Here is a 230,053-nt window from a genome sequence, read left to right as displayed (position 1 = left end):
TCTTGATACATACCACGATTGCAGAGTCGTCAGAGAACTTCTGCAGGTGGCATGACTTCGAATTGTAAGTACGAAGTATAGAGGATGAAGAGGAACTGAGAAAGAACTGTCCCCTGGGGAGCCCCAGTGGTATTCACTATCTGTTCAGACACACAGTTCAGCTGTCTTACAAACTGTGGTCTGCCTGTCAGATAGACAGTGATCCATGAGATCATAGAGGCACCCACCTGCATCACTTCCTAGCAGTAAGGGCTGGATAGTGTGGAGGCACTGGAGAAGTCAAAAAACGTAATCCTCACAGTGTTGCCAGCCTTGTCCAGGTGTGAGAAGGCCCTTTGTAGCATGAAGATGATTGCATCTTCCACACCAACATTGGGCCGGTAGGCGAACTGTAGGGTGTCCAGTGATAAACTGACCAGGGGTCTCAGGTGGGACAAGACCAGCCTCTCCAGTGTCTTCATGACATGAGAAGTCAGCGCTACTGGTCTGTAGTCATTGAGGATGGAGGGGCACCTTTTCTTTTGTACCGGGAACAGGCATGATATCTTCCAGAGCAAAGGGCAGTTGCTGGAGCACTCCGCTTAGCTGACCAACACAAGCCCTCAAAACTCTGGGACAGAGATTATCTGGTCCTGTGGCCTTACCCTGGTGAAGCCTTCTTCACCTGGTTGGCGGTGATGGTCAGCCTGGCCTGGGGGATGGTGCTCATAACCCTGTCACTGCTGCAGGTGTTAATGGGGGAGGTGTTGGAGAGTGGCACCTGCAGGGGATGGAGGAGTGAGTAGTTGTTGGGGGTTCTAGCTGTAGGCAACCATGGTTTTGGAGGGATGGAGGAGGTATAGGGCAGTCGCAGTTGTGAGGGCTTAGTGAGAGTGGGGGGATGGGTGGTGAGCTATAGAGGGCTGGTGTAAGCAGGACAAGGTTGTGATCTGATCTGCCAAGGGGGGGAAGGGGAGTGGAGCTATATGCGTCCTTAGCATTGGCATGTGTTTTATTTTCTCTGGTTGGGCACTTAATAAACTGGTGGAAAGTAGACAAAGTGGTGGAAATAGAGACGTGATTAAAATCCCCTGAAATAGCCATGAAAGTGCTAGGATGTTGTGTTTGTAGCCTGGCTGTGACGTCACACGCTGTCTCTGCGTTTGCCGCATGCGGAATGTAAACAATAACATAACAATGACAATAATAAGATGGCGCATGTAAACTCCCGCGGCAGATAGTATAGATGCAGTCCGATGGCAATCAGTTCAATATCCGGGCTACAGAAGTGCTCCTTAACATGAATATGTCCAGGATTACACCATCTGTTGTTAACAAGCACCGCGAGCTCTCCTCCTCTCCTCTTACCACTCTTGGTGGTGTTTCTGTCTGCCCTCACTGTCTGAAAGCTGCCGATGGTATCATTTGAGTCAGGAATATGTTTCTGCAGCCACGTCTCGGTGAAACACATGATACTGTATTCTCTATAGTCCCTCTGACTCCTCACCAATGCTCCCAGCTCATCCATCTTGTTCGCTAGGGACCTCACATTTCCCATAATGACTGAAGGAAGATAGGGCTAAAATCTTCTCTTCGCCCTTCGCATCGCACCAGCCCTACAGCCTTGGCGTTTCCTCCTCAACTCCTCCAGAACTTAATATATAATATATTTGTTTAATATAGCAATACCTATGCTTGGCTGTTTTTAAATAAATGAAGTTTTGGACTTCAAACAGAAAAGAAATGCATTATTATTGCAAATGTGTTCCTTAGAAAATATATACACAATCCAGCCTCACTGATCAAAGAATGGATGTGCTAACCTGGTGAGACCTAATAAGTACAAAACAGTTTTCTGTGGCAACATACATCGACTTACTAATATATATAAAGATGAATTCGATCTCTTTTTCAGCAATGTACTGCACCAAGAAGCCCTGTTTTCAAATTATTAACAATATCTAAACAATATCAGAGGCTCCTTGCCTCCATATTGCCTCCAGCAGCCATATAACCCTGCAACTCACAACTGGCAACCCACTGAAGCTAAGCAGGTGTGAGCCTGGTCAGTACTTGGATCTGAGACTTCCAGGGAAATACTAAGGTTGCTGCTGGAAGAGGTGTTAGTGGGGCCAGCAGGGGTGCTCACCCTGTGGTCCATGTGGGTCCTAATGCCCCATTATAGTGACAGGGACACTATACTGTAAACAGGCACCGTCCTTCGGATGAGACATAAAACCGAGGTCCTCTCTGTGGTCATTAAAAATCCCAGGGCGTTTTTTTGAAAAGAGTAGGGGTGTAACCCCGGCATCCTGGCCAAAATTCCCATTGGCCTTTACCAATCATGGCCTCCTAATAATCCCCATCTATGAATTGGCTACATTACTTTGCTCTCCTCCACACTGATAGCTGAGGTGTGGTGAGAGTTCTGGCGCACTATGGCTGCCGTCGCATCATCCAGGTGGATGCTGCACATTGGTGGTGGTGGAGGGGAGTCCCCATTACCTGTAAAGCGCTTTGAGTGGAGTGTCCATAAAAGCGCTATATAAGTGTAAGCAATTATTATAATTATGATTATTATATGGATAATACAATTTACACAATTCACAAAGCTGGCTTAAACAAAACAATGAACTTTACCAAGTGTTTTTCTACGGCATATCTGAATTGTTCAAAATTAACATATCCATAGGTATAATTTATTTAGCACCTCTATACCAGTTCTCTTTAGGTGTTTATAAAGGAGCAGAGGCGGGAATTTATTACTCTTTATTCATAAATCTTCTTATTTTATTACTCATAAATAAATCAATATAATGTATTCCTATCATTGCGTGTGATAATTTCCACTATACATGAACATTTCCCACTGACCTTATGACTTGATGCTAATGTTAAGTCTGTTTCCTGACATTGTAATAATACTGTACTTTTTAAAATTCTGAATTTCAATTACTTTTGTTATTACCCGCATGATTAGGAATAGTCAATTGTGTGCTCTTCATGTCTTGGCTCATAGCTCAAAACCCCATACCCATACACAGATGTGTTTGCTTTGACTGGCAAACCATCAAGTCACTTGTATTTGTAACACATCACAGGTAACACAGTACTATGAGAGCTGAGATCCCTGGTTGACTTCTCCCATACGCTGTCTGCTGAGCCAATTGCATGTATTAAACACATTGCTGATATCAATTAAATATCAATATTTGTAATGGCATGCACTGCAATTAAGAAATTCTTACATCTAGAAATTACTTCATTCATGTGAGATTGAATGATGATTTACATCATCAATATACACCATGATAACTCAATGTTTTCATGAAAACACTAAAACTTTTTTTTAAATAACTTTTAAAATCTTCCTTCATTTCTATTTTTCTATTTTACCATTTTTTGGCAAATTCAAGGTGGTATCCACCAATCATTTTGCTTTAAAGGATTGCATTTTTCATTTAATAGAAGTTTCTATGTAATTTTAAAATATATAAATGTTTAAACTCCTAAAATAAATGGATTTATTTATTTACCAAATCACTTAATAAGAGGTCAAATCTAGGTAAAGAATATTCTGTCTAAATCATAGTCACTTTACTCTATTCAGAATATTTTTTCTCTGGTAAGGTAAACATAAAGTACATTTTCAACATCTACTTCCTGAAGTACAAAGCCAGAAATAAATCTTGTGAAATCTGAGATAAAGTTGAGCTGGAAACCTTGGAAGACAAAAAAGGAATAGTAGTGTAATTCGAGTCCCAGTTCCTGCAGACTGATATTTAAAATATGACAAGAATGAGTTTCTTGGCAGAGGGCTGCTAATTTCTCTCTCCAACACATTGACGCATTTGGCATATACCTGTAGCTGGCCCAGTGATGCATTTCTTCACGCATGATGAATTGTGAGAGAGTGATAAATGGAGACAAGATGGAGGTTTCTTGTCAAAACTACATTCCCGAGAATGCAGTGGGAAATAATGTGCCACCCTCGGTAAACTGACCAGCTGATGCATACATCAGAGAGAATGATGGAAGGATTAGCCCATTAAGAGTGAGTTCATAAAGCCAGAATTATGTACTATCCCTACGTCTGCAAAACACCTGATCCTGTATTCTTCACACCTGAAACTGAGTCACCTCTTCACTGAGAAAGCTTTAGAGAACTTTACATTTTTATTTTCAACAAATTGTAAATATGATGTTTACATTGGTGTTTTACTCCTGATGGTAACTGTAACAAATTGTCACATTTCACATCCTTGTGGTACAATCATAATGTTCTCATCCAATTTAAGGTTTGATGTTTGATGTGATCTTGACATGCAGGTTTGAAGTAGAGTTAACAGCTTCAGATTTAAAAGTTTATTAATAATGTCTTCCATGTCACATTAACATTGGAATTTTCTTCCAAGTGTAAAAAGAAGTGATACACAACGTGTCTCCTCTATAAATTTTCAGTTTACAGACCGTCCAAGGTAATTTTTCATGAATAATATCTTCCATATCAAATTAAAATTGGAATGCTTTTCACAGGTGTAAATCCACCTATTTTCTAACTGTTTTATCCAGGACAGGTAACAGTTTCACCCCTCCCCCTTCAGTTACATACTGTGATTATTTTGGAAACGTTTTTTACACGCTCCTTCTGACTAATGTCTTAGGCATGTGCCTTGCATGCTGGAAGTTGGGGGTTCAAACACAATTTGACACGAAAATACTTTATTTTTTCATTGACAAAAAGTAACACGACACTCTCTTGTTTAACCGGATTGTTTTGTTGCTGCACAGACTGTTAAACCAGAGGAGGGAAGGAGCGCCTCTTTCTTCGAAGCATTTCGTTGATCCGTTCACGTATTTGTTTCCAATCATACAAAGTAAGTTTTGAGAATCTCCGATTCACCTATAATGGTTATAATGGTTTACAGGAGATTGCAAGCCAAGGCCCTTTTTGACCCTCTCCCAGTAAATTTCAAAAGTCACAAGATTACTAAACAGAAGAGCGGCATAGTGGTCAGCTCTGACTTTCCCATGCACTGCACGTACAATCTCTCCTCCTTCTCTTGACTGATGGGCAAAAGTTGGATATCTGGGAGAACTGTTCGTTGCATTGGCATCTCTGAATTCTGCTGTGTAGATGGTGCTTCCTGAGGGTAGATAGACAGTGGGGACAGCACCAGCCAATTCCTGGAAGGAGGTGAGCAGAGAGGCCAGGATGGAGTGTCCTAGACGGGTGTGCAAGGGGGCAGTGTGCGCTCTGCTGGGGGCAGAGGACTCTGTGGAGATACGCATTCCACCAGGTACTGCAACCTGCATGGCAGGGAGAGGCACTTTTCAGGAGATGAAGGTCTGTTCGGAGACAGCTGACCTAACATTTGACTGCCGGAACATACTGTCTGTGGCTTCTGCATCTTTAGGAGTGTCTCCAACCTCCCAACCCTTCCCAGCAATGAGTCGTACTGCTCCCATTGCTGCCGAAAAGTCTTCACTCAGGTGCTGTTTTACAGGCTGGCACCCTGGCCTGTGACTGAGAGCAGAGAGTAATAATAATAATAATAATAATAATAATTGCTCACACTTATATAGGGCTTTTCTGGACACTCCACTCAAAGCACTTTACAGGTAATGGGGACTCCCCTCGTACCACCAGCAATGTGCAGCCCCACCTGGATGATGCGACAGCAGCCATAGTGCGCTAGAACGCTCACCACACATCAGCTATCAGTGGGGAGGAGAGCAAAGTAATGTAGCCAATTCATAGATGGGAATTATTAGGAGGCCATGATTGGTAAAGGCCAATGGAAATTTTTGCCATGACGCCGGGGTTACACCCCTACTCTTTTGGAGAAGTGGCCTGGGATTTTTAATGACCGCAGAGAGTAAGGACCTCGGTTTTACGTCTCATCTGAAGGACGGTGCCTGTTTATAGTATAGTGTCCCCATCACTATACTGGGGCATAAGGACCCACATGGACCGCAGGGTGAGTGCCCCCTGCTGGCCCCACTAACACCCCTTTCAGCAGCAACCTTAGTTTTTCCCAGGAGGTCTCCCATGGAGGTACTGACCAGGCTCACACCTACTTATCTTCAGTGGAGTATTATTCAGCAGTTGCTGAACAGACGTCAAAATACATTTTTGTTTTCATCAGTCTTACTAAGTTATGTACTCTGCATTGTTCTATTTTATACCGTGACAGGAGAAAACACACTGTAGTAATTATTGTTGTTGCTGGGCTTTGAGCTTTGAGTCGCCTACTTACTTCTTCGACTATCTTGCAGAGAAAGTCATTGCCCTGCTTTCTGTCTATCACTTAATAAAAAGGTCAATGTAGAACACGTTATTACTGTGTATTTATTTTTGGGCTTTACATTTGCATTTATAATAGAGAGTCCCCATTACCCCCATTTTGATTAAAATCGTAAACGGGTGTTTAATTAAATGCTTTTATAAATTCACAATCTGACAATGCATGACAGAACAAAAGCATCTGTGAAATCACATTCCCGAATGTCCCCCACTTCGCTCAACAATCTTAGGAAGAACACAAAACAGCCTGTCAATAAAATTGTTGCAATTTTGTTCTGTCTGTCCTTCCTCACAGAATTTCTAGATCACATTGATCAGTTCTTGCTTTGTGCTACGTTTTGGCGTTTTCCGAATATAGTCTTTCAGGGTGTGCCATACCATCCCTAATGGATTTAAATCTAGGGATTCAGCTGGAGTTTTCACCCAGTTTACTCCCTGCTATGTGTTTCGGATCATTGTCCTGAAAGAAACGGTGCCTTGATACAAAGTGCTCCCTGATGTATAGGGCAACATGTTGTTTGACCACGGCTTCCTCAGAGAATTCACGATCCATTATTCCTTTGAAAATAAGAAGTTGTCCTGGGCCTCTTTTATATATACCCCCCAGGCGTGAACCTTCAGTGGCTGTTTGGGCTTTGGCTTGTTCACATATCTGCCCTTTTTATGAATGACATGGTTCAAAGGCTAAACTTTCAGCTTTAGATTTAAAAGGTTATTGTAACGCATATGGCCGACATTACAGGTTGTGCAAGCCAGCTTGCCAGCGAGGTGATATCACTGCCCTTCCCTGTGAATAGCAGAGACCTGAGCCGCCGGGATGAGGGGAGATCTCCCTTTAGCTCGTCTGGATGGTTCTCTGTTGAGTGATGCCAGAAGCCCGGGTTTGATCCCCCAGCAGTGTAGGGTGCATACCCACGTGAGCCCGAATGCGCTACATTATTAATAATATCTTCTGTGTCACATTAACATGTAATTTTCTTTTCTACAAGTGTACAAAGAGGCGATACACAACATGTCTTCTCTATAACTCTTCAGTTTACATAGAAAATCCACCAGAGCCTCACAATATTGTCCAATAATACTCTTCTTGGGTCTAATTTTTAGTTTAGCAGAATTTGCACTATAAGCACATTGTTTAATGGGGATGACATTACCCATGTCTATATCACTCTACAACACTTGTTTGAGTCGGAGTGTCTGTTAATAAAACAGAGCGCCTTGCAATACATATACTGTAACTACTTCAGGTGGGTTGCTGCATCAGCATGCGTAGTCTGCAAAGGAACAAGTAATAGGTTTATTCCATGCTGAAAAGAGAAGAGAGAAAACACAATGTTTCGGCTATGAAGCCTTCTTCAGGTGTGAGGGTCTTCAGCTCAAAATGAAATGCTTGGAGTTTGCAACATAGAGCGCTCTGAATGAGTTAAACTTTGATGCAGAAACAAATATATTTTCCACAAGCTATACTGTAGTGGCAGTACAGTAGCAGTTTGAAATTATTCGTTGTTATTAATAAATCACTTAGCTTCAAACATGTTGTGATATTTAGAAATATAACAAATGTCAATATAGTGTCCATAATATTTGCTATTTTAGTTTTTCAAATACATTTGTATTTGTTAAAAGAAAACTCATGGTGACAGCTGTGTTCAAACCCCCAACCTCCAGCACGCAAGGCATGCCTGTGATAATTTGAGCTACAGTATTTGAATATAATTATATCATTACCAATTACTTTAGATACGCGATTCCATATTATATTCCCTATTAATCAAATTCTAAAAAGTATGTGTTTCTTTACTGCGATAACGAGCACAAATATTCATAGGAAATGTTAAAAAATTATATCTTTTTATGTAGTACAGTGTAGTGTGCTCTCTGAAGGCACCATTTCTGTAGGGTTTGGGCATTTACTGGGACAATTATTAATTGTAGCAGTAAATCACAAAATGATTATTTTGATGGCTTTAGAATCCAACCATGCGATATAACTCAAACAACGCACACACACAGGTACTAATACACGAGGATACATTTATTAATACGTAGAATATGCATATAAACCTAACAGATCTTATCGAGAGGGTTATCAGAATACAAAAGCTATATATTCAGTCAGTTACAAAGAGTTACATATATCAAGAGGACATACGTTCAGTATATCATTCATTTAGACCGTTTCGTAAATGAACTTGGAATACTCATCCAATCTCTGGGGATTCAGATCTCCTGCAGGATCTCTGGCTCCGTGCCAGGCTGTGCTCTGCGGCTTGCGACGGTGCGCTGCTGATGCTCACTGACTAGTTAGTGTTGGCTTTAACTAGCACGGTTTGTGCACAGGAGAAAAGATAACTGTGGGTTCCAGCAGGTCAGGAAGAAGACCGGTTCGTTCCTGATGAAGCACTAGTTCTGAATAGTGATTCAGCTGTCCACAGTTCCGACCTGTTCACGAGGCTTGCTGCTGATGCTAACCTCGGGTGGATCCTCTGGTTACTCTCTGGCAACCTCCGCTCTAGACTCTTAGAACAGAGGAAAGTTCTGGCACTCGGACACACTGGCCATTCCGTGGTTGTCCAGGCTGAGTCTCAGGATGGTCAAGAGGCACGCTGCGAGAATGTCCTGCCCTTGGGAGCCTTTTGCTCCTGGGCGGTCCTGCCCTGGAATTCTCCTTTGAATTCCCTTTAGAATTGTCAGAAAAAGTCCACCACAGGCTCTCTGTGTTGCCTGTTTTTACCTGGAGGAACTTCAGCTCGTTCATTGGCTGAAAGTTCCATGGGCATCAGAGTCCCACGTGGGTTACTCGGCCCTACCAGTCCCTGATTGGTTGATCAAGGTGAATATGAGTCACTTACTCCTGACACTTGTCCATCTGGCACTCCCTAGACAGATAGGCGCCAATGGATGACCATTGATCATGATAGCCAGGCTTAGCTACAGTAAGTGCATCCCCATTTGGGAGCTGTCCCTTATCAAAAGAAAACATCTTTAAATCAGCCTGCATGAATAGCTTCTCTGTGGCTGCACCACAGAGATGAAGAGGGAGATGGGGCCTCATTTGGGAAAGCACAGCAACACTTAATTCTGTCTTATTAACAAGCATTGCTGCTACAACAGTATATAAACTGAATATAGTCAGAAGGAACACTATTCCAAAATAACCACAGCATGTAACTGAATGAAAGACTTTGATGCTTACAATGCTTAGGAAGAAAGTGGAATACTGGTGTGTATTTTTTTAAACTACCAATACCAGCCATATACAGTTTACATAATATATTTATGTTCCTAAATTAATATTGTTTATGACCTTCAGACAAGTTATGCTCCTCTTCTTTTTATGCTCAGCTACTAAAATTTCCCTTTAGCTCTAAAATTCCATATAAATATTCAATACTAAGCGGATTAAAACATGCACAGTAAAGAGATTAAATGATTAAATCATTTCGCTAACAACCAATGCACCACGAGTGCCCCTGCCAGTCATTTTGGCCAGCCAAATCAGTAACTAACTGATGACGGTGAGCTGTGGGTAATTTTGCACAGTATGGGGTTGTAACATGCATTTGGAATGGCTACATCTGTAGGTAATTATGTAATTTAACCTGTAAAATATCAAGTCTTGTGAAAACCAATAAAAAAACAAGATATGAACCAATAAGTCTTATTTTTCAAAAGGACAAAGTCTTCATGCCACAGGCAGATTGGAGCAGCACCAAGAAACAGATCTCTGCAGCAGTGGAAGCAAGTCCTCTTTAGAGATGAGATTGTGTTTAAGTCCAAGTGTGACAGTCTGTGACAGTCTGAGAAGAAATGTCAAATTGCTAAAGAGACCCACTTGAATTGATTGATGGCAACTTGACTGCATGTTGTTGCAATGATCAAACTCTTCATAACTTGTATAAGTGCAGTATATGGTGACTATGGACTGCTTCATCAAAAAACTAATCCAACATAATTTAAGATCTAGACCCTTCCTTCTTGAAATCTATTGTTAGCAAATTTTATCCTTATGAATGGTAACATATAAAAGTGAGCAAAGATCCAGGCACCAAAATGTAATCTTACTGTATATATACTGTACTTTACTCTAAGGTATCTTGAACATCTGTCAATGAAACACATTTGAGAAAAACAGTGGCAAACAGTGTTTTGGTTATCATTGTATGATAGTGTAGGGCCCTGCCAGTGCTGATTGCTTAGCTTCATTAAGCATCTGAGTGTTAAATATTTTAACTATCTTATTCATTTATACAAACACAATTAGATGATGCATACAAATATAATGAGTTCATAGAAAACATACTGTTTATTAACATTTATAAACTGATATGATTTATGCAAACTTCAAATGCTACTGAATGAATAGTGATTGTAAATATTGTTTGATGTAAATATAGTTTGTTTTCATCTAATCATTATGAAGGCTAGTCATGTGGCTGAAAGTTACAATTATTTCATTTTATTTTATTTTTGCTTAACTTGTTATATCCTTAATTACATGTGCTTTGGGTGATTAATTTTCCTCAAAAGGCCCCTTAACTAAGAAGTAGTGGCCTGTTCTACCTATGTACTACCATCATCAGTTAAAAAATTAATCAGACTTTTAATTTATAAGCATATTTGTGGCGCCCATTACAAGGCATCTGTAAATTAATGAATAACCTTGTGTACAATAGTTTGCAACCTGGTTTGAAATATACAGACATGTCTATCCACTGTTATGTATAGATGTTCCAAGTCTGTAGGAATTAAAGGGCAAGGGTACAAGGTGCAGGAGTCAAGGCACGGATTTCTGACAACTTTTCTTTAGGCATTACAGTGTAATAACAACATTATTGCCTGTATCATAATCATATTTAATTTCTTAATTTTTTTCAAATGATAGTGTGCATATACAATCTCAGATGATAGAGCAACAGGGAGCTCTGAAGAAGTCAAATACAGTATATTAAAGTATGTTTTGTACATGTAACATAGTCAGGATGTCACAGTCGTCATCCCTCCTCAAGAGGGTGCTCTGACCATTTTGTATTTTAGTTTCATCATTACGTGCACCTGTTTCCTATTTTCCTCCTTACTACTTAAGTTTGGCATCTCTGGGCTTCGGGGCTCGGTATTGGAAGATGGACGCCACAAGGCTTGCCTATCCCCCGGGCTTGCGGATCACCCGAGGGCAGGTCTTATTCCCCGGCGTCTTGACCATCTGGGTCTGGGGCTCGGAGCACCCGGCTCCATTATGATTTTACTTCCGTGTTCCTGATTCCTCATCCCCGTTCCTGTGTCTTTGTTTGTATGGAAAAAGACCCAATGTGTAGCAGCGGGATGGGGTTTAGCCCGGGCTCAGCTGTTCAGGAAATGCCGTATAGAAACCAATGCCCTCAGGCCTCAGACTTGGGGCGACCTGGTGCTTGGTTCAGGACATCCGAACCTAAATGCTGAGCGAAGCGAAAGCGTGACCCGGATATATATAGCCCCAGGCAGAGACACACCGGAAGGACAAGTAAAGCACAGGAAACTAGGGACAGGACAGAGGAGGAGCACCCTCTAGCTGTGTTTGACACTTTTTTTCAGATTTTTCCAAACGCATTACATGGGAGTCAGAACTGGCTCCCGTTACACAGGACATGTTTACTGTAAGTACTCCATTGGTTAAGGAAAAGGGGGAAATGGAATTGCTTAGAAACTAAAATGAAATACCATTTTCATTTACCATACCAAAAGAAATAAGCAATTCACCATTGAAAATCTATCTTATTTTCTGTGACAAAATACCCTTAGAGAACATCTTAGTATTTTAACAATTTTATCTACAAAATACAAATAATTTCCATTATGTTCTCTGAAATGGAAATGGAAATGGTGAACAAAAATGAACAAAAGTGGGATCTGCATAAATAAAAAGGGGTTTTTCTCTAGTAGAAAATCAAACCTGATTGCTTTGTTGTCAAAACATACATTACATTTATAAGCTGTGAATCAGAATGCCAGATGCATTTTTTATGTTTAGTAGGCACACTGCACATATAAATATTTAGCCCAAGAAAGAAAGTTATTTTCATCATTAGAAACCAGAGCTTATAGCCTATTTGTGTTGTAACATTTCTATTGCTTTGTTCTTTTATAGTTACTTTTTCACTATGCACCATTACGTACTGTAGATGTTTGTGAAGCATATGCTGCCATGAAGATTGAGGATTCTGAGCTCATCCTTTATGAATTTAAGCTGCTGATGGTAAAAAGAAGACAAAAACGTGAAAAAACTCCACACAAAAAAGACACAAATCTTCCTGTTCATGCTTAAATTTAGAAAGTGCTGTTTTAACTGGATAAAACTTATGAACAATTATCTTTAACCATCTCTTTAACCTTATTTGTAATAAACAAAATCAGATCAAATCAAAGTTTATTTATCAAATGTACAACAATACAGCAGTAGTTGCTGGCAATGAAATGTCTTTTCTGCAAGCTCACAAAAATCACAAGCATCACAAAATTAACAAAAATTAAGGTTACGAAAATAAGATCACATGATAATAGATAATAATGTAATAGAAATGGAATGAAACTCATTATGAATAGAATTGCTATGTGTCCATGGTGTATGCAATATACTATGTCCAAGTAAGCGAAGCAGCTGTGAGCCTGGTCAGTACCTGGATGGAAGACCTCCCGGAAAAAACTAAGGTTGCTGCTGGAAGAGGTGTTAGTGGAGCCAGCAGGGGGTGCTCACCCTGCAGTCCATGTGGGTCCTAATGCTCCAGTATAGTGATGGGGACACTATACTGTAAAAAGGTGCCATCCTTCGGATGAGACATAAAACCGAGGTCCTGACTCTCTGTGGTCATTAAAAATCCCAGGGCATTTCTTGAAAAGAGTAGGGGTGTAACCCCGGCATCCTGGCCAAAATTCCCATTGGCCCTTCCCAATCATGGCCTCCTAATAATCCCCATCTATGAATTGGCTTCATTACGCTGCTCTCCTCCCCACTGATAGCTGATGTGTGGTGGGTCGTTCTAGCGCACTATGGTTGCTGTCGCATCATCCAGGTAGATGCTGCACATTGGTGGTGGTGGAGGGGAGTCCCCATTACCTGTAAAGTGCTTTGAGTGGAGTGTCCAGAAAATTGCTATATAAGTGTAAGCAATTATTATTATTATAATTAAGTAGTGCAGTATGCTGAATACAATGAAAACTGTATGTCCTTGTAGCCATTACGGGTGATTTGCTAAAGGAGCTGCAGGTTGGCTTTTTAGCAGTCTTATTGACTGGAGGTAGAAGCTGTTCTGTAATCTGTTGGACTTTGACCGAATGCTTCGTTTCCGTTTACCAGACGGTAGGAGAGAAAACAGTTTGTGATTAAGATGACTAGGGTCCTCCCAGGTGAATGGACCTGGCCTTCATAAGACATCTAACTGAGTAGATATCCTGGATGTTTGGTAGCTCACAGCCGGTAATGAGCTGCGCTGACTTCACCACCCTCTGCAGTTCTTTGCGATCCCGGGTGGAGCAGCTCCCATACCAGGCAGTGATGCAACCAGACAGGATGCTCTCAATAGTGCACCTATAGAAGTTGGCCTGGATATGTGACGGCATGCCAAACGTCTTTAGCCTACGGAGAAATAATAGGCGCTGCCGTGCTGTTTTGACCACAGTGTTGGTGTGGTGGGTCCAGGTTAAGTCCTCTGAGCTGTAAACTCCCAGGAACTTAAAACTGCTGACCTTCTCCACTGCAGTGTCATTGATACAGATACTGTAGGTGTGTGATTTCCTCCCTGGTGTTTCCTATAGTCCACAATCATTTCCTTAGTCTTAATGATTTTCAGAGAGAGATTGTTCTCCTGGCACCATGCTGCCAGGGTTTCAACCTCCTCCCTGTATTCAGTCTCTTCACTATCTGTGATCAGGCCGATGACTGTTGTATCGTCCGCAAACTTAATGATGGAGTTTGAGTTATGCCTAGCGACACAATCATGGGTAAATAAGGAGTAGAGGACAGGGCTAAGCACACAGCCTTGGGGGGCTCCAGTGTTTAGAGTCAGGGTAGAGGATGTGTTGGTGCCCACCCTCACCATCTGTGGACGTTCCGTCAAGAAGTCCAGGATCCAATAACAGAGGGAGGTGTTCAGTCCCAGGTCCTGGAGCTTGATGACAAGTTTTGAAGGCACTATGGCTGAGCTGTAATCAACAAACAGCATTCTCACATATGTTCATTTTATCCAGGTGTGAGAGGGCAGTATGGAGGGCAGTGGCAATAGCATGTTCTGTTGACCTGTTCTGGCAATATGCAAATTGCAGTGGGTCTAGGGTGTCAGGCAGTGAGGAGGTGATTTATGCATTGACCAACCGTTCGAAGCACTTCAGGCAGCTGACTCTGGATTTTTTACGAAAAGGGACAATGGTGGTTTTCTTAAAGCAGGAAGGAACTATAGACTGAGCTAGGGAGAGATTGAATATGTCCGAGAAGACATCTGCCAGCTGGTCTGCGCATGCCTTCAGAACGTGGCCAGGGATGGCATCAGGGCCAGGAGCCTTGCGTGGATTGGTCTTTTATAAACTTACACAAATTCGCTCTGGATATGATCAGTGGGTTTCTGTCTTGGATTTCTGGAATCTTCCTGATTGGATCTGCGTTACTGACCTCAAACCAAGCATAGAATGAATTTAGCTCATCAGGAAGAGAATACAACATCTATTAGGAGTTGTCCAAACTAATTTCCAAATTATTTTTTTAAATATTGCATTCCAAGAAGATAAACAAGGAGGGATAAAATGGGGTTTACAAAGATTCCTTATGAGCGGGTTTTCTTTCTTATCCTCTTCCACACCATCCAAGAATAAATTATAAAATCATAAAGGAAATCAGTCCTCCTGTATAAAATAAACATCAGCACTCATTTTTCACAAAACCAAAAAATTACTTTTCTTTTTACAACACTTCAAATACCTCTGGTATTAATAGAAAAAAAATAAAAAAGACATACACAAAAGCAAATAACTCTAAGATTATCTAAGTTGATGAGCTTTTCAAGAACCTGTACTACAGCATTCCAAACCAAAACTAAACACTTGCATTTTCTGCTATAATAAATATAATCAAACATAATCATTAACTGAGCAGTCACTGGGAGCGAATCACCTTCCCATCTACAAAGGCCCTGGCTCCCACAAAGTAGGCTGCCGCGGCACAATTGTACATTATTTGTACATTATAAGAGGTGACGTCACTTTGCACTATGTTCGATGTACCGAACATAGTTACATACACAGTACAGTATATATTGTATGTCAAGTACATATATATTTGACGTATATGTGTGAGATTTCAATATTTGTGATTTTGAGTTTAGGATTAGCCCCTAATGCGTGAGGAGTTTTGGTTATACAGTACAGTAGGTTTTGCAATCCAGTACTGACCACGAGCCTTGCTAAATCCCACTTGATTAAACATTGATGTATCCACTGGAATATATAATAGTAGTAACAACTATACGGTTCAGCGCTTTGTAAGCAGATCTCTGAAACTAATATTGTATTCCTTTCATAATATTGTAATATTGTGTACAGAACACAAACGCACCAGATAACATTTCACACCAGACACCATTTAATGTAACACCAGTTCGTCCTCCACTGACAGTGACGTAGCGTTACAGGAAGAAGATTTCGCCTGCAGGCTTTTTGATATTTTTAGTTATGGAGAAACCACGTGTGTCAGCCTTTGCAGTTTATCGTACTGTAAGTACAGAGACTGCGTCGAAGAAACGGGTATGTGATATATTTTATTCCACGGCTTAAAAGATAAAAATATTTTTAAGTATACGTTTTTCTAGGTTGTTGCTGCAACAAAGTAGTGATTTCCGGAAGCATGCTTTCTGAACTTTAATCGAACTTCGTTATTTTCAGTGGGTGTTTTTAGAAAATTTTGTAAACAGTGTTGTTAAATTTAAGAATGTCAGTTTTGCCTTTGCAAAATGAGTAACTTCTTCCAGATCCTTTCAGAACATATTTGGTTTGCAGTAATGCAGTTGTCCCCCCCCAAAAAAAGAAATACGTGACTTCAAAAGCTCTTTGTCCGCTATTTATATTGTTCTGCATTTGCCGACTGAAAGTGCAAAGAAAAAAATATAAACAGAGCTTCCGCATATACGCTACGAACTGCTGTATTTATACATTATAAATTATGTGCATTAAATATAATATTTATGAAAAGTGAATTTATTTTTTCTTCGATGCTCGATTCAGAGCAGTCTAAGTCAGACATGTGAAAAAGAGGTAGGAGTCTATAATGGAAAACATCTAAAACTCGGGCACGTCTTCCTAACAGTATAGTGATCATAATGCAACCATTCACTATTGCCACAACACGTGATGTCCAGCAGTTAAAATTTACAGTACAAATGAATGTGTTTAAATGCCTTTGGAGAAATGATTGCACTGTTTGCTCTGTTACTATATTTTTGTTGCCTTTATATTCCCCATCTTATCAAAATGAGGACATTGATGCGTCTCCTAAATCCCTTTCATAAACTGCTGCTTCAAGATCCGTATCTTCCGTCTTGAAATTGTGTGCATTTTTGCTACCTTAAAGTAATACGTTTACCCTTGTTTACAAAGGGTGTCACAAACACTGTATAAGCAATAAAGGAGATAAAAGAAATCAATAAATTATTCAAAACTGCATTGCAACCTGACAAAGTTATATAGGACACTGAAAAGCCACACATTTACTTTTACATAGGCACTTGTGTAGGAAAAAAATGTTGAGGTTGCCTTTTTGCAGAAAGCATATTTCTGGCCATGGAAGAGTTTTGGAAAAAGATACAGTTAATCTTCTGAATTTATACAGTGTCATACAGTGACAGGTTTGTACCTAGATATGAGACTTTGTTTATAGATTAATGGCAAATTCTCACACCAAAAAATACATCTTCACCTGTTTTCTAATACTATTTATATACAGATTTTGCTCTTTGTGACATGTGAATGCAACATACTGGGGGAATGCAAATACTGCAACATTTGCCCAAGCACATATTGAGCTCTGTGATCATGGGTTTGAACCTGGGTCATGTCACTACCAAAAAAAAAAAGTACCAAAAAAGTGGAATTCGACAACCAGAGCTCTTTTAGTGACCTCTGTGGCCTCCATGGCACTTGCAGGCATGGAAGCAAGGAATTTGCTTCTCCTTCATTGGGTGCTGAAAATCTGTTACGGGGCTGTGTATGGCTTAATGCTGTGTGGGTCAGAGGAAGCTGCTTACATTTGCCCTTTCTCCCCTGTGAACAGTCCTGGGGTATATAATAACTGCAAACTAAGATGTGAAAAACACTCAAAGCTGTTCCAAATTTAGTAGGTATAAGAGGGCTTTTGTGACCGTCAGACTTTCTTTCTTCTATAGAACATTCAATTTATGGGTGGTATTTTCAGACATCAAAATATAACTTTGATTTAGAATTTGAGTCAGAATTTATCACCATCTCTTCCTTTTCTATTTACAAAGGTGGCATTTTCTGATTGATACCTGTTTAAGTAGGGAGTCTGGGTTGACGGCCATCTTCATCACTTCTGCCACTTCCCAGTGTAATAGGCACACCTTGTGAAAATTTTTTTAGGCATCTTAAGGTCTCCTCTCATTCTTGCCTTTCATACGATCTTATTATCAAGCTTTTTCTTATGGGTGGTGCACCATACATGTGCTCATGTGTTTTGGCTTTTATGACAATGTTATAAAATAGTAGGTAACCAATGGGCATTATAAAACAGGATAGTCAGGCTGTGGATTATTCCATAGTTTGAAAAGTTTAGCTGCTCTAGAGCTCACTTTCCTTTAATGGTCTGTGTTTTCAGGTCAAAGAAAAGAAGAAAGAAAATGGAATCCATCGTTTTAAAAAGAGCAAGCAATCAAAGGGGAAGCAGAGCAGCTTGAACTTAAATGGAAGGCTTTTGAAGGAATGTTTGATCAGACCAGGGCTTGTACAGTACAAAGCAAAGTTTGGAAATCATGGAGAAGCCAAGCAAGAGTGTACCAGTGGCATTCAGCAGAGGTCAGAAGGCTGCATGGAAGGGGAGAGTTTGAAGATAGCTAAGGATAAGCAGGCTGTAGTGTCTGAACAAGTGAGTACTAAGTTGTTGGCCACGTACTGCAAAAAGCCATGTTAGATTGAATAATTGTTTGTTATAGTGGAAAGTGGGGCTGCAAAAATATTGCGCCCAACCCTTTTCCCATTTCCTCCTATCCCTGAAGCATGGATTATTTCTTTCCCATTCTTGCATGGAGAGCATAATCTTTGTATCCACTTTCTCCTACCTATGCCAAAGATTTGGAACACAAACTTGGTATACGTTTGTAGCCTTGAATCTTGGGTATATGTTCCAAGACTTTACTGACATCTGTCTTGCCTCTGCTGTGGATTTCACCCCCATCCCAGTGGAAAGCTTTAATGAACCATGAACTGCTATGCGAATATCTTTTTTGGTGTTTTTAGATGGAATGTACAAACCAGAGGACTTTGGTGGGCCCTTTGCTTGAGACTTTATTGGCAGAACTGGGAAAGATTCGTAACAGCAGGGAGAGAGCTGGCAAACTCTTTGAGTGGCTTGTGCATCCCATTTCACCTAAAAAATTCTTCAGGTACACAGTCGTTTGAACAGTGACTTCTGTTGTTTTAGTTCACACTAAAATCATTACAGTATTTTCCATGAAACAGGTGCAGTAATAATAATAATAAGAAGAAGAAGTATAAGAATAATAATGTGTATGTGGGCATAATGCTTTAGATAAGCCCTTAAATATCTGGCTATACATGTTTTTTGTCAGGCATCCATTAGTACATCATATTGAGCATCTGTAAATCCCACTGTGTCCCATTACTTATGACATTATTTATTTTTCTTTGCCTTAGCGAAATCTGGGAAAAGAAGCCAGCAGTAATCAGGAGACACAACCCAGACTATTATAAGGGATTGTTTTCTACACTAGAGTTTGACAGGATTTTGAGAGATGTAAGTTGTTAACTATAAATATTTACTACTGAATGATGAGTCTTTTTGAATCTTATTAAATAGGACCAAGCAAAAAAACTTTGATTTACTGGTTGGCCAAATAAATATGTTCAAAGCAGTATTAGATGGTTATTTTTTGTGTTAGCACTACCTATCACAATCACTGTTGTTCTTGTGTAGTAGACATTATAGTATTTATTTAACAATGAAGTCTGTACCGGGTTTCTGGCAAACTCAGTAATTCTGTAAAATTTGAAGTTGTTTAAATAATTTATTCCATATATTCGTACTATAAATACGCATTCATACTCTTTGATTAGTTTATTTTAAATTTATTTTAAATCGTACCACTTGCTTGAATGATGAAATGATCATTAAAAGTAAGGGGGTGTGGTATCAGAAGAATTGTTTACTGACCTTTATGTCTGAGGGCTATGGCATGATATCATTTATAATACTTCATTTATAATACTTCATATGTTTTTAAAGATTTAAAATGTTGCGGAATCTGCAGTGAGTTAATTTAGAAGTGTTGGCTATGTATCATATTAATGTGAGTGAACATTTTTTCATTATTTGTGGTTGAGCAGGATAATGTCCAGTTTGGTGAGAACCTAGATGTCACAAGCTACAGAAATGGAAAAAGAGAGACCCACAATCCACAAGGGAGGGCACTGCCTTTCGCTGTTTGGGACTTCTACAAGGTATAGACTTTGATTCTTTTTATATATGCTTTATTTTTATATATGCATAATTTCATAACTGGGAAATAAAACCTTATCAGCAAAATTTACTCACATTATTATCACACTCATCTTCAGGCTGCATTTGCATAAGGTAATTTTGCCATTTGGGGTTGTAGTTTTGACTGTGACAGCATTCTGTTTGCATTTTAATGCCCATTGTGTAAGAAAATCTTGAGCTGGTCACAGAGAGCTTTGTATTCTGTCTTTCAGTTCTGTAAATCAGCAATATTTACTTCTGGTTCTGGATGGCTGCAGTACCATAATCCAAACTGACATTATAGACAAATTAAGTGAACAGTTGATTCAAATAAAATCATTAGGAGTCCAAAGTGGAATAAAAAAACAGAAAATATGGTGGCCGTCCAGGACCAAGAATGCACTTCATTGATTTAAATAATCTTAAACACAGATTATTGTTGTTATGTATTTGATTTACTGAAAATGCTGTTTTAACTGTTTGAAGACTATAAAGACTTCTCACACATAAGGAATTTTAACAGAGAAGCTAACAGTTGAGGTTTGCAGCCCTGCAGTTGTTTTCTTGATGCCTGTAACCCTCTTCCCAAATCTGAAATGTCATGCTTTTGAAACTAGAAAAATAGTTTTATTTACTATAATATAGGCCTATTAAAGTGCCTCTCTATGAACCATTCTAAGTGCTAATCATCTAACATTATGAACCAGTGTGGGAGATCCTTGCTTGTTGCAGCAAAGCTCACATACATAACTTCACATATTAATAATAATAATAATAATAAGGAAATCCTACAGAAAATGTTTAGAATGGTGGATACGAACTAACACTATGCCTTCATACAGATCTGGGATGAAGAGGTAGTGATTTATCTGAATTTCAAAAATGTCATGACTGTGACAATGAAGATAATAATTCCTTACACTTATGTAGCTCTTTTCTGAACTTTCCACTCAAAGCACTTTACAGGTAATGGGGACTCCACCACCACCAATGTGCAGCATCCACCTGGATAATGTGACAGCAGCCGTAGTGCACACAGTACCCTCACCATAAATCAGCTATCAGTGAGGAGGAGAACAGAGTGATGAAGCCAATTCATAGATAGGGATTATTAGGAAGCCGTGATTGGTAAAAGCCAGTGCTTGGGTAATCCCCTACCCTTTTTCAGAAATGCCCTGGGATTTTTAATGACCACAGAGAGTCAGGACCTCGGTTTTAAGTCTCATCCAAATGATGGTGCCTTTTTACAGTATAGTGTCCCCATCACTATACTGGGGCATTAGGATCCAAAAAAACTGTAGGCTGAGCGCCCCATTCTGGCCCCACTAACACCAGCGACCTTAGTTTTTCCAGAGGTCTCCCATCTAGGTACTGACCAGGCACACACCTGCTTAGCTTCAGTGGCTTATTAGTTGTGAGTTGCAGGGTGATATGGCTGCTGGACAAATAACTTCAAACCTTTACATAAATAACTCCAAACTCTGTTTGAAACTAATGTCATCATGTTTTCTGGCTTTATTTTCATTTTTAACACAAAACAATAAATCAAAACAAATCTCAATAATTACATTTTCTTTAAATAATAAAAACAATAAAGCTTCAAAGCATATGGCTTCTATCACTGCTCCACTACTCTGACAACTAAACTGATTACTTCTATAAACTTGTTCCCCAGGTTCTTTCTTTATTTTTTTTCTGTTCTTCACCACATATATTAGCTCATTGGTGTTGAGATTCTCACAAGCTGCCTTGATGTAGCAGATCTGCTCTTTATAATGAATATGTTGTCCTGTTTTACAGCTGCAATAAATTATTCATTGCTAAATTAAAACTTCCATGTGAAAATTTAGTTCTGTTACCTTACAATTACTGAAAATCAGGTAAGTGCCACCTCTGAGGCTCTGACATGAGGTAGCACTACTTTTTTCTTAGCTTCATATAGCTGATCTGCTTCACAATATGTTACAGTATGTTACAACGTAACTACTGTACTGTATAAATGAGCTACCACAGATATTGTCCAGTGTGATTTGCTAGCTATTTTTGGAAAACATTGAAAATGTAAATTCCATTTTTAACACTTATTTTGTTTTTCTTTACTATAATGTTAAAAATGAGGGGTTAAGAAAATGGTAAAAATCAGAAATTGACCAAGCAGTTTAGTCAATAAGTAAAATAATTATTAATCACTCCCAACTTGTAAGTGATTTCTCTAGAACAGTGGTTCTCAAACTTTGTGGACCAAGTACCACCCCTGATCAAACCAAAGCATCCAAGTACCACCTACAAGTCATCTTCTCATAGGAACCCCAGAAATTCTCATTGACGAACATGAGCGCGCGTGAGCGCACACACTCACATACACTAATAATAAATATTATAATAAACTTTATTTGATATAGCACCTTTAAATGTGGCTTCTCAAAGCGCTTTACAGAAAGAAACAGGAACAACAACAATAAAAAATAAACAATAAAAAAGCACAATTTCAGTGAGAAGGGTGAGCCTGTTTAGTTGAGCAAAGCAGATGTGAATTCATTTTTGAGCCTTGATACAATTCACAACAGAGTCTTAACAGATTTTAAATCGTCAGGCATTTTCTTGACGGCAAAGGTCTTGCGGTGGATGTTGCAATGCGTCCATTCATTTCATTCATATTCGTGGAACTACACTGCTGTGTCGGCTTGATAATGCTCTAGCACTGTCTGTACAAACTCAGACGCATTTTATTCAGTCGATGCCATTCTCTTCGATAAATTCATTCAGAAGCTGAAATATGTGCTCTCCTGTAGTTCCTGTTGGTAGCGGCTTATAGAACAGAAAGCTTGCATTTTCCCCCGTTTCCGTTTCAGGAGTCCGTTTCAGAAGTTAAAAGACGTTTTTATTTCATGCACATGGGAGCGAAACACAGAGACACTCCTTGTATTTTTCTCAAATTAACCTAGAACAGTTCTTAAATATTTTTCTGTCACATATCACGCTTTCCTGTGCTCACAAGATTGCCAGCGTTTGTAGTACACATTTCTATGCATTCCTGTGTTTACAACATTGGCATTGTTCGAAAATCACGCACAATCTCCTACCTCCCTATTTGCTGGAGATTAAAAAAAAAACTTTTTTAGAAAAACTTTTTTAAATACAATTAGTCACGCATTCTTATACAGTGGTATAGAATTACATTGTAGATCTTGTTTCCACTCAAGTGTTAGCATGTGATAATCGTAGTACGTAGGCTGTGTATTCGACACATATTAAAATAGAAAATATGAAAACCCATCCCAATTTTTCAGTGCACACAACAAAGTTCCAGGATCATATGGCGTACCAGCTGGCGGTGGTACGCGAATCATAGTTTGTGAACCACTGCTCTAGAATATACCGAGAGGCTGTTATAATTAGAGGCACATTAATTCTTTATTCTGTGGCACAACCTTGGTGAAAAAAGTAATAATCCGGGCACACTAGGTTAAACAAATATTATTATTATTATTATTATTTGTTTAATTGTTGATGATGGCAATACAAACACTATAATACACACAACAAAACATACCACACACAAGTTATTCAATGTATTTACAGACAAGGCATTTCATAGGCCTAACATTCTAATCACTCCAAAAAAAAACAGACTTCTACTAAGATTAAACTTTAAATTAATGCAAGTAAAAGATAAGCTGCATTCTATATAAATGCAATACAACCTTCAGTTAAATCTCTCTTTCTGCACCCCGGATGCCACAAAATAAATGGGAGCCTGTCCCCCTATCCTATCCTAAGCAGGAAAGACATCACTGAAGTTTCTTTTATCCAGGTCCCTAAAACCACAGTATAGCAAACTCTCTCTAGCAAGGTTAATTACTTAGCTAGTCAGGTTTGTTTGAATAATCATGAAGTAGGGGCTCTCGCCTGGTGCAAGCTTCAAGTTCCAACTCCTCCAGACTCCTCTTCACTCTGCCAGGTATCACAAACTTTAAACTGTAAGAGACACTTCCTAGTCACATAAAACTGTAACAATATATACAGGCTGATCACATGCAAGCTGCCTAGCTTACCTGAATTAACATTAGGTAGGCCAAGATTAGTGCTAATCAGGGTCTGTGAAACTACTGCATAGGGTCCAATTTAGTTTCTTTAATTCACATATTCTCATCCATGACTGAAAAGTCAATATCAGCCCGCACTATCTGGTCTGTTTATGCCCAGATGCCTACATAGACTTTAAGATCAAATTAAACTATTGCAGTGGTAATAGAGCACAAAATGCAGTCTGGAGTACAAGTCTGTTTTTCAAGGTTTGTGTTTTGGCAGAACACTCTTGCAATCTTACTGAAGAAGTTCTTTATATTCACAAAGCTTTTAATAGAGCTTTCTGGATAATGAATGGAGAAGGTTCCTTGTTGCAAAATAAATTGGTCTTGGCAGCTGCCCCATACTTATCATGGAAAAAAATGCCTACAGTTCTGTAATGTCTGTGAAATCATGCCTGTAGTGCCTTTGGCCTCTTGTGCTAGTATTATATTTGCCTATCACGTTTCTTAAAAGCACACCCTTTTTGGTGTTGATGTCTAACCTGGCCACTTGTTTTTTAAGCTATTTTAATCAGCTTTATTTCAAACCCAAGGCACACATAATGTAATGGCAGGACAAGATCAAGTGTTTTACTATTAAGCATTCTTTAATCAAAGGTGATTGAAATTTTTTTAATGTATTTATACTTAAATTACATGGGCCTCTTGAGACTAAGACATTTTTTTTGAAGATGTGCTTGACAAGTGCATTAATTAATAAAGATGAAACCTGAAGGTAATGGCTTCTATTTTAAAATATTATACAAAGTAATTAACTTGCAATATTTTTGTGCACTTACGGTATATTATGTGTCAATAAATAAAAAGAGTCCAGTTAATCTAGGATTTAACAGGATTGCTGCAGTTCTGTTCTTCTCTTGTTACAGAATGGCTGCTCTCTGCGCATGTTGAACCCACAGGCCTTTTCTGCCACCTTGTGGAATGTGCTGTCCATTCTCCAGGAACAGTTTGGGAGCATGGCTGGAGCCAATGTGTATGTGTGAAACTCGCTTAAGTACAGTAAGAATACTTTGATTTTAAAAATGGCCATATCTACAGGCGTTCATTGGAGGTTCAAAAGAGTTCCAAAGTGTCCTGAAAAACATGCAATACAGGGAAAAAAGCAATGGTCTGTTAATGTATGCAGTACTATAACAGCTAGTGAAAGAAGTTGATGCCTGTATTGTAATGCTATCTTACTGAAACAACTTATACCAACTCAATTATAATATTATGAGAGGGTCTTCTGCACAGCAGTATCTATGGCAGCTGGGACAAATGTGATTTGTCAGTGGGTTGCAGGACTGCAGTGCACTTGTACATCTTTATAGATTTGTAAAGATTATTACATGCTTGTAAATTTATTTAAACAACTGCATATACAAATTCCTTTTTATGCATGGTATGAGTCTAATTGGAAATGACCAATGTGATCATTATTGTTTTGCTTTGGTAATGCGTATTTTCCCATCCGTGCTTGTATTTATATGTGTAGATACTTGACTCCTGCGGGCACCCAGGGATTTGCCCCTCACTATGATGACATTGAGGCCTTTGTGGTTCAGCTAGAAGGGAAGAAGCACTGGAGGGTTTATAATCCAAGGTGAGAGAGGCCACACACAACTTTTTAGTTAAAAGAATGCCATGAAGTCGTGTCTGGATTCCCAAGTGGCTTTCTGCAGACTTTCCGACCCTGCAGACCCTGAGGCAATGATCAAAAACATTTTTGCATGCAAATCTGTACTGTGTGAGCAGAGGTTTTCTGTGGGTATTACAATTAATGTATTTGTTTTAGAATTGAGTCTCTTAAGGGCTAGTTATTGCAGTTTTTTGCTTGGCATAACAAATTGGGGAAAAAAATATAGATCTTTGAGACAGATTGGCAAATGGCATGTTATGGATGATGAGCATATTTAATGAGTTGTTACTGATTTTCTGCTTGAGACAGACTTCTTCAAATCAATATGCATAACACTGAAGATGTTATAATGGATTTTTTAAAACTTTTTCCTCATCTGGTTTACTGAGTGATCAGTAAATACATGTATTAACTGAAGACAGTCCTTAGGTACAGCTATCAAAGCTTTTCTAGAGGAGTTTTCCATCACAGAATCTATTTAAATATTTTCTCTTATGCAGTGCATTTTCACATTAAATGCTTCAGCAAACCCCTGTAAAATAATATGTAATATTTTAATTATTTTAACACAATGTCTCTAATTTTGTTTGTAAGAAATAATAGGGTGGTTTATAAAGGTAATAGTCTCTTGTGTCATCAGAAACACCCTTTATGTTTCAGTCCTCGAAGAGCTGGCAGAATTGTTGGTGATTTTGGAACTCACATGTACTTTCTTCTTCCTGTCTAGAGGATAAGTGGGGGGTATCCAACCTCTTTCCTGATAATAAGCTGATATTCCTGGACCAGCCACTCTCCTTTTATATTACTATTTTGTTGTCTTGTTTGGGCACCTTTCACTGAGGTCTCTGCTTAATACTACTTCATCTACCAATGGAAGAGGTACATCATATTTGGATGATTATAGTTGACACCAATTTTCCATTTTTGATTCACTGCAGTTGACATTTCTAGTCAACTCTTATGTCCAGGCCTGCCTTATCAGACCTACTATTTTTGGATACGTTTATAAAAAAGATAAACTACCCTCTAATCAGAATTGGGGATCTTCAGACTGCATTGTCACTTAAGCCAACTGTCTGTGTGCCCACATTTTTAACCGATGTTACCTAAATGTTACTGATAAATGACAGTCATACTCCATTTTGAAATAGCTAGTATACCCACTGGCACACAGCAGTACATTTAATAATATAACATATATAATACAAATTTTAACACATATAATTTCATATATGTTATATATATAAATATATAGTTATATTTATATATAACTATAATAAATATAAATTAGTTGCTTTATTTAAAGATATTTGACATTATATTGAAGCATTTTTAGCATGAGTATATTAATGAGTTTTTTATCTTGAAAGCTTCACAGAAATTGTGATTTCAGTATTACTGTAATGATATTGAAGTCACAGTACAAAAAGTCATGAAAATTGCATCTTTATATCTAAACATTGGATGGCATTGTTTCACATATTATTTCCATAGCCATTAACTATAATTACTTGTTAATTTTGTTACATACTGTACCTTCTCCTTATGCTTTTGGGTACATCCAAGTTTGTAATTAGTTTTTTGTTTTCACCATAAATTTTAATTTGAGATTAATTTTTGGAAAAAATTAACAAGGGCTTTAAATTAATAAAATCTCTATCCATTGTATCACTAATACATGCGTTGATTTGTAATAATGTAGGTTAATAATTACAAACTCAGATAAATTGGTTTCTTTACTCGAGAGTCTTTCATTGAGAATTTTAAAACATAATCCATAAAGGGTTTGTTTAATTAAAGGTGAACTGCAATGCAATTTTATATTTCTGGGATAGAAAGAATCAGCATTGATGAGTGCATTTCGAATCACTATAAAAGTAAAATGTACATAGTAACCTGTAAAACCTCCGATTTACATCACAAAATAGATTAAACTTTCAGGTATGCTCCACACCATATTCTGCGTTTTAGAATGAGGCAACAAAACTTTTGGTGACGCAATGCAGCATTATTAAATCTAAAGAAACACTCTTGTGAATACATCTCTTTTAATCCAATAAAAATAGTGCTCTCGATTTTGAGACAGATTTGCCGACAAATACTACTTGTTAACTCTGCATGCAGACCATTTTCGAACATACTGTATCTGTGGTGAAATGTCTACTGCACAACCTGTATTTGTCAGCAGCCATATCACCCTGCAACTCATAACTGGCAACCCACTGAAGCTAAGTAGGTGTGAGCCTGGTCAGTACCCTAACCCTAACCCTAACCCTAACCTGGATGGGAGACCTCCTGGGAAAAACTAAGGTTGCTGCTGGAAGAGGTGTAAGTGGGGCCAGCAGGGGGCGCTCACCCTGCAGTCCATGTGGGTCCTAATGCCCCAGTATAGTGACGGGGACACGGGGAAAACCGAGGTCATTAAAAATCCCAGGGCGTTTCTCGAAAAGAGTAAGGGTGTAACCCCGGCGTCCTGGCCAAATTTCCCATTGGCCCTTACCAATCATGGCCTCCTAATAATCCCCCTCTATGAATTGGCTTAATTACTCTGCTCTCCTCCCCACTGATATCTGATGTGTGGTGAGCGTTCTGGCACACTATGGCTGCCGTCGCATCATCCGGGTGGATGCTGCACATTGGTGGTGCTGGAGGGGAGTCCCCATTACCTGTAAAGCGCTTTGAGTGGAGTGTCCAGAAAAGCGCTATATAAGTGTAAGCAATTATTATTATTCAATCGTACATCTCATTAAATTAGTCATGACAGTGACTAGTGAGCAGGAAGGGGCCACATCACAATTTCACAATTTTGTGCTTAATTTATTTTGTTACCGAGATTGAATACTGTAACTGGTCTGTGAAATTGGGACTGCAGTTCCCTTTTAAAGATGCTTTATGTGACAAAACCTTTAATAGTTCCTGTTGAAATATAATATAATTGCTATAAATGGCACAGATAGATAAACCATCTTTGATGATTTTTAAAAGATGACTTACTAACGTACTAACAGTAATAAAACAGCCCAGTTACTTTAAACCACTACCACAATATTTCAACATACAGGTTCAGATCTAAGTAGATGACTTAGAACATAAGAATGGTTCGCCATGAGAGAAGGCTCATTTGAAGTTGTGTTCATCTGCATCTTAAAGTATACCAGAGTATGAGCCTTAACTGCTGTTCTCTTTAAAAACTACAATAAGTAAAAAACTCTACTTTTCCGAAAAAGATTAACCAGCATCACTCAGAAGCAGTCTACTCCTGCTGTTACCATGGGCTCCATTTGCAACCATGTTAACCATAGTTACACCCATATCTCTTTTTACAAATGTAATTTGTTCCCAGAGACCCTTTTGTATAGAAGCCTTATTCATAAATAGAAAATAACTATTTCCATTATTTGTCATGGGGAAAAATTATGATATGTTCCTGATCCCAAAAACTCCCTGATGCTTTTGGCTTTCTTAGTCACCTTCTGTTTGTAAAGGATGCTTAAGTTGATTTGATTATTCCCGATTATTTTGCCACTTATATTTATTAATTTACCCAGCCTATTACAGTTACAGGTACTTATGTTGGCAAACCAACAAGTGAAGCAGTATGTCAAGACACTTTCAATAAATGATTTGTAGAAATAGAAAGAATAGTTTTATCCACCTTAAAGAGTTTTCTAAGAAAGAAGAGTCTGTTGGCCTTTTTTATAGATCGTGTCACAACATTTGTCCCATTTTAGGTTATTGTCAATGACCAGTCCCAAGTACTTATAGTCGTCGACAATTTCAACAGGCTGACTATCAATTATAGTGGGTTGAGGGGGTGTGGTATTTTTCCTAAAATCAATAACCAGTACCTTTGTTTTTGAAACATTGAACTTTAGGGACAACTCGTTGCACCAGTTAGTAAAATCATTTAGAATGGGCCCATGATGGTATTCTGTGTTCTTTAATTACGCTGGGCAAACGTTCCGAGGTCAAATTCTTCCAGCACGGGGGTACCTTTAAAGCGGAGACGACGGCAGCGAAATTTTTTGGCGCGCCTTCTCTTTAAAGCCCTGGCCAAATATGAAGACAGTACGTACAGTTATAATTCAAACGGAATTAAAAACTACACATGCCAGTTACCATGGTGGTGCTTGTGATCATTGCGTTTAACCAACGAAACAGGGTGAAAAATCAGTCACATGACTTTGGGGCAGAGTTTCGAAAGCTTAACCTATCGGCAACAAAGTGAAATTTACACGATAGGCTACCTCAAACTGTCAGTTACAGGACTGTGTATGTCGCTTAAGCCACTCCTATTTGGCATTTTAGTTATGGAGGCAAGAAGACGCCCCCCCCGCCTCTCTCTGGGTGCCTGATTTGCCGCCATCTTTAACTTTTCCGTGTCCAAATCGCAGTAGCTACGCGTACGAAATAAAGTTCATCCCAGCTACAAAACATATATTTTTGTGGTAAGAGGGAGCAAAACATCAGTATTTACTGCTATTAATTACTATACGATTTCTAGTTGAAATCTGAGCCTAAATATAAAGTTAAAATCTCGACAAAGCAGTGTAGGAAATACAGAGAAAATAAATCCTTTCTGACATCTAAAATCAGTTTCGATCAAGGTCTCTAAAATGAACAAGAAAAAGAGGATTTTCGGAGGGCAGTTACGCTGTGTTTATATAGAATAAGTGATTTATGAGCAACAAGAAACAGCACTCTCTCTGCCTGTCATAGACGTTAAGGAAAGGGTGAATGAAGTCATGTCAAGTACAATAATTCGGTGATCAATAATAACAGTTGTAGGATAAGAAACAAAAGATAGAGAAAAGTTAAAACTCAAATTCATTCTACAAATTAAGGCAAATGAAAATTCAGGACGTTAAAGTGCTAGAGGTGTAAAAAATACAAAAATGCACATGAGCAAAAAGTTTTGAAAATGGAGCAGGTGTTGCTTTGAAATAAGCAAACAGAAAAAAAGGTATGACTATAGTGCAGAAGAGGGATGCAGGAACAGTTGCTTGGATATACAAAAAAATCACAAAAAGGTGTATGTTACAAAAGAACATGCAAACATGTTCATCATGTGCATGAACATGTACATCAATTTCCCTTCGCGATCAATAAAGTCTTATCTATAAACATGAAACAGAGTGAGGAATCAGAAAATTAGCATGCATAAAAAACAGCAATTCTGCCAGTGAGCCCTAAATGAATTAATAGCAACCATGGTTTCATGGAGGGCTTCTCAGATAGTTGGGCATTCAGGTAGATTGCCAGGTGAAAGGATTTGTAAACATGTTTTGTTAGAGCAAGTCAGTTTTTTCCGCAACACATAAAATACATTTTTCCAAGAAAGTTTAGCCTTTGTCACTATCATGAAACCACTAAATAAAGACATAAATATAGAAATCTTAAGATTTTTTTATTCAATGTTGGTAGCAGGATGAACTGTCAGGTTGAGCTAAGTGCATATTTTGTCGCAGAGTTGCTGCAAGATGTTAACAGTGAAAAAAGGTATTTAGAAATGAGTTTTTTCTAAATACCTTTTAGAAAAAGAAGAAAATTTCAAGAATAATTATAAATCTAGCAGGATAGAGAAAGCACAGAAAACAGGCAGTTAGATTGATCAGAATAGTATGAAAAGCCATTTAGCAAAGAGAGAACGAGAAGAGTGACAAACTAGTATACAGTACTTTAGATCTTTTTTTCTGAACCAGGGAAAATCTGATCATGTTTCTCTATAACAATAATCAAAATTTTTATTTTATATATCACCTTTAAAAGTGGCATCTCAAAGCAATACAGTAGATGTAAAAACAGATAAAAGGACCACAGATTACAAAGTAAATACATATAAGAAAGACAAGCAGTTAGAGGTGCTACCAAAATTAGAAAATGAAGCAGATACAGACACTAAGTCTTCTGAAAAGAAAGGTTCTGAGGTTAGATTTAAATGCACTCAGGGCACGTGACTGATATCACTGGGAATACAAATTGAGAGCTCTGGGGTGCAGCTAGAGAAGACCCTGTCACCCACAGAATGTAGATGTTCTTGAGGACAGCTAGAAGACCAGAGTCAGACGGACAAAGGTGGGGAGTGGACAGATAATAAGCCATATACAGTAGGTACTGAATGAGGATGAGGATTTTGAAGTTGACTCGAAACCTGATAGGAAGCCAGTGCAAGGACTTGAAAACAGGTGTAATGCATCCCTGATAGGATTCTCGCTGTCATATTCTGAACATATTGAAGATTGTTCAGTGTGGATTTAATTTCCCCAGTGAAAAGGATGTGCATTTATTAATTCTAAAAAAAAAAAGCCTTTCTTGATTTCTCTAGCTCTTAGTTTATCTAGTTCCCTTTAAAATAAACTATTATTCCACAATGCAGAGTATTACATGGCCAGTATTTACACTTGATATTTGTGATTTAAAGAAATTAACACAAGCAGCTTTTGGAGATTTAAGTGTTGGCTGAGTTATTGCAGGATAAAAGACTAGAGATGGTGGTAAGAAGAAGATAATTTTGGGAAAGCTGAGGAATACACTGATAACAAGAACACTTCCTAATGGGGTTAGGCATACTTTTGATGAAGATGATGAAGTTAACAGACTGTATGTTTACATAGATACTGAAATGAGGATTGTATTTTAGATTTTGTGCAGTTACTAGCATTGAAGTGTGTGTTGGATGCACATGAATTGAAGGAATGGGCAAACAAAGCTGATGCGGATCCACAGAGCCAGCATATTAAGATGTTTATAATTAGAGGCAATTTGTTTAAATAACTAGGTATGGATACTGATGTGCAAGAGAGGTGGAAAGGCTGTTTCCTTAAGCCAGCACTATAAAATATTTTATTCTCAGTGAGATGCTGCCATTTCATAGTGGGTTTCTAACACTGTGTATAGTTCCATCCACATCGTGCCTTTACTTCCATCCATTTCTAATCTCTTTATCCAGTACAGAGGATTTGGAGCCTATCCCAGTAAGCAACGGACACAAGGCAGAATACACCCTGGATATAGCGCCAGTCCATCACAGGACAGACAGACACAAACACACACACACCAGGGCCAGTTTTCCCATAAACCAGTTAACTTACCAGTATGTTTTGGAGTGCGAGAGGGAGTCAAATCACACAAATGGAGAAAAACCATGTAACCCAGAGAGAACATGCAAACACCACACACACAGGATGGCAGGAATTGAACCTAGGACCCCAGTGCTGCAAGATAGTAATGCTAACCACTTCGCCACCATTATAAATGGATGGATATCTTAGTTATCTTTCTAGTTCACAGGTTTGCATGCATAATTTAATTTTGAAAGCCACTGAGACATCAGGTACTACTGTTGTATTTATGAAAAAGAAACAAAACAAAAAGCATACTAACAACTGTGCCATCCTACTCCTTAGTTAATACATTTTATTATTCCTAAACAGTTAACATTGTTGCAAAATATTTTGAATTATATTTAACCCTATTTTTCCTTTGGTTTTGTCTTTAACTTATTATATGATTGTCAGATTTAATGTGTATTTGAACAATGAAAATATATTTTTACAAGATGCGGGGGAAAGTGCAACAACTTATTACAGTGCTAAATTTAATATTATTGATTGCTAATAGTTTATGCTACACCTTACTTTCTTAATTAGATGTATTTAAAACAGTGAACTAAGTGTAACATACCATTCAGAAATACTATCGAGAATAGTTTTGTGGTGTTTGTATGGATGAAATGTTTCTAAAATGTATAACGTAACAAAATTAAAGACGATTAAAATCTGTAATCTTTCCACTTGTAATGTCATTAGACAGAACAACAAGTTTCTGCTTTGTCTAAGGATGGTATCAAAAAGTAGTCTAAGTGGTGAGAAAGCTGTGCTTAATGATAATTAAGCGACTTAAAAGTAAAAAGAGATGCTTCATATTGATTGATTAATTTTAAAAACTAAGTTATAAATGCAGACGAGATTGCTGCCATAAGTGCTCCAGGCAGCAGAACGTTCGTTCTGTACTGCTGAGCTCCGCGCCTCCTCCCTCTCTCGGTGCCGCGCCCCTCTCTGACGGAGCGCAGTGGGCGGTACGCTATTTTCAGAGCCTCTGATTGGGGAAAAAAAGACCTGCTGATCAGTTTCACACAACAGGAAGAGAGAAGAATGGGATTTTTTCTCTTCGAAACGTGTGTTGTCTTTATGAAATTCGTGTATTTTAAACGTTTAATTAAGAAGTAAAAACCTTACAGTGTACACAAAGATTCTGAGCTGATCACGAGGAAGAAAAATCACCCATTTTTCGCGCAAAACTCTCGAAACCTGTTTTTATAGGTTTTAAAGTCGTGCAATGTCTAAGTTAAGCCAGAACACATCATTATATCTCATTTTTTATTTCTTTTATAAAAAAATTAAAAATCGTTTGCCCAGCCTACTTTAATAAACTGACCACAGCTGTGTCATGAGCAAACTTAATAAGGTCTATATCTGTGTGTTTGCTTATGCAATCATTGGTGTACAAAATGTACAGCAGAGGGTAGAGCAGAAGTATAGCCTGTTAGTTAGGAAGTCCAGCACCCACCTTATCAAGTTCTCATTCAGATTGAAGTGCTTTGAGAGTTTCTGTGCAAGCAACAACGTTGTATTGAAAGCAGAGGAGAAGTCAGCAAATAAAATCCTTACAAAGGTCCCTGGTTGGTCCAGATGTTGATAGACCAGATTTAACAATGTATTGCATCGTCTACTCCTCTCGTTTCCATGTATGCAAACCGCAGGGGGTCGATGAGGGCTTGTGTGATCTTTGTGATGTGTTGCTTCACTATTCTCTCAAGAGTTTTCATTGGGAGAGATGTGATGGCTACGGGCCTGTAGCTGTTAAGGCCACAAGGCTTGGCAGTTTTAGGTATAGGAATAATGATAGATTTCTTCCACAGAGAGGGAATGATCTGTGAGTTTAAGGACATCTGGAAGAGAAAACTAAAAATATTACAAAGCTGATCTGCACAAGATTGTAGGACCCTACCACCCACATTGTCTGGACCTGCACTTTTCTTAATATTGATTTTCCTAAAAAGTCTACATACTTCTGCGTTGTCAATATTAAAGAAAACCACTCCAGATACAGGGTGAAAAGCACTATGAGCTAAGGTGGTTGTAGAATTTAACTCAAAGCAGGTATAAAACACATTCAGATCATTGGCCAGCTGTTGTCCATCCATACCATTTAACAGAGTTATAGTGCTGCCACTACTCTTCTGAGGGATATTGGCCATGCTTTTAATGCCCTGCCATGCCATCCTGGTGTCACCTGTTGTCATAGTGTTTTCTATTTTTACCTTGTACTGATCTCCCCTTTCACCTGGGTGCTGGGTGTCCTCTTGAGAAAAAGCTTGTTTCTTTTTTAGGAGGACATGATTAAGGCTTTTTGTTACCCAGGGTTTGTTATTGGGAAAAGCCTTGGTTTTGGTAAGGATGGTAGAGTCGACGCAGAAAGAAATATAATCTGATACAGAGTCCTGGCCTTTTATTGTTCTGGTCTCCGGTTTGATCCTCTTGAACAGCGCCTGGTAGATCGGCCTGAGAAGCACAGTGTTGTGGTTGGAGTTGCCCAGTGGAGGTCTTGTGGGGGACGAGTAGGCATTAGGGACTGTCCCATAACAACGATCGATTATTTTATTCAACCGCGTGGGGCAGGTCACGTATTGGTAATACGTTGAAAGACTGTTATTTAGTGTGCAGCTGTTAAAGTCTCCTAAAATAAATTTAGGAGCATCTGGGGATATAGTGTCCAGTTTCTGGGTAGCATCGAAAATTATATTGGAAGCCTCTACCGCAGTGGTTCTCAAACTGTGGTACGCGTACCGGCAGTGGTACATGGAGTGCCGCCAGGTGGTACGTCAAATGACCCTGGAACTGTCGTGTGCGCTGAAAAATAGGGACAGGTTTTCATATTTTGTATTTTAATACGTGTTGAATATGCAGCCTACGTACTACGATACAGTGCGCGCTAATACTTCAGTGGACACAAGAGATACTCTGTAATTCTATACCACTCTATAGGAATGCATGCTACGGATGCAAGTGACCAATTGTATTAAAAAAAAGCTACTGTATCTCCAGCAAATAGGGAGAAAGGAGAATGTGCGTGATTTTGGAACAATGCCAACATTGTAAACACAGGAATGCATAGAAATACGTGCTACGAACGTAGGTAATCTTGTGAGCACACGAAAGCGTGATAACATAAAAATATTTAAGAACTGTTCTAATTTGAGAAAAATACACCGAGCGTCTCTGTGTTTCGCTCCCATGCGCATGAAATAAAAACTTTAAATACATACGGAAATAAAAACGGAAACGCGGAAATATGCAAGCTTGCGGATTGCTAAAGCAGGTAAGCTACACTATTTTTGAAGAACCTTATTTACCGTTGGCAAAAGAGCTGACACGTATTATGTGTAGATAAAAGGCTGCTAAACAGCTCGACCTGCTGCCCCCCTCCCCCTGAAAGACACAGTCATTGAATGAAGGATTATATCAAAAGTACACTGATAGAGCGCGTTAAGATGAGCAGATGCTTTTCACCGCAATTAGATGAGTCTGTAGTCGATTTGGCCAATTTGCTCGTTTACATTAGTTTGAGGGTATGTCCCATGAAGACTTTCTGTTCTGTAAACCGCTACCAACAGGAACTACAGGAGAGCACATATTTCAGCCTCTGAATGAATTTATCGAAGAGAATGGCCTCGACTGGATAAAATGCATCTGAGTTTGTACAGACGGTGCTAGAGGAATGACAAGCCGACATAACGGTGTAGTTTCACGAATTAGAGAGGTTGCTCTAGAAATTAATGTACGCATTACAACATCCACCGCGAGACCTTTGCCGTCAAGAAAATGCCTGACGATTTAATATCTGTTAGACTCTGTTGTGTATTGTATCAAGGGTCGAAAAATTAATTCACATCTGCTTTGCTCAACTAAACAGGCTCACCCCTCTCACTGAAATGGTGCTTTTCTATTAGTTGTCGTTAATGTTGTTTTTCTGTAAAACACTTTGAGAAGCCACCTTTAAAGGCGCTATATCAAATAAAGTTTATTATTATAATATTTATTATATGTATGTGTGAGTGTGTGCACGCGCGCTCATGTTGGTCATTGAGAATTTCTGGGGTTCCTATGAGATGATGACTTGTAGGTGGTACTTGGATGCTTTGGTTGGATTAGGGGTGGTACTTGGTCCAAAAAGTTTGAGAACCACTGCTCTACCGCATTTGCTTTAGGGTGGATATAGACCAGGTAATAAAAAGCTGCGGAAATTCTCGAGGGAGATAGAAGTGGAACAGAGAAACACTGAGCAGTTCAATGTCAGGCGTGCACACACTCTCACAGACAGTGATGTTCTCACGCCTGCGGTTGTTTATCATCAAGCAGACCCTTCCGCCGTAATATTTACCTGTGCTTTCAGGATCTCTGTCCAGCCGGTGTAGAGAAAACCCCTCGGGCTTCACAACATCGTCTTCCACGGTCTCATCCAGCCAAGTTTCCTTAAAAGCTAGAATAGAGGCATCCCGAAACTTGTGCAGGAACTGCACGCTAGCATGCAGTTCATCTAGGTTGCTCCTCAGTGAGTGCACGTTTGACAGAATGATGGTGGGCAATGGGAGCTTTTTCCTCCTCCGCCAGAGCCTCTGTCGCAGTCCTCTCCTCCTCCAGTGCTTGCGCTTAGTTTTCTGATTAAAGTTAGTGTTTTTTGTAGAACACAGAATGTCTTGCGGAAGATTGGCAAACAATGTGTCCGAGGATTGGAAATCTTTGTAACTTAAAGTTAAAAGGAATTCTTGGCTATATTTCAATGATGCCAGCATCACATGCGCCCCAGCCATGGACAGGTAGAGCCAGGTAATCTGTAGAAAACAGCACCAGCAAAGCAAATACCTTGATGAGTTTCATCATATTGCTCCTGATCATCCAGAACATAAATGGTTGTCGGTGACAAAAGATGTAAGTAATAAAACATAGAAACATGAAAATAAAATAAGAAAAAAAAAAGTAGCACATAAAAATTAAAACTAATAAAATGCTAAAAAGTCAGGAAAAGCAGGAGAGGACAAAGACGCCAGTCGCTACAGAGCAGCGCCCATTTCATGACCTCTTCTGAGAGCATCCCAAGGTTAATTCAGATCGCTGAGTCTTACACTTGTGGATAACTGGGCTCAAGGAACCTCACTTTTCATTCAAATATGCTAGGCCCTTTCAGGAAGTAGCAGGGAAGACCCTCTACTTGGTTATTCCTGTTTGGCCGGAACCGCTCTGCTGCCTTCATTAACTTACAAGCAGGCTGTCATGGCAGTGACCAAGGCTGCAACTCATTGTGTGTCTTCCCTGAACCTCCATGTCTCTGTCTCAGTCTAGGATCCGTCTATACTGGTTATACCACCCACCCCTACTTGGAAGAGTAAACTGAACCTCTATAAACCTTGATAGTAACCATTGTAAAGTTTACCTTGGTATATATATGTATGTTGTGGGTTAATTATTGTCAGTCAGCAGTACAGAAACCCACCATATACAGTAAGATCACTTTAAGAGCACAGAAAGAAAAACAAAAAGAATAGAGAAAAGAGAGGAACTGGAAGTTACTCATGATCATCCAAACAAAACCTGAACCTTGCTAGGGAGAGCTTGCTGTTTTGTTTTTAGGGAACTTGGGTTTTCTAGGTAAAAGATACCTCGGTTAGAAATGTCTTTCCTACTTGTGGGTGCATTTCTAGAATACCGAGAAAGGCTCCCATTTATTTTGTAGCATCTGGGGTGCAGAGAGAGATATTTAACTGCAGGTTGCATTGCATTTAATTTGAAAACAGCTTATCTATTATTTGGCCTCTGTAGGCATTAAGAGTTGGTAAAGTACCTTGCTCAAGGTAAAACAGCAGTGTCTGAGCCCAGTTATGAGGCCAGAGACCCAGCCACTTTGCTACTCTACTTGGCAGCATCCAAGATGGGGACTTTCAAAAATATGACCCTGATCTTTTTTAAAGAAAATCTGAGATTGTGAAGCATGGGACTGCTGAAGTATTAGTCCAGCTGTGAATGAATGATACATAAGTGAAAATCTCATATCCAAATTTTCTCTCTTTTTACAGGACTGAAAATGAAGTCCTTCCTCAAGTCTCCAGCCGTAAGTATGAATTTAAGAAAATTTTAAGAATGTTATTTTGTATAAAAGGTTTATAAAAGCATCTTTATAGTTTCCTTTTATGTGATGGGGGTCATGAGGAGATAATGTAAAGATTCTGATTTATCTGCAGAAGAATGTGATGAATTCAGTCATACACTGTAGCTTGGACTAAGAAACATCTACTCTGTGAGCTTGTTAACCTGATGTGTGTGCAGTTACCATTATACTGTTCGGAACTCAGTCTACCAAAGATTAAGATTTTATTTTTTGTAGAATTATTGTAGAATCTGTAAAAGATGTGGCAATGCTTGTCCATTAATGGATATATCCATACAAGAAATATGACATGTAAGTAAAAGCTGTAGTTGTTTTGTGATACACATGAATCTACTGAGCATTGCCCTTTTCTTGTGCAAATTCATTATTCTTTTTAGAACTGGATATAAGAACACACAAGTACACTTTGAAACATGATGGCTTTCTTGACAAAGTTAATTTCAAAATATTGTTGTGGCTTATTGTTGTACAGCTTCAAATTTTCGATGGCATCCTAACAAATTTGGTTCAGATGTCATTCAAGGTTCAGATGGTTCAGATGTCATTCCAAGGACGATTGTCCAATTAAATAAAATGTAATCTATCCCTATGGTTTTTAACCGTGGAGTCAGAGTCCCAATTATGAGGTTCTCAGAAACAGTTATGAAGGATAGAAAAAAATAAGAATAATTTCTGTACTTTGTTCACCTTGAAAACAAAAGCTGCAGTACAGAAAATGTTGAAAAATGCTATATATTATGACTATAATGGCGTAGTTTCCATATATAATCAAAATTTACTTTTTATTGTGAATTATTTAAATTATTTAATCTGAATTGTAATTACTGTGAGAAATCTCAATACTTATGACTGTTTTTCTTTTAAGCCAACTTTAGTCAGAATGAAATTGGTAAGCCAATCTTGGAAGTGGTGCTAGAGGCAGGGGACTTGCTCTATTTCCCCCGAGGGTTCATTCATCAAGGGGACTGCCTGCCCAGTGCTCACTCCCTCCATATCACTATATCCTCCTACCAGAGAAGCAGCTGGGGAGACCTCATGGAGAAGGCAAGTTTACTTTTCCTTCTGTCCATTTTCAGTAACTACTGCATCCATGTTTATTGTTCTGGAAACTATACCCTGGCAGGCTCCGGAACTACACTGCAGGATGTCATCCTGCATTAGCAGTCCATTGCAGAGCACATTCATGCTTGCATATAGTGGGCAGATGTCAGTTTACCTAGAGTACATCCCTTAGGGTGGTGGAAGGAAATTGGACCAGTAAGACATCATGCAAACATCATGTTGGAGATGTCCCAGAACTAGGTAAAAAACAGGGTCAAGTGTTCTAAGGCAGTTTTCAGTTTGAAAGACAATTTTAACTTCATTATAAAATACATTCCATGTTTAACTGATCTTTTTCGTCCTATTGTCAAGTCAGTTCTTTTTCTTTTTTTCTTTTTTATTTTTTATTTTATACTTTTAGGTACTTTTAGGCAATTTAGGTACTGAGTGTGGGAGATCTTAACTATGGAGGTGATTACAGCAAATTGTAATTTATTGAGACAAATTTCTAACTAGCAATGTTTATTCAGGCTGATTTTTTGTTTATTTCTTGTTTGTTTTTGTTTAAGCTATCTGCATCATATCTGTGTTCATTAACATCAAAAACAATTTAAAAAGTATGAAGTAGTTTTGCAATGTTGCTTTAAAAATCTGCTTTTACCCTTTTTTGTTTTAAACTTATAATAAACTTTAGCACATGTAGTGGTTGCCTGATGTTGAAAGTGTAAAATTAATTGAAACAAAGGTGTTCCAAAAAACTTTGTTTTGAAAAGACATAGTTATTCTGTTAACACCTCAATTAAGTGGATTTACCCCTAAAGTGGCTTCTGAGCTGGCTTAGTTGTTCAGATTAATCATAATTAATAATGGTGTCTTAGGTCTTAAGAAACCACAGCAGTAAATACATTTTTAAAGGGGAGGTAGATAACCAAAATAGTGGCCCTAGATGTATGTAATCATGATCTTTTACTTGACATGGGAATCCTGAACCACCCAGTCAGTCTTCATGAAACATTGGATTTAGATGTGTTCTCCTAATGCTGTTTCAATTTTTGTTCATGTAATATATCAAAGGCTATAACTGTAGGGTTATAACATTTGCACATGTTGGGTGTTTAAAACACTTGTGAAAGCTGAAGTTCACAAATAACCCCACAGTATATTATAATTTAATATTTATTCTTTTGAATGTTATTTACATTTTTAAAATTTATTTTTTTTCCCAATAAGGCATTAACTAAAAAAGGTGGCAAAAGCCATTAAACGTAACACTTTCAATTATATGTCATTACACTTTTGTTATAAAGGATAAAAATAAATGTAATTTAAAGGAATGCTCTTCCTCCACAACTTTGAATTAATAAGGGAGGAGTTATCAACTGATCACGTGGCCGCAGAAGTGCTTCCCGAAAAGTTGAAGAAGCTTGTCAACGAGAAGGGATATAGACTAAAGCATGTCTTCAACAGAGATAAAACAGACTCATGGTGGAAAAAATATATCTTTCAGACATTTTGAAGGCGAAGAGATTTATGATCTCAAGATTTAAGACAGAGTGAGTGGTGTGACTTCTGTGCGGTCAATTGGCCAGTCACATGATAAAGCCAGGCTTGCTGTCCCTGTTTACGACCCCAGGGCATTATGCAGCCAGAATAACAATCTCTTGCCCATTTATTGGTAGTCATATAAAAAGGCTACCTTTTTCACTCGCTAGAACGAAGACTGGGATGCCATCTAGCACTTGAGATTTGAGATTCAAATTCTGCACCCAGTTGCCAACAATAACAGTGGATACAGTAAACATTAATTGAGTTGTTGAATTGTTATTATTTTATTTTTATTTTATGATTAGCTTCTTCCAGCTGCCTTGCAGTTGGCCGTTGAGGACGATGTGGAGTTCAGACAAGGGCTTCCTTTGGACTATCTCAGTTACATGGGAGTGCAACACTCTGAGAAGGTAAACGTTTTCATAGTACATAATAAATACAGAATTAAGGGTAGAAAGTATTTGAACTGTATAAAAAACTAAAATCAGTTAAAATGCTGGTGAGGTACTTTTCATATCACCGTAGCTGATACGTCTTATCAGATATGTCTTAGTCTTATCAGTCTCACAGGCATAAAAGGTGATAGTAATCACAGAGCAGCATTCACTTTCATTTAAATCATAGAGTTTATCAACTGGTCCACATATAGAAGCAGATTTAAAACGATCATAAGTATGATATTTTAAATTCTGTTTAATAACGTTTAAACCATTCCATTCTCTAAATTTGTTTTGCTAATAACATGCATGGCAATAAGTATTTCATCCCTCTTTACTATTTTATCTGAGGTTTGGTTTTATTCAAATACTGTATATTTACAAATATAATATACATGATGTTGTTACAAATAGGGGGTTGCAAAAATAGTGAAAATCAGGAACTGACCAAGCAGATTAATAAATAAGTAAATTAAATATTCATAACCTCCAACTTGTAAGGATTTTGCTAAGCATATACCGAGTGTTTGGCATGTTTAGAGACACATGAATTCTTTGTTCTCTAGCACAGCTTTGGCAAAAAGGGTATTCAGCCACAGTGGGTTAAACAAATATTTATTAAAACTTACAACACAAAACATACAACATAATAATCACTCTATTTACAAGTTTACAGCCAAGGTATTTCAGAGAGATGCAGCTTTGTTTAAATAGTTGATTTTTCTCCAAAGATAATAATTGGAAACACCCTATAGAAATGAATTCAACATATAATAAATTGGGTTATATAAACATGACAAAATTCTATCTCCCAAAACATTAAAATGAATTCAATTCCAAAAACCCAATTTAACGATCCGTCTAAAGATGTGTGCTCTTACTGTTGTACACAATCGATTAATTATCAGAAAGCCCCATATTCATAGCAAGGATTGCTGCAATTCTGTCCCAGGTGCATAGACTGAAAGATGGTACTAGTGTACCATTCTGAAACAGTAAATATTTTTTTCTCTGGTGAGATTGATTTTTATTTGAAGATCAGTTGACTTTCATGACACATTGTACTGTAAGGCACTATGAAACTAGAAATGTGTAAAATGATATGTAACTTTGTGGGTGGCTTGTTGCAGAAATGTTCATATGTCTCTTGGTCATCTGAATGGTATTAGAGTTGTTAACAGAGAGCTGAGTTTCAAAACAATTGGAAGATCCAAACAGAGTGAAAAAATTTCAATTTCATTTGTTTTCAAAAGTAAGAGAAAAAGATCAAGGTACAGACAATTAAAGTTTGTGCTTAGTGAGGAGGCTAGTTTGTCTTTTTTGGCAGTTGTTTTGCATGTATTAGTTGACATGCATTTTGTCAACAGGCAGACGTACGCAGGAAAGAGTTCATAGATAAAGTGAAAGGCCTAATGAGGAAACTGGTAGATTTTGCACCAGTGGATGCAGCAGTGGATCAGAAAGCCAAAGATTTCCTGCATGACTGCCTTCCTCCTCTGCTTACCAAAGGTACTGGTTATGTGTGTAAGAAGGAACAGGCCTGTGTACTGGTCACTGGATGCCTTGTATGGACAATTCACTTCATTTATTTGCTTTGCAATGACAAAAGAAACCTTGAATGTTAAGTTTACTATACTTTTCTGATAGCATTTCTATTAAGCATTTCGTAAGATATCCAAAATGAATTACTTTTGTTTAAAAAAAATCCAAAATGTGATTTTTTTTATATGTTCATAGGATTTTTTGGTGCAAAACATTCAGCATTGTAGATTAGATTGTGATTCAGTACCAAGTGATTTAACCATAAAGATAGATAGATCTCATGAGTTAACTCATTAGTTTGGAGATGAATCCTGTAATTCAAACTTCTGTTTAAGCTTGGGTTGTGTCATTATATGATTGTGGTAAATTCCCCATTGGCCACACAGTCATTGCTTCTGTAATTGTTTCTTGTAGCATGTCTGACAATGAATGGTTGAGATAGACATGTCGCAGGAAAGCATGCATAAATTCTCATACTTCCCACTCAGTGTTAGGATTCTAGCATTAAGATGAACACCATAATTCCAAATTAAGTGGGAACAAAAATAGAAAATGGTGATTCTATTTAAAAAAAAGGCAGAAAGAATTGATTCGGACTGCATTCATTGATGGGATTGTATACTGATATTTCATTTTTAAAATTTAAAATGTTATTTTTTTGCTCCAAGCTAATGATCAGTTAACTCGTATACTAATTTTAATCCTGTTTCACCAGTGCTGTTATTTGTTTCTTTACTGTTTCTCTAAAGTCTTTAATAATATAAATACAACAAATCAATAGATTATACTTGCACTGTTTATTTTTATCTATGGTGTATCTGTCATGGGTTGTCTTATAAATAATCTATGGATTATCCTTGCAGAGGAAAAATCAACCAGTGTTTATGGTGCTCCAACAAGGTGGGAGAATGGAAACATTCGAGATCTAAAGCTGCACTTTATGGGAAAAACTAAAATCCGATTACTTCGGCAAGGTATTGTCAGGTATGTTTCATATGTCATTACCAACTACTATAGAAAAGGTAGGTGGAAATAGGTGTTAAACAAACATTATCCAGGTGGATGCTGCACATTGGTGGGTGTGGAGGGGATCCCCATTACCTGTAAAGTGCTTTGAGCGGAATGTCCAGAAAAGCGCTATATAAATGTAAGCAATTATTATTAATTATTATGTATCATTTTTGAAGCTATACTGTATTTCACACCCAGTTTTCCCTGTGATGTACGTATTTGTGATTATTTTAGAGACTAATTTACCATGTTTAGATATATTAATCGATTTTAAATTGTGGAATATCAATTGCCTATCATATGTGAAGTAGGTTATCACATGTATTGATAAATGACATCTGATTTTTAAAATTGATACACAACCCAGTTTTTAATTCTTAATTCCGTACAACCAAGAGCTTTCAAGACATGTAAAAATGATCAGTACTTTGTTTTCATGTAAATAGACCTTGTTTTTTATAATGTAATAATTATGCACCATGACTAGTGTTTTTTTACTAAAAGCAAAACTGGGTACTATTGTTGAATTATTGTTATTGCAGACTATGCAGTGAGGGAGAAGGTGTCATTCTTTATCACACAGTGCATAATTCCAGAGTATACCACAAAGAGGAGCCAAAGAGCTTTGAAATAGAATCTGAGGTAAGCCTGTACAATTTGTTTTACAGAAGCTTTTTAAGAAAAGAATCTCTTTACATCATACCTTCATATGCAATAAATGTAGTTTTTTTCATCAGCATATTCCAAATTGTTAATTTTGATTCTTTCGGTTTCTGTAATATGGTATAATTTTTTTTTCTTTGAGCTTTAAATTGCCTTTTTTTAATATTGTTCTTCATTTTAAATTTTGACTATGAACTCCAAATACTGAATTTAAAATAAGACAAATTATTAGGATTTTAATATTTATTTCTGGGTGTCTAATTACCCAACAAAGAAAACATGACACCTGTTCATGGTTAAATTATTAATGCTTATTAATTTTATTTTTTAAAGTCATATATATTTAATCACAAATCAGGTTCAGAAAGAAGAACAAGAATGATTCCTTAATGTGTTTAGTAGACCTAAAGTAGTAAAACTGAATTAACATAAAAATAAAATTATTGTCCCAGGTGTATTTTGCTTAATCCTTGGTTCTTTTTCTGTTGTAGTGCTGAAACATTTTCATATTTATTTTAGCCTCCACTAATTGGAGGCTTAATTGGTATTACTACCTGATTGTACCACTTCTGGAATTATGTATATTAAATATCATCCAACAGATATTTTTGGAGTATTAGATTCCATCTGAATCTTTTTCAGTTTGCTTTGCAGCTTCTACAATGTTTGCTAAAACTCTAATTTGACATCTGTAAAGTTGGATTATATACTAACTATACCAAAATCTAGATCATTAATACAATTTAAGAAGATCTGTGATTCTAATGCAGATCTGTCATACATTACTCTTTATGTAATACTCTTAAAGGACACACCTTAGATCTAATTATTGCAAATGACTCCTTTGTCTCCCACTGCTCTCCCCTTGATCTAGGCCTCTCTGACCACTTAGCCATTCTCTTCAATCTGGAATTACCTGTTTCTAACACTTCCCCCTCACACTCTGTAAATTTCCGCAACTGGCGATCAATTGATCACCCAAGGTTTGCAAATTCTGTTCTGTCCTCCTTATCCTGTTTCTCTTCCTCTGACCCTCTAGAGGACAAAATACAGTTACTTGACAATGCTCTTTTATCTACCCTCGACACCTTTGCTCCTTTAAAAACTCGAACCATCTCCTTCTCTCGCCCTGCCCCCTGGTACAATGACCATCTGCAATTCATGAAGGCAGCCTCTCGCAAACTTGAGCGTATGTGGCATCTTTCCGGCCTAAATGTACATTATCAGGCCTGGAGAGATTACTTATCTGATTTTAAGGTTACTATAGAGTCTGCTAGATCCACCTACTTCTCTCACATCATTGAAAATCACCAAAACAATCCCAGACATCTTTTCTCCACCATCAACAGACTGCTCAAGCCAAACTGCCCTACCACATTACCTGCCTCATCACAACTTTGCAACACATTCTTAGATTTCTTTAGTTCTAAGATTGACAACATCCGGCATCACATTCTCTCCACTACGGATATAATTTCCATACCTCCTCCCTCCTCATCCAACTTCTCTGGTTCCCGTCTCTCCAGCTTCTCTCTTCTTGACTCAGCATCCCTAAACAAACTAGTTACGCGCATGAAACCCACCACATCTATTTTAGATCCCATTCCCACCACTTTATTCCAGTCCTGTTTCTCTTCTCTCTGTCCCATTGTCCTCAATATAATACATGAATCCTTGTTTACTTTTGTAAACACTTGTTAATGGCTTCAGCATTAGAGTAAATGTTTGTTGGCATTGTACCAACGGTCCTCAAAACTGCTGCTATTACTCCCGTGCCAAAGAAGCCTAACATGGCTCTCGACAATCTTAACAACTTTCGCCCCATCTCCAACTTACCCTTTCTCTCTAAAATTCTAGAACGTGCTGTCACACTTCAGTTACATAACCACCTCATGACAAACAACCTTTTCGAACCCCTCCAATCTGGCTTCCGTCAACTTCACAGCACAGAAACCTCACTAGTCAAAGTCACCAACGATCTCCTAATAGCTTCTGATTCTGGTTCTCTTTCCATACTCATCCTTCTTGATCTCAGTGCTGCCTTTGACACTGTTGACCATAACATCTTACTTTCTCGTCTCGAGACTGTGTTTGGAGTCTCTGACACTGCCCTCAAATGGTTTAAGTCTTACCTCACTGATCGCTGTCACTTTGTCTCTCTCAATGGGTACAGGTCTGAAATTGGTCTTGTCAAGTCTGGTGTCCCCCAGGGCTCAATACTGGGCCCCTTGCTCTTCAGCATTTACATGTTTCCACTTGGTCAGCTTTTAAGATCACATGGCCTCAGCTTTCGTTTTTACGCAGACAATACTCAAATATACATCCATACCAAACCCGACACTGATGTGGCTGTCTCTATTCTATCTACAGTGCCTTGCGAAAGTATTCGGCCCCCTTGAACTTTTCAACCTTTTGCCACATTTCAGGCTTCAAACATAAAGATATAAATTTTTTATTTTATGTGAAGAATCACCAACAAGTGGGACACAATTGTGAAGTGGAATGAAATCTATTGGATTTTTGAAACTTTTTTAACTAATAAAAAAATGAAAAGTGGGGCGTGCAAAATTATTCGGCCCCTTTACTTTCAGTGCAGCAAACTCACTCCAGAAGTTCAGCGAGGATCTCTGAATGATCCAATGTTGTCCTAAATGACTGATGGTGATAAATAGAATCCACCTGTGTGTAATCAAGTCTCTGTATAAATGCACCTGCTCTGTGATAGTCTCAAGGTTCTGTTGAAAGCGCAGAGAGCATCATGAAGACCAAGGAACACACCAGGCAGGTCCGTAATACTGTTGTGGAGAAGTTTAAAGCCGGATTTGGATACAAAAAGATTTCCCAAGCTTCAAACATCCCAAGGAGCACTGTGCAAGCGATCATCTTGAAATGGAAGGAGTATCAGACCACTGCAAATCTACCAAGACCTGGCCGTCCCTCTAAACTTTCAGCTCAGACAAGGAGAAGACTGATCAGAGATGCAGCCAAGAGGCCCATGATCACTCTGGATGAACTGCAGAGAACTACAGCTGAGGTGGGAGAGTCTGTCCATAGGACAACAATCAGTCTTACACTGCACAAATCTGGCCTTTATGGAAGAGTGGCAAGAAGAAAGCCATTTCTCAAAGATATCCATAAAAAGTCTCGTCTAAAGTTTGCCACAAGCCACCTGGGAGACACCCCAAACATGTGGAAGAAGGTGCTCTGGTCAGATGAAACCAAAATCGAACTTTTTGGCCACAATGCAAAACGATATGTTTGGCGTAAAAGCAACACAGCTCATCACCCTCAACACACCATCCCCACTGTCAAACATGGTGGTGGCAGCATCATGGTTTGGGCCTGCTTTTCTTCAGCAGGGACAGGGAAGATGGTTAAAATTGAGGGGAAGATGGATGCAGCCAAATACAGGACCATTCTGGATGAAAACCTGTTGGAGTCTGCAAAAGACCTGAAACTGGGACGGAGATTTATCTTCCAACAAGACAATGATCCCAAACATACAGCAAAATCTACAAAGGAATGGTTCACAAATAAACGTATCCAGGTGTTTGAATGGCCAAGTCAAAGTCCAGACCTGAATCCAATCGAGAATCTGTGGAAAGAGCTGAAAACTGCTGTTCACAAACGCTCTCCATCCAACCTCACTGAGCTCGAGCTGTTTTGCAAGGAAGAATGGGCAAGAATTTCAGTCTCTCGATGTGCAAAACTGATAGAGACATACCCCAAGCGACTTGCAGCTGTAATCGCAGCAAAAGGTGGCTCTACAAAGTATTAACGCAAGGGGGCCGAATAATTTTGCACGCCCCACTTTTCATTTTTTTATTAGTTAAAAAAGTTTCAAAAATCCAATAGATTTCGTTCCACTTCACAATTGTGTCCCACTTGTTGGTGATTCTTCACATAAAATAAAAAATTTATATCTTTATGTTTGAAGCCTGAAATGTGGCAAAAGGTTGAAAAGTTCAAGGGGGCCGAATACTTTCGCAAGGCACTGTAATTGCATCTCTGACATAAAAATTTGGATGACTCAAAACTTCCTTCATCTTAACTGTGACAAGACTGAAGTCATGCTTATTGGTACCCCCCATCAACTTCGTAAAGCCAGTCCTGTAACCCTGTCTGTAGATGGCTCTGTACTTGAGCTTCAATCAAAATTGAAAAACCTTGGGGTTATATTTGATTCTGGCTTAACATTCGACCCACATGTACAGCATACTGTCAAAACATCTTTTTTTCACCTTAGAAATATCGCAAGACTACGCCCTATGCTATCATTAACTGTGGCTGAAAAGCTGATCAACATATTTGTATTCTCTCGAATTGACTACTGCAATGCTCTACTCCCTGGGGTATCTAAATCTACTCTGAACAAGCTGCAGTATGTCCAAAATTCAGCAGCCAGAATCCTGACCAGGTCTAGTGCAAGTGTTCACATTACTCCTATCCTGGAGTCCTTGCACTGGCTTCCGGTCAAATTCCGCGTAGACTTTAAAATCCTCATGCTCACCTGTAAGGCTTTACATGGCTTGGCACCTCAATACCTGTCTGAACTTTTATCGCCCTACTCCCTACCACGCAACCTCCGCTCTTCAAATTCTGCTCTCCTTACTGTCCCCCAAGCCCGTCTACATTGCATGGGCGACAGGGCCTTCTCCTGCTATGCCCCCAAGCTCTGGAACTCTTTTCCCAAGGATATTAGAGAGTCACCTTCTCTAAACTCCTTCAAATCTAGACTCAAAACCTTCTTCTTCAGAAAAGCCTTTACTTATCTGGTTCCATTCTTCACCCCTCTGCTCTTCTTAATACCACCTTCCACGGTCTCCTCTATTGTTATTGTTGTATTGTTGTAATTATAATTGTGTCCTATCTTGTGAAATCTTCTTATTTATTGTTGTAGTCTTCTTATTTATTGTTATTGTCATCCTGTAAAGCGCTTTGAGAAGCCACCTTTAAAGGCGCTATATAAAATAAAGTTTTTTATTATTATTATTATTATTATTTATATAACCCCACATTGAGCAATATTTTCTGGTTGGTGGATTATCTTTCAGTGAAGACCCCGTTTTAAAGATAAAATCAAGATGACGTCTCTAGTTATTCAGTGCTACTAATTATAAAATTTAAACAAATGCATATCAAAGGAACTACCATAAGTACACTTAGACCAGATTCACTGTGTATTTACACAATACAAAAGTTATGGTGAAAAGTTTCCCTTTGTTTCTGAGGACCACCTGGGCAATCTTTGAGGACCCTTGGCTAAAACCTCCTAGTTTACAAACACTAAAGAAGTACCACACAAGCACAGGAACCTCCTGCTAACAAATCATTTACCCTAAGCACTGGAACACATTATATTTTGTTGTCAACCATTTGTACTATGATTTAACACTTGTTAATACTTTTGTAAACACTTGTTAATGGCTTTAGCATTAGAGTAAATGTTTGTAGTTCTGGCCTGTGTGTAGTGCAGGGAACAGTCCCTTGTAGCAGGACATTATTAAGGAAATTGTTGTAGGGAAAAGGTGTCCCCTATCTTTTTCATTGTGTGTCAATGTCATTGTGTGTGGCTTTTTTACAGCAAGCAGATGCCGTTGAGTTCCTCATCCATTCGTATCCCAAATTTGTCACTGTGGACAGCTTACCCTGTGACTTTTTGGATGACAGGGTATGGTTTTTGTCTTTTATCTTTTGCACACATAACTTTAATAGCACATCAGCTTTCAGTAATTGCTGTTTCCTTAGATGATCTTGGTAAAATGGCACTTAATCCAGCTTTGACAAGGGGTGCCAAGGGTGTGTGCATATGCCACAGGACACATAAACACACCCCCAGACAAGTAAAATACATATTCTTTTCTAACTCCTGACTATCATGTCATGCACATGTATATATGCAAGCATATAAGAGTCATATAACATTGGTAGGGTTTGTTCTGCTGCTTTTTTAATTTAATTTTGCACATTATAAATGTTAAAAGTCTGAAATGGTTCTTTGGAAGATGAAGTTGGCTGAATCCGTAGACCTTTGCTATTGTAGCCACAAAAGTCTATGATGCTAATATTTTCCTTTTTTTACATTTCAGGTTGCCATAGCCAAGTTGTTGTTTGAAGAGGGACTAATTCAAACAAAAGAGCCCCTGCAGTCTTCTTGATGAATAACCAGATAGAGAACACCTTGACTAAGTAATTCCTAGAAGAAAAGCAGATCATTTTACTCTTAATTTACTCTGATGAGGAACTTGAAGGGCTTGGTGCTGCTTTTTCAGTTTATTTTTGTTCATATAATATGTGACAGAGATACCACCTGGCACATCTTTTACATAACCCTTCATAATGTGTTTCATAATAAGTCCAATAAAACATTTGTCCACTCTTCTGTTTTTATTGGGTTTATGTACAGTTAATTTTGCAAAACTGGAATAGTCTCCTTCCATTTTTATCCAGCTTTATCCAGGTAAGGTTCACAGCAGAGCCAAAGCCCAACTTGGCCAGCAGTGGGTGCAAGGGAGGGGTACTCCCTGGACAGGGCGCCAGTCACAGACACACAGACACGCACAACAGGGCCAATTTTCCCAGAAGCCAAATAACCTACCAGTATGTCTTTGGACTATGGGAGGAAACAGAGCACTCAGAAACATAGTGAAAACCTGGAGGAATTCCATGCAAAAACGGGGCCAACATACGAACTTCACGCATATAGAATCCCAGGTCTGGAATTTTACTCGGGGCCCAACACTGCCACAGTGCGACTCTGGAATGATATGGTCTTACTAAAAATAAGGTTTGCATTGTTAAGTAAACATGTTGTTCAGTTTTGTTTTTATTTAGTTTTATTATTTTGTAGTTCTGTGTATGTGTACATACTCAGGGTATGACACATAGCCATCTGCGTCCACAACCAGGTCTCGGAGTGTGCCATCCAATAGTTCTATGAATTTTGGAGGGAAAAAAATCACATATCAGATTTGTTAATATATATAAAATGCCTTCCAGAAAAAAAAAAAACATCATATAACAAATATTTACTGACAAGTTAATGTCTACCTTTAAAATATCTGTAAATGTACTGTTAACAGCATTGCACAAAGCAAAACAACATACTTTTCATTCTTGAAGTAGAAACACAATTCTGTGGTGATCTAGTGTACTTTTTGCCATTTTCAGTAATAAAAAAAAAACATGTAGAAGTAGCCTTTTCCCTCCATGGACATACACAGGTCAAAAAATGATATTGATGATAAGGAGTCAGCCTGGTAACAAATGTGATGCTAGCTAAACACTATATTGGCTGCTAATGTATTGTTTATCTTGATTTGTTATCAAGTTCTGATCAATGTGAATTTAAGTCTTCTAAGCTTGGTATCATCACTCCTGGTCTTTCAATCAAACAGCTCATAAAAAATAGTCCAGTGTGATCACATCCTTTAAAGTGATCAGTTCTATTTAGTGAATCTATAGCTAAAAATCTGTCCTGTTTTGTCATTATAAGATGTCCATAATTTAGTCAGCAACTGGGCATTATTAGTGCAAATAATGCTTTTGGAGGTACTTGGAAAGGCCACAAAAAGTAACTACTCCACTAAATTAATTGGTGTTGTCATTGTAAAACTATCTGAAATATTTCATGTGTAATACATTAAAAATACTCCATTATTAAATGGATAATTGCACCATTTTTTTCTTAATCGACTATATTAGCAGGGACTCGCATCAAAGTTCTGTATTTGAAACTTTACAGTTTAGGTTCTTTTTCTGTTTATGTTTATTTTCTGACATTTTTAAAGTCTCTTAGTCTGATCTACATTTACCCTATAACAGTGTCCATCTACAGGGTCCTTAACATTTTAACATTTGCTATCATATTGTATTGTAACTGTAAAGTATTCATAACCTTACAGAGGTTTCACATTATGTTGCTTTCTAGTGTGCAGTGATGACTATACTTAAAGTAGTAATTTATGTTACAGAGACACACCTACATCACCCATTCAAAACTAAACAATAAAATGAAATGATTGCGTAAGTATTCAATTACTTTGTATTCATAACCAAACATAATTTGGGTGCATTATGTAATTTTAACTTCATGTAATTAAAAGTTTTTAATTTGTAATGTAATCATTTTTAAATGTAATTTTATTTAGGTGCGTAAAATTACATTAAGGAGTCACATAATTGAGTGACCTCGGTAATGATGAGTGGTTCCGATGATTTCGGAATAAAAATATCTGTTCCTAAGTCAGTTTGTAATAAGGCATCTGAGTGATTCTGCAACAATGTGGCAAAAGGTCATGATGAAACCAAACTATCTACATTTTCAGTCTAAATGCCATTTGGTGCAGTTTCAGCATAGCACATCTCCCAGTCAAAAACATCACAACAATCAAATATGGCAGCATGCTATGGTGAAGCTTCACCTCAGGTCTGAAGGAAAAATGAATAGAGCAAAATACAGGCAATAATAAAAAATAGAGGAAAACCTGTTGCAGTCTGCTTAAGGGTTTGCCCTTTTAGCAGGGCAATGAACTAAATCAAAAGGCCAAAGCTACACTGGAGTGACTTAAGAAGAAAGTAATTTCCTTCAGATAACCAACTTGAAACTTTTGAGAATCTGTGGGAAAAAAAAACTGAAGACTGCAGTCCATAAGTGATGCCCATGCAACTGAAAGAGCTTGAGCAAGTCTGTCAAGAAATGCTTAATTGACATTAATTTACATTTTTAGGATTGATTTAAATTCTTGGTGACAATGTTCTTTACAGCTAAATCCTTCTGGCATTTGTTGTGTAGAAAGTTTAAATGCAAAGTAACACCAGTATAACAGAGTATTTGACAACTGAAGGATCCAGTTAAAACAATGTTTGACACAAGTTCTTGGAGTGGAAGTTGCACATATGAAAAATGTCTCAACATATATAATATAATAAATTTAATTTTTTTAAAATCCAATATATAAATATTTTAGAAATAAATATTAAGATATTACATCTACTAAAAGTAAGATGCAAATTAAAATGAGAACTTTTATCTCTATTACTTAAATTATTGTAAATATTGATGCAAACAGGAAAAATATATATACATTAAATTGCATAATAAATAGATTAGTAGCTGGTGTAAAAATATAGTGATACCTACTACAATATTATTAGTGATGTGCTACAATCACCACCTCACTGTCAGGTAACCCATCAGAAAGTGTTACATAACATATGGCCTGAGTGATTTTTAGTAACATCTATGGACAGTGATGCCATGCTGATTTTTAAAATTGCAGTCAGTTGGTACTGTTGATAATAAGCGGTCAAGAAAGAATATATCAAATTTGGATAGTTTGGCTTTAGTTTCTTAGAGTAAATTCTCTGCTTAAGGTGATCTTAAGTGCGGGCATTAACTTTTTTTCAAGGGGAGTAAGATGCAAACAGGATAAAATAATTTAAACCCAAAAGCCCAAAACAGGAAACGAAAGATGTTTTGAGCAGTTACCCATTTAAACCATTTGGTTCTAGTGCATCTTGCTTGCAAATGGCTGCAATATGTTGATACTGTAGGTGTGCCTTCATTATCTAGAACTCCGATTATATTTTTAATCTGCTTTTCAGGGGCCATTGTATTTGCAGCACATACATCATATGGTTATAATTTCATAATTGTGAAATGTGGGTATATCTGATTGGTAACTGGTAATTATCAGATTGCCACACCCAAAATACTGTAAATGTGTAATTTACTGTACCTGTGTAACCTTCCAGAATTTTCTCTTGTTTGAAGGACCCTTCCTCTTTGAGATCAGGAAGGGCATCATGCAGTGCTGCCAATATTTAAAGACCATCAAGCTTCCTGTTGTGATCAAAATCATGAAGCCTTAAAAGAGAATAAGACTTTTTTTCCTCCAAAACATTTTTAAGTGAAAAAATAAATATGCTTTCTATACATAACATTGTTTCTTTCTAGATTTGTACATTTAAACTCTTGAAGCTGTTTTTAGAGACTTGTGAACAAATGATGATCTGGAGGAAGACACTTGAAAATAAACTTTTTACACTGAAGATGGCAACAACAGTGGATATGCTTAAAACCAAAGTTTTTATTTGCTAAGATGCCACACTCAGCTACAAAAAATATTTAAACAGATATGTTTAAAACATAACGTTCGTCAAGGTTATGTACAGTATTTAATCACAAATCGGGTACAGAAAGAACAGCATTGAATGATTCCTCTGATTTCACTAGACATACTATATACAATATGTTTTATGTCATTTTATGAACTACAAAGTCTGCCAATTAATATTTTAGAAGCCAAAATAATTTATTCTCAACTAATTTAATTTAGGAATGTTAAATAGGTAGTTCAAAATATTTCAGTATTTTAAAATCAATATTTCACTTTTTCTTCAAGTAAAAGAAACAATCTATATGAGATTTGGATTATTGGATTTTATTATTAAATGGATTTCAGCACAATTTTGTACAGTTATAACACTTCCTCAAATTTTGTTACAAAAATATGTCATGTTCTTCAACATAAAAAATTCATCTCTTGCAAGAAATGAAATCTCAGTTCATACTAACAGTTGTAAGTAAAATAAAACTTACCAAAAGAATTTAAACTGAAGTTCCTCGTCAGTTTGTGTTTCAAGGTTAACAGGGCCTATATGGTCTCTCCTCCCAGATGTCTGGCAAATTTAATAAAGGTGCCTGTAATTTCTTCCAGATGTTTGCTTGTATTTATCTTTTACATTCTTGAAAAACTTTATGTGTGGACATGGCTTAAATTCCTGTTAAGCAGGGAGTGTTGCGCAGATTTAGTGATCTCAATCACTCTCATTTTATCTGTAAACATACAGGGCAGTGCATTAAAAACTGAACAGGTGGCACTTTTGTACTTCTTTATGAGTATTATACATGCTACCCAGCCATGTCGTAGAAACTTATCTTCTGGCTTTTAAGAAGCAAGCTGAATGAGATTTGATCCTAAAACAGGCTAGATGTGTCAAAGATATTCCTCTCCTTTGTAAACATTCTTGAATAACAGAATTCCTTTAACCAAAACAATAAATCCTGTGTGACACTGAATGACTGCACGTCCCTCACATACACTTGCCCACAATTTATCTCAACACAAATTTTCTCTAACCTAGGTAGGTCACAGAGAATATGCCATATAGACCAGTTGTTTCCCTTTGACCTACTGACAAATGAAGTACTTACCGATGGTTAGTAAAGATGGATTTATTGGAAAAGGCATGTCCTGGGAAAATAGTACGCTCGTCTGTTCTTTCATATGAATTCCCAAAGGTGTCAAGCAGACCCAGTGTTAGACATAGGAGGAACACAGTCTTTATAATTTTGCTCATGCCTCTTCTTGGATTTACTTATAATTTTCTTTTTTGAAGGACGTCTAATCCCTCTAACTCAAATGCTGTCTGGTTTGGAAGATCTCTAAACGCTTCTTATTTGCATTTACAATAATTACAGTACATACAGTACAGTACCTACAGTATTAGGTGATCAGAGGCAGACTGACACAACCTGTTCTACTCTTTGCCCAAGGTCATATTAGTAAGAGGAGTTTTTTATATCGGCCAAGAAATGTTTTTCTTTCCATCACAACTCATCTTGACTTATTTGAATGAATTATTCACTTCATTTGATCAAATAATCAGCCTCAACAATATTTAGTACTTGGCATTTTAAATATCCTACATAACAGTTTTTTAGAGTTTAGTGGCGCTGGCATCTTCACATACGTAGTAAATTAAGTGTCCATATTAAATGGTTATTTTTCTTATTCTAGAATTTAGTGTGTAGTCTTGGTTGCTTTTAGTAAAATGCAAAGCAACTTTTCAAATGATAGAGCAGCACTAAAAAACCTTATATAATAAATATATACCTTATATGCATAAGGTGTACAGTATATGTATATATACCTTATATGTCCTTATATGTGCCTCTAAGACCTTTCTTTACAGAAATAATATAGTAAGTACTATGTTAATCTAAGCTGTAGAGTAAAAACACAGAGGAATGTTGTTGAAGACAAAAGTGAGTTAAATCAAACATTCTGAGTTTACCCAAACTGTGTGATAAATTTATAGGGCAATTTTGTACCATGTACGTGTTAGTGAATGTTCCTTTGCAGGCTACACATGCTGACACAGCTATCTACTTGAACTTCATGTGATAAAACCCACTTATGAAGTAATCAGCAAGTAATCCCATCCACACTTGTGAAAATACCTTTATAGGTGGTAAGATTCTTTGCTCACATGATTAGACATACCTCCCTAAAGCATACTGTAGCTTATGGCTTTTAGTGCTCTGAATATGACTGTATTAGCTTTGGGTGTGTCAGCATGGTCTTTTGTACAGTATCAGCTTACAATAAGTAACTTGAAGAGAACACTTGTCTTTCACAAATTAAAAAAAGGCAAGGATATATGCACAGCAACAGTGCATCTTAACTCCATCGTGCTAATTATCTTTAGCATTGGTATACTGTATATCAAAGCCTGTGTTAAATGTACGCAAAAACCTTTTAGTGAATGAAATAGAGCATCACATTCCACTGCAGTAACTAGGAGACGTTTAGCATGTGTATCCCATTCCTTTGTCTCATGCTTCAAATTTTAAGTCACTATGCATAGAGTATGGCCTCAATGAGGCTAGTTACTAGTGTATCTCTGTTGCAGTCCCCTGTAGTACTTTTATGTATGTATATTATATGTCTATATTTACAGACCATTACCGTGAATCTTAAAAATAGTCACTTAGCACAGGTGTGCAAATAATACATTTAATAATTCCTTAACTTTATCAGTGCTCTATTTCACTGTCACACTCACTTATGTACAATATATTGTAGCAGCAGCACTATTATTATAATTAGAATTAAGTGTTCAGAAAAGGTTTAATAGTTTTCCTCTCGTGTTCAACAAAAAAAAAAACATCCTAGCACAACTTAACTCCTTTGACTCAACTTTTTAGGAATGCAGCTATGATGAAAAACTGATAATAAAGATGGACTAACAATCAGAACTATCTGTAATTGTTTAAGTATTTTTCAATTTATCACTACAATGTACATTTTTAAAGGTACAATATTAGGTTATATTATGTAATATGAAACAAGAATGGCTAAATATTGCCAGGCACTTAATGGAGAGAAAGCCGTTTACTAATAAAGTCTAAAGTTAGATGGTTACAGTACAGTAAATGCCTCTAAGTCTCAGAATGAAAAGCCATCCTTTCATTCTTTTTACTTTAAAATTACTTTAAAATTTCTCAAGAGGATTGACTCTGTGCTGGAATGTTTCTCTGGTAAAGATTTCTCTTGAACACTAGAGAATTTCTTAATTTTTCTGTTTGGTCTCACTGTCCTATAAGCTCAGGTTTCAATATGAAGCAGTCAATCCCTGCCATGGAGGGAACCTAGGCACTGATTTTTGTATCTGCAGGAGCAATCATGGCTACTGATCCTGTATTTTTCTTAGCACTCTGAGGGTGCTCAGGTCATTCTTTGAGTGATCTATACTCCCTCATGGCAACCATAGTAGTTGTATAAGTGATAGTTCCCTGCATTGTAATCCTAGTTTGAATTTGAGTCACGACAGGGACATTTGTGACATAGCTTCTCTCTGTTTGCTGTGGTGCTACAGTATGACCATAAAATAGACTTCAAAGCTTCAAAATTCTCTTGATTTGTCCAGGTTAAAACTACGTGTCCTGTGTGAATGTTAAAACAATAAAGTACATACATGTTTAAATCTTTATACTTAAGGAAAAACTACTGAAGTAAGAGACAAGATGTAAAAAGGGTTAACTTAAGTCAGTTCTGCCTGAAAATTAGACTTCTAAGCAACAGGGGTTTATGGCAGGAAAGGGGGTTAACTGATAAGGATTCCAGATGCGAGCAAGGAACCCCCTGGGTGCATAATCTTAAACTGACCATTTGGCCAGGGTCTCTTAACTGGCCAAATACCATGACCCCCCCCCCCCCCCCCCTTACCATAACACCGAATGACGTCCGGAGCAGCAAGGAAGGACTATATAACCTAAAAGTTTGTACTGGCACATCGAACAATACTTCGGTTTTGTTGTTTCTTGCGGGAAACAAGACTTTGGCTTTATTGTTCCTTGCATGCAATAAACTCATCTGTTTAACTTCATCTCGGGATCCAGAACCTTTTTCTTTCTGTTACAACAAATTTGCCGTAGTTGGCGGATGCTCCAGAAGGCGCAGAACTTCCCATCGGCAGGAGAGACGGTCAGCGCTCACATTACTAAAAGGTAAGGACTCCTTTTTTTAAAAAAAAAAAGTCCCAACTCTCTCTGACCGATTGGGAAGTCTCTGCTCCCTGCGAGAATTGCCCGAGTTGACGGAGTAAACGTGAGTTCCTGAATTCCTCTGGCCCGGGGAAGACACCGGTGTATGTAATGGGTGGTTTGCTGTAAGCCCAGAATTTGGTCTGGCAGGTGGTCCACGGTATTGTGTATAGGCGTTCGAAGCTGGTGTATGCCTTAATTACGCGTGGAGTTTTTGAACGGGTTTTGGACCTTTACCGCGAAGTTCAGGACTGGTGTGGGCCTTAATTGCGCCCGGAGTTCTGAAGTTCAGGACTGGTGTGGGCCTTAATTGCGCCCGGAGTTCTGAGGCTCAGGATCGGTGTGGGCCTTAAGTGCGCCCGGGGTTCAGGAGCTGAGTGGTGCATTAAATGCACGTAATTCAGGACTGGTGTGGGCCTTAATTGCGCCCAGAGTTCTGAGGCTCAGGATCGGTGTGGGCCTTAATTGCGCCCGGGGTTCTGGAGCTGAGTGGTGCATTAAATGCACGTATAATCCAGGATTGGTGTGGGCCTTAATTGCGCCCGGGGTCCTGAGATTAGCTACGCCTTGATCATGCATGGATTGGCGTGGTGTGGTTTTTTGTTTTAAAGGAAACAGAAGTAGAAGAGATATATATATGCATGTTTTTGGTGTTTTCCTTGTTTGTGAATACATATACACACGCACGACACTAACATAAACACACCTCATAATAAAAGAGCAAAGCATTAAGTAGCAGGATTTAAAGGACGTTGAGACCCGAGAATCGCCCTGATTGAGCTCAGTGTGTAAGTCCACCCCGGGGCAAAAGCAGCGATGCTGGCATTCTGGGGATGGTGAATTACTGATCAAGAAAGGGGGTTTTCGAGGTCTCGTTCCTTACCTGTGAACAGTGCAGTGTAAGTCCTCTCTAAAGTCTCTGAGAGGCATTTAGATCTGGAGGTAACAGACGCCCTTAGCTGAATGAGTGCAGGAATGCACAGGTTTTTCAAGTCAAAGCATTCCCCTACTGTATGAGCTGTTACCTCACACACGACAAAAGTAAAAGAGACCGAACATGTGTACTAACTGATGGTTTGAGAAAGTGGTGGAAGGGTCCGTTTATATATCGGAAAAGTGTAAGTTGACGGAAAAAAAGGAGAAAAATATGCGAAAAGTTGAGTTTGTCAGAGGGAGTTTGGGGCGAAGATGCCTGTAAAGAAAGCATATGAGTATTGATTGGCAAAAGCGCAAGCATGTAGCTCCCACCCTGGTGCACGGCCGGCACCAGTGGTGGCAGATACATGAGAGAAAAGAAAAAAAAAAGAAATTGGGATCTGACTTCTTAAAAGTGTGTTTACGGGGAAAACAAAAACCCGGAAGAAAAGATACTTTACTCGCTACGAAAGAGTATGAACAAAAGCTAAAAGAGGCAGTGCAGGAGAATCAGAAACTAAAAGAAGAATTAGTTCCTGGTCGCACTGCACTAGTTAATGTGTTATATCCTGCTCTCCCATAGGAGAACAGACAGGCAGGAAATGAAAATAATTGGGATCAATTCCCAGAGTGACCATATGGAGACGGGGGGTCTGAGTGGGATGACACCTGGTACGAGTGTGATAGAGACGGAACAGGAACTCCTGTTCCGTCTCTATCATTTAATGTCTTTACAGAGGGCGCCCGCAGACCTGTACTCTCACCCTAAGTGGGAGAGGGCCTGATGTAGCGGGGGCTGGCGCTGTTGATGACAGCGTCACTCTAACTGTCTCGCACCCCGTCGAGGGGGTCTGCACTCGCACCTACCTTCCCTGATTCCCCCATACGATCAAATCCAAAACCAGAAGATATTGACCGGTGGGCTAAAGTACCGCACCCGAAATTAGGAACGCAGCGAACCTGGAGTGCGCTTCAGGAATTAAAAGGATTCATGTAGAAGTAAAACAAGAATACAGCACATTGTAGTACGAAGAGAAAAATATATTCTCGATGTGTATGTGTGTTTTATTAATTTGTGTGCCGGCATGTATGTGTGTGTAACTGTGAATTTTTGTACAGATGCAGCCATTCAAAATGAGCGGTAAAAACCCGCGGTACAGTAATCTACCCCCAGGGCACCGGAGGGCACCGCGGTAAGTGATTGGCTGGCCAAAATGACCGACAGGGGCACTCGTGGTGCATTGGTTGGTAGTGAAAAGATTTAATCATTTAATGTCTTTACTGTGCACATTTTAATCCGCATAGTTTTGAATATTTATATGGAATTTTACCACTAAAGGGAAATTTTAGTAGCTGAGCATAAAAAGAAGAGGAGCATAACGCATCTGAAGGTCATAAACGATATTAATTTAGGAACATAAACATTACTGTATGTACATAAACTGTACTGTGTTTGGCTGGTCTTGATAGTTTAAAGAAAAAATACACACCAGTCTTCCATTTCTCCCTAAACATTTTAAGCATGAAAGTTTTATGAAACGGTACCCAAATGTATAGAATGAATTTTAATTTTTAAAAATTATTTAACACGAAAATTAAGCTGTTTACAGCCTGAGAACAGTCACCCGTTGCTACCCAACGCAGAAACACAGCCACTAACTAGCAAAGAGAGGACATTAGCTAGCCAATATGATAAAGAAATAAATGATTATTTTGTTTATTTCTTTTGCACATTTATTTGAACATTTCCATCGATTGTACAAGCACTTGGAAACTGTCCAATCCCTAGTTCATCAGGCATTTACCGGTCTGGCGCCGGTCTGTGTCTTCTAGAATATAATGCCAGCGAACTCTTGTTTTTATGTCCACTATAACTACGCTGGGCAAACGTTCCAACGTTCAAATTCTTCCAGCACGGGGGGTACCTTTAAAGTGGAGACGACAGCACCGAAATTTTTTGGCGCGCCTTCTCTTTAAAGCCCTGGCCAAATATGAAGACAGTACGTACAGTTATAATTCAAACGGAATTAAAAACTACACATCCCAGTTACCATGGTGGTGCTTGTGATCATTGCGTTTAACCAACGAAACAGGGCGAAAAATCAGTCACATGAATTTGGGGCAGAGTTTCGAAAGCTTAACCTATCAGCAACACAGCGAAATTTACACGATAGGCTACCTCAAACTGTCAGTTACAGGACTGTGTATGTCGCTTAAGCCACTCCTATTTGGCATTTTAGTTATGGAGGCGAGAAGACGCCCCCCCCCTCTCTGGGTGTCTGATTTGCCACCATCTTTAACTGTTCGGTGTCCGAATGGTAGTAGCTACGCGTACGAAATAAAGTTAATCCCAACTACAAAACATATATTTTTGTGGTAAGAGGGCGCAAAACATCAGTATTTACTGCTATTAATTACTGTACGATTTATAGTTGAAATCTGAGCCTAGATATAAAGTTAAAATCTCGACAAAGCAATGTAGGAAATACAGAGAAAATAAATCCTTTCTGACATCTAAAATCAGTTTCGATCAAGGTCTCTAAAACGAACAAGAAAAAGAGGATTTTCGGAGGGCAATTACGCTGTGTTTATATGGAATAACTGATTTATGAGCAATCTAATTTCTTGTTTTTTTAAAACAGTGAAATGTCAGCTCCAAAAGATCGCACCAGAAACAGCACTCTCTCTGCCTGTCATAGACGTTCAGGAAAGGGTGAATGAAGTCATGTCAAGTACAATAATTCGGTGATCAATAATAACAGTTGTAGGACAGTATATAAGGAGGATAAGGATTTTGAAGTTGACTCGAAACCTGATAGGAAGCCAGTGCAAGGACTTGAAAACAGGTGTAGTGCATCCCTGATAGGATTCTCGCTGTCATATTCTGAACATATTGAAGATTGTTCAGTGTGGATTTAATTTCCCCAGTGAAAAGGATGTGCATTTATTAATTCTAGAAAAAAAAGCCTTTCTTGATTTCTCTAGTTCTTAGTTTTTCTAGTTCCCTTTAAAATAAACTATTATTCTCAATGCAGAGTATTACATGGCCAGTATTTACACATGATATTTGTGATTTAAAGAAATTATCACAAGCAGCTTTTGGAGATTTAAGTGTTGGCTGAGTTATTGCAGGATAAAAGACTAGAGATGTTGGTAAGAAGAAGATAATTTGGGGAAAGCTGAGGAATACACTTATAACAAGAACACTTCCTAATGGGGTTAGGCATACTTTTGATGAAGATGATGAAGTTAACAGACTGTATGTTTACATAGATACTGAAATAAGGATTGTATTTTAGATTATGTGTAGTTGCTGGCATTGAACTGTGTGTTGGATGCACATGAATTGAAGGAATGGGCAAACATAGCTGATGCAGATCCACAGAGCCAGCATATTAAGATGTTTATAATTAGAGGCAATTTGTTTAAATAACTAGGTATGGATACTGATGTGCAAGAGAGGTGGAAAGGCTGTTTCCTTAAGCCAGCACTATAAAATATTTTATTCTCAGTGAGATGCTGCCATTTCATAGTGGGTTTCTAACACTGTGTATAGTTTAATCCACACAGTGCCTTTACTTCCATCCATTTCTAATCTCTTTATCCAGTACAGAGGATTTGGAGCCTATCCCAGTAAGCAACGGACACAAGGCAGAATACACCCTGGACATAGCGCCAGTCCATCACAGGACAGACAGACACAAACACACACACACCAGGGCCAGTTTTCCCATAAACCAATTAACTTACCAGTATGTTTTGGAGTGCGAGAGGGAGTCATATCACACATATGGAGAAAAACCATGTAACCCAGAGAGAACATGTAAACCCCACACACACAGGATGGCAGGAATTGAACCTAGGACCCCAGTGGTGCAAGATAGCAATGCTAACCACTTTGCCACCATTATAAATGGATGGATATCTTAGTTATCTTTCTAGTTCACAGGTTTGCATGCATAATTTAATTTTGAAAGCCACTGAGACATCAGGTACTACTGTTGTATTTATGAAAAAGAAACAAAACAAAAAACATACTAACAACTGTGCCATCCTACTCCTTAGTTAATACATTTTATTATTCATAAACAGTTAACATTGTTAGCAAAATATTTTGAATTATATTTAACCCTATTTTTTCTTTAGTTTTGAATTTAACTTATTATATGATAGTCAGACTTAATGTATATTTGAACAATGAAAATATATTTTTACAAGATGCGGGGGAAAGTGCAACAGCTTGTTACAGTGCTAAATGTAATATTATTGATTGCTAATAGTTTATGCTAACACCTAACTTTCTTAATTAGATGTATTTAAAACAGTGAACTAAGTGGAACATACTATTCAGAAATACAATCGAAAATAGTTTTGTGGTGTTTGTATGGATGAAACGTTTCTAAAATGTATAACGTAACAAAATTAAAGACGATTAAAATCTGTAATCTTTCCACTTGTCATTAGACAGAACAACACGTTTCTGGTTTGACTAAGGATGGTATCAATAAGTAGTCTAAGTGGTGAGAAAGCTGTGCTTAATGATAATTAAGGGACTTAAAAGTAAAAAGAGATGCTTCATATTGCTTGATTAATTTTAAAAACTAAGTTATAAATCCAGACGCGATTGGTGCCATAAGCGCTCCAGGCAGCAGAATGTTCGTTCTGTACTGCTGAGCTCCGCGCCTCCTCCCTCTCTGTAAAATCCTGGGTTCGGTAAAATGTTTCAGGCATTGATGTGAAGGACAACAGAGCTTTCACTGGCCGATTATCATTATTATCATTATAATCATTATTATTAATAATGATATTAATTTAAGGGTCTAAATATCTAAACATATGTATCTGTATAGCAGGTAGTATCACTGTATTCCACTTTCTTTGTAAACACGGAAAAACAGATTCAGAACGCAAAGCTGTATCGCTGTGTAAAAAAACCTGGTTTGTAATGAGCTGCTGAGCTATGAATAGGAATGTTCCTGCTGGCAGAGGGGGTGGAAACTGCCTGCGGTCATTTAATTAGTATTGCAATTCACACTGATTCCCTAGTGAAGATATGGACTTAAGAATATTCGTGCCTGGTCAAAAAATGGCATTAAGCACTTAAAATTAATATGGTTAATAATAGTAAACTGTAACATGCTGTAACAAGATCGGCTAAACTGCAAAGAAAATGCTTTCAGAGAAAATGTTTCAGGTGTGAAGAACATAGATCTCCAATGCAATTTCAACCAAACCTGTTCCCACACACCCTGCCCCCACTACCATTAGAATATACACAAAGCACTCAAAGGTGGTGTCTTTCGCTGGAAATCTCGCCTGCTTCTACTTTATGAGTACAACCCCCTCTCTGCCGGAGTGCTGGCTATGACGAATTCAACCGGTTTCACAGGTATTTTAAAAGTAGGAAGTACAGTGTGTAGTGGTTTGATGGGTTTACTGAGACAATTATTAATTGTAGCAGTAATCACGAGGTTGTTCGTTGGGGCTTTTGGAAAATCAATCGTCAGAACAACTAACAACGCACACACACGGGTTCAATACACGAGATACATTTATTAATATAAACTGTGCACCAAACATATACTAGTCTGCCTGGATACGAGCGGAAGACCTTACTGTGAGGGTTATCAATATACAAGGTATATAATCTCGAAGAGATGCAAACACAAAGAGATACACAACAGAGAATATATGTCAATATCTATTGTTCGGTTACCAAATCGCTAATCAGTGTTATTACCCACTGTTACTCTAAACTCGGAAGTAAATACATTACTCATTAATTAAATTGATAACAACTTGTGTTGAGGTACAATTGAATTCTCGAGACGCAATGTAGAACATGGGGTTTACTTATCCACTGTGTTTGGATTTGGAATTTCCCGGCATGAACACCAAACCAGCTGACAGGCTCTGTTGCAGCCTCTGTTCCAGCGGTTGTCCAATGGGCGTTGTGTCGGCGTCCTCTGGCTACCAGCCAACCAGTTGAGGTGCAGCTCGGAGTAGGACGGGCGGAGGAATCTAACTGCGGCGCGCAGGGCAGTCGTTGCTCCGAGGGGATCTACCAGCAGTCCGGCTGGCTAGTAGAAAGTCTCTATGCACAGAGTGTGACCGCGAGTCCTCACAAGTCACTCTTTTGTCTGAGAAGAAGCTGGTTCGTTCCCGGTCCAGCGCCGCTCCTGAATAAGCTATTCAGGTTGTCGATGAGGGTCCAATTGTAGGCTGCCGTTGATCAAGCGGAGCATTCACGTTGGTAGAATTCTGAGTACGTACGGGATCCTCGGCCTCGCGCTTAGAACAAAGTCCAAGTCCTTTTGCAGACAACAGCAGTTGTCACGTGATTGTCTCTGAGGATGCGCGAAAATGGCCAAGGAGAGCTCAGAACTGAGCTTGCGCTCCCTTTTTGATCAAGACCCAGATGTGTGCTGATTGGTTGAGAGTTTGGCGGGCATTGGAGACCCACGTGGTATTACCACGCCCTGCCAGTCACTGATTGGTTGGTCAAGGTGAGATATAAGTCACTTACTCTTGACACTTAGGAATGCAGTCCAGATGTCCATTCGGGACTCCCTAGACTGATAGGCGCCAATGGCTGACCATTGATCATGATAGCCAGGCTTAGCTAATTGCATCCCCGTCTGGGAGCTGGTTTCTTATCACAAGAAAACATCTTAAATCAGCTTGCATGAATTCTTTCTCTGTGGCTGCACCACAGAGATGGAGGGTGAGATGGGGCCTCTTTTAGGAGCATACCAACGCTTAATTCTGTCTTATTAACAAGCATTGCCGCTACAAGTGTTAACTGGTAGCTGGTTCAAAACGCGACTCAAATCAATATAAATGTTTATTTTGTAACGCATAGGTGACTATTCATTGTTATTAAAAAGACTTAAATTCGATCATGTTGTGATATTTAGAAATATAAATTTGTTTGGTACGAGTGAGGTTTTATTTAATCTCTGACTAAGGGAAATGTTTCATTTTTTTCAAAGAAATGTTTGTTAAAAAATAAAGTCATAGTTCCATGGGATTCAATCAAAGACCATGTGACATGGGAGTCAGGAAACTAACACAGCGCCACCGGATTTAATAACGCTATAAAAACGCTATAAAATAATGTGACTAGGCACAGAACAAGTTTACAGCACAGTACAATAATAAATGCTGACCATGACTGTAGAAGCATAAATTGCCTTACACTCAATTTAAACACAAGCTGTCTTTAGCCCTCTAAGCTGGTTCATACAGAAATGTAGAGATCCAGGCTCAGAACACACAGCTTCATTAGCGAATACATATGCAGGACAACTAGAGAAGACGTTTTACAGAGGATGGATTTTTAGAAACATCCCATCAGTGACATCACTGAAGTCAACTCCTAGGTACTGTAACTGTCGTGTGGATAGTTTCACAAGAATCAAACAAAGGTTTAAGCATCGCTTGTTCTAGATAAAACTGCAAAAAAAAACAACAACCCATAATGTACTTCTTTGCGGCTCTGTTTGCCCAAATCATATATTCACAATGTGAAATCTAGAAAATAATATTACGTAACCAAAATCCGCAATATGGAAACAGAACCTGTGTAATTGTTGATAGATGATGTATTCGTAACATTTTTACAAGACGAACTACAACATTTAAAAAATGACTTGTATGTACTTGATATCTCTAATCAATCCACGGCGACATTGTTAAAAGCAGAGTCCCAGCACAAAACGAAACTAAAACGCATACCGTTTCGCGCTTCTTATTAGTTGCTCAAAAGTAATTTGACCGTATGAAATGCATAATATAAACCTAGAAACATATACGTGAGCAGTATTTACGCACTGTAGTATCAGTGTTAAGACATACCTCTCAAATACTGTAAATCAAGTTAAAAATATCTCAAGACCGATTCTGGTCATAATGAAACCATGTTTCGTGTATGTTTTCTTTAAAGTACCGAGACCAGCCATATACTGTATGTTTATGTTCCAAAATTAATATCGTTTATGGCCTTCACACGCATTGCAGTATGCTCCAGTTCTTTTTATGCTCAGCTACTAAGATTTCCCTTCAGTGGTAAAATTAGATATGAATATTCAATACTTAAACGGGCACAGTTAAGACATTAAATATACATATACATACTGTATACAGTACAGTTTTCATACGGTAATATGTTTATGTTCCTAAATCAATCTCTTTTATGAGCATGTGAAAGGCATGGTGAATCGATTATCCAAAATTACTGTACTTTGCATGATTGGAAACAAATGCATGATTGCGAAATGCTGTGGTGTTACTTTTACAAAGACGGTCAATTAAAAAAAGAATGTTGACCAGGGCAATACTTTGAGTTTACACTTACAGCTTGTCCAAGGTCATTCATTATTAATACTATTAGTAATATCTTCGTTAAAGACTTTGATGGCCACAGCTCAAACATGAGAGGTTGAGCTTTATTAGCTCCACCTTGCGGAAATTCGGGATACTATTATTTTGCTTGTCGTATTATAGAAGAATTTACGGTAACTCGCGGTATTTACCGGTAGCTTGCGGTACACTGCGTACAGCTTACCGGAAAATAATGCGGTATCGCCCGCGCATTTTGAATGGCTGCATCTGTATACTAAATGACGGTGTGAGTGTGTTTAGCCAGCGGGACTGGCTAGAGACGTAACTAAAGAGACAATGAAAATCAACTTAAGGAGATTGGAAAATATAAGAGCATCTGAAACGTATAAGTACAGTACAGGTGGATGTAAAAGGAGTTAGATAAACAGTTTTTGTATGTATATACAATTAGTTGTAATAGTGGAAACAATTTGGATTTATTCGAATGTCTCGAAACCAGACATGCTCTAACATCTTGTGAGAAGATCTGTTTACCTAACGATTAGATCCTGTAAATCCCTTGTAGCCTCCCTAAGTCTGTCCCAGTCCAGTGGATAAAAATGTACTGTTAATGGAGTGTTGGTTTCTCTGTTAGCGGATACTGGAGCACTACTGTCATGCTTGTTTCACTCCTCTGTTCAACAGTGTGCTATAGAGTAATGTATATGGGAAGACGGCAGGAGGCCCCAGGAGTATTGGAGCAGCAAGTTTTACTTGCTGAGTACCAGATTTTAACATTCACGTGCACTTATCACACGAATGTGGGTGGATTTATCCCAGATCTATTGGGTTGGAATATTATGCATTACAAAGTATGACTATCCAAAACAGGGTATCACGTGGCTTCAACTGACTGTGATCACTCAGTATGTTGATGGTATTCTGAGTGCTTCCCCTGACGAGGAAACCCACAAGTCTGAGTTGCTTCAGGTTTAGAGTGTCTAATATTAAGCAGTTATGATAAGGCCCTTTTGTGTCGAGCATTGTGTAATTTTAACAGGGCCTGGGTGCAATGTTTTTACGGGGTGAGCACAACTTTTATCAGGTCTGCTTAAGGGGGGAGTGCAGTACAAGGACAAGATTGCCTTGGTTCCAGCAGCAAAAGCCGCCTGTAATAATTTGAAACAAGCTCTCTTACAGGTGCTGAGACTGGGGTTTCCTCAGATGGATCAACCATTCCTTTGTATGTAAGTGTGGACAAAGGGTTCTGGGCAGCTGTGCTGATGCAGGAGCATGGAGGTAGGCACTATTATACCATTAGATACTGTAGCCAAAGGGTGGGGGACCGTGAAAATTTAAGAAAATGTAATACTGTTTACTGATGGGTCCTCTCTGATGCATGAGGGAGAACAGAGAACAGGCTGAGCTGTTACAACAGAATTCAAGATGCTTACAATCGGAAAAATGCCCCTCCACTGTCTCAGCGCAGCAAGCCAGTTAAGAGCACTGATGGAAGATTGTAAAAAGAAAGATGTTAAAGGGTTACTGTATATGTATATAATGTATGTATTTGTTGCATGTAGGCCACAATTCTGGATGGCTATGGAGAAACAGGATTCTCTCACAATGGCAGGGACTCCAGTTAAGAATACTGGGCTTGCCTCTGAACTAATTTGTAGTTTTACAGCTGCCGACAGAAGCAGCTTGAGTAAGGTATAAATAACACAATGAATAAAGAATTCCAGTAACTCAAGGTAACAACTATGCAGATGCAGATGCCAGACGAGCGGCACTGGGAGAGCGGGAGTCTGAGACATCTGTGAAACCTCTATTGGGGAAAAGGGAGAATTCAGGTTGAGGCCTTTAATAGATGTTTAATAGTGGTTAGAACAAATGTATAAAGAATGTGGGGTTGTATGATGATGTGATGTGGGCTGGCACATACCCAAGTGTATGACAAAGATGATCCCGTGGTACGGACTGCCCTGCCCCTTGGATACTGATCTAGGGGCATACTACACTGGGAAGGTGTGCCAGGCTGTAATTGCCTCACTAGGGGTAAGTTGGAAGTCACATTGTCCCCATCACCCACAGTCTGAAAGACCAACTTAAGTCAGTTCTGCCTGAAAATTAGACTTCTAAGCAACAGGGGTTTATGGCAGGAAAGGGGGTTAACTGATAAGGATTCCAGATGCGAGCAAGGAACCCCCTGGGGGCATAATCTTAAACTGACCATTTGGCCAGGGTCTCTTAACTGGCCAAATACCATGACCCCCCCCCCCCCCCCCCCTTACCATAACACCGAATGACGTCCGAAGCAGCAAGGAAGGACTATATAACCTAAAAGTTTGTACCGGCACATCGGACAATACTTCGGTTTTGTTGTTTCTTGCGGGAAACAAGACTTTGGCTTTATTGTTCCTTGTGTAGCGGCGAGGCTTATTAATAAGAAAGAATTAAGTGTTCTGAGCCTTCGCAAATGAGGCCCCATTTCTCTGTTCATCTCTGTGGTGCAGCCACAGAGAAACTATTCATGCAGGCTGATTTAAGGTTCCTTTGATAAGGACAGCTCCCAAAGGGGGATGCACTTAGCTAAGCCTGGCTATCATGATCAATGGTCATCCATTGGCGCCTATCTGTCTAAGAAGTGCCAGATGGACATCTGGACTGCATTCCTAAGTGTCAGGAGTAAGTGACTCATATTTCACCTTGATCAACCAATCAGGGACTGGTAGGGCCGAGTAACCCACTGTAAGCAGAAGTGAGAGATCTAGTAGTGAAAGATCAGAAGAAAAAGAGGGGTACAAATCCAAGCCTGACGATATAGACCGATGGGCTAAAGAAGTGCCACACCCTAAGTCAGGCATGCCTCAAACCTGGAGTGCACTTCAAGAATTAAAGGATACATATGGGATTAGACCTATAGAAGCGGCAATGATTTTGAGAAGAGTCGGTGAAAGAAAGGCAGGACAGTTAAAACAGGTGTGTGAAAGAAAGAACCTGGGAGAATGGTGGGAATTAGTGTGGAGATTTTTGAAAGAACATTACCCACTGAAAACTGATTGGAAAAAAGTAACAGCATGTCAGCAGAAGGAAAGTGAGGATGTTTCAGATTTTACAGAAAGGTTTATAACTCTATGGATAGAATACTCGGGGTTAGCAGATGAAAAGGAAGTGAATGAAGATACTTCCACAGTAATAAAACAAATTTACTTGAGTGGGTTAAAACCTGATGTTGCCAAACAAGTGCAGCTACGTTTTTCTGACATTACGGAGAGTGAAGGCAGATTTGATTAATAACTCACGAAGCTAGGAAGATAGAGCGAAGCATGTATGCTAAAGTACGAGCGCTGCAAATGGGAGATACAGAAACTCCCAAAGAGGAGAAAAAGGAACAGCCTGTGTGTCGCTTTTGTAAGAGACCTGGCCATTTTTATAAAGCCTGTAGACAATTGTTAAAAGCAGAAAGGCAGAGTGACAGAGGGGGAAGGGTCCCCCTCATAACTCTACTGATAGAGAGGACCAGAAGGGGCTGATATCTCAATTAAAGAACATGTCAGAAGCTGAAACGAGAGCCTTGCGTGAAATAATAGATTTAATCTAGTAAACCCCTTGGTAGCCTTCCTAAGTTTATCTCAGGATTTAAATAAAAGTGAAAGAATCTTACAGTGTGCAGTATGGAATTTCTGTATGAAATAGCATTTATGTGAACTACCTCAATAGAGCTATGTGATATTGTGATTGTTTACCTAATGAGGGAATCCATAAGGCCAGGCTACTCCAAGTATTAGATCTTTGGACGGAGAAAGGGTATAAAACCAACTACATGATAAAGCCAGGGTGAATGCCTTCTCAGAACGAGCTCGCCTGGTGACGAACTGGCTAAAGGGAGGTAGTGCAGTCTAAAGACAAAATTGCCTTGACCCCTGCAGCAGAAACCATTTTTTAATGTTTTGAAACAAGCTTTCTTGCAGGCACTGGCTCTGGACTGGATTCCCTCAGACAGATCATCTGTATGTAATCTGTAAGTGAAAGAAATGGGTTGTGAGCTGCTGTGCTGGCGCAGGAGCATGGAGGTAGGCATCGTATGGTGGGTTATTATTCAGGACTCCTTGATGCGGTGGCCAAGGGGCCATTTTTATGTGTTGTGCAGGCTACCTGCCTGGCTGTATAAACTGTGAATAATCTGGTGTAGAACCAGCAGACCGAATGAAAAGATTTAATTGAGCTTGTAAATATGCTAAATGGAAAATTGTATCGATTTATATAGACTGTATATACACATTTGGTGTATGCCACAATGTTGGATGGCGGTGGAGGAATAGGGATTTCCTCAACAAGGCAGGGACTCCAGTTAAGAATGCTGGGTTTGTCTCTGAACTGTTAGAAGCTTTGCAGCTACTGACTAAAGTAGCTGTGGTAAAGTGTAAATCACATAATAAAGAAATGTTTCCAGTAACTCAAGGGAACAACTTTGCAGATGCAGCTGTCAGGTGAGCAGTCCTGGTAAAGCAGGAGTCAGAGACCCCTGTGAAACCTTTGTTGGTGAAAAGGGGACAGCTACAGGACATTCAGGCTGAGGCCTCTAAAGCAGAGAAAAGGACAAGGTTAGAAAAGAATGTGGTGTTGCCAGCACACTGGACGCCCTGCATGCCCTCACAGCCTAATACCCTTTGTAGCCCGACAAAGGCACTCTGTCGGACACCCAGGTGTGAGTCAAATGGTGTGCCAGTTACCCAAAACTGGGTGGGGACCTGGTTTGAAGCAGTAGCCACTTATGTGGTATCTCGATGTGATGCTCATCAAAGGAACTCAACTACAGTTCAGGTGTGGGTGCAACAGCTCAAAAGGCCTGCTCCTGAGGAAACTTTCATGTAGTGGCAAATTGACAATTGTAAAGGGAAACCTTGGGTCTTATAATCTGTTTTCCCAGTGTGTTGCTGCCACTGCCTCTTTGTCTTCCAAACACTTGATGATGGAGATAAGCCCTCGGTGGGCACTGCCCTGCCGCTTGTATTATGATGAAAGGATGCACTTCACAGAGAAAGTGTGTCAGGCTGTGGCTACATTATTCGGGGTGAGATGGACTGAGATCACCCTCAGTCTGCTGGAACAGTGAAACGAATGAACAGAATTCTGAAAGATCGACGAAACATCAGACTGAAGGAACACCATGGGTAGATGCTCTGCCTATGTAGCCTGCGGGCTGGATCAAACAGAATTGTGTAACAGAGCCTGTTTGATATCATCACGAACCAACCAACAAAACTTCCTGGAGGGCCAAATCTGGCTAATGGATCATTGAATTTGCTAATTGTAGATTGTTAATTGAAGCAGTGCATGGGGCTGGTGAACAGGTGCTCGACGTTTGGAGACCTCCAGTAGATGGAAGACATGACCTGATACCTGGCGAGTGGGTGTGGGTGAGGAAGATATACCCTGCCAGATGTTGCAATCCCGCTGGGGAGGGACCATATCAAGTGCAACTGACTACCGACTCTGCCATCTGAGTGACAGGATGAGATCGCTGGTTCTACGCCTTGCACTTCCACCGAGCCACTGCACCAGAGACTGAGTGAACATTATTATGTTGTTACTATTTCTGTGTTTGTTGAGCTTCCTGAGGGAGGCCGACAGTGTGCCTGTTAAGTGTAAGGAGTTTTACTTTGATAAATGGGGATATGGAATCAATACTTTATCAATCAGCCACAAATGATAATCAGAGCTCATGTTGGGTTTGTATTAATATAAAAGATGCTCATGGGAGTAATCCCCTTTGAAAGAATCCTGCCTGGCCTTGGTCAGTAAGATAAGGACATGTATTTGGTAAGCTGCCTGTACGCCCAGAATATGAAAAGAACTAACTGTTGTCTAGTCTGCAACTTAGATATAATTAATTGGCAGGTGTGTAATAGTAACTCTTTCTGTTTTAAGGTATAAAGGACCATCTTCAGCTACTTATTTTTTAAGTCTGGTGGTTGCAAGCCAGACTTCCATATGCATATGAATAAAGAGACTTCTGCTTCACAGACACCTGAACTTTGTCATTTGTTTGACACTACACATGTATTTAACTAAAAATTGTTGCCACTCATCAACGCAAAGTACTCTATAATGTCAAAGTGAAAAACAAATCCACACATTTCACTAAATAAAAAATAAAAAACAGAAACTAATTGAATGGATATGTATTTACCCCCCACCACCACAGAGTAATACTTGGTAGGACCATCTATGGCAGCAATAACAGCTGTGAGTCTCTTTTGGTAAGTCTCTATCAGCGTTGCACATCTTGACACTGGAATTTTTGCCCATTCTTCTTGGCAAAATTGGTCAAGCTCCATCAAGTCGGATGGGGACCATTTGTGAACAGCAATTTTTAAGTCATTCCACAGATGCTCAATTGGACTGAGGTCTGGGCTTTGATTGGGCCACTCCAGGACATTAACCTTTTTGGTTTTAAGCCACTCTAGTGTGGCTTTTGATGTATGTTTTGGGTCATTGTCCTGTTGGAAGTTGAATCGTCTTCCAAGTCCCAGTGTTCTTGCTGATTGCTGATGTTTTCCTCCAGAATTTTTCTTTACTTAGCTTCATTTATTTTTCCTTCTATCTTTATGGGCTTTACAGTCCCTGCCACAGAGAAGCATCCCCAAAAAATGATGCTGCCACCACCATGCTTCACTGTAGGGATGGTGTTCTCAGTGTGATGTGCTGTGTTAGGTTAAACATATCACTTAGCATTGAGGCACAAAACTTCAATTTTGGTCTCATCAGACCATAGAATCTTCTTCTAAATTGTTGAGTCTCACATGCCTTTGGTCCAACTTCAGCCGAGTTGTCCAGTTGTCTCATGCAGTTTCTCCCATCTTTGTCATGGAGGACTGTAACTCCTTTAGAGTTACCGTAGGCCTCTTGGTGGCCTTCCTTACTACGGCTCTTCTTGCCTGGACACTCCGTTTTGAACAACGGCAATTTCTGGGCAGATTCACAGTTGTTCAATATTTTCCTCACCTTTTTATTGATGGACTTCACTGTGCTACAAGGTATAATTAATGCCTTGGAAATTTTCTTATATTCTTGCCCTGACTGGTATTTTTCAAGAACCTTGTCTTGGATCTGCTTGGAATGTTCCCTGGTCTTCATGGTGTGTGGGGAAGTGGGGAAGCTCCTGGACACAGGTGCATTTATTCTGAAATCATGTGAAACACCTCAACTGCACAGTCAATTGATTTGGAGAAAAGAGTTGATTACTTCAGAGATAATTTATATGGGTCAAAGTAAGGGGGTGAATACTTATGCATTCAATTATTTTCTGTTTTTTATTTTTAATTTAGTAAACTTCATTTATTTCACTTTGACATGATAGAGTCCTTGCTGTCGATGAGTGGCAAAAATTCTCAGCTAAATAAACAATAAAATGTGAAAAAGTCCAAAGGGGGTGCAAGGCACTGTAGCTTGGATTCACTCTAACCAAAGCAAGGGTAATTCTTGTGTGTGTATATTATTGTTGACTTGCTTAACAGATCCCTGCTTACTGACTTACAATATAAAAAAATACATTCATTGTAAGTACAAGGAGTATTATGCAACTAAAGCAAAATTTATTGAAAAGGCTATTTCACTTCCAGAGCCCAATCATTATCCAGCTTCGCTCCTTAGTGATTGAATGAACTACACAAAAAAAATTGTAAATACGTAGTCCTTGATCAGCTATCTGTTTCTACTCAAAACTGATCTATTTAGAGAACATTTGTGATCACAGAATTCTCAATTATATCCTTCAGTAACCTTTGCTTGTATTTCACTGGTAGACCATTGTTTATGTCGCTTTCTTTATTGCAATAAAGGAGGACAAAGTTAATAGCTTAACCTCATCTCTCACTCACTTCACAACAGGCTTTTATTCCTGAAGATCAGCAAAATCTCATATACAAAAACATACATTTTTATTATTGGTCAGTAACAGTTTGATACAAGAAGTAAACAAGGTTAGAAACCAAGGCAGTTAGGTCAGCCTTGAGCCAGCAGCCATATCACCCTGCAACTCACAACTGGCAACCCACTGAAGCTAAGCAGGTGTGAGCCTGGTCAGTACCTGGATGGGAGACCTCCTGGGAAAAACTAAGGTTGCTGCTGGAAGAGGTGTTAGTGGGGCCAGCGGGGGGTGCTCACCCTGCAGTCCATGTGGGTCCTAATGCCCCAGTATAGTGACGGGGACACTATACTGTAAACAGGCGCCGTCCTTCGGATGAGACGTAAAACCGAGGTCCTGACTCTCTGTGGTCATTAAAAAAATCCCAGGGCGCTTCTCGAAAAGAGTAGGGGTGTAACCCCGGTGTCCTGGCCAAATTTCCAATTGGCCCTTACTAATCATGGCCTCCTAATAATCCCCCTCTATGAATTGGCTACATTACTCTGCTCTCCTCACCACTGATAGCTGATGTGTGGTGAGCGTTCTGGCGCACTATGGCTGCCGTCGCATCATCCAGGTGGATGCTGCACATTGGTGGTGGTGGAGGGGAGTCCCCATTACCTGTAAAGCGCTTTGAGTGGAGTGTCCAGAAAAGCGCTATATAAGTGTAAGCAATTATTATTATTATTGAGAATTAACCCAAGACCTCTGTTCTGTTTCATGTTGCCAAATGAGTGTAGGGTACATGAGCTACACCTCCAATCGAAAGATCTTGGAGAAACACAGGCCAGCTGGGAATGTACAAAATAATAAAACTGTCCTTGAGGGCTTAATTCTTAACTCATAACAGGCATAGGTACCCTCAGCACTAAAGTGTTTAATTTTCACAGTGGAAATATAATTTGCTATTTGCACTTCTTCACTGTAAGCATTGAAAACATATAAAACAGAAGTTGGGGGTTGAGCTTGATCTCAAAAGCTAAGCAAAGTTTGTCAACATATATCAGTCCTTGGATGGAAAACATCCGAAAAAAATAATGTTACTGCAGTAAGAAGTTTTGGTGGTTCAGTAGGTGGCCCTTTTCCCTCCTGACTGGTATTTCCATAAACCTATGTCGCGGTGTGGCCTAAGCCCCATGCCAGTTATCGTTCATCAGAGAATCAAAGTCCTGAAATCATTCCTTACATCTCCACCTCATCTGCTGTACAGTGTGGCTGCTGCAATATTCAGGTGGGTCTCACATTTCATTGGTGGATGAAATAGGTACACTCATGTACTGTATGTGAAGTGGATCAGAATCCTTAGGGTGAAAGGTGCTATATAAAATAATTTATAGTATATATAAAGAAATAAATTTTATATATAAATAGGGCGTTTACATTATTGTTGTGTTACAGATGCAAATACTCCCTAATTCTTTGATTAATTTTATTTTTATGGCAATAACAATTTTATACTTAGATGCAGCTCCTGTTTAAACAAAATGTAAAGCTGAAACTTTTACAGTAAGGCAGATGATGACTTTTAAGTAGCTTGCTGTTTCTTCCAACCTCACAAGCCTGGGTGAAGACACGAAGCTAAATAAAATATGAGAATATTCCAAGAAAGAAAATTAACTATTTCTCCTTTTTATTCTCCATTAGACTCTGGTAAGAAAGAAACTGTGTACTCCAGACAATCAAGGTTACAAAACGGAAACATTTACAGAATAAATTAATAGACAAATTAGGCTAAAAACAAGAACAAAGAAGTCATGTTGCATTAAAAATAATGTTTAAGTTCTATTTACATACGTTCAGGCATTGACAAAGGCAGCCCTAATACAGTTCTTGTATGCAATCCCTAGCATCAATGTCTGGCAAAGGAGGCTGATATGTCTTGGTGAACTGCTGAAAAATTCAACATGCAGATCAACCTTAAGTGTGATTTGTCTTGGCCACTTCTTAAAAACTGTTTAAAGATTTTAACAAAAAATGTTTCCAAAGCACAATAGAAACCTACTTTTGAGGTCTAGGCTTTAAGAAATACTGCTATGGCTGAAATATCCCTTCATAATTTCTGAACAATAAAAACATGCAGCAGATACCAGCAACAAGGGTAGAGCTTTCAAAGCTTGCAATAGAAGAACATTAAATATCATATTTAATGTAATAAATTGTCATTTTAATTTAGAAGATGAACATGAATCATTCTCTAGTGTATATCTGACAGAGACACAACAGATTTAATAGATGACACAGAGGGACATATTTAAAAAGAACATAAATGAAGAAATTATATTTGGGCAGACCTGCAAATGTCAACCTTAGTAGAAAGAAACAGTTATGCACTGAACATAAGTTCAGTGCATAACTGTAGTAGTAGATCCCCTACTAATGACTAACAATATAGCAATTATTACATTTCGCTATATATTAAGTTAAACCAGGTCACTTATCTGGCATCCAAGGAGACCGTCAATCAATTCAGCACACATGACACAATTTAATTGTGTAAACAAGTAATGTTATGGTTTCTTAGAGTGCAGTTCCATCTCCAAAGACTCTTGCCACTTAGACAATGTTTGAGGATCAACCCACATGAATGAATGTATATGCTTTCTTTAGTATGAGTATGATTAACTTTTAAATCTATTAAAACAGTCAGGCTTCAGGCAGGTATTTCTACATCATAACAATCATCATTCAGGAGGTTATAAGGAATGCTGGTGGACCTGGAGCTTGAATGAACAAAACATTTATTGCACATGACTCTCAACAGCCAAGGATGGAGTGGCAGCATCTCAGTGATAAACTTCTTTCAGGCAAAGCCCAGTGTTGTGTTCAGGAATAAAAATAAACAAAAAATTGGAAAAAATCTTGTTAAAGGCAAATCCGAAACACCGCTAAAGAAAATAAAGCCGGCTACCACATTACACGAAGTTGAGTCATCAATGGTTGTACAACTTACAACTTAACTGTCCACACATGGCATACATGTTCACGAAATACATTATAATTTAATACACAAGCTTGAAACTAAAATGGAGCACTAGCTACAGTTTCACAAGCTATGGCTTAGCCTTATGATGACTTGTACTGTGTACGCACTTTGGATTCAAATTATGAGAATTATTAGCCAAGGGTATTAACAATGCACAGTAATATGTATTAAGGATACATTTCCAGTTTGTATTCTTTGGCCTTTGTCACTTGTTCTTGTGCATTAATTAACATCACTAAAATGTTGTATGATAACACAAATGCAACTTGTGGAAGAAGGCCCTGTGTCAAATAAATTGATGTCAGCTCCAAAAGTGATGAGACTTCAAACCCTAATACAACCACTGCTTTGAAATGCTGCTGTTATCAATCTCACAACATGGTCTTGTTAAATAAAAAAAGAACTAGATTTCATGGGGAAAATTCTTCAAAAACACAAGCATTAAAATTCCTTGAGTACATGGATATCTAAAACACGAGAGTAAGCACCTTAGTAGTATTATACCACTGCCCCTCCTAAACGTATCCAATGGACTGATTGTTTGAGTCTGCCATGCAATAGCAATGCCTCATTTCCATATCTCACCTACAAAATTGGGTTGGATTTTTTTTTAATCATCAATAATATGTTTGCCAGCTCATGCTTTATAAGCAGCATATTTAAAGCTACTCTTGAGTAGTTTGAGATCTGGACCAAGCATCAGTTGATTCTTCTTCACATTGACCACTGTATTGAAAAGCCTATCAAATACAGTAGGTGATTCATATTCAAACAAACAGCAGATATGCCTGACATACGAACCCTTCAGATTAGACAGTTTAGACAGTTTAGACAGATTAGACAGTTTAACAAATGTATATTCAAGTTGAGGCCCATTAGGCAATTATAGGAAATTAAGAACAACACCCCTCAAAGCTTAAAAGATTAAAGGCTCTGCATTTTGGGTTTAAGATAAGAAACAAATAGTCAAATATAACCATAACAAAGCTTGTTAAGACACTATTACTATAGAAAGTGCTTGCATAGCAGGTGTACCAATAATTATTGAAACTAAGATTTAAGACGTTTTAGTGTACCTAAAAGCTCATGTATCATGTATTTTATATTTTCTATTTCTAAAGCATGCTGATTTGTCAACTAAGTACTTTTATGTATGTACTTGATTATAGATTATAGTTTTGTCTTCTTTCATCATATTGCTAAGATCCACCTTCTTGGCAGTGGAAGCATGTATTCTTTTTCACAACTGGAGCACAAACTGTCTACAGCCACTTGCATACTGTGCATCAGTAACACTAGGGATGTTACAGAGACTGAAAGGTTCTGAGCCTGTTGGTCTTTTTGAATTAAATTCACCATTTGGATATTCAAATGTATACAGTCATAGAAGACATGATACCGAATTCAATTAGAATAGCTAGGTTACACAATACACAGTGCCAAGCAACTTTGATAAAACAGATTAGTGCATTACAATCCTTGTTTTAAAATTTTAAAAGAAATATTTGTAGAGTCTATATGTATCTGTGTGAATGTTTGACATAGTGCTTTCAGTACTGAGAAATACCCTTGATCCATGAGTATGTTCCTTTTTTCAGTAACAAAGTGGCAACAACTTCAATGTAACTTTACATTTTAGAGCCATTTTGAAAAAGCTAGGTGTGTTAATAATACCCAACTGTTTATATATTATATCAACACTACTTGGCAGTCAGGTATTACGATATTAACACGCCTAACTTTGCCCTAAAATGAAATTGTATATTATTATATGATTACAGATTATAGTTTTGTTTTCTTTCATGATGAAGTCTACACTACCTTTGTAATTTATTTGTACAGAACAGATAAAAGGTTTGATATAGAACTAAAGTTTCTGTTATTATGTTTACAATGACACCATCTGAATACACACTACATGCATGCCAGTGGTTGTTATATATTGAAAGACAGCTGAAGCATTTCACCATTGAACAGTACAGTACAGATCACAAGTCTGGTGCAGGGCCAAACTGAAGGGAGCTTTGAAGCACTGGACAACTGCTGAACATTAGTTCATGCAAAGAATATACCACTAACATCCATTAACGGCACAACTTTAAAGATCATTCACTCACTTTAAGCAGTGGACTTAGGTCTCTGATTGCCACAAGTTTTGTTATGGTTTTCATTCCACTGGAATTACTTTTACCTATCTGAACTATTTCTTTAAAAAAAAACTAATACTGTCCACTTTTCAGATCTTGAATTATTACTTCCTTATTACTTAAATAAGGAAGAACATACATTGGATTTTAGCCCCTGATGATTTCTGTTGTGGGACTTTAACCTAACTGAAGCTTGCTCATGAAATCCTGAAATCACAGCTTGAAGCTGAGCTGAAGATATTTCTTCAGGGTGTTTCTTGAATCATTCCAGTATGAATAATGCTTACAATGTTAGAATTTGGACACTGTAGTAAAACATTCAGACATTACCTCTTTGTAGAAGCTAATAGCTATAAGATCCCTTTTTAAATGTTTAAGTTTTAATTGATTTACCCCACCAACGTGGACTAATTTTATTAAACCCAGGAGTTGGTGGGGTCACCAAATGCTAAAATTACACACAACAGTTTACAGTTCCACTTTCCGCAAAAGGGAAAGGGAACAAATTATTTCTATCTTCTACACATTGTAAAAATAATTGAATCACTTCTAAAAACAACACTCCTTGTTAAAACTGTACAACTGTTCTTTTTGTGTTCTCTATGTTCTTTGTTGATCCCCACAGAGGATGCTGAAGTCTACAGAATGGCAGCTACCTCTACTGCTTTCTAATTAGTCTGATGGAATAACATGGAGGATGTTTCAGTTATAGGCTAAAATAAAAATGATCTACACAGTTACTATGAATGGAAAGCGAGAAATGCTAGGCAACGTGAAAGTTCCAATGGGGGAATAAAGTTGCTAAAATTAGTCCATCTCATGTCATGGAAACAAAATAATTCCATCCTTAGAGCCCCAGAATCTCCGCCTCCACCTGGAAGTTGCGTCTTTCCTTTATGTAGGACACAGAACTGCAAACAAAAAGAAAAATGTCAATGCTGGAAAACAAAGAAAAGTTAATCATAGACATTTAACACAGCAATGTGCTTGTCACAGATCCTGTGTGCCTTTAAATCTTCTTTCCTAGATTTATATGTGACATAGGGTGTCCTATTATTTTATAGTAATTTAAAAAAAATTCAAAGATCAATTATGAAGCAAAACATCAGCACAAAAGAGTCTCCTAGCTCAGTGTGCTCAGACGCAAAGACTCTTGTGCAATGTGAATAGCAACTTTGGACTTTGGAAAGTTTACTGACATCACAGTGAAAAGGGTGAAAAAGAATGGGAATACCCACCATTTTGTATACAAGGAATTACTGTTATTATATGTTCTCTGCATTGTCTTTTTATCTTTGTAACAGTCCCACATCCTGTTAATAAGGTTCCATAATTCTGTAATATTTCATCAATTATAAAGGCAGAGAGCAAATTTTTAAATTAACAATCCAACTTATTTAAAAGTCATGGCTCTACTTAAGGCCAATAATATACTTAAAAACTAATATTTTTCATTTTTTTCAAACAAATTATATTTTTGGCATTATGACAACAGTCATAATGTAATGACTTACATATTAATTGGTCACAAATAAAACGTTTCATACAAAACTGAAAGTTTTCTGCAATTACAAACTAAGTTCAGCTTTTCAATTGTCTTTCACATAAAATGCCTTGTGAGAGTATTCTAACCCAGTTTTATTTTGTTGCTTTAAATCTTGCAGTCACAACACTCTGATCAATCAATCAGTATTTGGTATCAGCCAAATCCATACATTCAAAGATTAAAGGAAACTGGAAAAGTCATGATTGCAGAAGTATTCAAACCCTTTGCGGTGGCAAACCTAAATTAATTTTGGTGTGCACAATTACCTGTAATAATTGTATTTAGCGGAGTCTGTGTACAATAATAGTGGTTCACATGATTTCAGAATAAATGCACCAGTCTTTGTAACATCCCTCAGTCAGGTACTGAATTGCAAGCTGAGATTCAACCATAACGATCACGGAGCCTTCAAAACTCCTCAGGCATAAAGGTGTGTGAAGGCACAGAACAGAAGAAGAGAATAAAACATTTGTAACTAACAGTTCTTTCCGGACCCTATGCGGACGACACAATCCGACGGAGTGGGGAAACACTAGGGAAACGTCATGCAGGAATACGGGACAGAAGACAGGGGGGCGTGTCCAAGGTGCGCTGGTGCACGGGGGTGTGGCCGAGGCGAACAATCCGAGAGAGTAGTCCTTTGGGAATATCCAAAAACACACGAGAAAGTCCAAAACCAGGAGATCCATCAAACACGAAGTTAAAACCACGAAGACCGGGTCGGAACCGGCGGACAGGGAACAGGAACGGGAACAGAGGTTAAAACCTTAACGGGACCAGGCGCTTCCAGGTCCCGGACTCGCAAGATACGGAAATCAGATGCAGAGCGTCAGCGCCTGGCTTTTAAGGTGGGCTGGGAATGGGAATCAGGTGCGCAGAATAAAGTCTTAAGTGAAAGGGCTGGAGCACCCTTAAGGAGGGGGGACTATAATCGTGACAACATTTTAAAGACCCTTTACTATCTCTTTGAAAATTGTGAAGCTGAACATTAAGAAGCAGAAAGAACTCAAGGGAGAAACTGGTTAGGGATGCATTTGTCAGTGACTTGACATAGTCCTAACTTGAAACCTATGGAAAATCAATGGAAAGAAGTGAAAACTGCTGTCCATATGTGATCACCGAGCAACATGAGAGAGCTTGAGCAAATTTACCAAGAGAAATGGGCAAACATTTGCACCACAACAGTGTGAAAGACTGAGACTTTGATATAGATTTAACAAAAAAACTTTCAGCTTGTAATTGCTGCCAAAGCTGTTTCCAAAATATTGAATACTTATGCAATCACCATATTTCTGTTTTTTCAATTTAGTTTTTGCTAACATTTATTGTTATTGTACTATTAGTAGTCCTCAGTTTGAACATTTAGGTTTTTACTTAAACATTAAGTTATATGCATGCATCATTTTGTGATTTTAAAATGTGGGTCAATCATAGGAAGAGTCTGAATATGTTTGCAAGGCACTGTGTAACTGCCTAAACTAACCTACAGATGCAGCCATTCAAAATGGGTGAGGTATTTCGCGGCATACCCCGGTGGGCGTGTCACAGTATCACGCGGTATCACGCATTTCACGTGTGTCACGTGACTAACTATCCGGCGTCGCCTTGTAAAACCGCCAGGGGGAGCTTAACCTCTCATGTACAGCATTTGAGCCTTTAATTTTGAACTGTGTATTACAGCATGTTAATCATCAGTCATTAAAATGTTGGTATATATTATGAAAGCAAGATTGCTCAGTTGGACAGAAGTACACAACCTACCTTTATCAGAAATATTTATGCATCAAAGCCTTTACTGAAGATATTACTAATAGTATTAATAATGGATGACTTTGGACAAGCTGTATACTCAAAGTATAATTTCTTTAGCACATTTGTACAAGCACTTGGAATCTGTCCAAGCCATACTTTGTCAGGCATTTTGTTTTACTTCAACGGGGCATAAAAACTTCCTTGCTTTTAACAGGGCGTTTCATAATTTCTAGCTACGAAAATGATTTAAAATGCGACACCTATCATTCAACTAGAGCTTAAAATATCACAAGGAAAAATACACACCGGTATTCCATTTCTCCCTAAACATTGTAAGCTTCGAAGTCTTTAACTAACGTGATACCGGAGTCAACAAGCATACTTTTAGAATTTGATTAAAAGGGAATATAATATGGAATCGCGTATCTAAAGAATTTAATAACGGTATGATTATATCCGTGTACTGCGGCAGGACTGTGTAAGGCTGTTTCGCCTACCTGAACATGCGAGCTGTCTTGTAGCCTACTGGTCTAGGTGCGTGACTTCCAACTGGTAGGTTGTGTGTTCGAATCCAGCTGGTGCTGGACTTTTATTTTAACAAACATTTCTTCGAAAAAATAGGTAAGCGATATTATGGACAATCAATTGACTTTTATATTTCAAAATATCGCAACATGATCGATATTTGCGATATTTTGAATATATCTTCCCTTCTGACAGTGGTTCCTGCTTCTATTGTGTGTGTGTGTGCAACAGTAAATTGTTATAGAGAAATGGAGGCGGGACAGTATGCGTTACAATATAAACATTTATATTGATTTAAATCGTGTTCTGATTTAAATCGCAAACGCGTGTTTAATTATGTGTTTTTTAATCATGATCAGGCTAATGCATTTCTACATTTTCTGTATGAACCAGCTTAGAGGTTCATACAGAAAGACAGCTTGTGTTTAAATTGAGTGTAAGGTAATTTATGCTTCTAAAGTCATGGTCAGTATTGTTGTACTGTGCTGTACTGTGTCACATTATTTTATAGCGTTTTTATTGCGTTATTAAATCCGGTGGCGCTGTGTTAGTTTCCTGACTCACATTATTTAAACTGCGACACTGATCATTCATCTCTAAATAAACTTTATTTTATATAGCATTTTAAGCGAATAGGTAATTAGATTGCTCATAAACCTAATCACTTTTTCTTCATAAACACAGCGTGATTGCTCTTTGAAAATGCTTTTCCTTTATTTTTAAAGTAGGCTCAGATTTCAACTATAGATCGTATTATTATAAACTTTCTTGGAAAAATGTATTTTATGTAAACCATGTTTGCTATTAATTCATTTAGGGCTAAAATACGTTCATTGTCTTCTAATCGAGTCGAGTTGACATTGGAAGCCTGCCACACCCGGACCGTTAACGCATTAGCACGTCAAAGCCCATTGAGCCAGTATTGGCTTTAGTATCCCCCCCTTCTCCCCTCAATTCAATTCAATTCAAGGTGTTTTATTTACATGACAGATGGGTACAAGCAGTGTTGGGTACTGTATGTATATTGTAACGCTTACGGCAGACAGGCACTGTGTAGGAGCCGACGCACCAGAGCAGCGCCTGCAATTTTTATATTTATAACTTAGTTTTTAAAATTAGTCAAGCAATACGAAGCATCTCCTTTTACTTAGTGCCTGAGCATACTGCAACGCGTGTGAAGCCCATAAACGATATTAATTTTGGAACTTAAACATACAGTATATGGCTGGTCTCGGTACTTTAAAGAAAACATACACACCAGTATTCCATTTCTCCCTAAACATTTTAAGCATCGAAGTCTTTAACTAACGCGATACCGGAGTCAACAAGCATACTTTTAGAATTTGATTAAAAGGGAATATAATATGGAATCGCGTATCTACAGAATTTAAAGACCAGACAATCGCAAACTCGTTTTCAATAAAATTATTTCATTCATTCAGCAGTTTGTGAGAGGGACATCCAGCAGGGAGAGACACACACACCGGTTTTCATTGACAACATTGTTTTTTTTTCAATTCCTCTTGTCTAACAGGAATGTTTTGTTTGTGGACAGACTGTTAGACAAGAGGAAAAGACTGCCTCCTCCTACGAAGCATTTCGTTGATCCGATCACGAATTCTTTTCCAGTCGTACGCAGCAAGGGTTGAGAATCTCCGATTCACCATCGTACTAATGGTTTCCCGGAGATTGGGTTAAAAAAAACAAAAAACATACTAACAACTGTGCCATCCTACTCCTTAGTTAATACATTTTATTATTCATAAACAGTTAACATTGTTAGCAAAATATTTTGAATTATATTTAACCCTATTTTTTCTTTAGTTTTGTATTTAACTTATTATATGATAGTCAGACTTAATGTATATTTGAACAATGAAAATATATTTTTACAAGATTTTACATTAAGCACTTAAAATTAATATGGTTAATAATAGTAAACTGTAACATGCTGTAACAAGATCGGTTACAAGAAGAAAATGCTTTCAGAGAAAATGTTTCAACCAAACTTATTCCCACACACCCCGCCCCCACTACCATTAGAATATACACAAACATTTTAGCGTTTCATTCTGAGCAGAAGACTCTCACACCTGAAGAGTGCTGGCTGTGACGAATTAAACCGGTTTTACAGGTTTCAATCACAGACCATGTGACATGGGACTCAGTAAACTACAGTAACACCGTATTTGATAACGCTTTAAAAACGCTATAAAATAATGTGACTTGGCACAGAACAAGTTTACAACACAGTACAAAGATAAATGCTGACCATGACTTTAGAAGCATAAATTGCCTTACACTCAATTTAAACACAAGCTGTCTTTAGCCCTCTAAGCTGGTTCATACAGAAATGTAGAGATCTAGGCTCAGAACACACAGCTTCATTAGCGAATACATATGCAGGACAACTGGAGAAGACGTTTTACAGAGGATGGATTTTTAGAAACATCCCATCAGACATCCCATCATATTCACAACGTGAAATCTAGAAAATAATATTACGTAACCAAAATCCGCAATATGGAAACAGAACCTGTGTAATTGTTGATAGATGATGTACTCGTAACATTTTTTCAAGACGAACTACAACATTTAAAAAATGACTTGTATGTACTTGATATCTCTAATCAATCCACGGGTCCCAGCACAAAACGAAAGTAAAACGCATACCGTTTCTCGCTTCTTATTGCTCAAAAGTAATTTGACCGTATGAAATGCATAATATAAACCTAGAAACATATACGTGAGCAGTACTTAAGCACTGTAGTATCGGTGTTAAGACATACCTCTCAAATACTGTAAATCAAGTTAAAAATATCTCAAGACCGATTCTGGTCGTAATGAAACCATGCAAGGGAGTTTTTATGTCCGTTGCAGTTCTTTTGCAACATGAATATAATTATATCGTTATTAATTTCTTGAGATACGCGATTCCATATTATATTCCCTTTTAATCAAATTCTAAAAGTATGCTTGTTGACTCCGGTATCACGTTAGTTAAAGACTTCGAAGCTTACAATGTTTAGGGAGAAATGGAATACCGGTGTGTATTTTTTTCTTTAAAGTACCGAGACCAGCCATATACTGTATGTTTATGTTAAGATTTCCCTTCAGTGGTAAAATTAGATATGAATATTCAATACTTAAACGGGCACAGTTAAGACATTAAATATACATGTACATATTGTATACAGTACAGTTTGCATACGGTAATATGTTTATGTTACGCGATTAAAAAATAAATAAATAAAACTGGAAGGTCCAGCACCACCATTATGTTTATATGGTTGTTTTTGTTGGTTGGTTGTTATTATGGTTATTAATAATTCGATCTATAGTTGTAATCTGAGCCTAAATAAAAAGAAAAAGCAAGTGATTAGGTTTATGAGCAATCTAATTACTTATTCGTTTAAAACGCTATATAAAATAAAGTTTATTATTAATTTGCTGGACAGAGCGGTGAACATTATTATGCATAAGACAAAGATAACGATCCTGATCAGTTTAGAAATCTGTGTACGCTGTAAGGTTTTTACTTCTTAAACTTTTAAAATACACGTTTTGAATGGAAAGAATCCTCTTCCTGGTATAGCACGCCAGCACGTCTTTTTTCTCCAATCAGAGGGGTGTCAGATGGTGTCAGCCAATCACCATTCTGCGTTGGGTAGCAACGGGTGACTGTTCTCAGGCGGAAGATGTAAACAGCTTAATGTTCGTGTTAAATATTTTTTTTTAATTAAAATTCATTCTATACAGCAATCGCATATTTGGGTACCGTTTCATAAAACTTTCATGCTTAAAATGTTTAGGGAGAAATGGAAGACTGGTGTGTATTTTTTCTTTAAACTACCAAGACCAGCCATACACAGTACAGTTTACATACATACAGTAATGTTTTAAATTAATATCGTTTATGACCTTCAGATGCGTTATGCTCCTCTTCTTTTTATGCTCAGCTACTAAAATTTCCCTTTAGTGGTAAAATCCATATAAATATTCAAAACTAAGCGGATTAAAATGTGCACAGTAAAGACATTAAATGATTCAATCTTTGCACTACCAACCAATGCACCACGAGTGCCCCTGTCGGTCATTTTGGCCAGCCAATCACTTGCCCTGCGGTATGCTCCGGTGCCCCGCGGTGGCTTGTGGGTAGGTTACCGTACCGCGGGTTTTTACCGCGCATTTTGAATGGCTGCATCTGTAACTAAAGCTCAGGAATAACATTGGCTGCTGATGAATATTCACTGATACACTCAATCTTTAACTTTCAATTGTGTTATCTCTAGATATATTTTCCACTAATATAATTTCCAATAATATTGATATGTTTTTAACCCAAAACATTACAGCAAATATCAGTAAACATCCCACAAAAATCTGTTGAATAAATAGCATGGCGCTTGGATGCAGCCTTTTGTAAAGCACATGTAAAGCACATGTAGAACTGAGGCACCTGCGTGTGTCAGTCTAAGTTTCTTTTACGGACTAGACACTGTGAGTTTCCAGAATTGTAAGTGAAAGTTGTTTCGGTCCTGAAGGCTGACTTTTGAGTTTTAGTATTGGGCTCACAGTGCAAAAAAAACAGATGATGATGGTGTGCACTTCAGATGCTATGTGTAGAGTGTATAGTTTCCCTTTTGTGAGGGATTGTAGTGGTAGGCCAAGTTCAATAACTGTGATTCCAGATCTGGGGTTTATAAAGAGAATTAAAAAATACAATTTTTGGTATCTTGGTTACTAAAGTAAAAAATTATCTTGATAGCTGAAGAGTGGGAGTGGGAGTGGATAAGTTCAGAAAAAGGCACAGTTCTCACCAGTCTTTACTACCACCTCTGCTTGAAGGCAAGTGGGTTCCTACATTGCTACACCTACCTCCTCAAGGTCTTACTTCTAGCACAAATAATATTGAGACATTTATCCAAACCTATTTTATTCAAACAGGGTGGCAAAAAAGTATCAATATAGATACAATCATCTATCTACATGTAACGTGTTAAGACATTCATTAACCATCATTTGTCCAGGTTATTTATTGCAAATAAAAATCCCTCTAGGGTTCCCCATCAGAAAATACATTTTGAAAGCAGTTCAGATCACATATTAAGTAAAATATAGTCAGGATGAAATTTCATGATTCATATTTATCAGTTAGGGATAAGTTTAGATGTATACCATTTTTTCTGCTTACAAAGTCAGGCCCTAAAGAAAAAACATTAATAGAGTGATAAGTACCCAGAGAATAGTTTCTGTTAAGTCACTGATTTTATTTGTTTTATTAAATATATAAATATTTTGTGGAAGTACTGTAAGTGTTACAGGTGAATTTAGTAGTTTGTTACTGAAAGGTGACTGTGAACAAAGCTTAGGTTTAAAAAGCAAAAGGGTAGTTGCAGTGAAGGTAGAGGATCTAGTAGCTAGCAACACAGTGACAAACAGCAAAGAAACAAGTATCTACCAGCACTATGACAGTCTGTACACTACTCAGAAATGAGAGGCTCTCCACAGAAGCTCCTCATTCATGGGCTGCAAGCAATGCACACAAACCTCTGTCCAGATTGTCACACGAATGCTAGCAAGAACGACAAAGCAAATAAAATAAACATGAAAGATCAGGAGCTATAGTACAGAAAAATGAAACTATTATTATGAAAATATAGGATTTTATTTAGGAGTAAGAAATTAAAAACAACAACAAAAAAGAAAAAAATCACTGTTTTCAGCTTGTTTTACATCCTCAAATTAACACAAGTCTTCTGATGATCTCTGCAGCCAAATGGTGATGCTCTAAGCACCACTGTCATTGCTGTACCTAATGCTGTCATATCATGGTGAAATATTGGCAGTCAGCAAAGTCAAAGTCACCCACAGGAACATTTCTTGGCATGTACATTACAATACTGTGAGGCTACAGTCATTAATAAAAATAATGTTTTGGATTTTTCTAACATTTTTATTAAATATTCTCTAAGAAATGGTGTGGAGTGGGGGATCTATGACATAAACTGGGTTATGAATGTTGTGCTGTTCATACCTACCACAAAGATTTCCACATTAAAGATCTTTAGATACTGTACTTCAGAAAACTATTTCAAGTTGTGTACATTTTGGAAAGCGTGAAAAGATCGTTCATCAAAAGGCTATTTGACCTCATCACTGTACGATCAGCCTTCTCGAGTTACAAAGTTCAGAACATTAGTAATAAAATGACGGTACTCTCTATTAATACTACTCCGAATAATAATAGTCCTTAGAGAAAACAATTTTGGCTAAAAACAATTAATAAATTGCGGGCTGTTATGAAAAGTAAATTATCTCCAAGTATTCTCCAAATATATGCTCCAGAGAAGCAAAGGACTACTGTTGATCAAAATTAGGTTCTAAATTAAACTATGTGGTTCTTAAGAACAAATCTTTAATTTCATAAACTTATCCTCTGAGTAACTGAATCTGTACCTCATTTAATATTACTAAGCACAAAAAAACTGGCTGAATTAATAAACTGTTTAGAACAGTATGTTTTTTCCAAATGCCAAATGTTTTGTTTAGATTTTCTGAGCATTTATTACTACAGTATGACTGAGAAACATCAGATACGTAACAAGTAAAAACTGAAAGGCAGACAGGATTTCCCCCTATATTTAATTCCACAAAAAACAAAGGGAGCTTTGCCATTGTTTTATCCAACGGCTGCACTTTATAAGAGTTGCACTTAAAGGAGGAATGTAATATATAGTAAATAAACAGAAGCAAAAATAATTCCTGGCTCCACAGACTGGACAAGCAATAACTATTTAAACATCTTCATTTTACCCGTGCATTATGCTGAAGGAGTTAATTAGGCAAGTTCAAAGAGGGTTCATTAACTAGGCCTTAACCCATATTATTTATAAACTGAACATAAATATTGGACAGGACAAAAAAATACAACCTGGGGTTGTATGGTTGCTGTTTGGTATGGCCATAAACTCTTGAATATGTCATTTTCCACTGACTCACAGCTCACCTGGTTTTCCTTATGAATTTATTTGAACCTAAGGAGATAGCCAAATATATATTACCTCATGAAAAATGAATGTGGAACCTTCCTAGTTCTCATTTATAAAATGAGTGTCTTCTTTTCATTTCAATACTTTCTCACCCAAAATGGCAAAAGAGAGTGTCAGAGAGAACTTTACATACCTTTTAGGATGTAGTCTGTAAGTAAACTTGGCACTTTCTCACTGTCCTCCCTCATGGCATGAAGAACTGGAGCAGGAAACAAAATAGTTTAGGATTTAGGACAATCCTAAGAAAATAACTACGCTTTTTGCTCACTCACTGTTCCAACTGTTTGTTTTTTTAGGCAATCAAGATAGAATATCATTTAAAATGAGAAAGAAAATTCACTTATGACCCAGTATTTGAAGAATATCAAAACCACATTCTCCATTCACAATGTGATCAGAAATCACATTATTTCAGATTGGACTTGGACAGACTGGACAGTTGGGCTGACGATTTACTAAAGTGGTGATGGTATACTGTATATAGGTATGATAGGCATCATCTACCTCTGGATATTGTCTTTATCAAAGATAAGAGGTTGTACCGTTCAGAATGTTGCATAATGTGTTACAATTAAGCTCTAAAGGTTTTGGTTTTATTGTGATTATAGCGATTAGAGCTGTTGTTTTCATGTCCTCCCATAAAGTTAATAATACTACTTATTGCAGTGATTTTCTGTGTTCATTACTTTAGCCAGTGTAATATTAGTTCTTTTGAAAACAAATCCAAATAATTAACATTTTGTGGAGGTTTCCTTCAAAGTTTCCTCAAAAGGTAATTATTTTTTTTCCTTAATTGTTTAACAACTTAAAATGCAAGACAAACTTTTTTATATGGTTATCCTATTCAGAAAAGTTATTGCAGTTTTAGCTACTTATTAGTAGTATTTCATTCTGGAGACAGAAAAGGAGCAACCTCATATATTTAACAATTTATTGATAAGTTAACACTGTCAATGAAGAGAAAAAGGAACACCGTACTGGGCCATTACTGCAATCGCAACACTCTAAAGTCTGCTCATACTGTGTGCCACTTAGCCCAATTGATCAGGTTTCCCATTATGGAACATCTCAGTCCCTGAAAACTTACAAAAGGAGAGTAGGTAGAAGAAGGTACAATACTTTTTTTTCACTCAACTTCCACCACTTGGATACTCTCCAGCAGGTTCATAATTGACAAATACAAAGGAGAAATAAGTTGTCACATTGAAATTTGAATGGCAATTAAATTAAAAGAAGTGCAAGGTTTTCCCTTTTCTAAGACAACAAAAGGTATAAAGGCACACTGTGTTGGTGAAAGAGTGCATTAATCAAAATAATAACATACAACAAATAAAACAAGAACGTAAATGGGTATTTCCCAAAGGAAATTATTATTAAGTCGGTCGAGAGCTTCAAAGTCTACAGAAACACTTCTGTCTAAGATGACAGAAAAATATTTTGTCCTCCTTTTTTTCATTCTTTACCCCACCCCTCTAACATGTCAATGAGAACATTTTGGAAGGATACAGAAACATTTTGTTCCTACAGTCAAGCCACACTTCTTTTTAAAAGTAGTTAAATTCCAGAAAAAAATATCAACCAATAACAAAATTCCCAAGATAGAAGTTCTTAAATTTTCCTTGTATCCCAAACTGCAGACTTTTATTATATATTACTGAACACTGTTGTCCTAAGCGAGTAGAAAACACATTACTTTTAGATGGATTTTCACATTACTTTTAAAGTGAAAAATTACGGTGAGGGAATAACAGATGTACAACATCGTAAAGCTCTGAGTTATAGTCTATACTTCTGTACGGCAGTCCATTCTTATACTTTCAGCGATATCCTTTTACAGAAATACAGGAGAATTATTAGAATTCATTTCAGAGTGTTTGCTTCAATAAAGCATCCACAGGTTTAGCATGTAGTAAGATATATAAAGCATGGTGTTAAAACTAAATGTATCCATTGCCATTTGGAAATGTACACAGCTTTCAATACATACAATTTGTTTGTATACAGTACTTTAAAATGTTTTAAGGTTTTATCAATCAATCAGTCTGGGTCCCTCTGCATCAGACTATTTCCCACTGCAACATGCTGCAATTAAAGCATGCAATACTATAGGCTGCCCAATGCTTTCTGAAGTAAACAATCTGAGTTTGATGGAAACTCAGAGGAGCCAGATAGACTGATTAAAAAGTGACTGCATTCATTCCTGCTGTGTAATGGTAAAACTTCAGAAAACAAAAGCAATTAAAAGCACAGAGTAACACGTAAATAAGAGATTAATCAGTATAATGCTAAAAATACATCTTTTTATTGTATGTTAATACCAAATACACTGTTTTGTTCATAACAATTATAACAATTATTTTTTGTAACAATTATCATAAAAAACAATTATTTTCCCTGTTTTTTAGAATTCCTTTTGTTTATGAAGTGTAAAATCTTGACCTCAAGCCACAAAGTTAATGTTTTACTACCAGTTGTTACACTGGTGTTTTGAACCATCTTTCATATAATGAGTGTTGATATTCTTCCTGAAAGCCTAATAATTAGGGACACATTAGTAACTTTTTTTTATCAAAATGAGGCCTCTCTTCCTGGCTAAACTTACTTTTGGTGAGGATCTGAAGGTCTTCAACTGATGGAGGTCCACCCTTTTTCTCATAAGGAATGACTGTGGTCAAATACTGCAAGAAAGAGAAAAAGTGTTACTGACAGGAGATGGTCCCTTCCTGATAAACTGTAATTAAGGGTGTAGCGGCAATGCTTGTTAATAAGACAGAATTAAGCGTTGGTATGCTTTCCTAAATGAGGCCCCATCTCACCCTCCATTTCTGTGGTGCAGCCACAGAGAAAGTATTCATGCAGGCTGATTTAAGATGTTTTCTTTTGATAAGGGGCAGCTCTCAGACGGGGATGCACTTAGCTAAGCCTGGCTATCATGATCAATGGTCATCCATTGGCGCCTATCTGTCTAGGGAGTGCCGAATGGACATCTGGACTGCATGCCTAAGTGTCAAGAGTAAGTGACTCATATCTCACCTTGACCAACCAATCAGGGACTGGCAGGGCGTGGTACTACCACGTGGGTCTCCAATGCCCGCCAAACTCTCAACCAATCAGCACACATCTGTGTCTTGGTCAAAAAGGGAGTGCAAGCTCAGATCGGGGCTCTCCTTGGCCATTTTCGCGCATCCTCAGAGACAATCACGTGACAACTGCTGTTGTCTGCAAAGGGACTTGGACTGTTCTAAGCGCGAGGCCGAGGATCCCGTGAGTACTCAGAATTCTACCAACGTGAATGCTCCGCTTGATCAACGGCAGCCTACAGTTGGACCCTCGTCGACAACCTGAATAGCTTATTCAGAAGCAGCGCTGGACAGGGAACGAACCAGCTTCTCCCAGGCAAAAGAGTGACTTGTGAGGATTCGCGGTCACACTCTGTGCATAGAGACTTTCTACTAGCCAGCCGGACTGCTGGTAGATCCCCTCGGAGCAACGACTGCCCTGCGCGCCGCAGTCAGATTCCTCCGCCCGTCCTACTCCGAACTGCACCTCGACTGGTTGGCCGGTAGCCAGAGGACGCCGGGACAACGCCCATTGGACAACCGCTGGAACAGAGGCTGCAACAGAGCCTGTCACCTGGTTTGGTGTTCGTGCAGGGAAATTCCAAATCCATACACAGTGGATAAGTAAACCCCATGTTCTACATTGCGTCTCGAGAATTCAATTGTACCTCAACACAAGTTGTTATCAATTTAATTCATGAGTAATGTATTTACTTCCGAGTTTAGAGTAACAGTGGGTAATAACACTGATTAGCGATTTGGTAACCGAACGATAGATATTGACATATATTCTCTGTTGTGTATCTCTTTGTGTTTGCATCTCTTCGAGATTATATACCTTGTATATTGATAACCCTCACAGTAAGGTCTTCCGCTCGTATCCAGGCAGACTAGTATATGTTTGGTGCACAGTTTATATTAATAAATGTATCTCGTCTATTGAACCCGTGTGTGTGCGTTGTAAGTTGTTCTGACGATTGATTTTCTAAAAGCCCCAACGAACAACCTCGTGATTACTGCTACAATTAATAATTGTCTCAGTAAACCCATCAAACCTCTACAAGGGGTAAAGTACAGGTGAAAACCCAGGAAGACAAAAGGAAAGGCAGATTATAGGGGTATTTTACTTTTTAAATATTGAAAGGAATAAGAATCAACAAATGTAGGTCTGTGGATGGAGGGTGCACACAGATTTTAATAAAAAAGGATTAAAAAATGTGATACATATTTCAGTATAAAGGCAGCTCAGATTGGCCTTGAGTTTATGAGGGAAGAAGGACTTTATTAATAAATGTATATAAACTACATGTATTTATATTTAAAAAATAAATATTATTAAAACAAACTAAACCTAATTCCTAATTAAATTTAGGTCATTTTAATTTTTAAAACCATTTGTTGTTAAATTGTTGGTACTGCAGACATCTGAACAAAATCATGAATAATTCAGGGATTAAAAGGTATAATCTATGAGTTGGCAGTTCAAAACATTAATAAAAGTATTCACATTTCTAAAAAAATAAATGGAAAAATTGGTCTTAGTGAGCTGGTCTTGGTTAATGGCCAAGAGGATCCCAGATTTTCAGGACTATAACTACATAAGAGTTACGGGAGAGATTAAGAGAAATATGACTGTAAGCACTATAAGTATTAAAAGCAAGAATCGTAAATCTCCACATTGAGCTATAACTACAGCAAAGCACAACTGAAGAGAACTCAACATGGCAATGGACACCAATGTTATTGTTAGACACAGATCCAAATTTCTGCCAACACATGTCCAAGAGCAAAGTTTATGACCAACTTCCCGATCTAATTTCAGTGCCAACTACTGAATGAATAAATTAATTTAATAATAATGTGATTATTCAGGTATTTCTATGCAACAATTCAAAGAAGTCAAAAAAGCCCCATGGTGAATTAGACACATCAAAGATGCTTGGTGCACACTGTCATCATGCTACTGTACAGATTGGTGCTTGGTGTTGTGTCACATACATCTTACCTGCATTTAGATGCTCATGCTGATATGGCAAGAGTTTGTACAATATACCCAACACAGCTTTGGCAGATAAATGAAAGGAGATTAAGCTAACTAAGTCTTGTAGCCCAAACAAAATAAAACCCATTCCTGCAGTTTTCTTAGCAGGGAAATCTGTTAATGTAACAGTTCTCTTGTAACTTGCTTTCTTTCAAAGTTCTTTCCATGAGATATTCTTCATCTCTGAAAACAACCCATTTCACCTTTCTTGATGTTGAAAAGCCAAAACTAATTCCTCTTTGGAAGAAAGGCAGCATCGGCAAAAAACAATATACTGTCAGCCTAAGGTCCCAGCAACCTGGAGCCTATCCCAGATGATTCAAGAATATATAAAAAACCTATTTCATTCCTCTGGCTGGAGCCGTCTGTGGCCTGAACAACACACACAGGGAATATACAGTAAATGAACAATTAGTACAGAACCCATTACGCAAAGCATGTTTTTCAGATTCTGTTTTGTGTAATCTATGCAGTGTTATTTTAATTGTGCACAATCATCGAAGTCTGCCAATTTGAATGACTTTTTAAATGTCTGAACTTAAATTAATAAAAAATAATTAATTAAAAGTAATTAATCACATACTGTTTTTAACAGCTATTCACAGTAGGTGTGAAAGAAAGTGTATTGTAATGATCATGTATATATATACAGCATATTTAAAACATTTTAGCAAGTGCTAAAAATAAATCTAACCCATCTATTTTGATCAACACAGAATGGACTTTGAATTTGTAAATTCCATAGGAATACTGCACAAGCTATGAAAAATCAAGCATTAAATAAGCATTAAATGATCAACAGTAAATAAGACAACCGTTATAAGAAATATTTTGCATCCAATACATCTGAAGTGTCCAAATAACACATTTCACATTGAAAACTGAAATAACAGTCGTCTTTTTGAAAAAAGACATGCAATGAAAGCAAACCATTAAGCACTACAAAACAGTTGTAACTGATTTGACATTTTAACTGTTAACGTGAACAGCTGAAACTCTCAGTCTTACAATGTTATAATTTCAAGGATTCTTCTGGCAGCCAAAGGAAATATCAGACTGTCTGAGGCACCAATAATGAATAGCTTTGAAAACAGTAGATGTACAGATGCAGCCATTCAAAACGCGTGGGGTATTTCGGTGTAAACCGCGGTGGGCGTCGCATCAAAACGCAATTATCATGCGGTGTAACACGTCATTTGATGTCATACCGGAAAGTATCCGGAATCACCGCCAGGAGGAGCCAATTAAGCCTAACCTCTCATGTACAGCATTTGAGCTTTTAAATTTAAACTGTGTATTACAACATGTTAATCATCAGTCATTAAAAAGTTGGTATATTTTATGAAAGCAAGATTGCTCAGTTGGAAAAAAGTACACAACCTACCTTTTTCATAAATATTTTAATTATGCAGAAATATTTTATGCATCAAAGTCTTTACCGAAGATATTACTAATAGTATTAATAATGAATGACTCTGGACAAGCTCTAAACTCAAAGTATTACGCTGGTCCACATTCTTTCTAACCATCATTTTAAACAAAAATACTTTTATTTTTTTCTTTGACAAACACCACAGCATTTAGTTGATCTAACTAACGAGGACAGGACATTAGCTAGCCAATAAGATAAAGTAATAAATGACTTTTATTGCTAATTTCTTTAGCACATTTGTACAAGCACTTGGAATCTGTCCAAGTCCTACTTTGTCAGGCATTTTCTTTTAGTATAACGGACATAAAAACTCCCTTGCTTTTAACAGAGCGTTTCATAATTTCTAACAACGAAATTATTTTAACTGTGACACTTATCATTCAACCAGAGCTCAAAATATCACAAGGATCCTCAAGAGCACAACAAAGACTGTATTAAAAGATACTTGTATCAGATACATGAGAATCCAATCTTTTTTATCTACGCTTTCTTTTCCGTATACCAGAGATTATGGTACCACTTCAGAAGGGTGTCAGCCAGTCAGATTCCAGGACCGGAATTATCTGTTTTATAATCGAGAATATATGTAATCACATATCTAAAGAAATTAATAATGATAGGAATTTAAGGATCTAAATATCTAAATCTATGTATCTATATAGCTGGTAGTATCACTGTATTTCACTTTCCTTTTAAACACATTTTGTTAACACCCGAATCGCAGGTGGATTCTGATTTTTGGTCTGTTATAGTCTGTAGCTCAAATCCTGCTTAACTAAAAATTAGACAAAAGAAGAGTATTATTGGACAATGTTGTGAGGCTCTGGTGGAATTTCTCTGTAAACTGAAGAGTTATAGAGGAGACAGGTTGTGTATCGCTTCTTTTGATACTTGTAAAAAAACATTCCAATGTTAATGCGACACGGACGATAATGTGGTGTGATAATGTTTTCACTTACGATAATTGGTCGTAAGTGAAAAGATTTAATCATTTAATCTCTTTACTGTGCACATTTTAATCCGTTTAGTATTGAATATTTATATGGAATTTTACCACTAAAGGGAAATGTTAGTAGCTAAGCATAAAACGCAGAGGAGCATAACGAAGGTCATTAAGGTCATAAACGATATTAATTTAGGAACATAAACTTATTATGTAAACTGTATGTTGCTGTTATTGGTATTTTAAAGAAAAAATACACACCAATACTCCATTTCTCCCTAAACATTTTAAGCACCAAGTCTTACATGTGGTTTTCATCACTCTCTGCGGGAGTGCTGGCTGTGACGGAGTCTTCAGCGGGAGGGGGGAACAAGCTGCCCAGCCGTGTGGAATGCTACAGAACCCTAAACAGACAATACACACTAGCCGAATATTTGACCAAGATATCCAGACACAGCTGTATGAGCTCCACCAGTAAAACTCAAAGTATTACGCTGGTCCACACTATTTGCAACTGTCATTTTAAACGAAAATACTTTATTTTTTCATAGACAAAAAGTAACACCCACCACAGCATTTTGTTGATCTAACTAACAAAGATGGGACATTAGATAGCAAATGGGACAAAGAGGGAATGAGAAGAGTGACAAACTAGTATACTTTAGATCTTTTTTTTTCTGAACCAGGGAAAATCTGATCATGTTTCTCTATAACAATAATAAAAAACTTTATTTTATATATCACCTTTAAAAGTGGCATCTCAAAGCAATACAGTAGATGTAAAAACAGTTAAAAGGACCACAGATTACAAAGTAAATACATATAAGAAAGACAAGCAGTTAGAGGTGCTACCAAAATTAGAAAATGAAGCAGATACAGACACTAAGTCTTCTGAAAAGAAAGGTCTTGAGGTTAGATTTAAATGCACTCAGGGTACGTGACTGATATCACTGGGGATACAAATCGAGAGCACTGGGGTGCACCTAGAGAAGGTCCTGTCACCCACAGAATGTAGATGTTCTTGAGGACAGCTAGAAGACCAGAGTTAGACGGACAAAGGTGGGGAGTGGACAGATAATAAGCCATATACAGTAGGTACTGAATGAGGATGAGGATTTTGAAGTTGACTCGAAACCTGATAGAAGCCAGTGCAAGGACTTGAAGACAGGTGTAATGCATCCCTGTTAGGATTCTCGCTGTGATATTCTCAACATATTGAAGATTGTTCAGTGTGGATTTAATTTCCCCAGTGAACAGGATGTGCATTTATTAATTCTAGAAAAAAAGCCTTTCTTGATTTCTCTAGTTCCTAGTTTCTCTAGTTCCCTTTAAAATAAACTATTATTCCACAATGCAGAGTATTACATGGCCAGTATTTACATATGATATTCGTGATTTAAAGAAATTAACACAAGCAGCTTTTGGGGATTTAAGTGTTGGCTGAGTTATTGCAGGATAAAAGACTAGAGATGTTGGTAAGAAAAAGTTAATTTTGGGAAAGCTGAGGAATACACTGATAACAAGAACACTTCCTAATGGGGTTAGGCATACTTTTGATGAAGATGATGAAGTTAACAGACTGTATGTTTACATAGATACTGAAATGAGGATTGTATTTTAGATTTTGTGTAGTTGCTAGCATAGAACTGTGTGTTGGATGCACATGAATTGAAGGAATGGGCAAACATGGCTGATGCTGATCCACAGAGCCAGCATATTAAGATGTTTATAATTAGAGGCAATTTGTTTAAATAACTGGGTATGGGTACTGATGTGGAGGTGGAAAGGCTGTTTCCTTAAGCCAGCACTATAAAATATTTTATTCTCAGTGAGATGATGCCATTTCATAGTGGGTTTCTAACATTGTGTATAGTTCCATCCACACAGTGCCTTTACTTCCATCCATTTTGTAATCTCTTTATCCAGTACAAAGGATTTGGAGCCTATCCCAGTAAGCAACGGACACAAGGCAGAATACACCCTGGACATAGCGCCAGTCCATCACAGGACAGACAGACACAAACACACACACACCAGGGCCAGTTTTCCCATAAACCAATTAACTTACCAGCATGTTTTGGAGTGCGAGAGGGAGTCATATCACACATATGGGGAAAAACCATGTAACCCAGAGAGAAAATGCAAACCCCACACACATAGGACAGCAGGAATTGAACCTAGGACCCCAGTGCTGCAAGATAGCAATGCTAACCACTTCGCCACCATTATAAACGGATGGATATTCTAGTTATCTTTCAAGTTCACAGGTTTGCATGCATAATTTAATTTTGAAAGCCACTGAGACATCAGGTACTACTGTTGAATTTATGAAAAATAAACAAAACAAAATGCATACTAACAACTGTGCCATCCTACTTGAAGTAAGACACAAAATGTTTGGTGTGGGCCTTAATTGCGCCCGGGGTCCTGAGATTAGGTACGCCTTGATCGTGCACGGATTGGCGTGGCGTGGTTTTTTGTTTTAAAGGGAACAGGAGAGAAGTAGATGATATATATGTGTATGTTTTTGGTGTTTTCCTTGTTTGTGAATACATATACACACGCACGACACTAACATAAACACACCTCATAATAAAAGTGCAAAGCATTTAAAGGACATTGAGATCCGAGAATCGCCCTGATTGAGCTCAGTGTGTAAATCCACCCCGGGGCAAAAGCAGCGATGCTGGCGTTCTGGGGATGGTGAATTACTGATCAAGGAAAGGGGGTTTTCGATGTCTCGTTCCTTGCCTGTGAACAGTGCCGTGTAAGTCCTCTCTAAAGACTCTGAGAGGCATTTAGATCTGGAGGTAACAGACACCTTAGCTGAATGAGTGCAAGAATGCACAGAATTTCCAAAGTGAAAGCATCCCCCTACTGTATGAGCTGTTACCTCACACACGACAAAGTAACTCTTAAAGAGACCGAACATGTGTGCTAACTGATGGATTGAGAAAGTGGTGGAAGGGTCCTTTTATATATTGGAAAAGTGTAAGTTGACGGAAAAGAAGGAGAAAAATATGAAAAAGCTGAGTTTGTCAGAGGGAGTTTGGGGTGAAGATGCCTGTAAAGAAAGCATATGAGTATTGATTGGCAAAAGCACAACCATGTAGCTCCCACCCTGGTGCACGGCCGGCACCAGTGGTGGCAGATACATGAGAAAAAAAAAGAAAGAAATTGGAATGTGATTACTAAAAAGTGTGTTTACGGAAGAGAAAAAAAACCCCGAAAGAAAAGATACTTTACTCGCTACAAAGAGTATGAAAAAAAGCAAAACGAGGCTGTGCAGGAGGATCGAAAGCTGAAAAGGGGGTACAGACTGTCAGACGGTGTTTGGTCTGAGCGGTGGTGAAGAAAAAATAAGCAGACGGATAATAAGCGATGTCGAGTTTTATGAGAAGTTACGCTGTTAAAAGGAAAAGGATTCATGTAGAAGTGAAACAAGAATACAGTGCATTGTAGTATGAAGAGAAAAAATATATTCTTGATGTGTATGTGTGTTTTATGAATTTGTGTGCCGGCATGTATGTGTGTAACTGTTAGTTTTGGTATACTAAATGATGGTGTGAGTGTGTTTAGCCAGCCGGACTGGCTAGAGACGCAACTAAAGACACTTGACGAAAATCAACTTAAAGAGATTAGAAAATATAAGTCAGAGTGTCATATACACTATATACACTATACATATACAATATACACTGTCAGAGTGTATATTTTGTCGCAGAGTTGCTGCAAGATGTTAACAGTGAAAAAGGTATTTAGAAATGAGTTATTTCAAGATGAAAATTTTCAGAATAATTGCAAATCTAGCAGGATAGAGAAAGCACAGAAAACTGGCAGTTAGATTGATCAGATTAGTATGAAAAGTCATTTAGCAAAGGGAATGAGAAGAGTGACAAACTAGTATACTTTAGATCTTTTTTTCTGAACCAGGGAAAATCTGATCATGTTTCCCTATAACAATAATAAAAAACTTTATTTGATATATCACCATTAAAGGTGGCATCTCAAAGCAATACAGTAGATGTAAAAACAGATAAAAGGACCACAGATTACAAAGTAAATGCATATAAGAAAGACAAGCAGTTAGAGGTGCTACCAAAATTAGAAAATGAAGCAGATACAGACACTAAGTCTTCTGAAAAGAAAGGTTCTGAGGTTAGATTTAAACTGGCCCTGGTGTGTGTGTGTTTGTGTCTGTCTGTCCTGTGATGGACTGGCGCTATGTCCAGGGTGTATTCTGCCTTGTGTCCGTCGCTTACTGGGGTAGGCTCCAAATCCTCTGTATTGGATAAAGAGATTAGAAATGGATGGAAGTAAAGGCACTGTGTGGATGGAACTATACACAGTGTTAGAAACCCACTATGAAATGGCAGCATCTCACTGAGAATAAAACATTTTATAGTGCTTGCTTAAGGAAACAGCCTTTCCACCTCTCTTGCACATCAGTATCCATACCTAGTTATTTAAACAAATTGCCTCTAATTATAAACATCTTAATATGCTGGCTCTGTGGATCCGCATCAGCTATGTTTGCCCATTCCTTCAATTCATGTGCATCCAACACACAGTTCAACGCTAGCAACTACACAAAATCTAAAATATGAGCTCTACTTGCCACTTACAATACCAACAGTACCAGCTAACTTTAGTAGTGACATTTTCATGGATCTTTTTAACAATAAAATTTAAAACATCAGACTTCAGACACAATTAAACAGGCCTCAAAAAAGTCTGGTACAAACATTTTCAGCATGGAATAAACCTTTACTTTAATGGTATAAACCTTAAATGGATTCATATTCTCAATAAGATTTGGTGCTCAGTAACATGACTTAGAAAATGACAGAAGACATACGTATCATGCTTATCCTTCTATTTTTCATAATCGTAAACTCCTTAAGGCAGTTACATTTTCTCTGTTCTGACCTGGAGTTACAGAGAAATTTAAATTCTAATAAGAGATTTGTAATGAGGAAAGTCATACCAATCACTCATACCAGGATTTGCAATTACAATACAAATACATGACATTTTTTTTTAAGTCTTTTAATGCAAGCTTCATATAAACCCTTAGCAGTGGTTACTGTCTGGAGCAGGTACTTGAATGGCACAGATTCATTGAAATGATTCAATTTCTTTTGAAAATATTTGGGATAATACATATTCCAGAAATCACAGCCGTTGAATTATCCAGAAATTAATTTCTCTCAGGGTGTATTTAACCCCTCATGGATGGCATTGTATGAAATGAGTTTGTAGTTCCCCATTTGCCTCTATTATGAGATGCTGTGGACACTATTTTATACATTTTAGGAGTGTCCATAGGAAGGTATGTTCTAGAAAGAGTGAACTTCTGTTTTGCCATTATTTTTAATAGGGGCGTTACATGTTTACACTTGGTGCTCCTACTAGAGGAGAGGATATGATTAATCTAGGCTTATCACAGAAACCGAAACACATCTGGTTGGTGAGTCTACTGTGGGTAAAATGTTACTGGTACCGCATGTTGTAAAGCTCGGTATTTTCTCTCTTGGCCTGACTTTTTTTAATGTCTGAGTGTTAGAATCCATGTTGTTGCTGGTAAGGGAACGGTAGGTGCTGTGATTGACACAGTCAAAGCCTTGTACAGAGATACCATTGTAGCTGTTTGACAGTATTTTAGATGCCCTTAGTTAAAAGCATGGGAGGAAGTACTGCCAAGGGGAGGGGGGGGAGCAAGGATTTTTTCTTTGAGTTTGTGAGGTTATTTTTTGTTATATTGTGTTTCAGAAAGCAAGAAAATAAAATTTACTGTATGATAAAAAGAGAAAGAGCTGGAGTAGATCCTCAGATCAGTTTGCTACCAGCAATCAAACAAAAAAAATGGAAAGAATTGTCTCCTCCTGATTGGAACCTTTCTTACTGTCTTATAATTTATCAGGCTACCTTTTAATTTCCACTGAGAGAAGGAAGTCACTTGTCATGCAGCTATTTTATTCTTCATTGCACAATATGCTCTAAGTTAGCAAATGAAACATGAACACTTATTGAAGTAAATCAAGAATACGATTAACATGAATGTATAAACATCCAAACTATACTTTATCACATTTAATTATTGGGTTAGCTTTTTATTGAGCCAAAATGTTATAAATGTGTGAACGTCTGTAAAATGGAAATATATATATATACTGGAAAATATTAGACCCAACCTAAAGAATTCATGGGGGTAGTGGGACACAGTACTGCAAAGAGTCTCCTAAAGGGACAGAGCTATTAGTACTTATGTGTTTGAGTCTGGAGAATATAGTAAACTCTAAACATTAAGGGAATGCATGGAATCGGAAAATATAAATTGCATAGTACACAAGACTTAACTGGTTTTATTCTAGGAAAGCAGACAAGACTGAGTCATGGGACTCAGAGGATCCAAGGCTAGACTGAGTATAATAGGCTTCGGGCTTCTATTGTGACATCTACTGTAAATTACAGAAATGTTAAAAGTAAACAAAATAAAGTAACTAAAATGTGGTCTGAAATCACCCCTTTAGACACCCCTTTTACTTCACTGGTGTCAGATATGAAAGGCAATAGTCTCCCGTTCTGTCTGCTGTGTGTTGCAGCAGAGGGACTCCCTGCAGCTGAAAGGGGCAGAGTAACTTGCATGCCCTCTAGTACAGTTTACACATGCACGACTTTAAAAGCTAGCAAGACAGGTTTCGATTCACATTAGATGGCGAGCCTTGTTAAAAAAACGAATGATAATGTAACATGCCACTGTTCATGAACAAAGTTATACTGAGATTTCCTAAGATACGCGATTAAAAAATAAATAAATAAAAATTTGAATCTCCTGCGGAACACATTCCATAAGAATCAGCGGTTTTACAGTATATATTGCCTTTAAAGGTTGCTTCTCAAAACGCTTTACGGGATAAAAACAACCAGAACAGCAGCAACAACAATATTGTATTTCGTTGCACTTTGAAAACCAAGTAATAACTTAACTATACAGTACGTGCAAACTTTTCGTATGTTGCTGTCGTGAATGCCTGCGTACCCATAAGTATCTTATTTGCCTTGAGTCTGTCTACAGTATCTCTGTCCCACTACCCCCCTCTCTCCCTTAATTCAATTCAATTCAAGGTGTTTTATTTGCATGACAGATGGGTACAATTCTTGTTGGGAATGTATACTTTGATATTTACACCCGGCGCGGCACCGAGGGAGCGTCTGCATTTATAACTTGGTTTTTAAAATTAGTCAAGCAATATGAATCATCTCCTTTTACTTTTAAGTCCCTTAAATACATTGAGCACAGCTTTCTCACCATCCTTACACAAAGCAGAAACTGTCCGATGACTCACAGTACAAGTGGAAAGATTACAGATTTTAATCGTCTTTAATTTTGTCTTTAATTTTGCCTGTGGAGTGTATCTTATTAAGCTCTAAATTGCATTTTGAGCGCGGTTTTTGACTTTTTTTTAATTGCATTTTGGGCGCGGACAGCACATACAAGGGTTAATGAACTGCGCCAAGAAATTTAAAATAGTATTCTTTAGGTGTGAGGGTAGGAGTGGACCGCAGCAGGCATAATCAGCAAACCAGGAAAACAAAGAACAGGAGAGGTGAGATGTGTATCCAGAAAGCGAGTGATCAGAAAAAGGAAATGGAAAATGCAGAAAAAGGAAACGCTTTACAGGATAAAAACAATAACAACAGTAGTGGCTGGGCAAACGATTTTTTTTATCGAAATACAAATTGAGATACTGTACTGTATAATGATGTGCATGAACAAAGGTATACTGCAATTTTCCTTAGATACGCGATTAATGCTTCGTAGGAGGAGGCGGTCTTTTCCTCTTGTCTAACAGTCTGTCCACAAACAAAACATTCCTGTTAGACAAGAGGAATTGAAAAAAAACAATTTTGTCAATGAAAACCGGTGTGTGTGTCTCTCCCTGCTGGATGTCCCTCTCACAAACTGGTGAATGAATAAAATAATTTTATTGAAAACGCGTTTGCGATTGTCTGGTATTTAATTTGGTCCCTTTTAACTGTTTTTCGATCTACTGTATTGCTTTGAGATGCCACTTTTAAAGGCGATATGTAAAATAAAGTTTTTTATTATTGTTATAGAGAAACATGATCAGATTTTCCCTGGTTCAGAAAAAAGATCTAAAGTGCTACACATAACTTTCTTAATTCGATGTATTTAAAGCAGTGAACTACTGTAGGTGTCACATAACATTCAGAAATACAATCACGTATTTGATAAATAAAAACGATTACAATCTAATCCTTCCACGTTTGATCCCAAAATCCCAAGAAATATAAATCTTGACGGGTAGAAAGCTATGCTGAAAGTTTATTAAGATACTTAGAAGACAAAGATACTGTATCAATTTATGTTGCATTAGCCTGATTATGATTAAAAAACACATATAATTAAACACGCGTTTGCGATTTAAATCAGAACACGATTTAAATCAATATAAATGTTTATATTGTAACGCATACTGTCCAGCCTCCATTTCTCTATAAAAATTTACTCTGTTGCACACACACACACAATAGAAGCAGGAACCGCTGTCAGAAGGGAAGATATGTTCAAAATATCGCAAATATCGATCATGTTGCGATATTTTGAAATATAAAAGTCAATTGATTGTCCATAATATCGCTATTCTATTTTTTCGAAGAAATGTTTGTTAAAAGAAAAATCCAGCATCAGCTGGACTCGAACACACAACCTGCCAGTTGGTAGTCACGCACCTAGACCAGTCGGCTACAAGACAGCGCGCATTTTTGCAGGCGAAACAGCCCTACACAGCCCTGTCGCAGCACACGAATACCGTTATTAAATTCTTTAGATACGCGATTCCATATTATATTAGCAGAAAAGCTTAAAACTACCACTTTTTCACACGCTATTTCACATGCTAGTTAAATACTTCGATGCTTAAAATCGTTAGGGAGAAATGGAATACCGGTGTGTATTTTTCCTTTAAAGTGCCGATTCCTGGAATCTGACTGGCTGACACCCCTCTGAAGTGGTTCCATAAAATCTGGTATACGGAAAAGAAAGCGTTGATAAATACAAGTGTCTTTTAATACACTCTTTGCTGTGCTCTTGAGGATCCTTGTGATATTTTAAGCTCTAGTTGAATGATAGGTGTCGCATTTTAAATCATTTTCGTAGTTAGAAATTATGAAACGCCCTGTTAAAAGCAAGGAAGTTTTTATGCCCGTTGAAGTAAAACAAAATGCCTGACAAAGTATGGCTTGGACAGATTCCAAGTGCTTGTACAAATGTGCTAAAGAAATTATACTTTGAGTATACAGCTTGTCCAAAGTCATCCATTATTAATACTATTAGTAATATCTTCAGTAAAGGCTTTGATGCATAAATATTTCTGATAAAGGTAGGTTGTGTACTTTTGTCCAACTGAGCAATCTTGCTTTCATAAAATATACAAACATTTTAATGACTGATGATTAACATGCTGTAATACACAGTTCAAAATTAAAGGCTCAAATGCTGTACATGAGAGGTTAAGCTCCCCCTGGCGGTTTTACAAGGCGACGCCGGATAGTTAACCACGTGACACCGTGATACCGCGTGATACTGCGACACGCCCACCGGGGTATGCCGCGAAATACCTCACCCATTTTGAATGGCTGCATCTGTATGTTGATGGTATTCTGAGTGCTTCCCCTGACGAGCAAACCCACAAGTCTGAGTTGCTTCAGGTTTAGAGTGTCTAATATTAAGCAGTTATGATAAGGCCCTTTTGTGTCGAGCATTGTGTAATTTTAATTGGGCCTGGGTGCAATGTTTTTACAGGGTGAGCACAACTCTTAACAGATCTGCTTAAGGGGGGAGTGCAGTAAAAGGACAAGATTGCCTTGGTTCCAGCAGCAAAAGCCGCCTGTAATAATTTGAAACAAGCTCTCTTACAGGTGCTGAGACTGGGGTTTCCTCAGATGGATCAACCATTCCTTTGTATGTAAGTGTGGAAAATGGGTTCTGGGCAGCTGTGCTGACGCAGGAGCATGGAGGTAGGCACTATTATACCATTAGATACTGTAGCCAAAAGGTGGGGGACCGTGAAAATTTAAGAAAATGTAATACTGTTTACTCTCTGATGCATGAGGGAGAACAGAGAACACGCTGAGCCGTTACAACAGAATTTGAGGTGCAAACGACCGGAAAAATGCCCCTCCACTGCCTCAGCGCAGCAAGCCAGTTTAGAGGCCTGAGATTGTAAAAAGAAAGATGTTTAAGGGTTACTGTATATGTATATAATGTATGTATTTGTTGCATGTAGGCCACAATTCTGGATGGCTATGGAGAAACAGGATTCTCTCACAATGGCAGGGACTCCAGTTAAGAATACTGGGCTTGCCTCTGAACTAATTTGTAGTTTTACAGCTGCCGATGGAAGCAGCTGGAGTAAGGTGTAAATAACACAATAAATAAAGAATTCCAGTAACAACCATGCAGATGCAGATGCCAGACGAGCGGCACTGGGAGAGCAGGAGTCTGAGACCCCTGTGAATCCCCTATTGGGGAAAAGGGAGAATTCAGGTTGAGGCCTTTAATAGATGTTTAATAGTGGTCAGAAAAAATGTGTAAAGAATGTGGGGTTGTATGATGATAGGAGGTGGGCTGGCGCATACCCAAGTGTATGACAAAGATGATCCCATGGTACGGACTGCCCTGCCCCTTGGATACTGATCTAGGGGCATACTACACTGGGAAGGTGTGCCAGGCTGTAATCACATCACTAGGGGTAAGATGGAAGTCACATTGCCCCCATCACCCACAGTCTGAAAGACCAACTAAGGAAATATGAACCGAAGGAACACCGTGGGTAGATGCTCTGCCTGCGGTCCTGTGCAGTTTGCGGGCTGGAGCAATCGTGAACTGTGAGACTGAGCCCATTTGAGATCATCACGGGCAGCCAAAGAAACTCCCTGGAGGCCAAGTTTGGCTAACGGACTGTTGAATTTACTAACTCTCTATTAAAGTATTGTAGGTTTGTTAACTGAAGTGGTGCACAGGGCTCGTGAACAGGTGCTGGACGATTGGGGACCTCCAGTAGAGGGGAGACACGACCGGATACCTGGCGAGTGGGTGTAGGTGAAGAAGAGATACCCTGCCAGACGTTGCAATCCTGCTGGGAGGGACCATATCAAGTGCCACTAACTACTGACTGTGCAATCTGAGGATGAGATCGCTGGATCAGCACATCGCACTTTCACCGACCCACGGCACCAGAGACTGAGTGAACAGAAAGAAGGATGTTGTTACCGTTTCTGTGTCTGATGCTTCCTAAGACCAACAGTGTGCTCGTTAGGCCTGAGGAGCATTAATTGGGATATGGTAACAATACATTCCGGGTGTTGGCATATCTATCAGCCAAAAAATGATAATCGGAGTTGGGTCAATATTGCTATTCCAAGATCCTGACGATAGATCTCCACATGGCTGAGGTCTGCGTTTGGGTCCTGGGATAGGACTTTATGTATTTGTAGGATTAGGATTGTTATATATGTATAATTGTAACTATCACTTGTACAAAAACATCAATCACATCTTGTAACTGTGGAACGCACAATGTCACGGTAATGCATGCCTGTACATCTAAAAAGGAAAGATCTGCCCTGACATTGTATGTGTAAAAAATAGGCAGTTCTGACGTATGCCATATTTTATAAGGGGGAATGAAGTAAGACACAAGATGTAAAAAGGGTTAACTTAAGTCAGTTCTGCCTGAAAATTAGACTTCTAAGCAACAGGGGTTTATGGCAGGAAAGGGGGTTAACTGATAAGGATTCCAGATGCGAGCTAGGAACCCCCTGGGGGCGTAATCTTAAACTGACCATTTGGCCAGGGTCTCTTAACTGGCCAAATACCATGACCCCCCCTTACCATAACACCGAATGACGTCCGAAGCAGTAAGGAAGGACTATATAACCTTAAAGTTTGCACCGGCACATGGAACAATACTTATCTGTTTAACTTCATCTGGGGATCCAGAACCTTATTCTTTCTGTTACAACATACTCCTTAGTTAATACATTTTATTATTTATAAACAGTTAACATTGTTAGCAAAATATTTTGAATTATATTTTACCCTATTTTTTCTTTAGTTTTGTATTTAACTTATTATATGATAGTCAGATTTAATGAATATTTGAACAATGAAAATATATTTTTACAAGATGCGGGGGAAAGTGCAACAACTTATTACAGTGCTAAATTTAATATTATTGATTACTAATAGTTTATGCTTACACCTTACTTTCTTAATTATATGTATTTAAAACAGTGAACTAATTGTAACATAACATTCAGAAATACAATCGAGAATAGTTTTGTGGTGTTTGTATACATGAAACGTTTCTAAAATGTATAACGTAACAAAATTAAAGACGATTAAAATCTGTAATCTTTCCACTTGTAATGTCATTAGAAAGTACAACAAGTTTCTGCTTTGTCTATGGATGGTATCAAAAAGTAGCCTAAGTGGTGAGAAACCTGTGCTTAATGATAATTAAGGGACTTAAAAGTAAAAAGAGATAAATGCAGACGCGATTGGTGCCATTAAGCGGTCCAGGCAGCAGAACGTTCGTTCTGTACTGCTGAGCTCCGTGCCTCCTCCCTCTCTCGGTGCCGCGCCGGGTCTAAATATCTAAACATATGTATCTATATAGCAGGTAGTATCACTGTATTCCACTTTCTTTGTAAACACGGAAAAACAGATTCACAATGCGACGCTGTGTCATTGTGTAAAAAAAAGGGTTTTGAACACCCTATATTGTAATGAGCTGCTGAGCTAAGAATACTGTAGGAATGTTCCTGCTGTCAGAGGGGGTGGAAAGTGCCCGCGGTCATTTAATTAGTATTACAATTCGCACTGATTCCCTTGCGAAGATATGGACATAAGAATATTCGTGCGTGGTCAAAAAATGGCATTAAGCACTTAGAATTAATATGGTTAATAATAGTAAACTGTAACATGCTGTAAGAAGATCGGCCAAACTGGGAAGAAAATGTTTTCAGAGAAAATGTTTCAGGTGTGAAGAACATAGATCTCCAATGCAATTTCAACCAAACGTGTTCCCACACACCCTGCCCCCACTGCCATTAGAATATACACAAAGCACCTCTTTATTTAGAACTCACTCTCCCCCCCTGCCTGTCTCACTTCTTTTAATCCTTCTGTGCCCGGATTGCAGTGGGTAAGATGTTTTTCCAAGAAAAAAAGAGAAATTAAAGAGAAATTTCACCAGAGCCTCTTCTCTTCTTGTGTCTAATTTTTAGTTTAGAAGGATTCAAGCAGGAGTTTAGATGAAAGGCAGCGACCTTAATCAAGCCCAAATCATAATTGAACCCATTCAGAGCCTACATTACATTTTAGCGTTTCATTCTGAGCAGAAACCCTCACACCTGAAGACGGCTTGCGTTTTCTCTCTTCTCTTTTAAGCATGTGTACAATGCTGTAATACAATTTAAAATAATTAAAAGTTTAAACAGTATCAACTTAACTCCATTAATATAAGTATCGAGTGGTATTAAATAAATACAGCTTTTTAGTATAGATTACACTTTTCTAAAATGTATTTAAAAAATAAAAACGATTACAATCTAATCTTTCCACCTTTGATCCCAAAATCCCAAGAAAAATAAATCTAAACGGGGAGAAAGTTATGCTGAAAGTTTATTAAGATACTTAGAAGACAAAGATAACAATTTATGTTGCATTTGCCTGATTGTGAATCAAAAAATACATATAATTAAACACGCGTTTGTGATTTAAATCAAAATGCGATTTAAATCAATATAAATGTTTATATTGTAACGCATACTGTACAGCCTCCATTTCTCTATAAAAATGTAAAAGATCGTTTGCGCAGCCTAAGAGGGGGGGTCTGCTCTCAGTGACAGCTGACAATCCTCCATACACTCAAGTGCAAAATTAATAATTCCAATATAAACGTCGTATTTACAATTTGTTGATAATAGAAATGTTAAGTTCTCTAAAGCTTTGTGATAGTTTACCCAGGCAGGAAAAAATCAGCTACACTGGAAAGATGCAACACCGAACATATGATTATTAACCTTTTAAATCTGAAGGGAGATCTAAAGGGATTCCCCCCTCCCCACACGATAGAAGCAGGAAGCAGAAGCAGGGACTGTTGTCAGAAGGAAAGAAGGTGACTATTAATTGTTATTAAAAATGACTTACATTTGAACATGTTGTGATATTTAGAAATATAAAAAGTCAATTAATTGTCCATAATATTGCTATTTTATTGTAAGAAATGTTTGTTAAAAGAGAAGTCATGGTGCCGGCTGGATTTGAACACCCAACCTGTGGTTCAGAAGTCGGGAAAGTAGACCACAGTACCACCCACAAGGTCACATGAGGAGAGGTGAAACAGCCCTACACATACAGAATCAACAGACATTGTACAGCGTGTACTACTGTGTTGCAGTATATGAATATAATTATATTGTTATTAACTTCTTTAGATACGCGATTCCATATTATATTAGCAGAAAAGCTTAAAACTACCACTTTTTTACACGCTATTTCACATGTTAGTTAAAGACTTCGATGCTTAAAATGTTTAGGGAGAAATGGAATACTGGTGTGTATTTTTTCTTTAAAGTACCGAGACCAGCCATATATACCACGAGTGCCTCTGTCGGTCAACCAATCACGTACCACGGTATTGCGCGTCATCGTGCTTCACAATGCGCGAGGACGTAGCCAATTACCCGCGGTACGTGTCTGTGCCCCACACTTTGAATGGCTGCATCTGTAACTATGAAAAAGAAAGTCTGGCGCCCTCTACAGTAATATAGGCAAAGATAACAACAAAGCAGTTACAGACCACACTACTGAAATCGTAAAATAAGTATATGTTTCCATTTTGCTGTTTGAATATAAAAGTTATTATTCACTTGGCTTACTAAATAACACAAAATGTTAAAAAACACCCTTTTGCAACAAATATTTTGGTCCATTGCAATTCAAACATCCAGACTATCTTAGAGAACCTGGAACTGAGCTGTTGAAAATAGCACAAAACCTTGGAACAGAAAAGGGCCAGAAATAAGCTGCTCTGCTGTGTGATCCATTTGGAGCTTAAACAGCAGCAGGGTTTGAAGGAGGCCAAATGTCCATTGAAAAGTGTGGAACAGCTCAGAAGGTAAAGGGAAACTGTTTTCCACCCCTGGAGATATATAGTGACAGGGAAAGAGAGGCACCTGTTTCTCTCCACCTGAGTTCCCAAACGTTTGGCGGAAGCCATTCTGAATGACAGTGGAAATTCCCTCCATGCTGAAGCGCTGGAAGCAGTAGAAAGCAAGATAAGAGAGGACAGAGAAACGAGGGAAGAGACAGGAAGAAAGACACATGAAATTTTAAAAAGCAACTACGAGACACAGACACACAAGAAAACGTGGAAAGGGGTTTGAATATACAAAACATGCTATACATTACATTGAAAATGCTAAATCATAACTGCATGCAGTACCACATACTGTAAGCACAAAAATTCTACTAAGCAAAGCAGCATATGATATTATGACATCAGCAGGCCCTTCACCTTTCTCCTGTTTTACCATGATACCACAAAGACAAGCATTACACACAATTTGATTTTAAATAAACTGATGTTCCCTGTAATCAAATGATTTAAAACACAGATAAACTATTTAATAAAGAAATATAGTAAGGCTTAAAGAAGATGCTGATTCACTATGTTCCCTCAAATCCTTAAAAATGCTTGGTTTCTGGATCATTGAGGTATGATTTACCTAAAGAGGAGATTTTGGTATGGTAACCTTCTCAGCTAGAAATATAAATAAAATAATTTTTTCCACCTTAGGTTTTTCTGTACTACTGATAATGGTAATTTGCAATATCATTAAGAAAGAAATAACTTTTCACTTTCAATTAAGAAAAAACATATGTAGACACTAGCCTTTTGCTTTCCTCTGAAATAAAAACATACTACAGTGTTGCCAAAAAATATAAGAAAATTAATTCAACAAAAATAAATCTATCTAATACCAGATTTGTGCTTTTCCCAGTGATGTTTAAAGTATAATTTAGGAATGTTCATGTCATGTAGAAGGCGGACCTCTCTTAAAAAGGCTCCAGATTCACAACTAGCAGAACAGAGAACAGATGTGTAGGATGTCAATGCAGACTCTTAGAGCAGATGTGGAAAAATCAAACTTAATTTCAAGTTTTTCATTTGATGACAAATATATACTGATGGAAAAAACAAATGCAACATTTTCTGGTATGAGAATACTATAGTTATATAGCTTATACTTATATAGCTTATGCACCTTTACAAAAAGTTGTCCATTTATTTTAAGCCCACTGACCAGCAATACAGCTTGTGCAGTGAGGCACTGCAACTTGCCAATTACACGAAAGCTCATTAGATGCACTTTTACCCAACGAGGTACAGGTGGAACAATGCCTGATCACGTCACCTTTAAAAAGGCCTTAATTCAAAGCTTAGGTCACTGCAAGAAAAGGCTACACTAAGTCAGTTTTCTGTGCATTCCATAATGCCTCAAATGTCACCAGAAGCAAGGGAGAGGGCCATTGACATGCTGCAGGAATAAGCCGCTCTACAGTGTCCAGACTGCAGAGAAGGTTTCAGCAGACCGGCAGGACAGATGACCGTCCAAGATCCGGTTGCCTTCGAGTGACCACACCAGAGCAGGACCGACACATCAGACTGGTCCATCTGAGAGATCGTTTCAGACCTGCCACCCATACTGCTGCTGAAACTGCCGACAGACACAATGCCTTCATCAGTGACAGGACAGTGAGGCTCCATAATGCTGACCTTAGAGCAGGGGTGTGGAACGTCCGGCCCGCGGGAAATCATTTGGTCTGGCCCTGCCAAGGCAACCGCAGGCATAGAGCCTGGCGATAATTCGATAACGATAGTTATCGCGATATAATTTTCCTCTATATAATTTAAACAAAAGTTCGATAAATGTTCATGCTTTACGCATGCTACGCGCATGCACACTAAATACAGTGCGAGTGCACGTGCATGTTGCAGACTGGGCAGCTAACAGATTTATTTAATGTTTCTGCTGTTTGGCAAGTGATGTGTTCTTAAAATAAAGAGTTGTTTAAATCACCAATTAACTATCTGGTTTCTTCAACTTTCACTCAGGAGAAAAAAATCTGCCTTTAAACTTGAAAGAAATAATGATTTGACATTTATTGTGATACTTATCGATATCAACTGATATGAAATTTTTATCGTGATAATGTTTTTGGCCATATCGCCAAATTCAATAAATGTAGTATTTTTTTTCATAGCAACATAAATTTATGTTGTGAATCATAAAAATAAAGTTAATTTTGAGGGACAAGCAAGGAACGTCCATTACGGGATAGACAGGACACATACGAGTACATGACGGAACAGACACGCATGCTTCTCGCCGGCTGCCCGCAGCCCGTCTGCCTGTATTGCGTGACTCAGAGGGCAGTCAGTGCCAGGCAGGCTGGGAGTGTACACGTTGCGAAAGTGTTAACACACTGTGTTTTACGAACTGCGGGATGAAGTCAAGCAGTTCATGGAGGTGAAGGGAAAACCTGTCAGGGAACTCAATGATAGCAAGTGGCTGTTCGATCGACTGCGCTTCAGACTGACCGACGCAAACCTGGAAAAGCAGTTGCGAGTAGCAACATCATCAATACCAGCTAACATCAGACGCCTCTATAGTCTAGCTATAGTCTGAGACTCCAGCCTTCAAGGGCCATAGGATTTTTTTTTCCATTTTTGCATCCTGGCATATTTATGAAGTATCTAGCTCAGCAACCAATGCACTTATATTGGGTTAATTAAGGTGGTCATGATTTTTATGTATTTGGTTAATTTGATTTTTTTTCTTCTTCAAAAAGACTAAAGACAGATCCAATGTTTACTGAAAGCCCTGGCTCAAGGTACTGTATTTCACATACAGTACCTCTCTTACGTACCTAAAACGTGTAAACAGAAGCTGATCAAATACAATTCTGTTTCTGTTCTGTTTCGCCTCCTACAGCCTGCAAGTAATAGCCAATAAAATGTTAAGCAATTTTTATTAGTTGCAGCCAGAGAAGACAACCAACAGGGTATTTTGGTTGTCTTCTCTGGCTGTATTACATAATGTGTATTATTTTGTTTTGTATATACTCTGAATTGTAAATTTGTAACTATATAAACTAAATTTCATATTAGTTTAATAGAATGAAGTCCCATATAAATAAAGCTCTCCCATATAAATAAAGTTAAACTCTCCCCAAGTCAATGGTATACAATTACATAAAGAACATGTAGTTATAAAGTTTAATGCAGGAAGTTTTTAAAGAATTAGACAGTACACACAGGGACCAAGTTATAGGAATGAAACCTTTATCAACATGGGCCCTTGAAGACCAAAAATATCTAAGACTCCAATACCCCAAACCAATACTTAAAACCCCGTTATTAAGCAGAATTTGGTTGTTAAGTCATCATTGTTATATTTCTGATTAACATGCATGTCATGCACACTCAGTAAATCATGCAGGACATAGCCCATGCATACACAAAACTAGGGAAAACCCTACACTTCAGAGACAAAGCATGCAAGACCCCATAAATAGTCCTTTGCAACTCTTTAGTAATGCTCATAACGTAGAGCTTTCTAATATTATGTAATCACAATTTTTTAGTTGCTCACAATTCTACAGCCTCATCTAAAAAAGCAGTTTACCTGGAATTCGTCAGGTGAATTACATTTTTTCCCCCAATTTTTATGACATACATTGATTTAATTAGAATTAGGTAAATAATAGATAATTCAACAGATCCAAGTCATTTACATATAATAATGAGAACATTTAAGATTTTAGAATCATGGTGCAATTCATTTAAAAGTTTCATATTCAAACAAAAAAAGGGGTTGATACTCTTAAGTCAAATATTTTCTGAGAAGGTGAATCACATCTTGAAAATATCTTAGCTAAGCAGGTACACACAATTTTTTTAAACTGCCTCAGGGAATCTTTTGAATGAAAATGTTGTAGAGACATTTTTCTAAAAAAACACTACAACCAAAATTTCCAGTAGTTCTGTGATTAGGAAACTAACTGCAATCGCAAACTGTGTAACGCTGGCTAGCTCGTTATTAAAGCCTTATTGTGCATCACATAGGAAAACAACTGTTTTCTGGCTTTTTGTAAAAGCAAAATTAAGGATGAAGTCCTAAATACAATCATTTTATCAAGAAAAAGCTGAAGCAAGTTCTAAAAATAGCTTGCCAGTACACTAATCCTCAGCAAGGATTTAAGGAACAAAAGTAAAAAAAGACAGCAACAAGGCTAATTACATTATGGGATGTCAGAGCTGGCTTTTGATCTCAAAAGCTGCAGTGATGCGAGATGCTGCTCAGTAAACCAACACTTCCCAGATGAGTCAGTACTGCAGGACCCTGGGGGATGTTCTGCTCACTGGAGCTTTGTGCTGAGAGGAAGGCTTCCACAACCTTGCTCATTATCTCCAAGGCTCTCAAATATACATCACCCCATGACTGGTACCTCTGGATCTGCCAGGGTGTCCTTGGGGCCCTCTATTCCTAACAGCAAAGTATGGAGGGAAATGATGAGGGTCACATATACAAACTAAGAACAGGCTGTAGAAAGAAATATTCTACATTTTACAGTTCTACAAACTACAAGCCTGAATCACTACCTTTTATTAAAAAAAAACAAAATCTTATGTTAAAATGTTTAATCACTTCTTGTTATGTGGAGCCATAATAAAATATCAGAACTGTTTAATATCTGCATACTGCATCCTTGCATCCTTCTTGTGTCTTTAGATTGAACAAGGCCAAACTAAGCAAATACGACTGTAGCGGTGTCTGTTCCTTTGGTGTGCTCAGTGTTTTGCTACAGTTATATCATCTCCACATTGACATTGATTACTGGCAGGGCTATGGACACTGAAGTTACAACAAGATCAGGGAGAAGGTCTGGGTAATCTCTATGGTATTTCTAAAATGTTATCTTGTGAATAATTAGAGAAAAAAAAGACTGGTTCTTTTTTATAAGGTTTTTCAATAAAAATTTGTATTAGTCTTAATCTTGTTTAGAGTTTAGTCTTTCAGTGAGATAAGATTGGTCTAGGGTGTAAGTCATTAAACTTAAGTCTAGTGGCCAAATCAAGTATTTTGTTAGGTTACGTTTTGGAGTTAGCACCAAGAGGGGACCATATAACAGGTTAGTGCTTGTCCGTCGACTCAGGGTTAAAATTAGGGTTAAAATGCTTATGGACCTATGGAAAAGATGGGAGTTCAGTCAATGGAGTAACTTCTGCTAATGCTTTAGGCTGAAGGAACTCGATTAAGATAAAAGAAAAAAGGGCAACAAGATAGGACAGTAGGTTAGAAACAAAATCAGAGGTGTCAGTTTCACCAGGGTTGGTCTGACATTGGGCCCGGCTCATGGGGTTTATGTGCATAGGTCTTTTGACACCACGCGACTGGCTAAGAAGGATCTGCCATATGTAGCAATCTATTTTTCAGCAACCACTTTAACTTTAGAGTATTGGGCATTGCCTAATATGGCAATCACTGGAAATTAGACATTTATTAGACTTATGCAATTATATCAATTAATTAATTATATCACACGGTGTACACAGACACCAGTTAACCTGTACTGATGATCTTTGGATTAAAGGATAAAACCAAATCACCTGGAAAAAAACCTGGAAAACACAGGGAGAATACAGTACGTCAACTCCACTCAGACGGTGCCCCAGCCTGGAATCAAACTTATGTCTCTAGAGCTGACGGTACCACAAACCTACATACCATAGTGCTGCCTGAGCTTGCTGCATAGTAACAAAAATTAGTATTAAATTAGTATATTTTTTGATCCATTAATTTGAAGGTTGTTAAACAACAAACAAAATCCATAGGATTATTATAATATACTGAGATATTATATAATGGATCTAAACATGAGTATCCTGTCTTCAGCTATGTATTAGTGGGTCCCAAGATACAAAATCAGCAGAGTTCTAAGCCTAAATCTGTATATCATTTGGATTCCCTCTGGCAGTTTATTCCTAATATGGAGGTGAACTGTGACTGTTATGCATTAAGGGAGATAACAGAACTAACAAAAATAAGAAAGAAAATTCAAAGACTGTCTGAGGAGTGACTCACTGTTCCAGGCATGTGGCTCCGTTCTGATTTGCCATTCTGGGAAGTGGTACTCTTCAGTTTCTTCTTCTTCTTGAGCAGCTCACGGTGCTCCTTCTGCTTGTTCTGCACTTCAATAAGCACAGAGATGAAGCTGTTCTTGACCTCCTTCTCAAACTCCAGCTCATCACGCAACGCCAGCTGTTGGATCAGCTCCTCAGAATAGTCTTTAATGGCTGTCTCCACTTCTTCCAGCAATTCATTCAGCTCTGCAACCGAAAGTCGCTTCACCCCTGAGGAAAATGAGACTGCAGTCAGGAAAGACCTTTTCGTACCTTCCACAGACAATACTCCTGGGTCATCTTGTAGCTATTCTCTCTGAAATAATTAATTAAAACAAACATTGGAGAATAAATTAAAGGCTGATGCAGGTCAGTTTAATGTAGTTTTGGAGGAAGAAGGGGCAAGTTGTTATAGTGTTATTAATTATTTTGTCACTGTTCTGATGTTCTTAGAAACCAAAAAAAACTTGATCTAATAAATAGTTATCTAGGGAGTACTGACTAACTTTATTTAATTATTTTCAATCTTAATCACCCGTTGCTCCTTTCTTCTGTACCCACTCTTGATCCATCTATCAATATTACTCTTCTGCAGTTTAAAACTCGGCACTATCAAATTTCTAGTGGAAATTATTTGGATTTTAACTGTGAAATGTGTCTTTCATTGGCACTTCATTTAAACTTTTATAAGTAAAATGATCACATTTGCTCTCTTTAGAAACTACTTGATGTGAACAGATAAAATTTAATGATACTTATTTTTTCCGGAAAGTTATTTTGAAGCTATAATTTTGCATGTAATCTTCTCATTTTAGATAGGATTTCTAAGTTGCTAAGAGGCCTCTGTTCATGAAATAATTTGGGAAACAAACCAAACCAAACAATTAATGTTAAGGCTTCGGTAAGAAACTGTTCCTGGAGCTGTATTGAGATCTCTGGACTGAGATGTAATCTTTGCTGCTTGTATTACCTCTACAACTTTGTCCTTTATGCTTTAAAGTTACTGCAAGCTTTGGGCCATATTCATACTGCATTAGTGTCTTGGTGAATGACATAGCTGAACATTTTTACTGGCTTCCTAATAATGCATCAGAACAGGGCTAAAGAAACATTATTACTCAAGTCCTAATACTATACTATACCTAATACTAAATGCCCCCCAATGTTTTAGAGAAAGCATATAAAGTTATGCCTAGAGTGCCTAGAGTTACAAAAACATTGAATGCATTTGGTTATTCTAAACTTATTTAGAATTACATTCAAGAGATGTATTAGACAAATTAGAGAGATGTATACGACACATAGCTATTTATTTTCTAGTTTACTGTTTTAAAAAAATAGTGATAAATTCTCAATAAAAAAGGAACGTTTACGGGAAGCACACCAATTTAAACTCAGAGTTTTTTAAAAACAAAGGTCTACTTAAGATCTCCTGCTAAGCATTAAATCATTGCATTTTAATTTCTTCCATTCATTAATAACTAGGAACCAGCAGTGAAACACAAACAAAAAGACAATTATAAACTATGGGGAAGTGTATTTGAAACTGAGGACAGGAGGTATTTCTGACATGAAGGAAGTGTAGAAAATATACACAGATTTTTTTTAAATAAAATATTCAAGAATGGATGAAATTATAAGATCAATGACTGATAAGGGAAAGAGTATAGTTCTGCATATCAAAATAAGATTAAAACATGCAATTGAAAAATAACAGCCACATCCTATCATTCTTTAAGGATGAGTTCTAATTTATTTCTAGATTTCAATGTAAAAAAATCATGACTGCTGTGATAAACTCATAACCTTATTTATTATCATAATGCTTACATCTTAAGGACCTGAGAGTTATAATAGGAGTCTGTAGTTCAGGTGGGTAGCTGTGTCAGCATGCGTAGGCTGCAAAGGAACAAGTAATAGGTTTATTCCATGCTGAAAAAAAGAAAAAAGAGAACACAACGTTTCCATTCAGGTGTGAAGAAGGCTCCACGGCCGAAACGTTGTGTTCTCTTTCTTCTTTTTTTCAGCATGGAATAAACCTATTACTTGTTCCATAATAGGAGTCTTGTTGCCTTTTTTTATTAACCACAAAAGGGGAAACCCTCTGTGTGAAACCACCTAGTTACTCACGTTCCTCGTAGCTGTTGTTAGTGCTAGATCTCTTCAGAGTGTGAATCTCTTGCGAAAGCAGGGAAAGACGATCAGACTGAGAGGGAGTCTCATCTTCTTCAGGATCAGGAGACTCCTGCATCATTTCCTCAATCTCCTCAATTACCTGAAAATTCCAAGGAAGCAAAATCACTGGGTATCAGGTGAAAGATGGCACGTACGTGCAAAGTGTGGTTGAAATAAAGGAACATACACTATCATCACGCAAACCAATCCTACTGGATTATGTGAAGATTGGTTTTTCTCACAAATGTATTTTCTTTGCTGAAAAACACACCTTCATCTGAGTCAAATTCAGAGCACACCTAAAAGGTGTGCACATCCACTACAAAATAGCAATAGGAACATGTCCACACTACAAAGCAGTAGGGTGTTTAGACTAGTCTTATCAAGTGTTTAATGGATGTAACTTACTTAACCAAGATAGTTAACTACTTACAATTTCTTTCTATAAGTAATGAAAACAGTCTTTTATATGTTTGAGATGAGCTACCAGTAAAAAAGCGTTCAGAGACAGAAACAAGAAAATAAATTAAATATTTCATTTGAAATTATTCAAGTTGGTTTTAAGGTATGAACAAAAACACTTTTAAAACTGTCACTGTCTATAGATGTTAAAAATAATCAACACAACCAGGAAAAAAAATAACTGCAGATTGTTTGTAAAAGAGGCCTGTTGTAAACCTTAAGCTGCAAGAGTCCAGGTGGGTAGCGGTGTCAGTATGCGTAGGCTGCAAAGGAACAAGTAATAGGTTTATTCCATGCTGAAAAGAGAAGAAAGAAGACACAACGTTTTGGTGGAGAAGAAGGATCAGGAGGATTCACACCTGAAGAAGGCTCCACCGCTGAAACATTGTGTTTTCTTTCTTGTCTTTTCAGCATGGAATAAACCTATTACTTGTTTCTTTAAGCTGCAAGAGCCTTAGAAAAGACAGGAAACTGGAATAGAAGGGAACAGGATGAGCATACACTGAAAACATTCCCAGGAGGAAATACAACCTTGTTTTCTTGCAATACACCAGAACTGGCAGGATTAAAGGAAAAATGACCATCAATCATTTGGAGTTTCTAACATGTAAGACCATTTTCCATATTTCTCATATAAAAAATAATGCAATTATTAAAATAAACTCAAATATGAGAAAATAGTAAATTATCTGTTTAATGTTGATGCATTCAATCAATTAATTGACACATAAGGAATCACATTTGGCTAATTATCTCACACTGTGTTCTTCTGACTAGGAACAGATTTTGCTCATTACTTTATCACTTTTTTATCAAGAAAAATTAAGAAAGCTGCCCAAAATAAGCACTTTGTAAAGCCATTTAATGGGAATAATCTTAATATTAAGTTATTTTTTTAAAAGAAGTGTTCTTTTTGGATGACATGGCAGAAAAAATGTGGTAAAATTAACCATGTCTTCCTTCATAGATCTAGCAGTATGGCCTTGTGGATCGCAGTCGACCAGATTTTAGAAATCTTATACTGTTCACCTCTTCAAAAAAAAAAAGGTTTGATTTAGCAAAGTTAAGTAAATAATTAGTTCATATTAATATTTAAGAGCTCATGCAGAATCTGACCTGGAGCCCTACTGGTTCCTGAAGAGATCTATGTGGTTGCTGATGAATAATAGACAATTTCCATTATTAACTGCTGACAAAATCTGAAAAGCGTTGTCCCCTCACTGAAACAAATGCATCATAAGTTATGAGCCGAACCCTATATTTTGGATGGTTTTGTAACCAGTATATTTATTGTTATTGTGCCTGTAACCACTCAGGTTAAACCAATGTATTTATTATGTAATGAACACAGAAGCAGGCCTCAATACCTTCAGTAACTAAATAGTAATTATGATGAATACTTTTGGTCATTCAATATGTTAATGTGTTGAAAGAAAAGTTTAGAAAGAAAATGAAAGTACAGTACCAACTACACCAAAAAACACCTCACTGAATCTACTATATCCACCCGGCCTACTATGTATAGATGGATATAACTTTTGCACAATCTCCAATTTGTGCCCGCACAAAAACATCAAACTAAAATACAAAGGGGTTCTCTGCAATGCTTGGAAGAATAATAAAATCAAGAAAAGACCAGAAACTTGAATTACCTGAAGGGCTTTCCCACAACACATTCTAGAATGTTTCCTTCTTCTTTTTATTTTCAAGTGAATCCTTAGCAAAGGTTATATTCTCTAGAATCTCATACAGCACTCAGTGCTTGCTGTTCACAAGCACCTTGTAGTTTCAAATACAGTAGATTGTCAGTTTTTTTTAACTCAATGCCTAGGGCAAGGCTGAACCAATACTTGCAATAAGCATTATTTTCAAAGGGTAGCAGTGCACTTAAAAAAAATCCTGTTCTTTAAATCAAACACAGAAAACAAACCAATTTAGCCTTTAGTTCATGCTCATTACTATGAAAAAGAAGACTAAACTGATCATATTTCCTGTAGGGCCTTAGCTGAAATAAAACGTACATAACTTGGATCAGACCAAAATCCCATAGCATGGCCTACACTTATTGAAGGTATTTGAAATCATAATTGTACTACAATTGCTGTCCCCTTAAAAACTCTGATATCTGTTACTGATGTATAGAACTCCTGATGACTATTTTTATACACAAAGAATAAACAGGCCATGTAATGCTAGTGTCAGGTAATAAAATTCCAGTCTCTCAGTCATTAATGCACAGTTAATAATAATAATTGCTTACACTTATATAGCGCTTTTCTGGACACTCCACTCAAAGCGCTTTACAGGTAATGGGGACTCCCCTCCATCACCAATGTGCAGCATCCACCTGGATGATGCAACGGCAGCCATAGTGCGCCAGAACGCTCACCACACAACAGCTATCAGTGGGGAGGAGAGCAGAGTAATGTAGCCAATTCAGAGAGGGGGATTATTAGGAGGCCATGATTGGTAAGGGCCAATGGGAAATTTGGCCAGGACGCCAGGGTTACACCCGTACTCTTTTCAAGAAACGCCCAGGGATTTTTAATGACCACGGAGAGTCAGGCCTCGGTTTTACGTCTCATCCGAAGGACGGTGCCTGTTTACAGTATAGTGTCCCCGTCACTATACTGGGGCATTAGGACCCACATGGACCGCAGGGTGAGCGCCCCCTACTGGCCCCATTAACACCTCTTCCAGCAGCAACCTTAGTTTTTCCCGGGAGGTCTCCACCCGCTTAGCTTCAGTGATCTATTGATCTATTCTAATCTATTCAGTTGATCTATTCTGACAAATTAATATAAGCACTTCATAAGGACTTGTGTAGCTGACCAAACTCTGAGCTCATACAGATTTTCAAATAATATTTTTTCAGCAAGTCTGATCTATTCTGTAAGAATTCTATTCTAAGAAATGTCCAAGGGAAAATAATGAAATTGTGCAGGTGTTCATTTACTTTGAGATTTTAGGCATTGACTAAGTAATTTAAACAAAGAGGAAATCTTCACAAATAGACACTGAAATTTGTTTCAAAACTACAGCAACTATATTAAGGATAAGGAAAGTAACAGGGCAAATGACTGCAGAGTTAAGAGTAATGGGAAGCCCAGGACCTTTACAACATTACTCAATGGTCGGATCCCTGTCTAGTTCAGAACTGCAAGTTAAACTAGACATTAAAAAAACATTTATCCTGCCATTAATTAACCATTAACACATTCGCAAAAAGATCATCTTAAGGAAGTTGCAGAAACATGTTTGTGGAGTAAAGTTGGAATACAAATTAAAAAAATTGTGACCTAACACAAAAACCTAAAATGTTATTAGATAATGTGAATAATTTAATTCTCATTAAATTGTGCTTATGAGTTTACTTTTCTGAATTGAGCTTGTTTAGGAAGGGACAAACATACTTGTGTTTCACATAAAATAACCATTAATTGACAAAAAAACAGTCAATAACACAAACATTTAACTGAAAGGTATTAAAATGGTGGCGTCTAAGTGAAAGCTGAACAGGTACCTGTTCTGCAGTGAAGAGTGGTTCATCATTTATGCAGGACACAATAATAGAGTGCATATCCAGCTGCTCCCTTAGTTCCTCGTCATCCGACAGATCCAGATTTACATTGTCCACTTTCTGCCAAAGACACCAGGAGAAAACCATCAGCAACTTCAAAATACCTATTCGGAACATACTGTACTTTATGTATTCCTGTTACTTGTGTAGTGGCGAGGCTTATTAATAAGAAAGAATTAAGTGTTCTGAGCTTTCCCAAATGGTCCCATCTCTGTTAATCTCTGTGGTGCAGCCACAGAGAAACTATTCATGCAGGCTGATTTAAGATTTCCTTTGATAAGGGACAGCTCCCAAAGGGGGATGCACTTAGCTAAGCCTGGCTATCATGATCAGTGGTCATCCATTGGCGCCTATCTGTCTAGGGAGTGCCAGATGGACATCTGGACTGCATTCCTAAGTGTCAGGAGTAAGTGACTCATATCTCACCTTGATCAACCAATCAGGGACTGGTAGGGCCGAGTAACCCACGTGGGACTCTGATGCCCATGGAACTTTCAGCCAATCAACGAGCTGAATTTCCTCCAGGTAAAAACAGGCAACACAGAGAGCCTGAGACTGGATTCTGAATTCTGTGGACTATTCTAAAGGGAATTCAAAGGAGAATTCCAGGGCAGGACGGCCCAGGAGCAGAAGGCTCCCAAGGGCAGGACATTCTCGCAGCGCGCCTCCTGACTATCCTGAGACTCAGCCCGGACAACCACGGAACGGCCAGTGTGTCCGAGGGCCAGAACTTTCCTTTGTTCTAAGAGTCAAGAGCGGAGGTTGCCAGAGAGTAACCAGAGGATCCACCCGAGGTTAGCATCAGCAGCAAGCCTCGTGAACAGGTCAGAACTGTGGACAGCTGAATCACTATTCAGAACTAGCGCTTCATCAGAAACGAACCGGTCTTCTTCCTGACTTGCTGGGACTCACAGTCATCTTTTCTCCTTTGCTAGTTAAAGCCAACACTAACTAGCCGGTCAGTGAGCATCAGCAGCGCACCGTCGCAAGCCGCACAGCACAGCCTGGCACCGAGCCAGAGAGCGCGGATTGGACAGCAACAGCCTGCAACTGTTTCTTTGTGCCCGCAGGAGATCTGAATCCCCAGAGATTGGATGAGTATTCAACTTCAATGCATTACTGCTTGAGAATTCAATTGTTATCCCAACCAGTTGATATCAATTTAATTCCTAAGAGTTATGTACTTGTTTTGAGTATATAATGTAGAAGTTATAACCAAGTTCATTTACGAAACGGTCTAAATGAATGATATACTGAACGTATGTCCTCTTGATATATGTAACTCTTTGTAACTGACTGAATATATACCTTTTGTATTCTGATAACCCTCTCGATAAGATCTGTTAGGTTTATATGCATATTCTATGTATTAATAAATGTATCCTCGTGTATCAGTACCTGTGTGTGTGCGTTGTTTGAGTTATATCGCATGGTTGGATTCTAAAGCCATCAAAATAATCATTTTGTGATTTACTGCTACAATTAATAATTGTCCCAGTAAATGCCCAAACCCTACAGAACTGGTGCCTTCAGAGAGCACACTACACTTGCAAGACAATACAGACACTGATTTTGGAAACACAGAACACTGGCAGCAGCATATCTAAAAGGTGTAACAACTTTTTATCTTTTATTGTATGTATCATATCCAAGATATTTATGTAGCCATGTGGTTTAATCTGAGAAATATACACATCAAATATTACTGAAAAAAGCAGACAGAATAAACTATTGGGAGACCCGCTCTTTTTGAGATTTATTTTTTAAAATATATTCTTAAAAATATCCTTTATAAAACCACATTTAGAATTCATAAATAAAATCTTTATGGCTCATTTTGAAGATTTTGTTTTAGAATTACAGTAAAACTGACAACAAGGTTCACTGCTGAGAACCTCTCAGTGCCTAGTTTTAGGAGAATGGTACATTTTACTGCTTTCACTGCAAAGCACAATAATGTGTTAACTTGGCTTCAGCCTTCTTAGACCCAGAGTCAGGTTTGTTAAATTACAATGAAACCAGTCAGGGATTGTGGCATTTCCTTTGCTCCTTTGTTTTTTACCAGCAGAAAAGTACAAGCTCGGTATTATGTACATCCACAATTTGAAGGTTATTCTGAGAGCAAGACAGGGAAATAGAAAATACAAACAAAATGTTAAGTTACAATGAAATCAGTCAGGAATTGTGGCATTTCTATTCTACATGTCCCAAAAAAACAGTTGTGCTATTCTGTTACATGTCAGGTTATTCAAATTAAATTAGCAGTTTAGCATTTGCTTCACAAATGAGTTTATTACCAACACAAAAGGTACAAGCTCAGTATTATGAGCATCCGCATTAAAGCCTTTTCTGGCTGAGAACAGCATAGGCAAATAGCAAATCCAAAAATGATATATATATATAAAATGTAAAGAAGAAGGAGGACAGGGGAGGTTTAGTCTCATTTTGTATTAAATTAAACATTCATTTTCTGACCAGCAGCCATCCCTGCAACTCACAACTGGCAACCCACTGAAGCTAAGCAGGTATGAGCCTGATCAGTACCTGGATGAAAAGACTTCCTGGAAAAACTAAAGTTGCTCCTGGAAGAGGTGTTTGTGGGGCCAGCAGGGGTGCTCACCCCACTGTCTGTGTAGGTCCTAATGCCCCATGATGGGGACACTATACTGTAAAGCACTGTATTTCAGATGAGATGCAAAACCAAGGTCCTACTCTCTGTGGTCATTAAAAATCTCAGTGTTTTTCTAGTAAAAAGAAGGTTACACTGGCATCCAGGCCAAATTTCCCACTGGCCTTTACCAATCATGGCCTCCTAATAATGCAAATCTATAAATTTACTTTGTCACTCCGTTCTCCTCCTCACTGTTACCTGATGTGTGGTGAGAGTACTGGCACACTATGGCTGCTGTTGCATAATCCAGGTGGATACTGCACATTGGTGATGGTGGGGGGGAGTCCCCATTACCTGTAAAGCGCTTGAGTGGAGTTTCCAGAAAAGCACTCTGTAAGTGTAAGGACTTATTATTAACCTTTTCACTTCCTCACTTTCCCATATTCAAAAATGGAATCAAATACACTTCATCCTTATTCATACTTCTGATCTCTCATCTCAAGATCTAAAAGGAACTGTTCTGCACATTTTACAAAAAAATACTGATATTTGCTAACTGGCTGACTTTAATATATTTTGGACAAAGAAACTTGGACATGATTTGGGCATCCCAGTGAATGCTAACATGTTTATCACGAAAACAACTTTGAAACCATAGCACTGAAACTGCATTTACAAGAGTTGTAAATTATATTCTGTTAGCAACTCATACAGGGAATGTTTGTGCTCCTAAATCATAGTTCTGCCTTTGACACAGTTGACCATTGTATTTTGCTACACAGGTTTGAGACTGAGGTTGGCCTGTGTGGAACTGTTCTTAGGTGGTTTACCTACTATTTAACTAACCGTTTTCACTATGTTCAAACATCTAATATTTGTACCGCTTCGTCACTGTCACCAGTCAAATTTGGGATACCACAGGGATCAGTGCTCAGACCAGTATTGTTCTCTCTGTACATGTTGCCACTAGGTAGAATAATACGAAAGCATAATATTAACTTTCATTCCTATGCTGATGACACTCAAATATACATTTCAATTACACCCAATGACAATTCATCAATTGTCACTTTAGCCAATCGCATTAATGAAGTAAGGTCTTGGATGTGTGAAAACATTTTTGTCATCCAACTCTGATAAAACTGAGGTTCTGTTGTTTGGAGGCAACAGTGCAGACAGGACTGCTATAACTTTAACACTCAACGGTGAGGGTTTAAAATTCTGCCTCAAAGATTCGGCAAGTAACTTATGCATCACCTTAGACACAGGGCTCTCATTTAACTCTCATGTTAATGCAGTATCGAAGGTGTGCTTCCTACATTGCAAAACTAAGGTATTTTCTTTCCACTCAAGACACAGAGAAACGAATACATGCTTTTGTATACAGGAGATTAGATTACTGTAATGCCCTACTATCAGGGAGCACCTATCGCACCTTCAACACCTTACAGCGAATTCAAAATGGGGCAGCTAGAATTGTTACCAGGACTAGAAAGTATGCTTCCTGTTAGGTTCAGAGCAGACTTCAAAATTATTTTACTAATAAAGCTCTCAGAGGTCAGGCACCTGTCTATTTAATGGAGCTGATTAATGTATACAATCCAAGTCGCCCACTTAGATCACAGAATGCAGGTCTTTTTCTTATTCCACATATTAATAAAAAAACAGCTGGCGGTAAAGCCTTTAGCTACAGGGCCCCTAGATTTTGGAATAGTCTGCCAGCCTACATAGGGAATACCGAGTCAATCTCAGGATTTAAATCCAGACTGAAAACCTATTACTTCAGCCTAGACTACTCACACCTTACATCATAGCTCGTTGCAACTATGGCTGCTGGTGCTGCTGTACATGCCATTGTGTGTCACACTGTTGGCTTTCCAGGTAGATACATCTGTTCTGATGTATGTACTATCCTATTCTCCTCCCTCCTCTCGAGCTGGACACCATCTGAGTTGGATGCTGCATTCTGCTATGGATCCAAGAGGGAATCACGAATACAGCTATCTTTTAGGAGGATTTGCTGGTCAGTAGAAATCTGCAAGGAGTACTGGCACAGAGAAGGACATGATGGAAGACCTAATACTTCACATTTAGCACATTTAGCACATTTAGTGTGCTTGAAAGAGAAACAAGAACATAAAAACCCCTACAAATACTAACTCACAAACATGATACAATTTGGCTTTAGAGAGATGTTACAGATTCAAAATGCATGGTACAACCCCGTACTGCGTGAAATTACCCATAGTTCACCGCGATGTACCACAGTACCAAAATGGCCAAAATGACCGCCAGTGGCACTCGTGGTGCACTGGTTGTTAGTGAAACGATTTAATAACTTAATCTTTACTGCTCATGTTTTAATCCACTTAATATTGAATATTTATATGGAATTTTGTAACTAAAGGGAAATTTTAGTAGCTGAGCATAAAAAGAAGAGGAGCAAAACGCGTCTGAAGGTCATAAACAATATTAATTTAGGAACATAAACATGTTCTGTAAACTGTATATAGCTGGTATTGGTAGTTTAAACAAAAAATACACACCAGTTTCTTCCTAAACATTTTAAGCATCAAAGTCTTTCATTCGGTTACATAATGTGGTTATTTTGAAAAAGTTCTTCTGTGCTCCTTCTGACTATATTAAGTTTTTATATTTATATATATAAAAAATATTATGTTTTAACATTTCCTATGAATATTTGTGCTCATTATCATAGTAAAAAATGCATACTTTTTAGAATTTGATTAATAGGGAATGTAATATGTAATTGCGTATCTAAAGAAATTAATAACTATATAGTTATATTTATATAGCGCACATTATCACAGTAGTACTTTTTGTAAATGTCTGCATCAGTTTAACTCTGCAATTCTTAGGTTTGTGCCTTGCATGCTGGAGGTCGGGGGTTCAAACCCAGCTGTCACCATGAGATTTCCTTTAACAAATAAACATTTCTTTGAAAACTAAAATAACAAATATTATGGACACTATATTACGAATAATTTCAAACCGCTACTGTACTGCCAATACAGTATAGCTTGTGGGAAATAAATGTATTTGACCTGCATAAACAATTTAACTCGTTCACAGCACCCTACATTACAAATTCCATCTCGTTTTGTCTATTGCTACAATATCGACAGCAATGCAGTTACAAGTAACTTGTCAAAATGTTTCCAAAATAACCACAAGTGAACGAATTGAGGGATTTGATGATAATAGAGAAATCATAACAATGACCCCATGTTGCTAATCATGCATAACCAACTGTACTGTAATCCGATATCTTTGTAAACACGTTTTATTTTCCATTTGACTCATTCACACATGATGAATTGTGAGAGAGTGATAGATAGAGACAAGATGGAAGTTCTTGTCAAAACTACATTCCCCAGAATGCAGTGGGAAGTTTGTGTCAGTCACCCTCAGTCACCTGACCAGCTGATTCAAAGAGAATGACTGAAGGATTAGCCCATTAAAAGTGAGCTTTTTAAAAACATCCTGTTAACAGAGCTGCTTGTAAGAGCAAGGTGACTCTGCTATCTAAACAATTTTTTACAGCTTTTAAAGTCACGCAATGTTTGAGTAAGGCAGGAACATGTCATTGTAACTTATTTTTTATTTCATTTCTTAAAATAAATATAAGACAAGCAGCAATCAAATGTCCTGTTTTTTCTTAACACTCGTTTTTCTATACAGTAGTTTCAGTCTTTGTGTAAGCTCTTCTTTTTACTTCTTAATTAAACATTCGAAACACTTTTGTAACCATTTTACATTTACATTTTGTAAACGCAACACGCATTCTGTACATTAATAAAATCATGTTTTTTTACAGGTGTTAAGCAGATTAGCAGGTTGCCGACAAAATAGCGTACCTTCCACTACTGCCCAGTGATATAACTTTAATATAAAAAAAGATCTAGTACCTGTTTCAGTTTTTTTTTAAACTTATTTTGAATTAATCGAATCCCAGGTGTGAATTCATAAAGCCAGAATTATGTATTATCCCTACGTCTGCGAAACACCTGATCATCTACTGTAAAGTGCTTTGTGTATATTCTAGGTTTAGGGTGCAATTGAATTGGGGATCTGTATTCTTCACACATGGAACATTGTTTTGTCTGAAAACGTTTTCTTCCCTGTTTAGCTGATCTTTTGCTGCCTACACATGCTTACACAGCTCCCTAGGTGAATTCTCGTACTTGATTGAGAAAGCTATAGAGAACTTTACATTTTTATTTTCAACAAACTGTAAATATGACGTTTACATTGGCGCTTTTATTAATTTTTCACTTAAGCATAATTTGTTTAAATAACAAAATATCATATATAAATATAGTACTCTGCATTGTGGAATAATAGTTTCTATTAAAGGGAAGTAGAGAAACTAGGAACTACAGAAATCAAGAAAGGCTTTTTTCCTAGGATTAATAAATGCACATCCTGTTCACTCGGGTAATTAAATCCACACTGAGAAATCTCCAATATGTTCAGAATTTGACAGCTAGAAGCACGATTGGGTTGCATTACACCTGTCTTTAAGTCCTTGCACTGGCTTCCTATCAGGTTTCGAGTCAACTTCAAAACCCTAATCCTCATTTAGTACCTATCTGGCTTATTATCTTTCTACTCCCCACCTTGCAACCTTTGTCCATCTGTCTCTGGTCTTCCAGCTGTCCTCAAGAACATCTACATTCTGTGGGTGATAGGACCTTCTCTAGCTGCATCCCAGAGCTCTGGATTTGTATCCCAAGTGATATCAGAGTCAACTACTCTGAGTGCATTTAAACCTAACCTCAAAACCTTTCTTTTCAGAAGACTTATTTAGTGTCTGTATCTGCTTCATTTTCTAATTTCAGTAGCACTTCCAACTGCTTGTCTTTCTTATATGTATTTACTTTGTAATCTGTGGTCCTTATAACTGTTTTTATCCCTACTGTATTGCTTTGAGATGTGACTATTAAAGGAGCTATATAAAATAAAGTTTGTTATTATTGTTATAGAGAAACATGATCAGATTTTCCCTGGTTCAGAAAAAAAGATTCAAAGTATACTAGTTTGTCACTCTTCTCACACCCTCCTCCAAAATCTAATCAATCTAACTATCAATCTAATCACCCAAGGTCTGCAAATTCTGTTCTGTCCTCCTTATCTTGTTTCTCTTCCTCTGACCCTCTAGAGCAGTGGTTCTCAAACTGTGGTAGGCGTACCGGCAGTGGTACGTGGAGTGCCGCCAGGTGGTACGCCAAATGACCCTGGAACTGTGTCAAGTGCGTTGAAAAATCGGGACGGGTTTTCATATTTTGTATTTTAATACGTGTCGAATACGCAGCCTACGTGCTACGATACAGTGCGCGCTAATACTTCAGTGGACACAAGAGATACTCTGTAATTCTATACCACTCTATAGGAATGCGTGCTACGGATGCAAGTGACCAATTGTATTTAAAAAAAGCTACTGTATCTCCAGCAAATAGGGAGAAAGGAGAATGTGCGTGATTTTGGAACAATGCCAACGTTGTAAACACAGGAATGCATAGAAATACGTGCTATGAACGCAGTTAATCTTGTGAGCACACGAAAGCGTGATAACAGAAAAATATTTAAGAACTGTTCTAATTTGAAAAAAATACACCGAGCGTCTCTGTGTTTCGCTCCAATGCGCATGAAATAAAAACTTTAAATAAATACGGAAATAACGGAAACGCAGAAAAATGCAAGCTTGCGGATTGCTAAAGCAGGTAAGCTACACTATTTTTGAAGAACCTTATTTACCGTTGGCAAAAGAGCTAACACGTATTATGTGTAGAGAAAAAGCTGCTAAACAGCTCGACCTGCTGCCCCCCTCCTAATTCATAGAATTATTGAAATGAAGGATTATATCAAAAGTACACTGATAGCGCGTTAAGATGTTTTTCACTGCAATTAGATGAGTCTGTAGTCGATTTGGCCAATTTGCTCGTTTACATTAGATACGAGTTTGAGGCCATGTCCCATGAGGACTTTCTGTTCTGTAAACCGCTACCAACAGGAACTACAGGAGAGCACATATTTCAGCTTCTGAATGAATTTATCGAAGAGAATGGCATTGACTGGATAAAATGTGTGGGAGTTTGTACAGACGGTGCTAGAGCAATGACAAGCCCACATAACGGTGTAGTTGCACGAATTAGAGAGGTTGCTCCAGAAATTAATGTACGCATTACAACATCCACCGCGAGACCTTTGCCGTCAAGAAAATGCCTGACGATTTAATATATGTGAGACTCTGTTGTGAATTGTATCAAGGCTCAAAAAATTAATTTTACATCTGCTTTGCTCAAGTAAACAGGCTCACCCCTCTCACTGAAATGGTGTTTTTTTATTAGTTGTTGTTAATGTTTTTTTTTCTGTAAAACACTTTGAGAAGCCACCTTTAAAGGTGCTATATCAAATAAAGTTTATTATTATAATATTTATTATATGTATGTGTGAGTGTGTGTGCACGCACGCTCATGTTGGTCATTGAGAATTTCTGGGGTTCCTATGAGATGATGACTTGTAGGTGGTACTTGGATGCTTTTGTTGGATTAGGGGTGGTACTTGGTCCAAAAAGTTTGAGACTGCTCTAGAGGACAAAATACAGTTACTTGACAGTGCTCTTTTATCTACCCTCGTCACCTTTGCTCCTTTAAAAACTCAAACCATCTCCTTCTCTCACCCTGCCCCCTGGTTCAATGACCAGCTGTGGTCCATGAAGGCAGCCTCTGGCAAACTTGAGCGTAGGTGGCTTCATTCTAGCCTAAATGTACATTATCAGGCTTGGAGAGATTACTTATCTGAATATAAGGTTACTATAGAGTCTGCTAGATCTACCTACTTCTCTCACATCATTGAAAATCACCAAAACAACCCCAGACATCTTTTCTCCACCATCAACAGACTGCTCAAGCCAAACTGCCCCACCACATTACCTGCCTCATCACAAATTTGCAACACATTTTTAGATTTCTTTAGTTCTAAGATTGACAACATCCGGCATCACATTCTCTCCACTACGCATATCATTTCCATACCTCCTCCCTCCTCATCCAAATTCTCTGGTTCCCTTCTGTGCAGCCTCTCTCTTCTTAACTTAGCATCCCTCAATAAACTAGTTACACGCATGAAACCCACCACATCTATTTTAGATCCCATTCCCACCACTTTATTCCAGTCCTGTTTCTCTTCTCTCTGTCCCATTGTCCTCAATATTATACATGAATCCATGAGCACTGGCATTATACCAACGGTCCTCAAAACTGCTGCCATTACCCCGGTGCCAAAAAAGCCTAAAATGGCTCTTTACAATCTTAACAATTTTCGCCCCATCTCCAACTTACCCTTTCTTGCTGAAATTCTAGAACGTGCTGTCACACTTCAGTTACATAACCACCTCATGACAAACAACCTTTTTGAACCCCTCCAATCTGGCTTCCATCAACTTCACAGCACAGAAACTGCCCTGATCAAAATCACTAACGATCTTCTAATAGCTTCTGGTTCTGGTTCTCTTTCTATACTCATCCTCCTTGATCTCAGTGCTGCTTTTGACACTGTTGACCATGACATCTTACTTTCTCGTCTTGAGACTATGTTTGGAGTTTCTGACACTGCTCTCAAATGGTTCAAATCTTACCTCACTGATCGCTGTCACTTTGTCTCTCTTAATGGGTATAGGTCTGAAATTGGTCTTGTTAAGTCTGGTGTTCCTCAGGGCTCAATACTGGGCCCCTTGCTCTTCAGCATTTACATGTTCCCACTTGGTCAGCTTTTAAGATCACATTGCCTCAGCTTTCATTTTTACGCTGACGATACTCAAATATACATCCATACCAAACCTGACACTGATGTGACTGTCTCTATTTTATCTAATTGCATCTCTGACATAAAAGTTTGGATGACTCAAAACTTCCTTCATCTTAACTGCGATAAGACTGAAGTCATGCTTATTGGCACCCCCCATCAACTTTATAAAGCCAGTCCTGTAACCCTATCTGTAGATGGCTCTGTAATTGAGCTTCAATCAATATTGAAAAACCTTGGGGTTATATTCGATTCTGGCTTAACATTCGACCCACATGTGCAGCATACTGTCAAAACATCTTTTTTTTACCTACGAAATATCGCTAGACTACGCCCTATGCTATCATTAACTGTGGCTGAAAAGCTGATCAACACATTTGTATTCTCTCAAATTGACTACTGTAATGCTCTACACGCTGGGGTATCTAAATCTACTCTGAACAAACTGCAGTATGTCCAAAATTCAGCAGCCAGAATCCTGACCAGGTCTAGTGCAAGTGTTCACATTACTCCTATCCTGGAGTCCTTGCACTGGCTTCTGGTCAAATTCCATGTAAACTTTAAAATCCTCATGTTCACCTATAAGGCTCTGCATGGCTTGGCACCTCTGTACCTGTCTGAACTATTATCGCCCTACTCCCCACCTCGCAACCTTCGCTCTTCTAATTCTGCTCTCCTTACTGTCCCCCAAGCCTGTCTACATTGTATGGGTGACAGGGCCTTCTCCTGTTATGCCCCCAAGCTCTGGAAATCTCTCCCCAAGGATATCAGAGAGTCACCTTCTCTTAACTCTTCAAATCCAGGCTCAAAACCCTCTTCTTCAGAAAAGCCTTTACTTAACTGATTCCATTCTTCACACCTCTGCTTTTCTTAGTACCACCATCCATGTCTCCTCTGTATATTGTTAATTGTGTTTTATCTTGTGTATTCTTTTTATTTATTGTTGTTGTCATCCTGTAAAGCGCTTTGAGTAGCCACCTTTAAAGGCGCTATATAAAATGAAGTTTTTTATTATTATTATTATTATTATTATAACTACCTATTTGAAACTATGTTTGCTATTAATTCATATAAGGCTCTCTGACACATTTGCTGTTTTTTATTTGTGCTTTCCCCCATCCATAACTAAAAAGCCAAATAGAAATGGCTTAAGCGACATACACAATTGTGTAACTGACAGTTTGAGGTAGGTTATCGTGTAAGTTTCGCTTTGTTGCTGATAGGTTAAGCTTTCGAAACTCAGCCCCAAAGTCATGTGACTGATTTTTCGCCCTGTTTCGCTGGTTAAATGCAGGATCACAAGCACTGCCATGTTAACTAGGATGTGTAGTTTTTAATTCAGTTTGAATTGTAACTGTACGTGCTGTCTTCGTATTTGGCCAGGACATGAGGGCGCGCCAAAAACTTTCAGTGCTGTCGTCTCTGCTTTAAAGGTACCCCCCTCAAACCTTGAACGTTTGCCCAGCACACGAGTCCCCCTTCCCCCCTCCCCAGACACAGACAGATTGACAAAGCAATTGGGAAGTGTTAACTTTCCAGCCATTACAAGCCACTGCAGCAGCCTCAAATAAATAAAAAATAAACTTTTTGGTCTCCTGATGGTAACTGTAACAAATAGTCACATTTCACATCCTTGCGAAACAATCATGACGTTCTCATCAAATCAAAGGTTTGATGTTTTTTTTATATAAATTGATAAAGAATTACAAATTATTAACACATCCTCCAGGTGTGGAGAACAAAATCAGCATGATGTATTTAGCTGAAAGAGAAAATCTGGCTTTATCAAATTTGCCTGGCCATCTAACAAACAGCCAATCAGCCGTCAATTATATAATGTGACTTCTTTCCAGTTCAGTAGATGCTAAAACAGAAACAGGCATTAAAACCAAATCTATTCTTCCTTGAGCTGGTATAATAAGTCTCAATGCATTTACAGAATTAAAGTCAATCCTCACCAGTCATTCTATAGCTAAAACACATTAATCAATATAAAGTAATGGAGAAAAGGACTGTGAAGGTTTGCTTCCCAGTTCTTTGTCTGCTTGCTGGTTATTTACTCATTGCCTTTCCTTCTGCTTGTCATATAATGACAAGCATCATTCTTGCATACATCTTAATAACAATGCCTATGATAATGCACATATGTGTTTTATGACAAGTAAATATGTCAGCACTCTTCATAGTTTTTTTTCTGGACTGTTTGGAAATGATTTGCAATTGAGTTGAGTACAGATCAAATCAACTACTTTCCATCTGAATTTTCAATCATTCTTTAATCCCACACAGTAGTTTCATTTCAGATAATCTAATATTAAAATAAGTATATTCATCCTAAGTATGTAAAAACTATTTTACATATTTATTTTACATATTTATAACTTCTTAGCATTCATTATTGATGTATTATCTCACAAAAACCTGCAAAAGAACATAAGAACATTAAGGTTACAAATAGGGCTGGGCGATATGGCCATAAACATTATAACGATAAAAATTTTCATCAGTCGATATCGATAATTATCAGGATAAATGTCAAATCATTATTAAAGGCAGATTTTTTCTCCTGAGTGAAAGTTGAAGAAACCAGACAGTTAATTGGAAAATTAAACAACTCTTTATTTTAAGAACACAACAAACACTTGCCAAACAGCAGAAACATTAAACAAATCTGAGGTAGAGAGTATTCAAGTATTTTTTATGTCAAAATATGCATGAGTAAAATTTACAAAATAAATATCTTAATAGAAAAATTAAATACTGCAGTGTGATAAAACACACATAGAAGATGGCTCAGACAGACTGCAATGTTTAAAGTGCTCTGTTTTATGTCTGATCGTAAAAAGCCCAAATATCTCCAAATTACCGAAGTTGAATGATCTTTTCTGTCGACGATGTCATTGTCCTTCGAGCTGGTCGTTGGCAGCACTACATTTGCTTCAGTGTCGCTCATTTCGCCACTCTAACTACAATCCTGTCAGCCACCACTGTGTGGGTAAACAACACCACGTTAGCTGCCCGGTCTGCAACACGCATGCGCACTCGTGCAGTATTTTCTGCGCATTTTCTGCGCATATCAAACATTTATTGAACTTCTGTTAAAATTATATCGCGGAAAATTATATCGCGATAATTATCGCCCAGCACTAGTTACAAATGAAAGCCAGCCACTGGTCACCCATAGTTACTTTGGTGGCTTACAACTATCTGATCAAAGAATCTCATCCCTAAATCTTTCAAATCAGGACTAAACAATTATAATTATACTTTGTCAACATGGCGGTGTAGTTTGTATCAGACACCTATGACCCTTGTTCTCAGTTATACATTCCCAAAGTTTTTCTTGTGTTTTCTACTTTTTGTTTCAGTGCTGATTTTGAAGTCCTTGTCTTTGTCAATGCCTTTGAGGGTTCAAGACTTAAAAGACTGAATTTAACTATGAGAGCAGGACATTCCTTTAAGACCAAGAATGTCAGTGCTCAACAATGTTTTTGTATCATGGACAGCAAAATTGCTACATATGGTCTTATTAGTACATTGAGCAAATTAAAAAGACATCCCCTTGTTTCAAATTCTAGGAGACAAGAGAGAACTCTAATGCAAATTAAAATCCACAGCCATGCTACTGTCCCAGTTAATCACAAAACTATCATCACTTGGTGTGAATTTGTTTGTACAGCCATTTCCCTCAGGGTGGAGGGAAGCTCTGGTCTGTGGCTGTCATGCACTCACAACTTCTACAACAAAACAGACAAGATTTCAATGCCCCAATAAGCACTGTTTACGGAGAATGGAGAACATTTTGCATACAAACATTTTGTTTTGAATATTTCTGACTTTCTGCAACTTTTGTCCCTGTGTGCAGTTAATGAGTAAAAGCAGAAGATAAGGTGAGAAAATAATCTATATTCTGACATTGTGGTTCAGGCACCATCTACGTAATTCTGTCAAATATGGCCACTAACACTTGTAAATAGTTTCATTGGAAGTCCAGCATTCACTGAATGTATTATTGTTTGTTATGTACATTTTCACACAGGATTTAATTAGTGGCATGTTTGGTATAAAAATGGCTTGTAAAGCGATAGGGAGGCCTGGGTTTAGAAGTCAGGATTAAAAGTCAGGGGTGAGTGCTTACAGTTTTAATTGTTGAGAAGGTGGGCTTCTTATAGTTCTTTACTTTGTAAAACCTACCAAAACTTGAAATAAAGCACCTTGTACATCAAAGCGACTATTATCCGGAGGTTAAGTGCACAGATACCCAGAGCAACCTCACCTCAGGGAGGGTCTATCACACAGACATTATCAGATTATTACTTCAATGCCACCTGACTGGGTATACAGCTTCTCTATACACAGGAATTTAACAGCATTGCACCTGTAGGAGATTGTTAATTCAGGGATAACAAAGTTAATAACTTCAGAATTAAAAATACACAACAACTATAATGTGTTACAGTCTAGCTCAGTGATTTTCAACCTGTAGGCCGCAGGGGCTGAGGAAAGACACAGAGGAAGGCCCATCTACAAGCAAAGAAACCGCTTCAGTGTCTCATACCGATAACCCAAAATCCAAACCCAAACTAAAAAAAGAGAAGAAATAGCAACTGGCTCTGGGCTTTACATGCGTGGGAACTGAGAACGAGCTGCTGCCACTGTGTGTTGTGTGTGTTATGAAACTCTTCATGGTAAAGCAGTGACGATTTTTAACGTCCAGAGTAAAATAGAAGCAACAATAAAAAGACTGGAAATGTGAGCCAAATGTATTGACTAGTCAAACTACGACTTGTTTGAATATTTGTCAGATTTTCTAACAAAAGAACAAATGCAGCTACCAGCCTCTGTCACAAAGTTAATTTCAGAGCACCTGCAAAGTTTGAGGACCCAACTGCGTGACTGCTTCCTGGCTCCAGATGTTCGGTTCAGCTGGATTGAAAATCCTTTTGTAAACCTATGCAAAGAGGACCTCACAAGTTTGAGCACAAAGGAAACAAGACAGCCTATCTTATCCTGTGACAGTGCTTTAAAACTGATTTTATCAAAGAAATTCTTAACAAATTTTTGGCTTCATGTTTCTTTGGAGTATCCTGATCTTTCGGACAAAGCGGTGAGATTTTTGATGCAGTTTTTAACAACATATCTTTGTGAAACTGGATTTTCTGCGCTGCTAAAGAGCAAAAACAGGAGTAAGCTTCATGTTGAGCCAGACTTTCGCTTGCAGCTTTCCTTTCTGTAGCCCGACATCCACCTTTTGGTATCTGTCAAACAGAGCCAGCCCTCTCACTAAGTGAGCCAGAAAGAAGGTGTACGTGTTTACTGTCAGGCTAGTTGTAGGCTATGGAGTGACTGTGCATTCATGTGTCCATTGGAAAATCTACGTGTTTAATATAATGTAACGGATGGGGAGTTTAGATCTACTTCTGTTTTATAATTGTCCTGATAGTTGTGCATATTTTTGTTTCTCAACATCTCCATAAGTTCACTGGCACAGAAGGCTACCCCGCACGTCTGGAAACATTTTCAGTTCGTTTTGATTCTGCTCGTTCAGTTTTGTTTTTGACAAGGTGTTACGTCCAAGTGTGTGTTCTGTGTGTGTTTTTTCTATGTTCCACCCTGCTGACCCTTGATTGTTCTCCCTTCCCCATTGGCCCACCATCACTCCACTGTTTCAGTATGATGTCATCATTAATTAGCTCTCAGCCAATCAGAACACATCTTATTCACTATTTAACATGGAGGCTTTCAGAAAGAAAAGGCCTTTCGTTTGACTTCGGTCCCGTTTGGTTCTGGTTATTGCTTCGCTTCTGGTTATTGCTTCGGCTTCGTTTGTTGGTTTGTTTTGCTTTGTGTGTGTGTATTTTCGTATAGCTTCGGCTTTGTTGTTTTGTTGGTTTCCCGTTAGTTGCTTTGTACTTTCGTTTGTTTGTGTGTTCATCCTTGTTTTGTCATTACCTTGCCCCAGTGTTACATGTTCAACTTTTGTGTTCTTTTGTACCCTGCTCCTGTTGATTACTCTTGTTTTCCCTTATTTGTATTCCTGGTTCACTTGTGTTTTTGTGTGAACTTTTGTATATAAGGTTAGTTTAGGTTGTTGGGTACACTTACAGATGCAGCCATTCAAAGTGAGCGGTACAGACACGTACCGCAGGTAAGATGACACGGGGTACCGCGGTGCGTGATTGGTTGACCGACAGGGGCACTCGTGGTCCGTTGGTCTGTCGTAGAAAGACTTACTGTAAACGTCTTTACTGTGCCTGTTGTAGATATTGAATTTTACCACTGAAGGGAAATAATAAGAAGCTGAGCATAAAAAGAAGAGGAGCATACTGTAACGCGTGTGAAGGCCATAAACAATATTAATTTTGGAACATAAACATACAGTATATGGCTGGTCTCGGTACTTTAAAGAAAAAAATACACACCAGTATTCCATTTCTCCCTAAACATTGTAAGCTTCGAAGTCTTTAACTAACGTGATACCGGAGTCAACAAGCATACTTTTAGAATTTGATTAAAAGGGAATATAATATGGAATCGCGTATCTCAAGAAATTAATAACGGTATAATTATATTCATGTTGCAAAAGAACTGCAACGGACATAAAAACTCCCTTGCTTTTAACAGAGCGTTCCATAATTTCTAACTACGAAAATGCCAGGTGAAAGGATTTGTAAACATATTTTGTTAAAGCAAGTCAGTTTTTTCCGCAACACATAAAATACATTTTTCCAAGAAAGTTTAGCCTTTGTCACTAATGAAACCACTAAATAAAGACATAAATATAGAAATCTTAAGATTTGTTTTATTTAATGTTGGTAGCAGGATGAACTGTCAGAGTGTATATTTTGTCGCAGAGTTGCTGCAAGATGTTAACAGTGAAAAAGGTATTTAGAAATGAGTTATTTCAAGATGAAAAAGAAAACATACACTAAACATGGTTTCATTATGACAAGAATCGGTCTTGAGATATTTTTAACTTGATTTACAGTATTTGAGAGGTACGTCTTAACACCGATACTACAGTGCTTAAGTACTGCTCACGTATATGTTTCTAGGTTTATATTATGCATTTCATACGGTCAAATTACTTTTGAGCAACTAATAATAGGCTGGGCAAACGATTTTTAAATTAAAAAAATAAAAAATAAATAATGAGATATAATGATGTGTTCCTGCTTACCTTAGACATTGCACGACTTTAAAACATATAAAAACAGGTTTCGAGAGTTAAAAACCACATTTTATGTGTGAAAAATGGGTGATTTTTCTTCCTCGTGATCAGCTCAGAATCTTTGTGTACGCTGTAAGGTTTTTACTTCTTAATTAAACGTTTAAAATACACGAATTTCATAAAGACAACACACGTTTCGAAGAGAAAAAATCCCATTCTTTTCTCTTTCTGGTGTGTGAAACTGATCAGCAGGTCTTTTTTTCCCAATCAGAGGCTCTGAAAATAGCGTACCGCCCACTGCGCTCCGTCAGAGAGGGGCGCGGCACCAAGAGAGGGAGGAGGCGCGGAGCTCAGCAGTACAGAACGAACGTTCTACTGCCTGGAGCGCTTATGGCAGCGATCGCGTCTGCATTTATAACTTCGTTTTTAAAATTAATCAAGCAATATGAACCATCTCTTTTTACTTTTAAGTCACTTAATTATCATTAAGCACAGCTTTCTCACCACTTAGACTACTTTTTGATACCATCCTTAGACAAAGCAGAAACTTCTTGTTCTGTCTAATGACATTACAAGTGGAAAGATTACAGATTTTAATCGTCTTTAATTTTGTAACGTTATACATTTTAGAAACGTTTCATCCATACAAACACCACAAAACTATTCTCGATTGTATTTCTGAATGGTATGTTACACTTAGTTCACTGTCTTAAAGACATCTAATTAAGAAAGTTAGGTGTTAGCATAAACTATTAGCAATCAATATTAAATTTAGCACTGTAATAATTTGTTGCACTTTCCCCCGCATCTTGTAAAAATATATTTTCATTGTTCAAATATACATTAAATCTGACTATCATATAATAAGTTAAATACAAAACTAAAGAAAAAATAGGGTTAAATATAATTCAAAATATTTTGCTAACAATGTTAACTGTTTATAAATAATAAATTGTATTAACTAAAGAGTAGGATGGCACAGTTGTTAGTATGCTTTTTGTTTTGTTTCTTTTTCATAAATACAACAGTAGTACCTGATGTCTCAGTGGCTTTCAAAATTAAATTTTGCATGCAAACCTGTGAACTAGAAAGATAACTAAGATATCCATCAATTTATAATGGTGGCAAAGTGGTTAGCATTGCTATCTTGGAGCACTGGGGTCCCAGGTCCCATCCTGTGTGTGTGGGGTTTGCATGTTCTCTCTGGGTTACATGGTTTTTCTCCATATGTGTGATATGACTCCCTCTCGCACTCCAAAACATACTGGTAAGTTAATTGGTTTATGGGAAAACTGGCCCTGGTGTGTGTGTGTTTGTGTCTGTCTGTCCTGTGATGGACTGGCGCTATGTCCAGGGTGTATTCTGCCTTGTGTCCGTTGCTTACTGGGATAGGCTCCAAATCCTCTGTACTGGATAAAGAGATTAGAAATGGATGGAAGTAAAGGCACTGTGTGGATTAAACTATACACAGTGTTAGAAACCCACTATGAAATGGCAGCATCTCACTGAGAATAAAATATTTTATAGTGCTGGCTTAAGGAAACAGCCTTTCCACCTCTCTTGCACATCAGTATCCATACCTAGTTATTTAAACAAATTGCCTCTAATTATAAACATCTTAATATGCTGGCTCTGTGGATCCGCATCAGCGATATTTGCCCATTCCTTCAATTCATGTGCATCCAACACACAGTTCAATGCTAGCAACTACACAAAATCTAAAATACAATCCTCATTTCAGTATCTATGTAAACATACAGTCTGTTAACTTCATCATCTTCATCAAAAGTATGCCTAACCCCATTAGGAAGTGTTCTTGTTATCAGTGTATTCCTCAGCTATCCCAAAATTATCTTCTTACCAACATCTCTAGTTTTTTATCCTGCAATTACTCAGCCAACACTTAAATCTCGAAAAGCTGCTTGTGTTCATTTCTTTAAATCACAAATATCATGTGTAAATACTGTCCATGTAATACTCTGCATTGTGGAATAATAGTTTATTTTAAAGGGAACTAGAGAAACTAAGAACTAGAGAAATCAAGAAAGGCTTTTTTTTCTAGAATTAATAAATGCACATCCTGTTCACTGGGGAAATTAAATCCACACTGAGCAATCTTCAATATGTTCAGAATATGACAGCGAGAATCCTATCAGGGATGCATTACACCTGTTTTCAAGTCCTTGCATTGGTTACCTATCAGGTTTCGAGTCAACTTCAAAATCCTCATCCTCATTCAGTACCTACAGTATATGGCTTATTATCTGTCTACTCCCCACCTTTGTCCGTCTGACTCTGGTCTTCTAGCTGTCCTCAAGAACATCTACATTCTGTGGGTGACAGGGTCTTCTCTAGCTGCACTCCAGAGCTCTCAATTTGTATTCCCAGTGATATCAGTCACGTACCCTGAGTGCATTTAAATCTAACCTCAGAACCTTTCTTTTCAGAAGACTTAGTGTCTGTATCTGCTTCATTTTCTAATTTTGGTAGCACCTCTAACTGCTTGTCTTTCTTATATGTATTTACTTTGTAATCTGTGGTCCTTTTATCTGTTTTTATATCTACTGTATTGCTTTGAGATGCCACTTTTAAAGGTGATATATAAAATAAAGTTTTTTATTATTGTTATAGAGAAACATGATCAGTTTTCCCTGGTCCAGATAAAAAGATCTAAAGCATACTAGTTTGTCACTCTTCTCATTCCCTTTGCTAAATAACTTTTCATACTAATCTGATCAATCTAACTGCCTGTTTTCTGTGCTTTCTCTATCCTGCTAGATTTGCAATTATTCTGAACATTTTCTTCTTGAAATAACTCATTTCTAAATACCTTTTTTCACTGTTAACATCTTGCAGCAACGCTGCGACAAAATATACACTTAGCACAGTTCATCCTGCTACCAACATTGAATAACAAAATCTTAAGATTTCTATATTTATGTCTTTATTTAGTGGTTTCATTAGTGACAAAGGCTAAACTTTCTTGGAAAAATGTCTTTTATGTGTTGCAGAAAAAACTGACTTGCTTTAACAAAGTATGTTTACAAATCCTTTCACCTGGCAATCTACCTGAATGCCCAACTATCTGAGAAGCCCTCCATGAAACCATGGTTGCTATTAATTCATTTAGGGCTTATTGACAGAATTGCTGTTTTTTATGCATGCTAATTTTCTGATTCCTCACTCTGTTTCATGTTTATAGATAAGACTTTATTGATCGTGAAGGGAAATTGATGTACATGATGAACATGTTTGCATGTTCTTTTGTAACATACACCTTTTTGTGATTTTTTTTGTATATCTTAGCAAGTGTTCCTGCATCCCTCTTCTGCACTTTAGTCATGGCTTTTTTCTGTTTGCTTATTTCAAAGCAACACCTGCTCCATTTCTAAAACTTTTTACTCATGTGCATTTTTGTATTTTTTACACCTCTAGCACTTTAACATCCTGAATTTTCATTTGCCTTAATTTGTAGAATGAACTTGAGTTTTAGCCTAAAGAAGTTTTCATTATCTTTTGTTTCTTGTCCTACAACTGTTATTATTGATCACCGAATTATTGTTCTTGACATGACTTCATTCAGCCTTTCCTGAACGTCTATGACAGGCAGAGAGAGTGCTGTTTCTGGTGCGATCTTTTGCAGCTGACATTTCACTGTTTTAAACGAACAAGAAATTAGATTGCTCATAGATCACTTATCCTATATAAACACAGCGTAATTGCCCTCCGAAAATCCTCTTTTTCTTGTTCGTTTTAGAGACCTTGATCGAAACTGATTTTAGATGTCAGAAAGGATTTATTTTCTCTGTATTTCCTACATTGCTTTGTCGAGATTTTAACTTTATATCTAGGCTCAGATTTCAACTATAAATCGTACAGTAATTAATAGCAGTAAATACTGATGTTTTGCGCCCTCTTACCACAAAAATATATCTGTTTTGTAGCTGGGATGAACTTTATTTCGTACGCGTAGCTACTGCGATTCGGACACGGACGGTTAAACATGGCGGCAAATCAGACACCCAGAGGGGGGGGGGGGGGGGGGGCGTCTTCTCGCCTCCATTAATAAAATGCCAAATATCGGTTAAACTGCGAAGAAAATGCTTTCAGAGAAAATGTTTCAGGTGTGAAGAACATAGATCTCCAATGCAATTTCAACCAAACCTGTTCCCACACACCCTGCCCCCACTACCATTAGAATATACACAAACATTTTAGCGTTTCATTCTGAGCAGAAGACCCTCACACCTGAAGAGTGCTGGCTGTGACGAATTAAACCGGTTTTACAGGTTTCAATCACAGACCATGTGACATGGGAGTCCGGAAACTAACACACAGCGCCACCGGATTTGATAACGCTATAAAAACGCTATAAAATAATGTGACTTGGCACAGAACAAGTTTACAGCACAGTACAAAAATAAATGCTGACCATGACTTTAGAAGCATAAATTGCCTTACACTCAATTTAAACACAAGCTGTCTTTAGCTGTCTAAGCTGGTTCATACAGAAATGTAGAGATCCAGGCTCAGAACACACAGCTTCATTAGCGAATACATATGCAGGACAACTAGAAAAGACGTTTTACAGAGGATGGATTTTTAGAAACATCCCATCAGTGACATCACTGAAGTCAACTCCTAGGTACTGTAACTGTCGTGTGGATAGTTTCACAAGAATCAGACAAAGGTTTAAGCATCGCTTGTTCTAGATAAAACTGCAAAAAAAAAACAACAACCAATAATGTACTTCTTTGCGGCTCTGTTTGCCCAAATCATATATTCACAACGTGAAATCTAGAAAATAATATTACGTAACCGAAATCCGCAATATGGAAACAGAACCTGTGTAATCGTTGATAGATGATGTACTCGTAACATTTTTTCAAGACGAACTACAACATTTAAAAAATGACTTGTATGTACTTGATATCTCTAATCAATCCACGGGTTCCAGCACAAAACGAAACTAAAACGCATACCGTTTCGCGCTTCTTATTAGTTGCTCAAAAGTAATTCGACCGTATGAAATGCATAATATAAACCTAGAAACATATACATGAGCAGTACTTAAGCACTGTAGTATCGGTATTAAGACATACCTCTCAAATACTGTAAATCAAGTTAAAAATATCTCAAGACCGATTCTGGTCATAATGAAACCATGTTTCGTGTATGTTTTCTTTTTCATCTTGAAATAACTCATTTCTAAATACCTTTTTCACTGTTAACATCTTGCAGCAACTCTGCGACAAAATATACACTCTGACAGTTCATCCTGCTACCAACATTAAATAAAACAAATCTTAAGATTTCTATATTTATGTCTTTATTTAGTGGTTTCATTAGTGACAAAGGCTAAACTTTCTTGGAAAAATGTATTTTATGTGTTGCGGAAAAAACTGACTTGCTTTAACAAAATATGTTTACAAATCCTTTCACCTGGCATTTTCCGTAGTTAGAAATTATGGAACGCTCTGTTAAAAGCAAGGGAGTTTTTATGTCCGTTGCAGTTCTTTTGCAACATGAATATAATTATATCGTTATTAATTTCTTGAGATACGCGATTCCATATTATATTCCCTTTTAATCAAATTCTAAAAGTATGCTTGTTGACTCCGGTATCACGTTAGTTAAAGACTTCGAAGCTTACAATGTTTAGGGAGAAATGGAATACTGGTGTGTATTTTTTTCTTTAAAGTACTGAGACCAGCCATATACTGTATGTTTATGTTCCAAAATTAATATCGTTTATGGCCTTCACACGCGTTACAGTATGCTCCTCTTCTTTTTATGCTCAGCTACTAAGATTTCCCTTCAGTGGTAAAATTAGATATGAATATTCAATACTTAAATGGGCACAGTTAAGACATTAAATATACATATACATACTGTATACAGTACAGTTTGCATACGGTAATATGTTTATGTTACGCGATTAAAAAATAAATAAATAAAAATGAATAGTCCAGCACCAGCTGGATTCGAACACACAACCTGCCAGTTGGTAGTCACGCACCTAGACCAGTAGGCTACAAGACAGCTCGTATGAACAGGCAGGCGAAACAGCCCTACACAGCCCTGTCGCAGCACACGAATTCTTTAGATACGCGATTCCATATTATATTAGCAGAAAAGCTTAAAACTACCACTTTTTCACACGCTATTTCACATGCTAGTTAAATACTTCGATGCTTAAAATCGTTAGGGAGAAATGGAATACCGGTGTGTATTTTTCCTTTAAAGTGCCGATTCCTGGAATCTGACTGGCTGACACCCCTCTGAAGTGGTTCCATAAAATCTGGTATACGGAAAAGAAAGCGTTGATAAATACAAGTGTCTTTTAATACACTCTTTGCTGTGCTCTTGAGGATCCTTGTGATATTTTAAGCTCTAGTTGAAGGATAGGTGTCACATTTTAAATCATTTTCGTAGTTAGAAATTATGAAACGCCCTGTTAAAAGCAAGGAAGTTTTTATGCCCGTTGAAGTAAAACAAAATGCCTGACAAAGTATGGCTTGGACAGATTCCAAGTGCTTGTACAAATGTGCTAAAGAAATTATACTTTGAGTATACAGCTTGTCCAAAGTCATCCATTATTAATACTATTAGTAATATCTTCAGTAAAGGCTTTGATGCATAAATATTTCTGATAAAGGTAGGTTGTGTACTTTTGTCCAACTGAGCAATCTTGCTTTCATAAAATATACCAACATTTTAATGACTGATGATTAACATGCTGTAATACACAGTTCAAAATTAAAGGCTCAAATGCTGTACATGAGAGGTTAAGCTCCCCCTGGCGGTTTTACAAGGCGACGCCGGATAGTTAGTCACGTGACACACGTTAACTGCGTGATACCGTGTGATACTGCGACACGCCCACCGGGGTATGCCGCGAAATACCTCACCCATTTTGAATGGCTGCATCTGTACACACTTAGTTGATTTTGTATTAGTACACTAGTTTAGTACGGGTGAGTGCCATTTGTCTTGTATGGTTTTGGGTAGTCAGTGCAGGTTAGCTAGGGTGTTGAAGACGCCGAAGACCGTGTGTTTCGGGTTTTCTTTTGTAGTCAGATTAGCTTTCCCTCACTGTCCTAGCCAGCTCCATTTTGTTTGTTATTTTCTTTTCTTTGGCACCACTCTAGTTCCTTACCCTTATCACGCTTCCTAGTCCCTCACCAAACCCACCTGCTTCCAAAAGAATTATCCTAAATGTTACACCTCTTTACCCCTAGACACTTGGGGTCGTAACACAAGGCTAGCGTTAAGTATGTGAGATATCATAATAAAGAAAGCGCTGTACTGGTGCCTTAGTTTTTACAATATTTTTTATTTTAATTTAATTTATTAATTTTTTGTGAGGTGCTGGCTGGGCTCCTTCTGTAATCAATAAAAGGTCTTTGTAAAGCCATGTTTGTAGATTGTTTATGCATATTTTCTCTGATTACTGGTGTCGATTAGGCTACTGCTGAGGTATAGCGCTAGCCCCTTTCAAAACGGTGACGACGGCCTGGTTCTTGTATGGGCCCCGGAAGTTTTTACAGTCGGTCATGTGGGCCGCGAGCTGTAATAGGTTGGGAACCTCTGATCTAGCTCATAGGTTCTATCACTCTCTTATAACTAAATCACATTTATATTCTCAGACACAAGTTAATATACATTTACTATCGTGAACTAAACATCAAACATGCATTTGTAATAATAGCTCTCTCAAGAATTATAATTCTCGAAAGAGAATGAAATTTGATACTCAAAGATCCATTATCCAAATGTCCTTGATGGGTTGAAATTTCGCACTGGGCTGTAGTAGCTTAAGGTGGGGTTCAGGTAGCTCTGCCAAAGGTAGTGTCTTGTTGACTTTGGTCTTAAACACTCTGTGCCCAGTTTGTCTTTCTGAGGTCCACAAGGTAGACAAATTCTGGATCTCGACAGAAAGAGCCCAATTGTCTAATTTAACTGATCAGGCCAAAATAATAGTGGGTTCATAAACACAAAATTTCTTGTTTCAGGAAGAATATCTTGGACAGAATTCTGCACTATACTGACTCACTCTCTTAGCTTGACATCTTGGAGACATTTTTTTTCTGACTTGGACTGCTTACAGTTATGTGGTAGTTAAAGTCAGTTTGTCAGTTTAGATAGATTACAAGTCAGTGGTTAACCAGTGAACCATGTGTTATGTTAAAGGTTTAATGAGGCAACATCACCAGTTGGCGACTGACTTAGAGGCCATCAGGATTGGTACTGATACCCACCTTAAAGATCCCCAATTGGTGGATCTTCTTTTGGGTGATTGACCATGCCCTGTAACTTTAAAATCAGGTCCAGATGTGTTTCTGATGATCTCTGCTAAACATCCAGGCACCAGCAGTTGACATCCGTCACAGGAGTTTAGATAGTGTTCTGGGGAAGACCGTTATCCAAAAGACAAACTTACCTCACTTTCCCCACATGCAAAGACCATTAAGTCATTTTGTGGCTCAGATCAAAGAAGGGGTCTCTTTAGCTACATTCCTGCGCATACAGAGAGATGCACCTGGCTGCTTGGTCAGCACACACAAGGATTATTAGAAATCATTAAAAACATTTAAGCCGAAGTGAAATAATAGGCCTTGTTACTACACACCTGAAACTAGAACTTACCCTTTTCTCCATCAAATTGAGTGTGGGTAGGTGAAGAGAACGTGTATGGGATGTCTTCCAGTCAACCGGCATCACATTGCCATAATTATCTGTCAGGGCATTCCAGATTCTACAAAAACAAAAGGATAAATACCCATCAGCTTCATCGACACAATAAAACACTGGTAACTGTTTTACATAGAAAATTAATAAATTAACACATTTGACATTTTACTTTACTTAAAGAATTAACCCAATGCAGTTTAAACTAGTAATAGTTTTCAAAAATAAAAATACTGTCTGTGCAAATACACAGGGTTAGGTCTATTGTATAATTAAATTTAAGAGACATTGACAACTTCTTGTTGAGGCTTTAGAATCCAATAATCTAAGAAATAATTAGGATGGTTAATTTGGCAGTTGTCTTAACCATAAGAGTGAAAGTCTTTCTGACATCAGAAGCTATATCACCCTGCAGCTTACAACCAGCAACCCACTGAAGCTAAGCAGGTGTGAGCCTGGCCAGTACCTGGATGGGAGACCTCTGAAACGCCTTGTTTGTAAATACCATACCTAGAGTAACGTATGTTTTGTTGTATATGGCATAGTGTGTTTCTGGTCATTTTTAATAAACATTTGTTTAACCAAGTGTGCATGGATTATGACTCCTTTCACTAAAGCTGTGCCAGAGAACAAAGAATTAACATGCCTCTAATTATACCAGCCACTCAGGTATATTCTAGAGAAATCACTTACAAGTTGAGGCTTATGAATATTTATTATACTTATTGACTAAACCACACGGTCAATTTCTGAATTTTACCATTTTCACAACCATCTGTAACAATATTAATAATTTTGTATACCCATGTTATGCTAATTTTGTTTTAAAAGCACAAAAATCTTGATTCCACTTTCTTCCAACATCACATTTTGAGACTTTGTTCTTGGGTTATTATAAATACTGAAATTTAAGAATATAGAAAATCTAATAGGAGTCTGTTTTTTTTCTCCAATAACTAGGCTCTGAATACTTGTTCAAAACAAAACCAGAAACATTATACGAAAAGAAAAATGACAAAGTCCACTTTAGAACAGAATTTGATCTGAAAAGATCTGCTATAGAAAAAGCTTATCTAAAAGGTAGAAATAGCTGTCATTCAGCCCATTCTGACTATTCAGAGACTTAGAGAAGAGGGTTTACAGGGTTCATGCATGTTAGCTTTTAGAATTGTTTTTGTTTCTCATAAGTAAACACCTATGGGAGCTTATTAGCTCCACTGAGATTCACACGAGATAGGACAGTGTTTATACAAAGAAATATTGCATTTAAATGAGAAAATTATTGTGTTTAAAAGCAATAATTAATTTGTGAACATGCAAGGTAGCATTGACTATAACAACAGTAGAATATCGTCACACCATAGGAGCACATGTACTGTTGTTAACATGAAATACACCTCCGTGTCAGTGAGCATTCCCATGTGAAGGCAAACGTGTTGTTTTTGCCGTTTCTGTGACAAGTAGAAATGACACGGCTTTCCAAATGTACATATGTTATTCTTGATGTGAAATGGTAGAAACATGTACTGTACATAGGTTTTGCCTACTCTTTAAACACTGAACAGAATACATTTACAATGACGTGACAGACTTATACCTACAATTGGCTTATTGGTACTATTATTGTTGGTCACAGTAAACGGCAAGCCAACACTGGAATTGTTTTTCTTTTAGTACGCTGGGCAAACGTTCCGAGGTCAAATTCTTCCAGCACGGGGGTACCTTTAAAGCGGAGACGACGGCACCGAAATTTTTTGGCGCGCCTTCTCTTTAAAGCCCTGGCCAAATATGAAGACAGTACGTACAGTTATAATTCAAACGGAATTAAAAACTACACATCCCAGTTACCATGGTGGTGCTTGTGATCATTGCGTTTAACCAACGAAACAGGGCGAAAAATCAGTCACATGACTTTGGGGCAGAGTTTCGAAAGCTTAACCTATCAGCAACAATTATTTACACGATAGGCTACCTCAAACTGTCAGTTACACGACTGTGTATGTCGCTTAAGCCACTCCTATTTGGCATTTTAGTTATGGAGGCGAGAAGACGCCCCCCCTCCCTGGGTGTCTGATTTGCCGCCATGTTTAACCGTCCGTGTCCGAATATTTTTGTGGTAAGAGGGCGCAAAACATCAGTATTTACTGCTATTAATTACTGTACGATTTATAGTTGAAATCTGAGCCTAGATATAAAGTTAGATATAAAGTTAAAATCTCGACAAAGCAATGTAGGAAATACAGAGAAAAGAAATCCTTTCTGACATCTAAAATCAGTTTCGATCAAGGTCTCTAAAACGAACAAGAAAAAGAGGATTTTCGGAGGGCAATTACGCTGTGTTTATATAGGATAAGTGATCTATGAGCAATCTAATTTCTTGTTCGTTTAAAACAGTGAAATGTCAGCTGCAAAAGATCGCACCAGAAACAGCACTCTCTCTGCCTGTCATAGACGTTCAGGAAAGGCTGAATGAAGTCATGTCAAGAACAATAATTCGGTGATCAATAATAACAGTTGTAGGACAAGAAACAAAAGATAATGAAAACTTCTTTAGGCTAAAACTCAAGTTCATTCTACAAATTAAGGCAAATGAAAATTCAGGATGTTAAAGTGCTAGAGGTGTAAAAAATACAAAAATGCACATGAGTAAAAAGTTTTAGAAATGGAGCAGGTGTTGCTTTGAAATAAGCAAACAGAAAAAAGCCATGACTAAAGTGCAGAAGAGGGATGCAGGAACACTTGCTAAGATATACAAAAAAAAATCACAAAAAGGTGTATGTTACAAAAGAACATGCAAACATGTTCATCTTGTACATCAATTTCCCTTCACGATCAATAAAGTCTTATCTATAAACATGAAACAGAGTGAGGAATCAGAAAATTAGCATGCATAAAAAACAGCAATTCTGTCAATAAGCCCTAAATGAATTAATAGCAACCATGGTTTCATGGAGGGCTTCTCAGATAGTTGGGCATTCAGGTAGATTGCCAGGTGAAAGGATTTGTAAACATACTTTGTTAAAGCAAGTCAGTTTTTTCTGCAACACATAAAAGACATTTTTCCAAGAAAGTTTAGCCTTTGTCACTAATGAAACCACTAAATAAAGACATAAATATAGAAATCTTAAGATTTTGTTATTCAATGTTGGTAGCAGGATGAACTGTGCTAAGTGTATATTTTGTCGCAGCGTTGCTGCAAGATGTTAACAGTGAAAAAAGGTATTTAGAAATGAGTTATTTCAAGAAGAAAATGTTCAGAATAATTGCAAATCTAGCAGGATAGAGAAAGCACAGAAAACAGGCAGTTAGATTGATCAGATTAGTATGAAAAGTTATTTAGCAAAGGGAATGAGAAGAGTGACAAACTAGTATGCTTTAGATCTTTTTATCTGGACCAGGGAAAACTGATCATGTTTCTCTATAACAATAATAAAAAACTTTATTTTATATATCACCTTTAAAAGTGGCATCTCAAAGCAATACAGTAGATATAAAAACAGATAAAAGGACCACAGATTACAAAGTAAATACATATAAGAAAGACAAGCAGTTAGAGGTGCTACCAAAATTAGAAAATGAAGCAGATACAGACACTAAGTCTTCTGAAAAGAAAGGTTCTGAGGTTAGATTTAAATGCACTCAGGGTACGTGACTGATATCACTGGGAATACAAATTGAGAGCTCTGGAGTGCAGCTAGAGAAGACCCTGTCACCCACAGAATGTAGATGTTCTTGAGGACAGCTAGAAGACCAGAGTCAGACGGACAAAGGTGGGGAGTAGACAGATAATAAGCCATATACTGTAGGTACTGAATGAGGATGAGGATTTTGAAGTTGACTCGAAACCTGATAGGTAACCAATGCAAGGACTTGAAAACAGGTGTAATGCATCCCTGATAGGATTCTCGCTGTCATATTCTGAACATATTGAAGATTGCTCAGTGTGGATTTAATTTCCCCAGTGAACAGGATGTGCATTTATTAATTCTAGAAAAAAAAGCCTTTCTTGATTTCTCTAGTTCTTAGTTTCTCTAGTTCCCTTTAAAATAAACTATTATTCCACAATGCAGAGTATTACATGGACAGTATTTACACATGATATTTGTGATTTAAAGAAATGAACACAAGCAGCTTTTCGAGATTTAAGTGTTGGCTGAGTTATTGCAGGATAAAAAACTAGAGATGTTGGTAAGAAGATAATTTTGGGATAGCTGAGGAATACACTGATAACAAGAACAATTCCTAATGGGGTTAGGCATACTTTTGATGAAGATGATGAAGTTAACAGACTGTGTTTACATAGATACTGAAATGAGGATTGTATTTTAGATTTTGTGTAGTTGCTAGCATTGAACTGTGTGTTGGATGCACATGAATTGAAGGAATGGGCAAACATAGCTGATGCGGATCCACAGAGCCAGCATATTAAGATGTTTATAATTAGAGGCAATTTGTTTAAATAACTAGGTATGGATACTGATGTGCAAGAGAGGTGGAAAGGCTGTTTCCTTAAGCCAGCACTATAAAATATTTTATTCTCAGTGAGATGCTGCCATTTCATAGTGGGTTTCTAACACTGTGTATAGTTCCATCCACACAGTGCCTTTACTTCCATCCATTTCTAATCTCTTTATCCAGTACAGAGGATTTGGAGCCTATCCCAGTAAGCAACGGACACAAGGCAGAATACACCCTGGACATAGCGCCAGTCCATCACAGGACAGACAGACACAAACACACACACACCAGGGCCAGTTTTCCCATAAACCAATTAACTTACCAGTATGTTTTGGAGTACAAGAGGGAGTCATATCACACATATGGAGAAAAACCATGTAACCCAGAGAGAACATGCAAACCCCACACACACAGGATGGCAGGAATTGAACGTAGGACCCCAGTGCTCCAAGATAGCAATGCTAACCACTTTGCCACCATTATAAATGGATGGATATCTTAGTTATCTTTCTAGTTCACAGGTTTGCATGCAAAATTTAATTTTGAAAGCCACTGAGACATCAGGTACTACTGTTGTATTTATGAAAAAGAAACAAAACAAAAAGCATACTAACAACTGTGCCATCCTACTCTTTAGTTAATACAATTTATTATTTATAAACAGTTAACATTGTTAGCAAAATATTTTGAATTATATTTAACCCTATTTTTTCTTTAGTTTTGTATTTAACTTATTATATGATAGTCAGATTTAATGTATATTTGAACAATGAAAATATATTTTTACAAGATGCGGGGGAAAGTGCAACAAATTATTACAGTGCTAAATTTAATATTGATTGCTAATAGTTTATGCTAACACCTAACTTTCTTAATTAGATGTATTTAAAACAGTGAACTAAGTGTAACATACCATTCAGAAATACAATCGAGAATAGTTTTGTGGTGTTTGTATGGATGAAACGTTTCTAAAATGTATAACGTAACAAAATTAAAGACGATTAAAATCTGTAATCTTTCCACTTGTAATGTCATTAGACAGAACAAGAAGTTTCTGCTTTGTCTAAGGATGGTATCAAAAAGTAGTCTAAGTGGTGAGAAAGCTGTGCTTAATGATAATTAAGTGACTTAAAAGTAAAAAGAGATGGTTCATATTGCTTGATTAATTTTAAAAACTAAGTTATAAATGCAGACGCGATTGCTGCCATAAGCGCTCCAGGTAGCAGAACGTTCGTTCTGTACTGCTGAGCTCCGCGCCTCCTCCCTCTCTCGGTGCCGCGCCCCTCTCTGACGGAGCACAGTGGGCAGTACGCTATTTTCAGAGCCTCTGATTGGGAAAAAAAGACCTGCTGATCAGTTTCACACACCAGGAAGAGAAAAGAATGGGATTTTTTCTCTTCGAAACGTGTGTTGTCTTTATGAAATTCGTGTATTTTAAACGTTTAATTAAGAAGTAAAAACCTTACAGCGTACACAAAGATTCTGAGCTGATCACGAGGAAGAAAAATCACCCATTTTTCACGCATAAAAAGTGGTTTTTAACTCTCGAAACCTGTTTTTATATGTTTTAAAGTCGTGCAATGTCTAAGTTAAGCAGGAACACATCATTATATCTCATTATTTATTTTTAAAAAAATTTAAAAATCGTTTGCCCAGCCTACTTTTAGTTTGGCATTCCCCTATCTCTTTACACCTAAGTCTGTGCAAACAAATGGAGAAATACCATTTCTTCCTCACTCAAATTAGACTTTTTCTGCATTTTTCTGTGAAATTCCAAATTCAAATATCTTTGATGTCACCATGCTGTAGTCTAAAAGCTTTTGAGGTTTTTCTACTTAAAAACTTAATGAATGACCAACAGTAACAGGTTAACACACACCAAAAGGTAAACAATAACACATTTTTGGATGGCTGAGAAAACCACTCCAGATCGTCTCTTTTTAAAAATTCATTCAGAATTTCTCTGTATTTGTTCAATCACTTTTATTCATGGAACAGACATATTAGACAATTTCTGGAAAGAGAAAATTGTGAAAATAGTGTGTCTCAACTTAAGAATCTGACTTTTGAAGAAAGACAATAAAATACATTTTTGTTTTAGTTCTGGATATTTCATTCTAATGTGTGAACTAAGTAAGACATACAAAATAATTAAAAGTTCAGACTGGATGTACAAGGGTTGCCCTTTCATTCAAGACCCTAACAAGGCCTGTACTCAATTATCTTTCCAAGATAATTAAAAGATCATTAAAATGTACATACATTCCAAGCACTGGGTCCATTTGGGGGATAGGGCGTATAAGTAAACCTACTGTTAAAACAGCAGTAAACAAGCCTGGTAGGAAGTTTTTGCACAGCTTCCTGACAAATTTAACAAAACACGTGACTTCTCATAGTTTGAGCTCTAACACAGTAGTGATAAAGAAAAAAATGAGAAATTACTGCTGAGGATAATGAAGGACAGCCTTTCATTTTAATTACTGTTTAAATTATGAAAAAGTTATGACAGCCAGGGATGAAGTGTATCGTGCAGACAGCCATTTCACAGTACAAATAAAAATACTTTACTTTAATTACAGACACCCTGGCACCTATGTGGTCATTATATACCAATTATTAAAAAAAACATTTGCTCTTATCATTGACTAAATGGAGAGAAATACAGAAAAATTCAGTGATGTAAAGGCCACCGCAAATTGTACAATTCATTTTCCAAGAATAAATCCCAGTCAAATAGAGAACCTCTTCATCCATCACTGAAGTGCAACACCCACCAGCTTGATGGATAGTAGCATTTGTTTGTTTTTTTAGCTCTGGATATTTAATGTGTCTACTGAGTTCAAGTGCTTCACTTTTACTTTTACATCCAACTCAGCTAAATCAACTAGTTCTGCTAGAATGGGAAAACGTCACTCAGTAGAAATAACACATAAAACTCCAACCGAGTTACCAGAGGAAAGGGGATCAAAATGTTGATGGGCTATGAAGTGAAAGCTAGATTTTGGACTGCTTGAAATTAAATTACCACAAGTGTGTCAAGTCCAATAGCTGTAATATCTTGCATAGTAATGTCTATCGGGGGTCATAAAGTGGCGCAGTGGTTAGCATTGCTGTCCCGCAGTTCTGGGGCCCTGGGTTCAATTGTGGACCTGGACTGCTATCTGCATGGAGTATCCATGTTCTTGCAGTGTCTACATGGGTTTATAGTGGGTTCTACAGTGTAAATACATACTTGTACGTAGGTCATTGTGTGAGTGTGTGTACCATCCAGGGTCTTGTGCCTGTTGCTGGCTGAGACAGGCTCCAGCTCCCCTGCTACCCTGTGTTGGATGAAGTTGCTAGAAAATTGATGGATGAATGGAGTAATAACCTGGAGTAATCTCTAATCCATTTAGACAGCAGGTGAATATTCCTGCCAACACACGAGGGGAAGGAAACACTTAAGAACTAATGTAGCTATGTGACACATGAACATAGAACATTTATTGTACAAACCTAATACAAGGTACAGTACAAATTAAGTCATGCAACATCTGAATTCAATGTAACTGGGATAGAACCATGAATAATTCATTCAGCAATCAGTGCTCATCATTTGTATGTACACAAAGGGATTCTATCAAAACATCAAGCTTGATTTAAATAGTAATCCTAAAGGCAATCTGATTCTAGTAAGCTATACCTGAAAGTACTGATGATTCCTCAAACAGCAATAAAAATACATGAGCAGGGGAAATAACATTTAATAAAAACAAGCACCAGCAAAAGCTGCTCTTAACTAAATGTTAAACAATTCTTAAAATCTTTGGTGAAGATTTCCTTTGATCTTAAAACTGATCTTAATTCAGACTGCACTTACCCAGTTTACATATTAGAACAATTAATAAAACAATTACTGTATTTGTGTCTTCAGAAAGAGGTAAGGTCATTATAAATGATCAATCTAGATTAAAAAAAGTTAGACAAGAATAAAAAAATAAATATTTCACAAATGTGTGTTGTTATGGTTGTTGACAAACTCTAAAACTCTTTTAAAAAATCAGTTGATGGCATAATCAGGAATTTCTGGTATCTTACTTACACAGGAAAATAAATGCATAAATGTGTCCTCATTCCTTGATATTTCAGCACCACTTCACATCGATTTGATTCAAAATCAAAATGCAGACAGCTAAAATCCCTTGCATTCCTTTCCCTTTTTAATCATTCATAAAAAAAAACTCAAATTTAAAAACAAATCAGAAGGCAACATTAAAAAATACATTTTATTCAAGCAACAAAATTCCAGTTACCAAAATTTCAATTTATACAAATATTCAAAATCCTGAAAAGAATATAACTCCAAAAAACTACTTCTATTTCAACACTGAAACAAAAGTTGTATTGGGCTGAGGACTAGGAACAGAAAATAATTCTTTACATTAAGTATAGGGTGCATAAAACAAGTAGCCCAGTAAAGTTGATGTTATCATGTATTTCAAGAAATAGTTGGATGAGATCCTCAGATCAATAGAATATGAATAACCTTGCAAAGCAAGACATATCAAATCCTTCAATTTGTAACTTGTATCGTATGCCAACTGTTAATCACTAAAGAAATCACATCCATATTTTCAGACATGCTGACCACAGTTCCTCAAAAAAGGCAAAGGAAAATGAATTAAATTACACATTACAATTTTTTTTGCTTCTGGGAATCTGAGTGTGTTGTACTGATTATAAATAGAAAATCTCCACAGTACTCATTCAAACTGATTCATTTTAAGGAAAATTATTTTTCAATTTATAGCATAACTCACTAGCTAGTTTTTACCCTCTCATTTGTTTGCTAGGCAGAATGGCACAGAAGACAAATCTAACAGCACAATGAGCATCGGAATATCCTCAATCCAAGCAGTACATTTAATCGACTTTGGCAATGATGAGGAAGAAGAATATAACCATTTTTGTCATGTTTTTTCTAAATATGGACACACTGGGGAAAACTGTTACTTGTTACTTACAAGCCTGAGGTTTATTCCTATTATCCCTGCCCACTCCCAAAAGACATACTATAAAAAACACTGATCAGTTGCCACTATTCACTCCCTCCTGTTCCTGCTAAGATTTCCAGCCTACACAAAAATGCCAAATAAACCATCAAGTAATCTTTTAATTGTCTCTTATACTGGGAAAATAGTAAAAACTTAATAATAGTTAATTTGATTTATGCTGCCAACACCAGGCATTGTAGTCAGGTAATAAAAACAGAAACTAAACTTCAACCCACGTCTAATGCAGCTAAGTCTGATAAATACTTAAGTCACATTGAGATGCAGCCATTCAAAATGCACAGCACAAACCCATACCACACGCAACTACGCCGCGCCGTATCGCGGTACGCGATTGGCTGGCCAAAATGACCGACGGGCACTCGTGGTGCATTGGTCTTTACTGTGAACAGTTTAATCCGCTTAGTATTGAATATTATATGGAATTTTACAACTAAAGAGAAATTTTAGAAGCTGAGCATAAAAAGAATAGAAGCATAACGCATCGGAAGGTCATAAACTATATTAATTTTAGGAACATAAACATATTATGTAAACTGTACTGTATGTAATAATAATAATAATAATCATTGCTTACACTTATATAGCACTTTTCTGGACACTCCACTCAAAGCGCTTAACAGGTAATGGGGACTCCCCGCCACCACCACCAATGTGCCGCATCCACCTGGATGATGCGACGGCAGCCATAGTGCGCCAGAACGCTCACCACACATCAGCGATCAGTGGGGAGGAGAGCAGAGTAATTAAGCCAATTTATAGAGGGGGATTGTTAGGAGGCCATGATTGATAAAGGCCAATGGGAAATTTGGCCAGGATGCCGGGGTAAACCCCTACTCTTTTCGAGAAACACCCTGGGATTTTTAATGACCACAGAGAGTCAGGACCTCGGTTTTACGTCTCATCCAATGGACGGTCTTATGGCTGGTCTTGGTAGTTCAAAGAAAAAATACACACCAGTATTCCATTTCTCCCTAAACATTTTAGGCATCAAAGTCTTACATGTGGTAATTTCAGAAATGTTTTTACGTGCTCCTTCTGACCATATTACTGTACGTTTATATACTTTGTGAAAATTGATCGTTTGAACCTTTTCCGCAAATACGTTCGTTATCAGAGTAAACAAAAGCATACTTTTAGAACTGGATTAATAGGGAATATAATATGGAATCGCGTATCTAAATTAATAACGATATAACTATATTCATGTACTGCTGCACAAACAGTAGTTTAAGACTTTCCATTGATATGTGTATTGCTGTTTCAGTGCTTGTCACATGACTGCATTGGTGGCATGATAGCTTAAGTGACTGACTTATAACACTGAGGTCGGGTGTTCAAATCCAGCTGTCGCCATGAGTTTTCTTTTAACAAATAAACATTTCTTTGAAAAACTAAAATAAAAACATTATTTTGACCTTTTTTATATTTCTACATATCACAACATGTTAGTACTGTCTGTACACAGTGGTACCGCAGGATGTAGGGCGCAAACCCACGTGAGCCCGAAAGCCCTACATTCATGTGGCGCATTCGCCCGGCGCAGTGTGGTTTTCGCAGCCCTGTGTCTTCTCTCTGTATAGTTTTATGTACAGGCACTATAAACTATAAACTAAAATAGCAAATATTAGGGGCACTATATTGAATTTTTTTTATATTTCTAAATATCACAATATGTTCGAAGCTAAGTCATTTATTGATAACAACGAATAATTTCAAACTGCTACTGATATTATTACTGACAATAAATATTATCGACACAATATTGAATTTGTTGGTCTTTCTAAATATCACAAAACATTCAAAGTTAAGTGATTACCATTTAACAGGAATACATGCACTCGTTATCACAGTAAAAGAAACTCATACTTTTCAGAATTTAATTATTATTTTGGAAACTTTTTTACGTGCTCCTTCTGACCATATTGTTTATATACTTTGTGAGAAAAGTGATATTTTAACCTTTTCTGCAAATATACTCGCTATCGGAGTAAACAAAAGCATATTTTTACAATTTGATTAATAGGGAATATAAGATGGAATCGCGTTATCTAAAGAGCATGCTTGCCAGCGCGGTGATGTCACCGCATTTCCCTCTGAATAGCTACTCAATAGGCAGTGAAAACATTTGTCTGTCTGTCTGTCCGTGGGGGAAAGGGGGACAGTCTTTCACTGGAAGGTATGCCTAGTCTACTCTGAGAATGTAGGGGGGAGGTCTTTTCACTGGTAAAGTTGTTAAACTGGTTTTTATTTATTTTTCTTCACAGCCAGCCAGCTGTCCATATCATTGGAAGGGAAACACAGAAAGCCTTCAAACCAAATGCATTTTAAAGACCATGACTTGTGAAAATCTTCACAGCCTCCACATAAAACTATCACTGAGCTAATTCTCTTTTTTTAAACCTCCGGTTTTTCAACGCTAACACACGTTCATAACGCGAGAAATACTGCTCAATAAGGTTTCGTGCGAAAAACCTGTATATCACCACAGGAAGCAGAACAGCCCAGCCTGTTCTTGCTTAACCTAGAAACTGAATGACTTTAAAAGCAATAAAAACAGGTTTCGATAGTTAAAAACTACTTTTTGTGCACAAAAACCAGGTGATTTTTCTTCCTCGTAATCAGATCTTTCATTGAAAAATGTCTTTTATGTGTCGCAAAAAACTGACTTGCTTTAACAAATATAGTTATAGAGTAAAAATAATAGAGTCCCCATTAGCCCCATTTTAAATTAAAACATAAATGCATGTTTAATTAAATGCCTTTATTGATTCACAATCTGACAATGCAACATAAACCGTTATCTTTATCTTCTAAGTATCTTAATCATTTTTCAGCATAGCTTTCTCTCCATTTAGATTTATTTTTCATACCATCGCTAAACAAAGCAGGAGCGTATTGTGATTCCTCTTGGGATCAAATGTGGAAAGATTAGATTGTAGTCATTTTTATTTTTTTAATACATTTTTTGAAAAGTGTAATCTATACTAAAAAGCTGTATTTATTTAATACCACTTGATAGTTATATTAATAGAGATAAGAATTCAAGTTGATACTGTTTAGACTTTTAATCATTTTAACCTGTATTACAGCATCTTACACATCAAACATTAAAAAGTCGGTATATTTTATAAAAGCAAGATTGCTCAGTTGGACAGTATAAAGCAAGTATTTTTTAAATGTTTGTAATCGCTATTCTTGCAAGTACAAACAGCATTAACTGGAATGCTACAGAACCCTGAACAGACAATACACACTAGCCGAGTATGCAGTAGCTGTGTCAGTATTCTGTGTAAAGAAATCATGGACATCATGATATGAACATTATTGGGTGCTGGTTTTTCCAAAAGCTGTTGAGTAAAGAATATGTATTTTCATATGTGTATGCTCTAAGTTTCACTTTGTTACTTTCTCACCCACTGTGATTCGGGCACAGAAGGGTTTAAAAGAAAGTCAGACAGGCAGAGGGAAGCGTGAGTTGTGAAACTGTTACCTGTCCAGGACAAAGCAGTTCGAAAATAAGTGGACTTACACCTGCGAAAAGCGTTCCAATTTTAATGCGGAAGACATTTTTCATAAAAAATGATCTTGTACAGCCTGTAAACTGAAAATTTATGAAGGAGACATGTTGAGTATCACCTCTTTTTACACTTGGAAGAACATTCCAATGTTAATGCGACACTGAAGATATTATTAATAACCTTTTAAATCTGAAGGGAGATCTAAAGGGATCCACACAGCACAGGTCCCTGCTAGCTATTCAGAGGGAAAGACGTTGATGTCACCCCTCAGCCGGGCAGACACACCATTTAATGTCAGGCGTATGCGTTAAATTTATTTAGATCTTTGAATTAATATCGTTATTGATTTCTTTAGCCTCACAACATTGTCCAATAATACTCTTCTTGTGTCTAATTTTTAGTTAAGCAGGATTTGAGCTACAGATCATAAAAAACAGGATTCACTTTTTTCACATTGATAATAATGATATCAGTAGCAGTTTGAAACTATTCTTTGTTATTAATAAATGACTTAGATTCAAAAATGTTGTGATATTTAGAAATATAAAAAAGTCAATAGAGTGTCCATAATATTGCTATTTTGCTATTGTTTTTCAAAGAAATGTTTATTTGTTAAAAGAAAGTTAATGGTGATAGCTGGATTTGAACACCCAACCTCAGGGTTATAAGTCAGTCACTTAAGCTATCACGCCACTGACGCAGGCACATGCCAAGCACTGAAACAGCCATACACATATCAATAGAAAGTCTTATACTAGTGTTTGTGCTACAGTACATGAATATAATTATATTGTTATTAATTTCTTCAGATACACGATTCCATATTATATTCCCTATTAATCAAAATCTTAAAGTGTGCTTTTGTTTACTCTGATATCGAGCGTATTCACAGAAAAGCTTAAAACTATCACTTTTCTCAAAAAGTACTGTATATAAACGTACAGCAACATGGTCAGAAGGAGCACGTCAAAAACGTTTCCGAAATATCCACATGTAAGACTTTGATGCTTAAAATGTTTAGGGAGAAATGGAATACTGGTGTGTATTTTTTTCTTTAAAACTACCAAGACCAGCAATATAAAGTTTACATAATATGTTTATGTTCCTAAATTAATATCGTTTAAGAGCATGTGAAAGGCATGGTGAATCGGAGATTCTCAAAACTTACCTTGTATGATTGAAAACAAATAATGGATCAACAAAATGCTATTGTGTTACTTTTTGTCAATGAAAAAATAAAGTATTTTCGTTTACAAAGACGGTTACAAAAAATGTGGACCAGGGTAATAAGTTGAGTTTACAGCTTGTCCAAGGTCATTAATTATTAATAGTAAATTAGTAAAATCTTCGGTAAAGACTTTGATGCTTAAAAAAATTCTGCATAATTAAAATATTTATGATAAAGGTGGTAGGTTGTGTACTTTTGTCCAACTGAGCAATCTTGCTTTCATAAAATATACCATTTTTTATGTATAATGATTAACATGCTGTAATACACAGTTTAAATTTAAAAGTCTAAAGAGTATAGAACTTAAATTCTTAATTGAACAAAGATGCTGGAGACGGACACTTTTAAGCTACACTGTTTCCAGACACCCACAAGTATCAAGTTTATAGTCACAGCAGTGATTGGGATTCGAAACCAGCTGTTTTCTGGTGACAGCTCAAATGCTGTACAGGTTAAGCTTTATTAGCTCCACCTGCCGGTTTTACAAGGTGATTCCGGATACTATTAACATAATCTAATTTGCATACGGTTGTAGCGGCAATGCTTGTTAATAAGACAGAATTAAGTGTTGCTGTGCTTTCCCAAATGAGGCCCCATCTCTCTCTTCATCTCTGTGGTGCAGTAACCCACGTGGGTCTCTGATGCCCATGAAACTTTCAGCCAATGAACGAGCTGAAGTTCCTCCAGGTAAAAACAGGCAACACAGAGCTTCTAAGGAGAATTCCTGGGGTGCGAGACTATTCTAAAGAATTCCAGGGCAGGACAGCCCAGGAGCAGAAAGGCTCCCTAGGGCAGGACATTCTCGCAGCACGCCTCCTGACCATCCTGAGACTCAGCACGGACAACCATGTAACGGCAAGTGTGTCCGAGTGCCAGAACTTTCCTTTGTTCTAAGAGTCGAGAGTGGAGGTTGCCACGAGTAACCAAAGGATCCACCCGAGGTTAGCACCAGCAGCAAGCCTTGTGAACAGGTCGGAACTGTGGACAGCTGAATCAGTATTCAGAACTAGCTTCATCAGGAATGAACCGGTCTTCAGCAGCATCAGCAGCGCACCGTCACAAGCCGCACAGCACAGCCTGGCACGGAGCCAGAGAGCGCGGATTGGACAGCAACAAGCCTGCAACTGTTTCTTTGTGCCCGCAGGAGATCTGAATCCCCAGAGACTGGATGAGTATTCAACTTCACTGCATTACTGCTCGAGAATTCAATTGTTATCCCAACCAGCTGATATCAATTTAATTCCTAAGAGTTATGTACTTGTTTTGAGTATATAATGTAGAAGTTGTAACCAAGTTCAATTACGAAACAGTCTAAATGAATGATATACTGAACGTATGTCCTCTTGATATGTGTAACTCTTCGTGACTGATTGAATATATACCTTTTGTATTCTGATAACCCTCTCGATAAGATCTGTTAGGTTTACATGCATATTCTATGTATTAATAAATGTATCCTCGTGTATTAGTACCTGTGTGTGTGCGTTGTTTGAGTTATATCGCATGGTTGGATTCTAAGGCCATCAAAAGAATAAATTTTGTGACTTACTGCTACAATTAATAATTGTCCCGGTAAATGCCCAAACCCTACAGAACTGGTGCCTTGTGAGAGCACACTACACGGTATATTGCGACTCGCCCACCGCGTTCTACCGCAGCATACCCCACTCGTTTTGAATGGCTGCATCTGTAAAGCAAGCCCTACAAAACACAGACCCAACCTGAGTCACATCACTGCTCACTCTTGCAGAAAGGCCTTGCTTGCAGCAGTCACATGTATCTGCTGCAATACTGTCTGATTCATTTAAATCAAGAAGGAAGCAAGCAAGCTTATGATATGACAGGCATTAAAATGTAAATCCTCTTAACCAAAACAGTTACATTTTATAGAAATTGTAGGAGTTGTACTCATCTTTAATCCAATAATGTCTTTTAGACCTAATTCAATAATTTTAAGTATATTTTAAGGTGCAAAAGTAATCACAGTTCACAAGTTATCAGATCTGGCTGCATGTTTGGAATATATATGTACAAAAAAGTATGTACACTTTTTGTGAAAGACATCACCTTAATAAAAAAGATAAACAACATCATATCCACAAATATCTCAGTTTAACACTTATTCAATTCAGGATCAATCCACATACTTTTAAAGGAAGATAAAAAAAGACATCTGAAATTAATTTAGAGCATAATTTATTGCACAATTCCTGTAATTTATATTCAATTTTACTGTTGAAATTACTTTATTGGAAACCTCTTTTTTATTTTCTTTCCTAGGACAGGGTATCGAAATGGATTTTACTGTCAAACTGCTGTCGTTAGTTTGGCTAGTTTACTCTATTTCCCCATTTCCTGTGCCGCGTCGCCAGGAATGAGGCCCATGTAAAATGGCTGTTCACAGGTCTGAAGTGAAGCCGCTTTTCTACAATCTGTGCAATAATTCTCAGAGAGGAAGAACAGATGCAGTGGGTTCTTCAAGAGGAGCCACAGCTGAACTGTAACATAAGGTTATTCACAAAGCCCCCTGATACTGAGCATTTTTTTAAAAGCACATCTAAAAATAGACAGCTTGCATCTCAGCGACACAGCACAGGATGAGGACGTCCCACACTAACGCCACTTTTAAGGTATGCACTCATTGTACTACTCAGATCTAGCCCCCTTTCCCTATCCTGATACCAATAATATCACAGAGTTTGGATCCAACTTATTTGACAACCCTAGAGAGCGATACACTTGCAGATCAATTATACGATCAAATCTGGAAAAATGCATTAATCAGACCCCTGGGGAAAGGTGAAAGACTTCACTGCCAGGTCAGCTATGCATCAAGTTATCTACAGAAAAACTACAGCCCTTTAATTTTATTTACATTTCACTGTACTTTATATTGTTTAATTTCAACTCCTGTATGAATTTTGATTTAATTTCAATTACTGTATGAATTACATACATCTATGCTTAAAGTACTGGAGTGAGTTTTAACTGCTCATAACAAACCAAGCACAGAAAAAATCATGTTAAACAGTTTTATAGTACTTATTCTGTAAAGAACAGCCAAGTACAGACTTTGAGACAAAAACAGTTTTTTTCTGGGTCTGATATGTAGTTTTACAAGCCCTTTAAATCTTCAAAAAGAAAAGTCTGAAATGTTAGGTTTCTGCACGAAATTTGCAATGGATTATTAAATTCCAAACACTTCATATTGGGGTTTTAAGTACGGTTTGAAGTATAGCGTTTCTTAATGTAAAACATTTTTGCATCACCATGTACGGTTTTATACATCGTGAACTACGAAAAAAAGAAAAACACTTTATACAATATCTGCAGTGCCTTGCTGGTTCAGGAACTGGGAAGATTGTCAATATTAAGGGGAAAATGGACGGAGCAAAGTACAGGCAAATCTAAAAGGGAAAAGAAAGCACTGGAGTGGCTTAACAAGAAGTAAATATCCTTGATTGGTCCAAAGATCTGACTTGAATCTGATAGAATCTGATCTATTGTAAGACTTGAAAATTCTTTGTCAATGGTTCCCAGACAATTTGACAGAACTTGAGAAAGATTGCAAAGAAAAATGGGTGAACATTTCTCCATCATTGAGTGTACATTTGGCAGAGATCTAAAAAGAAGTCTGCCAAGTCAGCCAAAGGTGATTCCAACACTTACTGTTTCAGGTAAATACTTAGAGTCTTATAAGTACAGAATGAAATACTCATAAGGACAGAATACTTGATTACAGTCAACATAATGTTGATATCATTTTGTAGTTTATATTTTTCTTTGCATTTTTTGCTGACATTAAGACTTATTTTACCTATAAACGTTTAGTCTAAGCACTCAAATTTTGATTAAAAACATTCACTTTAAAAATCATGTATGAATAATTTGTAATACAACAAAATGGGATGCCTGTGGAAGAGGGCCAAAACAGCTACATCAGTTAGAAAAGAGACAAAAAGAAACACAGGCTCAAACACAGGAAATATATGATGCTAGAGAAAGCATATATAGCTTACTCTCCAAAAGTTTTTAAATTTTATAATAATTTATCAAAAAGGGGATGGAAATGGAATGAGTCTCAGAAGGCCTCAAAGAAATTCCTGTTCTAGTGAACACATAATTAGTCTGTTTCACAGGACCGGAGGCAGAATCTGAATTTGTACACCTATGGAATAAACCAGATAACATCCACAAAAAAAACTGATACCTCTTAGGACAACAGAATGTTTTTGATGTTATCTTTAAGACCCAATCCCATAAGTGCTTTTTACAAAATAGCTCTAAAAAAACTGAGATATTGTTAATGACACAGCTTGTAATAAACTGTTTTAAATATCAATATATCACTGCTCTCTTGGTAGTATACATATACTGTACTGTCTCCTCTAACCGTGTATTGTCCTCATGCATATCTTGTGTATTTTTTTTTGTCAGTCTGTAAAGCGCTTTGAAAAGCCATCTTTAAAGGTGCTATATAAAGTTTATTATTATTAAATCTATCCCCAAGGATATCAGAGAGTCACCTTCTCTAAACACCTTCAGATCTAGACTCCTTCTGTTCTTTCCCCCTCTGCTCCTACTGTATTCTGTACCACCATCTACTGTCTCCTCTAACTGTGTATTCTCATTCTGCATATCTTGTATTTTTTTATTTGTGTTGTTGCTGTCATTCTGTAAAGCACTTTGAGAAGCCACCTTTAAAGGCACTATACAAAATAAAGTTGATTATTATTACAATCAAACTATAGAAGTCACAGTGAGAATAAGTGAACTGAGAAATTGAAAACTTTAATCAACTATATTCATTTAGTTTCTCAAGCATATGGTATTCCTTTACTTGTTATGATTATTCATCTTTACATTGTTATGTATATTACAAAATGGATTTAGATATTTAAAGCTATGCTTAAGCTTAAGATGATGACATTTTGTAGTTACCTAGAAATTGGCTTGGATAAAGGCACCAGTCTGTAACCAACACATTTTTAAAAAAATACTTAATATTAACAAGCATTTTTCTTAAGAAATACATCCACAATGTATAAAACTGATATAGTGGACAAAACTATTGAGAACAAAACTTACCAAAAGAAGCTACTACAGATGCAGCCATTCAAAGTGCGCGGTACAGACACGTACCGGAGGTAATTGGCTACGGCGTCGTGCATCCTGACGCGCGATGACGCAAAATACCGCGGTACGTGATTGGTTGACCGACAGGGGCACTCGTGGTCCGTTGGTCTGTCGTAGAAAGACTTACTGTAAACGTCTTTACTGTGCCCGTTGTAGATATTGAATTTTACCACTGAAGGGAAATCTTAGTAGCTGAGCATAAAAAGAATAGGAGCATACTGTAACGCGTGTGAAGGCCTTAAACGATATTAATTTTGGAACGTAAACATACAGTATATAGCTGGTCTTGGTACTTTAAAGAAAAAAATACACACAAGTATTCCATTTCTCCCTAAACATTGTAAGCTTCGAAGTCTTTAACTAACGTGATACCGGAGTCAACAAGCATACTTTTAGAATTTGATTAAAAGGGAATATAATATGGAATCGCGTATCTCAAGAATTTAATAACGGTATGATTATATCCGTGTACTGCGGCAGGGCTGTGTAGGGCTGTTTCGCCTGCCTGTTCATGCGAGCTGTCTTGTAGCCTACTAGTCTAGGTGCGTGACTACCAACTGGCAGGTTGTGTGTTCGAATCCAGCTGGTGCTGGACTTTTCACTTTTATTTATTTATTTTTTAATCGCGTAACATAAACATATTACCGTATGCAGACTGTACTGTATACAGTATGTATATGTATATTTAATGTCTTAACTGTGCCCGTTTAAGTATTGAATATTTATATCTAATTATTTTTAACTTGATTTACAGTATTTGAGAGGTATGTCTTAACACCGATACTACAGTGCTTAAGTACTGCTCACGTATATGTTTCTAGGTTTATATTATGCATTTCATACGGTCAAATTACTTTTGAGCAACTAATAAGAAGCGCGAAACGGTATGCGTTTTAGTTTCGTTTTGTGCTGGGACCCGTGGATTGATGAGAGATATCAAGTACATACAAGTCATTTTTTAAATGTTGTAGTTCGTCTTGAAAAAATGTTACGAGTACATCATCTATCAACAATTACACAGGTTCTGTTTCCATATTGCGGATTTTGGTTACGTAATATTATTTTCTAGATTTCACGTTGTGAATATGATGGGATGTCTGATGGGATGTTTCTAAAAATCCATCCTCTGTAAAACGTCTTCTCTAGTTGTCCTGCATATGTATTCGCTAATGAAGCTGTGTGTTCTGAGCCTGGATCTCTACATTTCTGTATGAACCAGCTTAGAGGGCTAAAGACAGCTTGTGTTTAAATTGAGTGTAAGGCAATTTATGCTTCTAAAGTCATGGTCAGCATTTATTTTTGTACTGTGCTGTAAACTTGTTCTGTGCCAAGTCACATTATTTTATAGCGTTTTTATAGCGTTATCAAATACGGTGTTACTGTAGTTTACTGAGTCCCATGTCACATGGTCTGTGATTGAAACCTGTAAAACCGGTTTAATTCGTCACAGCACTCTTCAGGTGTGAGGGTCTTCTGCTCAGAATGAAACGCTAAAATGTTTGTGTATATTCTAATGGTAGTGGGGGCAGGGTGTGTGGGAACAGGGTTGGTTGAAATTGCATTGGAGATCTATGTTCTTCACACCTGAAACATTTTCTCTGAAAGCATTTTCTTCGCAGTTTAACCGATCTTGTTACAGCATGTTACAGTTTACTATTATTAACCATATTAATTTTAAGTGCTTAATGTAAAATCTTGTAAAAATATATTTTCATTGTTCAAATATACATTAAGTCTGACTATCATATAATAAGTTACAAAACTAAAGAAAAAATAGGGTTAAATATAATTCAAAATATTTTGCTAACAATGTTAACTGTTTATGAATAATAAAATGTATTAACTAAGGAGTAGGATGGCACAGTTGTTAGTATGTTTTTTGTTTTGTTTCTTTTTAATAAATACAACAGTAGTACCTGATGTCTCAGTGGCTTTCAAAATTACTACGGTGAGGTGCGCTGACAGCTGTGTGGTGTGGCGCAGTTGTGGCCTGGCACGGTGAGGTGCGCTTGCAGCTATGTGACGCAGTGGTGGCCTGGCACGGTGAGGTGCGCTGGCAGCTGTGTGATGCAGTGGTGGTCGGGTACCTACCACGCACTTCATCGTGCCAGGCCACAACTGCGCCACACCACACAGCTGTCAGCGCACCTCACCGTAGAGACGGGGTGCTTCTGCCGCCCCAGCTTCCAAAGAGCGAAGGGTAAGCAAATACAGCAGACTTCATCTGAAATACGCGATTACAGCGCATATTACAAGGTATTATTGCCGTTTTGAATTTTAAATTCAACTATAATTATTTCTTCGTAGCCTGTTCTTCAAGAAAACACCGCACGGGCAAAACGATCTACCACCAGGACAGTAAAAAAGAAAGCGGTAAGACGGAAAAAAAGAAAAGATTATTTTGACTTCTGTTCCGCGACTGATGAATACTACTGTGTGACTTTATTTCTTACATGAATTATGTTATTTTGCCACAGGCCGTGGGTCTCTGCTCTCGGCCACTGGCCAGGGTGCCAACCTGTAGAAGCAGCACCTGTATGGAGACATTTCGGCAGCAGCGGGTGCAGTACGATGCATTACTGGGGAGGATTGGGAGGCTAGAGACACTCCTGAAAATGCAGAGGAAGGAGACAGTATGTTCCAGCAGTCAAACAGTTGAGCAGCTGTCTCCCGAAAAACGCCTCTCCCCGCCGCGCAGGTTGCAATGCCTGGCGGAAGCTCTGCCCCCCGCAGAGCACACACCGCCTCAGGACACTCCATCCCGGCCTCTCAGTTCACCACCGCGCAGGAATCTGTTGATGCTGTCCCCGCCGCCTATCTCCTCTCAGGAAGCACAGCGGAATTCACAGACGCCAGTGGGACGAATAATTCTCCCAGATGACCAACTGCTACCCATCACCCAGGAGATGGAGGGGGGGTTGTACTTGCAGTGCATCGGCATAGACGGGAAACCAAGAGCCGACCGCTACGCCGCCCTCGTGTTTCGAAATCTTGTGACTTTTGAAATTTACTGGGGGTGGACCACGTCTGTAAATTTCGATGGGTCCAGAGGCAAAAGTGCCTTGCCTTGCAATCTCCGGGAAACCATTAGTACGATGGTAAATCGGAGATTCTCAACCCTTGCTGCGTACGACTGGAAAAGAATTCGTGATCGGATCAACGAAATGCTTCGTAGGAGGAGGCGGTCTTTTCCTCTTGTCTAACAGTCTGTCCACAAACAAAACATTCCTGTTAGACAAGAGGAATTGAAAAAAAACAATTTTGTCAATGAAAACCGGTGTGTGTGTCTCTCCCTGCTGGATGTCCCTCTCACAAACTGCTGAATGAATAAAATAATTTATTGAAAACGAGTTTGCGATTGTCTGGTCTTTAAATTCTTGAGATACGCGATTCCATATTATATTCCCTTTTAATCAAATTCTAAAAGTATGCTTGTTGACTCCGGTATCGCGTTAGTTAAAGACTTCGATGCTTAAAATGTTTAGGGAGAAATGGAATACTGGTGTGTATGTTTTCTTTAAAGTACCGAGACCAGCCATATACTGTATGTTTAAGTTCCAAAATTAATATCGTTTATGGACTTCACACACGTTGCAGTATGCTCAGGCACTAAGTAAAAGGAGATGCTTCGTATTGCTTGACTAATTTTAAAAACTAAGTTATAAATGCAGACGCTCCCTCGGTGCGCTGCTCTGGTGCGTCGGCTCTTACACAGTGCCTGTCTGCCGTAAGAGTTACAATATACATACCCAACACTGCTTGTACCCATCTGCCATGCAAATAAAACACCTTGAATTGAATTGAATTGAGGGGAGAAGGGGGGAATACTAAAGCCAATACTGGCTCAATGGGCTTTGACGTGCTAATGCGTTGATTTAACAGTCCGGGTGTGGCAGGCTTCCAATGTCAACTCGACTCAATTGGAAGACAATGAACGTATTTTAGCCCTAAATGAATTAATAGCAAACATGGTTTACATAAAATACATTTTTCCAAGAAAGTTTATAATAATACGATCTATAGTTGAAATCTGAGCCTACTTTAAAAATAAAGGAAAAGCATTTTCAGAGAGCAATCACGCTGTGTTTATGTAGAAAAAGCGATTAGGTTTATGAGCAATCTAATTACCTATTTGCTTAAAACGCTATATAAAATAAAGTTTATTTAGAGATGAATGATCAGTGTCGCAGTTTAAATAATGTGAGTCAGGAAACTAACACAGCGCCACCGGATTTAATAACGCAATAAAAACGCTATAAAATAATGTGACTAGGCACAGAAAACGTTTACAGCACAGTACAATAATAAATACTGACCATGACTTTAGAAGCATAAATTACCTTACATTCAATTTAAACACAAGCTGTCTTTCTGTATGAACCTCTAAGCTGGTTCATACAGAAAATGTAGAAATGCATTAGCCTGATTATGATTAAAAAACACATAATTAAACACGCGTTTGTGATTTAAATCAGAACACGATTTACATTAATATAAATGTTTATATTGTAACGCATACTGTCCAGCCTCCATTTCTCTATAAAAATTTACTCTGTTGCACACACACACAATAGAAGCAGGAACCGCTGTCAGAAGGGAAGATATGTTCAAAATATCGCAAATATCGATCATGTTGCGATATTTTGAAATATAAAATTGATTGTCCATAATATCGCTTACCTATTTTTTCGAAGAAATGTTTGTTAAAATAAAAGTCCAGCACCAGCTGGATTCGAACACACAACCTGCCAGTTGGTAGTCACGCACCTAGACCAGTAGGCTACAAGACAGCTCGCATGATCAGGAAGGCAAAACAGCCCTACACAGCCCTGTCGCAGTACACGGATATAATCATACCGTTATTAAATTCTTGAGAGACGCGATTCCATATTATATTCCCTTTTAATCAAATTCTAAAAGTATGCTTGTTGACTCCGGTATCACGTTAGTTAAAGACTTCGAAGCTTACAATGTTTAGGGAGAAATGGAATACCGGTGTGTATTTTTCCTTGTGATATTTTAAGCTCTAGTTGAATGATAGGTGTCACATTTTAAATCATTTTCGTAGTTAGAAATTATGAAACGCACTGTTAAAAGCAAGGAAGTTTTTATGCCCGTTGAAGTAAAACAAAATGCCTGACAAAGTATGGCTTGGACAGATTCCAAGTGCTTGTACAAATGTGCTAAAGAAATTATACTTTGAGTATACAGCTTGTCCAAAGTCATCCATTATTAATACTACTAGTAATATCTTCAGTAAAGGCTTTGATGCATAAATATTTCTGATAAAGGTAGGTTGTGTACTTTTGTCCAACTGAGCAATCTTGCTTTCATAAAATATACCAACATTTTAATGACTGATGATTAACATGCTGTAATACACAGTTCAAAATTAAAGGCTCAAATGCTGTACATGAGAGGTTAAGCTCCCCCTGGCGGTTTTACAAGGCGACGCCGGATAGTTAGTCATGTGACACACGTGAACTGCGTGATACCGCGACACGCCCACCGGGGTATGCCGCGAAATACCTCACCCATTTTGAATGGCTGCATCTGTAGGTGTTATGTAACAAAATGTCAGCTGCCTTTTCTAATCTGTAGCATGCTCTGGTAATCTTAAACTATCTCACACTTACATCTGTTTTATAAAACAGGGAATTAGACATTCAGAACACAATTATGTATTTAAACTTTCTTTACTGAACAATCAAAGGGGGCAATCCTGGTGAAGGGATTTACAATGGATCAGATTTGAGAAACAAACCACAATGCAAATTCAGACCTCTCTTTCTCACTCGAATTGGACTCCAAGCCACACCTTGCAAAGGGCCATTAAGCCTTGGTAATTCATACACTCATTAAAGCAGGTTTATGCTAGTCTTTTCCTCACACTCATCCCATCCTCTTTTAATAGCTCTTTAAATATTTATTTTCATCAAGGAACTCAATTTCAAACAAAAAATATGAACTTACTCATGTTTCTGTAAAATCGTTCAAATTTTAAACATTGTGTTTTGGTGTGGCATTATTAAGGTATCAACAAAAATTAAACTGTCAAAAGGTGATACCAATGTATTTATCACTTATTTAAAAGCATTCAGTGTTTTAGAACCCTCAAAACTATCAAGACAGAGTAAATAAGCTCCTCCTTCTCTAGTCCACCAAAGAAAAGCATATGCAAAGGTCATCACAATAAGTGATTTTACAGAAAAAGCCCCATTAAAATATAACAAGAAAACACAGAAATCTAGATGTGGCTCAGAAATTACTGCAGGAAGTTGTAACGTTGCCATAGCCGGCCCAGGGACGCCAAAATGAAATGGTAGTGTGCTCTCTGAAGGCACCAGTTCTGTAGGGTTTGGGCATTTACTGGGACAATTATTAATTGTAGCAGTAAATCACAAAAGTGATTCTTTTGATGGCTTTAAAATCCAACCATGCGACATAACTCAAACAACGCACACACACAGGTACTAATACACGAGGATACATTTATTAATACATAGAATATGCATGTAAAACTAACAGATCTTATCGAGAGGGTTATCAGAATACAAAAGGTATATATTCAGTCAGTTACAAAGTGTTACACACATCAAGAGGACATACATTCAGTATATCTTTCATTAAGACCGTTTCGTAAATGCACTTGGTTATAACTTCTACATCAGATACTCAAAACAAGTACATAACTCTTAGGAATTAAACTGATATCAACTGGTTGGGATAACAATTGAATTCTCGAGCTGTAATGCATTTGTAGAGGTTTTGATGGGTTTACTGAGACAATTATTAATTGTAGCAGTAATCACGAGGTTGTTCGTCGGGGCTTTTAGAAAATCAATCGTCAGAACAACTAACAACGCACACACACGGGTTCAATACACGGGATACATTTATTAATATAACTGTGCAACAAACATATACTAGTCTGCCTGGATACGAGCGGCAGACCTTACGGTGAGGGTTATCAATATACAAGGTATATAATCTCGAAGAGATGCAAACACAAAGAGATACACAACAGAGAATATATGTCAATATATATCGTTCGGTTACCAAATCGCTAATCAGTGTTATTACCCACTGTTACTCTAAACTCGGAAGTAAATACATTACTCATGAATTAAATTGATAACAACTTGTGTTGAGGTACAATTGAATTCTCGAGACGCAATGTAGAACATGGGGTTTACTTATCCACTGTGTTTGGATTTGGAGTTTCCCGGCACGAACACCAAACCAGCTGACAGGCTCTGTTGCAGCCTCTGTTGCAGCGGTTGTCCAATGGGCGTTGTGACGGCGTCCTCTGGCTACCGGCCAACCAGTCGAGGTGCAGCTCGGAGTAGGACGGGCGGAGGAATCTGACTGCGGCGCGCAGGGCAGTCGTTGCTCCGAGGGGATCTACCAGCAGTCCGGCTGGCTAGTAGAAAGTCTCTATGCACAGAGTGTGACCGCGAGTCCTCACAAGTCACTCTTTTGCCTGGGAAGAAACTGGTTCGTTCCCGGTCCAGCGCTGCTTCTGAATAAGCTATTCAGGTTGTCGACGAGGGTCCAACTGTAGGCTGCCGTTGATCAAGCGGAGCATTCACGTTGGTAGAATTCTGAGTACGTACGGGTTCCTCGGCCTCGCGCTTAGAACAAAGTCCAAGTCCTTTTGCAGACAACAGCAGTTGTCACGTGATTGTCTCTGAGGATGCGCGAAAATGGCCAAGGAGAGCCCAGAACTGAGCTTGCGCTCCCTTTTTGATCAAGACCCAGATGTGTGCTGATTGGTTGAGAGTTTGGCGGGCATTGGAGACCCACGTGGTATTACCACGCCCTGCCAGTCCCTGATTGGTTGGTCAAGGTGAGATATATGTCACTTACTCTTGACACTTAGGAATGCAGTCCAGATGTCCATTCGGCACTCCCTAGACTGATAGGCGCCAATAGATGACCATTGATCATGATAGCCAGGCTCAGCTAATTGCATCCCCGTCTGGGAGCTTGTTTCTTATCACAAGAAAACACTCTTAAATCAGCTTGCATGAATTCTTTCTCTGTGGCTGCACCACAGAGATGGAGGGTGAGATGGGGCCTCTTTTAGGAGCATACCAACGCTTAATTCTGTCTTATTAACAAGCATTGCCGCTACACATTGAAGTTGAATACTCATCCAATCTCTGGGGATTCAGATCTCCTGCGGGCACAAAGAAACAATTGCAGGCTTGTTGCTGTCCAATCCGAGCTCTCTGGCTCCGTGCCAGGCTGTGCTTTGCGGTTTGCAACGGTGCGCTGCAGATGCTCACTGACCGGCTAGTTAGTGTTGGCTTTAACTAGCAAAGTTTGCGCACAGGAGAAAAGATGACTGTGGGTCCCAGCAAGTCAGGAAGAGGACCGGTTCGTTTCTGATGAAGAGCTAGTTCTGAATAGTGATTCAGCTGTCCACAGTTCCGACCTGTTCATGAGGCTTGCTGCTTGTGCTAACCTCGGGTGGATCCTCTGGTTACTCTCTGGCAACCTCCGCTCTAGACTCTTAGAACAAAGGAAAGTTCTGGCACTCGGACACACTGGCCGTTCTGTGGTTGTCCGGGCTGAGTCTCAGGATGGTCAGGAGGCGCGCTGCGAGAATGTCCTGCCCTTGGGAGCCTTCTGCTCCTGGGCCGTTCTGCCCTGGAATTCTCCTTTGAATTCCCTTTAGAATTGTCCACAGAATTCTCCTGAATCTTACTGAATCTCTCAGGCTCTCTGTGTTGCCTGTTTTTACCTGGAGGAACTTCAGCTCATTGATTGGCTGAAAGTTCCATGGGCATCAGAGTCCCACGTGGGTTACTCGGCCCTACCAGTCCCTGATTGGTTGATCAAGGTGAGATATGAGTCACTTACTCCTGACACTTAGGAATGCAGTCCAGATGTCCATCTGGCACTCCCTAGACAGATAGGCGCCAATGGATGACCATTGATCATGATAGCCAGGCTTAGCTAAGTGCATCCCCCTTTGGGAGCTGTCCTAGGAAACCTTATCAAATGAAACCTTAAATCAGCCTGCATGAATAGTTTCTCTGTGGCTGCACCACAGAGATGAACAGAGAGATGAGGCCTAATTTGGGAAAGCTCAGAAACACTTAATTCTGCCTTATTATTAAGCCTCGCCACTACAAAGTAATAACCTAACATTATTTTCTAGCATTAACAGCGCTCACAATGAGATGGTCTGTCTAATGATGTAACCACAACATAATCCTCACGCACAGCACACTAAAATCTCTATGAAGATTTCAGGAATGCTGGCACTAAACCTACGCTCACCCCACAGCAGAAAAAGCAATCATTTTCCAACAGCAGAACTCTCTCCTGGATATTGTCCAAGTCAGATTATTGCTGTACACCTGTAAACAAAAGGTTAATTGGCTTAATATTACACAAGACCAAGCTTTTGGTTCAGAAAAGTATTTTGTTTACTTATGGTTATTTGCTTTTATAATAGGTTATTCACCTATGCAGAACATTTGCTCTCATATACCTCTCTCTCTCATGCCCTCTCTCATGTACCCTGCTGGAAGATGAATGGAAAAAACATTCATTCCTTTCATCTCAAATTTGAATTGCTTGAGTACATAGCAAAAATAGCAATTTTATACATATGGAGGGTGAAACAATACAGAATTCTTCCACAATAACAGTTGAATGATGAAAGCACAGTTTAAATATAATAAAGGGGATTGGAAAAAACAGCATGTGTGAACCTTTCAGCTAGTCTTCCCTAACAGGAAAGGGCAGACAGACACTAAAGACAGCCTAACTAGTTACCTTAATTATTGGCTAAAAACAGTTTTTCATATTTAAGGACCTGCATACTAGAGTACTACAAGAAAGTTTTTTTTATATAAAAGAGACAATCTGCTTTGCACTACAGTACTTGAATAACTCCTCAATCAGTTCAGCTTTCGCTCAGCTGAATGACTAAAATGTACTGACATAAATATACCAAAATGGTAAAAAGTTTTACTTCAAAATTAGAAAATGCTCCATATAACCTATAAAATAACTTTTCTTTATAGCCAAAATTACTTCTAGTACTTTTATTTTTAATTAAATCTTAATTTCCAGATGTGATTTTGTAACATTAGTATAACAGAATGGCTAAAATATTAGGAACTTGATCACTATCTACACCACAGTGTTCTGTAAACCTATAAAATGAAATATATATAAATTCATAGGCTCAGATATATGGAGTGAAACTGAAATCCAGATGCTTACACTAAATTAAATTCAGAAGAAATAACACCTAACAATTAGAAATGTAGAATGTTTATTGAATATTTATGTCCAGTATAGTGAAATTTGGCTTAGCCCACCAGGCTAAGGGCCAGCCCCTGGCCATAAAATGAACAGGCTTATGGCCCCATGCAGCCTTAACCAACAGTTAACCAACAATTTAGAAGAAAGGGAATTTGCTTACATTTCCTTGAACTTTTATCACATTCTGTTTTATCAGTGCTTCAGATTTTAATGTATTTAAATGAGTATTTTATTCATCTTACCTAAACACCATACTTCACACTTAAGTGGAAAATGTTTTTACTGGGAAAATAAAAAACTGAAATATCATAATTGGATATGTTTCCACCTCCTTGAGTTAATATCTGGTGGAAGCAATTACAGCTGTGAGTCTGTTGGGAACTTTGCACACCTACTGCAGATGTAGCAATATCTAATCATTCTTCTTTATAAATTTGTTGAAGTTCACTCAAGACCCTTTTGAAGAGTCAAAAGTTTTCAAGTCATGCCGCAGATTTTTCAGTAGATTAAGATTAGGGCTCTAACTGGGTCACTCAGGGACATTTACTTTTTGTTCCCTAGTCACTCCAAAGTAGCTCTGGCTGTGTGCTTCACGTTGTTGTCAAGATGAACTTCCATCCCAATTTCAGCTGAGGGGAGCAGGGTTTCCTCAAGAAATTTTCTATACTTTGTTCATTCATTTTCCCTTCTACTCTCACATTTTCTTGCGATAAAATATGTAATGCTGCCACCACCATGCTTCACAGCAGAAATGTTTTTCTTCAGGTAATGTCCTGTGTTGCTTTTGTGCTGAATGCTTTGCATTTAAGCCAAAAAGTTCCATTTTAGTTTCCTCAGACAACAAATAATTTTGCAACATCTTTGCAATATTGCATAAATGCCTTGTTTTTTTTTTTTTCCAGTAACAGGACAAAGAACAAAGGTAATTTACATTCTACATGTCAGGGTATCATGTCATGTCATATTGGGAATGCACGGAAAGAGGGCCAGGAACACACAGGAAGAAAATCAGATGTTGATTTTGCTTATGAACTGAGTCAATTTTATTTTTGGTTTGATGTACATGATTTGACTAGCTCAATGTTTCTAGAGGCAGGAATGTGCTATTAACATTGATGTTTTTAAGGTTTGCAAATTGTTCAGTTGTGTTAAAAAGAAGAATCCAGTTAGGGGTAAAGAAATGAAAAGATGTGTTCAACAGCTGTGTGGCATTTCTTTGTTTTATTTTCCATTGTCGTTAAACCAGTAAAAGGTTTCTAGGATCTGGAAAGAATCAGTTATGGTCCCAGTGGCAAAAGTCAAATCTCCTAGTTCACTCAATGATATGAGGTCAATAGTCTCAACCTCACTGGTTATGAAAAAGATTTTGAAAAAAAATTGAAAATCAAGATTGTGACACAGGTACAGGATCAATTAGACCCATTTCAGGTTTCTTATAGGACAGGTACGGATAACACTACAATATGCCTTGTGGTGTCTCCGGGGGAGAGTTTATGTAAATGACGGTAGTACTCACACCACACTTTTCTTTCCCGAGATCCGTGGCGTTTCTTCCTCCAACTGTCTTCCGAACACAGTCCGCAATCCGTTCCCTTAGTCCTGATCCGATCCGATTTCCAAAAGTCCATAATAAAGCCAATCCGCGATGTATCCTTAACCAGTGTCCGTAATCCAAAACCATAAATCCTTTCTCCTTTCAGTAGTCCGTATTCCTTAGCCCAATCCTTAACAAGCACCTCTTTCCTCTCTTTTCCTCCAAACTGCATTCACCTTACCGGCTTCCGCCCTGTTAACTGCCTCCGGGGCACTTATATTTCGGCTCCTGATGCGGCTCAGCTGTGTCTCGTTGTTTCTCAAGGTAGACCCTTTCCATTTCCTGGTCAGCTGATTCCTTTTGGCCGCCATCTTGTTAAGGTCCATATTTAGTATTTTCAGTGTTTCGTTCCTGAAATACCGGTTAGAGATGACCCTTCCCCGGGTCCTCTTACATTCCCTCCCCCTGAGATCAGCCCCGACCTCGGGCGATCTAGAAAAAAATAAACAGTGCATTCGGGAGAGGGCGTCTACATTTCCTTGTTTCCTTCCGGGTCTATATACCGCTTGGAATTGAAATCTTTGCAAACTAAGACCCCACCGTGTAATTCTATCGTTTTTATCCATATTTTGTAACATCCATGTTAATGGCGCATGATCTATGTATAATATAAATTGTCTTCCCAATAAATAATACTTCAAATAGTCTAGGGCCCATTTGATTGCTAGACATTCTTTCTCTATCGTGGAATAGTGTTTTTTGGCCGGATTCAACTTACGGCTGATATACAGAATAGGATGCTCCAGTCCCTCAATCTCTTGCGACAGTATGGCTCCAATCCCAGTGTCTGAAGCATCAGTTTGTACCATGAAAGGCTTACTGAAGTCTGGTACCTGTAAGACGGGTTGAGAAGTGAGAGCTGCTTTTAAGTCTTGGAAAGCCCTCTCTTCCAAGTCGGTCCATTTTATTTTCTCCGGACAGCTCATCTTCGTCAGATCGTGTAGAGGGGCGGCCATGGCTGCAAACCCTGGGATGAAACGTCGATAGTAACTTGCCAGTCCCAAAAACGTTCGAATTTGCTTCTTGGTAGCTGGTTTGGGCCAATTCTTGATTAATTGTACTTTCTGATCTTGGGGCATGATCAATCCTCTCCCGATCGTATAACCCAGGTAATTGGCTTCCCTAGCCCCCAGACAACATTTATTTGGGTTGGCCGTTAATCCTGCTGCTCGCAACGCTCCAGTTAATGCTTCCAGGTGTTGTAGATGTTGTTCCCAGGTCGTGCTGTGGATTACAATGTCATCCAAGTAGGCGGCTGCAAAATCCCGATACGGTCTCAGAATTCGGTCCATCAATCTTTGAAATGTTGCGGGAGCGCCATGCAAACCGAAGGGTAGGACCCTATACTGATATAGTCCTTCAGGTGTGGCAAAAGCGGTTTTGGCTTAATCTTCTTTGGCCAGCGGCACTTGCCAATATCCCTTCGTAAGATCAAGGGTGCTGATGTATCGAGCGTTACCTAATCGCTCGATTAGTTCATCTATACGGGGCATGGGGTATGCATCAAACCGCGAGATCTCATTTAACCTTTTGAAATTGTTGCAAAATCGGATAGTTCCATCCGGCTTGGGGATCAGAACTATCGGGCTAGCCCACTCACTATGGGATTCCTCGATTATTCCCATCACCAGCATTTTACCCACCTCTTCTTTAATCAATTTCCTTTTGGCTTCTGGTACTCGATACGGGGGTAGCCTTACCTTTTTCCCCGGTTCCGTGACGATCTTATGTTGTATAAGGTGGGTTCGACCAGGTGTCCGGGAAAAAACATCTTTGTTTTGGGTTAGGAATTCTTGTAGTTCCTGTTTTTGTGCCGGAGCCAGGGCTCCCACGGCTACCGCACCCGTTTCTTCTTCCAGAGGGTCTGGGGAAAAGTGGGTGAGCAGAACTTCAGAGCCATGCCATTTTTTCAGCAAATTGACGTGGTAGATTTGATGCTGCCGTCTTCTGTCATGTTGCTTGACCTTATAGTTGACTGGCCCCAACTTTTCCACCACTTCATAAGGTCCCTGCCAGGATGCCAAGAATTTACACTCTGGGGTTGGAACTAGCACCAGTACTCTGTCCCCAATCTGAAATTTCCTCGCAACTGCTCCCCTATTATAAATTTGTTGTTGTTGAGCCTGGGCTTTCTCCAGGTTTTCTTTCACTAAGGGAACAATAACATTTATTCTTTCTCTCATCTGTTCCACATGCTCAATGATAGTTTGTAAAGGGGAAGGTTGATGTTCCCACGATTCTTTGACCACGTCCAATAGGCCCCGTGGTTTCCGAGAGTATAATAGTTCAAAGGGGGAAAATCCAGTCGAAGCCTGCGGTACTTCTGGAACCGCAAACATGAGATACGGGAGCAGCTGATCCCAATTTTTTCCATCCTTTTGCGTCATCTTCCTAAGCATGCTTTCTGGGTCTTATTAAAACGTTCTACTAGACCATCGGTTTGAGGGTGATAAACAGAGGTTCGGATCTGCTGTATACCCAGTAGCTTACATAAGTCTCGCATGACTTTCGACATAAAAGGTGTTCCTTGATCAGTTAGGATCTCTTTAGGAATTCCGACTCGAGCGAACAGTTGTACTAGCTCCCTAGCTATGTTTTTGGTGGTGGCAGCTCTCAACGGAATGGCTTCGGGGTACCTGGTAGCATAGTCTACTATTACTAGAATATATTGGTGACCCTTGGTGGTTCTGATCAGGGGCCCCACCAAATCCATCCCAATCCGTTCGAAGGGGGTTTCAATAATTGGGAGGGGAATCAAAGGGTTCCTATAATAAGGTTGTGGCGCACTTTTCTGACACTCGGGGCATTCCCGACAGTACTTCTCGATGGCCTTATAGATCCCTGGCCAAAAGAACCTAGAGAGGAGTCTCTCGGATGTCTTTTTTACCCCCAGGTGCCCACCCAGGAAGTGGCTATGGGCCAAGTTGAGGAGCTTCATCTGGTAGGGCCGGGGAATAAGGAGATGTTCCACTTCTTCCTGTCCCTTCTGCTGCACTTGATAAAGGAGATTATTCTTTGTCATAAAATATGGGTAATTCACTGTGTTAGGATCAGTAGACCACTCCCCATCAATTTTCCTGACATGCCCCCACGCATGTCTCAAGTTCCCATCTTCTAGTTGGGCCGTCCCAAACTTACCCCGACGTTCTGGGGGTTCCCAGTTCGGTAGTTCCATATTTCCAAACTCAACTCCAAGTTCAGTTCCACCTTATTGTGGGTCCGTCTCATCAGGGTTGTTGGTAGGGGTGTCACCACTGTCTTCCGGGCAGGGGATTGGTCTTGGCCTAGCTGGAGGAAATCGGGACAGTCTCGTCCCAGTATGACAGGGTATGGCAACTGCTCAACCACTCCTACCGTTGAGCGGTAGGTCCCCTGTTCTGTAGAGATGCTCAATTCGACCGTCGGATAGTCTTTGGTGTCCCCGTGAATGCAAGTAATAGGTATTCCCTCTGTTCTCGGAATCTCTAGTTCTCCCGGAAGTATTGTAGGGGTCACCAAGGTCACCGCACTGCCAGAGTCCAATAAGGCCTCGATGGGTTCTCCCCCATCTCAATTTTCGTAAGATGGGGATCCTCGCTGGTCGGGACCCCCGCTGTAAGGTAGTTGCACTGGGCTTCATCTCTGGGGTCTACCTGCATGGGTTCGGACAGGCCGGGGCAATAGCTGGCTAAATACCCTTCTTCCTGACAATTAAAACATCGCTGGGTTTCTTCCCATGGCCGGGGCCTTGAGTCAGACTTCCCCCGAAGGGTTTTTTTTAACTGTATAGGTTTCCGATAATCACTATACTTTATTGGCCGATACTTTATTTCGGTTTCCAGACTCTTGGGGCTTCTTCTCTCCTCCTTCTGAAAGTCCCCTTTTCCCTCCCTAATCAGGGCCTCTGTGGCATGGTGTCTGTCCACCAAGTCCACGGCTTGATCTAGGGTCTGGGGATCCCCTTCACTTACTTTCCTTTTCAGGTGCACAGGCAGACTCCTCACGAAATGATCCAACACCACCCTTTCTACCACCTGTCCTGGGTTTAATTCTTCTGGCTGGAGCCATTTCTTTGCCAGATGTACCAGGTCAAACATTGAGACCTCGTAGGCTTGTTCATCTGGTAGCTCCAATTGTGGAACCGGACTGCTCGTATTGCCACTGTTACCCCTAGTCTTGCCAATATTTCGTTTTTCAGAGTCTCATAATTCTCTGCATCTTCTTTTAAATCATAATATGCCTTTTGGGCTTCTCCAATTAAATAAGGGGCTACTCTCCCAGCCCATTGCTCTTTGGGCCATGCATTTCGAGCTGCAGTTCTTTCAAAGGTGGTTAAATACGCTTCCACATCATCAAGCTCAGTCATCTTTTCTAGCGTAATTTGTTCCGCCTGAGCGGTGCCTCTCCCCGCTACCGGGGCCTGCCGGATTTCTTCCCTTAACCTGTACAATTCTGCGCGTATTAATTTTTGCTCCTCTATAATTCGTTCGTTAGTTTCGCTTTGGATTTGGTTCGCCTCCCGTTGCGCTTCGATAGCTTCTTGTTGTCCTTTTAATGCCTTGGGCGAATTGGGCGAGGGTGGCCTGGGACAACTGCTGTATCAATTGTTCCATAGTTTTTCTTTACACGCGCAAAGCGAAACCCGCACACACACACAACACAAAAAAAACTTGCTTCCTTTGATGCTCAAACCCGAGCGGGTGCCGCCCGCATCCTCCACCAATTGTGGTGTCTCCGGGGGAGAGTTTATGTAAATGACAGTAGTACTCACACCACACTTTTCTTTCCCGAGATCCGTGGCGTTTCTTCCTCCAACTGTCTTCCGAACACAGTCCGCAATCCGTTCCCTTAGTCCTGATCCGATCCGATTTCCAAAAGTCCATAATAAAGCCAATCCGCGATGTATCCTTAACCAGTGTCCGTAATCCAAAACCATAAATCCTTTCTCCTTTCAGTAGTCCGTATTCCTTAGCCCGATCCTTAACAAGCACCTCTTTCCTCTCTTTTCCTCCAAACTGCATTCACCTTACCGGCTTTCGCCCTGTTCACTGCCTCCGGGGCACTTATATTTCGGCTCCTGATGCGGCTCAGCTGTGTCTCGTTGTTTCTCAGGGTAGACCCTTTCCATTTCCTGGTCAGCTGATTGCTTTTGGCCGCCATCTTGCTAAGGTCCATATTTAGTATTTTCAGTGTTTCGTTCCTGAAATACCGGTGAGAGATGACCCTTCCCCGGGTCCTCTTACAGCCTTCATAATCTTGTTCTCCAACATCTTGAGGAATATAAGATGCTTTGTAGATTTCTCCTAAGCATTTAATTGTATTCATCCGCATTTATTGGCAACTATGTTATTATCTAACTTTGGCCTTGATCTTGTGAGCTGAGTTACTGATTTCCTTATAGAGAGAACTCAGAGGATAAGTGCTAATAATGCATTGTCTTACAAAACTGTATTCTTCCACCGGCTCCCTCCAGGCATGTGTACTGTCTCCCTTACTCTTTGTCCTGTAGACAAATAACTGAAGAGTTATCACCACTCAAGACATGTAATTTAATTTGCAGAAGACTTTATAAGTGTGCTGCAAGTAGATGAGGGAGGCCATGAGCCAGTTGTTGAAGGGTTTTGCCATTTGGTGTAACTGAACTAGCTGAATGTCTCTAAAACCAAAGACATGGTAAAGTAATTGATTTCAGGAAGATCCTCAGACCCCACTACAATCTGCATAAGGGGACAATCAGTTGAGAGGGTAGGTAAATGTAATTATTTAGAGGTTAAATTTTGAGACAAATATCGAGTCTATTTTCCAAAAAAGGGCAACAGCCCCCTTTTCAACAGTTTTTCTAAAGAAAGCTTGTGCATTTTAAGGTTGATTATTCATTACTGATAATGTTTCATCATTCTTTTACTGAATCTGCTTTAACTTGTGCCCTGAATTGTAGGTTTGGGAATCTGAATCTGAGGAATATGAATTGGGGAGTGTTGTCAAACTGTCAGAAAGTCTTTGATGCTGATCTTTCGACCCTACCCCAAAGTACCAGTCTTGTCTTGTGTAAAGCATATTCCATCCTCGATGGCTCTTCACACCCTTAGTTTAATTAATTCCAACTAGACCCCTCAGAACACAGATACAGATTTTCTAATTTAAAAACAAACTGTTACAAGTTCTCATCTATACCTATGGCCATAACCTTGTTCAGCAGTTGCTTTTCTTGCTCATATTTATGCGTACTATTTGTTTGTGTGGTTTTTTTTATATTGTTTGCTGCTGTAAAATAAATTTGGAATAATTTTGGGTATAATAAAGGCACTCTTTCTCTTCCCATGTTGCCATACAGGCCTGCTTGGGATATTGTTGTTATACACACAGTCTTGAACATAAAAGCCTGTAGCTGTTTAAAAGTTGCCACTGTCTTCTTGCTAGCCTCTCAAATTAGTTTCCTTTTCACTTGATCATCCAGTTTTGAAGAGACGGCCTGATCTAGGCAGGGTCTTGGTGGTGCCATACACCTCCCACTTCTTAACAATCATCTTGAACATGCTCTGGGGGACATTCAAGACTTTTGAATATTTTTACACCCATCCCTTGATAGGTGCCATTCTACAGCTTTGTCCTGAATTTCTTTTGAAAGCTCCTTGGCACTCATATTTAAGTTTTTGCTTTGAAATGCACATTTGAAACGAATTGCTGAATATATCCAAAAATCATGTAAACCACTACAATTTAAAATAGGTGGAATCCAATTAACTTGAACCTGAACAAATTTAGAATTTTTATTACAAAAGAGGTGGATACTTATACAACCATGCCACTTCAGTTTTTGCTCTTAAATAATTTATCTTTTAAATAATAAATCTAGGGTACTTTTTCCTTCGGAAGTTGTTGGGTAGGATGTGTAGATAAAAAATAAGCAATGCAAAAAAAAGAATGCATTTTAATTCCAGGCATTAAAGAAACAAAATGTGAAACTTTGAAAACAGGTGTACAGTTTCTACAAGCACATGTCTATAGAACAGCTGAGTTGAAATATTTGGTTGTCATCCCTCCCAAATGTTGGTTAAAAAACTTTAATTTAATCTAGTTTACTAGATTACTTTACTATTGTGGGTAGTTTTACTATTGTGGTACAAAATGCTGTGAAAGGTTGGAACTACACCATATTTCTTAATATAATAACACATATGGCAGGATCATTATCACTCTACTGATTGCAATGTTAACATTATTTAATTCAAGTCACTGAATACATTAACATAATAATAAAGATAAAAAACAGTTATGGCCAAGCACTTACAGTACCAATTGCGTGTCCAACTGGCATTCAAGCAGTCCAAATTCAGATCCAGAATGCAAAAAGAAGCAAGTGACTTCATCTATGCTCTGCTAATTGTCTTCTCTAAATACATTACTGTTGTGAAGAGGATTTCTAAAATTGGACTCTTCAGTAATTTATCTTTTATTATAAAACTATCAAATTCAAAGTTATTTTTAAAAATAAATATTTTTCTAAAAATGTCAACAGGAGAGATATAATAAATAACATTATTCAATGTTCCCTCTAAGGAAGAATTTGGCAGCACAAACCACTTTACTAAGAGAAAAGACAGAATACAAACAGGCTTCCCCTTTGCCAATCTGCACAAATCATTAAATTCTGTAATTTTTCAGTTATAATCCAGTCATAAAGAATTTATTGTGAGCATAAAAATCTGTAATACAAATGTGCAAAATCTGTCTTTTCACCTTTGGTACTAATCTTTGAAAATAGTTTTATACTTCTGAAAAACACTATGAATCTGCTCCACTGCTGTACTAAAGGATTTGCTTTCCAACAAACCTGCTGTCTTTCTTATTATTTTTCTAATTATTTTCATTAATTATAATGTTGAGTGTTTTAAAAGCCTACAGATAGAAAGATAAGTTCACAATCCATTGTTTTTCTCATCAGGAACCTAGTTGTTTTACCTTTTACATTATACTTTCAAAGTGATAGATCTAACCTTTGAACATCTATAAAACATTCAATGATTTGTAAACATGTGCAAAATTAATACACCATATTCTTATAATACAAAGTTTTTTGTTTATGAAATCCCACATTGGGGCAAGAAGAATGATCATTTGCTGAATTTTAAATGTATAAGCTCTGTTTACAATTACAATTGTTGTTTGCTGATTACAGTCAATTTATAACTACATTTGCTAAAAAGAACAGAAAGATCACCTCCAGAAATAGTATATTTCAGTTCTTCTTTAACATGACTTGTGCAGATTGAAGCTCCAACTCATTTTGGCATTTTAGTAGGACAGTCACATGTAAACCAAATGGAACTTTACACTGTAGCACAGTGTTTCTTTGTTGAAGTCATTGGGGCCATTATCCTATGTTTTTGATCAAACCCGATTCAATGCTTTATTTAACATCATTTGTAAAACACATAAAATGTGTTAAATGTTAAGAAATACATAAGCGTTTTTAATCCATATAACCTATTGCATGATTAGGTACATACAACATTTTTTTTAGACCCATGATCAATACAATTTTGATTAAGACTAAACATCATAAACATCTACAGTAACGTGCAATCTTTACAAATATAATCTACTGAATAGTATTATGCATGATCAATTCTTGAAAGTATTGACTTGGAAAATTCGGGTTTCACTGATTTAGAGAAATTTATCATAAAGGACTACATCTAATCTACAGTATATCTGCTGAACTTCAAGGATAAACTAGTACTCAAGAGTTTCCAGCTTAAATGCACTACACATCTTGCAATGTTCCTTACAGAGCCCTTTCTTAATTGGTTTTATATGATCTTATGGCCTCCACCTTAAAATTGGTGTACTGAATTTAAGTCAGACGGTACCCAAATAAACAAATATTTCCATCTTTTTCAAAGGCTTTCCATGCAGTAGTTGCCCTACTTCTTACAAACCACTTAGATTCAGTTTGATCAAAGTAAAAGCTCTCTCCCTGGGCCTCAAGATTAATGGACTGAACTCAGCCAGCAGAGTCTGTGGATGTTACAGTACCATGCATATGCATTTTATTCTTAGGTTATACAACAAATTAATCATTTGACCCTGGCTTAGCTTATCACAGTAATCTACATCATATTTGATCATATATCACCAACATATATCAAACTGCTTTTGTATTACTATTTGCTGTTTTATCTTTTGTTGCGATTTAATCATCATAAAAACCACACAATCAGCAATTTTAAACATGCAATCTACTATTACCATTTTTACTCAAAAAGAAGCATGTTTAAAAATCAGTAAACCCATCTGGTGATGACAAAGCTGCTGAAAATTCAGCTTCAAGTCGTACTATACACAACAGGAACATGGTATGCAGTACCTGCAAATGCAAACGGTGGAGCGGTGGCACTGCGGCTAAGGATCTGCGCCTGTGGCTAGAAGATTGCCGGTTCAAATCTTGTGGCTGGCAGAGGAATCCCTACTCCCCTGAGCAAGGCCCTTAACCCCAGCTGCTCCAGGGGCACCGTATAAATGGCTGACCCTGTGCTCTGACCCCAGACTTCTCTCTCCCCATCTGTATGCCTGTGTGTCTCATGGAGAGCAAGCTGGGGTATGTGAAAAGACAAATTCCTAATGCAAGAAATTGTATATGGCTAATAAAGTGATCTTATCTTAAAAGATCTCCTGCTGTTAGAGTGGGAGGGGGGGAGGAGAACAAAGTAATGTAGCCAATTCATAGAGGGGGATTATTAGGAGGCATGGGGTTAGACCCCTACTCTTTTTGAGAAACACCCTGGGATTTTTAATGACCACAGAGAGTCAGGACCTCGGTTTTACGTCTCATCCGAAGGACAGTGCTTATTTACAGTATAGTGTCCCTGTCACTATACCAGGGCATTAGGACCCACCTGGACCGCAGGGTCACCCCCTGCTGGCCCCACTAACACCTCTTCCAGCAGCAAGCTCCGTTTTTCCCAGGAGGTCTCCCATCCAGGTACAGACCAGGCTCACACCTGCATTTGTCTTAAAAGAACTGCAGCTTCATAATCAATATGTAATATTTGTCATTATACCTTAGAAATTGATTCCAGAAATATCAAATATATTCCATCAAAAATGTAATTCTCTGGGTACTGGAATCTTTTTTACCAAAAGTTGAAGAGAGCTCTAATTAAACCTTTCTTATGGAAATATTACTCACTCTGCCCTTTTTAAAGAACAAATGTTCAGTACAGGTTAATGCATAGCAAACATGTTTCAAACAATTCCCAGTATCCTTGAAATTGTAGCAGCACGGGTCCCAGTCACCCTACTGGTCTAACTCACTGCAACAGGAACTCCAACAAGAAACATTCTGGTGCAGCACTTCATGTGAGCTGCACATTAATTAAGAGCAAGAGACGAATTAGTCGCTTGTATCTACACAATCATACTGCAGTGTTTCTCAGAAACCACGATCAGCAAATAATTTAAAATACAGCTTATAACTAATGAAACTAGTTAACAACTGATTTAATTAGTTAATATTCAACTTTTTTATGATGTAAAATGTAGCCTTTTTTCCTTTTCAGAGAAAAAATATTCTTCACTGGTTTTGGAAACAAAACTGTCTACAACTCAAAAACAACACTGTTGTGGTACTAATTATTTTTTAAAAAGATGTACAGTAGATCATTCAAAGTTATTTTAAGCAAAATATCCAAAGAACCAACTGTGTATGTTTTCTTAAAGCTTTAAGATCTAAAGCTATTTTGGGATTATACCCTTTGAACTTCCATGTTTTGGTCTGATTTCAATACTAAACTCTAAGTGAAACAATACAGCTATTTATGCTATTCTGAATTTTATGCTAAACTATATACAGATGCAGCCATTCAAAATGCACCGTACAACCCCGTACCACGCAAAATTACCCACAGCTCACTGCGGTGTACCGCGGTACGTGATTTGGCTGGCCAAGATGACCGACAGGGGCACTCATAGTGCATTGGTTGTTAGTGAAACGAATTAATCAGTAAATCTCTTTATTGTGCATGTTTTAATCCGCTTAGTTTTGAATATTTATACACCTAAAGGGAAATTTTTGTAGCTGAGCATAAAAAGAAGAGGAGCATAACGCATCTGAAGGTCATAAAAGATATTAATTTAGGAACATAAACATGTTCTGTAAACTGTATATGGCTGGTATCGGTAGATTAAAGAAAGAATACACACCAGTATTCCACTTTCTTCCAAAACATTTTCTTCTTCAAAAAGCACCAAAGTCTTTCATTCGGTTACATACTGTGGTTATTTTGGAATACGTGCTCCTACTGACTATATTAAGTTTATATGTTTCATAAAAAGTCATAATGTTTTAACATTTCCTATGAATATTTGCGCTCATTATCCTAGTAAAAAAAACGCATACTTTTTAGAATTTGATTAATAGGGAATTGGGCATCTAAAGAAATTGATAACGATATTAATTAATATGTTGTAGCTCAAATTATCACAGTAGTATACTTTCTTTGGAAATGTCTGCATCAGTTTAAGTCATTGCCGCATGATTATTTGTGTGATGTAATTAGGCATGTGCCTTGCGTGCAGGAAGTTAGGGGTTCGAACCCAGTTGTTACCATGAGTTTTCTTTTAACAAATAAAAAGTTCTATATTTATGTATTTATTTAGTGTTTTCATTAGTGACAAAGGCTAAACTTTCAGCTTCATATTTAAAATCCAATAGAGATGATTTGGCATTCCCTGAAAGTCTATATTCTGAAAACGGCAAAACCTAGCACAAAGCAAGAACTGATCAGTGTGATCTAGAAATTCGGTGAGGAAGGACAGACAGAACAAAGTTGCAACAATTTTATTGACAGGCTGTTTCGAGTTCTTCCTAAGATTGTTGAGCGCAGTGGGGGACATTCGGGAATGTGATTTCACAGATGCTTTTGTTCTGTCATGCATTGTCAGATTGTGAATTTATAAAAGCATTTAATTAAACACCCGTTTACGATTTTAATCAAAATGGGGGTAATGGGGACTCTCTATTATAAACATAAATGTAAAGCCCAAAAATTAATAATACCAACAAATTCAATATAGTGTCAATAATATTGATTATCAGTAATAACGACAGTAGCAGTCTGAAATTATTCTTCGTTATTAATAAATCACTTAACTTGGAAAATGTTATATTTAGAAATATAAAAAATGTCAATATAGTGTCCATAATATTTGCTATTTTAGTTTTTCAAATAAATTTTTATTTGGTAAAAGAAAACACATGGTGACAGCTGGGTTCCAACCCCCACGTTACAGCACGCAAGGCACACGCCTAATTATGTCATACACATATACACGATTCCATATTATATTCGCTATTAATCAATTTCTAAAAAGTATGTGTTTTTTTACTGCGATAACGAGCGTAAGTATTCGCAGAACAGTTTAAAACATTATAGCTTTTTACAAATTATATAAACTTAATATTGTCAGAAGGAGAATGTAACAACTTTTGGAAAATAACCACAGTATGTAACCGAATAAAAGACTTTGATGCTTCAAATATTTATGAAGAAAGTTTTATAAGGTGCTTCCGGATACTATTATCATATTTCAATTTGCATGCTGTATAATGCGGTATGATGTGCTACACCTACCACGTTTTAACGCAGCGTATTTCGCACATTTTGAATGGCTGGATCTGTAGGCATTTAGAAATCCTCAGGTTAATGAATGAAAGATGGTGCTGTAGATTGTTCCTGCTTCTCCAACAATAGTGGTAAATGCTAATTTAATTTGATCAAATCTCCCCAGAGTATATATTTGTTAGCATCATCCTCCCCCCACAGGACATTAGTGTGCATGCCTAAATTTAAAGCAAATACAATCTGGCAGTCATGCCACACAACATTTCCTTTAAGCATTGATGGACAATGCAGATCCTTAACACGCCATTCTCAAAACAACCCAGACTGAAGAGAGTAACACAGTCTGTTCTGTCCTCAAGAGACAATTACATGAACAAAATACTCATAACACAAAATATGTAAACTAAAAATGTTATACATAAATAAACTATACCATACAATAACATGTAAACTTCACATGTAGAATTACAAATGCTAATCATCAACTTGAGATGTGGCCAAAATACAAGGCTTTACTTTCATAGAGCAATTTCTTAAACCTTTTAACTAACCTGCAATAATTTTAAGTACAAAACGTGCATGTGCATGTACTTGCTCTTTGAGAAATATCAATCCCAAAGCCTAAGCCTTAAAGTTGTCAAGTACAACTTAAAAACAGTACAAACATAAAAACAGCTTTTACTATCTTAAACGATAAGCAACATTAATGCAGTACTCTAAATTATATTGATATCTAGGGCATTATGAACACAAAAAGAGATGTGAAACGTTATGGGTTGGTTTTGTTTAGCTTTATAGTTGGAAAACAACATAACAGGTATATGAATGACTACGCCTGTTTCTAAATGTAAAAAATAAATTCACTAACATTTGTGCCGACTGCATCAACAACATTACTCAGAGATCAAATTACATTCGCCTCGTTGAAGGACCCCTGTCTATTTTGTTTTGTTCAGTAAAATTAATTCGGGGCGCACATTAGACGAGGGTCTGTTACAAATCGTATATATTGAACATTTATTTAGAAGTTAACTATTTCGCAGTAAACCTTACCAGAAATTCAAGATGTTTAATAGGAATGTTAACATCACTGTTTAACGTCAACAACTTGAAACCGTATATATGTAGACTGTAACAATAATCGACAGAATCATACACCTTCTCGAATTTTATATTGTGCTTGCAATAAAATCTAATGTCTAATCTAATAAAATCTGTGTTGTGTGGAACAACCGACTCCAAATTTAAATATTTAATTTAAATAAACGCATCCGCAAACAGCGAAGGCATAGCTAACACTGGAAAGTCATTGGTATGGAACTGACATACCAGCTCTGTTACAGCATTCATTCTGAGCAAAGCTTTGTATCAATTCTCTTACAGCGACTGATGAGCAGATCCGGTGCGATTGAAGGGATGTTATGATATACTCACTCGTCGTCCTTCATGATGCTCTCCTCTGTAATAGGTTTCACTGGGGCTATGTTCTCGGTCTTGGTGTTGTAGTTTCGGAAACACACTGTCAGTTTCTCATCGAAGTCGTTCACCAAGTCCTCCATGGATTTGAAGCTGCCGATCTCTCCGGAGAAGCTATTGTCGAGCTCAGAAAAATCCTCCAGGAGCCCCGGGGGTTCCCCAACATTGGAGTTCACTTGGTCAAGACGGTTTTGCTTACCCGAGGCAGGTTTAAATTCATAAAAGTCCTGCCAGTCCTCATCGAACTGCGCTAACGGCGCCGCCATAACTGCAGCAAGAAAATGAGACGGTCACCGCTCTGCTGCTGCCTGGCTCTTTGCCCTCACTACAGCTTAGCCTAGTTAAAAATGAGAGGGAGGAGCTATATGTGAAAGGTTCCTGACGCCAAACGCAGCCAACCATCTTCACTCATTATGTTGCTTCTTCTTTCAATGCGCTACAGGCTACTGTAGGTTTCAGTCACACATGAATGTTTATGCATGTGTTCAGTGGCCAAGAACAGCGTATCAAGTACGCCCAGTTGGCGAGGAAGATTTACCCCTCACAGTATAGCCGTGGTGTATTTCTGTATATAGAACCCATGCAAAAAAGAGTGCTCGCCTCAGACTCACTAATGTCATGCAATATAATGGATTCAAATCGGCTTGGTTCTGACCAGCTCGTCAGGTTTTTTGGCTAGTAACACTTAATTAGACTCAGACCCAAACGAGATTTCTTCACATGATGTTATACACTTATTTCCAAAGCAACTATAAAACATTGTAATAAATGTACAGCGCGAACGGTATCCCTCTCTGCATAATAATAATAATAATAATAATAATAATAATAATAATAATAATAATAATTGCTTACACTTACATAGCGCTTTTCTGGACACTCCAGTCAAAGCGCTTACACATTCCTTGCGTAGAAGCTGAAACTCTGCTACTCTCGTCAGCCTTCGACTACATGACTAGGTACCGTAGCTTGTTCCACACTTTCACAACCTACGGTCCTTTGTGTTGAAAAGTACCTACTGATTAAAGTTTTGAGGGCTCTCTCCTTCCATTGTGTGCTTTGGCTTATGTTTCACTGTTGATTTTGTAGAATTCATACTGGTGTTTCATGTCATTGAGGATCATATCTCTACATACAGTAGTTCAAGTAGGTAGCTGCATCAGCATGCATAGGCTGCAAAGGAACATGTAAAGGTTAATTCCATGCTGAAAAGAGAAGAAAAGAAACACAACATTTCGGCTGTGGAGCCTTCTTCAGGTGTATATCTCTACATAGTCTTCTGTGTTTCTTTAGTCCGTCAGAGAAATGCATTCCTTTGAGCCCTGGAATGTACAGTATACGGTCATCCTTCTGTAGTCTAATTACTAGCGTTATATGAGGAGTATGGATTGTTTTCTGATTCAAGATTTATTTTTGTGTATTTTAGGTAGGTTAGAGAGGTGTATTTCCATCACCGTCTGTCAAGGGTTATGGTGAGCATCACAGCCTTTCTGTTCCCATTTTTTGTGACAGACAGTTTCCATGGTATGTTTACTGAGCCTATATTTTGTTTATGTTTTTGTCTAAATGTTTAATTTCTGGCCCTGACAAGACATCCGGCTAGTATAAAATATATTTTCAGGGACTGATATCACTATTCCAGTATCAATTGTGCTGATCATTAAATACAGTTTGTTTTTTCAAATTATTGCTGCTGGAATGTTATTTTTGAGTGTACTATACAGCTCACTGGTTCTAATTTGATTAATTTTAGAGATGTTCCATTAATAGCCAGCTAAGGGAACTCTCTCCTGGCAACAGTGAGAAGTCCCTGAGTTTTTGATGGGTTTGTGATGGTTATAAGGTGTGAAGGATGTACAGTAAATATCTGTTGGTAGATAGAAGGCAATCTGATCTTCTCAAGATACTGGCCTTTCACTCAATGTCTATCAATTTTTCTTAATATTGATTTTTAAACTTTTAATTATTTTTGTGAAATTTTTGTGAGGTGAGATTTTTTAATAATAATAACATCACTTTATTAACCCTTTACAATTTCTTGCATTAGGAATTATCTTTTTGCATACCCCAGCTTGCTCTGTGAGACACACAGATAGGGAGAGAGCCTGGGGTCAGAGCACAGGGTCTGCCATTGTACAGCACCCCTGGAGCAGTTGGAGTTAAGGGCCTTGCTCAGGAGCCCAACAGAGTAGGATTCCTCTGCCAGCTGCAGGATTTGAACCAATAACCATCCAGCTACAGGCACAGATCCTTAGCCACAGAGCCACCATTACAAGAATTGTGTTTAGGTATGTTGTGATAAGGGCGACAATGTTGTTCAGTAGTTAGCATTGCTACCTCACAGCACTGAAGCCCTGGCTTAAATTCCTGGGGTACTATCTGCATGGAAATTTTACACTTTCCCTGTGTTTACGAGGGTTTTCATCAGGTGTTCCAGTTTCCTCCCACAGTCCTCAAAAGTACTGGTAGGTTAATTGGCTTCTAATAAAAGCTGGCCCTGGTGTGAATATATACTGTATGTGTCCCTCTGTGTCTGCCCTGTGTATACTATCATCCTATCCAGAGTGTACCCTGCCTTGCATCCGTTGCTTAGGTGCTATACAGCAGCCATAACACCCTGCAACTCACAACTGGCAACCCACTAAAGCTAAGAAAGTGTGAGCCTGCTCAATACTTGGATGGAGACCTCCTGGGGAAAAACTAAGTTTGTTGTGTAAGATGACTGGGGAAGGGTCATCCAGGACAGGTACTTCAGGAACAACCTGCTCAATATTTTTTTTTTGTTTTTTTATTAATATACAAAAATAACAAGTCACAACAAGTCTATTTGCACGCACACCTCTCGCTCTTTCATACAAGGCTCTATGCCGCACACACACCTCATCCAGCTTCCCATTTGAATACTTTGTCAACCAGATTGTTGCTTGTTTATAAAACCACGGTCTCCTTTTCGCTTTGGGCGTGGTATTGGTCCACTTTCACAAAGGCCGCACTAACCAGGAAGAACCAAAGCCTTGCGAAATACTGGTAATCATGTTGTACCTCCTTCACACACACCCGCACAGCTTGTGTGCACAGCTTCACACACACCCGCAACAAATATTGCATTTAACTTTAAAGGTAAATCCGGTACATCCCTCCCACCTTGATGACATCCTTTGTACATATCCACCCTTCTCACATACTCGTACTTTCCACACCAGATGAATTGAAACACCAACCTTGCATGTGGGCACAGGAAAAACATTTGCCAAAAAAACAAGCATAGGAAGTATGTCCATTTTGATCACCTGTACCTTCCCAATATATGATAAACGTCTGTTTCTCCACATGCCTAGCTTTCAGCGAACCCGGTTCAGCTGTGTTTCCCAGTTGTGTAGCCCTAGCACCCCAGATCCAAATTCTACTCCTAGTATCTTTATTGGCCCAAGTTTTGCCCTCAAGGTCTCTGACACCTCAGCTTTGTTTCTCCACTTTCCAAAGATCTTTAGCATGCTTTTGTCCCTATTTACCTTAGAGCCTGTCGCCCTGCCAAACTTGTCCACAGTCTCCTGGACATACTGCAGACTAAACTCTGAACTCAGTAACAAAGTTATATCATCCGCATATGCAGCAAGCTTAACTTGCCTACCTCCACTTCCTGGCACACACAGACCGTCTACCTTACTATAAGATCTAATCATGATAAGCAAAGGCTCCACATACAGAATATACAGCAAGGGTGACAAAGGGCATCCCTGTCTTACCCCTCTTCCTATCTGAACTTTTCCACCCAGGTGCCCATTGATACACACCCTAAAACCAACGTTGACATAAAGTAACTTTAACCAATTAACAAACCTAGGACTCAGGCCAAACCTTTGCAGTATCAACCACAAAAAAAGTGTGATGAACCTTATCAAAAGCCTTTTCTTGATCAAGGCTTACTACAAGCAAAGGCATATTTCTGTCCTCTGCCCAGGCAATTGAGTCTCAGGAATTAAGTTCCAGGATATAGATCTACCTGCCACACCACATGACTGATTAGGGTGGATCAATATTGGCAAACCCTTCCATAGTCGGCTCCACAATACTTTAGCAAGGATCTACACAGAGGAGTTGGATTGGCCTCCAGTTACCCAAATCTAAGGAGTCGCCTTTTTTATAGAGTAGGGCCAGGACCCCCTGCCTCATGGATTCACTCAACCCTCGGCCTTTTACAATTTCCTCAAACACCTCTACCAAAACTGGTCTGAGTAGGTCCCAAAAGGTCAAGTAAAATTCCACAGGCAGCCCATCAATGCCCGGGACCTTGCCTTTCCCCAGGCTGCGCATGGCCTTCTCCACTTCCAGCAGCTCAAATCCTGAGTCCAGTCCCTCCATCTCCTGTTCCTTCCATTGGTTCTATGTTTTCACTCTCTTCTTAAAAGCATGCCCCAAAATATCGCGAAGCAGCCTCTACCATTCCTTCTGACGACCGAACCACCCTATCAGAGCTCACTCTAATACCTTCAAAGTTTCTCTTTACTTGTTTCGCCCTCACTGACCTAAAGAACTGGCCTCTGACACATCCTCTGATCGCTCCATTACACGGTCACCCAAACAAACAAAAAGTCTCGTGCCCTACTAACGTGAATCTCCTTCAGCTGGACCTTCAACTCTTGGGCTCTTGGAACATCAAAGACCAGACCACAATTCCCATAGATCTTTTGTAGTTCCTCCTGTAACTGCCACACCTCCATGTTCTTTCTACGTGCTCTCAGCGTGCAATACTGCTGAGAGATCATTTTAAGCCGTCGTTTCACACCTTCCCACTGTAGTGTGCTCTCACGAGGCACCAGTTCTGTAGGGTTTGGGCATTTACGGGGGCAATTCTTAATTCTTAATTGATAGTAAATCACAAAATGATTCTTTTGATGGCCTTAGAATCCAACCCTGCGATATAACTCAAACAACGCACACACAGGTACTAATACACGAGGATACATTTATTAATACATAGAATATGCATGTAAACCTAACAGATCTTATCGTGAGGGTTATCAGAATACAAAAGGTATATATTCAATCAGTTACGAAGAGTTACATATATCAAGAGGACATACGTTCAGTATATCATTCATTTAGACCGTTTCATAAAGTGAACTTGGTTACAACTTCTACATTAGATACTGAAAACAAGTACATAACTCTTAGGAATTAAAGTGATATCAACTGGTTGGGATAACAATTGAATTCTCGAGCAGTAATGCATTGAAGTTGAATACTTATCCAATCTCTGGGGATTCAGATCTCCTGCGGGCACAAAGAAACAGTTGCAGGCTTCTGAGCTGTCCAATCTGCACTCTCTGGCTCCGTGCCAGGCTGTGCTGTGCGGCTTGCGACAGTGCGCTGCTGATGCTCACTGACCGGCTAGTTAGTGTTGGCTTTAACTAGCACAGTTTGTGCACAGGAGAAAAGATGACTGTGGGTCCCAGCAGGTCAGGAAGAGGACCGGTTCGTTCCTGATGAAGAGCTAGTTCTGAATAGTGAACTGGAGGAACTTCAGCTCGTTCCTTGGCTGAAAGTTCCATGGGCATCAGAGTCCCACATGGGTTACTCGGCCCTACCAGTCCCTGATTGGTTGATCAAGGTGAAATATGAGTCACTTACTCCTGACACTTAGGAATGCATTCCAGATGTCCATCTGGCACTCCCTAGACAGATAGGCGCCAATGGATGACCATTGATCATGATAGCCAGGCTTAGCTAAGTGCATCCCCCTTTGGGAGCTGTCCCTTATCAAAAGAAAAGATCTTTAAATCAGCCTGCATGAATAGCTTCTCTGTGGAACAGAGAGATGGGGCCTCATTTGGGAAAGCACAGCAACACTTAATTCTGTCTTATTAACAAGCATTGCTGCTACACCACCATTCAATTAAAGCTGGCCAGCTGCTTTTCTGGGCTACCTATAATTGCAGTTTGACTCTGATCAGCTGGGTGTAATCGTGTTCCTTCAGAACGGCTGTATTTAATTTCAAGACCACTCTTCCAAAACACGTGCAAGAGTCACCGATTTCCACCCGAAGGATTACATGGTCCAAAAACCATGTCGGAGTCACTGTGACACTTTGGATTGAAATGCCCAAGGATACAAACATATATTCCAATCTTTTCCCCACTCCCATGGTATTTTGCCACGTGACCGGAAAGTTTGAGAAGAAACCTTTAAAACTGTCTTTTAGTTCAAAGTCACGTAACAGCTAATTGATCTTGGTTGTCCCTGTTGTCTGTGCCAAAATGTCCTCGTTAAAATCCCCCCCAAAAAAACCTGCCTGTTTGTAGTGAGTGCACCAAGGCACTAGGTCAGCAAAGAAACCCCTCCGCACACTGCGCTCTGCTGGTGCGTACACATATATCAAACAGACTTTGGTGCCCACCCACAATCCATCCACCACAATCACCCTTCCTGGAGTTACCACAAAATACTCTGTTTCCTCCACCACCACGATCCCGAAAACAATTCCAACCCCTGCCGAATGCACTCCCCCCACTCTCCACCATGACTTCAAACTACCCCAATCCTTCGCGAACCCGTGAATGTCATATTCCCAAGCTAAACGAACTTCTTGTAGGAAGCACACATCAAACCAGTGCTTCCTCAAAGTTTCAAAAACTGCAGTCCTCTTTATTCTGTCTTTCAGATCTCTTGCATTGACCATACAGATACGGAGACTCATGGTGGTTCCAGCCCTGTCTCTTTCTCCATGCTAACTGACTGCTCAGAGCTGGAATCCTCCGAAATATCCGTCACAGGTGAGTACCCCCCCATAGAGGGATAGTACAGACTATTTTCTCCAAATGTTGTGTCGATGATGTCCGGGGCAATTGATAGGGACCTCAGGTAAGTTTTCTCCCTCCTCCTGGCCGAAGCTGGAGATTCCTCCTCAACAGGGTAGCCCGTTTCTTCTGCTTTGACCTCCATTCCTGGCATTGGTTGATCCTCCATCTCCTCGTGCTGGCCCTCTTCCACTGGTTCCTCCCTCACCTTCTTCTCCTCTTCCACACCGGAATTGCCTTCATCCTCTTCCCTTCATCTTTTAGCTATCACTTTCCCAGGTTCCTGTTTCCTTTCTGCCGTTTCCGGCACTGTAGCATTTTTGTCATCCATATCCAGACCAGCTGGGCCTTGCTTCCTGCTGAAGCTCAACCTCTTGTGCTCCATCATTAACTGGAGCCACACCCACTTCCAGCCTAGCCCCCTCTTCCTCTTCCTCAGAGGCCTCCTCCTCCTCTCCGTCCACTCTAAGTATGCCTTGGTCATATTCCCATGCCATTTGAATGTTTCTCCACTTACAGCCCTTGAACAAGTGTCCTTCCATAGAGTGCACACCTTCTTTCGGCATTCCCTCGCAACATGCCCGGTCTCATCACATATCGTACACACATTCTCCCTGCACTCGGCCGCATGATGTCCGAAGTTACGACATTTCCTACAGAACTGGGGCTGATTTTGATCAAATAAATAGCCCCTGCTGGAACCCAAAAAAAAGATGCTGGGGGGTGATCGAATCTCCCTGCCCCACGTGTGTCAGATCGAAGTAGCAATCTATACTTTCTTTTCCCAGTCCAGATATTACGCCTATCCATAATTTTCTCTGGCTGACCCATGACTGAGACATGTCATAGGAGGAAAGCCGTTACATCATCATTCCATATCGCCAGCAGCCATATCACCCTGCAACTCACAACTGGCAACCCACTAAAGCTAAGCAGGTGTGATGCCTGGTCAGTACCTGGATGAGAGACCTCCTGGGAAAAACGGAGGTTGCTGCTGGAAGAGGTGTTAGTGGGGCCAGCAGGGGGTGACCCTGCGGTCCAGGTGGGTCCTAATGCCCCACTATATATATATAGTGAAGGGGACACTATACTGTAAACAGGCGCTGTCCTTCGGATGAGATGTAAAACCGAGGTCCTGACTCTCTGTGGTCATTAAAAATCCCAGGGTGTTTTTCGAAAAGAGTAGGGGTGTACCCTGGTGTCCTGGCCAAATTTCCCATCGGCCTTTATCAATCATGGCCTCCTAACAATCCCCCTCTATAAATTGGCTTAATTACTCTGCTCTCCTCCACACTTATCGCTGATGTGTGGTGAGTGTTCTGGTGCGCTATGGCTGCTGTTGCATCATCCAAGTGAATGCTGCACATTGGTGGTGGTTGAGGGGTGTCCCCATTATCTGCAAAGCGCTTTGAGTGGAATGTCCAGATAAGCGCTATATAAGTGTAAGCAATTGTTATTATTATTAAATTGTCAAATAGGCTCTGGCTGCCCCATGACCCTTTATTGAATAATACATTTAGAAACTAAAGGTTTCAGCTGGTGTCTGTTTAGAAACTGTAGGGATTGATGTCTTGATGTGCTACTTGATGTCCTATTTATAAGTGCCATCTAACTTTTATTGAGAGAGAGAATGCACAGATTATCTCAGATCACAGAGATAGAAGAAAATTGCACCTAATTAAGTAGTAACACATGTCAATGAGAACTATCCAAAACCTCCAGGATGTTGTGGGTATGTTCATCAAATAAGTGGCTGTTAGCTGTTAGTCGGACTCACAGCAGACGCTATCTACTGTTAGCCAGAGAAGTAGAATGTATAGGTTGTGTGAGTAAGGTTTTTAGTGAGGCAGAATACAGTACATGAGAGGCGGGGATGCTGTCAACTGGAAAGATCATGAATGTGTATGTCGGCAGAGAGAACAGGACCAGGATGCCTACCAGGGCTCTGAGAGAGAGTCCAGTGAAAAGCAGTCTTATGGTGCCTGTGATGTGGTAAAGCTAGACAGCAGATGCACTGTAAGTTGTAGAAGTCCAAAAGTGATGAATGTTTACTTGGAGGCACTCTAGAAGAGTCCTTCCTGGAGGGATTCACATTAAAAATAACTTTTAACTGCAACAGGTCTTCTTCTTTGTCTGTTCACACCCGAGTATGAGTGTGAGAAAGTGTTTTATAGTGAGTATTGTGTAGTTATGAGACCACAGGGCAGGACACTGTGTATTCCCACAACAGCAATTGGAAAACAGTGGGAGGGCTAATTATCCAGTTCCTGGCTCTACTGTTGCATCTTACTACAACCAGACCAGAGAGAAAGAAGCACAGCCTGAAGGGGCCAAGATCTGTGTAAGAAGAGTTGTTAGGGCTGCCTTTAAAGTGTAGCAAGAAGGCCTATTATTTCACTTAGAATTAAAGAATTAAGAATTAAATAATTTTAACAATCTTTCTATGCTCTGACCAAGCAGCCTGGTGCTTCTCTCTAAATGCACAGGAATGTAGCTAAAGATGCTTTGTGATTTCAACCACAGAATGACCTAGAGGTCTTTGCATGTGGGAAAGTAAGGGAGATGAGTTTGAGGACAGTAATGATCTAAACTCTCATGATAGATGCCCACTGCTGGTGCCTGGGTGTCTCACAGAGAGCAATTGCACATCTAGACCTGATCTTAAAGTCACAGGGCATAGACAATAACCCAAAGGAAGATACACCAACTGGGGATCTGTAGGGTGGGTAATACAATAAAATCCGATGGCCTTTCAACCTATAACCAACTGGTCATGTCACACCATATAACATAACCAGTATTTTCCAGAGAGATCTGAACCAGTCATCTGAGGGTCTGCCAGATGCAAAGGTTATTGCTAATCACATATGATTTTTGGAGAATAATATAATCACTCTAACAGCTATACAAGGTCACAACAGCAAAATAAGGAGGTTCCATTGCATGTGCTAGCAGAGCCCTGACTAATACAGAAAAAATATTTGCTCAAATTGAGAAAGAGCTATTAATGGTTTTATTTGTCATAGAGATTCCTTCACATATTGATGCTTGGTATATTCTGACCACAAGACAGTTGAGGGCATAATGTGCAAACACCTATTCAGTGCACATAAAAGACTTCAACACATGCTCCCAAGGCTTCAAAAGTATGACGTTTTACTGAGGTACTGTCCAGGAAAACACTTACTACTTCCTGACACACTGAGTAAGGACATACGTTACAGACTCCAGTGACAGAGGACCTGTTGAAACCGAACTGGAATCCATCAAAAATGATGCACTACCTGTCTGTTTCTGAAGAGTTTTTAAAGTTCATTAAAACGCCACTGAACAGAACAAGGAACAGCAAGTCCTAAAGAATGTAATACCAGAGGGATGCCAGTGGTCAAAGAACACACACCAATGGAGGTGACAATATATTTTCACAGCAGAAGATCAGTCTGCAACATGGATTCATTTTAGAGAGGCAAAGGTTGCTGTGCTCAAAAGAGATATAATGCACAGAATCCTCTCATACATCACATAACTATTTCTCCAACATTATTGAAATGGACCATTTGAAGAACACAAAGGCAAAGACAATTGTCAGAAATTGAAAACAAATTTTGCAAGACATAGCATTCCAGTCACTATGTTCTTTGAGAGCAGCACAAATTACTCTTCAGCAGAATTTAAATAGTTCAGCAATACATGGGATTTTAAACAAAAAACATAATCACCAAGGTACCCTCAGAGTCATGGAAAGGTGGAATCTACAATCAAAACAGCGAAGAGGCTTACAGCCACAGAAAAGAAAGCTGGATCAGACCAATACCTTGCATTACTGGATCACAGAAACATTCCCATGCAAGCTTCAGATATCAGCCCAGGTTTGCTGCTTATGGAATGAAGGATGAATAGTCTACTGCTGATGAGTAAACAACTACTGACAGCCAAGCAGCCAGCAGAAGTATGTGAACACTACAGCAACAGACTTATCTATGCTACACTGCAATGACAAAGTGAGAGTCCAGTCTTTAATGGAAAAGAGGCAAAGAGTGGCAAAGAGCTACAGTTACAGACCAGAGGATAAAATGTACTATGAAATGAGGATAGAACAGAAACAAACCCTCAGGAGAAATAGGATACATATGACATCCGGCAAAAAATGCTCTCTCAATGACAGACTCATCTCCTTCTAGATCTTCTCTGTTCATTTGCAGATTTCAGCATTTCACACTTCTCCTCCTATTCTCCCTGAGTTTGGACACTCATTTTCACTTGCTTCATGTTCATTTCTTCCCAGCTCCCAACCCCTTCTTAACCACTCTGTCTTTTGTTCCCCTGTGCTTTATTAATGTGCTACTAAACTTCTCTCCCTCCACAGTAGAAAAAGAACAAGGTCCCACAGCCAAAATGTTGTGTTTCTTTTGTTTACTCTTCATCATGAAATAAACTTTTACCTGTCCCTTTGCAGCCTATGCATGCTGACACAGCTACCTACTTGAACTTCTTCACTGAATGAAGTACAATTACTTTGTTCACTTTTGTCACTCTCTTTATGGATGTTGCCCTTTTTATGTAGTCATTAGTATTTTTTAGGGTACAAGTATTGTCATAAGTGTCTGTTAAGAGTTTTGCAAACAGACTATTATTGGCATCTCTTATCACCACAAGTACAACTGATATATTCTAGAATATTCTAGAACACCATCAGGACATGTAGATTAGTTTATCTTAAGTGCTAAGAAGCAGATGGATGTTTTTCAAGTACAAGAGTATTTAATACAGAATTTTGTCTTTCCTAGACCTGTGGTATTTTGTTGATTTCTTCCTTGGTGAAGACCAGAATGAAACAGTTATTTAATACATTTTCCTTTCATCATCTATGCATTATTTCATATATCTATTATTATCATTGTATTATCACATTTCGATTTTTCCTTTTGCTAATATATTTCTTTACACTAAACTTTATGTTCTTATGTCCTAAATTATTTACATGAAAAAGCTGTAAGGCTGGCTCAGTAATCAGGGAATGGACCCTATGTGGGTTCCAGGGTCACAAAAATCAGAGACAGTAAATGAGGGAAATCCAAGGCCAGGGTCTAGAGACAAGCAAGGGTCCAAAGCCAGAAGGAGAAGTCTAGAATCAAGATCCAGAAATACGATCCAAAAGTCAAAGTTGAGAAACAGGCCAAAAATCCTGAAACAAGTTTTGGAGATCAGGAAGAAAACAAAAGGGCAAGTCTCAGAACACCAAACTGAAGAAAACCAAACCAGGAAGCAACAAGTAGACAAAACAAAGATGAGGCAAACAATGAACAGGAAAGTGAACAGGAGTAGCTCAGAGTAGTGACAACAATACTGAGCATTGTTTGAATAATGAGCATAGTTTAAGTAGGCTGGAGGAGAGGGGGCATGGTAAACTAGGCACACTAGGTGAGCAGGGATTGGTTACTGACGTCTGCTTGGTCTGCACCTCTGCTGCGCAGTTAGAGCAGGCACTAGAGATTGGGAGAATGTCGTTTCAAATTTAACTCACAACTATTCTCATGAGAGACCAGCATGCTGACCTAGCGTTGAAAAGAGAGATTAATAAATAATCCAAATTGCCTTAAAAGTAACTGCTCCCAGACAAAAAAAGAGTAGACTACAGTATATCAGATTCTCATCCAATTTACTATGATGAGTCATCTGGCTTTTAACTACTTCTACAAAATTACATAGAGTGCTTTTCTGGTGGTTTAATTTCCATGCTCTTCAAAGTTCCAGGGTATGTTGCGTTGGCCTCTATCTGAGTTGTTGATGGCCTGCAGTGCCAAAGGTCTGTTTACATTGCGCTACATTCTTGTCATCTTAAAATATGGAGAGAATTTCTTTAATAATGGCTTGGGTCACAATGAAAATGACTTTAATGGTAATATTTCAGATCCAGTTATATTAGTTTTACATCATAAAAAGCAAATAAGGAAACTCAGAATCACCAAATTCCTTATGATAATTGTCACAAAAGCGTTCTTTCCGGACCCTATGTGGACGACAGAATCTGGGGAAAAGTGAAGAAAACACGGGGGAAAAAGTCATGCAGGATACAGGGATGAAAACAGGGGGGGTGTCCTTGGTGCGCTGGTGTTTGGGGGAGGTGTGGCCGAGGCAAACAATCCAGGAAGAAGTCCAAAGGAGAATACAAAATGAGACAAAAGTCCAAAGCTGGGCGGTCCATCCTAGACAGACGATTAAAAACAGGAACCAGATTGGAACCGGCAGGGAACAGGAACAGAAAATAAAACCTAAACGGGACCAGGCGCTTCCAGGTCCCGGACTCACCTGGTGTGGAAACTTTTATTATTGTCAATTGTGACAATAAAAGGAGCATAGGAACCTGTTGAATCTACTGCCAGGACAGTGAAAAGACAAAACCCGAAACATCAGGTCATGATGTTTTAAGAAATTAGATGTATACAACCAACTACACTCTCATAACCTCCAGATTGTGAATAGAAGAGAGCAATTGATAGCAATTAAATATGTGGAAATCAATCATGATACTGCAACGCATACGGCCTCTATTACTTGTGAGAGCTGGCTTACCAGAGCAGTGATGTCACTGCCCTTCCCTGTGAATAGCAGGGACCGCAGCTGCTGGGCTGATGGGAGATTTCCCTGTGGCTCAAGAGGCTGGGTCCCTGTTCAGTGATGCCGGAGGCCTGCGTTTGAGTCCCTGATGGTGGGGGGCTGACCTGATGTGGCAGTGGTGAGGGTGTCCACGTGAACCCCAGAGCGTTACAATATTAAAGTTTTTCATGATGTTTTGTTTAACTTGTAAAACTTTGTTAATGTATTATTACTATTTGAAATTATTGCTTACTTCTAACATTCTTGTTTAGGGCTGTGGAAACAATATCTCTCTCTCTAATTATTTTGAGCCATACTGTATGTATTGCTTCTTCAAGGTGTTTGTACTTTCTGCCTCTGTGGAATATTATTACAAGGGAAGTACAGTGCAGTGGTAAACTATTCTTTACTTATTTCAATTTTTTTTCTCATAGGACATTAGCATATTTTACCCTTCACAATAATAAAGTGAAACAAATGATTTATGGGTCATCTGATTTGATTTAATCAAAATAAATGCTTCAGAAAAAAGCCAATGGTTAAGTGACACCACTGAGTGTCATTTGAAGCTTTTCATTCAACTGTGGAAACTTTGTTGCAGAACAGAGATCTTATTACAAATGAATTACAAATACAACAGGAAAATCACAGGCTTAAAATCTGAAAGGTTTAGGAGTGATAAGTTATGAAAGAAAGGACTGGATATTCTAAATATCACAGCAACTCTGTTTATTTTCCCTTACCATAAACAAGCTCATAATTTTAATGACAAGCAATTTTGTCCTCCATTTACTAAAAATAGTACAAGGATGTGGGCATATTGTACAATTGTATACAAAACAAACAATAGTTTCTCAGGACAGACAACAGTTTTCAATTTTTAAATACCTTTTTAAAGTAAGATCTTTCACAAACTTTATCCACAAGTTAAAAATGACCCTTTTGCCCTGACAATGCAGATTATCAGAAGGTTTGTTCCCCTCGCTTTTGACGTTTTCTGATAAACATATACTGCCATAAGCATTGAAAATATTACAATTAGTTTGTGTGTGTGGCAAATGTGTTTAGGTTGGCAATGATACTTCACAATTATGTAGATTTCTGTGAAATTATTTTGTTGAATTATACTTTACTTCAATTGCATTAATGAGACACACAATTCATCAAAAACTTTTGCATACCCTAACATTAACATGAAGGTGTACCAAACATCCTCCATATTTGAACTCCTTTTCTCATTGATGTCTGCAAAATATTTCATATGTACACAGAAGAAGTTATCTTTTGAAAAATATAGAGATATTTTATCCAAGAATTAGTGAAGTAGAGTGACCAAGCAGAGTGGTAGAGTGACCAAGCAGACCAAGTAGAATGACTGTCAAGCTCCAGTCCCTCTCTTAATTGTTTGCTTTAAAACCTTTGATCTGCAGTATTGTTATTTGGATCCTAAGCTGTTTGAGACTTTCATTAAAAGGCACTTGTTGTTTTTTTCAAAATTGCACAGAAGCTAAGCTCCTTCGCGTTGCATACTGTAAGTAGAAAACAAAATATATCAGCCAATGCCTTCCTGAAACAGACTATTATAGCATATTAGATTAGGGGCTTTGTAAATAACCTGCTATTATTATAAATCAGAAATCAATGTAATGTTTTAAAATATTAATTACATAATCTACAAAGACTTGACATGAATGAACAGTCAATATTACATTAAAATTGACCATTCAGCCTTAACATCTTTAATTGCATTTAGATATGTCAATAAATGGCAAATTGGTCATATACTTCACAAGCACAAACTAGGGATGAGGTAACATTAATTCCTTTTGGAAAATTACTGTAACTTTGTTTAACTGAAACATAGAATCATCACAATTATACCTTTTTGCTTAAAAACTGTTCCTCCCTCTTTGTTTATAAACGTATTGTGTGTCTGGTAGCGAGTGTAGGCTGGTAGGTCTACATTAACTTAACACTGCAGTGAAAACATTACATCACCAGTTTCTTAAATCGTGTAAATGCATAGCACTGAAGCCGTTTGTGCTCATATACAAGGTAGAATTATATGTTTTTGTAGAGTTTGGAGCTTTTTTGTCATCCTTGGAGTTTGATTTCTTAAGAATTTTTATAAAAAATTATTTTAGATTTTATTTTATTTGTATTTATGCTGCAAATGAACAGGTAAAGGTTTATTCCATGCTGAAAAGAAAAGACACATTTTGGCTGTGGAGCCTTCTTCAGGTGTATCAGGTAAGCCAGAAGAACATTCCACAACCGAAACAGTCTGATTTTTTTTCAGCATGTAATAAACCTTTACCTGTTCCTTTGCAGCCTATACATGCTGATGCAGCTACCTACTTGAACTCTACACTGTTCTTTTTTGGCAGAACTTTGTGCTTTTCTAAAATTACATTTAGGCTTTTCTTAGAAATTAATATGTCCGCCCATGACAGAGCACAATCTAGACCTTTTTTCTTTTTTTTTTTGTTCATGGTATCTTAAATCCAGTTTAACCATCCAGATCTAGAAAGAGTCAACAGTCCTATACATTTTTTAATGTTCTTTTTCAATCTAAAATTAGCAATATACAGAATCAGATTGCATCTGCTTCCAAGAACAATTTTTGTACTCTCAAGTTTTATTGCAGATTTTCATGCAGTCTGTCCTCAGCACCTATCTGTACTGCTCACTAAAATGAAACACACCACATGTTCTTTAAATCTTATTGTCACTGCCCTGTATTCAGGTTTCACATCCATGCTGATGACACCAAAATTTGTGTTCTCACAAAACTTCACATCAACCAAGTACTCTCTGCCTTGTGACATTACTTACACGAGGTTATAAAATGGATGCAACGAAAGTATTTTACATCTGAACTCTGAAAAGATGGAAGCTATGTTGATTTATTCTACTTATCAACTCTGCAAATGTGTAAAACTGAATCTAGCTATTAATGGTTTTGGAATTGGTCCAAGTACTCAAGTGAGGAATCCTGAATCATTTTTGAATCAAGATTTAAAGCTCAGTATTGTGAAGCAGACTTGTTTGTTTTCATATAAAAATGTGCTTATCCATACACATCTATTGCATGTTTTTTGTGTTTTCCTGGCCTGATTATTGTAATGCAGTACTTGATGGTGTATCCAAACATACAAAATTAAAACCAAAACTAAAATGTATGACCATGTGGCTCCCCTTTCTATTACAGAATAATGTTACAGGTTTAGGTGACTGAGAAGTGTCTCTTAGATTTTAGATAAAGTCTGTGACACTTGGAAGAGTAAACACGAGGTCTGAGGGGCTCCTTTAACAAAAAAAATTGTAAAGTTTACCTTGGTATTCCTAGGTAGGTTTGGGTTCATGACTGTCAAAGAGCAGTACAGAACACACAATGTAAGATCACATTAAGTCACGATCGTAAACCCCTCCTCTTAAGGACGCTCCAGCCCTTCCACGTTTACCTGATCTCCTGCACCAGTCTCCCCTTTAAAAGCTTTAAAAGCCAGAAGATGGACACCCGGAAGCCCACCTACAAGCGAGTCCAGGAGGGACTCGACGGCATAGGCTTCAAAATGGCGTCCTGACCTTCTGGGTCCGGGGCTTGGAGCGCCTGGCCCCGTTATCGTTTTTTATTCCCCTGACCCTTCACCGGATCCCGCTCTGGCTTTTAACTCTGTCTAATCTTTGTCAAGGACGGACCACCTGGCTCAGGACATTTGCCTCCATACGGATTTCTTTATGAACACCTGTCGGACTTGTTTGCCTTGGACCCCCCCCACAGCACTGGCGCACCTTGGACACGCCCCCTTGTTCTTCCAGCCCAGATCCTAGTCCTTTTTTCCTTGTGTTTGTCTCACTCCCCTCCGGATTTTGCCATCTGCATAGGGTCCTGAAAGACAGTTCGTGACATATTAAGAGCAAAGAGAGAGAAAAAAGAGAGGAGAAACAAAAAGGGGGAAGAGGAAGACAAGGAAGAAGGACAACAACGAGAAAGGAGAGAAGAGAGGAGTTGGAACTTGAAGCTTGAACCGGGCGAGAGCTCCTACTTCATGATCATCCAAACAAAAACTGACCAGAGCTAAGTATCTAAATCTTGTTAGAGAGAGTTTGCTATTCTGTGTTTTTTGGGAACTTGGGCTTCCTGAATAAAAGAGACCTCGGTTAGAAAAGTCTTTTGGGTGCATTTTTAGAATCTGTTTTAGAAGTTGTATTGGATTTATTTATGTATCTCTTATTTGGCCTATGTTGGCATTAATTAAGAGTTCAATACTTGGTAGAAGGGTTTTTCTGGGTGATTATAATGTTAGGCCTCTGAAACGCCTTGTTTGTGAATACTGTACATAGAGTAACTTGTGTTTTGTATATTTTGTTGTGTGTAGTGTAGTTTGTGTCTTGTAATTTGTAATAAATATTTGTTTAACTGAGTGTGACTGGATTATTACTCTTTTCACTAACACATGGACGAGCGAGAAGCATAGTATCATATAAGTGCCCTTTTTATTTTCTAAGTACAGTACATCAACATTTACTATCACCACAAGACACAAAAAGAACAGCATTCGCAGCAACGAATGGTACTTCCAAGGGTCATAATGAATTCCTGAAGTTCAGCTCTCCTTTGAGGTGATGAAGAGAGGGCATTAGAAATTCTCGGTGGTACAGAGAACAGCAATGCATAGAAGTGGGATGCCACACAGTCCAATTTCCTCAGTCTCCGGGCCATTTGGGAATATTGGGAGTCCACCATTATTAGGCTGCACTATGTTCCCCTTGGCTAAATATCTACTCACCAGGCCAGTTTCTTTGCTTCTTGCCTCGAAGTATTGAACGTCTCTGCACAGCACCTCCGTTCCTCTGTCAAAGTCCCCCTTGGTCTGCAGTTCCTGGGACAATCTCCTGTGTAGTCTTGCAGGCTGCGGGTTGCCTTGCGCTGCTTGTCTTGTGTCGAGAAGAGTGTAGGCTCTGTTCAGGCTCAGATCTTTTTATCCCTTCTGTAAGCCATTCCCCCCTCAGGTGTTTTCCCATTGTCTCTGTCAGTGGTGGGGATGTCAAGGAGATAACCAGGAGGAAGCTTGGGTCATTTTGAGAACTAGCAGTCCTAGGTGTCATGGACAATTATCACTTCTCTGTTTGCATTACTGCTCCCCCCCTGCCCAAGTTCTGATTCAAACTGGCTCAGCAACTCCTCACACCTCCATGCGTCGGTACCTAATTGCTTCCTGGATGACCTGGGTGTGACCGTTGTTATTAATTGTTCCCTGCTCCACTGTCACATTGACACAGTCATGGCTATAAACACAACCCAATTCACAGCATGTTACTGCTTCAACGACCCACATCCTGCACTAATATACTGTAAAGGAATAAGTAATAAGTTTATTCCATGCTGAAAAGAGAAGAAAGAAAACACAAGGTTTGGTCATTATTGGGATGAGAGACCTTTAACGAAAACTAGGTCACAAAAAGCTGTCAGTGGTTTGACACCCGAAGAAGGGTCCACAGCCGAAACATTGTTTTCTCTTTCTTCTCTTTTCAGCATGGAATAAACTAATTACTTGTTTCTTTGCAGCCTGCGCATGCTGACGCAGCTACACACCTGAACTACTATACTGTAATATCACTTTGAGGTCCTTTGCACAAAGTGCTTGTGTAACAAAAGAAGTATGAAAGAAATTCATATTTTCAAAGGGTCACAGCCTTCAATTACCTACCGATTTATTACAGGTTACAGCTAATAGTGTTCAGGGATGTAGATATGGGCTTTATGTGTATGGGTCTACTCTATAATATCTGTATAGTTTGGTAATTTAAGGGTAAACTACCTATAAGACTGACATGATCGTGACTCAGTGTATTTGAACATTATAGGATTATATAATAACATTACAAGGGATAAAACATACGGTACCTGATGTTGACAAGATCCAGGTGTAACTCTTAAAATAAATGGGGCAGTTCCCCATTGTGACCATTTTGAATCTCTGCATTTTACTCTGACCATTTTTTTTTCATTTTCTAGATGAAACCATGGTATCAATAAGTGTGTAAGTTAAAGGAATTGACAATGTAACCCAGGGCCCTAACACTTTGAGGTAGCGATGCTAGTCGCCGCGCCACTGTGCCACCCTTAATATACAGTATATAAACATAAACATAAACTACAATTTTGAAATTGTTTAATGTTGAAATGATAAGCTTGTTAGCTTGTTAGTGCTTAAGAAGTTCAAGTAGGTAGTTGCGTTGGCATGAGTAGGTTGCAAAGGAACAGCTAACGTGTTTATTCCACACTGAAAAGAAATCTTTTTCAGCATGTACAGTAATTAACCCCTTACCTGTTCTTTTGTTAGTGCTTAGCCTTCTACAAGAATGTGATATGCTACTGACATCTGCTGGCATAAATAGGATGCACTTCCATTTAGGGAAGACTGTGCTTATTATGACTTCTTGTTTTTTATTATTGTACCTCTTATCACAGTATATTTGGGCATAGGAGCTTTGATTTTTGGTTTTGTTGAAGTAAAATACTAATGATTGGTACACTTTCTTTCTTATTTTTACACAACTTTTGGTATTCATGTGTAACTTTAGTTTAATGGTGGGGTGACCAGCTGTAGTCCCAGAGAACAGGTTTTTCATGTCCTCCATGAGAATGTAAATTTTTGGAACAATGTTTTGACCACTACTAAATGTCAACACACTTCTTTTATAGCCATCTGCCATATTTAGAAGGTCAATGAGCATTTGTCTGCAGTTTTCGAAGAGGTCTCTAAATTTAACCATGATAATGGTGTGAGTGTTTTCAATCATTATCTCCTTTAATACTCGAATGAAACAGGAAACCTTCAGAGGCCTCTGTATAGTTCTGAAAGCATCCATTGCACTTCCAAAGAACATGATTTTATTATAGATTTGTTTCTGTTGAATTTTATTAAAAGGAATAAGTAGAGGTGTGAATAAATGTGGCCTTCTTTTTATGCCATTTAATTATTAAGAAAAATAATTAATAAAAATAATGCTCTGTATAATGCTATTATGATTTATGAGGCTATGAATAAATCTGAAGGCAAACATACAATAAAAATAGACCCGATATTGTACTTTTTAAATGTTTATATGTACAGCAAGAAAATGTGTTAAAAATAAAAAAGGACTTTCTGTATTAGTATGCATTGAAAATAAATTTAAGCTTTAAACTACACAGGGCTTACGGCTGTAACTGTAAACTTCAATCAACTACAGAGTACGTACAGCTATAACTTAAAGAGGAAACAAAGACAACAAAACCAGGCACCATTGCTTACTCTACTACAGTACTATTGTTCTATATAGTAGATATGGCACTTTGAAGTACTGCAGTTTTGTGTCCCTTAGTTTGACCAAAACATGGTCCTGAAAGTTTTGAGTGTATTTGAATATCAAGTTTCTTTATGTGTTTATCTAAAGGAAACAGCAATAATTGGTGAGGACGGTATCATCATTTGTAGACTGATTACGTTTGGGTTTTGGTTTGACTGATAACAGGTTACATGCAGTATTAATTCCAGTACCATAGCATAGACAACTGTGCCTTTATGCTTCTGCTAGAAATTAGAGGTCTAAGCAACGAAGCAGACATTTTTATTCTTCATAATATGAAATGGATTTTAGAAGGTTAATGCTTTTCATGTCAAGTTATGTAGAAAAAGCGATTTGTGTATTGAAATAAATGTTGTACTTTGTTATTTCAATAATTTGGCTAGATCCTAATACAGGATGAGGATTGAGCAAAGGAGTTGCTTCAGGGGTGTAGGTGGGGTGGTGGGAAGAAAAATGTGAAAGAAAAAAAATGTAAATCTACAGGAAAACTGAAGTTTTTTTTTATTACTATTAATGTGTCTCTAGACTTCATGAGTCACTTAGGGGTAGTTGCATATGGACTGAAGAAGAATATTTGTATTCTGCCATTGTAGAACCACAAAATGACATGTCATCTGAAAAAGAGAAAAAAATAAATGAGTTCACCTGAAAAAAATAATTTATATCATTCTATTTCCAGCCATACATCATTGGACATTCCATGAAAATTAACTGGGCCATAATTTGGATATGGACAAAGAGAAATTTCCTAGATATGCTATTTTTTCATTCTAAAATAAGATTTAATACTGTGCACAGCTCCTATTACCATTCATACCTTTTATACCATATTCTTTGTGGCAAAACATCCATAAAATCATGGCATGAATAATGGAGCTTTCAAGTCCTATTTGTTTAAAACAATTATGGGACTTTTTGTAAGGAAAACATCAGGATCAAGGTTATGAAAGTGATAAAAACAAGCCAATCAGCAAAAGGTGAAAGTGCTCAGATGTAGGTTCCCAGGTTACAAATTCAAAAAAGATTTGTAGCTTTCAGATACAGTGCCTTACAAAGGTATTAACCCCTTTGGACTTTTTCACTTTTTGTGTTACAGCATGGAAACATGATGTGTTAACTGAGAATTTGTGCCACTCATCAACGCAAAGTACTCTATAATGTCAAAGTGAAAAAAAAATCCAGATATTTGACTGAATTAATTAAAAATAAAAAACATAATACGTACGCACAGTTTCTCCCTCTTGGTGGCCTCCCTTACTACGGCTCTTCTTTCCCGGTCACTCAGTTTTGGAGGCAATTTCTGGGCAGATTCACAGTTGTTCCATATTTTATCACCTTTTTAATGATGGACTTCACCGTGCTTTGAGGTATATTCAATGCCTTGGAAATTTTCTTATATCCTTGACATGACTGGTATTTTTCAAGAGCCATGTCTTGGATCTCCTTGGAATGTTCTTTGATCTTTATGGTGTAGTGTTTCCTTGAAAAAGCGCTAACTAGATAAAATCACTTTATTAGCCAAATACAATTTCTTGCATTAGGAATTTGTCTTTTTGCATACCCTAGCTTGTTCTCCATGAGACACAGACACGGAGAGAAGTTTGGGATTAGAGTGCATGTCAGCCATGATACAGCACCCCTGGAGAAGTTGGGGTTAAGGGCCTTGCTCAGGGGCCCAATGGAGTAGGATTCCTCTGCTGGCCTTGGGAGTTGAACCAGCAACCTTCTAGCCACAGGCACAGATCCTTAGCCACAGTGCCACTGCTCTGCCCCCTTTTTTAAAGATAATGTAGATATGTAGATAACTATGTGGGGAAGCTCTCAGACACAAATGTATTTATTCTGAAATTATGTGAAACACATCAACTGCACATAGGTGGACTCCAGTCAAGTAATTATGTGACTTGGAGAAGAGAGTTGGATGCCTTAGAGGTAATTTATGTGTCACAGCAAGGGGGTGAATACTTATGCATTCAATTAATTTCTGTTTTTTATTTTTAATTAATTTAGTAAGATGTCTGGATTTTTTTTCACTTTCACATTATAGAGTACTTTATGTCAATGAGTGGCAAACATTCTCAGGTAAATACATCATGGTTCCATGCTGTAACACAATAAAATGTGAAAAAGTCCAAGGGGGGTGAATACGTTTGCAAGGCACTGTATATGTGAGGAAGATGCCATCACATGGACAGTTATAGAGGGGAACATAACAGCAAAAATAGGCACAAAAATGTAAAAGCTTTACCTGATTTTCCCCATCTGCCATCTCTAAATGACAGTCAGCTAGATCCACATAATCTCTCTTCTTGCATCCAGTCAGTTCCATGTCAGCATCAAGAATGTACTCCTCACCCATCATAACCTATAAGAAATTGGTTACTTTAAAAACATGTTGCGGGGTTCTGGCGGGCGCCCTTGCCGTTGCCGCTCGAGGACGCGAACGTGTCACTCAACTCAACCTGGTGAGCTAAGAGAGATCTCTCCACAACCCAGCGGCCGTGGTCCTGCTATTACAGGGAAGGGCGGTGACGTCACCGCTCTGGTAAACCTGCTCTTACACAGTGCCTGTCGGCCGTATGCGTTACAATGTTTTAATTCACAATTGACCATGGAGAAGAGCAATAATTCCCAACTTTGTTTTAGAATATTACATAGCAAGTTCTCTACAAAACACCTGCTAGTTTGGAGTATCAGATCTGGGAGAGAAAGCCTTTCTTTTCCTGAGAAAGTATTTACTTTGTAGTATTTAGGGTTTTATTATCTTTTTAAAATGTTATTATAAGAAAACATGTTGTAACGGATGTCGGAAAGGACGAACCGTGGAAAGGCAGTAGAGCAAAAAAAGACCCTATGCGTAGCGGTGAGACGGGTGTTAGCCCAGGCTCAGCTGTTCAGGAAATGCCATATAGAAACCTATGCCCTCAGGTAGCGGACATGGGGCGACCTGGTGCTAGGCGGGTCTCAGGACATCCGAACCTCAATGCTGAGCGAGGAGCAGAGCAAAAGCAGGAAGTAAATAGACTACACAACAAGACACACCAGAAAGACATGAATAATCACAGGGAACTAGGAACAGGAGAGAAGTAGAGCGCCCTCTAGGTATACTTACATGTCTTATATATGTTTTGCAGAACTTGAAGAACTTGAAGATTTTTTTACATAAAATGTCAATATTGCAGATGGTAGGCATTTAAGGTAATGTATGTGTCAAAAATTATTTATGCATAGAAAATATTGTACAGTACCGTATTACTGTACAGTAAGTAAATGATGAATTCTCAGACTGTGCTGACATAAGTACCATGAGGGTATTTATGAGGTGGACTACTCATAAAGTTTAGAGCTAAATCGGAAACACTGAGTTTGAAGAAGTTAATTATGAAAAAGACTTGGATGTCTATGTTGAAAATCTTCTAGTATGTGGTGAAATCATTAAAAGGCAAATATATATTAAGGTTAATATTAAAAGAGTTACATTTAAATAAACAAATTCTGTTTTTTTATTAAATCTCTTTATTTTTTATTTTAATAAATAATAAAAACTTTCATTCATATGGCCTATTGTATATTATATTGTTAAAACTCAATAATTCTTATGAATCTTGTAGCCCGACATAACCTGATTAACCTTCTCTCATCACATTTGCCAGAAAATTATACATTTTTACTGAATTACTGTTATGCCACTTTGATTGTGATTTTATTATTTTATCACTTACAGTTCTATTGCACAGAGGTTAACTACAGTCCTAAAATTACCAATTTTAATTATTTGCAAGGACTGTACAGTGCAGTTGTTGCTCTGAATAAAACAGTAGAACATATTTAACCTTTTCTGATCTTTACCCATTGCCTCTTATTTTTTTAATTATGTGCTTTTGCACAAACTTAATATATATTTTAAATTGCAGTACACACTTCAATAATGTAAGTATATGAACTACAGATCTTACCTGAATGGTTTGAGATTGAAAACTGACAACTTTATAAAGATAATCCTCCTTGGACTTAGTGTTGAAAGCTTTCACAGCATAGTCAAGTGCATTTTGAGCTGCACTATTGATTTCAGACTCCTTCATTTGAAGTTCAATAGGCTGGGCAGATAGAGTGGATATGGAGGTAAAGAGAAGAAAAGTAGAAACATAAAAGTAGATTGCCATTTCTAGACTCCAACAACTCCAATTTGGCAATTGAAACAAGCATCAAAAAGAAGATTTATATACTCATGGGTTATTTGAACTTTTAGATTCCTCAGCTTTTTCTTTGAGCCGACTCAAGCCAAACACAGGTGAAGATTTCAGTGTAAAGAAGAATCCATGAAGCATTTCAGTAAATTTGTACTTTTCCCAATAATAAAAATAACAAAACAAAGCAAATTTACTTTTCAGGTTCTGTAAACAGAATTTTCATTCAATGCAAAACTCAAATATTTGCATTCTGCATTTTCTCATTATGGGAATACAAAATCAGTCAACATAAAAAAGCTAAACAAATAAAAAGTGCAGAAAACTGCTAGCGTGGTACTGGAAAAGGTAATGAAGCATATAGAAGCATTTCCATATGAACTGGCATTCTGAGGCCTTCAAAATACAGGAGTGTGCTGCTGAAATAGTCACTATGTTGTTTTAATAATTAAATTAATGTATAAATTACTTGCACCAAGTACAAGACATACAACAAATTTTGAATTGGATGCACTAACCTCCCTACGACTGCCAGTAGTCTGAAGCTGAAGCCTGGTCAGTACTTGGATTGGAGACCTGGGAAAAAAAGGTTGCTGCCGGAAGGCATTACTGGGGCCAGCAGGGGGTGCTCACCCTGTGATCTGTGTGGATTCTAATTCCCTAGAAGACATTATACTGTAAAAAGGTGCCATCCTTCGGATGAAATGTAAAACCAAGGTCCTGACTCTCTGTGATCATTAAAAATCACAGGCTATTTTTTGTAGGGGTGTAACCCTGGTGTCCTGGCCTAATTCCTCATTAGCCTTACCAATCATGGCCTCCTAATAATCCCCATCTCTGAATTGGCTTCATCACTCTGTTCTCCTCCCTAGCTGATGTGATAGCTGATAGCTGATGTGTGGTGAGCATACTGGTGCACTATGGCTGCCATCGCATCATTGGTGGTGGTGGAGGGGAGTCCCCATTACCTGTAAAGCACTTTGAGTGGAGTGTCCAGAAAAACTATATATAAGTGTAAAGAATAATTATTATTACTCTCATAGCCTTAACTCTATTGATATTTTCTGATATGAACCTGAAGGTAACAGACCAGCAAACCAGTTACAGGCACCAATTAACATTGCTGATTGAAATAGTTCAAGTAGGTAGCAGTGTCAGCATGAGTAGGCTGCAAAAGAACAAGTAAAGGTTTATTTCATGCTGAAAAGAGAAGAAAAGAAACACAACATATCTGCTTCGGGTCAACCTCATTTAGAACATTTGTGTACAAATCTGATCTCTATGATGTGAAAAAGATAGTCAATCCAGAGGAGAGTGACAAGTTACTGGTCTTAACTAAATGTTTTTCTCTGATCTGAAAAATCTTGAACCCTAATAGAATCAAAATAACTCTAAAATAACTGCTTAAAATCATTTAATTTCTTTAGTCTTGAACAGAAGTAAGATTAGATAAGATCACTTTATTAGCCATATACAATTTCTTGTATTAGGAATTTGTCTTTTTGCATACCCCAACTTACTCTCCATTAACCCATCTGAAATCTACAAAACCTATCAAGAAACATGATCCGTTAGGTACAAGTGGAAACTATTGGAAATGAGATCAGGAGGTATAGTACTTTTTTACACAAGGCATTGAAGTAGTCAGGAACTACCCTCCCAGCCTTTTTGTTAAAACTGATATTCTTGTATGATCAAACAATAACACTGTGCTGAAAAAAATAACCAGAGTTTATTGTAGATTTAAATCTAGAGTCAACAACACATTCTAATAATAAAGACAATATCCATGTTTTATGAGAAACTTTATTTCAATCTTACCCTTACAGCAGCAGAAAGCAAATAAAAAGACCTTTAAAGAGAAAATATGAAAGAGCAGTGAACTATGTTACCCTGAGGTAGTTTAGAAAGAAAAAAAGACTACTGTTGCATAAAGAAATAATGAAAGATTACTGCCTTATTTGTTTTGGAAAGTGTTATTAGCCACTCCTCACAGAGAAGGTTTTTCTTTCTGTGGAAGGTAAACCTTGTGAACTGAACTATATACTATATACAATAAAAATAGACAATAGTAATGAAAAAATATAGTAACGGTTCACAGGATTTCAGTCTACAGTGACGCACATTATCAGCTGGAACAATTAAAAGGATTATTCATTGGAATGGTACAGTGTTCCCAGAAAACAAAAAATAGAGAGGATTCTTAAAGAGAGCTATAATTGAATGTAGTTCATTTGTATTGCATAACATCTTTATATAAGAAAAGAACGTGAGAAAGGTTACAAATGAGAGGAGACCATTTAAGCTCATTTAAGTTGTTTGCTAGTAGATAATCAATCCAAGGAACTCTTCCAGTCATTTTTTAAAGAAACCAGGGCATGAACTTCAGCAATATGTTTGTGTAGAATGTTCCATACTCCCACAACCTTTTGGATAAAAAAGTTTTATTTGGTAAAGTAGTTTTAATACACTTTAAAATGCACATTAAAATATTATTTTTAAAATGTAATTATGTAGGTCATCACCATCTATTCCTGATCAAAGCATTTACATGTCATACACAGGCATATTTTATCACCTCATCGCTCTGTGCATTTCAGTCTATCTTCTGTATATTTCAGAGACAGTTACACATGGGTGGTAATAAACATCAATAAAAAGATAATGTGCAGGTGTAATTATCAAACTGTACATTTTAATCTTTTGTTGTGGGTGGGTTGTAACATCATTGATTTCTTACTTATTGCACATCTCCAGTCATTGTTTACACATCTGTATTGTTTACATTCAAACTGTCTATACCTGTATGTTTACTTGTACATTGTCCACTGTTTGTATATTGTCTTGATGCACTGTTTGCACTTTGTGTTTTTACATTTGTTTTACAATCGAGAGACTTTCTGTAAGTAAGAATTCCATTGTACCAGTACATGTTACATATGGCAATAAAGTTCAAGTTCATAACAGGAGCTCATGCCAAGCTCATGCCTCCTACAGAAGATACAATGTACATGTAAATCTAAGATTAAAGCATCCAACCAAAATATATTTTTTTCAGGAAAAACAGGAAAAAGCTCACAAGCCTTAACTTAGCCTGGTCAGTACCTGGATGGGAGACCTCCTGGGAAAATCTAAGGTTGCTGCTGGAAGAGGTGTTAGTGGGGCCAGCAGGGGGCGCTAACCCTGTGGCTCATGTGGGTCCTAATGCCCCCGTGGGGACACTATACTGTAAACAGGCGCCGTCCTTCGGATGAGATGTAAAACCGAGGTCCTGACTCTCTGTGGTCATTAAAAATCCCAGGGTGTTTCTCGAAAAGAGTAGGGGTGTACCTCGGCGTCCTGGCCAAATTTCCCATCGGTCTTTATCAATCATGGCCTCCTAACAATCCCCCTATAAATTGGCTTAATTACTCTGCTCTCCTCCCCACTGATCGCTGATGTGTGGTGAGCATTCTGGCGCACTATGGCTGCCGTCGCATCATCCAAGTGGATGCTGCACATTGTGGTGGTGGAGGGGAGTCCCCATTACCTGTAAAGCGCTTTGAGTGGAGTGTCCAGAAAAGCGCTATATAAGTGTAAGCAATTATTATTATTATTATTATTATTATTATTATTATTATTATTATTATTATTATTATTATTAACTAATAACAATTAGGAAGTGTTCATACCACTTTAAAATATCTGAAAAAAAATATATAATCAAAGCCTGCAAAGAAACACTTGATTATTACAGTAGGAAATACTGGGATTTGATGAAAATGACAGAACAACAACCAAACTTTAAGCACAAAATGTTGTCTGACCAACAAGCAAAGGTGGATGTTCAAAACACAACTACTGACTTGAAGAAAAGGGGGTGGACAGACAAGGTAAAAAAGCTTCTTGCAGGTATAAATTATTATCAATGTTTCTTTCACATCCCCTTTGAGATCTAATAAAGGGGGGAAGACTCAAGTCTTCTTCATAAGCAATAGTTGAACATGAACCAGTCTTTTGTTTTTAAGGAAAGGTAAAGGTAACAGATATTTTTATCCTACAACACCCTGTAAGAGACATGCTTGGTCTACCAACACTTGTGGTGATGAAAGCCATCATGCAAATGATGAACAACAGATCAACATTAAACTGAAACAATCTCTGAAAAATTTATCTTATTTTGCTTGGTAGTTCCTGAGATACCCATACGTCACATTATTTATTATTCTCACAAAATGAAATGGGTAATGTTCTTTACAACATATTCAATTAGTTTTCTGTTCCTTTTTAATTTGTGAGCTCCCTTTTCTGTTTGTTTGTTTTTATTGTTGGTGTTTTGAAATGTTTTACTTGTTTTATATTGCATTTTTATTAACATACAAGAATAATCAGAGAACAAAAAGTTGCCAGTCATCTCAAAACCTCAGGTATTACTAATATAAGTGTGTATAAAGTCTGTTCTTTTGCATTTTTACAGGGGGTATAGTGCTGTTGAGAAAGATGGGTTAAGAAAAAAAGAACAAAAAGAACTTCCAAAAACAAAATCACTATCATTAGGATATGTAAATAATACACCTCTCCCAATATCTCTCAAAAACTATTCAAATATTTTGATTTTTGAATAGACAGAAAAGATTTTGAATGTTTTGAAAATCATCTAATGATAAAACGCAAACACTGCCTGGAAGTGAAGCCGGTTTATGAATCAAGGTTTTCTGCCAAAGACGTTATTGTGCAATATTTTCTAGGAGATCTTCTTACAGTTGTTTTACTTTCTACAGAACTCTTTCACTCTTTTCAAAGTGTCACCAAAGTGATGCATAACAAACCTTTACCAGGAGTAAGCGGATGTGTTTGGTGACAACTCCAAAAAGACTCGAATCTTGATGACTAATTTGAAATCCCAGTGACCCTTTCAAATAGAATTAATACTTTAGTTAATGGTTTTTGACTTGTGGACCGCTTAAAACCCTAACCTAATGAAGAAAATTATCATGGATTTCGGAAGGGATGAACCCTGGAGAGACAGGAGAGCGGACCCAAATGCACAGCGGCGGAACTGGGGATTAGCCCGGGCTCATCAGTTCAGGAGTCTTTAGAAACCAATGCCCTCAGGCACCAGACGTGGGGCGACCTGGTGCTAAGCGGGTCTCAGGACATCCGAATGTCAATGCTGAGCAAAGGTGAATGAGAGACCCAGAAATATATAGCCCCAGAGAGAGAGACACCAGAAGGACAGCAAAGCACAGGAAACTAGGGACAGGACAGAGTAGGAGCGCTCTCTGGCTGCAGAGGGCGTGAAATAAATGAATGTTATTAATTTAATGGGGATAGTTAAGAGATTATTATGAAAATGACAACTATTAATGAATACTCCATGTGTTGGCAAAACCTCCTATTTTGACAAAACTAGAAATCAAGCAGCTAAGGAGCAAGAGTATAGTTTTTCAAGTGGCAGAGAATGTGTATCAATGGTTTAATATTGTAAAAATATCTGAACTATACCTGCTTTCTTTTCAACCAATATGTACCAATAGCAAATGAAAGCACTATGCTGTATATTTTCCTCAAATTGATACCTTAGCAACAAAATACTGTAGGTTTTCCATTCTCAAAGTCCTACCTATTACTGGGTGTTAGAGTACTAGGATTTATAGGATCCCTCAAAATGCACCTAAAAATAGACTTAAAAACATAATTTTTGATACAAACTACATGTGGTTCAATATAAATATATAACCTTTATTTCTCTCAGGGCATGTCTTAGAATGAGGTGTGACATAAGTAGTAGCAGCAAAAGCCTGACTTGAATTGAACCTTTGGCAACTACT

General features: G+C 38.2%; 2 protein-coding genes and 2 long non-coding RNA genes across 7 annotated transcripts; 1 reads left to right on the top strand and 3 right to left on the bottom strand.

Annotated features, from left to right (window-relative positions):
- Positions 1-15,898: 15,898 nt before the first annotated feature.
- riox1 (ribosomal oxygenase 1) lies at positions 15,899-51,563 on the top strand. Of its 2 annotated transcripts, none has more exons than XM_088625104.1 (15): positions 15,899-16,051; positions 18,135-18,401; positions 18,773-18,918; positions 19,190-19,289; positions 19,880-19,993; positions 24,970-25,076; positions 25,578-25,685; positions 38,854-38,888; positions 39,811-39,989; positions 41,837-41,941; positions 43,336-43,477; positions 44,374-44,494; positions 45,064-45,163; positions 50,769-50,855; positions 51,274-51,563. In XM_088625104.1, exons 1-15 carry the CDS (start codon positions 15,980-15,982, stop codon positions 51,340-51,342), a joined length of 1,752 nt encoding a protein of 583 aa, XP_088481230.1. In that variant the 5' UTR covers positions 15,899-15,979; the 3' UTR covers positions 51,343-51,563. The 2 variants fall into 2 exon arrangements, with proteins under 2 accessions (XP_088481230.1, XP_088481231.1); XM_088625105.1 differs by having other exon boundaries at positions 15,912-16,055; positions 18,142-18,401.
- LOC148674696 (uncharacterized) lies at positions 51,343-55,527 on the bottom strand. The gene is made up of 2 exons (XR_015935365.1): positions 54,925-55,527; positions 51,343-52,118 (listed from the first exon to the last, which is right to left on the bottom strand). It is a non-coding gene; the product is annotated as an uncharacterized LOC148674696 (long non-coding RNA).
- Positions 55,528-78,273: 22,746 nt separating this feature from the next.
- Positions 78,274-199,675, bottom strand: LOC148674695 (fasciculation and elongation protein zeta-2-like). Of its 3 annotated transcripts, XM_088625102.1 has the most exons (10): positions 199,261-199,675; positions 153,905-154,013; positions 127,590-127,706; positions 123,560-123,704; positions 121,392-121,660; positions 115,416-115,496; positions 95,273-95,348; positions 92,804-92,869; positions 91,169-91,193; positions 78,274-82,706 (listed from the first exon to the last, which is right to left on the bottom strand). In XM_088625102.1, exons 1-9 carry the CDS (start codon positions 199,566-199,568, stop codon positions 91,183-91,185), a joined length of 1,182 nt encoding a protein of 393 aa, XP_088481228.1. In that variant the 5' UTR covers positions 199,569-199,675; the 3' UTR covers positions 78,274-82,706; positions 91,169-91,182. The 3 variants fall into 3 exon arrangements, with proteins under 3 accessions (XP_088481228.1, XP_088481227.1, XP_088481229.1); XM_088625101.1 differs by lacking the exon at positions 91,169-91,193 and having other exon boundaries at positions 199,261-199,670; XM_088625103.1 differs by lacking the exons at positions 91,169-91,193; positions 115,416-115,496 and having other exon boundaries at positions 199,261-199,662.
- Positions 199,676-220,301: 20,626 nt separating this feature from the next.
- Positions 220,302-224,352, bottom strand: LOC148674694 (uncharacterized). Its single transcript, XR_015935585.1, has 3 exons — positions 224,013-224,352; positions 222,305-222,421; positions 220,302-220,670 (listed from the first exon to the last, which is right to left on the bottom strand). It is a non-coding gene; the product is annotated as an uncharacterized LOC148674694 (long non-coding RNA).
- Between the last annotated feature and the right edge of the window lie 5,701 nt (positions 224,353-230,053).

Source organism: Lepisosteus platostomus, chromosome 3 (assembly GCF_059453375.1).
Source record: "Lepisosteus platostomus isolate fLepPlt1 chromosome 3, fLepPlt1.hap1, whole genome shotgun sequence".
NCBI lineage: Eukaryota > Metazoa > Chordata > Actinopteri > Semionotiformes > Lepisosteidae > Lepisosteus > Lepisosteus platostomus.
This window is presented reverse-complemented; position numbering and strand designations above follow the sequence as displayed.

Bases quoted from the DNA above. Each gene is read 5' to 3' on its own strand.
- riox1 (XM_088625104.1), top strand. From the start codon at position 15,980: ATGGAGAAACCACGTGTGTCAGCCTTTGCAGTTTATCGTACTGTAAGT. The intron at 19,994-24,969 runs GTATAGACTTTG...CTCTTGTTACAG, and splicing joins CTGTTTGGGACTTCTACAAG to AATGGCTGCTCTCTGCGCAT. The intron at 39,990-41,836 runs GCAAGTTTACTT...TTTTATGATTAG, and splicing joins GGGGAGACCTCATGGAGAAG to CTTCTTCCAGCTGCCTTGCA.
- LOC148674695 (XM_088625101.1), bottom strand. From the start codon at position 199,568: ATGGCGGCGCCGTTAGCGCAGTTCGATGAGGACTGGCAGGACTTTTAT. The intron at 154,014-199,260 runs GTGAGTATATCA...TTGTTTTTGTAG, and splicing joins AGCATCATGAAGGACGACGA to AATCTGGAATGCCCTGACAG. The intron at 121,661-123,559 runs GTGAGTAACTAG...CATTTTCCTCAG, and splicing joins TAACAACAGCTACGAGGAAC to GGGTGAAGCGACTTTCGGTT.